At 36.7% G+C, this 239,053-nt stretch overlaps 3 protein-coding genes and 1 long non-coding RNA gene across 6 annotated transcripts; 2 read left to right on the forward strand and 2 right to left on the reverse strand.

The window, feature by feature from the left end:
• Nucleotides 1-4,898: 4,898 nt before the first annotated feature.
• LOC134529794 (inactive hydroxysteroid dehydrogenase-like protein 1) lies at nt 4,899-64,112 on the reverse strand. Its single transcript, XM_063364246.1, has 6 exons — nt 63,928-64,112; nt 22,953-23,075; nt 20,191-20,301; nt 19,757-19,977; nt 16,017-16,244; nt 4,899-12,435 (listed from the first exon to the last, which is right to left on the reverse strand). The coding sequence occupies exons 1-6, from the start codon at nt 64,088-64,090 to the stop codon at nt 12,328-12,330; spliced, it is 954 nt and encodes a 317-aa protein (XP_063220316.1). The 5' UTR covers nt 64,091-64,112; the 3' UTR covers nt 4,899-12,327.
• Nucleotides 64,113-100,326: 36,214 nt separating this feature from the next.
• On the forward strand, nt 100,327-183,446 carry LOC134529795 (ubiquitin carboxyl-terminal hydrolase 32). 2 transcript variants are annotated; one of them, XM_063364247.1, is made up of 30 exons: nt 100,327-100,628; nt 102,831-102,958; nt 106,090-106,195; nt 109,815-109,936; nt 111,519-111,681; nt 113,062-113,301; nt 113,991-114,131; nt 117,102-117,229; nt 118,269-118,436; nt 122,393-122,523; nt 124,044-124,164; nt 124,773-124,913; nt 125,533-125,677; nt 128,807-128,976; nt 133,367-133,523; nt 135,814-135,952; nt 139,518-139,623; nt 140,282-140,455; nt 148,554-148,728; nt 154,372-154,523; nt 157,985-158,174; nt 158,273-158,394; nt 160,143-160,331; nt 165,573-165,763; nt 166,713-166,920; nt 173,919-174,110; nt 174,686-174,849; nt 177,025-177,154; nt 177,237-177,329; nt 181,776-183,446. In XM_063364247.1, the coding sequence occupies exons 1-30, from the start codon at nt 100,571-100,573 to the stop codon at nt 181,944-181,946; spliced, it is 4,515 nt and encodes a 1,504-aa protein (XP_063220317.1). In that variant the 5' UTR covers nt 100,327-100,570; the 3' UTR covers nt 181,947-183,446. The 2 variants fall into 2 exon arrangements, with proteins under 2 accessions (XP_063220317.1, XP_063220318.1); XM_063364248.1 differs by having other exon boundaries at nt 100,338-100,628; nt 122,396-122,523.
• Nucleotides 183,447-189,337: 5,891 nt separating this feature from the next.
• LOC134529796 (rab effector Noc2-like) lies at nt 189,338-219,839 on the reverse strand. 2 transcript variants are annotated; one of them, XM_063364249.1, is made up of 6 exons: nt 219,683-219,839; nt 215,904-216,017; nt 201,278-201,424; nt 198,786-198,915; nt 194,461-194,580; nt 189,338-190,340 (listed from the first exon to the last, which is right to left on the reverse strand). In XM_063364249.1, exons 1-6 carry the CDS (start codon nt 219,736-219,738, stop codon nt 190,335-190,337), a joined length of 573 nt encoding a protein of 190 aa, XP_063220319.1. In that variant the 5' UTR covers nt 219,739-219,839; the 3' UTR covers nt 189,338-190,334. The 2 variants fall into 2 exon arrangements, with proteins under 2 accessions (XP_063220319.1, XP_063220320.1); XM_063364250.1 differs by lacking the exon at nt 194,461-194,580.
• A 12,967-nt stretch (nt 219,840-232,806) lies between these two features.
• On the forward strand, nt 232,807-237,699 carry LOC134529797 (uncharacterized). The gene is made up of 2 exons (XR_010074708.1): nt 232,807-233,696; nt 235,930-237,699. It is a non-coding gene; the product is annotated as an uncharacterized LOC134529797 (long non-coding RNA).
• The last annotated feature ends 1,354 nt before the right edge of the window (nt 237,700-239,053 follow it).

The raw sequence follows: 239,053 nt of genomic DNA on the forward strand, positions 1-239,053 counted from the left end.
AGGCCACGTCGTGTGTGTAAACTGGCGAGTCGTGAACCATGTTGTTATTGTACTGTGACTGACTCTCACTCTCTGAGCTGTCAGCACCGGTCTAACTTCGGCCTCGCCAGTCTCAGCCTGCGCGCTAGCAGCCTAACACTCGCTAGCAATCAGGCCACGTCATCTGTGTAGACTGGCAAGTGGTGAGGCGTGTTGTTATTGTGTTGTGTGACTGACTCTCACTCTCTGAGCTGTCAGCACCGGTCTAACTTCAGCCTCGCCAGCCTGAGCCTGCGCGCCAGCAGCCTAACACTCGCTAGCAATCAGGCCCCATCATCTGTGTAGACTGGCAAGTGGTGAGATTTTTGTTATTGTACTTTGACTGACTCTCACTCTCTTATCTGTCAGCACTGGTCTAACTTCATCCTCGCCAGCCTGAGCCTGCGCGCCAGCAGCCTAACACTCGCTAGCAATCAGGCCCCATCATCTGTGTAGACTGGCAAGTGGTGAGGCGTGTTGTTATTGTGTTGTGACTGACTCTCACTCTCTGAGCTGTCAGCACCGGTCTAACTTCAGCCTCGCCAGTTTCAGCTGCGCGCTAGCAGCCTAACACTCGCTAGCAATCAGGCCCCATCATCTGTGTAGACTGGCAAGTGGTGAGGCGTGTTGTTATTGTGTTGTGACTGACTCTCACTCTCTGAGCTGTCAGCACCGGTCTAACTTCAGCCTCGCCAGTTTCAGCTGCGCGCCAGCAGCCTAACACTCGCTAGCAATCAGGCCCCATCATCTGTGTAGACTGGCAAGTGGTGAGGCGTGTTGTTATTGTGTTGTGACTGACTCTCACACTCTGAGCTGTCAGCACCGGTCTAACTTCAGCCTCGCCAGTTTCAGCTGCGCGCTAGCAGCCTAACACTCGCTAGCAATCGGGCCACGTTTGTGTGTAAACTGGCGAGTCGTGAACCATGTTGTTATTGTACTGTGAATGTCACGAACATACCTGAAGACAAAAGTGAACCTCACGCGGAGGTTAGGTATTCGTGAAACTAAATCTGTAATACCTTTTTTTGAGGCATAAGAATTTCTTCAAAGCGCACTTAGAATATTAGAAGTACGTAATGTTCACTTCAAAACTGTCCATTTACACCGTGAGGGTTTTGACAGATTTTATCATATTATAGATTCTATAAAACTTGTGCACTTGGTGGTGTTTTTAGATGTGCACATATGCACAGTCTTGTTAATTTAAAATGAAAGAATTTATATTTAAAGAAAGCCCTTATTTACATCGTTAAGAATGTTCATGCAAATATATAGATTATTTTCGAAATAAACAATGTTGACGTAATTAATAAAGAACTATGTAAACTTGTTGAGGAGCTTAGAAAATGAAAATGAAAACGTATTAGCAAAAGTTTTACATTCTTGTAAAATGTTTTGCACATTCATTAAACAGTGCCATTAAATAAGAAAACCGGGAGTGTGTGGTTATCATATGAAATCTTTGTAGTTTTAAAATTCAAGTGAATTAAAAATAAATATTTTAATTAAGTTTTTACATTGCAACATCCTTGCCATTATTAAAATGAACTATCAAAATTAATGACCCACCAGTTTATGACTTAAATGTTGTAAGGGCCAAATGAACACCTGGAATTTGCATCTTTAATACTTCCTGGAGAGTGGAGGCCACGCCATCATACCTGCTTCATTTTCCAACTTGTTGTTGTACAGTTTATATTGAAACATTGTATTAAATGCGATAGGAATAATTATAAGCTCTTCTCGCTCCAGGACGTAGAGTGATGTGGGGTTGCGATTAATAAAAACATAATTTTTGATGTGTAACATCTTAGCTTTCGGTATACGGTATTCGGTAGGAGTAATTTCCCGAAAATGGAACGGAAGTCGATGTACGGAAATGTAACACAAAGATGGCGGACGCACGTGTAGCAACATAAACCCGTATATATTCACTTTCGTAAACATTAGGTGGACATACCAAACGTATTGGTGTGCCAAATGAAACTTTATGATAGTGAAACTACCCCGGAATATATTTGGTGAACTAAAATCTCAAGTTAAAAAAAAACGTACGAATTTTGGTATTACATATTCTCTAACTAACTACATTCTCAATAGGCTTAGTACCGCAGTGGTAGAGCGCATGCTTATTAAAGTGGTTAAATCTCGTCAATGGATTTTATTTTTACTCATAATGTTGAATCAGCTCAATAAGGTTCATGTTTGAAGTAGCTTGGCTTCTGCGTTGTAGCTGTGTCCTTGGCGAAAAAATTCACCGACGTTTCGGTCGACACTGCAGTCGCCATCATCAGGGAGCAGTTATAACTACTGCTCCCTGATGATGGCGACTGCAATGTCGATCGAAACGTCGGTGAATTTCCCGCCAAGGACGCGGCTACAACCCAGAAGCCAAGCTACTTCAGACGATGGCCGTGAAAGAGCCTGCGAACATTATTAAGGTCCATGTTTGTTTGTAGGAAGTATTTACAGAAAGATTTCAGAGCTAAGATGTTTACACATGAGGGGGGGGGGGGCAGGGGCGCAACAACAGGGGGGGAAGGGTATTTTGCCCCCCCCCCCTTCTGAAACATTGAAGTGGTGGCAAACGGGGGCAAAGAAAGTGCTGTGTAATCAATTTTTAGATAGTAAAACTGCTTAAATAGCACCATTTTCCACCTTGAAATACAAATTTTCCCGAGGGAGGACCCCCACACCCCCGGCTTCAATAGGAGGGGGGGGGGGGAAATCGATGATTCTTTATAAAAAGGTATATTGCCCCCCCCCCCCCTTTGGAAATTTAGTTGTTGCGCCCCTGGAGGGGGGGGGGGGAGTGTTTTCGGGCGTGTGTTGCGAGCGTGGAACGAGGCAGTGGCAACTCCCACAGTCCACTTGGATGCATCCCGGCCAGCCTGGAAGATGCTGGAAGATGCTGGAAGAGGAAGAGAGCAAGCACAACACTGCAGCTGCTGCGCAATCACGTGTTCTCTGTCGTCTCGAGCACCGAGCGCTCAGCTGCTGCGGGGGAGGCCACACCCACAATTACAACCACCACAACAACAACAACAACAACAAAAGCATTACAAATGATGAAGTAATTTTTAACGTGTTGACCGAGTGGTCGTGTTCAGATACTCTTCTAAAGACAGCGGTTCCCAATCGGTGGGTCGCGGCCATGGTGTAAGGAAGGGAAGGTGAAGCCGTCCGGCCGCCCAAACTCGTCCTCCACTGCGCACTACGTCACCTTGGTCGCACCGCCCGGTCCACACGCAGCGCGCTTACGGGAATACCACGCAGAGACAGTTCATTCACAATCGTGTGAATAGTGAGAGTGACCACGAAGCGTAAAAATACTTTGCTATGTGCATTGTATAGCATGCATTTAGAAAATACAGTTTGAATAAATATATTAGTATCAAAACACGGGGTTTATATTAAGTTAATAATAAAATAAACGAATAAACATTTTTCGGCTGTTTCATAACTTATAAATGTAGACTGGGTCTTGTATTTATCTAGATACCGCAATGGCCATGAATGTCAGCACTGTCAAAAAAAAATATATTTTACATAAAACGACACAGAATGGTAAAGGGAATTATAATGAATATACTTCCGAAAATATTTATTATGAATATTAATATAATAGAGATAATAAACATCCAGGATGCAGGTGAAAAAGAATAATACACATATTACAACAAAAAAAAATCTGACACAAAACAAAGTTTCTATAAATACTTACTGTAATTTACATAAACTTGAGCGCTTTGATTTATTTACTAATTTTAATTTTATTTCGTTACAAACAATAAACAAAAGGATAAATAATCATAGAAAATATATTTAAAAAATATATTTAAAACATATTATTAAAACCAAATAGCTCTACAGTATTCAGCAAAAACAGCTTGCAGGCATTACGCTGAGAATGTACTGAGCGATGGTCCCTGCAAACTTTATTTTTAAGTATTTAAAACGTCAGTTTTTTTAACGAGTTAAATGCTATTCAAGGCGTAAAACACAAACAAAATTGTACCATTATCTAAACGCTTGTATGGAAAAAATTGGCAAAGTCAAAAGTAGATAACAATGCATTCATTTACGTTAATTTTCATTATTGTGTGTAAACTAACAACATAACACAACAGAAGCAGATTGTAATTCTGAAATATTAAAAATACATTTAGGTAACCAACATATTATTAAAATCAGTATCATCACATGTAACTATAAAAGTAATTCACTTTCACGCACCGCATTTTGAGCGGCATTTTGCATTAACATTATTAAGTTAAATACGTATCGTAATGAAATAAAAATTCATTTATTCCAAAGCCTATACGAATTCATTTGAAACAAACATATTAGGCCTCGAATTTCAAAATTGGTTGCATGTAAGCCTGTTTCTTTTTTGTATATTTTATAATTCTTATCTCACGCTTTTGCGTGTATACTACTTAAATAAATTTAAACGTAATTACATCATACGTCCTCCCCACTCCATTAAAGAGAACGTTTTGAACAATAGAAAAAATGTGCATGTATCTTTATGATGTATAGGGGGTTCACATTCCTACTTTCATTCGATTTATTTACATGCATTGATGAAATATTTCCTCCCCTTTATTAATGCTACACAACCTAGTGTTTAGGTTATTTCTATAACAAACAAAAAGAAAAGTTATATTGGAATAAATTTTGTAGTTCTCGCTGATGCCCGAACACACAAACATTAAAAAAAAAAAAACACTGATTTTAGTTTTTATTAATGTGTGTATATGTATACATTTAAATATAACTTTTAATAAATTCATTCAATAAATAACCTTTTTACCATGAAAGACTTTATTATTATAGATAATAACTCAGTATTTTTCACGAAATATATTCCTTGACCTAATATTAACCTACAGTTAATCATACAAAAACAATTTAAAATTAAAACTCGTATTATAAAACAAGTGAAATTTCTATTTAAAATCACGTTCGTTTAAACTGACCTCTGCTAACACAGAATTTGTCCTTCCTTTTGCATACGTTTACCTACTTATTGTAAAGTTCTTCTTTTTTTTTTTTTTGGAAAAGAAAAATATTTTATGCCAGAATCTCGATTCTTTTTTAAATGATTGTGAAATCCGAACACTGCACAGCTACATAAAAGCACTCAGTATTGTGTAAGCACCAACAATAAAAAAGGTTCGCACGAGACGCAGATGAAATGGATGGATAGCGCCTGGAAGAAGAGCGCTGGCTACAACCAAGGTGACGTAGCGAGGGAGCGCGTGGTGGGGGAAAGCGTGTGCACGGTTTCGCCTCTCCTTCCTTACACCATGGTCGCGACCAAGTAGTTCTGCTTTTAAACAACAGATGTTGCCACGTGTTGTGTAGTGGTAACTATTATTTATTTTTTATGTGAGATACAGGATGTTCACTTACGATCGCAAAAGGAGGGCTTCGCTAGACATCAAGGAGAAGGAAGTTCGTCTTGCATGATAGTGATTCTTAGCCATCTTAAGGCATATTATTTGACTGAATTTTTTTTAAATTCCGCCTAATAAAACCACTTTTTTAGTGCTGATTTAGTAACAGAAATTCACTAATTAAACGTAACTCAATAAAGTTACAAGATGGCACCCAAATAACAAGCTGGCGGACACCACAGTTATAAATGATTCCTGCAGTCTAGTGGGCAAAAATTAAACTGATATGGCGGCAGCGCACTCTAGCACATGCAAATAATATTTCGGCAGCAGCCTCCAGCAGACGAAAAAAAATGGCTGCCACGACATCAGACTGGCTGATTCAATACCTGCCTTGGCATGAGTGGTGGGAGGTCAGTCTGTCGGTAGCTTCCGTGGAGGAAGGATCTGTCACCATGGTTAAATGATTTGACCTCGGCGGGTTCAAACCGTGGACATTTTCATTACTTATTTATAAAAATTTTATTACTTATAGTTTTGTATGAATTTTAAAAATCTTCCCGATTTTCTAGCATAAAAATTATGGAATTTCAAGATGGCGGTAGTAACAAAAAGTGCAACATTCCAGAATCTAAGATGGCGGATGTGATCTAAGGAAGGATATTTTTCTAATTGTAAATAAGATTTTTATTTTTTTAATTAATATATTAAATTTTTACTCTCGCCGGGAATCGAATCGAGTACCGAAATTGATTAAGTAACTAAACATTTGAAGTAAGCATTAATTTTTTTTTTTACTTTTTCGGAATTTTTTATCAAAAATTAAAGATTTCATGTTTACGGTCAAGGTCAAAGCTACCCACCTGATGCTTATTGGAGGCTTTACCATGGGCAATTTAAGTCTCAATGGGTGATTTAAATTTTTTCTAGTGCGAATTACTTTTGAGATTTTTTGAATTCCAATTTTTTTTAATTTTTGAGGGAAAAAAGAAAATAAATTGAAAATGGGAATGTTTCCCTCGAAATAGAGAAATTTTTAGAATTTTGAGGAATTTTGTGGTAATTTGACACCAATATGGCCACCGTGATGTCACAATCCAAGATAATGGACATCGGCTCAGGCTCCAGACCTATAACCCAGCCGCAGGACATACTATTATATATTTTGGGGTAGAACGATTTTGAAGTATTTGGCTGGTTTTGACTTGCAATACCAAATTCCTTTTTAATATTATAGAATTTTGGGGAAGTACCTTATCTTACCTCATATATAATATCATAAATACTTGGTTCGGCCTGACTGAAGGTCTTGATAATCAAGGGGAAAATTTGTGAGGATGGCTCTGCACAAAAATGGAGAGTCCTCTGGAAAGAGTTTGGTTGGAGGGGTTCTTGATCATATTTGAAAATACAACTGCTGCTATGTTTTGAGTGCCACGAATATACTGGATTTGAAACTTTAAGGAAAAAGTGTTGGTGATCTTGCATGCAATATTTGCTAACTCTTTATGGTGGGCCAAGAACCATGCTAGTGCCTGATTAATGTTTCCAGTATAATTCTCTGTGTCCCAAAAATTATCTGAATTTATCTATGTCAACAACTACATCCAAGCATTACAATTCATTAACTGATGACTTTCTTCCTTGATGATGCAGGGTCGGTGAACAAAAGTGATAGTTAGGTGAAAACCATCGCATTCTTGGGACATATTTTTGTAAACTAAAAGTTTTTATGAAGTCTGTCTTGCTCAAGACTGGGTTGGGGGGAGGGGAAATCCTGTTTCAGGATTTCGAAATCTTTTTCTTGTTTAGGTCCCTAGTGGAACAACACATTTTTCTTGCATAAGCCATTCAAAGGTGCCGAATGCTCAGCAAAGTTTTGTATGTATTTGACATAAAAGTTAGCAATGCCTTTGAAATGAAACATTACTTTTGCATATTTTGGAGGCTTAAACTTCCTGATGGTGTGTGTACGATGAGGGTCAATTGTTATACCTTTATTTGACACTAAATGACCCAGGAAGGAAATGTTGGGTACTGCAAACTTAACTTTCTTTGTATTTACAGTACGGCCAGCCTTACAAAACTTTTAATGTACTTAAGCTAGGTGGGTCATGTGTTCATCAAAAGTTTCAGAATATATAACTACATGAGATAAGTAATTAAAAACAAATTTAAACTTGATGTCTCCTAGAACTGGGTCGAGTAAGCGATTTAGCACTTGTGCACCATTAGCCAACCCAAGTACTACATTTCCTGGTAGAGATTCCATGTTACATAGAAACCAGTGAGATGTTTCGTTGGTTGGGTGAGTAGAATTTGTTGCTATGCTGAATTGAGACCAAATACACTAAAATATTTTGCCTTGTTGCACCCATAGTACGTAGGATTGAGATCTGGGTGAGGGGTACTTACTTTATACATTTATCTGGTAATATAGTCAATGAAAATGCAATGACCCTTACCTTTCAGTACAAAAATTTTAAGGTCAATTGAAAAAAAGAGGTTGATGTTTCGATAAAGTCTCTTTATCTAACAAGTCCTGGATTTGATTTCACAAAATATACATTTTGGGACCCAATAACTAATATTGGTGTAATTTGCCTGAGGTTTGGTCCAAAATCTTGATGTCATATTCAATAAGATGGGTTTGAACGAATAATTTATTTAAAAATCTGAAAATTTGCTACAAAGGTCACTGATTACCAATTGTTTTTCCTGGCCGAGATGGTCAAAATGTGAAGTATTTCCAATCTCAGCACTGGTATGTAGCTTATTAACATTACTTTCAGCTTTAGAGTCTGGAGCCACAAATGGAAGATGACTTGTATATTCAATTGGAATTTTTAATTTCCTGCTTGTACATAAAATAACTAAGCTCATTTTGGCAATGAAATCTGGGTCAGAAATATTATTTTATTATAATATTATTTTATATTATATAAATTGAAAAGTCCAAGAAAATAGATAAATTTTTACCTTGATAATGGTGAATGTACTGATATTCAGTGGTTATTCTGAAGTCGTGAAACTTTTTAAAGTTACAGATTCTGTTTACTTGACTAAATTACTTTCATGTATTTTTTGAAAAAGAGAGCCTGAAATAAAACTGCGACTGAACCAGTATCGATTAAGTCTGGTATCTCGTAAGAACCAATCAATCTGTTAGCATACGGTAATACTGTCGGATGTTTTCAAAAATACTGCGGCATGATTTCCTGGAATTTTATACATATACACGTTTTATATTTTCTGGTGGAAACAGGTTGTTTGTTAACCATTTGCAGTTTTTTTTTTGTTTTCGTGAATTTTTGCATTCAATGTTGTTTTTTTTTTCCTTCTGAATTTTCATGTTTTGGTGTGGAAATATTTCGTTGATTGTACTGAGCACATATATCATGGTTTTTTTTATTTTGTTGGAGAAACAAAACATAAATTGCTGAGTGTGAGGTGGTGCAGAAGAACCTTTTTCCGGCCACCTGAGAAAATGTTTATTTTTGGTTTGAATTAATCTTCTGTTTATGACTAGCATTACATGGTTTCAATTACATGCCGATGTCTTCTACATTATTTACACAAATATCTCTAATTGATAACGTCTAGGTTGGTATTAAAAATTGGTTGGATTATTTAGTCTGTCCATGAAAGCGTAACATGTGTTTCTTTAATTTATTCCATTTGTAGAGTGAAAAATAAAGGCCTGTTTCTTTGGTAGTCCGCAGATTCTGCATTTATTGCATGGGTACACAAAAGGTTAAACCTTACAAAATTCTGAGGGCGAGTCTGAAAAACGAAGTGGGAATGCTCAGCATCGTTCATACCATTCAATACGTTAGTGACTGTCTCAATTTCTAAGACACCTTGTTATCTGAAATATGAGGCAATGCTTCATTTATTTTTTGTTGTCTGTTGCACCATTATGTTAGCCATACACAATAATGTATGACTTAATCAAGCACATCAACACAATATTGATGAGAAGATCCTACTGGTGGGATATCATCCCAACTCATCCTTTCGATCATATCCTGCAGATGGGATCGTACCCTCATGTATCATACTATTGGGATCGTATCCCACCGTATCCGTATCCTTTCGGTCGTATCCTGCAGATGGGATCGTATCATACTGACGAGATCGTATCTCTTTAAGGGGATCGTATATTTCTGATGATATCGTATCCTACTGAGTTAAATGTTCGTACAAATATATGTCATTTTTGTTAAATGTGCATACCAAAGTCTGTAGTCAGGGCTGAATATTTAATGGTTAAAAATTTATTGGTCTTGGTAAAGCATTTTTCAGAGATACTTGGTCCTGTAGTAGGCGTAAATCATGCTTAGATATTTGGTCTATTTTATTGTAACAGTAAATACATACCTACTGTAGTTCTGACAATTCAGAGACTCATGCATTGTCTGCTTGAAATGTGGCGTATTTTTTAAAAATATATAACAAGTATCGATGAAGAAGTTCTCATGATTCGGATTCACTTGGTCTACATGTCTGACATTGTACATGACCTTGTTGAAATGTATACCAAGTATCGAAAAATACCTCCCTGGTAGGCGAAGTGATATCGAATAACCAATTTATTCAGTCGGGGTTTGCAGTGAGGATGATTAATTAAATACATATTTCTAGAGCATACGTTACATTTTCGCAACTACCAAGGAACTAACCTAGGACATTAATGAATCTTATCAATCATTACATTAACAGGTGATATTTTTGATTACTTTTAGAATTTTTTCCGAATTTCTAGCTTAATAATTACAGAATTTATAGATGGAGGTCAATATGTCATCAGCGGCTTCATGGAAGCTGGTAAATGAGGGATGTAAGCCTCTTTTACGATTTTGCACCATATTTTATTGAATAAGTGTTTTTTTTTTTTACCTAAAATAAACATTTTTACATTGAGTAATTATCTAACCAAGGACATAAATCGATCGAATCAATCAGTAAATTAATGAGTGAATTTTTCCCGATTTTATAGATTAATAATTACGAATTTCCAATATGGCAGCCGAGATAGTGATTTATGCAACGGTATTAAGAACTAATGCATCTAACAGGTAAAAATTAAAACAATATGGTGGCAACGCCCTCTAGCACACGATGTGTGTACTACGTGACACTATCACTTCTGGTAGCACATATTAAAAAAAATAGCTACAGCACCCTCTAGCAGCTGATATTATGCTTTTAAATTAAAAATGTTACAAGTCTGAATATGTGTAATTTTTATATATACCGTGTTTAATTCTCAGTCTGGCAAAGTCTCGATGGCCCAGCGGTCATTGGTGTATTTTATTCCAACCCAGAGGTCAGATTTGTCGTGGTTCGAATCACCTTGCTTCCTATTTATTTTGAATAAACAATTAAATTTAATATTTTGATAAGGGTCATAACAACACTGGTAGGTAATGGAACATCGACCTTAGGTGCATGAGACAGAGTGATGTTGGCACACTCTAGGAACAAACAGCAGAAACGACGATTACGTAAGTTATGTAATCCATGATGGCGGTCTCCAGCAAAACATAAAAGCAATGTGGTGTCATTGACTTTATCCAAGATGGCGGATTCCGTCAAAATAAAACAAGATGGCGGACATTAAATCAAAACCAAAAAAGTCTGAGGTCAGATACAAAATGGTGGACAAGAATTCATATTTCAACATAGCACATGTGATGTCAGAATTCAAGATAGCGGACATGAGTCAAGGTCTCGATGCCCACCGTAACGAAAAGTCCAACGTTCGTGAGTGGGGTGCTCTATTTCAAAATGGTGGAATTCAATATGCGGAATCCAAGATGGTGAAATTTAAGATGGAGGCAGTTAAATAATCCAAGATGGCGGCTGGGGTGATTTCAAGGTCAAAGGTAAAGGTAAAGTTAATCCAATATGGCCGCCGTTACGTCAAATGATGGTCGGCACCACGCACCACACCCTGAACACTGCCGCCGGAAATACATTTATATATCTACTACTTTCGTCATAAAGATGTTGCACTGTGAGAATGTAAGCGAGCATGTAATGTAAATACATATATGTAAAACAAAAAAAAATTAAGTAACATGATTTTTGTAGTGGCTCAAAATAAAAAAAAATTGTTTGTCGCAACAAACCATTTTTGCTGTGAAGAACGAACGCTTGTTTATGTTGTGTTCATCACAATAAGTGAAATACGCCTATGCATCCTCTGTCCACCACCTAAGATGTTCATCTTATTAATTTGGGAATCAAAATCCACAAATAACTAACAGCCAAGGTAGTATTCCTCATAACCTCATAATACTCCATGAAAAGGATTCGTGCAGTAAATTATTCTCATTTTTGTAATTGTTTCGGATGAACAGAAAATATAGCGTTGTATTTCAATCAAAATTTATTTAAAAAAAAAAAGCTCCACTTTAGCACAGATGGTGGTGTATCAACATATATATGTAGCAAAGCACTTTATAACTAAAGACAGAAAAAATTCATGTATTCATTTCACGATAGACTAAAATTCAAATAGTTTTTATATTTTTGCGACACTGCTACTATTGGCACACGGTATACCTGGACGACTCTGGACCAATGGGAGACCTTCAGCCAAATAAGTGTCGAATCGCGGTCAACCCAGTCTAGACAACTATCGAGTCAGCAGCCATTTAGCAGGGGATATTCGCTCAAGTATGTACAGTACTGTGGATTCTATCCTAGAGGTCACTGATACCGCGAATTTTTCCGTTCCACATTTATAACCTAATTTATGATGTTTGCTCCAGAACGATTGCACAATTATATGATGTCCATTGACCGATTTGGTCAGTACTTGTTAAAAAAAACTCTTCGTGATCATGCAGGCACGGGCTATGCTGTGAATAAATGATATTTATTTTGGGACCAATGAGTCCTAACTCTTTTTGCGCATAGCTGTGAAGTAGTCTTCTCTAAATATCATATTCATGATGCCGCCGAGATATGTGCGTATCCAGACTGGTGCGACGACGGTAAAGAAGTACTGAAAATAACAGAAAGAAAATATCACAAACGTTGTCTCTTAGTGTTACTATTATAAGCAGGAGTGAAGCTGTTCATTATTGATTGGTAGAGACCGGAAAAATTCGTGGATTCATTTCGCGATACGCTAAAATTCAAATACACATACCTTTAAGCTGCTTTTGTTATTGGTTCACTGATCATTCAGACGACTCTGGGCCAATGGGAAACACTCAACCAAAGAAGTATCGTATCACAAGCAAACTAGTTGAGACGACTCACAAGTCAGCAGTCAATGGACAGGCGTATTTTCCCGAGTATACTGAGGACTGTGTAGTCTATCCTGAAGGTCATCGAAAACGCGAATTTTTCCAGTCCCTATTGATTGGTCAACAGCAAAGCCTCTGTCTAAATTATAACTTCTACACACTAGTGTTAGCCGTATAGAAGAAATATTCACTCAAAATGCTTCATAATAAAGTATAGTTCAAGAGCTTATGATATTTAATTAACTAAGCAAAAATAATGACAACCGATGTTTCAAGTATTAAAGAAAAAAATCGTTAAAGTTAAATCAAATTTTATAATCAAATTCTGCACTTACTACAAATGAAAATGTCCGTTTAACACCAGTAAGCTTGTTTCCAAAGAATTATTGCAAAAATGCCTATAATTCTATTTTACTAGACTCTACGACTTTTAAGTGAATATAAGTTCATTCCTGATTTATGTTATTCTTAGAGAGCTGCAAAGTCGAGCTTGAATAACTTACCATAAGAGATAAATTGTTTTTATATTTATGTCATGTTCTTGGAAAGTGATTTTTTTTTTCACAAATTTAGAGCATTGGGTCTTAAAAGATTTTTATAAGTAAAATAATGCATCACCAAATATAATTTTATAATTATTGTTTTTAGTTTTGTTATAATCCATAAAATGTATGTTTGTCTTAGATTTAAACGCGAAGACTAGGTTCTTATTAAATTAAGAACTACAATTAAAGTCAAGCGTTAATATAAACTTCAGAAGTCAAGCACAAACGCCATGGCTACAATGGTCACATTTAATGTTTTAAATACAGCTCCTGCTTCTCAAAATATACAACTTTTACTGAGGAAAGCCCACACTCAAATGCTGCTTTATACAACACTGTAAAACATTCTGGAACATTATTGCATCAAATCGCCCTGGAACATTCCAGAAGCCTGTAGATAATTTTGGAAACATTCTGAAAACTTTTAGACCTTAATGAAACCTTTGAATATATATACTGTATAGAAGTCGCCAGCCCAGGTTAAAAATTCTAATACGGTTTTGAGGTAGTTGGTTAATTCACCGCCGCAATCGCCACCATCTCTAGGGCATCGACTTGGGGTGGTCCCTAGCGGACAAGTGTCGAACTCTTCAAACACCCCTTCCCCCTCCAGTTGAACGACCTTGAGCTGCAGTGAATGATAGGTGAGGGGTGCGGGAATGACAGCGGGCGACAGTGCTGCGCTCTAACGTGTAAATAACAACTAAGACGATACAGGGCGTTACGGCAGCGCACTGCAGCGGTGAAGTTCCCAAGCTGCTCATCATACGCTTCTGAAAAACGTAGAGTAAATCCTATCCACTCGCGACTTCTATACAGTATATATATATTCAAAGATGAAACTCATATACAATTAATGAATATTTTGAAATATTTTGAGATATTTATGATCAAACCACCCTAAATGTTTTAACCCTATATTCGAAAAAAAAAATCGATCGAAAATTTTCGCCTATTTCATTCAGAAAAAATATTTCTAATTTTTTCTATTTGATCTAGCGTTTTCGTAAAATTTCTAGAATATCCTCCATAAACATGACATGTTCATGAGCTAACATTGGCCCAGCACAGGTAGGTACGTTCTGTGCTGTGCCATTGGTGAAAACTTCCATTAAAATAACACTATCATTTACTCCCATAAGCAAAGCATTAAACAAATGTATTCGCCCCTTGCGCTAAAGCTGGAATCGCAATGCCACGACGACACGACACGACAAACAAGACAAGCCGTCGTACAGCGTTCCCGCACGACAGAGTCAATAGCGTAGGGTCACAATACCACGACAACATTAACATGACCAACTTCAATTATGGCTATCGGCAAGTCTTCCCAAACCAAATCCGTTCATAAAATGCAGCATAGAATGCGCTAAAAACAGCGTAGGTCCTTTTTATCTCCTGTTGACAGTTGAAGTGCATAACAATATAACATTTAGTCGTCTATTGCACAAAGTGAGATTAAGTTGAGTTTACATACAAGGAAACAAGCTATAGATATGTTGATAAGGGACGGAAAGTAATTACTGTTCTAAAAAATAAAAAATAAAAATATATAAACAGGGGAAGGCACACTACAGATATGAAATTGTACCCAAACGTAAGACGTAATTGCATTTTTTCAGCATAAATATTTACCAAGCACGTAAATATATTTTTTTTTAAGTTTAGTTCTGTAATGTTTCCGCTTTCCTTTCCCCCGTGTGGCACGACACGACGAAATTAGAAAGACAATAAATAAACTTCTTGCGGGCCGTCGGGGCGCGTATGTCGTCGCGTTGACGTCACGGCGACCTTGCATTTCATTGGCTAGTGAGCGTGTCGGACTGCCGTGGCGTTGTGGCTCCAGCCTAAGGGCCACAGTTGTCGTAACAACGAGCTGGTTAGCACTTAGAAGATTTTCATAACTCTGAATGGGCTTAGTTTTGTGTTTAAGGGAGTAATTAATATTCAGTTCTGTGTCCACATTTTGATTACCCCTTGCAATTAGGGTTCATCTGATCAAAAAACTATCACGAAAATAATTTGAATTTTAAGAATTTGAAATGATTTGGGGATTTGGCTCCTACTAAGAGAGTAATAAATTTGTTTCGTCTTTTCAACGTCCATTTTTCTTACCCCTTGATTAAATGGTTGATGTTATCATAAAACATTTTAGACAAACATTTTTGGTACTAATATTAAAAGGTGTATTAACGTTGCATGTATTTAATATTTTTTATATCAATGGAATTTTAATGGTTTGTAGGTTCTTAAAAACATCCTAATTTATACACCCTTGGTTTTATATTGCCCATTAACAAACTCCACAGAGATTTTTCATATATGTGTGTGTGTGTGTCTGGAAGTAATTCATGCAAATGACGGCAGTTTACGGGACTAAAATAGTAATATTTACACATATATATTAGTTACGGATGGTTTTATGGTCTAGTTTCCATGAAATAAAAAAATAGGTAGAAATTCTCCGGAATTCACCATGGTAACGACTAAAAAATATTAAGTGTTTCTTCAAAATCTAACTAAACCCATATTCAGATGGCAATGGTTGAATTGTTTAAAGATATTTATCTCAGTGTAAAATAAACAATTATTTTTAGTAAATTAATTTTTCTAGAACAATGGACATTGAACTATATATTTTAGATTTTTTTCTAATTAAGAAAACAAACACTTGTTTATTTTAATTATAAATATTACATAAACAATTTCGTAAGACAAAATTGATTTTATGATTTAAAGTTATTGATTCCAACCTTATTCCTTTACAATAAGAATTTATTTGCACAAACCTGAAGTCCATGTGCCCAGTAGCCAGTAGTATAGTTCACTTTCCCCAGAGTCTCGATAGCGTTGTAGGCATAGGTCGTCGCGTCGGGCACAAACAAGCTACTTTTCTGCAGCCGATGACTGAAGGCGTTCATTTTAGTGTTGACAAAGAGGGGGGATAGATGCTGAACAGTGATTCCATGCCGTTCATATTCAAAGCGAATTGCTTCAGAGAAACTTTTGACGAAGACCTAAAAGAACAAAATCACGCAATTAAATACAATAGGTAAATTAAATTTAACTATCTCAAAAATATTTTTTGTGTGAAAACTTAAAACACTTAAATAACATCGTGTTAAGTCTCTAAAAACCAAAACTCATTCATTCTCGACGTAAAAGTGATGCTAATTTTTCACCAAGCATGATTTCCGCCATCAGATTTCAATCTATACATACCAGAGCATAAATAATAAATAATACACGACAAAATTATACATAGAAGCATAGGGAAAAGTAGTCCAAAAAAAACCTTAGATTCAGGTAATCAAATTTTCCTCGACTTCATTATACTTCACAGGAAGATGTTCCCACTGGTATGTTTAGATGCCTGCTTCGCTGGCAGATGTTACAACGTGTATGTTCTGGTGTCTGTTTCTCAGGCAGATAATTGCATACATTTATTTATTTATGTCTGTAGGAGCATCTATCAGTTAGGCAGATCTTTTTTTTTCACTTATGTGTTGCTGTTTTTTTGACGTGATAACGTCTTATAAATCGATGAACGCCGGTTGCACGCACGGAAAAGCATGACTCATTGTCAAGTTCCACCTGAGCCGAGCGTGCAAGAACCGACCAACCACCGTGCGAGAAAATCTTCTATAATATCAAACAGGTTAATGCGCGGCTTTTTAAGAGCATCAATTTAAAAAAAATTACATGACGTTATCACGTAAAATTATCGTCCGTAAACCGACTTTACAGACAACCCCCTTTTTTCCATTATTTTGTACACGATATATTTTTCTTCCTTAATTCTTATCCTAAAACGTTTTTTCAGAATTTTTTCCTCTCTTTTTCTGTTTTTCACTTACTCTTGTATTTCCCACATTTACTGCATTTTTATTTCTGTAAAAAAATTTTCTCGTGTCAACCTTATAGTAAAATATGGGGAAATCTTAATACGGAGAGCTTGCTCTTGTATGGCAACGAGTTGGATCGACTAACTCGAACATTGTCATCGGCTGATTGGTTCAGTTTGCACCGAGGAAATTGGAATTTCTGGATCGGGGTTTAACGTCTCGTAGACGTCGAGTTCACTAGAGAAGGAACAAATTAACAAATTTGACGGAGGAAACGGCAGCACCCGGACAAAACACCTCACCACTTTTCCCTCTTTCGATATACTCCAGTGTTTTCATCGACACCAGATCGCTTCAACTACCGAGGGTATTAGAAAATTTATTTAATAAAAATTATATTTATTAACTTGCCTTATTTTTTACACGTGGCTAAGTTAATGGGATCACCACCTTGCCTGACACTTAATCCCGGGTAAATACAATATAATTAATGTAAGTTACGTTAAGATTAAGAGAAATAAGAACAAAAATTTTCATTTATCCATTAAACTGTAAGTTTAGAAAAGATTTAATATACAACCAAACAGTGCAAATAACCACACACTTTTTTTTTCAATATTTAAAAACAGCCCTTTGGTAAACTAAAATGATATTTAATATTTTTTTGACTCTTCAAGTGCTCTTCAAGCTTGTTAGGTGATAAGTCTGCTGAATGGCATAGCTTGGGCTGCGACGCAACATTTATAGTACGGTCAAGGCTTAAGCAGATTATCTCGACTTTGGTGTTATAAGTACATTTGTACGATGAAAATTCAATAATGTTTTAATTTATAGACTATTTACCATTGCGTTTACGTTTACAGCGGTTTTCTAACTAACACTAGGTACGCCAAAGCCTGATGTGTGACTCGATTCCACAGCCTAAGCGTTATACATATATTGTTATGATCACAGTGCTATTAGAGGCTTCCTAGTTTCTACAAATATGTTTTCTTTTTATTTATCCACCAAGAATTGAACTAGAGCAGCTATTGTATTCTTAAGAGTGGTGATCTACGTTCTTTGTCTTAATGAATTCTCAGCAAATGCGCGGTGTGTTTTAATAAGTGGTACATATTACTAGAGACCTGAAAAATTCGCGGGTTCATTTCGCGATAGACTAGAATCCAAATACATTTGCCTTTCTTGCTGCTTCAGTGATTGGACCACAGTTTATCTGAAGGACTCTGGACCAATGAAAAACTTTCGACAGAAGAAGTATCGAATCACAAGCTTCCCAGTTAACACGTGTCACGAGTTAGTAGCCAATCAGCAGGTGCAATCTGCACAAGTACATAGAGGATCATGGAGTCTATCCTAGAGGTCATTGAAAACGAGAATTTTTCTGGTCCCTACATATTACAATCACAAAATCCTCTAGCGATATTTTTTTAATGCATATAGATTTAAGGGAATGTCATTTCAGATATTTTCACAAAAAAAAAAGTGTTTTGAGATACGACACTCAATGACGCGAGTAATCCTTTCAGGTCATCGAATACATACTATCTATTTTTTTAGAAAAAATTTGACAATTTATATTCCGAATATTATATATTCTGTAGATGTAAAAAATTAATACGAAAGCTGAAGTGCCAAATATTATTGTATTAGGCAAGAGGGCCGATAATCAGGCGAAATGGGAGAGAGTGAACGAAAAGTAAATAATTTTTAATATTTGAGAATATATTTAATGTATTTCAAATTGGTCACCGTCAGGATATTATGGGAGAGCATGCAAATAGATAAGTGTTCAAGAGAAGTAATAAAAGATTTTAATTTTCATTCTTAAAAATTTTTTTTAAATAATATTTTTATGTGTCTTCTAACTAAAAACTGAAATAAATTTGTCTATCCATACAGCAAAACCGTTCAAGAATATTTCATAGTTCAGGATCTACTTAAAAGCCCAAAATTATTCAAGTGGCCACCAGTATGATGAACAACAATTAATTTCTAGTTTCTAGTATTCTTAGTAATATAGGCCTACTAAAACTTAAAACCTATCGATTAAACAATACATATTATTTTTGAAGTTATACTTCTTTAGGCGCGTTATGAAAACATGACGACAATGAAGTTTTACGATGCGCGTGCAACATGCAACAAACATTGACATTATGAAAAAAGGCTACATACAAATAAAAACTATATACGTGGTTTTGAATTATATACTTTTGTGATTGATACTGAATAGTCTATTAGTCCATATAATTAAAAACATTAATTTATTGTCAATATTTGTAATATAAATTGCGTTTATAAACATTTTAAAATTATTTTCAAGTGAGGTTCTGTTCCCGTAAGTGTAATTTATTTGAATTATAAATTATTACATTAATATGTAATAAAAATGCAGCATTTTTTTGATTTTCAATATTTATTAAAATTTATCTCAATTATTTTACTAAAATAAATAATTCATTGTATGCACGTGTTAATATTAATATCGAATACAGAATATTTATTTAACGTTTTAATCAATTTAATTTATAATTTACCAAGGTATTGCTGATATCACTCCAGTCCTTTTATTATTTTATTTCTCTTAATTATTTTCACGCAAAATTAAAGTTAGTTTTTTATTACGCCACCCATTATTTAATTCAAACGTGTAAATAACATTGCATGTCAAAAACATCTACCTTGGAAGCAGCATAAACAGTCATGAATGGTAGTGGTTGAAGCTCAGAGCCGGATGAAACATTGACGACTGCCCCTTTTCTTCTTCTCTGCATCTGTGGCAACAGCATTCGAGTCATCATGGTCGTTGCCCCGATGTTGATGTTTAATATGTCCCACAGTTCTTGCTCAGGCACTTCGCCGAGGTACATCGGATAGCTGTACTGACGTCCAACATTGTTAACTGCAATAACATACACGCGTTATGGTTTCACACTCCTGCAATTTATTGGGAAAGCGATGAAAAAAAGATTAATTTGTAACTAAGCGTTGAAGTGGTACACATCCACTTGTAGGGTGTAGGTATCAGCAGAATTTATTCACAATCACCTATCCCCATGATAAACAATTGTAAATATATGCAGTAAGTATTAAACTTGAAATTTGTCACACTTACCTAGAATTCCCACTGGGATATCACTTATCTGTTTTTCTATTTCATTGAATATCTGCTGGCCCTTACTGAAATCAGCCGAAATAGTTCTTGTTTTCACTTGGAACTTCGACTCTGCAAAGAAATATACAATTCAGTAATGAAAGAAGGAAAAAAAAACATCACATTGCATGGGATTTTCGTAGGTTAAAGATATTTAAAAAACTGATTTTAGACAGTCGTTTTACTGTTATTTTAAACGTTTTTAAGTGCACAAAATTACATCAACTAGTACCGAATTATAAATCAAGGTTTGGGGAAGGGAGTTATGGGAAGATTTTTCTAAATCAGATGAAGACAGAAGAAGTACACGATCTGTCCACTATTTTTCGAAATTATGAGTAGAGTAGTATTTGCAAACAAACTCTACAATGTAGTCCACACACACAAAGCTTCAGACAGGAAGTTAGAATTTAATAAAGAACTTTTTGAGTGCCACATTTGTGGTTCAGGCGCTAAAGTCGCCGACTGTTGTCGGAACTCACTCAAGAGCAGGCCAAGTAGAACTACTGTCCGTGTGAAAAGCAATCCTCTCTTGGGTTGATGCCTTCCACCTTACCGACTGGCCTTGTGATTTATTTATGGTCATTTCGAAGCAGACTTTAAAACGGAATTGCTGTCGCTTGAATTCGAAGGCGTAGTCAGAGGGCATAAGCGGTATTCACGGTAAGGATAACTATTCCCCTTGTGCACATACGTTTTTGTGGATTGATGTCTCTTTCAGTCTAATCCCGTTACAAAATTGTATATATGCCAAAATATTATAGTATTATGCAATTATCTTTGAAAGATTTGTGCAATGGGAGTGCATGACTTGATGTAGGCTTTTGGACATACGCCATTGCTATGCTATGCATAGCAATGGCGTATGTCCAAAAGCCTAATCAAGTATTATGCAAGATGGCGGATAATCAGTTGAAATGAGCGAGCATGAATAATATATTTTTTTAATGTTTGAGAAGAGAGTTATTGTTTTTCATAAAATAAGGGCTTGAATAAAAAAAGAAACAAATATGAAGAAAAAAATTGGCTGTAAAATTATTAAAATCATATACCTATTCAGGTTTCCGTAAGAAAAGTATATAGCCGACAAAACCAAACCGATCGTATTCTGTCAATTTGTTCAGATTATATCATTGTTTATATTTTATCGTCATTTCATGCGCGATGCGACCTTTCCTATCGACTTAAAGAGGCTGTCTCCCGGACGTGATTGCAGTTCTTTTTGTGTAGGAAAATTTACAGCTTCTCATAACAGATAAAACCATCATGTATTTTTGAGCTGATCAGGAAAAGATGTATGAACCTGTCACTAAATTTTATAATGCTTTTTATAAGTTCGGAACATAGGTAGAAAATATTTCCCTAAATCATGGTTCTACTGTTTTATGGCTCGTGTGTAATTCATAAGAAAAAATAAATAAATTGTATATAGAAATACATAGGTCAACGCTGAAAAACTTCTAGAATTGTCGTACGGTGAAATTAAACTCCGCACATTTATCATTTATCCTGCCAGGAGGTGTGTCCCTCGCGTGGCCAACTGGGGCCAGGGGGGAGGGGGGATGCCACCAGCTCCGTCTATGGCAAGCAGTTGTTCCCAGAGAAACTAACCATTCTCGACTCGGCGAGAAGGCTCAGGACAGTGCACTCGGAGTCAGGCGGAGGTTATCTGCAAGCGGGAGTGGCATTTCCACCGCTTGTTAAATCGACAGTTTGCTTTGTATGCATCAGGACATTATATCATAGTTAATACTAGCTGAAGAATCCGGTGTTACATAACATCGTGAAGAGACTTCTCTTATTCCAATAAAGATATACAAGTTTTCGTTAGGTTGCCAGTCCAAAAAAATAAATTTTTATGTTTATGATTTTTAATTAATCTATTTCTTACTAGTTTAAACAGGCTGAGCTCCCTCTTGATAATGAATGAGGGGGTTGGAAGCAGGTCAAACAAACACTTTGGACCCTTACAGTCGGTGCATATGCATGTGATATGCTCTTTCGAAAGCTACGCTCATGCAGTTTTCGTGGGAAGTCACAAGTTAAAATACCTAACATTGCTTGCATTATGTTTAGTTTCCTTACTGCATATAAATCGATTATTCAATGCCAAATACAAAACCTGCACATAAGTGTATCCTTAATACTTAACCCGTGGCGATATAGAGGGTTTTAAGGTTAACGTTAAAGCTCAACTCCTGCCCACAGGTAACATGAACACAAGGACCATGGTTTGTGGTGTGAATAAATAAACTAAGTGGTACAACTGTTAGAGTAACAATAATGCTAAATGGAGGTAACGGTGTCCGAGCGCAGCCTGCACCTATGCTTCAAAGCCGCAGAAAACGCATTCAAGGAGAATGTGCTTTGCAAATCTCCGTTACGCTACCACCGATGCGAAAAACTTATGAAGCTCGTTTGATGCAGCTACATCATTAATTTATTACTTAATGCATAACATGTAGGCCTACCTACCCAAAATTCATTTCATTATGAATAAATATTAATAATTTTAAAATTATTATGCTTAAATTTATTTTTTATGCCAAGCTAACTTGAACTGTATTAGCTGATTATAGAATCAAAAGACTGATTTTCTGTACGTTAAAAGAAATGCTTCAGGTAAAAAATCTTTGAATGAACGTTTAAATTTCTTTAAAACTTGACTACTCAAACAGACTAAAATTATATACGTACGAAAATGAGTGTAAAGTTCATATTACCGATTTCTTCTGCAGTCTGAAGAAGTTTGTCGGCCGATCTACTGATCAACACAACATTCAGTCCACGCTTCGCCAGTTCTAGGGCATACGCTTTCCCTATTCCGTCGGTGGCTCCAGTCACAACTGAAAACCAAACAGAAAAGTATTACATAGCACAAAGTTTGTCTTATAGTATTCTCATAACTTTATATTAAAACATTAGTTTAAATTTAAAGGTGAGCACTGGAAAACCTATTGTAAGAAAACACTTTTGACCTTTATTAATCGATTAAGATAATAACATTTAAATGACAACTTTATGCTGCACGATGAAGGAAAAATAGATGTTTTTAATGACCATAATTTTTTTTTCAATAAATATTTATAACCAAACAGATATAGCTCATAAATATTTATCTACATGCAGTTCAGATATAATAAACCAAACCTCTGTTAAAACACACACCATAGAACCAAACAAATGGAAAAATCAAGCCACATATGTCATAAACGTACTATACCACTACAAATCATGTGCTACCACCGCTTGATTCACATTACTTATGCTAGAACTATCGTTGGCCAGAGCACCCTGCTCAGGTCCATATGCAGAGGAACCAAGTATGTCAGAAACTTCACGTGGTCAAACATTGTTTAAAGTAACTTCCTTCCCCACTGTCAAATTTTCGCTCCCAGCACCTTCCAATATGTTGTGTCAAATAAATATGGAGGGTTATGACGTCACCGAAAACGTCACTAACGCAGCCATGTTTGGATGACAAGTTGGTTGACTTGAGTTTCCATAAAATATTTTGCTTAGTGGATGGATTATAAAATATGTTGGATGTTATCGGCCAATCAAAATCGTGCCTAGCATAAAATGAAATTACATCTGTTTCCGTCACAACGAATCTCTAAATGGCGAAGAAATAACTAAAATAATGTTTATACGAATTTCACATGCAATAACATTTTATGCGTAGGTAATTTAAAAAACATTTAATATTTATATGATTATATAACTAATTTTTTTGTGAATAAAATTTATACACTTTTAAAAAAATTAAAAACGCACAAATACAAAAATTCCATCCAGCACCATGACACATTATTTAGTTTCAAAATTGAAATTACAATTGAAAAGTTATAGATAACTCAGACAAAAAAAATTAACTGTGATAGTGTGACATGATTTAGAACCTACTTGAGGTACTCTGTCCAAATTTATTGATGGAGAAAATTAGAAGCTACTTTCTAACCAATACTTCCCCTTCAACTATATTGTCAAATATATTGAAGACAAATATTTGACAGTGTGACAGGGCCTAAATCTGCAATTATTGAAACTAATATTAATCGCGGTAAGAGGCATAAGTGGGATAAGAGGGATAAGTGCCACAATGGAAAACTACCAAAATGGAAGAATTACCCCTGGCCTCTTCGAAACAGGGGGAAAGTACCATAATGGAAAACTACCACAATGACAGAATTCCCCCTGGCCTCTTCGAAACAGAAGGAAAAGCACCATAATAGAAATCTTCCACAGTGGCAGAATTTTCCCTGGCCTCTTCTAAACATGAGGAAAAGTACCATAATGGAAAACTACCACAATGACCGAATCCCCCTGGCCTCTTCGAAACATTTGCGGAAAAGTACTTTAATGGAAGACTACTATAAGTTTTAATGACGAAGGGGAATCTGCCATAATTTCTTATAGACACCATGGAATGAGTACCATGCCTTTGCTCTCAGAGAAGTGTATAAAATACGTCGAAAGGGAGCGCTGTCAACCCTAGCAGTTTCTTGGGTTTACTCAAAAGACTACATATAGCACTTCTGTCGGTGACTTTCTGTAGTTGCAATCATAAAAGAACAGATCACGCATGAGAGGAAACAAAAGTTTCCAAAAAATGTGTTATAGGGAGAAGCACTGTGTTATTTTAACCACGACAACGGTCATATAAATACGTCTGGAAACTTCCTATCCTTTGCCTTGGCGTGTCTCGTCGGCATAGTGAAGCTGGCGGCGGCCTGCGAACTAACGGCGCTAGTAGTAGTTGAACCCATAATTAACATTGTGTTAAATTGTGTTCGTATGAAATATATTAATTCTAATTCCGTCTCAATGTCTGAATTTTTTTCCCATATTACTATTTTTTTTCATTCGTTTGGGTGCTTGGTATATGCAGTATCTGTATCAATGCCTTAATTTTTTTCCGAATTTGTTAGTTAAGTTGAAATGTTGTTTTAGGAATATGTTTACAATTGCTTTACGTCAGGTGCGGGGCTTAGTGATCAAACGCATGGCCTGGCAATCTGCCGGCTCGGGTTCGATACCCACTGGTACTGTTTTTCTTTGCACTGTCATTAAGCCGACGGAGAATGAAGGAAGTGATCACAATGTATAAAAAATTATGGTTCTTTTCCGTGCTTATCGGGACCCCACACCAGTGCTTTTAATTAATCTTTATTTATGTTCATCTAGTGTTCTGTTTAATATAGGCCTATGCACATTAATGGGGAAAAGGAAATTTAATTCTTGTTATTTTTTGATATAATGTGCTTGTCAATACCTATTTTAATTCATTATTTCGTTATAGAAAAATTTCAAAATATTTTATTGCCACATAGTTATAATGACGTGATTCTACTAGAAATTTAATTGTAAGCATTTATAAAACTGAAAACCTTCGTCGGAATTTATGTTGCAGGTTGAGTTCAAAAGGTTTTTTTGAAAGAGTAAATATTATTAAAATTTTCCGGGCCAAAAGAGTCTCCACAACAGGTTCCTGCAAAGTCTAGAGCCACTGCTGCCAACCTCCTCGACAACGGCAGGGAGCGAGGCGGTGGAGAACTGAAACCAAGATGGCCGGGCCGGGGTGGTATCCCAGCTTTCACTGAGCCACCACGCCGCTATCAGCCAGGATCAGCTGTGGTGTTCCGAACCCACGAACACGGTTTTGGGACACTTTCGCGAGCAAAATACAATCCCTGCGAGATTACTAGCAGCGGGATTGGCCTGCATCAAGCTACATTCTTGAAGTAGTGTTGTCACGAGCGAGCCCTTAACACGATGAGTCCGAATTCCACCGCCAAACTTCACCTGCAGGTTCATCACGTAAATATAAGTTGAAAACACGTATAACTTACTGTCCAAAGTTCTTCCCAAAGCAGTTGGAGTTGACCAAATAGTTTATTGCAACCAACAAAGAAGATATTAAAGATGGGACCGTTTGGCTTGCTTACATATCTGTTAAGGAAAATTCAAGCAAGAACTCTGCAGGTAATTCAAATGGAAGAAAACCTTCAATTTTTTCAAGTTACGACTGTGCAAACTGACCTTACGAGTCTCGGCAATGTTTATTTTCACAAAGTTCTATAACCACCGCAGCCATAAAATGATTTCATTGAAATAATTAAAGCTCACAATATGTCACATGAAGTTTTGGTAACTCAGTGTGAGAATGATTTTTTTTTCATCGTCAAGAGGGGCTATGCACCCTCAATTCTCCATCTCGATCGCCATTGGTTCATTCTAGTAGCCGATCAGAAAAAAGATTTTTTTTTCAGTAGGGGCGTGTATTTTTTTTTTTTGCGAAACTAATTTCGAGACTAGTTGTGTGTTTAAACTCTGTATCATCGTCTGTGTTTCGTGATAATTTTCGTTTCTTTCGTGTGTACAAGTCCACTAACAGCACACAATTTGCAGTAATTTTATGGGGAAGCAAACTCGTTCTCAATTGCCTGACCGAATGCGGCAATGGTATCTCTTGCATATGGCCACCAATTACTGCGAAAACACCGCTGGCACAGCCATAATCTACTGCAGTCTAATGAGCAATTAGATTTTTTTTCCCGTGAAAAATAACTGCTCCTCTTCATCAGAAAACAACATAGCAGTGTGTGTGCCGCTGAGGGCGATTTTAAAGACGTTCGGGCAAGGTAGCGATTAATCACTGCATTGATGTTATACAACCGCACCCCAACTCGCGGGCCGTATTCCAAAACCTGTCAAACCCGAATTCCAGTAAGGAAACAAATTGGAAAAGTTTCAAAAGCGGTGCCCTTCGAGAGGCTAGAAATTGGTTTTAGCGCTTTATTTTACGGACCTTTCGCAACCATGGGTAAAATTGTTACAGCAAAAATACTAGAGACATCCGCACCATCGCACACAAATAAAACCGCATTTCCAAATATCTCAAGTACTTTTTAAGTTGCGATTAAATCTTGTTATGACCATTCAAGTGTACGAGATGTATTCCAGGATTGTTTCGCACACCAACACGTTTGGTACGTCTCCTCCTGTGATCACAAAAATCGCTATACAACCTACGAGTTAATGGAACTAGAAGCGGGTCCGCCATCTTGACGAAATCGACGAAAAGGTGAGCTCTGCGCATGCGCGGAATTTGGGCAACAGATAGGTCACGGATAGGACACCGAAATCCGTTCCCTAAAAATAAGGGACTAGCCGTGTCCTATCGTGCAATAGGAATACGGTTAGGGTACAGGTGTCGCATATTCAGTAAACCCTTATTCTTGTGACTTGGAATACCAGTCTAACTGTACTGTTGCCATGGCGATGATAACCTCGTGACCCATGTGCTCTGCACGCACCGAGCTTCGCTCTCGTGCAGAGTCCAGAAAAAGACGCACTTCCATTGCCTCTACTATTAGGTACATCGAATTTAGGTTGTCTCGGTGGTACAAAAAACCACTATACGCGATAATTACTGTCGTTAGGTTTGTTTAGTTTATTGCATCTACCAAATTTTATTGTGCTACAAAATTGCTCATAAATATTGGACATGTCCTAAAATGCAAAAACGCAATAATATCATATGTCCGAAAAATAATGTCCCAGTTTCAATAGTACATTATAACAGTTTAATTTAGACTATTTACAACCAACCATACATCAAATCGAAGGTAGACTCACAAACGTTCAATATGTGCACCTTTAGTTATACAACACACATCCAGCCAAAAGTCCAATGGAAGCAATAATCTCTTCAATTCTGTATCTCGACTATGAAAAATCATTAGATAGCGGCGGAACGTAGACACAATCTTTCGTAAAGCCCCAAAGTAAAAAAAAGCATTTCGTTAAGTCAGGTGAACGTGGAGGCCAGCGAAAAAGAGCTCTGCGTCTCGACCATTACGACTAATCCAACGGTCTGGGACTTTGACGTTCAACCACTCTCGTGCAAAGATAATCCAATGAGGAGGGGCTCGATCCTGTTGCAAAATATGTAGTTTACAGATTTACCCTCAACTAACTGGGGGAACAAAAAATCTTTCACGCTGTATGAACAAACCAGTACTCACAATTTAACTGTTTGGGATACTTCTTAATTGTGACCATGAACCAACAATGTACAATGCTAACAGTTTACACTATTAAATTTTATAACTGGGAAATTCTTTGATGGATATACTGTAGTTGGAGACGTAAGACTTGGCGGTGAGACAGGGCTTCTCGGAACGAGCTGGTTGCACGAGCTGTCGACTCTTGTCTGCGAGAGTGACGCGCGTCGCCAGCTCGAGTGTCGAGGGTCACGCGGCGGCGGGTGACGAGCATGTCCGAGCTGTCACGCACGGCGCATCTAGAGCACGAGCGAGTGTCGCTGCCCGCAGCCGGGGTCACGCGGCGGGCGGCGGCCTTGCTCCGGTGACCGAGCACATCCGGCAATACCGCCACGTCCGAGCTGTCACGCACGGCGCATCTAGAGCACGAGCGAGTGTCGCTGCCCGCAGCCGGGGTCACGCGGCGGGCGGCGGCCTTGCTCCGGTGACCGAGCACATCCGGCAACACCGCCACGTCCGAGCTGTCACGCACGGCGCATCTAGAGCACGAGCGAGTGTCGCTGCCCGCAGCCGGGGTCACGCGGCGGGCGGCGGCCTTGCTCCGGTGACCGAGCACATCCGGCAACACCGCCACGTCCGAGCTGTCACGCACGGCGCATCTAGAGCACGAGCGAGTGTCGCTGCCCGCAGCCGGGGTCACGCGGCGGGCGGCGGCCTTGCTCCGGTGACCGAGCACATCCGGCAACACCGCCACGTCCGAGCTGTCACGCACGGCGCATCTAGAGCACGAGCGAGTGTCGCTACCCGCAGCCGGGGTCACGCGGCAGCGGGTGACGAGCACGTCCGAGCTGTCACGCACGGCGCATCTAGAGCACGAGCGAGTGTCGCTGCCCGCAGCCGGGGTCACGCGGCGGGCGGCGGCCTTGCTCCGGTGACCGAGCACATCCGGCAACACCGCCACGTCCGAGCTGTCACGCACGGCGCATCTAGAGCACGAGCGAGTGTCGCTGCCCGCAGCCGGGGTCACGCGGCGGGCGGCGGCCTTGCTCCGGTGACCGAGCACATCCGGCAACACCGCCACGTCCGAGCTGTCACGCACGGCGCATCTAGAGCACGAGCGAGTGTCGCTACCCGCAGCCGGGGTCACGCGGCAGCGGGTGACGAGCACGTCCGAGCTGTCACGCACGGCGCATCTAGAGCACGAGCGAGTGTCGCTGCCCGCAGCCGGGGTCACGCGGCGGGCGGCGGCCTTGCTCCGGTGACCGAGCACATCCGGCAATACCGCCACGTCCGAGCTGTCACGCACGGCGCATCTAGAGCACGAGCGAGTGTCGCTGCCCGCAGCCGGGGTCACGCGGCGGGCGGCGGCCTTGCTCCGGTGACCGAGCACATCCGGCAACACCGCCACGTCCGAGCTGTCACGCACGGCGCATCTAGAGCACGAGCGAGTGTCGCTGCCCGCAGCCGGGGTCACGCGGCGGGCGGCGGCCTTGCTCCGGTGACCGAGCACATCCGGCAACACCGCCACGTCCGAGCTGTCACGCACGGCGCATCTAGAGCACGAGCGAGTGTCGCTGCCCGCAGCCGGGGTCACGCGGCGGGCGGCGGCCTTGCTCCGGTGACCGAGCACATCCGGCAACACCGCCACGTCCGAGCTGTCACGCACGGCGCATCTAGAGCACGAGCGAGTGTCGCTGCCCGCAGCCGGGGTCACGCGGCGGCGGGTGACGAGCACGTCCGAGCTGTCACGCACGGCGCATCTAGAGCACGAGCGAGTGTCGCTGCCCGCAGCCGGGGTCACGCGGCGGCGGGTGACGAGCACGTCCGAGCTGTCACGCACGGCGCATCTAGAGCACGAGCGAGTGTCGCTGCCCGCAGCCGGGGTCACGCGGCGGCGGGTGACGAGCACGTCCGAGCTGTCACGCACGGCGCATCTAGAGCACGAGCGAGTGTCGCTGCCCGCAGCCGGGGTCACGCGGCGGCGGGTGACGAGCACGTCCGAGCTGTCACGCACGGCGCATCTAGAGCACGAGCGAGTGTCGCTGCCCGCAGCCGGGGTCACGCGGCGGCGGGTGACGAGCACGTCCGAGCTGTCACGCACGGCGCATCTAGAGCACGAGCGAGTGTCGCTGCCCGCAGCCGGGGTCACGCGGCGGGCGGCGGCCTTGCTCCGGTGACCGAGCACATCCGGCAACACCGCCACGTCCGAGCTGTCACGCACGGCGCATCTAGAGCACGAGCGAGTGTCGCTGCCCGCAGCCGGGGTCACGCGGCGGGCGGCGGCCTTGCTCCATTGACCGAGCACATCCGGCAACACCGCCACGTCCGAGCTGTCACGCACGGCGCATCTAGAGCACGAGCGAGTGTCGCTGCCCGCAGCCGGGGTCACGCGGCGGCGGGTGACGAGCACGTCCGAGCTGTCACGCACGGCGCATCTAGAGCACGAGCGAGTGTCGCTGCCCGCAGCCGGGGTCACGCGGCGGCGGGTGACGAGCACGTCCGAGCTGTCACGCACGGCGCATCTAGAGCACGAGCGAGTGTCGCTGCCCGCAGCCGGGGTCACGCGGCGGCGGGTGACGAGCACGTCCGAGCTGTCACGCACGGCGCATCTAGAGCACGAGCCAGTGTCGCTGCCCGCAGCCGGGGTCACGCGGCGGGCGGCGGCCTTGCTCCGGTGACCGAGCACATCCGGCAACACCGCCACGTCCGAGCTGTCACGCACGGCGCATCTAGAGCACGAGCGAGTGTCGCTGCCCGCAGCCGGGGTCACGCGGCGGCGGGTGACGAGCACGTCCGAGCTGTCACGCACGGCGCATCTAGAGCACGAGTGAGTGTCGCTGCCCGCAGCCGGGGTCACGCGGCGGCGGGTGACGAGCACGTCCGAGCTGTCACGCACGGCGCATCTAGAGCACGAGCGAGTGTCGCTGCCCGCAGCCGGGGTCACGCGGCGGCGGGTGACGAGCACGTCCGAGCTGTCACGCACGGCGCATCTAGAGCACGAGCGAGTGTCGCTGCCCGCAGCCGGGGTCACGCGGCGGCGGTTGACGAGCACGTCCGAGCTGTCACGCACGGCGCATCTAGAGCACGAGCGAGTGTCGCTGCCCGCAGCCGGGGTCACGCGGCAGCGGGTGACGAGCACGTCCGAGCTGTCACGCACGGCGCATCTAGAGCACGAGCGAGTGTCGCTGCCCGCAGCCAGGGTCACGCGGCGGCGGGTGACGAGCACGTCCGAGCTGTCACGCACGGCGCATCTAGAGCACGAGCGAGTGTCGCTGCCCGCAGCCGGGGTCACGCGGCGGCGGGTGACGAGCACGTCCGAGCTGTCACGCACGGCGCATCTAGAGCACGAGCGAGTGTCGCTGCCCGCAGCCGGGGTCACGCGGCGGCGGGTGACGAGCACGTCCGAGCTGTCACGCACGGCGCATCTAGAGCACGAGCGAGTGTCGCTGCCCGCAGCCAGGGTCACGCGGCGGCGGGTGACGAGCACGTCCGAGCTGTCACGCACGGCGCATCTAGAGCACGAGCCAGTGTCGCTGCCCGCAGCCGGGGTCACGCGGCGGCGGGTGACGAGCACGTCCGAGCTGTCACGCACGGCGCATCTAGAGCACGAGCGAGTGTCGCTGCCCGCAGCCGGGGTCACGCGGCGGCGGGTGACGAGCACGTCCGAGCTGTCACGCACGGCGCATCTAGAGCACGAGCGAGTGTCGCTGCCCGCAGCCGGGGTCACGCGGCGGCGGGTGACGAGCACGTCCGAGCTGTCACGCACGGCGCATCTAGAGCACGAGCCAGTGTCGCTGCCCGCAGCCGGGGTCACGCGGCGGCGGGTGACGAGCACGTCCGAGCTGTCACGCACGGCGCATCTAGAGCACGAGCGAGTGTCGCTGCCCGCAGCCGGGGTCACGCGGCGGCGGGTGACGAGCACGTCCGAGCTGTCACGCACGGCGCATCTAGAGCACGAGCCAGTGTCGCTGCCCGCAGCCGGGGTCACGCGGCGGCGGGTGACGAGCACGTCCGAGCTGTCACGCACGGCGCATCTAGAGCACGAGCGAGTGTCGCTGCCCGCAGCCGGGGTCACGCGGCGGCGGGTGACGAGCACGTCCGAGCTGTCACGCACGGCGCATATAGAGCACGAGCTGCAGCTGCCTCACGCCCAACCACAGAGCAAGGAAGATAAAATGGTCGCAACTAAATGCTAAAACTAACGGTCCTATTTTCTTTGGAAATCAGCGAAATGTGCGGTATTTATTGGCAACCTTTCAATCTAAAATTCGCTAACGTTTAGAAACTAAATGCTGGCAATCTTGATTTTTTTTGTTGTCGTTCGTTGCTCAAAATATTCACCATAAAATGTCCGAGATTATCTTTTTTGTAAATCGAAACAACCAGAACATTAAGTTTAATTTATATAATATATATATTTTGTTTCAAAAATAAAAACATCTACATAGCCGAAAAGTATGAGTGTTAAAAACCATAACCTCAGTTTAAATCGCAAAAAAAAATATCACACGGGCGCACAAATGCACAAGTGCACATGCGAGCCATGCTTATTTCATTGCTACCAAGATATTTCAATATAGTCATAAATTATTGCGAAGTGTAATATTTTGTCATTATTGCATGCTCTCGAGTGCATGCTTCTGGAGCGGGTATGCCTCGGTGGAAGTCATCCTGGGAGATTCCTCGCTGGCGTCCATGGAACGTCATACGGAAGTTTTTGAGCTGTACGAACTAGCGGGCTTGAAGCCTCGTCGATAGAGACCTGAAAAATTCGCGAGTTCATTTCGTGTTATGCTAAAATTCAAATAATTATACCTTAGTGCTGCTTCTGTCATTGGTTCACTGTTAAACTGGAGGACTGAGGGCCAATTAGAGACCCTCACTCATAGAAGTGTCGAATCACAGGCCACCCAGACGAGACGAGTCACAAGTCAGCAGCCAATGAACAGTTGGCATTTGCCCGAGTGTGAAGAGGATATTGGAGTCTATCCTGGAGGTCATTGAACCCGCGAATTTTTCCTGTCTCTACTCGTCGATGATGATGGATGATGGCACGGGCATAGATCGGGGGAGTCAGCCCCCACTCCCCCTGGAAGTAAGAAGCCCTTCACTGAGACGGTGAAACGGGGTTGATAAGCGCACACGTCAAGACTGCGTCTTAAAGAAAACGTCCCGCACATTTTGAAGTTTTTCTGCTTTTTGCACGCATACAGGCCAGCATGTGGGTAGTGTACGACATACAAGCATCCTGTCCCTAGACTACTTGTGTCGGTTATAAGTAGGGACCGGAAAAATTCGCGGTTTCGATGGCCTTCAGGATAGACTGCACATTCTCCTGTACACTGAGCAAATGACAAATGTTCATTGGCTGCCGACTTGTAAGTCGTCTCAGCTGGTTTGTCTGTGATTCGATCCTTCTTTTGTTGAACGTTTATAATTGGTTAAGATTCGTCAAGATGAAGAGTAAGCCAATAGCAAAATCATCTAAAAGGTATATGTATTTTAATTCTAGCCTATCGCTGAATGAATACGCGAATTTTTCCGGTCTCTAGTTACAAGTCTGGGACCATACGACCCCCCCCCCTTTCTTTTTACAAAAATCATACACGTTTGCGCCACTGGGTGATGAGATGACAACTGAGCACTGAACGATAACACCTACAGGCTCCCGCCAACGTCTGCCACGTTCCACGCTTGTGAAATATCCGCCGGCGATCCAAAACAGAACAGTCCCGTTGGGAGGTAAGTGGTCTGGTCTTTCAAAACACCTTCTCGCAGTCTGCTAGCAGTTTAGCAGTTTCCCGTTTTCTTGGAAGTGCGTGGTTTCCTGTGGGATGTCTTCCACCCGAGCTACTGGGTGGCCGCGTTCGCGTCACGCTCATGTGTCCAGGGTCGTGGGTTCGATACCAAACCCACCAAGTTCGTGAGCACTGGGTTGATACCACAATGGTGCGGATTCCGTTTCTATCTGGGATGAACCGTCACCCTACCATGTAACGTAAATCACTAACAAACGAAAAATTCCTACCTAAGGTGGAAAATTTAACCACGTATTTTATGACGTTTGGGAGATGACCCTACTGGTTAAATTGTCATATCTATGGTCTGTCCTTTTGGTTAAATACCGAAAAATGTAATGTTTGAAATTTATTGTCTTGTTTAAGGACCCCGTCTTACTGCTAACTTCCGGCGTGCATAGCTTCAGGAAAATAAACCACGCGATTTCAAAACTGCTCAAGATATCAGAGTCGAGTGTGTTTACGAAAAGCCTGTAAGAATACGCTGATGAGTAGATCTGTCGCCTTATTTCGTTTTTAAACAGAATTTTTAAGAGAGTGAAAATGCTAAAAAAAAAATAAAAATAAAAAAAAACGTGTTTCCAGAACAGTTCTTGGGCATGAAACACCCGGTACAGATTCTTTAACGCACTCTAGAGACTTGCATTGCATCTTTATCTTAATTTCTCGTCCATATAATGTTATATTAACCGCTCAAATCTCATAACTGGCCTGCGAGAAGATCGTGCGTCAGTTCAAAGCCTTGCGCTTAGGGGCGACACCGCACTAGAAACACCAGCCGGCGTCGCACCTTGTCAACACAGACACACACCTGACTAGGTGGACGCCTTAAATGCGTTATCTCTAAAGAACGGAAAAATTCGCGAATTCATTTCGCGATAGGTTAAAATACAAATAGTTATACCTCAGTGCTGCCTCTGCTATTGGCTCACAACTCACCTGGATGGCTCTGGGCCAATGAGAAACGCCCCACCAAAGCTTTATCGACTCACAGGCTGCTACGCTGGGACTTCTCACAAGACAGCAGGGTGACATTTTACCGAGTGTACGTATAACTATGGAGCTCATCCTGCAGGTCATTGAACCCGCGAAATTTTCCTGTCCCTAGTTATCTCATATGTTCATTTTTATATGAATGACGAAAATTGACGAACTCGACAACGTGCAAAAACAAACAGTGTCGAAACTGTGTGAGAAGTATCATGCGATAGGTTAAGCCAGATTAACGGCCACAGACTTGTATACAGTGTTTCTCCGGAGGATTTTATTGGAAACTGTACAGAGCTTTCCATTGTGGCAGACGGGCGTGAGTGTACAGTAGTGAACCCTGAGTAAAGCCAAAATAAAAGTTGTTTAGTAACGACCAAGACGCAAAACTGCATTCATAATTCCCCACTAACATTTATTTTCTTCCATAGTTTAAACCCCGACCTTTTTCACCATTTGCATTATGAGTAGAGACCTGAAAAATTCGCGGGTTCATTTCGTGTTATGCTAAAATTCAAATAATTATACCTTAGTGCTGCTTCTGTCATTGGTTCATTGTTAAACTGGAAGACTGAGGGCCAATTAGAGACCCTCACTCGTAGAAGTGTCGAATCACAGGCCACCCAGACGAGACGACTCACAAGTCAGCAGCCAATGAACAGTTGGCATTTGCCCGAGTGTGTAGAGGATATTGGAGTATATCCTGGAGGTCATTGAATCCGCGAATTTTTTTCTGTCTCTAATTATGAGTACCAACAGCGTGTTTGTTCATTCATACTGGTTAGTATATGAAAGAATAGATTCTTTCGAAATGTCACGAAAACATAAAATTCAATGCAATGCGTTCCATATCTTTCCTAATCACAAAAATCAACAGAAACTGTGTAATAAACTTTTATGTCGAATGACGAGGTGGTTCTAACACTACGGTTGTTGTTTTTTTTAATTCATGTTGTTTCCCAGCTTGCAGATTGTTCTGCTTTACCAATTACTCTGCCATAATGAGTGAAAGTTAAACTCTGGCAGTTTTGAGACTATCGCAGAGTTACAATTATTTTTGCGACCGCAGGCAAGGCGTGTGTACACCATGAAAAATAAACGTTAATAAGCTTCCATCTACAACGTTACGAAGCACCGTAGACAGTCTGGAATAAAATTTTGTCATTTTGTTTCTGGATAAAATTATCCCCAAGTAATGATTTGTGATAGAAAAATGAAAAGAAACTGGTTTACTTCGGTAAAAAAATAATAAATAGGTAGTACTCCCTAGCTGCAATAGCAAAAGGGCCATTAAAGAGACAATTATCTGAGCCTCCAGTGACAAAACCGCATATCCAGGGAGGGCGTAGTTCCGATTACCTGTTGGAGCATGCATTTTATTGAGTTTAACTTCTTTACAGCCGGTAGTGTTAGTCGAAGTGATGACGTCACCAGAGCGTAACGAAAAGAGCAACGCGCAGGAGTGGGGCGATAGATGATGCGAACTGAGAAAAAAAATGAGGGAAACGAATAAATTATCGTTCACAGACAATTGTAAGATTCTCTTCAGGTATTTCGTTGCTATGGTTGTTAGAATTGTCAACCTCCAGTGAACTTAATTTTTCAGTTTTTCTTTCAAAAGTATAATTGAAATGTGAAGCTTTGGATGTGTAAACATCTTAGTTCTCGCAGTTACCTACTGAGGCTACAGATCGCAGGCCTTTACGCCTATTGTCTGGAGCAGCTTGGCTTCAGGGTTATAGCCGCGTCCTTGGCGAATAACTACCTGCAGTAGGTAACTGCTCCCTGATGATGGCGACTGCAACGTCGACCGAAACGTCGGTGATATCTTCGCCTTCGACGCGACTACAATCCAGAAGCCAAGCATCTCCAGACAATAGGCGTAAAAGCCTGCGATATTTATTTCGTGTTATGTATAAGTTTATTTGCAACGTGAACGACACGAGAACACGTGCGTTTGCTCGTTACCAAAGTTTGATATTTACACATCATGACGAGTACTGAAAGACTCACTCACATATATATATTTTTTTTTTAATTTGGCTTTCAAACAGCTTAACGTCATCCGTAAATTGTATGAAATGCACCAGATATTAGGAAAGGATACAGATGGATCATTAGCCGTCAGACTTGAAGTCTTTTTTTTTTCTTCATTTTTTTCTGATTTTCATACACTAATGTGGCGGACGTTTGTTTATATTTGTACCAGCTGTTCTATGCTGGTTTTATTAAAGAGACTAGTTACTTTGTTCTGAAGAAAATTAGATAAAAATATTACTGGTTAATATGTTTATATTGTATTAAAAGTCCAAAAAGAGTCTTTATAAAAAAATTAATGATATGAGTTGATATTTGTCTCCAACTTAACCTCCAATACAGGTGCAGCTGATGCATTTGTAAACAAACGGCCGCCATATTGGTACGCCCTGGGTCCGCCGAGGGCACGAAATGCTCGGGGGGGAAGCGGCGCGCACGACCTCCTCCCACGACCAGATTCAGCCGCGAAGAAAGTTGTTACGTGAGCAGTCTCCCGCCTGGCTCGCCGGCGAATAAATTCGAATACGTAATCATCGTTCCGAAGGGCCAATCGGACACGTCTTTGCTTCTCCTCCGGTGGTGTTGGGGGGGGGGGGGGAGCATTTTCGTTTCCGCGTCACGTCGGCGGCTGGGCCATGTAGGACGACCGCGGCGTGAAAGCAGGAAGGAACCTCCTGCGCCCCGTGAAAGTTCTTTCGCACCCAGGTGCCAACACGGGTCCACCCTCGCCCATGTTTCCCCCAAAACCTCCCCCCCCCCCCTGTATCAAAGTTCAACAACATCACGGCTGCGTATCCTGTGTCTCCCTCCTCCTACCTCCTCCCGCCTTCACTTTCTTCTCCGCTCGCAGACGCCATCTGTGCTGGCGAGGCGGGACGATAAGCGCGACGCCCGCTGGTATACCTAGCGCGGTGTCGCCTCTAAGCACATTGCATGGCATTGAAACGAAGATTAATGTGTAGAGACCCGGGAAATTCGCGGTTTCGATGGCCTTCAGGATAGACTGCACATACACCCCTGTACACTCGGGCAAATAACGCAAGTTCATTGGCTGCCGACTTGTGAGTCGTCTCAGCTGGTTTGTCTGTGATTCGATCATTCTTTGGTTGAGGGTTTATAACAGGTTGAGGTTCGTCCAGATGAACAGTAAGCCAATAGAAAAATTATCCAAGAGGTATATGTGTTTGAATTCTAGCCTATCACCGAATGAATCCGCGAATTTTGCAGGTCTCTATTAATGTGTAGGGGCAGGCATTTTTCGCGAAAATATCTGAACACTTAATAGATTGCAACACGGTATACCCGCACCTGTGGTTTCTTCCTTGTGATTGGCGGCCGTCTGCGAGAGAAGTCGTTGCCTTATTTGACCGAGCCACTCAGGACGCGTTTACTTCCGCACTGAATCACTGTGATTGGTGTTGTTACAAACGATATGTACCTGGGAGAAACTAGCCCAATCACGAAAAGCAGACGATGCTATAGTGTTTTAACTTTCATCTGGTCTCAAAATCTTTTCGCGAAATCTGCATGCCCCTAGTAATGCGAGTCCGTCAAGTGCTTTCAAGAATATCTACCGGTTGTTTCACGCCTAAGACTTACTCTGAAAACACGCCTTTCAGCCATTTTAACTCTTCCAAAAATACATTTTATATACCTTAGTTCGGAATCGAAGCTGTATTTCGCCCTAGGTGAATTCTTTAAATGCTTTTCTTAAAAACACCCCACTCGGATGTCTTGAGTAGTTTTGAAATCACGTGGTTTTCCCTGAATCTCTGCACAATCGCGTAGGCGGGCCCTCAGGCTAAACTCCCATTGGTCCGTTAGCAAGCCCAGAGATTCACAATGATCCCCACGTATGTTGCCAACAACTATTGGGGCTTATATTTTTTAGAGAATATATCTTGTAAAGGTTTGCCAATTTGACGATCTTATAAAATATTACAAAAACTCTAAAGTATTTATGTAAATATATTTTCAACTTACCGTGCATTATTAATTTCATTTGTGTGTCTCAGACAGTTATTGTGTCAAATATCAAAATCAAAACGTGTTCATAGGCAAGTTAAAAAAATTTTGACAAATAGGCAAACTTATGAAATAAAGATAATGCTTTTCAGACATTTTGTCCGTCCGTCGAAAGTTAAAGTTTGGCAAGGTTTTGACGGATGGGCGAGTGGAACATTTCGAGCCATCTGATTGGCTGAATGTCGCGTGATTGACGGACAGACGGGTGGAACATTTCGAACCATCTGATTGGCTGAATGTCGCGTGATTGACGGATGGACGGGTGGAATATTTCGAGCCATCTGATTGGCTGAATGTCGCGTGATTGACGGATGGACGGGTGGAACATTTCGAACCATCTGATTGGCTGAATGTCGCGTGATTGACGGATGGACGGGTGGAACATTTCGAACCATCTGATTGGCTGAATGTCGCGTGATTGACGGTCGGACAGGTGACGGAAGGATGAGACGGTGAATTGTGAGTCCGGCTTTAGTCGCACGGTCGTTCACACAAGCTCAATGACCTGACCTCCAAGACAACAGCGGGCCACTTGTAACGGGTGTGTGTCCCGTTCCAGCTCATTGTTTTGTCTTTACGTTCCGCACGGTTTAACTTGCCGACTTTTGAGTGGCTGAAACTTCACATAATGAAAAAAAAAAAAAAAACGTTTATTTCTCATATTTGTTACATAATTAGCTGGCAAGGTTGCATTTTTATTTTTTTATGCAACATAAATAAGGAGAATGAAATGGAATATAAAACTGGAACTTTTTAGTTATAAAGTCAGTTTTATTGGCTCCTATTTGTTATGGTTTACTTTCTTACAGTAAAAATATATATATAATTTTACCTAAACTTTTTAAATCAACATAGTTTTTATGATTTTAAAAGGATGAATAAAATTTAAAAAAATTCTGAAGTAATTTCAAACCATATCACGCAGTAGCCTTTAAACCAAAATATTTTCAGTTCTTTATTTCATTTGTTTCTCCTTATATATACTGCACAAAAATGTTTTAAAAAATTCGAATTTTCTAGCAATTATGCAAAAAGTATGCCCTGTATATATATTTCATTTTGTTGAAGTTGGGACACTCAAAAAATCTACAAGTTTAGCCTTGTTAAACGTAGACATAAAAAAATGACCTGTAACGGGACATAGGCCTACGTATGTGGATTATGATATTGAAATGAAAACGGCACACCAATAAAACCCACACCAGTGAAATGAAAATTGCCATGTAGTTTCACGAGGCAAGGTCGGTCATAAACAATATAACAGAAAAAAATAGCTCTGTAACAGAAATATTTTTTCTCTATCTAATTTTTGTGTATAGAGACTTATTTCATATGCTTTGTCTTAAATAAGCCTATCATAACCTAACGTAAATCGCAGATTGAAATACAAGAATATAATTTTAAAAAAAAAGCACTCGTTATGCAGAATGCAAATAAATTTATTTTGTTTCATTTCATGTAATTCTGTTGCCAGATAAAGTTTACAACACACACACACACACATATATATATATATTTTTTTGCAGCCATCATAATAATAATTCAGAACTTACAATATCGCACGAAAAACAATATTCCACCAGATGACTATCACACTGCAGGAGAGAGATGTCTTGCAACACTTAATAAACAAACTTAACCATTTTTTTTATCACCGCCACATCCAATATTACACCACGTGCTTCGTTTAGTCTCTGTTAGCCAACCTCCGGATAAATAAGCGTCGTAAAACACCATTAGTTTTTCAACCGGAGGTTAGCTTAGCTTAGATTTAAAGGGAGATCATAAAACTGACATTAGCATATTGCAGAACACAAAACTAATTACGCTCAGGAGTCGCCATTTTGCGCAGGTGGCGCTGCAAGCGAGAAAACAAAGCAGTACTCGCGCATGCACTTATATAAAACTGTTCGATTTACCCTTCAATTGTGACCTTGAACCAAACCTCTAAAACGCTATAGCTGAAACATTATTTTATGGACATACTGTATTTCTATCTGCGACAAACTAAAAGAAACGTGAGCGAGTATGGAACTATGTACTTAGTATCCGACACCACCACGATCTTTCTACTCACACACGTTTCATTATTTTACGGAAAGGAAATTCTGTTTCGAAGCTTAAGTTACTTACTTAAGCGTCACACAGAATCGATGGCTTTGTCTGGAATGTCACGTGGAGTAAAAGAGAAACATGCACATGGGCGCATGCCAATCTTGTACTCTCTGAACATGAAACTCTTAAAACTACAGCAAATCAGTGGGATTTAACTGAAAAACTGTTTTTTTAAGGCTCCAATACAATTAATAATGGAGTAGTTTCAAAAGTTTTCTAGTGAAATTCCACTGATTCTCAGTAGTTTTATCAGTTTCGTTTTTAGAATGTATAGTTGTATCCAGTAACGAAATGTCAGCCCCATTCCATCCATGTTGACTCTGGTTCAGGCGAGAAACTACATGTCGATTTTCATTTTCAGTTGTAGCTCGTACTAAATATTTCTCCATACGATAGACTACCAATCTAAACGCAACGATTCTCTTTGTCATTACCTTTGCATGACCAGCAACAATATTTAAGTGCGTGCACATACAGGTGGTGAAATAAACACGCAATTTAACTGCCGTGAAAGTACCACGGCGCATCCCAATACGGTACTTCCACAATTAGCCGAAGAGATAGTCACGGCGGGTTGCGTAATGAAGTGTACTGAATAGTGCCGTGGTAGTAAAAATGTACTCATGTGTCTTTCGAGGATTACGACTCCGACAAAACGCAGCGTTATGGCTGGAATTGCCTCTGGCGTATTGGCTTTCTCGAAGCCTGCCATGGAAAGCAATGTCCTGAAAACTCACATCACTTGGGCAATAGACTCAAGATGGGAATAGGTAGCAAAATATATTTTGCTTCTATAATTTCGTGTTTAGCTCATAATTCTAAATGAATTAATGTTAACCTATAAATAATTTTTTGCAAATGGTAATATAAATTTAACAAAATGTTATGTTTTATGGAATTTTAAAGACAAGTTTATATGTCAACATTATAATAAATTTGACCTTTTAATTGTGTGGTATAAAATTTTGAATTTACCGTTTATAGATTTCCCTGAGATCATATAAACCTGAGTATTTCTTTAAAGTTTTGGGAAAACCAAATGATATACTAAATACGAATAATTTTAACACAAAGGCTACACAGGAACGGTTAAATTAATTATGTCCCACACTATTCCAAATCCTCAATTCATTCCAGGATATAAAATTTATGAATTAGCCTTTAAGGTTCTTATAACCATTAAATAAGCACCTAATTGTTAAAAACATAAGAAATATCAAATTAACTTATATTATTATTCACTTTGTATCATTGAAAAAACACAAATAAAAAGCAAAATAACTATTTCATAGAACGCACACTAAGTCTTCCACATGACGAACGTAGTCCACCTATAATGGAATACTGGTTTATCATAAGTAGAAAAAGAAGGTATCCTTCAGACCGCATTATGAAGGCCGGTAGGAATACTATTTTAAAGCGAAAACCAGTTCGTTGTAAAAATTTCCAAAGAACTGGTTTAAGTGCTTTAACAGGTTTGAAATGCATCTGGTGAGAATCACGCATGTACTTACAAGGAGACCCCAATCAGTTGTTTGTCGACTCAGTGTCCGAAAGTAAGTACATAAGACAACAGCGTCAGAATCACTTCCATGGTGATTTATTATTGTTTACCTCATTGTTTTTATTGCAATTTTGACGGAATTTTCACTACAGTAAAAGTTTTTTAATGCAGCACTTTCGGAACCACGGCTATTCCGGATTAGCGAATGTGCTATTTTATAGAATGAAAATGTACTTTTTAAGGGAAATACGAAGGAAAAATAATATAAATACAGTCCAATGGTATTTATAACGAGGTGGAATAAGTTCTTCAAATGATTCATACAATGGGGAATTTTGATTTAATACAATTTCTCGGACATACACCATTGCAGTTTGCACTGTTTGTCATGACTTGATGTAAGCTTTTGGACATACGCCATTGCTAAGCACATATATGTCTGTAGAAGAAAACAACAAAAAACCCAAAAGACAAAAACACAAATTAAGCAAAAAATTGCTGTTGTCAACAGGATATAAACACCACATAATATTCCATAACATGTGGTGTTTATATCCTGTTGACAACAGCAATTTTTTGCTTAATTTGTGTTTTTGTCTTTTGGGTTTTTTGTTGTTTTCTTCTACAGACATATATGTGCTTAGCAATGGCGTATGTCCAAAAGCTTACATCAAGTCATGCACTCCCATTGCACAAATCTTTCAAAGATAATACTGTTTGTCATGAGAAAATTTCAAGAACACAAACAAAGAATTAAAAATGAAAACATAAATCCACAGAGAACAAAGACTAAATCAGCCGATGTGAAACAGACAACCCATCGATGAACCCAAACAGGTAACATGGGTAACACAACGACGAAAACACAGACGAACACATTCAAACTTAAACATCAGACAGCACAAGAATTCCATGGAAGGAATTTAATCATGAAAAAATAATGACAACACAGACGAACACAGTGGGCTAACAACGACGACACAGATTCAACAATAACAGTAAATGCATGAAGACAACAAAACCTGGACAACGCAGCAAATATACGAACACAACGAGGGGGGGGGGTAAATAAACCGATATTATAGGCAATACTACGTTCTTGAAATTTTTTTTTCCATGACAAACAGTACATATCTGAAATGGCGTATGTCCAAGAAAATGTATTAAGTCGAGGTGAAGTAGGCTTCACTATAGAAGGGAAAGAAAGATGAGCGTTATTGGCTTTTTAAAAATAAGTTATCTCATATGTAACGCCCCTCGTGCCTCAAAGTTGAATTATTTTAAATTAATTAAAAAGAGCCTTGGAAACTTGCTGGGTAAGAAAAATAAGAAAATTAAGTAATTGACCAGAGGTGGCACGAGGTGGAGAACAAGATAATTTGGATCTCCCTGACACAAGCAACTTGGGAGGAGTATGGATCTTTTAAGGGAAGAAGGTATATCTTAATAAATTAACACTACACAAGTAGCTTGGTCTATAGGTTCCCTGGTTTATTATTAAGGAATTTTGTGTTCGTATTATTCAAACCTGACAACAAAAATCTTAGTAAATAACAAAGTTAAAGGGGGCGCCCCAGGAGTAATTAAAACAGTACATGTTACACCTTAGCAAAAATTATTACATAATTAAAATTTAAAAATTGCACCAAATTTGAATGTCCCAACAATTACATCGCTGATTAGTTTTGTTGATTCTACATATTCTTGAGGAAAGCACTGTTCGCTGGTAGGCTATTCATTTGATTTATGTAGTTCGTAGCTAGAAAGTGGGGGGGGGGGGGGATGTTGATTTCACATTACCACCCGGGTCTTCAAAAAATAACGTCGGGTCGCGGAAACCTCTCTTCTAACGTGACCCGCAGTGGAGGTGCGGGACCACGAGCTGGGAGCGATTTCTCTCTCCAGCACTTCGACCCTGTCTGAAACCCAAATCAAATCCAAAACGAATTAGACTTGCTTCCAGACAGTCCTATACCGTCGGCGCAAAAGGCCAACAAACGGGAATGGGGGGGGGGGGGGAAAGGAAAAAAAAATTACTCACCAACCAGGGTGTAGAGTTCGGAGCTCACTAGGTGTCTCGCGCCGACATCAGGATGCCGCGGACCGAGAAATCAGGATGCGCGGACGAAACCGGAATTTTTAGAATTAAATAAGAATAAATAAAAATTTAACTACGCATGACTTTTCTAAAAACTACCTCTGCCTGGCTACTGTACAAACGGGATCACATCCCTTAAGCAAACTGACTACATTCTCGTGCACGCGAAAATCACCGTTCCCGCAAAAAGCCTCTTAGCGCAGAGGACGTAGGTGAGACGAGGTCAGTAGCCGAGGTCAGAGGGCTGAGTGCCCCGCAATCGGCCAAAACCCCTAATTAAATCGGGCGGTAAGGCCCCGGGTCAAAGGAGGGGGTAGGTTCGGTTCTAAGCCGAAAATTTCCGAAGGAGTCCGAGGCGGTCGTGGCAACAACACGACATGCGCGCTCTCTACCGGACCGAAACGAAAACAAAGAACAATCGACTTCTCCGGGCCGCGAGAGGAAAGCATAGTGCCTTATGGCACCGCGACGCTGCCTTCTAGCGGCGTAAGGGGGAACTACTTGAGGTGGTGAGCAGACTTGCCACCAGGTGTCATGAGGGTAAGCTCTGCACGCTGGCGACCAGGCCCGCGGTTACTTTTTTTGCCGCTAGATGTCAGGGATGTGTCTGTCGGACCCGGGAGAAGGTTTTTGCATCAGGTCATCGTCCCGTCCGGTCACTGCTCTTAGCTTAATTTCTCAGAACTAAAGTGAGGAGGAGAGAGAGGAAGGGGGGGGCAGAAATAGCCACTAAGGTGGGAACGCAGCTCCACTGGAGACTGCTTCGTGACGAGACATGCTTTTCTCAGCAGGCCTCTACAAGGTAGCAGCTTGCAGCCCAGGAGCTGCTCAAAGCAGTTTTGGTCATGCAGGGAATTAAAATTACAAACTCGGGGCGTGACTGCAGGCGAGAGAAATTTCAACCGGGCTGACCATGTCCACATTAGACAGCAAAATATCAGATTGGCCCCCTGGGAAGGGGCTTCGGTCCACTGGCATCAAGTTTAAATCGGTGGCGTACACCGGCCTAACAAAAAGTAAATCACCCCCATTAACCACCAGACAAATTAAAAAAATGGAAACCCCAAAAAAAATTTAAAATTATAGAATAAATTAAAAAAGTGACGAAATGCCTAATTTCCGGCACATACTCCCCCGCTTGAATGCGGAGCATATAGGGAAGAAAAAAAAACAACACTTACACTGCTCAGTAAAACTAGTACCAGGTTCGCCTGTATCCTACTACTTATATTCTAACACCTTTGAGACGCGTCCGCCTCTCAGGCACAACATATCGATAACCCTTAAACAAACTTATTAACTAAGAGCTTATTAACTAAGTGGCCACTTAAAACTAATACAACGTAAAGCTAGCATTGTTATTTCTAGTACCATGGATTTTTAAGACCTCGAGGATTTCTGGCACGCCTAATATTAGAGAGTTCCCTATGTTAGGGTAAAGAAATTAAACACATCTACTTTAAGTCAGCATGTGTTTTCTTTAGATGGGAGATGTGCGCTCTGGTCACGAATTCTCCTGAACTGGGGTCAGCTAGGCTAACCGTAACTGGCGTTAAAAATCGCTGTATTTGAAAAGGACCTCTCCAGCGGTACGCCAGCTTGGCGGAAAACTTATCCACTGCCTTGCTGAGTGGGTGTGCCTTACAAAGCACAAAATCGCCTACCCTATAAGGGTTAGGAGATCTGTTTTCGTTGTATTTCTTTTTTCTGCTCTCATGAGCCAGGTTGAGATTTTTACGAGCTCGTCTCCAAATCTCCCTGATGTCTCTCGGATCATCGGGCAATAGGTCATTCAAAGACCAAAGATTTGAAAGAGGGGTATTAGGTCGGTAAGTGAACATGAGTTCGAAAGGAGTACTTTTGTGTCCTTCATGATGTGCATAATTAAAGGCCATTTGCAGCCACACCAAATTCGAATCCCATTTATCCTGCTCCTGCGCATGGTAAGCTATTAGAGCAGACCGGAGATTGCGGTTGAATCTCTCAGCATGCGAGGGCTGTGGATAATAAGGCGAGGTTGTGACGTGCAGAATGCCATGTGAGAAGCACATGTTCTTAAAAATCCTAGCCGTGAACTGGGTTGCATTATCTGACACTACTATAGACGGGACTCCCGACGTCTTGAAGATCTGATTACGTAGCGCAGATACAGTGTTTTCTGCGGTGGCTTTTCGCATGGGGATGAGCCAGACAAATTTTGTGAAGGCGTCAATACACACCAGCAGCATAGTGTTTCCTGTCTTTGAGCGCGGGAAAGGCCCGACAAAGTCGATAAACATCTTTTGCATGGGGCGCTCAGCCACATCTGAAGTTAAATAACCGAAACGAGTGTTCTGCGCTGGCTTACTCAGCGCACAGATTTTGCATAGTTTCACCTGCTCGGTGATGTCCTTGTGCATGCCGTCCCACACGAAATGACGTCGGATACCCTGAATGGTCTTATATATACCGAGGTGTGCGCCCACCGGCGAGGTGTGATAATAATGGAATATCATATTACGTAGATTTTGCGGGAGCACGATTTTGTATGTTTTTGATTGGGGGGTGCGTTTTTGCAACAGCCCCTTAGACATCCTAAAGTATTTTGGCGCCGTTCCTGAACTAAAACGTTTAATAATACTGGAAATGTGTGGGTCAGCTTCCTGCTGGCTCTGTAAATCCTGAAATGCCAACGGAAAGTCTGTCAATAGGGCTTGACATAAGAGTGGTGTTCCTTCGGGCGGAGTCTGAGTTGGGTTTTCGAACATGCGAGACAGTGTGTCCGCTACTATATTCTGTGTGCCCCGAATATGTTGGATTTTGAACTTCAAAGAGGAAATTTTTGCAATCCATCGCCCGAGTTTCCCTAATTGTTTCGGGTGTGCCAAAAGCCAGGCTAATGCCTGATTATCTGTCTCTAACAGGAATTCCCTGTGTTCTATAAATTGGCGGAATTTGTCAATGCCAAATACCACGGCGAGGCATTCTAATTCGTAGATCGAGGAGGCTTTCCTCTCGGCGTGGGTAAGTGTCCGCGACGCAAACGCAATGGGCTGTCTACAGCCTTCGACTTCCTGTGACAGTACTGCGCCTATAGCCACACTGGACGCATCAGTCTGTAAAATGAAAGGTTTGGTGAAGTCTGCCATGCGGAGTACAGGCGGGGAAGAAATCGCCTGTTTCAGGAAATTAAAAGCTTTTTCTTGTTCCGGACCCCATGTGAAAGGTGTGTTTTTCTTACGCAACGTATTTAGTGGTGCTGCGTGCTCAGCGAAATTAGGAATATATTTTGAGTAAAAATTTGCCATACCAATAAAACGTGAAATACCCTTAGGGTTTGTGGGAGGCGGAAAATCACGAATAGCTTGAGTACGTGAAGGATCAATGGTGACTCCCTTGCTAGAAACCAGGTGTCCTAGAAAAGACAGTTCTTGGACTGCAAACTTAACCTTTTTTGTGTTGACAGTTAACCCCGCTTTACGAAATCTACTTAGGACTTCCTCTAAATGTTTGATGTGTTCTTCAAATGTTTCTGAATATACGACGACATCGTCTAGGTAGTTGTACACTGTTTTGAATTTTAGATCTCCTAGTATCTGATCCAGGAGTCGAGTTAGTACTTGGGCTCCCGTGGCAAGTCCGAAAGGTACTACTGTGTATTGGTACAAGTTCCAAGGGACACAGAAGGCTGTGATGGGTTTTGAATCCGCAGTAAGGGGAATTTGGTGGTAGGCAGAATTTAGATCAAACACACTAAAATATTTGGCTTTACTGAACCAATGAAAAGCAGTGTTTAGGTCTGGCAAAGGTATGTTTTGTATCACTATTTTCTCATTAACTTTTCTATAATCAATTACACATCGTTGTTGATCCTTGCCCTTAGGCACCAGAAAAGCTGGGGAACTGTAGGCGGAGGTCGAGGGTTCGATTACCCCTTTTTCCAAAAGCTCCTGAACATGATTGCGCATCGTCTGCATCTTAGGGCCTAAAAATTGATAAGGGTGAGATTTCACTGGTATTTTATCCGCTAACTCAATTTGGTACTCGACTAATTTTGTGCGACCTAATTTACTAGTCAAGACATCTGGAAAAGTTCTGCATAATTTATCAATGGCGGCCCGCTGCTGTGTATTAAGGTGCTCGTGTGAAGTGGTGTTACCCTGATCCAAGATGGCTGCCGTTGGCTCGGCCGGAGCTGAAACTATTTGTTCAGGGGTCCCACAAGGAATAGGATTACCCATGTTGAATTTGAAAACGAAATTATTCGCCTGAAGATTAATGATTAGACCTGTCTTGGCAATGAAATCAGACCCGTAGATTAGGTCTGTGGCAAGTTGATCAGACACCAAAAATGGGAAATTCCACGAATATAAATCAATCTTCACCTTGATCACAACTGCTAACATAATATTTAATGGCTGCTCTGAAGCTGTGAAACATTGTAACTTAGTGGTCTCAGTCTTTAGAATTAATTTGCTCTGTTTTAACTTGTTAAATAACTGCCCAGAAATCAGGCTGCGCGCTGATCCTGTATCAATTAGTCCCGGTACAGTGTGTTCGCCAATCGTTGTTACTGCATACGGAATTACTGTAGGAATATTACCAAAAATTTGGTGGCACTTTCTCTTGCCCTTATTTGTAGGATCAACACACGTTTTACATGAGTACGTGTGCGTTGAATTACCATATCCCTTATTTTTGTTATTTCTCCTGCTATTGTGCTTTCTTTCTTTATGTTTGTGACCTCGCTTGTTACTTTTATTCCTGGACTCCTTGTTGTTAGGATTATTGTTTTTGTGTAATGGTGTTTCTTGTGTACTGCCATTACTTGGCGCAAGTTGAACTTCCCACTTATAAGAAAAATTTTTAACACTTGAATTTTTCGGTGGCCCTGAATAAGGTTGTTCAGGCCACCGCGTTATGCGTTTTTTGGAGTGTCGCCATTTTGTTTGTTGTTTTTGTGGTAACACTGGGCCAGGGAATGCCCGTCTCTTTTACAGAAAGTACAATGTGCATTTTGTTGATATCTCCCTTGTGGCCTTGAAGAGAAAAATGTATTGCCCTGATGTTTCTGTGCTGCATTCTTATGTTGCGAATTACTGCGCTCCGTTCCCGCGCTGCTACCTTGTTGACTAGCGAATGTGGCTTGTTTATTTCGCTGAAAATCAGCGTATTCTATGTTTGTGGCGTGTACGCAAAGTTTGTCAAGCTCAGCATAATTTTGGGGGCGCGCCTGGAACACTGAGCGCGAGCGCTCCGCTGGGTTCAAACCGTCTAGAATCGTACTCACGACCTCTCTCTCGGAAACCTTTAACCTGAGTACCTGGTTGGCTTCGCGTATGTCAGCCACGTAATTTGGCAAGGCTTCATTACGCTGCTGCAGGCGGTTAAACCACTCCAACCGGATGTTTGTGAGTAGCCTACTCGGTATACAAAAATTTAACACGTCTTCATGAAACTCGTCGAAAGTGAGGTCATTCTCAATGGCTGCCATGATCCTCTCACTTAGGGGAGCTTGGGTGTACGGGTAAACAATTTCAAAAATTTGTTTGTCGGGAATCCCTCCCTTTTGTCGTAGCTTTAACAAGACTCGAAGGAAATCAATCAGTTTGTGTGCGTCCAGACCCGACGCCTCTGGCAATTCCTTGAGTAGCCTTTCTACAGGATGGGTGATTTTTCCATAGAAACTGTAGCCAGTTTCTGGGGCTGTCGTGCTCCGCAATACTGAGTCGTGGGGCTGAGCCGCGGCTCCTGCCGGCTGAGGTGAAGGCTGGTGTGACACCGGGTGCGACTGAGTCTGTTCCCGAGTCGCACCCAAGGGGCTGATTTGTGGTGGAGTGAGCTGGGGCGTTGTGAGTGGCGGCTGCAGAATACCAGCACTCGGAAGTGGGGTGGTTTGCCATGAAGGAAACTGTGGCTGAAATTGAGCATAAGGGTTAAAATAGCCCTGAGCGATCGGATACGGGAAAAACATGTTTGGTGGGTATGGTTGCGTCATTTGGTGTGCCAAGGTTGGTAATCCCTGTGAAAATGTCACGCTAGTGACGGGGTGGGTTGTCACATGACTCGTTGTAATGTTTGTCGCCGCTGTCGTCGACTGCACAAGCGACTCTGAATGAGTGGTAGATACGTGTATCGGTTGGTTTGGAAGCGACGTTAGTGGCTGTGAGTCAGGGGCTGCGTCTGGTAATCTGCTCGTTTCCGTCTCCTGTCTGTTTACCGTCGCCCGTACTTCTGATTGTCGCGTGTCGGGTTGCTCTACTCCCAGGGGCAAGCTAGGAGCGTCCCCTTCCGGGAAGGCGGGACAATCGATACCTAAAGCCTGTGCCCCAGCCACATAATGCTGACTGCGTCGTGTGTCTTCCAAAACGGCTGCTCTCGCCGCCAATTTTGAATGGAAACCTGCCGTCTGTTGCAAACATCGTTCTACCTCTTTTATATAAATTCCATGGAGAAGGTCTGCCGAAAGCTGTTTCAGGTTTTGCAAACGTCGGGTAACATGTTTTAGCCTGACTATATGTCGCTCGACATTGGGTAAATTTTCCTCCACATCTAGATAGCTTACGAAAGCCGATATATCATAAAACTTGGCGCAAGCAAGGTTGAATTCTTCAGTTACATCTAAATCCAAATTCGCTACACTAGTGGGCACACCATCATGAAGGGCGGCCCTGAGCCTCTTCCTGAGGACTTGGACATTGCCACTGGAGGGCAAATTGCGTAGCTGTAACTCATAGGTCAGCTCATCTGACAGCCATAACTCCGGCTTAAACATACTGCTCGGACGTAAATTACTGCTAATTAAAACAAAAATTTAACACACATGTACGATTCAAACGTACACCATAAATACTCCTCTCTTAACAACTATCTTAATTTTAAATACCTCCTAAGGCTTCCTATATTAATATAAACTACCAACTAACCCCAATGCGCGGGGAGTAAGTCACACTTTCAAGGTGGGGGGGTATGTGCCCAAACTTATTTGCGTAAAGAGTCACCGTACTACTCAGACAACTGCGCGAACGTCCCCTGTCAGGTTGACCTGCACCACCTGTATATGTCCACAAGGGGATTGACCTGCCGCTCGCAAGGTCGTCTCCCACGATGGACAAGGGAGAGGGGTGTGCGGGAGGAACAGGGCCGTGTCGTCGCCCTCAGATAACGGGCGTGTCGCTGGCTCAAGCGGGGTGATGGGGAGGGGGGGGGGGGGACGCCAGCTGAGGCGAGAGATAAGACACGTCTCGCTGCCGGCCTGCTAGCGGACCGGACGCCGCGACTTCTTGCGCTGCGCGCAGACTAAGTCCGCACGGGACTTTAAAACTCAATCATAACTTTAAAATAGAAAAGCAATATAACTACCGGGTGTACCAGCGATCAGTTCACAATGTTATTATTACAAAATTGCTATCACAAAAATTAATTAATTTAATTTTTAAATTTTTTTTATATTTTATTTTAGGTATGCCTACTTTATTTAGGTATGCCTATAGACCAAACCATGCTCTGCTACCAATTGTAACGCCCCTCGTGCCTCAAAGTTGAATTATTTTAAATTAATTAAAAAGAGCCTTGGAAACTTGCTGGGTAAGAAAAATAAGAAAATTAAGTAATTGACCAGAGGTGGCACGAGGTGGAGAACAAGATAATTTGGATCTCCCTGACACAAGCAACTTGGGAGGAGTATGGATCTTTTAAGGGAAGAAGGTATATCTTAATAAATTAACACTACACAAGTAGCTTGGTCTATAGGTTCCCTGGTTTATTATTAAGGAATTTTGTGTTCGTATTATTCAAACCTGACAACAAAAATCTTAGTAAATAACAAAGTTAAAGGGGGCGCCCCAGGAGTAATTAAAACAGTACATGTTACACCTTAGCAAAAATTATTACATAATTAAAATTTAAAAATTGCACCAAATTTGAATGTCCCAACAATTACATCGCTGATTAGTTTTGTTGATTCTACATATTCTTGAGGAAAGCACTGTTCGCTGGTAGGCTATTCATTTGATTTATGTAGTTCGTAGCTAGAAAGTGGGGGGGGGGGGGGGATGTTGATTTCACATTACCACCCGGGTCTTCAAAAAATAACGTCGGGTCGCGGAAACCTCTCTTCTAACGTGACCCGCAGTGGAGGTGCGGGACCACGAGCTGGGAGCGATTTCTCTCTCCAGCACTTCGACCCTGTCTGAAACCCAAATCAAATCCAAAACGAATTAGACTTGCTTCCAGACAGTCCTATACCGTCGGCGCAAAAGGCCAACAAACGGGAATGGGGGGGGGGGGGGGGAAAGGAAAAAAAAATTACTCACCAACCAGGGTGTAGAGTTCGGAGCTCACTAGGTGTCTCGCGCCGACATCAGGATGCCGCGGACCGAGAAATCAGGATGCGCGGACGAAACCGGAATTTTTAGAATTAAATAAGAATAAATAAAAATTTAACTACGCATGACTTTTCTAAAAACTACCTCTGCCTGGCTACTGTACAAACGGGATCACATCCCTTAAGCAAACTGACTACATTCTCGTGCACGCGAAAATCACCGTTCCCGCAAAAAGCCTCTTAGCGCAGAGGACGTAGGTGAGACGAGGTCAGTAGCCGAGGTCAGAGGGCTGAGTGCCCCGCAATCGGCCAAAACCCCTAATTAAATCGGGCGGTAAGGCCCCGGGTCAAAGGAGGGGGTAGGTTCGGTTCTAAGCCGAAAATTTCCGAAGGAGTCCGAGGCGGTCGTGGCAACAACACGACATGCGCGCTCTCTACCGGACCGAAACGAAAACAAAGAACAATCGACTTCTCCGGGCCGCGAGAGGAAAGCATAGTGCCTTATGGCACCGCGACGCTGCCTCCTAGCGGCGTAAGGGGGAACTACTTGAGGTGGTGAGCAGACTTGCCACCAGGTGTCATGAGGGTAAGCTCTGCACGCTGGCGACCAGGCCCGCGGTTACTTTTTTTTGCCGCTAGATGTCAGGGATGTGTCTGTCGGACCCGGGAGAAGGTTTTTGCATCAGGTCATCGTCCCGTCCGGTCACTGCTCTTAGCTTAATTTCTCAGAACTAAAGTGAGGAGGAGAGAGAGGAAGGGGGGGCAGAAATAGCCACTAAGGTGGGAACGCAGCTCCACTGGAGACTGCTTCGTGACGAGACATGCTTTTCTCAGCAGGCCTCTACAAGGTAGCAGCTTGCAGCCCAGGAGCTGCTCAAAGCAGTTTTGGTCATGCAGGGAATTAAAATTACAAACTCGGGGCGTGACTGCAGGCGAGAGAAATTTCAACCGGGCTGACCATGTCCACATTAGACAGCAAAATATCAGATTGGCCCCCTGGGAAGGGGCTTCGGTCCACTGGCACCAAGTTTAAATCGGTGGCGTACACCGGCCTAACAAAAAGTAAATCACCCCCATTAACCACCAGACAAATTAAAAAAATGGAAACCCCAAAAAAAATTTAAAATTATAGAATAAATTAAAAAAGTGACGAAATGCCTAATTTCCGGCACACATATCAGGCTATTGAAGCGTGTCCTGTTAGACAACAGGAAACACCGCACTGAAATGGAAACCTACAGTGGCGATAAACTCTGAGCGAACTAAAAAAAAACGCCGGCAGCGCTGTTGTACGACGTGGTGGTCAAGGTCAAAAGCTGGAACCCGCCCGAAAAAATAATAGCTTGAGCAGCTCGATTAGTGCCGGAACAGAAAGTGCCGAACCATAGAATTACGGATGAAAGACCTTTCACTATGCGCATTGTAAATAACTTTTTTGACGTGATAACGTCTTACAAATCGATGAACGCCGGCTGCACGCACGAAAAATTGTCACGTTCTGCCTGAGCCGAGCGTGCAAGAACCGGCTAACCACCGTGCGAGAAAATCTTCTATAACATCAAACAGGTTAAGGCTGGCTTTTTAACTAATAGTTCGTGATTATATTTAAACAAATTATTTAAATTAAATTTGAAAAACTGTAAATAATATTTGAAAATTAAAAAGTAGGCCTATGCAATTTTTCATCAATGTTTTCTTATGACGTTATCACGTAAAATTATCGTCCGTAAAAAAAATTGTATACTTTTTAATTTTCAAACATCATTTACAGTTTTTGCAAATTTAATTTAAATATTTTGTTCAAATATAATCACGAACAATTAGTTAAAAAGCCCGCCTTAACCTGTTTGATAAAATTGAAGATTTTCTGGCACGGTGGTTGGCCGGTTCTTGCACGCTCGGCTCAGGCGGAACGTGACAATGAGTCATGCTTTTTCATGCGTGCAGCCGGCGTTCGTCGATTTATAAGACGTTATCAGGTCAATAATTTTATAAATAAATCTTATTTTGGACTTATAAAATAGTAACCAATATTTAACCCTGTATTTTCAGGTTAAATAACATTATAAAAAGAGTGTAGTTAATAAATAACCATGCATTTGTAATGTAGCACGTGACTGTAAAATGGGGTCTCCGATCCTGGGTCCAGGGCTCGTAATCGAATGTGAAGGCCATGCTATGGATTCATACCGGACAGCTCCAGGGATTTTGTGTGAAAACCTGGCGTTGTCACGTCGGTATGCCCAGTAAAACCATGGAGGTATTAGTATTACTTCTTACCTCCGTGGTATGAACAACGTATCTGTTTAATACGTGTGGTACCAACATTATAAAAACGAAAAAAAAATATTATTTTCTGTTATAAAAACACTTTAAAAAAAACATTGTAAATATTCGTGGGGGAAACTTAACCTCAACTGTTCCCAATTCCTTAAAAAGAAGTTTATCGTATTCGCCACCAGATAATGTAATACATAGAATATCGTGTGGCATCGCCTCTTGCCACTAGGTGGTTTTTCACGGGCCTTGAGTTGTTCTGGAGGCGGTAAGTGGTGTTTCGGCAACAAGTTTGATACTCCAGTGGCCTTCACGGAGCGAGTTCTTGAACCTGACAGAGCGAGTCGCGGTCCGTCGCCTGCTCAGACTGTTTGCTTATCAGACAACACTGCGACACAGAGTGCCGCAAACTGTATTGTCATCATAGCAGTTGCGGGCCTCGTGGTCCGTATGCCAGCGCGCGCCCGCCCGAATGTTGCGTCGCGTCAGGCCAGCAGCTGTCGTCTGCACCTGCGCGGCAGCCATGACTAGAGACCCGGAAATTTCGCGGATTCATTTAGTCGCAAGCTAGAATGCAAACCTTCACACTCTCGCACTGTGTTCATGATTGGCACGCAGTTATCTGGACACGCCCCTCTACGACCGTGAGCCAACGATGTCCAGCTAGGAGAGAAGTAAGCGAATCAGGTAGTGCCCAATAACAAGGATAAAATTGTTCTCGCTAAGAAATCAACCAATGGGAAAGTAAACGTGGGTCGAGCACACCTATAACTTTGAATTCTATCCTGAGGCCAGAAGAATCCGCGAAATTCCCGGGTCTCTAGCCATTACACTCGACCAGCGAGCGAGATTGTCGCCACGTTGTTTCAACCGTTCTTGCAACGGAGGAAGATTGATCTAAATCATTTTCATGGACATACGCCAATGCTGATTTACGCAAGCCTCTTGAATATGTGTGTGTGTGTGTGTGTATGTGTATATATATATATATATATATATATATATATATATATATATATATATTCCCGTGCACGGTCTGCACATCGGCCGCCTCTGAGAGCGTAAAGCCGGAAGTGCCGTTGTTTTCAACAAGTCCTGTAATCGCAGCGCCGAGCGGACTGAACCAACACTCAACTGATCGCCTGAAGCCAAACACCACAGCCAACCACCCAGTGCGCTGCGCTCCAGGCTGGTGGCTACTGGTGCGTGTGGCCGACTATAAACACATCTGCTCCTCGTCACAGCGCAGTGGTCACGTGTCCTCTCAAGCCACTGGAGTCGTGCATCGGTAGTTCCAAATTCTAATTTGCCGCGCCTCTGGTCGTGCCTGAAACTATGTAACGGTTGCGTTTCCGGACACGTGTTCTTGGACAAAAAGTGCTTGTTTCAGAAATACCTGCTACCCATTAAATTTATGCCCAGACATCTCCGAACACATTGTACACTATTTGCTGAAGTTATAAACGTCTTAGCTCTCAGTATACGGCACTTTTTTTAGAAGTAATTTCGTGAAAATGGAACGTAAACGTGACACAAAGATGGCCGTCCCACACGTAACAACATAAACCCGTATATAGTCACTTTCGTAGACATTAGGGGACATACCAAACGAATGAAACTTTATGATAGCGAAACTACCCCGGGATATATTTGGTGAACTAAAATAGTCATAGCAAAAAGGAATCTCAAGTTTTAATATACTTTAATAATCTCCATCGTCAAAATTACCAGCGGACATCGGTAAAAAAAAATACATATATAAATAATATCTCTGCTCTAAATTGCTACATTTACATTATCTTAACGTTATGTTGAAGTTGGACCACCTTCCATGTTACGTGAACTTCAACTTAACGTCTCAAAATATAATGTTAAATCACGACTTTGCGACAACCACATATCGACACCGCGAAGTTAACGTAACAAGTTCCGTGTAAACTTCGATGTAAATCAGCCCGTAGAGTAAATAAAACATAGAGCGTAAGTATCATGGAATGATGAAGTAATAAGAGGCTTATGCTTATCTCGCTAATATATACGTTATTTATTACGTTTGCGTAGGCAAATTTATCCTCTATTTCAATTCACGATACGAGCCCATGGATGAGACATCAAGTCACGGTTTTTTTTAAATTTTTTATTTAAAATGTTCGGCGGACATGTTTTCGGTCGCCAAAACGCTAATCTAAGATGAAGTAATGAGCAAGTTGGTTTGCGGTGAAAGCGAAAGAACGCGGTTACGTCTTGCGCTGGTAATTGTGGAAAACGACGCGCTGTAAGCTGCCAAGGTAACGTTTCACCACTCGAGAAGCACGGCAGCAATCTCATTCACCGAGTCTTAAGTGCACATTAGTGGTTGGGTCTTAGCGTAGTGTGTCGCCACAGGCGTGTTTACAAAAAAAAATGAAATATTCGTTTCAACTAACGCTAGACACGGAAAAAAAAGCTACCGCTATATTTAGTATACGACCAGACCGCACGTTAACTTAGAAATCTATTACTGATGTTCATGACCAATAAAGAATTATCCGTGGATATTTAATCAAATACTTAAGTGGTTCATGCACAAGAAGAGTCACGATATTTATATATTTTTTGACCACAAGCATTCTAATAACTACAAGATATAGCAAAATATGCTACTCAAACTTTGAAGGGTAGTATGGGGAAATGTGCCTCAATTGTCTGACCGTGTGGTTCGACCATGTGGTTGTCTGATAAATGTGGTAGCGTGCCACACAACAGAAATAATCTTTGTTTTTGTAGCTACTGATCAAGTAGCTTGCTTTTTTTATTCCTGTGTTCTCCTAGAAGTCATGTAAAGTGGCCAATTTTAGGTAGCAAAGTTAAAATATTCTTCTAAACAATCAATTTATGGTGGCTTTCAAATTTGGCAGTCGTTGACAAAAAATAACCCTCCCTGAAATAAAATCCCGGCCACGCCATTTCCGATGCTTCTGGTTAGCGTGATAATCAATAGAGGGATATCAGGGTGATTTCCAGAGCTATTTCTGTCCTGGTTTAGGGACACTGTTTGCTTTACACATTATTATTTTCGACAAATATTTTTTACTGATAGAATCCTAATACGTTTTTAAACTCTTACCTAAGGATTTTACATATTTTGGGTCAACCCTGATATTATTTTCATGCCCACGTAATTATAATTGGAAAATGATTTTGCATTTTAGGGTATTTAAATTTTCATTTCAAAAACCCAACGGAAACAGGTAACAGATATAGTCCCCAAGACGATACACATACATTTACACACTTAAAATGTTTAATGTTTTCGAAAAACATTTTTTTTCAGTCGGATTCAGCTTGTTTACATATTCTCATTGGCTGATGTTTATAATGTCTGCGATCTTTATTGTTTATAATGTCTGATGCAGATTGTAAAGTCTGATCCGTGTGACTTCAAAAGTCGAAGTTCACCAACTCTGGCTAGACACATCTGCAACTGACGTTGCATATCACGTGAACAAATCAACTTTCATGCCCACTTCTCCACCATCAGCTCCGTCAGATCAGAGAGACGTTACTGCACATTATGGCATGGAGTACTCGTATATTACAGCATCCCTTGGGACAGGGAAACGCACAGCGGGACCAAATACAAAAATGGCAAAAACATCAAACAAACTAGTATTGAATTAAAAAAATAAATTATAAGCACGTGTTCTCGAAGTTACTGATTACAAATCCAAAGTCAAAATAACTGTAAACAAAATGGCAGCTTCGATATGATGGCCAGGTGCTATAAAATATATATCAGATTATATATTGGATTTTATAAGTCGCTGATTGCAAATCAAAAGTCAAAAAATTTATAAAAAATATTAAAATCAGTAATATTAAAAACAATTGTGAAACAATTAAAACGCCTTCACAAAACGTTGGTAAACATAGGTTTTTCCAAAGTCTTTTGTTAATTTAATCACTAATTTCAAGAAAATATTTCATTCCATTAGAAAAGTGTTTAATAAACTACATTTATAAAACAATGACCTTGTTAAAAAAAATTCCCTTGTTAAAAAACACAAAGAATTATTTTAAAAAGTATGAGTCGATTTATTAAACTAATTATTACAAACTTTGCTTAGGGGTAACTAATCGGAATCAATGTCAGAATCATAATTCACGTCACAATCAGAATAAACTTAGGAATCGGTTACGATCGTAAAGCTGTTTTTGTTCACTCTATTTGCAACATTTGTGTAAGGAGTATGCAACAAGATTAAAGCATTAACCTTAAAGCTTATCAGGATAAAGATTTTTGTTTCTTCTTTAGCAGTTTCCTGATGCCGGAAATATATGTATCAGATGTTACCCTGAGCCAATTTAAAATATATTCCAAGACTTCACTACATCGCATGTGATGTCATTAGTTCTATAACTACGGCAACTATGTAAAAAATATCATTTAAGTACCAATAGTTAATAACCTATATAGCAGATAAGGCATGTTTATTGTTAGAAAACGTTTCTTGCAGTTTCTAGAGCATGTTATTAAATTTAATTGCAGTTAGTCTGATGCTCGCCAGAAAAATGCGGATGTATGCCACATATCAAGCCAAATACATACTTAAAAGTCTCAGCTGTTCATAGCATAAACAACAACATTATTTAATGATTTACACATACAAGAAGTGGTACTATTGTCTGCTATGCCATTCGTTTTATTCTGTTCAATATTATTTATTATTATCCTAACATTTGGAGTGTATGTAAATTTTACGTTATTTGAAATATTCTTGCAATGGGCTAGCATAATATCTTGGACAATCAAAGTTGCTGGTTTGCGCTGGCTGTCATATATAAAAAAACCGGAGAAAAAGTTACATGCATGGACATCGTTGGACGAAAATAAGCCTTTTAAATCGCCCGTTGCCACTACTTTCCTCATAGCCTAAATGCATGAGATTATGCAGCAGTGTAATCAAAGCACCCGTGGTACTATGGGGTGCACGACACAATCACAAATAACCTTGAGTTGCGAGCCATGGAGCTATCTCTAGAAGCTTCGTCACATCGTGACCATTTCTAAATACATTTTTTTTTTGTGTGAGTCCGTTCGTCCGACCGTGGCGTTTGCAATGCACAGTCGCCGAAACCTCGCAAAACGCCCCGGTTCAGCGACAGGCGAGATACGCCCAGTGCCAGTGTGGATGAAACAAGCTGTCACGAGCCAGCAATGCGGTGGACCGGCTGCACCACATCGCTAACCCTGCAACACGTGGATATGTTACAACCCCTTCGTTTACGTTACGACGACCGGTAAAAGGCACCATTGCGTTGCTGGTATTGGAGTCTGGTTACTGCCTCCTTGTAAACCTACTTAAAGTACTGCGTTTGAACATCAGTGGTTCAAAATCGAGAAACCCAAGATGCACAATTGCACTTCAGGATTAACAATTTCGAAATTGTTTATTCTTTACCTTCCATAGGTTCAGGTGTTTACCACCTGATTGGCAGGGTTCAGTTAGCCACCTTAATAAATTAAAATAAAAGTATTTTAATCCTCCCCAGAAGAAAAATTCCAAAGTTCGGGAGTGTACAGCTGTCGATGTGTGAATCTTAGGTTTGCTTGTTTAGATTGCCTTTGTGATCGTAGTCCGAGTGAACTTTCGACCAGTGATGGTTCTTATCTTCTGCGCACGTGGTCAATACTCAGTCATGATTCGCCAATAGAACTGCTAATTTCAGCTGATGTACCAGAACTAGGCTATCAACGTTTGATTGCAAATCGCACTCCCATAGATAACTTTTACTTTGCTGTTCAATGCAAAGTAGTAATTTGAGGCAGAAAGTATTTCAATGCACTAGTAATTATTAGGGCCATGCAGATTTCGAGGAAAGATTCCGAGATTAGTTGTAAGTTAAAACACTGTAGCATCGCCTGTGTTTCGTGATTGGGTGAATTTCTTTCAGGCGCATGTCAATTGTTACAACACCAATCACAGTAATTCAGTGCGGAAGCAAACGCATCCTGATTGGCTCGGTCAAAAAAAGAAACGACTTCTCCCGCAGACGGCCGCCAATCACAAGGAAGAAACCCCTGGTGCGGGTATACTTTGTTGCAATCTAATAGGCGTTCAGATTTATTCGCGAAAATTGCCTGCCGCTAGTAATTATCAACACACTTTCACAGTTAAAATTTCCTCCACAATGAGAAGATTGTTGATTCCAGGTGCAATGAATACTTCCAGGGGATCTACGCCAATGATTACTGCATTAAAACTCAGGTGTGCACGGTATTGTAACATTTAATGACCTCCACTAGTCGCTAGATGCGTAAATCATTTCACGCATTTTTGACCATCCTCTTGGCCGGTATACGTCCACGCATAGACCATCAAATAAAACTGTTCTGTAGCCGCCATCGTATTTGTTTTTTTTTTTTTTTTTATTAAGCTCGTGTCTTTAGTGTGGCCGTTAAATTCCCATGGAGGTGTGTATAAGATAAATGGCGTCCCCAGGCTTTGAAAGAGGCCTCACCGTATTGGCCGAGAGAGGAACATGTAAAAAACCTCCCCAGGGAAATTTGCAAAACAGAATCGTTAATACAAATTTTTTTAAAATCCAATCTGGAACTTACATTTCGACGATGGTTTTCTACGCTACCTCAAGAAACTATATTCCGGTTGTTCTTGTGAATCCAAAACATTAAATTCCGGTGAAATCGCGTCTTTATGAGCCAATACGAATTTTCTAAGTTTTTCTAAAATGAAATCATGAGAACTCAATTGAAATCGTAAGGGTATTGACCAGCACTTCAAATTAAATGCTAACAACAATTTTATTCTACCTTTTCCCATTAATTTCCACAAATTTCACAACCCCCCCCCCCCCAAACCAACAATACCACCCTTTTCCCTTAAGGAAAATTAAAAATAATTACTTTTTTCAAAAAGAATTTTGAACCTAAGCTGGAACATAAATTTTGACGACAGTTTTGGTGATTTATCTTGGGACATTTTGATTTTTGTTTTCTAATACACTACCATCGAATGATTTTTGTAAATGCTTAAGACGAAATTAACGGATGGAATCGAGTCATTTTAAGTGGCAATGAAATATTAGAATTTTTTTGTAATGAAATAATGAATTGAAATTAAGTCAGAACATAATAAAAATGTAATTTCTTTTTTTTCATTAATGTCCATATTTATAACAGAACACTGATGGATATAGAGGTCAGGACAGGGAACAAAGCAAGGAAGATAAAGGGTCGCAACTCAAGGCCATAACTAACGCTATTATTTTCTATGGAAATTAGAGGACTGCGATGTATTTTTCGGCAACCTAACAACCTAAAACTTATTAACTTTTCGAAAGAAAATGTTGGCTACTTTTTTTTTGTCGTTCTTTGCTGGGAATATTCACCAAAAAATGTTTCAGATTATCTATTTTGCAATATGAAACAACCAAAAACCTTATGTTAAAGTGATTTTATATTTTGTTTCAAAACTTAAAAACTGCATAGCCGAAAGTATGAGTAATGAAAATAATAACTTCAGTTTCAATTACAAAAAAAATACACACATGCACATGGCAGCCATTGTTACCAAGATAATTCAAAATTGTCAAAAAAATTTCCCAAAGTATAATAGTTTGCAATTATACTCGAAATCCCAACTACGTTAATACACCATTCCGTTAATTCTGAACTGAAAATGCCGATAAAATTCCTTTTTGACGTGATAACGTCTTATAAATCGATCTACACCGGCTGCACGCACGAAACAGCATGACTCATTGTCACGTTCCGCCTGAGCCGAGCGTGCAAGAACCGGCCAACCACTGTGCGAGAAAATCTTCTATAATATCAAACAGGTTAAGGCGGGCTTTTAAAAACCAGCGAATTAAAAAATTAGATATGACTAGAGACCTGAAAAATTCGCGGGTTCATTTCGTGTTATGTTAAATTTTCAATTAATTATACCGTAGTGCAGCTTCTGTCATTGGTTCTCTGTTAATCTGGAGGACTGAGGGCCAATTAGAGACCCTCACTCATAGAAGTGTCGAATCACAGACCACCCAGTCGAGACGACTCACAAGTCAGCAGCCAATGAACAGTTGGCATTTGCCCGAGTGTGTAGAGGATATTGGAGTCTATCCTGGAGGTCATTGAACCCGCGAAATTTTTCCTGTCTCTAGATATGACGTTATCACTAGAGACCCGGAAAATTCGCGGGTTCAATGACCTCCAGGATAGACTCCAATATCCTCTACACACTCGGGCAAATGCCATCTGTTCATTGGCTGCTGACTTGTGAGTCGTCTCGTCTGGGTGGCCTGTGATTCGACACTTCTATGAGTGAGGGTCTCTAATTGGCCCTCAGTCCTCCAGATTAACAGTGAACCAATGACAGAAGCAGCACTAAGGTATAATTATTTGAATTTTAGCATAACACGAAATGAACCCGCGAATTTTCCGGGTCTCTAGTTATCACGTAAAAAATTATCGTCCGTGAACCGACTTCAAGTGGTTGGTTTGTTGGTGTCGGCGGGTTGGCAGCGGCGGCGCGGGGACGCACCTGCCCAGCAGCCGAAGCGCGCCGCCAGGTCGACGGGCGCCGGCCGCAGGAAGGGCAGCAGGTGCGCATGCGCGACCGTCAGCAAGCAGCGCAGAGTGTCCCGCAGCAGCCAGCACAGCAGGCCGGCCGCCGCCAGCGCCGTCGTGTCGCCCAGAGCCACCATCGCGCGCTACTGGCCGCGCGACATCGGCGCCGGCGCTACTTTCTCCGCCCCCCCTCCCCCCTCCTCCTCCCCTAACCCGGGAGAAAGGCGCGCCGACCTTCGCGCGGCCCGGGAGGGGGGGGGGGGGCGGCAGAATCGTTACAATACGAAACTCGGACACGAAATAAGCAGGATTCTTCACGTCCGCCGCCATCGAACGCAAATAGCAGCACGAAACAGCCGGCAATTTCGAACTATTAAAAACGGCTCCGATAACAGCGAAAACTACTTGAAATAAAAAAAAAACTCCCAAACCCCGGCTTCGGAACTGATTTCCTAAAATAAATTTTATTAAAATACTGTCAATCTTGTTAAAATTCACTTAAAATTTAATACCATGAAGCTCCGCACACGTTAGAAGTTTTTACTTCCATGGAATTTCTAAAATACTAACATGAAACATTTTTAAACACATGTTATAACACTATGTATATGTTTGCATATTTGTTTTTGCTTAAACGACTCAAATTAGTCTGTAAATAATCAGTACACACAAGCCATAAGCTTATCGACCCGATTCGACATTATTATTATATAATATAATTATATTATAATGTTATTAAAAACGTGAAAATAATTTTACGTGAAGAGATTCGAACCATGTCCTTTTAGGTTACCAAGCGCGTGCTATGCCGCTGTGCTACTAAGCTTCTTGGGAATTTAGAATGAGTATATGTGTTAACCCTTTATAGGTTACTGGTATATATATTTACCACCATCTCTACCGGCTAAACTGTTAGTGGTAGAATAATTTACCGAGCTCCTCCAAGTTCCTCTGGCAACCAACAGATAGCATACAAAGCCACAGTAGCTTGGACGACTGTAGCATCTGTCTGAGGATCTAGGGAACAATGAAGCTGTTCCCTGAATATAAACATTAAATGTTTGTTGCCAACCTTTTGCCCTTGCCCTTGAAATTATTTTTACTATGACTGTTTTAGTTTCATTTGGCTCACCAATACGTTTGATATGAACCCTAATGTCTACGAAAGTGACTATATACGGGTTTATGTTGCTACGAGTGGGTCCGCCATCTTGGTTACAAATTTCCGTCCATCGTCTTTAGTTCCGTTTTCACGGAATTAATCCGACCAAATGCCGTTCACCGAGAGCTAAGATGTTTACACATCAGAAATCATATAATCAAGAATCAACTCATTTCGATGGGAATTTACTAAGTGCAGTCTATCCTGAAGGTCATTGAAACCGCGAATTTTGTAGGTCTCTAGTTATACCTCAGTGCTGCCTCTGTTATTGGCTCACAACTCCCCTGGATGACTCTGGGCCAATGAGAAACACCCAACCGAAGCTTTATCGAATCACAGGCTGCTACGCTGGGACGTTTCACAAGACAGCAGCCAATGAGTGGGTGGCATTTGACCAAGTGTACGTAGAACTATGGAGTTCATCCTGCAGGTCATTGAACCCGCGAATTTTTCCGGTCCCTACCAATATAATGTCATGGTTACTGCTGAAGTCTCTTAGTTGCGTTTTGCACGACGAGAGGACTGCGCGCCAGTTCGGGGTCTGGCGCTTAGAGGCGATAACTGCGTCGCTGTTATCCTCCAGATAGCACAAACTCACCCCTGACCTGACTAGGAGACCCGTAACATGTTGGTTGTTGGCCTCGTAACACACTGAAAGAAATTAGTGCGTCATCAGTAACAAGTCACAAGAGCTCCCCCCCCCCCCCCCAAGAAAGAGGTTGCATTCCGAAAAAAAAAAAAAAAAAATGCCATCCGCTTTCCTGACCACTCCAACATTTTCCCCTTCCGTTTTGAGCTGGATACGGCCTTGTTTTCCAATACCTGTTCGTAAAATTATGCAAGATGCAAAAACGCAACGCCAGCAAATGCCAACTTTTCAAAACTTGTTTGCGTTCCGGCCAGCACTCCCGCCTTCTATTCTTTGAAAGTGAAGCGTTACGGAAACTTTACAAGCTGCAGGAATATGTGTATAGAAGGCCCGCACGTCGCTTTTTAACTTAACTGAACCATCTCGCAGTGAAAGCAAAAAGATCGCAATTAATTCAAGAACTTTGCACGTTTTCGTGGAAAAACCATCAACCATCGAAGCCCATCCAAGAAATTTATTTCCACAGTTTTACAGGTTCAGGTTGGTGACTTCTTGTGACTTGCGTGTTTTGTAAACTGCTGTAGTTTTCTTGCGTTTGTTGCGCGTTGTGTGCTTGCGCTATTGTGCTTCTTGCGAAGTTTAAAAACCAGGCCAAAATTCCATTTCACACTCCCGAACTTTCGTCTTCAACTATATTCGACAATGCATTTGGAAGGGTAGAATTCAATTAAATGTAGCTTAAAATGTTCTTCGTCAAATGAAATTTGATAGATAATTTCAAACATGTTTTCAATTCTGTTAAATTATCAAAGTTTTTTTTAACTGTAATACCTGTAACTATCAAATTCAAAGTTTATAAAAAATAAAACTAATGAATTATAGTTTTGGATGGAAAAATGAAAACTTTTATTTTTACGTGTCCCTTGATATTAAAAACAAGAAAGTTTTAAATTGCGTTAATACTTATTTCATAACAAAATAAATGTCTTGCGAGCCTTAAAATGTTATACACATGATTCGCTTATTCCAGATTCATTACTTTAAAGGCAGCATCCATATGAACAGTATTTTACTTTAAGACATGACATCTTTAATTTCCCATGTCGACTTTATCATTTTTTTAAGATTCGATGAGGCGAAAACATCTGCCATTTTCATTTTAGTTGTGCATGATTATGATTTGTTGATTCTGTCAAACATAAATTCAAAATTTCAGAACCTTTCCTACATAAAATATATATATATATATATTTTTTTTGGAAACTCAAGTCATCCAACGTGTCAAACAAGCATGTCTAAGCTATTGACGTTTTCAGATGACGTCATAACCATCCAATATTATTTGAGAAACTGCATTGGAAGACGTTGGAAACGAAAGTTCCACACCCGACTAGGCTTTTTGGGAGACATCAGCACACGCTTCAAGTGCCCAATAGCCCTTACTCGCAAGGCAGTGAACGCTTGCGTTGCGATACGTGTGCATAGGTACGTAAAAACTTTAAACGGTCAACCTGTAGTTTTACTGTTATAAAATGTGTAAAATCGTTCCATGCAAAGCCTTAGGTGTTTCCGTAGATATTCAGTAAGAATAAAATAGTTTGATTAAATGCTACATGTCTTGAATTATCTAAATATATATATTTTTTTCGCACAATACAGATTCAAAATATGTTCAGTAATTATGTAAAAAAAAAACTGTATTTTAACTCTCTGCATCCCAATTGAGCACCAGGTCGGCGGAATTTGATAGATATCAATTAGATATATTACTCTACATCCACTAGTATAATACTAATGACAACCACCGAGTTGATTAACACTGAAGGATTTAAACGGGCCTTCGGTAAAGCACCCGAAATATTTCGGGAGGTGACCCCTTACGGAAATTAAAACAGAATTTGTAGTAGAACTTACAACCTAGGTCAATTCGTAAAACGATGATATTCACCTTTAAAAATCAGTTTTCGAAATGGTTTTTTTGTAAAAAAAAAAATACAGAAAAAATATTTTGAATCAAACTACAATTCCTAGAGTTGTGTTTTATACAACGTGGTACTGCACCCTAAGAACAAATTTCTAATAATGTCCCTCCCCTTCATTAAAAATTATGAGGTGGCGTCCTCTTATGCTTACAACATTTGTTCTTTTCAAAGTTATGAATATTTCATGCTGTTTTATTTAGAAGTATGATCTAATGAGCAATTACTCCTTTTGTTTAAAAAAAAAAACTCCCTAGTATGCACCATTTGTGTGAAACTCACGAAAATTTGATTCTGCTCAATGATACTCCTAGGATGTTGGCAATACTTCCTACACAGAGAATTCAACAGTTTTTACGGCGTGGAATCACACTCGGGCTGATTGTCGTGAAGAAGGGGGAAAAAAACATTACCGTAAGGCAGACTACAGCTTCTTTAATTTCTTTAATGTACAGAGGAGTCACATCGACTAAGTCGTTTTATTTGACGTGACGTCTAATAAATCTATGAACGCCGGTTGCACGCACGAAAAAGTGTCCCGTTACGCACATTGTTCCGTTACGCTGTGTCCCGCTACGCTCACTGTTCCGTTACGATGTGTCCCGTTACGCTGTGTTCCGTTACGCTGTCGGCGAGTGCAGTAATAATAGGTTATGTTACAATTGACTAAAAAATTATGGTGATTCATATAATTGATTATAGATATTTGATTACAGTTTATTTATATGAAAACATGTTCATAATTATATTTAAACTTTATATCTAAACGCCAGTTTTTAAAATTATTTACAAGTCATCTACACGTGAACTGTTTCGTCGACTGTTTATAAAGTGAAGTGAATAGTTAACGTGGTTTTCATTGCTTATTACAACAAAAATTTCGGCAATAAAGGTTAATTATTCTTGCATTTAAAAAATCTGATTACTAGTATAATTTCAAGTATTTATTTTTTATTATTAAAATAAAAATGATTCAATTTTATTCATAAAAGTATGCAATCATTTCATCAATGTTTTGTTATGACGTTGTCACGTTAAACTATCGTCCGTACACCGACTTTACAGACAACCAATATTTTTTATTTTCTTTTTTTAACTTGGCGATATCTCAGGCCAATGCAGCCTGCTGCATGTCGACCAACTCTTCCAAGTGGACCTTGAGCTGCTTTGCTGCCGAACACATCCGTACGTACAGCGAACACCAACTGTCTTGACGTGTTTTAATTGAAGGGCTTTTGGAAAAAAACAACCGTAGTCAAAAAATGGAATTTTAGGAGAAGCGAAAGTTGTTTCTACTTCGCTCACTGGTAGGTACTTAAATGATGTGAAACTTACATATAACATAAATAACACTTTATTACTTCTATTTGTTGTTATAATCAGCTTTAATATGCAAATAAATTATACAATTAGGCTTGAAAGTTTCTTGGTTCTAGACTAAGGTTTTATTTTCGCCAAAACAAATTCGTCTAAGTGTACAAATATGAAAATAAATGTCTTAATTGATTGATTATTAATAAAGGAAAACAATCGAAAACCAATAAGTAAAAACATAAGTGTCAAGGAAATGGGTTGGCAACATGTATGAGATGGCCGACATTAATGACAATTGTTATTTTGTTTCAAACATTGTTAGACAATCGTTGTTCTTGCTAAAAATACCTGTTAAATCATTATTTTTGCTGGAAATTATTATGGACAATGTTTTTTTTTTGTTTTTTTTTACTGAAAATATGTGGACAATGGTTATTTTTGCTAAACGCACAATGTTTCAGAGCCTCGATTCGTAATGACACTGGCTGTGCATGCCAGTATAGGTATATTTGGTATGTTCTGGTGCTGGTTCTGGTTCGTGGAGCGTGTGTCCATCCGCCATCTTGAATTTTTGACATCACGGCTGCCCTCTTGGATGACCTTGACCTTTAACTTAGACCTTTACAAGATTTGCCAAAAATTACTCAAAATTGGTCAAAAATTCGCCAAAATTCGCCAAATTTCCAGTTTTTAGGAAAATAAATTCCGCCAAAAAATCTCAAAAATCATAAAAATTATAAAATATCCTATTTCGAGGGAATAATTCATCTATTGAGGGAAATTTTCCCTGTTTTTATCCCAAAAAATTCACAAATTCAAAATGTCCCCATTGAGGTTTCAATTCCCCATGGACAAGCCTCCAATAAGCCTCTGGAGGGGAGCTTTGACCTTGACCTCGGCCGTCACGGTTGCAATTTTTGTTAAGTCTCTATTACCCATATCTAGAAATATGTGAATTATTTTGGTAAAAAAATATTTTTGTATTGTCACATACCACAACGATTTTTTAAAATTAATTTTACAAGTTGTTATATTGAACAGTACCCAAATAGTTACTAACACTTTGAATGCCAGACATGTAAAAATTTTACAGCTATGAATTGCTAGTTCATTCTCTAAACCCATGTCACGTGAGAAATACCATCCTTACAATTACGCGGATCAGTTTATTTCTTTTAGAACTAAAAATAAAAAAATAAATAAACAGAGTGAATGTTAAAACTCACTTACTTTCGCATAGGCTTTTATCATTCCTGCTCTTTAGCAGCAACAATTTTAGGTTTTGTACACAAATATACCACCATTCATATAAATGTTTTCTTTTCATGGGGCGTACCTTACGAGTAAAGAAATTATATATTTATTGCCGTTTATAATGAGCAATTAAAAATACGGAAATATCTTTAGCAAATCAGAAAAATAGAATATAAAATATTGCAAATTTCACTAAACTAAATTACTACAGGTATTAAGTCTGTAAATAACCACATTAGTTATAAGTAACGCTACTGTGTCATAGCACACCCAACCAAGACATCTATCTCACTGCTTGAAGTGCTTGGGGGTTCCATAAGTCTTCGAAGAACTTATTTGATTCCTTTATTTAATTAAGTGTCTTAAGACTGTAGAATCACCTTGAAATTAACATATTAATGTTAAGTTTATCCAATTAGAATTTTTCTACTTGAAACAGGTTCAGCCATTTATGAACTTTATTAAAAACTCAGATGTTTTAGTATCATATTATCACCTTGAATATTACAGTAAATTACGAAATTTATAAATATTACTAGCCGGAGTAACTGCGCTCGCTACGACAGTCTGCCGGCAGAACACACTCACATTGCTTATTATAATGCCCCTCCTTGTGTGTGCGCCACTGTTGTTGCACAAGCCGTTGCCATGGATACGCAGAAGGCATAAACAAAGCAAAAGCCCGTACACATGTAAACGAAAAAAGCATCATCAATGAAATGGCGAAATTTCTTCAAATCTTGCTAATCTTTTATGATATATTACAGCTCCGCCTGTACAAGGGCCACTTAAAACTGACACCCCTTAATATGAACTTGGAATGAGAGCTCACCTTATTTTGGTTGCGTTTGGTTGTGAAAAAATGTGGTTTCAGTGTTATATCTGAGGCTCCCATTGTCGTAAGGAGCTAAAATGTACAACAGTTTTTACGTCTGATCATAAGCTTTTGAACACAATAAGTTTCATTGAAATCAGTCCAGTATTTTTGCATGATGCTCAAACAAATTGACAGACACACTTCTGTGGTTTTATTGTTACATCAGTTTTAAAGTTAGATCATAAGCTTCTAAACACAATTAACGTTTCAACAAAATTGGTCAAGTAGTTTTGCATCAACCTCGAACAAACAACAGACAAACTACAGTTTTATAATAGTATAGATAAAAAATCCATTAGGACAATGTATTATTAGCCCCTGTGCAAAAAAGAGTGGTTTTATAAGTTTAAAGACTGTGTCTATCTGTGGCATCATAGCTCTCAAATTGATGGACCGATTTGAATCTGGTTTTTTTAGTTGAAGGCTGGTTTCATCGGGATGGATATTAGTGATGTTGGATGAAAATCTGTTCAGCCATTTGCTGTAGGGATCTTAAGCATGCAATGGATGTTTATTTTACTCCTACTTCTCTGATCGACTTTAATTCGGTGCACTATGTAAATCTGAAGGCACTACAATAATATGGTAACCTTGACCTAATGCTTCAACCAGGACAGTAAGCAGACTACCCAACTCATCAATATCTTACAGCAGATTTTTTTTTAAAAATTTTTTTTTGGGCTCATTGAATTGGTCTCAATGAGTACTTGGCTTACAGATGGTGACCAGTGTGTGATGATGGGGCAGGAAGGTGGTAGTCACAGGATGACAGGTTTATCAAACGTAGACCGATAGTGTTTGCATTCGTTGGATTGGACTCAACGAGTAATTGCCTGATTGATACTCACTAGCTATATGGATCATTATTTTACTTCCACTTGTCTGTAGCAACCAACTTTTGTAATACACAAATATACCTAATATACAGCAATCATAAACTTTATCTACATATTTACAACTCTAAATTTATTTGTTATTATTTTATCTACTATAGGTATTATATCTATGATAAAATAACTTTTAATAATAATGCTATGGGCTTGTATCTACCTACATACATTATTTAACAAAATACTTAAAAGAAATTAGTATATGATTAGAAATATTGTTTATAGAAAAAATTACTTAAACCAAGACAAAGATGACAAAACCAAATTATCGCAAAAAATAATCATAACACACAACACAAGCAAATAATCACATTTGATACAAGATGTCAACAAAAAAAATTCAATTTTCCACTTAAAATTACAAAGGAAATGTTTTAAGCGCTTAGGTGAGTAAACGTTTGTGCTAAGGTGATGATAGTGTGTCAACCATGTCTGAGTTTAAATTATTATAATTTATAATATTTAATAATACTTAAATTTAATAAGCTTGAAATAAATCTTTAATTAAAAAATTTGAAAACCCCTCAATACAAAAATCGAACTCTTAAAAAGTCAAAAATAATATATTTTTGTTAGTCAAATAATTTTTGATGCATCAGGACTGCTAAGTAAATAGACAGTTAAAATCAGCGAACTTAAAACAGACACAAAATAATTAAGTAGGAGTCAACCCAAAAAGCTTAAGTCCATAATCAAGTAGTTAATTTACTCCAATACTCGAAAAAATTGTCATATCTATTTAGTCTAACATTATAATATGTAAACATGTATTACATATTCTTCTGCATACCAACATATGTACTTTGTTTAGTAGTTATAGTTAGCTTAGTAGGAACGCAGGTTATCGGAGCGGGGGTGAGACGGTCTAGTCGCACTATGAACCGTGGTGGTCATGGGGGAATGAGCTGCATGTACGGGAGACACTATGCCACAGAATGAGCAACCCGAAAGCGGGCAGATGCGTGAGGGAAGACATCATTTAACACTTGTTTCAATTTTGTGAATTTTTCAGAGTAAATTAAATTTTTGATCAAATACTTGTGCTTAACTTTTTGGATTAAAAATTAGGTGTCGTCGTTTTGTTAACTACCTAGCTAGCTCCATATTTTTTTCAATTAGCGGTGACCCGATGCCGTTAAGTATCTAAAGTCATTTGAAAATTAATAAACAGATATTATTTTCTCCTTTTTAAAAGATAGCTTTTTTGTAACTTTTTTTTTAAATTTATAATTTAAGTTTAATACCTAGATTAGCAGTTTAATTACCACATTCAAATACCATCATACTGAGTTTTCGCTTATAATCACCGCCAATATTTATTCATTCACATTTACATTCAAATACTGTTTCTTTGTAGCTAAAACACTGAACAGAATGTATTGTGAAGTATAATATATGTTGCAGTTGTACAGTAGTGAACATCTTTAAAGTTTAATGTGCATCATTAACTCAGAATATGGTAATGCTTATTTTTACGAAGCTGATAAAAACTGTCAATTTTCAAGAAGCGATGGCGTGTTCATTATTTACACTACAAAAACCTTTCAGGAATGAAAATTGTCGGAAATTTATTCCTCTTTAAAACATAACATTGTGGAAGTATTGCTGAAGTCGAAAAAACCAAAAAAAAATTGTAAAATTTTGTGGTTTTTCAGTTGCTGAAAATTCTGCCAGGGCCAGCCATGTTGGATAACTTGGTTATTTTTTTTACATTGGCACCAATTATAAAAATAAAAAATAAAATCTACAACCACACCTTTTGAAGGTATGGTAGAATGTATCTACAGTCAAACCTCATTAATATGAATCCTCTTAGTATGAAATTCCCATTTATGTAAAGTACTTTCAGTCCCAGAAAATGAAGTATGCTTTCCTATGTTATTCAGTACTTTTAATATGAAATACGGTTAATATTAAATTCAAAGTAGTTCTGATCTCTCAAGTTGTTGTTTACATGTCTAAGTAAATGGTTACTAAGAATTTCACTACCAAAGTTCAAAATAAATAATCACATTTTCACAACTGTCAAGTAAACAAATGTTTCTCCAAAGATGTATGTATGCAACCTACAGCACAAAATGGTTGAAAAACCAGATGAAACGTGTAACTCTCGTAGCGATATTAGTAACTATAAAAGACGTCATTTTGCAAACTGAAATGAAAAAGAAGGTACTCTATACCGTATCTATTCGTTGGAAGTGTACATCGGAAGAAGTTTAGATAATTTATGGTATTTAAGTTCGGGTATTTTCTTTTGTTCACACGTGTGCCATAACCTGAATTTTGAGTGTGTGTGTTGTGTTATAAAATGACTGCAAAATGTAAATGTAACGATATTAAATTGCAAGTTAAAACTAAAACTATCAAAGAAGTTGACACAGGAGAAAAAAGAATTGTAATCGCTTGAGATTTAACATCTTGCAATCGTCCTTGTAAACAATATTAAAAAAAAAATCAGGGAAAGATTGAATCTTATGGTAGTAATTATAATAATTGGAAGGTAATAAATTTATTTATGTCATATGGTTTTCCCAATAGTTTGGTTAATACAAACCTCATTATTACAAAGTGTTAAAATTATGGTCCCTTCAGGTTTGTAATAATGAGGTTTGACTGTACTGACTGGACTATAATGAACAAATCCTAAAAATAATAATTTAAAAAAAAACATTTAAACTACAATTAAGTACTTACAAATAAACAAATAAGCACACATTTCAAGCAAAAGTTTATTTCCAAAAAATTAGTAAGGACAAATTGTAAGAAAATTTTTATAGATTGCCATTTCCTTATACTTACATTGATAAAGATACAATTCATACAAAAATAATGCTAGGTAAAAAAAAAAAAATCAGACTTGCAAAAATGAGTGAAAGTTTTAAAGCTTTATGGATATCACATGTTCAGCTTACCAGCAAAAAATATACTTCTTTGTTTAATTCATTTGAACATAAAGAACTACATTTACAATTAAGTTATTAACTGACCTGAGAAAACAATATGTTAACAAAAGTAAATGTATTTTAAACAGTTTTAAAAAGCTGCCATAAAATATAATAACTATTGTACAAAAATTGCATACCTGTCAAAAGATATTGTAAAAATTCATACAAAAGACATACAAGACTACTGTAACAAACATATTTACAGAACTAAGCCTACTGCTAAAAGCAGAAGTTATAATAATACTGAAACTATAATAGATAATACTGTTAAGAAACAACAAAAAAAATAAAACTTTTAAAAATTGACTTAGCCATTAAATATTTTCAAACATTTCTGACATTGCATATAATGAAAATTAACCTAAAATACACCATATTGACAAAAAAAAATCTTCTTACTTCTCTACATATTCAAAACAATCATTATATATCCTTTATGCATTTAATTTTCTTTGTATCAACTTAAAAAAAAATAGTAATTTATTTTAATAATAAAAAAAGCAAAACTGATCCAAACAAGTTACAAGACACACTTCAAAGTTTAACATCTAAAAAATTGATTCTCAATTATATACATAGTTATCCAAATTTTAATTTTCCCTTGTCATTACAAGCTGGGCAATTGAAAAAATATAGACTGTTCCAAACAAAAAAAAAATACACATTAACTAATACTATTCAAGGTAGCTATGGACTATAATAAATTATATTTACTTAATAATGAGAGTACTATTAATTCACATTATTAAATTAAAACAAGATATTTTAAATCAATAATATTTCACACATTTCAATGGATTTCAATCAAAAAACTAATAAGATCTAAAATTGCAAACAACTTATTTTTAAAATATAATTTGTACTAAATTAAAATTTGTACCTTCAATATGCTGCATTTGTTATACTATAAAAATGTAATGCACAATACTAAAAATTTAATGCAATTTTTCCACAAAATTCTTATTCAATGATTCAATGATTCAATAATTCATTAGATATTCTCTTCATAGAAAAATACAAACATTTGTAAATTAAAAAGTCTTTTGGTCAGTTGTGTAATAAATAAATAAATAAATATGAGTTGTTAAAAATATTACACTAAACCTTTACACACATATACAATATACCATAGTTTGAGTATCATTTTATGATGAAAGCAACTTTGACCATGACGTATGTTTTGGATGTATTTTCAAGTATTTATCAAGAGTAAAAAATATATTATTTTAAGGGCTAAACTGATGATAATACTGATGAGATCATATTACTTGTTTCTTTTTCAGTCCAAAACAGTTACATAAGGCATCACACCACAATCAATATAATGTTCACAGTAAAAATATAAATAAAAAACACAATCAATAGAGCAAATACATAATGGACAATTCAGAGAATGCTCTGAACACTTCAGTATTTGTTGTTTAATTTAACTCATTAGTTACATGTAGTAAGAACTCTAAACCCAGGTACAAAGAAAAAATTCCTAATAATCACTACTTGTCACTCATTTAATTTAATGCTATTTAGGAGAATTAAATTTTCTAAAACATGAAAAATTCAAGGAATTTTCTATGCCAAGAGCTATTTAAGGACTTTCCAAGACCTTGAAACAACAAACACTAGGAAATCATAAAAGTCTTTAGGCTGGTATTCCAAGACACAAAAGTAATGGTTTAGGTTTTTAATATGTTATATCTGTGCCCTAACCGTATTCCTAGTGCACAAAATTGCTCCCAAACCCTTAAGATAGAACACAGCCAGTCCCTTATTTTTAGGGAACTGATTTTGGTGTCCTATCTGTGACCTATCTGTTGGGCAAAGCTCACTTTTTCAGTGATTTTGACAAGATGGTGGACTCACGTCCGGTGCCATTAACTCGTATAGAGTTACTTTCATGAACATTGGGGAATGTACCAAGCATATTTGTTGCCAAATGAACCTTTGTGGTAGCGAAACTATCCTTGAATACATTTTGTTCTCTTTAATGGATATAACCAGAAATAATTTCAACTTAAAAAAGTACTTGAGAAAATTAGAAAGATAGTTCCATTTTGGTGCGATGGTGCTGCTACCTCTTGGATTTTTGCTGGAACAATGTATAGATGGTTGTGAAACGTCCACTAGAATGGTTGGAACCAGTTTCTAGTCTCGTGCAGGGCACTGGTTATTAAAACTGTTGCCTATCTGTTTCCTTGCTGGGATTTGGTTTGGACATGTTCTGGAACACGGCCTGCGAGTTAGGTTACAGTTGTGTCCCAGCAAGGCAGTACTTATTCGCTACCTTGCCCAAACGTCTTGGAATACCATTCTTAAGGTCCTTTAGAACTCTGTATATAATATTTTTCTTATAAATTGACACAATAATCACCTAATTTTTAAGACTCTATATGTTGCAATTTCTTAAACTAAATAAAAATAATTGTACTATTATGGCATAAATTAACTGCAACATATTTGTTTCATTAGCCTACAAAAGCATTTGTCAACACAAAATACAAGCATTTCTGTTTGTAAAGTAAACTTGTATTCATTTGTTTGTAAATAAAAGAAATCTGAGAGTATACATTGTCACACCTTTAAGTTCTTTTTATACCTGATACATTAAACATTATCCACAAGCCGAAAAGTAACATTGGGTGAATAATGGTTTTGGCCATCTTTTTCTTCCGGTGGCATTATAGAATTCAGGGGATCATCTTCTTTTGCTGGAATAAATAAAAATAAAAATTCAATGCACAATGGTCAGCAACCATTTTTTTATTCATATACACACACATTTATTATTTGAAGGAATGCTGATCCCACAACATTGGTTATTTCATTTTATGACATTGCTTTGGTTTAGCAGCTATTCCTGTGTATTTATCACTATAGCTCATTTGCGAAAATGTGCAAGATAGTCTTTTGAGTCATCATAGAAAGAATGATGCCTAGGAAAAAATTTCACCTACTGCAGTGTGTTAAATTTGATAAATATTGAAAAAAAGCAAAAACTGTCAAGTCCAAATTTGTTTCAAAATTGAAAATAATTCTAAATAATTCTGGACCTTGAATTTCCTATTAAGTCAGTGAATACTTCCCATTTAATTTTCATTATTAAAAGTTAAGAACAGAGAACATATAGTAAAAATGCTATATTTCTGTGGAGGCAACACACTCAGATAAGGGGGAAAAAGTAAGCTGTTTACAGACATGAAAATATTTTTGTAACAAAGAAATGAACTCTTCTACTATAAACATATTCAACCACATCATCCCTTTTGTATAGGCTATTCTGTAAATAGGTAGTGAATTACCTACAAGGGCCGTCATCAGAACACTGAGTAGAAAGCACCAATAAATTAACTTAAGCTTAACCATAGAACTACCAAGGAAGATAAACTAAAATAACGTATTAAAAATAAACTACTCCAGAATTTTGGTTAGCAGGACACAAGATTTAATCATTTCTTCATGAACTCCAGAACAATACAAAATCAGAATTCCTTCATCACACTGAGTTCATCAAAAATTATGTTAAGTTTTCACATCCTATAACAGTATTAAGTAATCGCTAACTCTCTGGCTAACCATACCTGTCCTCTCCTAGACTTGCTTATAACCTGAATTAGTATCTAAAAAATTAAACAACTTAACAGCTGATTGAAAATATAAAATGGTTAATAAATACATACTTTCCTCAAATACAATAATTATCAGTGGCAGGGGTACAGACAAGCAATGTCTCCACTACATTCAACTTGAACACTACACGTTACTTAGAACCAAACAACCACAAAAAAGGTACTCATCTGTCACATGATTGTCTACAACAGAGGGTCTTCTGCCCTCCCAAGAAATTATAAAAGCAGAAATAACTATCTTTGTCTCAAACTCACGTCTCCCCCCATTCTCCTGCAAACTTCATGCCAAAAACTATGCGTCTATCCTCTACCTCGTCCCGCAAGCGAGTCTCCCTGGCCTCGATGCCTCCAAACCCACGCCACACCACCGACCTCAAAACCTCACCCTGATTGGCCACTTTCCTCCACGTGCCTCAAAAACATCCAGTCCCATCCCAGCCATCTCCCACCCACGACTCTACCTCTATCACACCCTCCTTGTGGGCTACTGCACCGGTGCCGCACAGACAAAGCTGTGAGGGAGGTGGGGGGCGGGCGTTGCAAAACTGCAACATGCAGCCATGCCACATCCGCTCGCCTGCTTACTCAACGGACCTAGCGCACAGAACCTCAACCAATACAGAGCTTAACAAAAAAATCAACCCATAACAAGAAAAAATCTGCGGCACAACAAAGATCAATAAAACCTAAAAAAAAAACTGTGTAAAAATACGAACTTAAAGGGACCTTAATTGTGTCACTATGGAATTATCACAATTTCTAAAAAAAAAGTTCAATGAAAAATATATATTTTTTTTTCATTCACTACATGAATAACACACATAAAAAAGGTTAATGTGTTCCACGAAAACTAGAACACAATCTAATACAGAGCATCAAATATAACTTTTTTTAGGGATAATAAAATACATATTTTGTATAGCTATACCTGTGGTTCAATAAAGTATATTGTACTAATCTCATAATATGAAGGCAGCAGAATAAAGCAAAGTTTTAGAAATTACTTACAAGAAGACATACTACAATTTTGGAAGATCATGTTATTTTTAAGCTGTTATCCTCATGAATCAAAGCGACGGTATTTGTATTATTTTAGTAGTAACTTCACATTGCTTCTTTATATTACTGTGGGATATTTGTCTTTACCATCTTTTAATACATTTAATAGTTTACCCTTGGAACAAATACAACTTTGTATTTACATATGAACAAGCTTTGTACTAAAAAAAAACTGCTTAGAATTCTAAATCCCACGTAATTTCTAGGGACTATTAAAACACTTTATATTAATGAGAGTTTTGTATTAGCATGGTTTTTACTAACAACTATATTGAATTATAAGTATTAAGTTTGTTTATATTCATGTAAAATATACTCATACAATTAATAATTTTTGAAAGTTTCTCTTAATCAGTATGGTCAAATATAAAATCATATTATTTTATTTATATTCACAATAATGACTTACACTCTGCAATTATATCCCCTTGTAGATAGTTTCCTCTGCAGGAGTTGTACATTGGACATCTGCTCCAGAAACAACACAGAATGACTGCTACCACAAGAATGAAGCAGGTGCAAATAACTGAAATGCCAACCTGCATAATTAACCTGTAAAAAAAAAAATGTTCTTCCAGTTTTACATTCATGTGGCACATTTGTCAACTAATGTCAACTACATAGCAGTACGCGAGAGACATCAAAGACGGTTGAGACGGTGAGGGGTGACGAGATGAGAATGGATCACTGACGGAATGAATGGGCGGAGAAACGGGAGTACCCCCAAAAACCCAACGGCTCACAGCAACGTCCCTCACTTTTTCCTCTTGTGAAAAATCCAGGTTCAACCACACACTGGGAATCCAATTGGGATCTCCTTGGTGGGGGTTGGGGGGAGGAGGGGGGGCACAGGCGAGTGATCTGGTCACCCAACCACAGTGGCACCCTCAGCATAGAAAATATTACACATACAGTTACAGTACAACCCTGTTACATTAGATTTTGCTGCTTGTAAGATTTTTTATTTATTTATTAAGATCTGTGACATGCCCACCGACAGCTATGACACCATGTTTATGGTGGGCACGAAAAAACTAAATACAAAAGACAAAATTGACAAATGTACAACTACACTAGAGATATAGTCACTGCAAGTCTGCGCTACGTAGAGGTGGGCCCCACCTACTGGAAGCACCCATGCAGGTAGGCAACGCCCGAAAGCAGTCACAAACCAACATGCCAGCCCCCCACACAGGCAGGGACCACATGATGGCATCCGGGACGGCTAGCGAGTGAGCAGTACGAAGCAGTGTGTTGGGACCGAGGTGCGTGGTAAGTGACCAACAGTAGAGAGAGCCACTGTCGAGCCGAGCTCTGGTGGTAAGAGTAAAAAGGTGAACTTACGAAGGTGTGATTAAATTGTGGACAAGTGTTTTGATTGTTGTACTTTAAGAAAAGTGTAATTATTAATAAATAAATCTGTAACTTTTAAATTAATTGTGCTACCCTTCCGGACCAGTTTTTCCCATTCGTAACAATACAGAGTACAATGATAATTAAAACAAGTTGTAATAAGCTTCTCAATGACAATAAAATATGCATATTAGTGAAAATGGTTAAAATCATTTCAGATAAAGGTGAACAAACTACCAAATCCACCCGAATATCCTAATTAAGCAGCACGATTGGTGCCGGACTACAGAATGTACCAAACCAAAGAATGCATGTTTACAAAAGTGCCGACTATGTAACTAAGTATGTTGTAAACGATGAGGTCAACAAGAAAACTGAAATATTTAGCAATGGTCTTTGGTTAAAAACCATCCCAGTATTCACATGAGTGATTTCAAGGAAATCATAGAAAACTTAAAACAGGATGGCCAAACGGTAGCCGACCAATTATTGCAATTTGCCAAGGCAAATCAAAAGGTATCATTATCAACTTTACCCGAATATGTATGACAAGTATAGTTAAACATTTTATACACAAAAAAAAAAAATTCAAAAGCAAAAAAATATACATGATTTGTTATTTTCATTGGCTCATGTTCAGCAATGCAAAGCATACAATTGTATTTACATGGTAAGATAACATCAGCACTCTGACCTGTTGGGCTTAGTGATTTGAGCTTATGGTACCAAGTTTGATTCCCGATTCCCAGCCATGTCTGGAATTTTTCACTTGTGGAAAATTTCCTCTCTGAGTCTATGACTGAGCATTGTGTGGTACCTTCACAGCCATACTGTGGAAGGTAAAGGTAAACCACCACAGAATTACCCTGCCATGAAAACCGCAGGTGCACTGAGGCTTCTATCACTGTGGCGTTACCTAGGGTCACCGTGCTCAGACCCAAGTATCAACAAATCAATATCAACAACCTTTCCACAAAAATTTTGTGTGAAACTGTATAGAAGGCTTTGTCAAGATTCCACATGATGTTTTATACTATTCAACTGCTTTGTGCACAAAGTTTGTTATTTTGCCTGCATTATTTGTGTTTAGACCCTTCTAAATATTTTACAATATTTTATATCCTCTATAAATGCTGTAAATTATTAATATTTATTTTTATGTAAGTAGGCCAACATTTATAATGTTGAAAAAAGTTTAAAAACTCTTATCAAATAGTATAATATGATGATGGATTGAGTATTTCTAATTACAAAAAACATTTAGAACTTACCTGTGGCAGAGCAAGAAACAATAACTTAGAAAAATTTAGCTTATCACTTGTCTAACAGGCAGTTACCATTTTCGAGGGCAAATGCTGTCTTTACACACTTTTTCTCCGAAAAACTAATATTTAAATAATTTGTAAATGCTACTTGAAAATTTATGGGTGAAAATTTTATATTTCATATGCTAAATACAAAACAAATTACATAGAAATAGTGTAATATTTCAAGTGTTGACCATGATTAAATGAATGATACAAGGAAAAATACACACCTGTCATCAATTTCATACATAATGATGTTATCAGGACAGCACTGCCCTTGGCAGCATTCAGTGTAGTTTACAGGGTCGTTCACTGAAGGGCACTGGGTGAACTTTGTAGCATTAAGTCTGCCAGTCTCCACAGTAGGGCATTTCTTTCCCTCTGAAAACACAAAATGGCACACAATCCAGTGCTGGAACATCAACCACACATAGGGGAACTAAGTAGAGACAGGTGATACCTGTCCAATGAAGGCAAAATTAAAATTTTAACTTTGCATCTTGTCACCAACGAGGTCAATAGTCACGACAGCAAAAAAAAAATTCAGAAAAAATGGGAAAGCAATTGGCAATGACCTAAGTAGAGGAACCATCTCTGCAGTTGCCTGGTGTGATTCCCAGGAACAACGGAGAAATTAAATATAAGTATCTGGTCTGGGATTTGAACCAAAATATGATTTCAATGTTTTACGAGTATCACCTCATTGATTTTAGTTACAAAGCACATCTTACAAAATACTTATAGAAAAAACAGAACGATATATACAATTAAAATAACATACTTGGTTTAATAAGTTCTATGCAGTGGAGTGAGGTAATGCAGTGGTAAGACAAAGAACTTGCATTCTGAAGGACTCTAGTTCTAATCTCTGTCCAGATATACTGAATTAGGTTTTCCTTGGGTTCTTGAAATTACAGGAGATGACAATGGTGTGACACGCAAGAGATGTAGCAGTAGAGAAAACAGAAAACGGATTAAAACGCTGCATAGCAGATATGAATCAAACCAACCATGTATGGACTTCTACCTTAAACTGTACTAAAATAACATAAAACCTAAGTACAGATTAATTTGCATTCAGAAATTGTTTATAAACAATCATTCTTGACGCAGCAAAAACAATAGGTATATTCTGTTCCATTCTGTTGTGTGTTATAACATTTGATTTTGGAGGTAAATGATTTCAATAATTATATGAAAATGTATTCTCTCACAAAAATTGGAAATTTAGTAATACATAGCAAAACTTAGCTTGATGAAAACAATCCAGAAAGAAGTATTGCATTCAGCCAAACTTGTTTTACCAAACTTAAAGTCAAACAAGGCACATTATGATATTTTAAGCATTTTTTAACCTTTAAATTTGTACATTAGAGACCTGTATGCTTGTTTACAACTTAATAATTTAACAGTGTCCAGGGGCTATATTCCCACGAAGCCTGATGAAACTCCACACTTTCTTCACTAGCATAATTACCAGCATTGTACGTCAGCATATGATGTATGTGCTAGGCCATTTTGAAAAGTGCACCTTCACCAAAGAGAAAGAGAGGGGAAGGGGGGTGGGGGAAGTGTACTAGTGTCAGTGTCTTGCACCCTAAAAAACACCTAAATTAATAGTTGTAATTGTTTACGTTCTTTGAATGAATCTTGCAATAGAGAAGATTGATTTAAATCATTATTTTGGGCATACAACAGTGCTAGTATATCATAGAGAAAACCCAAAGAACGGACAAAGAAAGATGAATAAACAAACACACAGAAAACAAGCCAAAATCAGCCAAAGTCGGATGTTAATTATAAAGGGAACAAAGACAATTCCATGAAAGGAATTAGAACAATATCATTGCAGACGAACACAGTAGACTAACAATGACCAGACAGATGCAGCAAAAAACAGTAAATATAAACAGCAACTTTGGAAAACTCAGTGACAGAGGAATCCAATGATGACAAAAAACAGATAACCTGGACAAAACACGGACAATACAGAGACGTACATGTGAACTCTGCAATGAAATTAAATAGGCTAGATATTCTAACAACACAACAATGTAAACACAGATAAACAAAGTACAAGAGACTTGTAATAGAATACACCTTTAACATTTTGAATAAGCCGATTCGTACAGCAGTATGTTACATCCGTTGTATTATTTTTGTTCTCAAAGTGGCACAAAGTACGGAAGCATAAAGCGTGTGATAAATGAATATTGCTGGAGCAACATGTTTCCCTTCAACTAGTGCATAGAGGTGTAGTGGTGTAGTGGTGTGTGGGATGCCTTAACAGCCTAAGAGATTAGTAACATCTAGTGAGTCTGACGCTGACGGCGGAACAGGTTTTTGCATGAAGGTATTACTATAAGTGGTCATGTCTCAAATTTTTTCACACTCGAGCTACAAGCCCTAAGTCAAGGTTTTAGCTGGGTCCGTCTTGTCCTTAACCACACAGTGGTACCCATGGCAATACATTGACGGACTCTTACCAACTTAAGCCCCATAACCTCCATGTCAAATTCTTCATATTTGTATCCTACAATATGAACATCATGTAACCTTCATTCATGCCCTGTGATAACCAAGTGAATGCAGATCAGATGACTGTAGAATTATAATTACAAAATATCACGTGTGTTCTATATCTGCTAGAAAAAGTTTATAATTTTTAACTGTTAATTTTTTTTCTCCAATGTAGGCTACACCAATCACAAAAAATATAAAAATTTTTTTGTAAAAGTTCAAGAAGTTAACTTTTAAATTACAGTGTTCCTACATGTAATCTTTGTCATAGCTTATACACGCTTGTATCACGCATAAAAACTCTGCGCTTTGCACCTCCATGCGACTAAAATCCCAGTTGAAGGTTCACACTTGGGTTTCAATGCCCAGTAGGGTCTCACATATTTTTTAAATTTTTATTTTCCTTCCACTGTCTCACAAAATCCAAATACAAAATATACACTGACTTATAAATCAAGAGCCACCGAATCACACTGTTACGCTAAAACGCAATAGTGGTGGCCACGTCATTGCACAGGCTAACTAATGTAACCTATAAACAAATAATTTCTGAAACTAATAGGAATTTTAAAAGGCTGAGAAAAGTCTCCAATGTTCAAAAAAAACTTTTATTTTATTTTATTTATGGAAAAATCGCACGTCAGAATTTTCTGCATTCCTGAGCTATTATGGATCTTTTCTATCAGTACTAATTTTTTTCCTTAAAACTATACACTACCAATTACTTACATTGAAATTTTCGAATGCTAAAGCAACTAAATAAACATAGTAATGGGGTTAAGTAGTTAGTTTTGTGTTATGGAAGTGCTTATCACTATAACTATCAATGTGTTAATACTATGTTGATTGTGGCCGGGCATCGGGAACTCAATCGAAATTGTAAAACGCCCCTTTGCAGAATAAACAAGCAACAATTAAAATAATATTAAATACTTAGAGCAGTTTTAAAAGCTACACATTTACGGCATGTATTTTTTTTCCTAAAATCTTTTCTCTTCCAAGCGCTTAAGTTATATATATTTTTTTTTTGTATAAACGAACCGCTCACCACAATTTTCAGTCAATATAAGCAAACTCATTCCAAAGAAAAGCCAATACCATAAAAATCGAAACATTTTGAATGTTTCAAGAACACTGAAACTATATTATTCAATAATTGACACCCACCAACACTGAAAACAATTTTGTTTATGAAATTATTAAATTTAAAAAGAAGTAAACAAAAACCAAATACACCTCTCAAGAAATTACAAAAACTACCAAGCTGACAAACATAGCAATATATAAATTATTTCGATACGTTCTGAAAGGGGATTTTTTTTGTCTTCATGAAAACCAATTGTCAACAGAAAATTTGATGGTACAAAAATAATTAACTCAGAAATACTTGTTGCCGAACTTAATCAGTATGAATAAGAAAAAGAAAATTTTGGCCTGTCATAATTGATTTAAATCATTGCAATGAGCAACGCATACAAGTATGTTATTAAGAAGACTTAGCTCAGCTAATTATTCGATTTCCTTTTTTTTTTTTTTTTTCACACAATAAGTTAAAGAGATTATAGCAGGTATTCCATTGACAAAAATAAGGGTTTAGTTGTTGAATATGATACAGCTGTATTCCTACTGCACGATAGGACACGGCCAGACCCTTATTTTTAGGGAACGGGTTTTGGTGTTTTATGTGTTGCCAATATGTTGCTCAAATTCTGTGCAAGAGCAGAGCTAACTTTTCCATTGATTTCGTCTAGATTAGTGATGGGTCGTTCGCGAACGAGTCGTTTATACTGAACGACTCGTTTATGTGAGCGACTCGCGAGTCGCTCTTCAAAAAAGAGCATATCATTCGCGAACGATATTAAAGGTAAGAATCGGCAGGCTATATTCACGAATGATACACAGAAAGGAATGGTTGAATGACTTTGGCTCGCTCGACGAAATGTGAGAATGAAGCAGATATCTCGTAGGTGTGATAACCTTGGCTTGTTTGGATGAAAAATGAGACAAGAGAAGTTGGCGGGTAGCAGATAAGACCGCTAGTTTGTAGGCTTATAGAATTTCATTATCGCGTGTTTTCTACAAAGACACATCTTTGGTAACAGATTCATAACGTTGGAGCGTGGTATCTGCTTTAAATCACACAGCACAGCATTCTATTTTTTAAATCCTAGAGAGAAACAATACGAAAAGAGTGCAGGTTTCTTTTATCGTGGAAAAATATTGTAAAGAAAAAACCTTACAACATGCCACATCACATATTGTGTAATATTGGGTTTATTGACTTAAAAATTAGCTAAAAATTGTGAAAATTGTTTTAAAAATTGATTCGACTACTCGGTAAAAAAGCAATGTAACGTCTTGAAATAATTTTGTGATATCTTGGATTAAAAAAACATATAAAATTTTACATATATCCTATAGCTGCACAGAAATTTTGAACATAATTAATTTAAAAATAAAATTAGGTGAGATGGTAAATTACGCATTTAAATTAAATTAATAGCTACATGAATTTAAGCGAAAATGATTACCTTATGTTGACTGCAGCAAGTGTATATTTCGACTTTCAAAACGGAACACTTAGGCCTATGTACTAGTTGAGATGCTAATTAACACTGACTCCTGCTGCACTTTCAAAAGCCGACACACGTTGAATAAGATTCAGATTCTTCTTACACATAGGAGTAATCCTTTTTGTTGAGATCGATGCATAACAGTTCGAAGTTAAAATTACTGAAATAATAATGTACTCGGGAATTGTTTCTTGGTCCATAATGAATGTTTGCGATAACTGCAATTATTTGGTAAACACCGATTAAATATCCATATTTCAACAAGTCATTATAATAAGGCGCATTTTAAATATTGTCCACAAAGTACTTTACAAATTTTCATTCAGAAATAATATTTGTGAAACAGATTTTCCTGAAAGCCTACTTCTTCTATCTGTGATAATTTGGCCAGCTTTAGAAAAAACTCGTTCGCATGGAACTGAGGTCGCAACTACACAAAGACGTTTTTTGGCTAGTTGGAATAGTGTTGGATAAACTTCACGCCTTTCAAACCACCAAGTGAGCGGGTTTCCATTTCTTGGCAACAATGGTTCCTGTAGGAATTTATCGACTTCAACTATCCCTGCAACTTTTCGATTGGGATTGCTCAGCAATTTTTTTACACTTTCATCGAACTCTTCCCAAATCGAAGACCCCTGGTATTGAGTAGCATTTTGCACCTCATGTGTTATGGTTGGATTAGATTTAGATCCGAATTTCACGCAGTGCGAAATTAGAGTCTGTTTAATTTTTTCCGAAGAATTCACATCGGAAAAACCACGGGCCTTGAATCGCGGATCCAACATCGTAGCTTCTGCAAACACACTGTTTTCTTCAACAGCTTTGAAGCGTTTGTTGATGCCTTCTAGCAATCTCTCTGCAATTTCCTTGGCGGGAACATTTTCGTCGAGTTCGGAATTACGTCTAGCACACCATGTCTTCAGTGCTTTAACAAACAAAATTATTTTTGAAGCAGTGACTTGTTTTTCAGAGCTAATTTCTTCTGTGCAGTCCTTAAACACTTTCAATAATTTACATACATTTTGAATATTGCTCACATCTTCGTTCGTAATAACTGGAAGGTCTGGGTAGTTAATGGCTGTAGTTGAAGCTAGGGCATCTTTGACATCAACAATTCTTTGAAGCATGTCGTAAGTAGAATTCCATCTAGTGACGACCTCTTGCTTTAGCTTCAGACATGGCTCACCTAATTGCTCTTGCATGGATTTCAATTTTGCACAAGCTTGAGGGCTTCGTTTGAAAAATGCCACGATACTCTTGACTTTGGTAAGTAGTATCTTGGTTTTAGTCCCATCAAGTCCATGCTGAACAATCAAGTTCAGGTTGTGGGCAAAACAAGATATGTGTGTCCAGCCGGTAAGGTTAACAGCTGCCACCATGTTAGCTGCATTGTCACTAACAACTGCAACAACTTTTCTGTCGATGCCCCACTCATGTGTCACTCGCCTTAATTCCTCTGCTACATTTACAGCAGTGTGCTTGTCGTCATAATTAAAACATTCAAGAAGACAGGAATGTAGTTCCATATCTTTGTTAATATAGTGTGCTGTTACTGATATGTAACTTTCATTTTTTACTGATGTCCAACCATCTGTCGTAATTGTAACTGCATCAGCAGCCTCTAGAGCAAGCCTAACTTTTACTTTCGTTTGTTCGTACATTTGAGGCACTAAAACAGTGGAAACAGTCTTTCGAGTAGGAAGTTGGTATCCACTGTTTAAATTTTGCGAATATTTTCTGAAAGCTGGGCTTTCTACTATTCTGTAAGGCAGGTAATCTTTAACAATCAATTCTGTAAGACTGTTATCAATGTCTCTATTTTTCCTATTTGACAATGGCTTATGAAAGTATGAAGAAATTGTACTCACACTTTTCCGACCTGTGTGTAACACTGTTTCTACTGACTGTGCTTCACTAGAAGGGACTGTGTTTCGTTGAGTATTTGAAGTTTCTTCTGCAGGCCTACTGGATACAGAAGGTTCTGGATCATTTGGTTTATCCTCTTCAAATCTTGAGATATCTGCAGGTAGCTGACGTTTCAAGGACAGTGAAATTGTGGGATGTATGGTTCGCACATGGCGTGTGAGATTAAATGTACTTCCACCTTTGTACGAAATCACTTTTGAACAGAAATTACATTTTGCTTTTCCATCACTGTTATTAACTTCTGAAAAATAGTCCCAAATTTGACTAGTTTTTTGATTTCTGGGTGCCATGATTAAATAACGTCAAAATAATTCATGGAAACATTAAACACTTTAAGTATATTAAAGATCAAATAAATAAAGTTAATCTTATTATTATGTATTTATACTCACTCCCGTGTTCAAAATGTTTGGCCACAAAGAAAGACTGTTTGCTGCTCGCGACTTTTTGCGACCCCGACTCGCTCGTGAATGAAATGACAACTCACGACTCGCAACTGAACGAAATGAATATCCCGGACTAGCTCCTGAATGAAGTGACGCGCTCCGACTCGCTCGCGAGCGTAATCTACAACTACCGACAGACGATCCGCTCATGAACGATATGACTCTTTTGAATGACTCAAACGAACGACTCCCTGTCGAGAGTGAGCGCACGTGAACGACTCTCTAAAACGAACTGTTTCGACCCATCACTAGTCTAGATGGCTAAACTACATGGGAAGCCTACATTTCACAAAGGGTTGCGGACCACCCCGAACATGCCCGAAGACTTCACCTTCGGCCAACTTCGTGACTTTGTTTTTATTTTCATAACAGCACGACCATGTTGGTGGATATCAAAAACACTTATTAATAATAATTGTGAGGTTAAGTGTTTAATTCATAGAAAGAAAGTGCATATTTAGTAATAATCTTAAGATTATTATTCACTGTTATATTACAAGTATTCGTAATGTTCAGGATCTTTCAGCAAGCATCATGTACCTCGGGATCAAGTGAAAAACTTGGATAACTGAACTTTAACTAACTTTCAGATTTGCGTGTAAATTAAGAGATATGTATCATCATTTAGTTCATATTTTCTCTCTACAGGTTTTAAAGTTTAGCCTAGGTTGACGTAATTTTTTTCGTATCACGTGTCCAAATTGATCCCTTGGTTTTGTGGTACAAGATGCTTGCTGTTTTAATTTGTTACGTCGAAAGAGTATGGACATAACAAATACTAGAACATCACAAGACAAACAAATTATCTCAGGTGTTGTGAAATAATTTCTTTTGTAACTGTTTTACATTCATATATAAATTGTAATAACACAAGTTAGTATGCCCATGTTCTTTCAATGTACCAAATCAAAACATCAAGCAAAATGTACCACAGGAACAATGTATACAAGATCATGCCTTCTGGATCAAGGGATGAATTTGAATATGTTATACGGAACTTTTACCAATTTCACTTTCGGGACAAGTATGTATCACAATATCATTATCACATTAATGATGACATTAACATGGCACATTTATGTCATTACCATTTCTGCATTATTATGTGACTAGCATGATTATATGGGGGTTTTAGTTTGGGAGTATTCTAATGCTTGTTTTGCACAAAATATGTTTGTGTATTAAACTAGCTTTCTGGTAACGTATTTTATGCTATGGCCATGCTTATTCTAGATTTAGAACATACCTAGTACAGTATATATTTTACCTGTGGTATCATATTCTATACTTAAGAACAAGCCCTACCTGTACTAGTATAATAGAACACCATACTGAAGATATATTACATTTCATTATTATTTCTCAAGATATATATCTGATGTAACAGAAGCATATGGATGTCCTCCGTCCAAAAGTTTTTTTCCCAGTGTTTGTACTTTAAGAACGTACAGGTATGTGTGAATGCACAGGTATTATAATGTAAGCTTTAAACTTTGATTACTTGCTAACCTGTAGAAATTTAAAGTCTGTTTTCAGGATAAATTCAGGGCTATGACTAGTGTCAAAAAAAGTTTTTGTCTAATTTTTTTTTAGTTTGTGGAAAAGCCACAACGTAAGATTATTACCCACCTCTCTCCTAACAGCAAATAAAATGCACAGAGTAATTGTATTGTTTTGCGGCTTTTAAATGAATAAAGAAAAAATTCTGAAAAACTTTTTCTCACATCCTGACATGTATCGAAATATTTCCCAAGAGAATGTTGAGGTACTTTAAGTTGTTTATCGTTTTTAAAACTGCACAAGATTTTATTAAGTTTGTTTTAATCAACAAAAGTAAGAAGAGTAAAAATTATAACTTTTTTTTTTTTACTTCCTGATATGTTTTTCAGTCATTACCCAAGAGAGCAATACTTGCAGCAAGAAACACATAACTCCATATGTGACAAAATCTGATTATGAGGCCCTTGTTTTTATTGAAGCAAGCTTTTTGCAAGCACAGCAGGGACTCGCACATGGCGGCACTTGCGATATCGCAATCATGAATGTTAAAACTATAAAACTATTGGTAGACTGCTTGATGTAACACAGTGCTGTCTTACAAAATGATTCCAAAGCATTTCAGGAAGCAAAAGGTATTTTGTAATTTTTATTTTCTTGTTTGCAAAAAATCTGATAAACTGTAAAATTACAATGAACACAAAACACTACTACTTAATTACTTTAAAATTTTATAAAATCATAACAATAAACCACCTACTTTTCTGGCTGCTTGTCTTAAGTTTACACAAAAAATATTTACTGTTCTGCCATTAATCTCACTTAGTGTTGCAGCATACAGTATCGCAAAATGCAGTCACTACTACAATCACCACACGTTTATATTCTATACATCTACCTGAGAAACATTAAGAGCTAAGTGCTGTTAACTTTTGTTACCATTTGTATTTATAAGCAGTAGTAGTTTTTTTTTTAATTAATGTGTGTAGGTGCTAATTTTGCCATTGCATTAAATCACCCAAACACTCTTTGTGATGTAGGTATACGATATTTCCAATTTTTTATGTAACTGAATGTTTGACAAATATTAAAAACAAAAAAAAAATTTGAAAGCTGTGAATACATGAAGAACAGTATACATTTAAATAAGATAGGCCTACCAAAACTATTGAGCTTATCAAATTATACATATACTTACCAAATGAAATGTGTTGACCATCTGGTGTGTATCATGTTGCCATGAATATTATTTTTCTGCTATATAGTTTCTGTTAAATACTATGTATTACTTTATTGCTCTACAGTTTCTGTTATGGACTTTGTCTCCAGATTGCCATTTATATGACTTATTCTCTACATTCTCAGTACTTGTAATTGTTTCTGTTTGTTGCAGGTATGTAAGGAAATTAGAAAATGAGCTGAAACATTAAACTCTTTGGACACTCCGTAGAAAGGAAGAATTATTTTCTGTTTAATGCTGGCATGTGAAGACATTAGAACATTTTTTCTTGTAGATTAAATTCTTTGGACATTCAATGAAAATGAATTATTTTGTGAATTTTTGTTATAATAGTGCTTTTTTTATTTCACTTAGAATTTTATTTCATTGCCGGTTAATTGTTAGTAACTAAGAAAGTGAAATAAATTTTTTTTTTGGAGAAATAAAGAGTATTTTTTACAACCTTATATTTCATGATTGTCTATCTTCAAAACTTACCAAACTTGGGTGATTCATATGGAAAAAATAATGCTGTCATTTAAAGGAAAGAAAAGTGTAAAAATTTTTGCTGAACGTTCATAATAAATAATTTTACCTTTTGACATGTCAGTTATCTTTAAAACACATTGTAGTTATTAGTATGTACAAGAAAGAAAGTGCAAGATTTTATGCCTTTAAAATATTAGTGTTTAAATATTCAATGTGTCTTCGTTTTTTTCATTCCACAGCACATAAATGAATTTTTTTTATAAAGTGAACATATAAATTTAAATGTAACATGTAACCTTTTATGTGGTATCGCTTTCAAGATACATTCACCCACTGTGTTGGTACATATCAAGTAAACCAACGAATAAGTGTTGGTACATATCAAGTAAACCAACGAACAATTAGGAAAGCTACAATGATAGGATTTTTTATACAGGAATGTTACGGATAAAATAATACAATGGAAAGAGATTACTGTGGACACAAAAAAAATTTAATATTTATGTTTTTTTTTTCATAAAAAAAATATTCTTTAGTGTCAATCTAGGCTGCAAATGTCTCATACATTACTGAATTTCTATACTGAGCATTACCAACACAGAGCTTACACAGTAATATTTCCTCTTTACATTATACCATCAGGTGACACTACAAAGTCTCATAACATGCTATTGTTTTAAACAACCTCAGTATGTACCTTTATGGACAATTACTTTTATGGTGAGAAACATAATGTAGTAATTTGTGCATTAAATAATTGTTTATATAATTTACTTAATAGTCATGCAGTATAGCTGCACAGTATGAACCTCACAAATATAATGAAACCAGTTTTTAGTGAATGACCACAATATTAACTCTCAGCATTTTCACACACGTCTTGAAATATTGTGGTAAATGTTTTATAGACTTTCTCACCTCTAAATCTTTTTTCTTTCGTTACCCACACATCCCTGGGTCATCTTTGCGGAGCCGGGCTTATCCCAACCGCCTTAGATTTAACCCTGCCACGTGACCACGCCGCAGGGTCGACAATTATGGAACTCGCTGACTCCAGAGGTAAGCGTTTTAATTTAATGTAGCCGTGCATATGTCTGCTGGCCCAAACAAAGACATTAAAGCACTTGTAGATTCACGGCTCGTAGAGCCTGTTAAAGTCGTAATTCAAAAACTTACGGGTATGGCCGACTCCATGCAAATCCCCAATAAGACTGCTGTTAGATGTAACGTAAGCACATAATGAAGCAATCGGAAACTTTTGTCAGGGTAAAGTATAAGGTATAACGCATAGTGTAACACCGCAATGCATAGCATGCCAATAAATGCGAGAACAAATTGACAGTGATTTCCAGTGCCCCCTTACATAAGTTAGGCATCAGCCAACCATGCTGCCTGAGGAGTGTGATACTACTTCTCTAGTTAGTAATTCAACCACTGCCACGATCCTAATGAACAAAGCTGGGGCCGACGACCCACCAAACAGCTGCATAAGTTAGCCTGGCACCCTCCCGGAAAGAAAATAAAATTTTTAAGCTGTAAATATATAAAGGTGATTTTGAATTTTCCATGAAAAACAATTGAAACATGCTATAGATACAACACTAAATATAATTATCCTGAAACATGTTAAGTTCTGTTACATAGTTCAACAGTGACGAGATTCTGCAAGATAGGAATAGCCTCTGTCCTTAAGTATGGGCGGTGGGCCTTCACTAATCAAAATTCCCGCGCGTCTTGTTAAAAGAAAAACAAAGTCCCGAAGTTGGCCGAAGGTGAAGTCTTCGGGCATGTTCGGGTTGGTCCTCAACCCTTTGTGAAATGTAGGCTTCCCAAACTACATATGCCACCATTAACTCATATATATATATATATATATATTCTACAATTAAATTTGTAGTAAAGAATTTTGACTACTTTTTAAAAAGCTCAGATGTGCACACATACAATACCAGAAATAGAAATGACCTCCACTTGCCACTTAACAGACTCAAGCTAAGTCAGAAGGGTGCAATTTTCTCAGGCATAAAACTATTTAATAAGTTACCTGAGAGTCTGAAAGAGCTAAGCAAACAAAATAATAAAAAATTCCAGAAGAACCTTAAAATATTTCTTTTATCTCAGACATTCTATACAGTGGATGAATTTCTCACATACTAACTGTTTGACATTTTATTCTACTTCTTGTAACACAATAACTTTTATCTCACATTTGATATTGTATAATATAATAAGAAGATCCACTATTAAAAAATTAATAAATCTGTCAAATATAATAAAGTCTCAAGCTAAATGTATATGTGAAATGGTGTCTAAATATGTAATCAAATACTATACATACTTTTGTTATTCTTTTGTACATAGATTACTGTATTTATGTATTGCTGTGGGTTTATGTGTAAGCGCTGATCTTAGATATGTTATTTTTTAATGTATATAAAACTGACATGTTCCATATCCCAGAACTCCTGCAGTTTGTAAGGGGTCTACGGAATGAAATGAATAAATAAATAAAAAATAAATAAATAAATTCATTTTTGTGATCATCCGGGCATATCAAGCATGTTGGTGTGCCAAATACATCTTTATGATAGCGAAACTATCTTGGAATACTATTTGTACACTTTAATGATCATAAAAAAATGGGTTGTGGCTGTGTAATGGACACAGCCGTGTGTTTTACATGAATATGTGTACGTAACAGGTAACATTTTCTTTACAAAATATAAAATATGCTATTTTATGTAGGTATGTTATCATTATGTTTCAAAACTAAGAAGTCCTTCGGGTCTCCATGTTTTGTTTATGATAGCAACTATTTACGTTCGTAGGATTCAGGAAAGAAATCAGGTAAAGAAATAATTGCAGTGTTATAACTTAATTAATTATAGGTCTGTGACACGAAAAGTACTACACAAATGGCATACAGGTGACATCGTACGGCCGAAGGCCACCCCAAAGCCCGACCTGCACCCGCCAGTACTCGGCTCCGCTAACGGAAAGCGCCCCTAGCCATGGCCCACCCGAGTCAAGTGAGCGGACCGCAGCCCCAAGGTAGAGAATAGCGAGCCATTTCTAATTACGCATGCAATGCACTCACCGTGCCTACAAAATTCCCCACGCAATAATAACATAATCAAAAACAAACAAAAGCCCCTAATTAATAAAGTGCGACGTAGGAGTGCCCGGCTCAGTCACGTGTGGTTTTCTGCTAAAACAGCTGTGAGTGCAACCCTTGCTGCCTTCAGCCTAATTTCAGTGGGGAAATGTGTGACGTAATTCAAACCACCCCCAAATTAGCATTATCGTTCGCCACTGGAGTAGTTTTCAAGAAACAGACAGTCTCCAGCTTGACTCTAATATTCAAACTTATTTTAGACAAACTTATTAAATGTCATTTCTATAACATATATAGATATTAGATTAATCATTATGTTTTATTATGTGAATTTAGAGCCACTTAAAATTAGTTAATTATATAGATTTTTACGAATAACGGAACTTTAGAAACTCTGGCGCGACAGGGAGCTTACCCCTCCCCTCGCGCCAGGGCTGCACGTCAGTACAGCGCGACTCGCGGACCGGGACGGACGCACGTCCCACGGGGAGCCAGCATCTCTTTGTTTCACCGAACGTCCATCTGGTAATTATAGTCACCACCAAAACCTCTTTTTAATACTCCCCGTGTGCGCCCGGTCCTTTTTCCGGTGTAGGGCCTAACCCAGCCGCATCAATTTAACACGCCCCACACAAAGCATTACGTGGGGCCGTGCAGTATTCGGTACGGGCTGTCTCCCGCCACCCCAGAACTTTATTTAATCACCTAGTGCACAGGCACAGGCTACCTTCAAGATTAAACGTGTTTTAATTTAATAGCGAGCCGCGGTCCGCACAGGTGGGCCCGCGCGTCGCCAATTACAGATTACGAAATTAGCCGATGCTAATTGAACGCTCTCCCTCGACTGCAACTGGCGTGAGGTCTTAAGTAAACGCACGTAGAGGCACGCAGGTGCCCCTCTCAAATAACGTGTGCAGTGTAACCGTGTACTTAAAAGCACCACAGAGTGCCATTTTATCAAGTGTAATTGTAATCATAGTGTAATCAAAACTTCTACGTGTTCCGACGCCCCATTGGCAGTCATGTACCGCCGAGTAAACCTCGCGCCCAATGTAATGAACCAGTGTCAATCGTGAACAATAAAAAGTCCACCCCGCACCCCCCATGCGCGACGTGCGACCCGTAGAAAAACCAAACAGTGTATGTCAATTAACTTAAACAACCCAATCAGGAAACAAAATTCACCACCGCCGACGGTTCTAGCGGACCACGCTGGGGCAACGAACACACGACCATCACACGGTTAGACACCGAGCTAGCCTGGCGCCCTCCCGGAGCAGAAAACGCTAAGAAAGCCAGCCAACCCGCTAGGACCTGCGCCCGATCTCGAACACGAGACCGCGGCTGACGGCACAGGATACGTCGAGATTTCTGGTAAACGTTAAATCAATACAGGTATTACCTAACATTTTTGGAAAGTTTCGATGTAAGACAAATTGAACTCGCTGAGCATGAAGACTGGTAATGAGTGGTCTTGTGAGACATTAACATTAAAGTCTCCGACTATCATAATTGGTGTAGTGAGATCAGGCTCGTAATCGGGTATAATTTTAGCGATGTTTTGGAATATTTTAATAGCGATCGTAACATGCACTAGCTGCTGCCCAATGTGTCTTCATAATCGTCGATCGTGCACAATCGATGCCCACACAGCCCGGCGTCGATATAGAAGCGATTTCATCATCCATTTGCATAATTTTAATCGCACCAGCTGCATATGTACTGGCAACGTCGTTGATCTTCTCGGCCGCATTGATTCTATTATGTTACCGGCACTGCTTCACACTGTCATATGGTGTTTTATTAGTATCATTCGATTGCTTTTGGGAAGCCCTTTCCTACCGTATACGATCTCTGTATTTGGATTTGACTTTTTGACGTGTATAGGCCGACATTATATATTTTTGATTATTTTAATTTTATTTTAACACCATATATATATTCACTGTAACTATTGACGTCCCTCTGCTTCTGGTCCCTGTTTCCCCGTTTACGTAATAGTCCTGTTGTGCCCGTTCTGCTCTCGTCGGTGAAGTGTGGGTCCAGGCCGACGTGGCCGGGACCAGGAAATACGGGACCTGGAGGGAGAGTTAGGTGAGGAGGGATAGTGGTAAGCTGTTCCAAGGATAATTTAGGCGTTGACGTTTTCACGAGCCTCTTTTATTGACGTTTTAGAGCCTGCCGCAGCCTGGCGGAACCGTCGCGGAACAAGCGCCCTTCTTGCGGCGACTCGGACTCCCGTAAGACCGTACTGTCCGTTAAGATGTCCTGACACGGATTGGGAATTTTCCAACGTAATACTGACCCCATTTAAGGTTACTCCGCGAAGAAGCGCAATGCGTGCGCGGCCCGTTACATAACGTTTCGTAAAGACGACGTAAGTTCAGAGACCCGTAATTGCATGTCCGCGTTCTGGAACTCTCGACTGGTAACGTCCCTCGAAAGACTCGTAAATTCAGTAAGACGACGAATGACTCGCGGAGGCAGCTCGGCTGCCGCGACAAACCGTGAACTAAAACGTACGACTGGCCACGAGCTCAAGGTACGCGCCTCGCGAGAAGCGCGGAGTGGCGTACACGACTGCCTCGGTTCGAGCCCTGAACACGACTGCCCTTCCCCGCCCGCCAGCGGCCGGAGCCCGCAGGCTGCGGAGGAGGGGAGGAGAAATCGGCCGGCGTGGGAGAGGTCCCGCCCCGCGGCACGCCAGGCTGCAATTACTAGCACGGCGAACACTTGAGAAAATCACAGAATATTAACACACTAAACGAAACATTAATCAAAAGCAAATTTACAGAATTAATAAATTACGATTACATTGTTTACATACTTGTTAAGGCCCGTGACCATTTGGGAAAATATACAAACACAGAATCATCTATTGCACAAAAGAAGCTCACTAGCACGCTAGGGCGCACGCGGGTGCGTCCCTGGCCGTCGCACTTCACCGATGTTGCACTGGGGAAACAAGGGAGGACGTTGACGAGGCATAAAGGCCTGAAGAAGCCGAGGAGACACTTGGGTCGACGTGAAATGCCCCCCCCTCCAACGAGGCCGTTATGTCCGTCAACGCCTCTCATTTACTCACATGGACGTGATACACCGGACCGTGGCACTGGAGCACTGACTTACTGAGTCCGGCGCCCTCGTGGTGTCGGTGCAGCCCGTAACTGTCGCCATGGGGTCGGCCGAGGTGGGCGGCGGCGACAGCGTCGTGGCTCCTTCAGCATCATGCGGCGGCGTCGCGTCCAAGGTGGCCCGCGTGACAGACCGAATGGGCGTGGCACCTTTCGCGATGCGCGCGGCAGCAGGCGGCGGCGTCGTTTCCAAGGTGGCCCGCATGACAGATGAAAGGGGCGTGGCACCTTTCGCGGCGCGCGCGACAACAGGCGGTGGCGTCTTGTCCAAGGTGGCCCACGTGACAGGTGGAAGGGGCGTGGCACCTTCAGCGACGAGCGCAGCAGCAGGCGGCGTCGCGTCCAAGGTGGCCCTCGTGAGATGCGGGATTAAAACCCAGCACCTAAATAACGTTTTCTTTATTTCATAGACGCCCCCTGAACAGTTAGGAAACAGTCCTCTACACTGTTTAGGGCCAGTGCGTATTAAAAGCAGAACTCCCTTCCACCATCAACAGCCGCCGATCCTAGTGGAACACGCAGGGGCAAAAACCCACGACCACCTCGGTTAATACTCAAATTAACCTGGCGCCTGCCGGAGATTTCATTAAGAGCCACTAAAACCACTAGGACCGCCCCAGGTCTCGATCACGAGACCGCGGGTGATGGCAGTTTTATATATGCAATCGATAGATTTTGACGAGAGCTGATGATTGAACCTCAAACGAACATCGTAGCTTCTCCGTGTCCTATCGTGCACTATGAATATGGTTAGGGTACAGGTGTAGCATATTCAACACCTTACCCTTAATTTTGTGTTTTGGAATACCAACCTAAGAATTATTAATTGGGGGCAATGGAGTCACACAGGTGATCGTAATTATTACCATTTGTAATTCATTATAATGAATGATATTACACTTTCTTAATATCTGTTAAAATATTTTGTGATAGAACAAAATTAATAAATATTCTTTAATTAAGGGCAATGACTAGAAAAAAATATCTTAAAGGCTGAGATAAATTTTTCTTATTAAATGTCTGGTTTGATTTCACTTAAGTTCCGCTGCAAGCGCTAAATTAATTTTCATAAACATCTACTGGGAGGGTAGTCTTGATATTTACAGTTTATATGACTTGTCCATGGTTATTTAAAATTTAATTATTATGTTTGGATTAGCAGAAGCACGTGAAGTGACAAGTGATTGAAGTTAACAAGTACTTCCCACACCAAAATTGAAATTTTTATAGTGATAGTAAAATAGTTTATTTCGGTACATATAACTCAGGCCCACCTTATGCAATGAACATTATTAAGAGAGTAACGATTGCGTTCAGTACCTATTTCGAACCTGAGTAGCATAATTATGGGCGCTAAAGATTCAAAACCGTGTTGTATTAACTATGAGGAAGCTGTAAAGCGAGGTAATTAAAAGCTCTGTATTTTGAAAGTATTTATTAGGTGTTCATAGTGTCAAATCATATATTTGTCAATTTACTTTTAATTTTGAAACCACCCTATTCGCAAATTATGGAGGAGAGAATGAATTAGGAATTAAATTTTAAAATTTTTAGTGCTGTTTTGCAACAAAGTTAATATGTGATAAGTTAAAATTTTAAGTTTGTTGATATCATGTAAACATTACTACAACATTGTGTTTGAAGCGCAAGCTAGTATGGCCTAGCCATATTTGTAATAACCTTACATACAGTATACAAATACGGAATGCTAATCACACATGCATCAGCAAAACAAGTTTGCTATTGACCGCATTTTACACATGAAAATTTTTTAAATTTTAAGGTGTTTCTATTATCGTCTTTAATTCCAGTAGCAGTTATTAGCTAAAATCCAAGTATTGTGTTAGTGTAGGTAGCCTATGCTTCGTAAATAATTATCTAAGAAATTAAGTTCAAGGAAGTGCATCTAATGCTAGAAAACTACAGTTTTATGTATATCATATGCAAGTTACAAGGTATCACCAACAAATAACTCATGGAAAAATTATTTCCTCATTGCTGGTTTTGATTAGTCATATATATTACAAAGTATGGTAAACATTAAGCTAGGGTATAAAACAAAGGTAAACAAAAATTTGATAATGCATTTTTACATTATTATCTTCTTCCTAAACTCTTTAAAACAGCATTGCGGTAACTCTTAATTGGTTTAGCAGACATATATCAGATTTACTGGTTAGGTTTTGTATGACAATTCAATCGCGTTTATCAGTTCATGTTTGGTATAAAATTTACCTGTAATGTAACTATTGTAATGAAAATTTGTGTTTTGCTTTAATAGTGTAGCCAAGACTGTTTTCCACCAGAGATATCCCTGATCCTGTTGTTCCTGCCCCCCTGTTTCCTTAATACTATCTGCAACTTGATTCTGTGGTTCTCCTGAGATTCTTAGGAATATGGCATAGCCGAGGCAGGGATTTTTAATGTCAGAACTTTATGGCCTGGGCCAAGACTGTTTTCCATTTCAAGTGAATATTCTCCCCTGTTTATGTATTCTGCTATATATTAAGATACTGGCAGAATAAGTCGATTGTGAAACATTAACTGTTTACTATGCTCACTTCCACTTGGTGATGACATATATGTAACATTAAAATTTGGGGTAACGCAGTGGGAGTTAAAAAAACTATAAAATTACAAAAAAAAGAATAATTTGTATGATGAGAAATGACAAAATATCATCTGACTGTAAACAAAAATTCAAAAAACTTCAAAAATTCAAAAAACAAAATTTTTACAATTATTTAGTTCTGACAACTGGATACAACTGGGAACAATTATTTTCTCATTTACACAACACATATGACAATCACGTGAATGTCATTCTGTGTGTTAAACGTGGTGCTAATGTAAGTTAGAGTAGGTACTCAAAAATAACATATTTATGAGGTAATAAACTTCTTGCAATATCATATCACCATGCAGTTTTACAGAATCATCAAGGATAATTACACACAATAATAAAAAAACATTTTTAGAATTTATATATATATATATATATATACACATACATATATATATATATATATATTCACAACTGTGAAAAATGATTTTTTTACCGTTCCTTTTTTGAATGCACATTAATAAAACAGTATTAAGCTTTAGTGAAATTCCTCCCCACTGATAAAGGTATGTACTAATACCAGTGAATTCCACCGATAATTTTCCATTTGTGTTAATGCTGAGTAGCTGTGAACAGGATTCGGTACACAACAAAGATGATCAACTTTGTGAGTACAGTGTGTGTACTTTGTGTCCATGCAGGCTTGCAAGATGCTCGTGATAACAAGTAGTCTAGGTGTAATGATGATTCTCAAGGTTTCCCACTGGTAAAAAATATCTGAAGTTTTTTTCTTTTAAATGAAATATGTATTTGATTTGTTGCATCATCCATTTCTTCATAGTCTCAATGAGGTTTTTTTTTAAAATTATTTTTCTACATACACTGCACACACAAACATATTTTCTTCAAGCATTACCATAACTTAAAATAAAAATTATACCATTACAAAATACAAGTATACATACAAATTGAAACTGTTAAAATGAGTTAAGGATGTAAAGTTGTGCATTTGCTTATAGGCCATATTTATAATTTTATTTCAGTTAATGATGCTGAATTGAAGAGAATCAAGGAAGCTTTCAAACGAGTTTCTGCCATAAATGGTTACATCACCAAAGACTCATTTTTCAAAGAAGTTCTTGGTGATGGCATTCCATCTCAGATATGTGAGGTAAGGTGTTGTTCCCTTGACTATATTTTATAGTTACTATTCATCAGAGTGACTCACTTTAATGCTACTAAGTACTTTTAACTTTAAATTTCTTTGTCAAATGGTGTGTTGAATAACAGCAATACAAAACTTAATACTTTCGTTTGGTCCATTATAAAACTGAGTAAAAATATCTTGCCGTAAGAGGGTGCCTCCCTTTTCAGGTCATGATTTTATGTTTACATTAATCACTGATTAACTTTTAGAATTTTTCAATTGTTTATCTTTCACGAAATGAAAAATATATACAGCGCATACTTTTTGCATAATTAGCCGCCAAAGTTACATTTTTAACGTTTTTGGGTCGTACAAATAAGGAAAATTTAATTTATTTCAGAACTGAAACTTTTTAGGTTTTACTGCAATGCCACTGGCTACTTCATGATATAGTTGCATTTATATCACAAAAACTCATTTCATGTTTCTTGGCTGTCAAAATTGTAACAAATTTGAGAATTTTGAAATGCCAGGTAAAATTAATTAATATGTTCTGAAAGAAATTCAAACCATTTCTTGAAGTAGCCATTGGCATTGCAGTTAAACCTAAAAATTTTCAGTTCTGCAATAAATTAAATTATCCTTATTTGTACAACCCAAAAATGTTAAAAATGTAACTTTGGCAGCTAATTATGCAAAAAGTATGTGTTGTATATATTTTTCATTTTGTGAAAGTTAAACAATTGAAAAAGTCTACAAGTTTATCTGTGATTACTGTAAATATAAATTTTTTACGTGAAATGGGAGGCACCCTCTTAAGTTGATGATAAAGTTTGTAAATGGAAATTAGAAAACTGAGCTTTGAAGATTGCTGTTTTATTTTTATAGTTTTCCTTCAAAATGACTGACCACTTTTAAAAATATAGTGCCTTAAGTTTTATTTTGTGACAGCCACTGGATTATTTCAATATAAATTAATGTTTACAAAGTGGCATTTAATAGTTTTAAGTTAACCTTTCTTAATGATTGTGGATGTTGAGGAAATAAGTTTTTTTTGTGAGTGTACAAAGACTTTTTAGATGTACCAAACCATATTCTAACCACTTACATGGTTATGTGTCGACTAAAACTTCCCTTAATACATTGTGTTGAATCCAGTCTATGGCATGGCTCAATTTATAAGCATATGTTAGCTAGTAGTTTGAAGCCTGCTATAATGTTTAAGGTCTTGTTTTTTTCCGTTCATATTCTCAAGGTCTAAAAGGATTTTTGAATATTCTTTCAGATTGTATTATTTCCTGTTGATAGCCTAATGTGCAGTAAAATTTAAATTAATTAATAATTTTGTAAAGATTTTGTAAACATTAAATCAGATTTGAGTGTTAACTCCCATCCAAATTCTTCTGCAACTAAACTGTAATTAGGGATTCTGGTTACTGGAAGTAGTGTTCAAGTTTCTGAAACCATATTGTATTGGTAGGTACTGCTACATTTTGTACACCTTGTTTGAGGAGGTGGCATAAAAGGTGCAGGTTAGCAGGAATTACGAATCTGAATTCTGGGTTTGGTAACGTAGCATTTAGACTTATGCTGTGCTTAAAAAAATTTGATTCACAAATAATTAAAATATGGTTATAATATCTAGGGAAAAACAATGTGTGTAATAAATTGAAATGCAAAAACTAAGCCAGAAAACAATGTTAGACATTATACCAATATTCAGTTTTACATAACTTGTATAATTTTAAAATAAAGCTCAAACATATTCAATGTATTAGTTCTCACACAAAATTAAATTAAAACTTATAAATTATAGTTATTTTACAAATTTTAAATAAAGCAACTTGTTTTATTAGCTCCCATGAGAGCACTTCAACCACATACAAACAAGGACTACTCTGCAACTAACTACCTATGTAAATTTCTACCAATAATAAAACAAATACCTGAACAAGGACTTTGTTCACATGAGGTACCTTCTTCATCATCTTCACCCAAAAGTTTGGTGGGTGTTCTATCAATAATAAAACAAACACCTGAACAAGGACTTTGTTCACATGAGCTGTACCATCTTCATCATCTTCACCCAAAGGTTTGGTGAGTGTTCTACCAATAATAAAACAAACACCTGAACAAGGACTTTGTTCACTTGAGCTGTATCTTCTTCATCATCTTCACCCAAAGGTTTGGTGGGTGTTCTACCAATAATAAAACAAACACCTGAACAAGGACTTTGTTCACATGAGCTGTACCTTCTTCATCATCTTCACCCAAAGGTTTGGTGGGTGTTCTATCAATAATAAAACAAACACCTGAACAAGGACTTTGTTCACTTGAGCTGTACCTTCTTCATCATCTTCACCCAAAGGTTTGGTGGGTGTTCTACCAATAATAAAACAAACACCTGAACAAGGACTTTGTTCACATGAGCTGTACCTTCTTCATCATCTTCACCCAAAGGTTTGGTGGGTGTTCTATCAATAATAAAACAAACACCTGAACAAGGACTTTGTTCACTTGAGCTGTACCTTCTTCATCATCTTCACCCAAAGGTTTGGTGGGTGTTCTACCAATAATAAAACAAACACCTGAACAAGGACTTTGTTCACATGAGCTGTACCTTCTTCATCATCTTCACCCAAAGGTTTGGTGGGTGTAAGTGGAAAAAAAAAATTGTGGGTATACATCAGATCATGTGCCTCTCACCAGGGCAATCAGGGTTCGGTTCCTGGTTGAGGCTGTCAAATGTTTTGCTAGTGAGAAAGGTGCAGATGTTGCCTTGAGCTGGTGAGTTTTCTCGAGGCACTTCCATTTCCCTCGCCCATTAATTCCGCCGATGCTATATTCTCCTCTCATCGCCCCTCATTGTATCCAATGATCCAGATCTCGACAAAGCATTGAGCCTGAATTAATTAATTTTTTGGAAACACTTGTTATAGTGTAACAACCTTCATGAAGCAGGATACCTTTTGAAAATAGAGCTTTTGGAGCTGTTAAATTCTTAAAATAATCTGCAAAAATGTTAGAATGATAGTTTACATTTTTTTGTGAATAAGTCATAAAATTTTTAAATGTGTTTTTTTTTTTTTTGGGGGGGGGGGGGAGGATTGGCTGTCATGTCAAGTATTATCTACAGGTGAGTCTCTGTGTTTCAGCAAATATATTCAGCGTGCGGGGGAACTCAGAAAGGGATTGGCTTCAAAGATTTGGTTTGTGGCCTGGTCCTGCTTACACGTGGGACGGAAGATGAGAAACTGAAATGTGAGTGCATTTTTAAACTTTTATTTTCTTGAGCAGTGAAAACAGACCTTTATCAGGACTGGAAGATTCAGTGTGCAGTCTTCTTGTGTAGTAAAAAAAAAAAAAAAAATACCAGCTCTTGGGTGTTTCTGAGCACGGTGGTTATATATTTTGATATACAGTAATTGGATTTTTCCAATATTTCTGAACACGGCAAATATAATTTTGAGTATGAGTTACACCATTCTTTTAGGTTTATCGTAAATTACATTTTTTGCATACCTCTGATCGCATGTATTACACCTAGTTAAACTTCATTGTTTTTTTCCTTCAGAAACTTGTGTACAAGGTAGTGGCAATGCCTTTTTATTAGTTTTTGGGATGAATTTAATATTGTTTGTAAACAAATGTATGTGAGAAATGAAAGCAATGGTTCACTTTCTCAAATCTGCAATTAATTAATGTTATGATATACTAAAACTTTACACAAATACAATATTTTTTTTGCAATATCTAGCAAGTAATGTGTGAATGGATAAGTAAATGCATTCAGTAAAATCAATATTTATTTATTTTTATAAAAAAAAAAATGATTTTTCCATAATTTTGTTATGGTATTAAGCTATCTTAATGTTTTGAAGCACATCTCATACCTTTTTGGACAATAACATATACAGCACAATCAAAATTTTATTTTTTCTCGAAAAATTCACAGACACTGAGTAAAACACTTATGAAAATGTCTTTGAATATGTTTTGAATGTGTCATTAAGATGCAATCAGTATAATAATATGTGAACTACCCCAGCTATCAAGAATTCCTTACTAGGTTGAAGTGTAAAATCAGGTTTTTAAACTACTTTTGTTTCATGCCATCACTAAAACTTAAGTCGTTATTTCCATCAAAACTATATTTTTCTTTTGCTTGAGCATATTGAGTTCACATTGGTGTTTATTTTTCATATTCAAACAGCAGCTGATAAAATTGTGCTGCCATTTTGTCTGCTAAACTTTGTGTGAGCCTAAAATTGGGCAAATTGAGTTAAACTCCAGGTATCTGTCTTAAACCTGAAAAAAAATAATTTGTGAAATGCATCAGTGTTCTTAAACACTGCTTAAAATATTAATTTCACATTGTGAAGTTTCTCCTAAGAATACTCAAACAACTGGTTTCTTTATGTGTTTCTTTCATTCTGTGATAATCATCTTTTAGATTTTGTTTCATCTAAAATTAGTGGGTTTTATTTTGTGATTGATTTTAACTTAAGTTTAAGAAAACCAATCAGTAGAAGCTCAACAAGTTTTTTTTTCCCTTCCAATGCATGTGTGCTTGTGTAATAGGTTTGTACATATTTTTGCCCTCTGTGAGTGAGGCCAACACTTTTAGTGGGTTAGCCATGCAAGATGAAATAAGTGTCTGAGCTGTTGAGGTAAACATCCCTGCCTTCACGATGCTATGGGACTGAGGTGGTTGCTGTGTATTATTTACCAAAAGAAAAATTGGTCCCAGTTCTGAGTTCTAATGCTGTAAATTTGTGTGGTCGAATTCAGAGCTACAATAGTTTCCCTCTCATGTTTTCACGGAACTATTCTTGTGGCAGGCTCCGCATATGGTTGAATGTGCATATTTTTATGGTGCGGGATAAAGTAACAATGACAACAAAAGTATATTAACTCAAGATTAAATTCTTAACAACCTTTTATTTCACAACATTGTTGATTGAGAAAGCTTGAAAACTAAACACCTACATTGTGCATTGTTCTACAGATGCATATTAAGCCTTATTAGTGTGTTGAATGTTTGCTGAATAATTGTTTAACGACCAGACTGGTTCTCTTCCAAGGATGATACAGTTAGCCTATATTGCGGGTGTTAGTTATGTTCCCAAACAGTTGCGGAAAATTCAAGTTTTTACTGTACAATAATATGATTTTGTTTATAAAGTGGTTTTTAGCATCATAAAATTTGGTATTTTATTATATAATTATGTCTACATATATATACAACTATGCATATATGTAATTATTCAAGGTCATTAGGTATTAACCAAAAAAAACCAGCAGGATCCCAAATTTAAGCAATAATACATTTATAGTGATCCCATTCTTGTCCAAAATGAAAACTTTCAAAACAGGTGTGTACTAAAAAAATTAACCTTAGACTTATATGTTTTTGAGATTTTAAAAAATACAGTTTTTTTTTTCAAAATGAATCACATATGTTACAAATTATAATTATTTATTTTACCTATCATGTGTTTTTGTCATATGAGAGCATTTGCAAAGGGCATTAGAAGAGACCCAGTTTCATTATTCTAGCCTGAGTAGAACTCAAGTTATGAGCAAATCAAAATTCCTCTACAGGTCCAAAATTGTATTATTTTTATACTTTTAAGGAACCCATTACTCTGTAACCATTCATAAAAAAAAAATTAAGAAAAAATGTAATTTTTTTACTATATCTCAACACTTAATGTACAGTTAATTTCAAGTAAATTTGAGATGATAAGGTAGAAAATGATGTATACTTTTATGATTAAATTGATATAAAAAAAATTTTCCTTGATCTGATTCAACATATTTCACTTAGTTAAGACCCCGTCACATTGTCAAATAGATGTCTCCAGTACATCTGACAATTGATTTGAAGGGGTGGTATTTGAGGGAAAATGGCATCCAATTTTCTCCATCAAATATATTTGGACAGATGACCTCAAATATGTTGTAAATCATGTTCACACTATCAAAGTTTATTTTTAGTCTGAGTTATCTCAAATTCTTCAGTTTTTTTTCTCAATTTTGAAATTAAATAATGCATCACAGAACTGGATAAAATTTTTGAACTTGTTATTATGTTTGTGCATTTAAAATTTTTTTTGAACATGTGTAAATTTAAATGACAATAATATTTGTTACATATTAAAATAAATGTTCACAGATTTTTTAAAATTTATCAAAACATAATTTAATTTTTACGCATAAAATGTTTTCATATATGACATTCATACTAACATTATTTTAGTTATTTAACTTTTATAACCTTTTTAATCAGCCAATGCTCTTTGTTGTTTTAAAGAATCGTTTGAGACAGAATGGATTTATTTTTGTTTTAGTTAGGCACTGTTTTGATTGGCTGATTGCATCCAACATCCAACATATTTTAGAACCTGTCTTATATGCAAAATATTTTAGTAGTGTTATGCTTAAAAAAATTTCAAGTATTTATAAATATGACTTTTAGTATTTATAAACTTTATGAGTTTTAATATTTAATAAATTTTTCAAGCTATGAACTGCTGTTAACTATTAACTTACGGCTGTTTATTAGCAACTATGCAATTCTGTACTTGTTAAAAATGTTTTACACAAGTTTTAAAAATATTTTTGGTACCTTTGCATACATACACATCTGGAAATGGAGTGAATTAATGAAAATTATAATACCCTATTGCATGCTATTTAAATGTGTATTTGGTTCATAGCAACAGCAAGTGTAAGTAAAAAGGAACTTATATTGCATGAATGTTTAATACACTTTCAAATGTATGATATGCTATATATTGCATAAGTATGGAGTGTAAAACATAAATTCATAATTATATATTTAATGATAGTTCTTCATTGTTGTTAATTGTTGCAGTTATTTTTGGCCTTTATGCAACTGAAGGAGGAAACTACATTGTTCGTGATGAATTCTATCAGATGCTGGAAGAATGTGAAATTGGTTACAATCGGGAGTTAGTTACCAGCCTGTTTACAGAGGTAAAAATAAATTTAATGGTTTATAGTTAGTACCCAGGTGTTATTGGCTCAGGAAAGTTACAAATGGTAGGATTTTATTTGGAAGAGTAAAGAAAAAAATTAAAATATGTTTTGTGTAAGGGTTTTGTCTTGATTTTTATAGGAGAAAGGTAGTAAAAGACATGCAGGAAAAAAAATCGTCAGATTGAGGGGTCAGATCAGTTGTCTGGCACCAAGGCCATCTGGGTTTTAGTCCTGGCAGGGCCGAACTTATATTTTTTTGAAAGTGAAAAACTTGGCAGATGTTGCTGCAGATGGTGTTTTCTTCCAGGTTCCGTCCATTTTACCCACCCATTAATTCCATCAGTGCTCCATTAGCATCTCATCTTCTTTCATTTTTCATCTTCTCTAATGACCTCAGTGTTGACAGATGTTCAAAATTCATTTAACTCACTTTTTCATACTTTGTGGGTGTCATTTAAAAGCCTGAGATTATTAAGTAGTAGTTAGTCCTGGCAAAAATTCTTCCAAATTTTGGTCTGCAGTTTGTAAGAACTAAGTGTTTGTACTGAGGTGAAAACCAGTTAAATTATAAATCTCTTACATAATGTGAGCTAGAAAAGGTGATGAAAATCTTGCAATGTTTTGCAAATAAACAGCAACAGTTTTAGATTGATGATTGTAAATGAGTGAACTGGGGAAATATGTTAATTTGTGTAAAGTGGCACATTGATCCTTATTTTTTTTTAGTTATCATTATATTCTTATTATATTTTTTGTCTGGGAGGAATCACAAATTCCTATGCATCAGTCAAAGGTGGTAATTTATTTAACAAAGTAACACAGTTCAAATTAGTATAATGGCTTTGTTGGAGGCAGCATAAGACTAATCATTGGTATTTATTCTAATCATCAAGACATTTCCATGTGTGTGTATTTAATGGAGGTAGAAATTTATGATCATTGAATTTGGTTAGTTTGTAGATACAGACAAAGGAACTGCTAGATTAGAAAAAAAAATTACATCTTTCAATTGATGCCAGTTGTTAATTGTCCATGAAAAGAGCTATAAAAAGGCATGCCTAAAATCTGGTTAAATCTCTATTTTTACCAATGTGTGAAATATTGAAATCATTTTTTGGAGATAAATTATGTTAATATCTTTGCTTTCTTTTTAATTATTTTTTTTACTACCTAATTTTCATAATTATCAAAAATTATTTATCAATGCTTCTTGTTGGTATAAAGCATTGAAAAAAAAAATTAAAAATAATTTTATAGTATATGTTTAGATGATTTATGAAGAATGTTTCAACTGTGTAATATTTTTAACTTATGGGAAATTGCAAATTTTAAATTTTATTTTATGATAAGGCAAGCATGAAAAAACGTTTAATAAAATCTGAGACTAAGTACGTACAATCATTAAAAAATCAGTTATTTGGCATGAAATTACATGTGGCATGGCATGTGTGTACTTAATTTTTTCTGTTTTTTTTTAAATTGGTAATTTGAAGTAATAAATGGTGTGTTAATGTTATCATTTAGCAGGTTTAAAGAGATTTATCATAAATTTAATATTTCTTGTGTGTCTTTTTTTTAGCAAAAAGATAATGTGTCATTTGAAAGATTCAGTGAATTGATATTAGAGCATCCAGATGCAACCTTACTTAGTCGTTGGTTTCTGTCGGAACCATGCATGGTTACTTTGAGCAATGATCTGGAAGCACCTACGTTTTATCAAACTTTGGCCGGGGTCACTCACTGTAAGTAACTGTCTCTAACAATTTCTTGTTTTAATTTTTTTTATTTCAGCTAATATGTACAACTATGTTAAAGAGTTTGCTTCTGTTTTAGATAAGTTTTTGTTAAGAAACCTATAATGAATACTGAGCTGTTAAGTTAGCTCTCTGAACTACCTAAAATAAAATTAGTATTTACTAGTTTCCAGTGAAACTTCATTATGATTTTTCTTGTTTTTTTTTTTTTTAAGTTTGCACTGTGTTTATAATAAGTTTATCTGTTTTACAGCTCTAACACTCAAAAAACCAAACATTTATAAACCCTAGATATGCTGAAGTAACTAATAGGGGTTAAGTTGATGCTTGCTACTTTGACCTTGTCAAGGCATTTGTTACTGTGAACCACTTAATATAACTTTTAAAGCTTACAAGATTTGGTGTGTGTAGTAAATGTTTAGTTGGCTCTCTAATTATCTTTTTAAAAGAGTATTTTAAGTTTGAATTAATAACTCTATCACCTGTGTTATTTAACATCTTTATTGATGACATTACTCAGGTTTTAAATGACTCTATGGCCTGTTATTTGCTGGTGATCTTAAAATCTTTAGAAAGATAACTTATGAAATTGATAGTCAGCTACTTTAGTATGAAATTTCTGAAATCTCTAATTGGTGTAACACTAATTTTGTCACTCTTCATAAAGATAAAACATTGGTGATATCCTTTACATGGAAACTTGTGGTTTATGTAGAAACTGTGCATATTTGGTAGTTGAAACTTGGAGTGGTGTTTTTATTTATTTGGTTACTCTAAGATGGTGTCAGTTATCCATAACATGGGGAGGCACAAGTTTGGAATGCAATAAGATGGTATCACTTCCTTTCCGTGTTGTCTTGATGGAGGGGGATTATTTTCATTAGAATAAACCACTAGTGACAGACTTGTAGAACATAGTTTTGCATAGTTTTTGATTTTATGTATGAATTAAATCTCAAATTATGATTTCCAATGGTGCGTATCTGTCATAGGCTGTAAGTGGCATGCATATAATTCTTCCTAAATTTCTGTAAGGAATCAACACTCATGAATTATTCCAGATGTCTTCCAATGCCTTGACATTATTCAATCGTCAAATGAAATATTTTCGATAGAGTTTTAAACTACCTGCATAAGATAAAAAATTTTTAAAAACTGGGTTTTTGTACTTCTTGTTGAACCTTTGTGTTTCACTGGGCAAATCTATAATATTTTTAATTTTAATGATTTCAGCTGTGTGAGGCTGTATTTCAAACTGTTCTAATGACAAGCAGCTTTCTAAAATTTTTTATAAAGTCTACCTTAGCTGTAAAGTAAGTGTCTATTTAGTTTATGAATTTTATTTGAAGGCTTCTTGTGTGTTTTTAGTGAATGAGACTGACATTATTGAACTTGAAAAGCAGTACTGGATATTGAAAGGACAGTCATGCACTGGCAAACTTGATCTTGAAACGTTAGTTCCTCTTATTAGTCCACCTATACCAACTTCTGTGTGTCCTGGAGTATTCGGAGCATTTGATGAAAACTGTGACTGCCACATAGATTTCAAGGAAATGGCCTGTGGAATTTCCGCTGCTTGCAGGGGCCCTCTCACTGAAAGACAAAAGTGTAAGTACTTCAAATTTATAAAGAATTACATTAAAACCCTCACAAAATTATAGAGACGAATAATAGCAAGTACAAAATTAATAACTGTATAACTGTATGGGTAAATTAGCTTGAAATTTGTTTCTTACAGTGAGATCATGGAGATCATGACTAGTATAGTGCTAGTTTTCTTTTTTGATTTAATATTGAATAATAATTTGATTTGGATGATACAGCTAATGTATTACAATGTATTATATGTATTAGATTGATTTTCATGTATACACGATACTATATGTTTTGTGAATATCCTGTGCTGTCTCTATTTATTGTGATAGTGTTTGTTTTTACTTGTTTTGTGTCGTGCCCACCTCTAAAGTCTCAAGACTGTCGGTGGGCATGTAACGAATTTAAATAAATAAATAATAAATAAAATATTTTGAGCTAATAAATGAAATAAATAATTTTTTTTATAATATTGCTTGGGAACTGCCAAGCCAGGCAGGAGCAGGAAATGTTAACGAGGCAGCTGTATAGATATAGTGAGATATAATGCAAGTACTTTGAGATTGGGTAACATTTTTTAAAATGTAAAATAGCAATTTTTGTTAATTTTAGAAATTCTTGTTCATTATCATAATTTGTGTGTGTAATTATTTGTATGTACTTTTTAACTCCCCAAAATATGCTTCAAATTTTTTTTCTTGCAGTTTGTTTTAAGGTATTTGACACAGACAGAGATGGAGTTTTGTCAGAAGCCGAGCTAAGGCACATGATTGATGTATTGCTGTTTGTTCATCACGAGAATAGGACTGCAGATGAATTAGCAGAGGAGCCTTGCGGACAAGTTGGTAAGTTTGTAGCACGTAGAGAATGTTTTATTATGGTTTTTTACCTCTGCTAATGCGCTTGTTGGTATTCTTTGTTCGTTGATTCCCTGGTCATTTTTGCTCTTTATCGAAGTGTTGCTATGGAGGGTTGGCGCATAAATAGTTGTGTAATATTCCTGTTGATTTTGTCTCTGACTTGTACTTAAGTGGAATGAATTCTACACATAAGTATTGTTAATATTTCTCAATGGTTGTAATTTAATACTTTAATCTGCAACATATTGGATCCTCGAAGCACCTAATAGGTAGAGACCTGCAAAATTCGCGGTTTCGATGGCCTTCAGGATAGACTGCGCATACCCCTGTACACTCGGGCACATAACGCAAGTTCCATTGGCTGCCGACTTGTAAGTCGTCTCAGCTGGTTTGTCTGTGATTCGATCCTTTGGTTGGGGGTTTATAACTGGTTGAGATTCGTTCAGATGAACAGTAAGCCAATACCAAAATCATCTAAGAGGTATATGTGTTTGAATTCTAGCCTATCACCGAATGAATCCGCGAATTTTGCAGGTCTCTACTAATAGGTTACAGTTCTGCTTGGTCTTACAGAAAATAGTTTACAAGCAAAAACGCTGCAGGGGTCCGTGTTCTGGAACATGGTAGCAGAGAAGCTTAAACTGTGTGAAATAAAGAAAACTATCAATGAAACTAGCTTTTAAAAACCACAGAAAATCTTCAGTTTTATTTACGTACTTATACAACAGCATGAGATAAGTTGGGTAAACAATTTGCTATAACAAGATGGGAGTTCAATGATTGTGTTATAAGTGTTACAAACACAGAGTACTCATTCAAAAACATTGATAAAAACAAAAGCTGAATATGATTATAAGTGAAAAGGTAACAGCCTCAACAAACATGCTTTGCACACTTGCGTACATCACATGTATTGCTAATGCAAAGCAATACAAACTGTCAAGGAAAGCTAGCTAAGAATCATTAAAGCTAAACATGTTCCAATGTGAAACACTTATACTTAAATGCCCCTAAGGCAAAAAGAAAGACTAGAGTAAACAACTTTAGAAAAATTCAACATTAAGTGGGATTATACATAAATAAGTTTACAAAATCAGAACTGGCAAGATTTCACTGTAATACAAAAAGGCTGTACAGTTGTAACGGTTCGTTACATACAAAAATAAACAGATGTTCAACGCAGATTGTAATTTTTGTTGTTTTTATTTTTCAAATAGAATATTGCACAGACGAATCCAAACACTTTCAATAATTTTCTCACTCATTCCAGTCGTACATTCGCCTGTCGAAAAATGCTCGCAGCCCGGGCGATGAAAATTAATAAAAAATATAACTTCGCTTAAATCTTTCTGTATCCGAAATCTGTAATTATATAAAAATCAGTATGGCCTCAAATGCGGCCGCACCTGGTGAAAAAAACCGCGAGGCGCCGAAACGCGGCCTTGCCTGGCAGCGATCGCCCGACGAGGACTGAAGTCCTGTCACTGTCTCCTCCACGCAGGGAGGAGAAATCACATGACCTCACCGACCAATCACACACATGCTTCATCCACACTACACATTACAAGCCAATAGGAACACAGAACACACATTGAAAACAGTTTTCTCTCCATAGAGCCAGGGACTTTACATTCTCCTTCTCTCTCCCACACCGTGAGACAGCAGTTATCACACATTTCCCACGACCCGTGGTGAATCCCAGCTTTTATCTCGGTTGGCGGGGAATCACTGTTTCTTTCTCACTCCCACTTAGTGGCCTTTCATGCCTCTCTTTCTAACCATCACCTCAGACATAGTCCCGTGTTCTATAATTATATTGCAATACGTTAATGATAATTAAAACATCAATCATAATACAAATTACTTTACAAAATTAAACTTATTTAGAAAAAAACCTGAAAAAGTAGGCTAAAATAGGCAAAATTCTAGTACAGCGACTTCTTTGTGAATAATTACATAAAAAATAGTACTGATTGAAAACGTCTGTTAGAATACAAGGTACATTCTTAAAGCATACAGCAAGTGAAATATCAACCCTTAAATACATAAAAATGGTAAAATATCATTAGAAAGACTTTTTAAGAAATATTTACATGCATAAAAAATAGTTAAAAAGAAAAATATTGAGCTAGGCGGGTAGGGATCTTACAATGTTACACAGTATGCTCGTGGGTGTCACTCAGGATATAATTAAGCAGTAAATTCAGATATCTTTGCATAAGTAGGACTAGAAATAGAAAAAGCGTGCTCTCAAAACAATTTACAAGCAATTGTAGGGCGCATGAAAGGACCTTTTTGTGCCGGTAAAGCAAGACATGAATCGGGAAGAAACTCGCTGGGCCGCAGACTGAGAAAACGAGTAAGCAGTTAACATGAAACGAGGCCCGTGGGAACATACATCTATTCAACTGGACTAAATTTGTAAGGTGGGGGGCCAAAACTGAAATTTAGAAAACAAAAATTAGTAATAATTACGTTTGCGTTGACGGTATGTCCACCTCGTACCACACAAAGTAACAGCAGATTACGAAACTGCCATGACTCACCTCAGCAGTAGTGTCAGCAGCACCAAACTCTAGCAAGCACTCTGTAAGGCTGAGGCGACAAGAAGGATGCAGGCATATTTAAGCCCTGGAGACAACTCGGCCACGCATGCGCGAGACCAGAGGAGGGGTAAATATGGGAAGGGGCGGGGGAGCGGGGCAACACAAAGAGGACAATGAGGCACCACCGAGGACACATCTTGCAATCTTTGCTGGTCTGCATCCATGTGAAAATCATTTCCATTTACAAAATGATGTTTATAATTAACTTAATAGCTAGTTTCATGACTAAACAATGCAGTGTTTGGGTCATAATGTTTCCGATATTGCAAGTTACGTTTTACTCAGTGTAAGTATGCATCCATTGTTAATTGTTTGTTAAGTCATTTTTATGCAGTTTTCTTTCCCACAGATGTAACGACAATTGTTTCTGAAATTCGGGAGAAAACTGTGGGTGATGGAGGAGTGACTGTTCAAGAGTATCTCATCTGGACAGTTGCAAATCCACTTTCCGTGGATTTTTTAAATTTGATTTTTCAGGTATGCATTCATGAATTAAAAGCATAATATTTGATAGTTGTGTATTTAATTTAGTTTGCTATCTGTTCTTTTTTATCAATTGCAGTTCCAATATGGTCCCATACTAAAACAATGCTGCTTTAAGTATTAAAGTTTCCGAGAGTGGCAAAGTGGGTATAAATATGGGAAGATTGTTGACAAAATAATTTATTTTTAAAATACAATAAAAAAATTCATTTTGATGCACACTTAAGGAATATAATGTTTTTGTATTCTGATTAAGTGGTGTTTTTGGCAACTATCTTGAAGGTTTTATTAATATCCTTGCTGTATTTTGATGATGGTACCACCATCAAACAGCTTAGTTGTGCCCAGATATTTCTATTGCATAAACTTAATGAACCAAGAAAAACTTTAAAAAAAAAATTGTGGATTAAACCCGATAATAATACTCAGGTGAGTAATGTGCATGACACGTAAGGTGAGTAATGTGCATGACACGTAAACCTCCATGAGCTTCAGACATGCTGTTGCTCACGCACACACAGTTGAGGTCACTGCACTGGGAACGTAGCACCGCATATCAACCCTACGGACAGGGTGAGGTTGATTTTGAACAAACCTTTTAAGAGTCTTGGTTGTAAAACATATTTAGTTGTTATCAGGGGCGCAACAACAGGGGGGGGGAGCAAGGGTATTTTGCCCCCCCCCCCCCCCTCTGAAACCTTGAAGTGGGGGCAAACGGGGGCAAAGTGCTGTGTAATCAATTTTTAGATAATAAAACTGCTTAAATACCACCATTTTCCACCTTGAAATACAAATTTTCCCGGGGGAGGACTCCCGGTCCCCCCGCTTCAATAGGGGGGGGGGATCCATGATTCTTTATAAAAAGGTATATTGCCCCCCTTTCGAAATTTAGTTGTTGTGCCCCTGGTTGGGATGGTTAAGTTTCACATTTTTTTCTGCTGTTTTCGTCACTTACTCAACTTTGTTTTTGTTTGCATGACAATGAAAACAAAGTACGTTGTTAAAATGTATTTGCTGGAACTGTTTGATTCAGGTGTGCCATGTTGTTTTCGGCCTGCGACCCGTGACCCGTGAGGAGGAAAGCCTTATTGTGAAAGGTTGGTTAGAAAGAGAAGAAAGAAGAGGTTATCTTGTTGGCCAATTTTGGTACCTGATTGCCATGGATTGGTGGCAAATATGGCTGAACTATGTTTCCTACACGGTAATATAGTTTGTTTTTATATTTTTTGAGTGCATTGAATTGTAATACATTTTACATTTCACACTTGTGCTTTAAAATGCTGTGAGCCATGATTTTGTCATCATTTACGTGGTCTCTTAACCACATTTAATAACAAAGTAGTTTTTAGAGTACTCAGTCAAGTTGGGGTTGAATATCTAACTATTATAACTAGTTTCATTTCTTTACATAACCAAATATGGCCACTAATAGTTAAAGCCTATACTATTATTATTTTCTTGTCTGTCTCCAAAAATAAAACCATTTTAGGGATACAGAAAATATAAAATTAATATCTTATTTTTTACCCTCAGAATTATTAAAGAAATCCACTTAACTTTTAGCATTTATGTTCTTCAGCAGTATAGGAATACGTATTAATATTATATTAATGTACATACTTTGTGTTTACAACCAGACTGGTGAATATTTCCATTTGGACTGATTTTGCAAACTGTTTTTTCCCCTTTTATGATTTGTATTTTATACATTCTACTTTATGGTGTCATAAAAAAACCAAGGATGTCTAATTTATGTACAAAATTTAATAACCAGGACCAAATATTGTATAGATATTTCAATACTTAATTGTAAAAGTGTACAAGTGGTTATAAAATACTTTTTAACTGAAATATTTTAACTACAGTGGGGCTATACATCGTGGTTACGTGACTACATTGCTTGCCTACACTAAGGCACCCTGGGTTCGATTCCTGGTGGCATCAAACTCAGATTTTAATAAGTGGAAAATACAGTGAGCATTGCCATGAGCCGGTAGGTTTCTATGGTTGCTCCTGTCTCCCCTACTAACGCATGCATTTCATTGCTGTTTCATCTCGCTGATTCCTCCTCCAGCTTCTTAAATGACATCAGTGTCAACAAGACATTGACTCTTGTTCAATTCTAACTCCATTCAACTACAAAATGCTCACAACCATAAGCTTACTTGTAAAAGTTACAGTATTTTTTAAAAATTGTAATTTAGACACATTAAATTTTTATGTCATTAAATGTTACTTTGGAAAATTTTTTAACAAAGTTGCTATTGGTTACTATATAATTTAATTACAAATATATACTAATATTTAAGACATGGGGAAAAAAAATTATATTAAATAGGAATGCATTTGATCTTTTGGCAACAACGTCATTTGTGGTTTCTGATGAAATGGTAATAACTGTAGTAACTCGCTTATATTGGCACTTGGACTTATGCATAAGAAAGCATCAAAATTACTAGAAATTTGGTGAGGTTTCACTCTACAGTGAAAACAATGAATGAATGAATGGCACACAGGCCAGATGTTTCCTGCATCTTAACTTCCATTCTTCCTGACCTCCCTCCCATCAAACACCTGCTGCTGAGCAAGTGGCAAAGTGGTGTAACATTGGCGTGTGAAGTCCCTTTTCAGCGGTGTCGTTCAGGAAATCAGAGATATCTTATATCTTGTAATATGCATCTTCAGAGATGGTGATTTATAGCATTAAAAATAATAACATTTAGCATTTTGAATTTGAAATTGAGCATTTTGTAGCATTTTTAAAAACAAGATTTAGCCAATTCTCTCATTTTACATTACTGAAGAAAAGTATATTTTTAAAAAGCATTAAATAATACACATATTAATTATTAACAACCATAGAAATAAAGATCTAGCACAACTACAAAGATAGCCTACCTTGGCAGGTTTCCAAACAACATTTTAGCATTTTTCAATTTTTGCCTTCTTTTGGTTTTCGATCATGCCAGAAACCGTTGCTTGCCATTTTACCGACTTTTTTTCTTCATCCGACTTCTCGGTGAATCTTTTATTTTGCAGCCTGATGTCACTCAGATTTAATGTGCTTTTCAAGTACATCTTTGTTTTTCCACTCCAGACGGCGATTACTTAAATTGTTAAATTGCACATTAAAATATTTGTATCCCTTTCGTAGAAGTGTTCACTTTTGTATTCATTTATGCGATTGCGAATGGAAATTACGTTTTGTCCCATTTTTACCACGAGAAATAACAGTATACAACACATTAACGTGTATGCACGTATTTGTGAACATACCACCTTCTACAGACTACACAAGAACGTGGCTTTCACGTGAAACACAGCCAGAAAATGGGACTTACAATTGTTAGCGCGGCGAAGCAGAGATGTCGCAATATGGTAGCCTAAAAACTTGCACTCTGCAAGATGACGGACAATCTTCCAGCTAGTTATTCTTTGCTTTGTTTACAATCGCGAGGCATGGATGGCCATTCTTCATTCAATATTTACGAACAATAGTTGTTGTGAATGACGTGACAATAAGATACTTGTGCTGAATACGCCATAAAATGATGGTTTCTTTTGATACTGAACTGAAACGAAATACAATCGGTAAAAAAAATAAATCAATAAATAAATAAATTGTGTAGAGTGAAGACGAATCTACGTTTTTTTACCTTGATTTCGCATTTATCTGGGAATAGTCTAGATTTCGCATTTTATAGCGGAAAAAATATAATTTAGCATATTTTCGCATCTATTTCGCGAAAACGAAAAATCACCATCCCTATGCATCTTGTCTCTTAAGTGATACCATTGAAATTAATATTGACGCTTCTTATTTATAGCATTTTTCTTGCCGTGGTGGCTCCAGCGAGTAGGCTGGACAGGGCCTGCCTGGAAATAAGGCTTTTTTTAAACATACACAATTCATATTAAACATTTGGTTTTATTTTGAAAACTATAAGAAAAGTAAATCTTATTTTCATTACAAACTGTAATGGTCTGCCCTTCTGAAAAAGGGCAGTTTGCAATGAAATGAAACCATACATTCGCCTGCAGATTTGTAACATTTTACATTGACATAACGAGTTGTGTCGTAATATTCACCTCAGATTAACATAAGTTTAATCCTAACAATTAATTTTGTGACCGTTTTAGGTATTAAAGTGTATTTTGTTGACATACAATCATACTTTCAGACCTGCCAACTCTCACGATTTTGGTGTGAGGCTCACGATTTTAAGGTCCATCTCACGCCCTCACGCCAAAATAGTGTTTCCTCACGATTTTTCGGGGCCCCAAGATTTTGTTTGTAAAAGTTACAAAACAAGTTTTACGAAAGCATACAGTAACGAGTTTCCATCAATACTCGAGTCACGTAAAGGAAGCAATATTGCGTTTTGTAGCGTGTGCCGTGCTGATTTTTCTATCTCGCATAGTGGAAGAGGAGAAATTGTGAAACATGTCGCTAAAAAAAACACAACTAACACGTGAAGTGTATTGCTTCCAATAAAAAAATTAATTTTGCTGTGAACAGTGATAATAGTGTTACACGAGCAGAATGTTATTTTACATCTTTTTTAGTTGCGGCCCTGCATGATCACTACACGACAGCGCTAAATTATGTTCAACTAAATTAAATCTGCAACCTATAATTTGTTGAAATAAATTTTGAAGCAGAGACCGTGTAACATATGTACAGGTATGTAACTTAAATTTAAAGATTCTCATTTGTTGTTTTTTATATCTAACCTGTATTTATGGGCCTGAAAATTTTTATAGAGGACCTCATGATTTTTTAAAATTTGAATGTTGGCAGGTCTGTACTTTCATTCTTATGATTAATATATTATACATATTGGACTTAGACAGAAATAAATTACCCTCAGAAAGCCACGAAACTTACCATTGTGCATCTGAATTTTAAAAATTCTCCATACCACCCTCTGATATCAGGGCCAGACACCCCCCCCCCCCCCCCCCCCCCCGCCACAACGGTAGAGCCCGGACTTCAAAACTGTGCGTACGTCCCTGCCGTACCATCCGGGCCTACCCAGAAATTAATCCTGAAGCCGCCCCTGTTTTGATGAGTAGTAATTGTTGAAACTTGTTATTATATGTTCTTTACTAAAATAGAACTTAAATAATATATATTGACTATAAAAATTATTTCAGAAGAGCCAAAATGATAAATCAGAGTCAGATGTTATGCCTGGAAAAGCTACAAGTTGTTTTGAGCGGAATATAACTGTTCCTAAGAAGCAAAATTCAAGTTCATTTTCACTGTCAGGCCAGGAATGTTACAGGTAAGCTGGAAAGGAAGCTCTTACTTGTATAGATGCTCTATTTAGGTTATTTTTTAAAGTTATGTTTTGCTTATTTGATCCTAAGATTTAGTTAGTAAAAATAATTTTAACTGTAGGTTTTTAATTTGCGTTTTATGTGCTGGAGCACTCTTTTTTTTTTCTTGACTTTCAAATTGTACCATCATGCACCAAAATTTGCTTGTTGGTTAGAATTCTAAATTCGTCAGCTTGAATTACCAGTTGAATATACTTTAAGATCTTAGTTAAGACTACATTCTATTTACTTAAAGTTTCTATCTATACATCTGATAGCCCACTTGGTTACGGGTAATCATGATGAATTTTTGTTGGCAGTAACCAAACCACCTTATTTACAATACATTCTTTGTTGTATCTTCTTTTGCTCTTTCATTTTTTTGGTGATACATTTCTGGGGAATTTATTTTTCTGAACATTTATTTGCATGCTATGTAACTAAGATAAAACTATATAATATATTTTCAAGAGTATTAGTCAATAAACCTTTCAAATTTGAAAGCCAGGTTATTTTAGCAAAACCAGTGAACAATGTGCCCTCTTATCTCTGGTTTGTCAGATAAACAAATTTCCAATGTTTTTTTTAACCATGTTTAATGTATTTTTGCTAGCATTTGTTTTATTATTTTTAATATGGCCAATATATTATGCTCTGTGGTAGATTATAACGCTAAAAAACCAGTTTTAAAATGTGGATTTAGCTTTTTTATTTGGGTTTAATTTCTGATTGATTGTGTGGTCATTAGTGCCCAAAACACACAAGAACCAAAATATTGAATATTGGGGAAGAACTGGGCCATGACCTGTGGCAAAGAACCGTCACAGCATTTTCCTGGAATGGTTTCAGGACACCGTGGAAAACTGAAACCTGAATGACCGGCTCAGACCCGATTGTCCAGAATGCAAGTTCAGTGCCTTAACCACTATATCTCTTGCTCTGTGCAAATATGTAGGAGGCTATGATGTGTTGAAAGATTGAAATTATTTCCTAAAGAAATTGCTGTAGTAAAAAAGTGATAAAATTTGAATTATCATACATATTTATTTTGATCATGGTGTAGTATTGGTTAGAAAAGGGAGTGACTAGGTATTATTAACTATTGATAATTATTTTTTTTGCTATTGATTTTGGCCAACTGTGTACCACACAGAAATTTGGTCTTTTGTATTCAGTCTTATCTTATCTTCCCAAAACTTCATCATTCTTTTTTTATTATTTTTCTCTGCTCTGATATAACCAGTTTGGTTTTTTTAAAATATTTATTTGTTTATCTACAGAAAATATAAATAATTACTGTGTTTATGTTCTCATTTTTTTTATTTTTAATAATTTCATCATATCTGTAGATGTGTTATATCTTTCGATACCACATTATACTCCAAGACTACTGTATGTGTGTTCATATTACTATGCAGTGTAATTTGTGGTTAAATTTCATAAGTAAATTCTTGTTTTTAAATAGTTATATGTGTTTATGTTGTAGGCTGTCAAGCAATGTAAGTCCTAGCCACTCACCTCAGCAAGGAAGGAAGACTATGTCTGCTCCACCACCCAGCCCTGGCCCTATAGATAACTCTGGACTTGTTATGACTCCAAGCTACAAGGTTAGTCATTTTTATATGTAATATTTATTGAAAGAATTTTTTTCAAAGAGAGAAGAATTTGCAAGTATTTGGGAAAGGTCTTATTAATGTAACCCCAGTTACCCAGTAAGATAATTTTTGTAGTTAGGATTAAATAAAACCTACTTACTTTGAAATCATGTGAGGATGATAAATAAGAGATCGTGCAAAAGAGCAGTTCTGATTATTTCGTTTCTTAGTGATTTTTTTTGTAAGTAAGTATTTATTTCATTAGGGCTTGCTAATTAATAAGTTCTGTGGAAACCATGAAATTAGTAGATGATGAAAGTTTCAATATTTTTATGCAAAAAAAGTCCATTTAACCAAAAAACATTTTATTTTGTTTAATGTCACTCTTAAAAATATTCTTTCAGTGGCTGCTGATAAAAGAGAGAGGTATAGAAACTAACATTTTTAAAAGAGGTAGAATTTGCTCCCATACAGCATTTTTTAATTAAAGAAAAGTAATAGATCTGTGGGTGAACGTAGTTAAAAACTAAAACTCTATGAAATGTACTAGATATAGTATGAATGTACTTGCAGTGTATTATAATAAATACAGTTCATGGGTTTGTATGCTTGGTTTACAGGTAACCCCATTAACAGGCGAAGGTGGCAAACTCAAGAGAAACTTGGTTTTAGTTCGGGGTCGTGACTTTGAGTTGGTTCCTGAATCTTTGTGGAAAGCACTGTTTCATTGGTACGGGGGAACACCAGCATTGCCAAGACAGGTACAGTGATTTAATAATAGAAAGTACAATAAGAAAAACATGTTTGAACATTCAGAATTGTATTTACAGCAAATATTCTGAAGAGATTACTATACCTTAAAATATGCCAAACTTGGATAAAATTTTAAATTTACTTTAAATTGTTGCTTAGCTAACAATAACACCTAACTAATATTTCAGTAAATGTCAGTTAGGCGTTATTGTTTGCTAAGCGATTATATATTTTTCAATTTTACAGATTTTTTTGTGAATTCTTCATTAACTGGAAATTTGAGATGATTTTAAGTTGTTGGTTAAGTGATGGCCATTAATAAGTCAGATGTTGTGAGTATACCTCATTAGTAACATTGCTATTTATGGTTTAAGTTGTATCTTTGACTGTTGGTTAAAATAGCAGAGTGAATCAGTGGTTTAAAGTATTGGTGGAATTGTGGCATCGAAGAATCTACCAAACTCACCCCTAATTATTTATATATTTATATAACAGTATCAAAACACATTTTTTTTTCATGTGAATAACTAATTTATTTAAATAATTTATATTTGTTCATTGTTTACATTTTAAGGAAAGGGCTCTAATGAAATATTTTAGTAATATTTTATCTTGGTTTTGCATTAGGTTATTCTTCCAAAAAACAGCTCTCTACCAGAATTGGAACTCTATCCTGTAACTTTGAGACTCTTGCGACATCAAGTGCTGCCAACGTATACTCCTCAAACAAGTTGGTCTAGCATGGTGGGAGGTTATGGAACTTCTTCACTCAGTGAGTTTTGTCATATTGTTGGATTTTATCCATTAGTAATTGTACCTTCCTTCATGTTTCTAATCTCGGCCTTTTAAAAGTAATAATCAGAGTGATTAACAGTTCCAATTTTATTTTCATTTTGGAGGTTTTGCAAAGATATTTTTTTGAACGAATAATAGTTAATTCATATTTTAAAAAAAACTTTTTTTTAAATTTATTTACGTGTCCGATTCTTACAATTTTTTTTTAAATTATGAGAGTTACAGTGAAACAAATTTATTTTAGAGAAAATATAACCATTACGTGAAGTAGTTACGTTAATTAATTTAATTATGCTTATGTGTAGGTCCCTGAAGAGTTAATTGTGACTTTTACAATTATGTAAAAAGTATACTGTAGATTTTTTTTTAGTTTCATAAAAATTAAATTACTTAAAAAAGTGAACAAGTTTAACAGTGTTCTGTTAAGTATTAAACATTGAGCTGGAGAATACAAAGTGAGTATTGACTATGTCTTAGCTTCAATCTTTCCAAAATAACATTTTGTGTAAGATTCTGCCTGGTTATGGTATAATATGTTTACCTACACAAAATGTTTGGCTCTAAATTGTTTAGTTGAGTAATAAGTGATATTTGTGTGGGGCTGAAAGCATTTGCACTAGGCTGCAACTTTTTATGTAATAAACTGCAAAGTGTTTATTCAGAACAAATTTTTTTAGGGGTGAAAATTTTTACACATTGTAGTTATTAAACCTGGATGTCGTTTATGTACTTAGGTAACTGCTATGGCTGTATAAAACCTGTGTTAATTTAACCTTGAGCCAAACTCGATTTTCCGATCATAAAGTTTATCAAACTCTAAACTGAACTTAACTTATAAGATTTCAAACAAGTCTAACTTTATCTCATTTTGGTTAGTGCAAACAATTTTCATAAGTTTGATTTTTTTTAAGGTTATATACTGAATAATTTTTTTTGATATAATCAACACAGCATAATTATTTAAAATTTTCTACACAAGGAAAAAAGTTTCATTTGTTGCCATTGTATCAAACTTTTGGATGATGTGACATGTTTAATATATTAGTGGGAATATGTACAGAATATGAAAGCTTTACTTGAAGCAATAAACTAAACTAAAAATAATTTAGAATAGTTTTTTTTTTACTTAATGGCTATTGGAAAGTGTTCACCCCGATTGCTAGGGCTGTGCAGGTATTAAAATTTTCGAATATCAAAACAAATAATTTATTATTCATATTCAATTTAATTAAAAACACTTAACACTTCAGAAAAATGAACATTCAATCATTTACAAATACGGCTGTGCGGGATCTTGAAAGTCTGGAAAAATTTTGAGAAGCACAGATTTTCTCATTGAGCAGGGACAAAATTTCCACATTCTTGGAATTTTTCCTTGACAAACAGTGCAAAACCGCAATGGTGTATGTCCAAGAAGTTATATTTAATTGCACTTAATTCATAATTTCAGAACACACATTTATTTATTTCAAATATCTAGTAAGAAATTTTTGATTATATATTTTATGAAATGCCAAAACACGATGTTTCAATAGTGGCTACTGCCTGAAGTTCAAGTTTGTACATGACACTTTTTTTGTTGGGTCAAGTTTGAAATTTGTATGTTAGCACACCCCTAGTAACTACATATATTTTCAACACAGTATGAAATAACTCATTTGGTGGAAGGGGGGGGGGGGGGTCAATGTAGTTTAGTCTGACCACTTAACATACACTGGGTGGTGTCAAACCTGGTCTTTTTCATACTTGAATCATAGAAATGTTATGGCTGGTCGGTGGCGTTTCTCAGGGGGCTCTTATTATTTCTCCTACCAATGCATTCCTTCACTGCTGCATGTCTGCCATTCACCTCAGGTTTACTCTTTAAAGGCACCTGATTAGTTTATGCCAGTTTTGTGAAAAAAAAAAATTTTAATTTAACCTTTTGAAAAACATTTTCAGTGTAGTTTTAAGCCTGTGCAAATACCATTTTTTTTTTTTATGTGAAGTGAATATCATCTAAAATATTTAAAATATTCACGAAAACCAAATCGAATTGCAAATATTTTTCTCAGCAATGCTGTCGTACGGTTATGTTTATCAAATTGGAATGAAGTAAAAAGTATTTTAATGTTGTAATTATTATAATACCATTTGGGCCCTATTAACACCATTCAATAGATATGATAAAAAAACCACGTATAAAATTAATTTTGTGCATTCAAAAAGCAGACCGGAGTGCCATCTTTTGATATTTTTAAGTAACTCATGCCATAAAAATATAACACACCAAAAAAAAATCATTTTCAGGTCATAAAAAAATGTGATTAACAAATTTTGCTCGTTTCAAAAATAATACTTAGACACTTTTGAATGTCATGTTACTAAAAAAAATATCATAAAATCTGTTATAAAATTTGTATAAAATTTTTTAATAAACAGAATAACTACCCCATTATTAAAATAAATGCTAAAATATAAAAAAAAATACCAGATGACACACTTTCTGATCGTCTCACACGTTGGCCCCATACATTGATACCATCTGTTGGCACTCTAAAAGAAATAAATTTACTTACAAATAATTGCATTTTGAAATTTCCTTGCTGTGTTACTAATCTATGACTTACCAGGTGACATGTATCCTAAGTTGGTGTTACTCTCGAATGTTAAGAAACGTAAAAATATGTTCTGTGATGTATACTTGAGGTAATATGTAACAGTGATTTAAATGTCAAATCCACTTTCAAAAAAATGTGAAAATTGCTCAAAAATGTTAAAATTAATAATGTAAATAGGTGTCCTCGTATTAATGTGGTTGATCATACCAACCTACACAACTCTACTTGATGTTGTGATCATCGGCACTTGTAAAATTCAAAAGAACTATTTAAAAATTAAAAAATTTGGGTTTATAACAGAAGCAACGATTCTTAGGCGTCCAGTGTTTTAAAAGTTCACATGTGAAGCTTCACATCAGTCGTTAAGCTTTGCATCACATTTGAAGCTTCAAGTAAAACAAAGCACTTTTATTTTTGAAGTCAAATCAAACAATAAAAAAGCACTTCAATTTGATTTGCCCAAGTAAAGCTTCACACAGGCCTGGTATGTTTGTTTATGCTTGCAGATTCTACTGGTTACCCATTGGTATCAAGCATGCCCATTCCTCCAAAAAGGTATCTTGCATATGTGGCTACATTCAGTCGACTGGCAACCATTAATCAAGTGTTTGAATTTTTGTGTGCACGACTTAAGATACACGGAGAAGATATGAGATTGTGGCATATAATTGAAGACGTAAGTACTACTTATTTGATATTTTGTGAATACTTTTTGACTTTTAATTTAAGTGATGATTTAATTTTAATGTGTGACAAATTTATAACTATTTGTTGTACAGTAGCACGTGTCTAATGAAACTTTTGGATATCTAAATCATTGCTAGTTCAAAAAATTTTTGGTAATGCTTTAAATTATTTATTTATGATTTGTTACATGCCTACCTTTGGCTGGAAGCCATTAGTGGCAGGCACAATACAAAAATACAAATACATAAAACAAAAATAATATAATTAACATTTACTATTAACAAGTACAACAACATGATTGCATGATGAAACTTGACCACATAAATAACACAACACATTTAGGAGGAACTCTTATTATTTTTAATTTATGCAAGCAGAGATGGGTCGAGGCTTGCCTTCTCCACCTGGGGCAGCAATTGTGATCAGCTTCCCCCCCTCCCTTTCCCACTGCTGCCGACAACAGTAATAAACGTACCAGCCATGATTTGTTCTGCATCCATGTACATTATATGTAAAATTCTAAGTTAAATTTTACCAAATAGTGTGTAAGTGTATATGTTGTATTTCACGTTCTGTATGTATAGCAATAATATAGTGTTCAAGGTTCAATGGAAACACCATATATTTATATATTTAGAGAATAAAGAAAAAAAAACATAGTTTTAAATGTGTTACATTGTTAAATCACGATATTGAAGTGCAGAAACTAAGCTACTCCCATTTATTTCGTGACCCACATTCCTTTATCTTCCATGGCCTCTACGCAAACTCACAAGACCTCCATTGAAAAAAAAAATCATGTGAAAAATCAACATATCAGTTTATATTGTTTTTTTTTTCTAAATACCTTTTAATTCAAACTATTTGTAGTCTTTAAAAAATTTCTGACTCATCCTGGGTCCCCTCTAAAGCTTTGTCCAGGGTAGACTGCTCCTTGCCACCCTGTAGATCCATCCCTGTATGTAAGGGATGGTGAGGTTTTTTTATACTTATTTTATAATAAAAGAAAATTACTGTCATACTTGTTGAGGTTTGTGACGATTCTAAATAAAATATCATTAGCCTTGGTTAATGTACATTTTAAAGGTTGCTCACTGTTGAAGGAAGGAACTTTATCTCCAGTGGTATCAAGTAGATGGCTACAGTTCAGGCTATTTTTTTATAGCTGTTACATAAAAATATTGTTCCTAGTGTTTCTCTTCTTGATAAACTCCAAAAAGGGAATATAAATATACATATTTATTATGATTGTTATTTAGGCGTATAATTCTAATGAATTTGTCGATAGTGTTGACAGTGGATCATTAAACTCATTTGCAATACAGGTTTGGACTTCTTCAAGGTTTATTACTTTCAGTTATATTATTTTTCTTTACAAATAACAGTGCCATATTCTAGTTTATATCTAATTAAAGCAATATAAATAAATGTGGAGTCTAAATTAGATGTATTTTATATAAAATATTTACTCAGAATAATTATGGTAATTTTTGAAAGTCAGAATTTTGTGTAGGGAGTACATTTAAAAAACAGTTCTGTCGGGTCCAGGTTAAAAACAGCCTGTGAACAGAATTCTTCACATGACGGGACGGACACTCGAAAATGTAAAACTAGGCTGACATTGGCACCACTGCACAGTTGACGGATGAGCAAGGGAAGATGCCCTGGAACATAATTGTCGAGGAAACAGATGTAAAAACCTCTAACTTATTTCTGTCCAAACACATTCAGTTTGAAATTGTGTAACAAGTGTTACAAAACATCTAATAATTTAGGAAATAAATGTTCAAGAGTATAACCCAAATAAATTAAATTTTTTTAAATTTTCATTTACCATTAGAATATTTTTTTAATGTGATTTTTAGCCATTCTTGTGCTACTCTTGGTACCTTGGCTTCCATTCACACTCACTGTGTTTTAAGTTTCATTGTTTGGTACCCTGCTTGCGTAAACCAATTTACTGCACACTTGTGTACTCCCATGTAAGTATTCTGGTTATTTTGTTTTTTTACCCCCTATCTTTACCACTAAAACTCACCATTTTCAAAATGTTATGTTGGTTCCTTAAAATCCTTAGAGATTCCACATTTTATTTTTCAGTTCCTTCTCCATTTATTTCACGAACTTATTTTTCTCTGGCAATGTTTCACAAATAGGTTTAGACAGCAACAATGTAATACAATTCTGGCCATTTAAAATTTTCTAATTCGCCAAATAAAATTTGAATCATAAAAATTCTTTTTATCTGGAATAAATACAAAATTCGAGGGAACATATTTGTTTTAACTATCCACAATTTTAAATTACAGAAGTTAGAAATAAATGGGTTCACTTGTACCTACTACAGTAGACTCCCAATTATCTGGGGTAATGACTTGTAAGAGGTCCACAGATAACCGAAAAACACGGTTAAAGAAATGTCAAAAATAAATTCTGTCCCGAATATCTAGACAAACACTGTAACACCCGCTCTCGAAGTAACGCCCTAATTCGTTCCAGTAAAACAGAGCGCTAATCAAAACAGCACTAGTCAAACACTTTTTTTTTTTTCCATAAAAGAGTATTTTAATCAAAATAATTCTTTTTCAAATCAGTTAAGTATGCTGGCTAACTACCATAAGACACTATGACCATTAAAATTAATTTACAGTACTTATATATGTACAAATTCATTTGAAATACATTTAAATAAATGTTGAATAACATTTTGAAATCAAACAACCTAAAATTAAATTTAATAATTCACGTACTGCATTGTTTACATAATAAGGCTTGGGCTTAACATTCCCATGTATGTGCTGCCAACATTTCTGAGTTACAAAAGAATGTTTTTCATGTAGGAGATATATTTCAGTTATAATAACATTATAAAAAGCCTAACTTAACATTTTCTATTATTATAAAGATTATTTAACCCATTAACATGATTCCCGACTCTGTTGTTTAACAAATGGTTTATACCGTGATTGGCCACTAGTGCTTCCTAGTAGGGGTGAGTTAACTAGCACTGAGAGTTTCTGGCTATTCTCTCCAGAGATGCTGCCGACACGCCTGGTACGCGGAATGGCGGGATATAAACTTTGGCTGAACACTCGGGCGTTGTCAGAAATAAATTTTCAATGAAGGAAGCAAACAGCTACTGAGGAAAGAGCCAAATATTGGTTTTTCTTCGTTGCATTTCTAATTCATTGCTTTGTATTTAATGCTACACAACTGCCTTTGCCATTGTGCACACATGGAAATAAATAGTCAGCAATTATTTTTGTGTTAATGGTTAATAGAATTGAAATATGGTATGGTTTACCCACAAACCGGAAAACCCGCACCCGGATGATCGGGAATCTACTGTATGGTATTCAGGATACATCTTCCGTACAGTAATACAGTTTTAAGATGGTGATAATGATTCAGTTTCTTTAATCAGTTGCAGTATCTAAATGGTATAGTAAATAAATTTACCTATAGTAGCAAGATACTGAATATAAATGCTATAGAAATTTGCAAAATGAGAATTTTTTTGTTTATAAATTCAAGGAAATAGATTAATTTTACACATTTTTTGCCACCACTTCACTATCAGTGATAAACCCTATTTAAAGAAACTCTGATTCTTCAGTTATTCACAGAACCAAATCTTTACCAGGAACACCTTCATTTCTGGTCTTGTTTTCATTTTTAAACATAAATCCACACAAACATGAAGTTCCTGAGTGAGATCATCCATATGTATTTTAAATATTTTAATGAAACCCATCATTTTAAGTACGTATATGACACATCCTGGGTCTTTTTTCTTTCTGGTTAAAACTCGTAGTTCATGTCACCACTCACACAGTACTAAAGAGCACACACAAGAAATAAAGTGGAAACAAATTCACTTAATATTCATTAAGCAATAACTTGAGCATGGTGCTGTTTTGATAAATAATTTCTATTCAGTTACATTCAAGTTTTTGTATTAAAGATTTTTTTTTTTTTAAATTTTACAGTTACTTAAATGTTTTTATTCATGATAGTGATTTCTTTATGATAACCAAAATTTTTACTAAAAAGTAGTTTTTGTTATTTGGTAAATAATCATATTATAACAATGGAAGACAAAATGGAAATAATTTTTGGCATTAATAAACAGTTATTATGACAAATACTTGTACACATACACTCAATATCAGGTTGGAATGTGATTTGCCTTGCTAAATATGAGTCAAAAGCTTTTCCATTACACCACCTTGCTGGGTCTTAAATCATAAATACCATCTAAATTGATCTAGGAAAATCAATTACATACATGCACTTGCTTGCTCACACGAATACACGCATTATGGGTTTTCTTTATGTAAGCATGTAATGGCTTCCTGAAATGTTAATTAATTTTTCAGTTGAACATGGTTTTGATTGAAGATGGCAATAGCACCATTGAAGATTTTGGTATTATGGATGATGATCAGTTACTGATTGAAGTAAGAAATAAAGATCTAACATGGCCAGAAGAAATGAGCTCTCTAGCAACACAGTTCCACGACAAATGTAAACAAGGTAAATTACATACATTAAATCTTTCTCTATTTCAGGGGTTAGTTAAGATTGTGCAATCATTTAAGAATATGGTGGTGAAATTAATCTTTATGTAGATTATTTAATTTTCAGTTTGGGTGATTCTTCATAAAAAAATTTACTGAAAACGTGATATGGCACATGATTTATATTATGATTATTACAAGAGATAAAAGTCCTTAAATAACACATAATTGTGTATAATAGAAATAATCCTTAAGTATTTGACTGGCAGTCATTGTCTCAATGTTTGCAACACTACTTTCACTAGTTACTGTAATGAATTTAATGCTTCCATGGTTGGTAATCTGGCAACATTGTTGGAACTTTCCAGTCATTTGTAATTTAGTTTGAAATAAATCAACTTATGTTCTTAGTTTTCAATGCAATGTAAGTTATTTCTGGTAGCACTAAATTTAGATCATAAGTCCTAATATGTTTTCATAATCACTGTTGTTAAAAAAAATTACACTGTTTTTGTAATTTCATGTAAAAATAACTCACTAGTTTACTTATTATTAATAAATATATTTGTTTTGATTTAAGTTGAAACATAAATCTATTAAGTTACTGTAAATTAATTTTTTCAATGTTGTTTCATCCTTAAATGGTTTCCCTGTATAGGACTTTGGTAAAGCCCACTAAAGTTGACATGTGGTAAATACTTGATGTAGTGTATCGGATAACTGGTAAAGGTAAAGATAACACTTCACATCACATAGGTATGCATAGGAAGGCTCAAGAGTGTGAAACAATGTTGCATGTTTATGCACCTTAAAGATTACAGTGAACCATGTGGTACACTGAATGCTCATAAAAAATAATTATTCAAGTTATAGTTTTGGTTCAAGTCAATGACCCTTTACTTGCCACATGAGCAAAGATCATGGTCATCAGTGACTTTATAGGACATTCATTAGATAACTATTCTTCAAGAGAAAATAACATTTATGAAGATACTTTTCTCTCTCTGAATGTTAGATTATGAAGTGGCTTTTTTATTTGTATAAGTAAACCTGGGTGTCTACAGGTCACAAAAATACTGAAAGTCACAAACAAGGAACCTGAGGACTGGTCACAAGTCACGAAAAAATCCCTAAATAATCTGCAATGGTGCTGAAGTCACCAGTAGCCTTTTGATAACTCACATTTTTGTTTTTGATGCCTCATTTCAGTTTATATGAATATTGGAACAATCTCTGAAAAGATTCCTTACTTAATAATCAGAATGTTCGTGCAAATTTTAGAATATTTTGTATAACATTTCTCATGTTTAATTTTTGTCATGCAGGATGTTGGAAATATGAGGGCATAAATTTAATTGGTGGTAAGAAATACAAAAAAAAAAAGAATTTTGTCTACGGAGCAAATGTCTGGAATGCAACCATGCAAATTTGCAGGCTCGAACATTAGCATGCAAATTTGAAATTCATGCCCCATTAGGCACCACTCCATTGGCTGAGAGGACGTGCCATATGAGCGTAGAGATGTTAGCCATATGCACTAGCAGCTAGCAGTTTAGTGTACATCACAGTGTGGTACATTTACGTGTTTGGCTTTTGGCGATTGGTGTCGACAGTTAAGTGAGTACGGTGCTTTAATTACAGATTTGAAAAACAGCATTATCATGGCAGACTTTATGTTAGCAGAGGTGGTCAGTATGCACATGGTGTACAGGGAGCAGAGAGGAAATACAGCAGAAGCAGTGCATATGTACCAAGGGTGCGTTCCTAACAGGCATGTACCGAATACCGAATACGGAGCTGTATATATGTACTTAACGTCTAATGTGAATGTCTTAACCAGCGACTGCATGAAATCGGGAATTTCGTATCATGAAGTGTGTCTCATACCGGACAACTGACTTCTGGTGCGTATGGCTAACTCTAATTGTTTTCACCCCACTCGTCACCTGCTTCCTGTGAAGCATTTCATTGTTGCAGCAGTTGTGATCACGTGACCTCTCAGCCAATGGAGTGGCGGCGAATGGGGCGTTTATATATATTTAGAAATCATCCTATTATAAAAAATACTTCTATAAAAATTTTATAGGAAGGTCATGTAAAAGTCTTGAAATTGGTTTACCATTTGTTTATAGAGATCCTGTGAACTTGTAGTTGGTAAAAATAAAAAGTATACATATTTGATTTTATATGTTTGGGGCAGTTCAACAGTGGTGCAAGCTTTGTTGATTCCCTCATTACAAACTGATTTCTTACTTGAGTTAAGTTCAAGCACTTTCATTGAAATGTATATTTAATTTCTGTTTCAGTTACAGTTGAGAAAGGTGCGACAGGCCTGAACAATTTGGGCAACACTTGTTTTATGAATGCTGCGCTGCAATGTGTCAGCAACACACGAGCCCTCACTGAGTACTTCATAAAAAATATACACCATTATGAGCTGAACAGGTTTGGTATTCAAAATCGGTAGCATATATAAGTGTTAAACTAACTGCATTTGAAAATTAATGTTTTTATTCTCAGCAGAACTATTTTCTGATAATAGAGCTTAATATGTTTTATTATAATTACTGCATGGAAATTTAATTACGTATACAAAGTATAGTGTGAATGGGTTGTACTTGTGCATATCGTCACTTTTGCCACTTGCGATTTGAAGTTGTTGCAACAAAATTTTTGAGTTTATAATCATCATAAGAGTGATAACTAATCAACAAAGTGATATTTTTTCCTGGCTAACTGTTTGCTGGATGCTAGCCTGGCTGGATATAGAAGTTGGGAGTGGAGCCTTGCATGGGCCGAGAGTACTTGCAAAAGCCCACCATACTCCGACTTGGCAGAGCTGGATATCTGACATTTACAGCCCGGCCATGTGACTCGGGGTGAGTGGGTCAGATGTGTGTTAAGGCTCGTCGACAACAGTCCAAACCTGTGGACGGTCCGTGTTCTTGTCCCATTGTGAATGACGTCACATTGTCGCACCGTAAGCAACCCAGTCGACAATTGCAATGTCCGTTGTTCGAATGTACTGATTTCTAAAGTACACCCATTCCTCACTTAGCACGGCTAATGCTTTCCTAAAAATGATCATGTTTTCCAAAATCACGTATTCTGAAGCATTCTTCTCCATAAGTAGCAAAGCTAATTTACTTAATGTGTTCCAAAGTGTGTAGAGAAATATTCTTTACGTAATATAAATGCAAAGAATAACACTCGACAAAAAAAAAAGTCACACCATTTATCTTTATAAGCCTACCATCAAATACTTTGTATAACAAATGAAACATCAGTCTGACAATAACCCCTCCAGACCCAATTACACACCTGAACAAAAACCATTCTGCAGATACTGCAAAAACCAAGGACATTCAATGGAACAATGCCATAGTAAAAACAGCAGACAAAATTTATACCGACCAAAAAACGTGTAAAATGGTGGCCAGGAAAAATTGTCCCTGCACCACCTTACTCGCTGTTAAACAAAGAATTTCTTCTTTCCCATTAACGTACAATCCATGCACTCCAAGAACCACCACCAACAACAAAACACCACAAAACATAAGTGCCAGATTCCTGAAAAATGTAGAAATGGTAAACATAGAAAAAACTCACAAAACAAAAAAGGGGGGAAGAATAATTCAGGCAAAATAGACAAGAAAACTAGCTCCCTTGAGCATCTAGGGCCAACCACTAGAACATGTAAAACATGTGTTTGCACCAAAAATTCGAGCAAACGAAAATGCCATAATATTTTTTGGAAAAATCCCAACTGTATTAATACAGCAATCTGTGACTATGATATACCAGGCTTAATTGATAACAGGGTCAGTCCGTAGTGTCATTTCAGGCAATCTGTTTCGACAATTGCTGCAGAGTAAAATTGTTCAAAAAACCAAGCCCACATACCTACAATGATGTATAGCTTCTCAGCAGCCTTTAAAGGTTAACACCGCTGCAATAATTACAGTCAAAATGGAGTTATTTTCATGAAATTTCCATTTATGGCAGATGGGTTGGCCACTGATCTCATCTTTGGCTCAGATTTTATTGCAAAAACCAGTCTAGTGATGGATCTTCAAGGAAGAAATTTAGTATTAAATTCAATTAAAGAATTTTCATCCCCTTTGTGGTGCCAGATTCAAAAACACTGAGCCCTGTCACCGCAATTTCAGCAAGCGCTGAAGGTGGAAATGTTCTACTCTTGGACCACCCTAGGCAGAAGAAAAGATAAAAATTTATGTGATCAGTTTCCAGATGTCCTAACAAAAAAATTAGGCCGCACCAATCTTATTGAATATATATTAATTGTTAGGCCCCAAGATGAACATTGTGTGGAATCAAATCTAAAATCTGATAGATAAGGACGTGATCAAACCATCCACCTCTCCTTTTAGTTCGCCTGCTTTTTTGGTCCCAAAGATCCCACTGTGTCGTCATTGATTTTAGAAAGCTGAATAAACAGGTTGCCAACGAAATGGTGCCCTTACCAGACCTTCACTCAGCCTGCCATTGGTTCAGTCAGGCTAAATATTTCAGTGCTTTTGACCTTAATTCAGCCTTACCACCAAATCCCACTCACTCATAATTCGAAACATGTCACCAGTTTTTGTGTCCCCTGGAATCTCTACCAGTACAAAGTCGTGCCCTTTGGCTTGGCCACCACAGTTCAGGTGTTGACTTGCTTGCTCGACCAAGTATGGGAGATTTAAAATTTAAATATTTTTGAACTATTTAGATGATGTAGTGGTTTTCTGGGAAAATTTTTATAACCATAGCTCTCATCTCACCGAAGTGCTTCAAAGACTGCGTAAAGCAGGCCTTACTGTGAACCCAACGAAAATTAAATTCTCAGCCCCAGAAATATCTTTCCTGGGCCATTTAATTTTGAGCAAGGGTGTAACCATTGATCCAGAGCATACCCAGGCGATCAAGGAGTTCAAGCTTCCCAGAGATGCAAAGGACATTGATCATTTTATCGGCATAGCAAATTTGTATTCTACATATATACCAAATTTTGCAGAACACGCCACACCATTGAATGCATTGTGCAAGAAAAATGCACCATTAGCTGGGAACCTGAACAGGGTAGGGCTTTCCAGTTTCTAAAACAGGCTATCACCAATCCACCAGTTCTGTGCATGGCAGATTTTACCAAAACTTTCATCCTCCAAACAAATGCATCCAGCGTAGCCATTGGTGTGGTTGTTGTCTCACGAATTTGATGGTTGTCGACAACAACCAATAGCATTCACCTCTCATACACTGACACACCAGGAAAGGAATGCATCATCTGTCTACAAATTGGATTGTTTGGCGGTAGTTTTTGGAATGGATAAATTCCGCCAGTTTTTGGAACACCGAGAAATTATTCTCGAAACAGATAACCAGGCCTTTGCGTGGCATTTGGCTTATCCTAAACAATTGGGAAAAATTGGACGGTGGATTGCCAAAGTTTTATCATTTAAATTATAAATACAGCTTATTCGTGGCTCACAAAATATAATAAGCCAACACACTTTTTCGAATGTTTGAGAACCCCTCCGACCAAACTCTTCTAGAGGAACCATCAAGTTTGTGTCAGGCACTTCTTACGGATTTCCTCTCGGCCTTTCAAGACCTTCAGTCTCATCAACAATCAGACCCATACATTTCAAATGTAATTGACCATGTCAGATCTGGCTTTTACAAACTCTCTAACGGCCTTCTGCAAAGGCAAACACAGCAGTCGAAAGGTCTCAAAATTTTTCTTCCCCAGAAACTTTGAGGTATGGTTTTCCAATACTACCATACTCTTGGTACACATTTGGGTATTTACAAAACAATCCAAGGAACACGCAACCATTTAATTTGGGATGGAATGATTGTGACATTGCTGAGTAAGTAAAATTATGCAAACTTTATGAAAAATGTAAATTTATTTTTAACTGTGTGATTATCCTAAAATAATTCTTAAGTAGAAAAGTTTTTAGCATGATTCACCTGTAAATAATCACTTAATATTTCTTCTTTACAGGACAAACTCTTTGGGAATGAAAGGGCATATAGCAAAACGTTATGGTGAGCTTATTCAGGAGCTGTGGAGTGGTAACTACAAAACAGTAGCACCATTGAAGCTTAGGGTGAGTGCTATTAAAATTATGTGTATTGACATAACTTTTTAAACTAACATTTTTATTTTTATCAAAATCTCAGTATGGCTTTGAGTATAGAATGTATATGCACAGTTTTATTTAAACATAGAGTAAGTGCTTTTATCACAAACCATATCAATAAATTAAATTCTTGTAATTTAGTTTATCTGGTACTGATCATATCAGTTTTGCATGAAAACAAGTCAATTGTTTGTTAGGAAAAGTCATATATTACTTCTATAAAATGTAGTTGTTTTCCTTATATAAATAACCATATTTTTCTGCAAAAATCAATATACACAGAGAGAGAGAGAGAGATAGATAGAAAAAAGTTTGCTAAGCTTTAGTAGCGGATGGATGAAAATGTAACTTTCAAAAAATTCTAAAAGTTATGCCAGTTAACTCCGATTTCTTTAGAAGGCTTTGAAGTTTGTTTATTCATTTGTAAATTGCTCTGCGAGTTGATGGATAAATAGATAATGGATGGATGGGCATAACAGACTTTTGTAAACTAACCTTTTATCTCCACTGCATGAGTGATTATTGTCCAGAATTATTAGGTTTTATAATATAATATAAGACATAGCATTTTATATTGAATTCAATTACTAACTAAATTTTCAATTTTATGTTTTTTATATTCTAGTGGACAATTGCCAAATATGCACCAAGGTTCAATGGATTTCAGCAGCATGATTCTCAAGAATTCCTTGCATTCTTGTTGGATGGCCTCCATGAAGATCTTAACCGTGTGCATGATAAGCCTTACATAGAGTTGAATGACAGCGATGGCCGTGAAGATGAAGTTGTTGCTAGAGAGGTGAGCCTGAGCAGTTATACATTCATACACGAGTGGTCTGCAAGTACTCGAAAAATATTCGATTCAACATTTCAAATTGAATATATTTTTTTTTTTTCAATTTATTTGTTGCCAAATGTTACCTACACCAAGTGGGACACATTCACGAAAAAAAAATTATTGGAAAAAAACAATGTAACATGTATGAGGCTAAGATGATTTATTGAGAAATTGAGATTTGTACAGCAACATTATTAACACATTGTTTTGTATTTAACAAGTAATCAATGATTATGATTTTAAATTATTAATAATATTATATTTTATGTGTGTAACCAGATCAACAAGCAACTTTAAACTTAAAATTTACTGGTTTATGAAAATTCATTGCATGTTTTTTTTTATTTCCTTTATGTTACACCTCTTTGTAGTGGTTCCATGTATATTACCATCTTTTTTATTTTACTGATATTTTGGATCAATTTTTCTTGGACTCTGTGAAGTGTGAAAAAAATATTTCACTGTATGTTAAAATTTGATTAGAAAAATATTTTATGGTCGTGAGTATTGTGATACAATTCGAACTTTGATTTAAAAAAAACAGTATTTGCAGAAGCCTAATATATATTAAGTACATTAGAACTTTGTTATGAGTTTTTGCTTGTAACATTTTTCTGCTTGTGACACCGTTAGTCATAAATCTCCTGAGTATAACATTTAATGTTTTTATATTACCTGCTTATAACATCATGAAATAAGCTTTAAAATATTTAAAATTATTTCTTATATTTGCAGAGTGATTGTAATTTAAATAATTAGGTACCAACAGCAAATTAATGGTAAGCATGTTTGTAAAAAACCTTGATTTTTAAGTGAAATTAATCACTATACTAAATAACTATCAGTAATAATACTATACTAAATTTTTAATGGCTTGTCTGTAAAAATTAGTATAAAAATAAATAAATTAATTAAATTGAGTAGAGGTCCTGAAATTTTTTTTTGGTATAAACTTTTATTGCATTTAACATTTTGTTACTTTTACTCTTCAGGAAACATTATTACAGGGTTCTACTTTATATTTTTAATACATTGCAAAATATTTTAACTTTAAATGATTACAAAACATCTATGAAAATTTATATATTTCAGAAAATTTTTACATTAAATTAGTCTCAGGTTTAATTATAGTGTGGTGTATTAATATTGATATGAAAAATGTTTCATTATACTGGACATATTCTTGTCCTCAATAGTTTGGCCATGCTTGAATAAATTTTTTTTTTAAATGAGACTAAATTGCATTATTTTTAAATTTAAACAGATTCTGAAATAACTAAAACACATTTTCAGCTGCACACTAACTGTGTTACTTGGGATGGCAAAATGTCAGATGTCAAAAAACTTGTATTATACAAAATATGACTTTTGCCTTTTACCATATCTAAGATAACATTTATAGCATATATTTGGTAAGTGAATTATCAGTGAAACTGGCTATAAAATCAGTCGGCAGCAACTAAAGCAGGGTTCCTGTGGCAGGAAAAATCTGGAAAACAAGGAGAACTCAGGGAATTTAAAAGGTGTCTTTAAAACATGGAAAAAACAGGGAGAATGACCAAATGTTAGTTACCAAACTGGATTTTTTTAGTGCTAGTTTGATCCTTTAATGTCTTAAAACCAGTCTGTATTATAATCCCAAATTCAAATGTTTTTGAAAACCCATTTGTTTCGCAAGAGAACAATCAATGAATCAACTGTGTATTAATTTAACCTTTTTAAATGCTATCAAATGTCGATGGTTATTCATGTGGTCACAATCAATAATATATTGTTTCAAAGTTTGAACAAGTATTGTCATTATACTTCACAGAATGGCAGTGTTGGTTGCATAGCTTTGAAGGAAGTGATGACAGTACAAATTGTGTATTGTGTGGGAAAAAGATTTTATGGCCAGTTTTGAATGTTAAGTGTGGTTTAAATATGTTTCGATAAGTATTTTTTAGTAAAATGTATGTATGTATGGTATCATGCAAGATTGATGAGAAAGAAAAAAAATGGTTTGGTTGGACATAAACCAGAAAAAAGTCTGGGAAATCATCTAGAGTGAGAGTGTGGGAACCCCATAAAGTAATTAATACTTTTGTGAGTGGTCATTTCATATTGCTAGGGGTGAATGAGTATGCAGAATGTTGAGTTGAGTTTTATGTACTCCACTCGAGCGTAATTTTATGGCTCAAAAATTTTGAGTTTTACCGTAAAACCCTAGTGAAACTTATGGATACTAAGCTGAAGTGATCTGAGACATTTACTTTTTTATTGTAAATCTCGTACAATGAAGTTCAGTTGAAAAATTGGTTAGTCCTTGATAAAATAATTAATTTAAATTATATGAGCTTTGGTTACAAATGAAATACATAGTGATGGGTCGAGTCACCCAATTTCAGCATTGAGTCGAGTTCCAGTCAAACAAAGAAATTTATCTTCGAGTCGAGCTCGAGTCGAACTCATAGAAATTTGTCTTCGAGTCGAACTCGAGCCGAACTCATGGAAATTTGTTGAGATGAGTCAAACTTAGCGAGGTTCAAGTGGCAGAATGATGAGCGAAATAAATATAAGTTAAATATTTCTCAATATAATATATGTAATTAAATATGAAAACTTTGAATTATTGAAGGTTTCCCTACACATTTTGATTTTTGTATTTTATTTTAATCTTCATACTGACGCTTTAAGTGAAAATGCACATCCAAGTGACGAATCAGACGTGAATTTGATGATGACCGAGTCTTGTATTTTTTGCAGCACTTGCATTTAGCTGTCTGATGATCAAATTTTTCAAAAAATTCCCAAATCTCTGCTTTTGATTTCTATTCGTCACTTTTTGACGTCCCAGGCCGTACAAACATATCTATTCCACTAATACTAAACCGTTTATGATTAATACGACGCCGGCGACGCAAACTCAAGTGTAAACATAAACTTCAGCAGCCTCAATTTTCCGCTCGGCCATGGAAAACTGGTTGGAGATTTTAATTATTGTTGATATCAATTTGCCAAAGTGGCAACATTCCCTGGCTGTATGATGACTTACGTAGGCCATTGGCCCGGAGTTAAAATGGCGGCTATCTAGTGTTTAGTAGTAAATATTATTTACTTCCAAAGCTGCCCAAATATTAACGTGGTCTTGTTCATGACTGAATCTAGAGAACATTTTTTAAATTCCGTCATAGTTAAATAAAGGTATTTTGTTGCAGTTATAAATATTAAGTGCATATTGAAGGATGGGATACACTGTTTGCGGTTACACACGATCGAAAATAAATAATCTTCCGACTTCGTTTTCAAGGTTTTCAGTGTTGGATCAGAGGTTTTCCACTAGGTAGGCCTAAATAATACATTTTATTTTATTTTAAAGTGCATGGTTTCGGATAAGTACCTACCTTCACTATTGGAAATTGTGCAACATTATGGTCGAGCCATAAACTAAACTTTGACGAGACTCGAGGACATGATCTTAATCAACTCGGTTTTCGAGTCGAGTTTAGTTTCGCCGGCTCGACTCGACTCGCTCGATTTTTCGAGTCTCGACCCATCACTAGAAATACATCAGTTGTGATGCTATCTTCTACACATTTTCATTATTGTTAACATTGCAAATAAAGTTAAAAGTTTTAGCAACATAATGATTTGCTTTTTTTTTTTTCACCATCTTGTACTGCAATTATGATTTTCATTTTTGTTTCAGACATGTTCACATTTTATTGCCATTATTTTATTTATCTTAATTTATAGTACTACAGACACAAAAGTTTAACTCCTTTGTGAGTTTCCTACTCAAAATATGTGTGGAATTCGCTATAGTTATAATGTTTCTTAAACTGGGCTATAATTATCCTGGTTTGGGTAAGAACATTAGTTATACTGTACCTCATTAAAAAGTAAAAAAAAAGTATGAAATACATGTGTGCATTTGTTTACCATCTGTCTAATTGAAAAATATTGGTGAGTATGAAGTGAAAAAAATAAACAAGCAAAGAAAAAACTGGGACTATTAATAAATGGATTAGTTAATCCTTAATGTCTCATTGACATCAAAGTCATTAGAGACAATGAGTCATGATGAGTTGTTAAATGAAGTAATGAGGGAATTTATTGGGGGGTGGGGGATATACTGGAGTGTCCCAGAAAAACCCACTGGTTCACTGTGACGTTCACCGTGTTTCCCACTTGCAAATATCTGGGTTGGTGGGGAATCAAACTGGGAGGCGATAACTGGGACAAAGTACCGTACTTAGCGTACATGGCTGTATAAATATTGGGCAAGTAAAATGTCACGGCTCAAGTGACTTAACGCACCAGCAGTACATATGCTCTAAAATATTTTCATACTAGATATCTAACGTTTGGGTGTGTTACGATAATTGTTTCTATTATTTTATCCTATAGTAGTTTTAGGATGTGACAAACTTGAATACACATTTAAAGAAGCGATAAAACGATAAGCTTGTTGGTTTTGTGGCAAGTTTTTATTTTAATGTTTTAGAAAACCTAAATGAAAAGTCCTTGACGTGCAATGCAATTGAAGAAATATATTTTAGTTTCCATATGCTCAATGACACATGCCAAATAATAATTTAATTTTGCAAATTCTAGTTTCTTATGGACATTTTGTAAGGGAAATTCTAATAACTTAATTTACAGGCAAAACTACAGTGTTGATTACAGTTGTTCATTTGTTTTTTATATCTAAATTTATTTATAATACAATAGGTACCATGACAGTGGTATTATGTGCAGTATATACTTTTGTTGTCATTACAGTAGACTCCCGATTATCCGGGTGCTGGTAATCTGGTTTGCGGATTGACCGTGCCATGTTTCCCTTCCATGCACCGTAAACACAAACATAATTGTTGAGTTTATATTTCCGTGCATGCACCATGGAAACGTCACTTGTGTAACATTAAATACAATGCAAAGAATTAATAATGTGATGAAACAAACAATATCGTGCTCTTTCCTCAATACTAATTCGCATCCTTCATTGCGTGTTTATTTCCAATGACGCCTGAGTGTTAAAGCCAACGTTGATATCCCACCATCCCGCATCAGCTCTGGAGAGAGAATCCAGAGGCTTCCAAGGCTAGTTTACCTCGCTCTTACTAGGATGCACTAGTGGGAAATCATGACCGATACACATTTATCAAACAACAGAGTTGGGAATTATATTAACATGTTAAATAATCTGCCTTATATTATCTTTGAAAGATTCGTGCAATGGGAGTGCATGACTTGATGTAAGCTTTTGGACATACGCCATTGCAATGGCGTATGTCCAAAAGCTTACATCAAGTCAATCTGCCTAATAATAGAAATCATTAAGTTTATGCTTTTTAAAACCTTGTTATAGCCAAAATATATCTCCTATATCCAAAGCATTATTATTTTGTAACTCAGAAGTGTTGGTAGGGGCTACATAGGAATGTTATGCCCAAGTCCTATTATGTGAACAATGTATTAGTACGTAAATTTTTAATTTTACTGTTAGGTTATCATTCTCAAAATGTTAGTCAACATTTATTTAAATGTACTTAAAATGACTTCAGACATATATAAGTATTGTAAATGGGAGTAGTGTCTTGATTAAAATGGAGTCAGTAAGCTCACTTACCTGATTATAGAATTAATTATTTTGATTAAAATACTCTGTTGTGGAAAAAGACGTATTTGACTAGCGCTGTTTTGATAATGCTCTGTTTTACTGGAATGAATGAGGGTGTTTCTTCGAGGGGTGGGCGTTACAGTGTTTGTCTAGTTAGTCGGGATGAAAAACTGTTACTAAGTTTTCTTTTTGAAATTGCTTTAACCATGTTTTTCTGGATCCATGGACCTCTTGCCAGTCATTACCCCTGATGATTGGGAGTCTGCTGTACTTGAGTCAACCTTATTCTATTTAAAGGATCAACAGTGGTTGAATCCTCGGATCACTTACGATCCACCAACATGATCCTGATTTGATTCCCGGTGGGGTCAAACCCATATTATTGTCAAGTGGGGAAACATGCCAGACGTTGCTGTGAGCCAATGGGTTTTCTCTGGGTACTCAGCCATTCATTCCGTCAATGCCTATTCTTATCTCATCACCCTTTTTTGTCTCTAATGACCAGAATGTCGATGAGACTTTAAGCTAATTCATTTATTCATTCTAATTCTGTTCATTAAGCATGATAAAAAAAGTTTCCTGCTTGATTAAAAAATGCTTTATCTTTTTTACTACTCAGCTGGACATCAATTTATACTACTTATACACCCCTAGTGAGTACTGTGCAATCTCATTAATGATTCTTAACATGGTCACATTTTTTAATACAATTATTCATCATTACTTCCAAAATTAAATCATATAAGATAATATCTCAGAGTTTTTATTTTGTAGGTCATGCCATTAAGCCTGTGGAAGGCAGTAATTTGATAGCATACAAATTACAGCAACATGTTCAATGTTGTAATTTTGTAGTGACAGCTGCAGTTGCTTGCAATTATTGTTTTGAAAATTTATATCGTTAAACCTGTTTGATTGCTACAAGTCAGCAACTTGCCCACAAAATATAATGATGTATAAAATGTTTCACATCGTAGTGTATACAAGTGGCTAGTAATAGTGTCTAAAAACAAAAGCATTTTAAAATGATGGTGAGTATATGATAAATGAGACTAACCATCATTTGAGAAACACTATTTTTTTGCTTTAATTTGTAAACATATTATCAATAATGCAAAAAACAATAATTTGTAACGGAATTGTGTGCTGAAGGTAATTAAACTAATTGCATTAATCACACAAATTTTTATAACACTATTTTCAATATCAAATGAGTTTTGCTTGTCAATATTAATCTTAAATAATGGCATAACTTACCATCTTCTCAATCAAAACAATAGTGAATGTGGCAACTGCCGAAGGTAGTATGTTCCTAGCATTGGTTTATTATGTGCTGTACTAAGCACCAGTGTGATACATTACTTCTTTTAATGTTTATTCTTATGTGCATTGGAAACCCGTGCAGTGATATTGCCCCAGTTCACTCTATTGTTTATTCTCTAACCATGCAATCACTTGTTTATTTAACTTAAGACTCTTGCAACGCTTATGTGAGGGACTTAATTTTTTACTTGACAAGTAATAATCTGTAGTGGCAAATGATACACATTTCAGATGGTGTAGTCACAGGTTAGTCTTCTATGGTTGTAGCACATGCCAAATAATACTTACTTAAAAAAATATTTTGTTTTATATTTAGCATGATCATAATGCAGGTTTTGGTGTCTGAAGGCAGGTCTTGTCATGGGATAATCCTTCTTATCATGTGTTGGTTGTCCACTACATTGCTTTTCATTTCAGTGTAGTTCTTTCCCTCATTGTTGCCCAACATTTAATATTGTTTTCTTCCTCTTTTCTCTTTTATCATTCCTTCCACCCCATCTTTCGGTAAACATTTCCTTCTCAAACAATGTCCAATCCTGTTCAGTTTTCTATTTTTAATCATTTGTAACATAGCTTGTTCTTATCCAACTCCTCGCATGACCACTTCATTCATTACCATGTCTTCCCATTCAACTCTTTTCATTCTCCTCCATATCCACATCGCAAGCATGTACATTTTTTTATTATTCTCTTTCCTTATCATCCAAAGTTTCTCCGCCAAACAGTATAATGCTCCAGACGTAGCACTTTGGCTTTTCAGACTTCATTCTCAAATCTTTGTGTAGTGGCCTGCATAGTAATTTTCTTTTCTTATTGAAGCCTTCTTTTGCTGTACAAATTATATTCTTAGTTACCATTGTAGAGAGCATGTCTTCACTAATCATACCTCCCAAATATTTTAAGTTGTTTACTTGGTAAGAGGTTCCCCTACATTGTATGGGGAGCTTAAGTCCCCAAAGCCCTCACTCTTTTTTTGTGTGCATCACTGTGTGAAGTGAATGCCGGCTTCGTTAAACGAGACAGCTGTGTTAGAAACATAAGATATTTTAATGTGTTACAAAATAATTAGTTTTTTTTATACAAGTTTATATGGATTTCTTTAATTCATGAGAATGTTTCTTGTCCTTTAAGGCATGGGAAAGTCATGTTCTGCGCAACAAGTCCATTATAGTTGACCTCTTCCATGGCCAACTCAAGTCTAAAGTTACATGCAAAGTGTGTGGGCATGAGAGTGTTTGCTTCGACCCGTTCAACTACCTTTCGCTACCTCTGCCAATGGAGAGCTACATACATGTTCACGTCATAGGTATGTAAATGCGTAAAAATTTTTGAAGTTTTTGTTGGAACAAATGTAAAATATAGTTTTTACAGGAAAGTTGGTTGTTTACTAATGTAGAAAAGTATCAACATTCATGATTGGCTCTGTGGTCTTGAAACAGGAATTTTAGTTTATGTCAGCTTTGAAGTATTTGTGTAATCTTTATGGACATCCAGAAACATCAAAAGTAGGAAGATTATAATTTTACAAAAAATAAATTGATAATGTATACATAGCTTAGCTTTTGAGTATTATCAATAATATGTTGTATTAGATACAAGTGCTAGTAACAAGACAGAACTACTATTGCCATTAGTCATTTACAATTTTTGTTTTACTTTGAAGTAAATGTTACTTAAAAGAAAGCTCTTTTTAATACTTGGCAAAAGCTTTAACTTAGCATGTACTTGGTCATTTATATTTATTTACAGCATTACAATATAATTTTTCTAGCTTACACAGGTCCTAAGCACCCTGGGTTCCCATCCCCACCCCCCGTGAATTAATGCCCATGGCTTCAAGTGACACGTGCATGGGCTTTTTTTTTAATCATGCTCCAACCTTGAAAAAGCGGTGAGGGAGGGGGAGTTTGCGGTAGTTTCAGTGCCACATTCCCATTAAATCCCTAAATAATAATTGTATCTGTTTCTTTCTTTTTCAACCTCAAGTACTCTGGTGTTTTCAGTGGAAATTTCCATAAGTAATAATTTTTTTTTAAATTAACCACCAGGTGGACTATGACATTCTTGAACGCATCCCTCGGCACAGTTGTAATTTTGAACCACTAATATTTCAATAAATAATATTGTAATATGTTTTTATACTTTGGCGTAATTATTTTTCGGTCATCGGCATGGGGGCAAAGACACTGACCATTCGCCATCTTGTGCCATTTCCGCCCAGTCTGATTCTACCAATCCAAAGGTGGACATGCTCATTACACCCAAGGACTTCATTATTTATTATCACTTACCTCGTATTATGTCTATTTCATTTTTATCATTTAAAATATTTTCATAATTTCCTCAGTGCCTGTCTCGGGCATCAGGCTGTTTAAAAATTTAATATTTATTTCTGACTAACGGAATTGTGAAACCAACACGACATTTTCCCGCTCAGCCAAGAGGGTGAGAGACCCTCCAGAATACTGAATGTAACTTTGAAACCAAGGCAACCTTTTTCTGCTCTGCCACAAGGATTTTCATGCCGTAGGTCATTTTATTCGTAGTATAAGTATTGTTTTTAACAAGGTTGCGTAAGGATGCATGGAAATAAACATGTTATACCGTGAACCAGTGTTTGCGTCCAACCACGTGGCAGCCACTTCCAAGTATCAGGCGTGTGGGACGCCTTTAGAGCCTACAAGGTATGCCAGCGCGTGCTTGTGTCCGGCGATTAAGGAGAACAAGCGGCTATTACTGAGGGGGGTTTTTAAAGTCTCCTTCTCAGAGAAGGAGTCTTGCTGCTGTTCACATGCACCCATTAACAACAACCTCGCAGCAGTGGTAGTTAAGGGGCCCGCCTCGTCAGGGGTGTGTGTGTGTCAGTGAGGCGGGATGATAAGCGCGATGCTTGCTGGTGCTTCTAGTGTGGTGTCTCCTCTGAGCTGGCGCGCAGTCTTCTCGTCGTCACAGGACAACTGTGAGATCTGAGCGGTGACCGTAACATTATATGGCCGAGAAATGAAGATTAAAGGTGTAATGCAAGTCCCATAAGTGCTTTCAAGAATCTGTACCGGTTGTTTCGCGCCTAAAAAATTACTCCAAAAACATGGGTTTTAGCCATTTTAACTCTTCTAAAAATACAGTTTAAAACTTTAATCCGAAATCAAAAGAACTTTTCGGTCCTCGGCGAACTCTTAAATGCTTTTCGTAAGCAGACCCCACTCGGATATCTCGAGTAGTTTTGAAATCGCGTTGTTTTTCCTGAAGCTCTGCGCACCGTATGTGTGCCCGGGTGGGCGGGGGCCTTAAGAAAACCCCCTGAAAGCACCCCTGGATCATGTCACTTGACCCACTGACCGTGGGGCTGATAATAAACTGCTGATAGTCGACACGACCCGTCACATTTCAGCATTTAATATGTCAAGTCCGTTTGTGTGCAGTGGTCTCACACTAATTTAAAAAATCTGGTTAATCCTGTTGTGTGTATTAGAGAAACTAGTAACCATTAATACAAAACCAAATATTAAATTGATACTTTCTGTCAAGTTTCAATGATTTTTTACAATGATGGCAGAATTGTTCAAACTTAGTAGAGTTCTTCTCACAGTCATTAAAAGTATTTTTTGTGTGCCAAATTCGAAAGACAATTTTTTGACTCTCTTGTCTTTGTCTAGTATGCTGCATTAAGGTGGCTTGCTTGGGTGTATCTCAGCTTAGTAGGTGACTTGAAAATAGTCGCTGAAAATGGAAAAAAAAAAAAAAAAAAAAAAAAGCATTTTCTGGCAGCCAAGCTTGTAGTTATGATCATTTGCACTTTAAAACATGCAGAACCACAAATACCAGTCATTTATCTTTTATTTCCATTTGAAGTTGGTGCCAGGTAACAAAAGAAAATTTTTTAGACGTAACGTGTTTTGCACGAACATGCTGGCTAATAATTGGCACCTTCGTTCTCGCGGAAGGTAAGGCATGAGGGTTCCCCTCACACCGGGAGGCTGTTCTCGGCCTTCCCTCTTTCCTCGAGTCTTCTTTAGTTGCCCTGCGTCGGCTGGTCGGGTGCTGTAAACCCCCGAGGATCTTCTCAGCCGAGAGCCGAGGTGGTGCTCAGTGCTCAACACAAGTTCATAAACTCATGCGAGGGTTTTAAACACATTAGTGAAGTGAATTAGCATTCACTTAAAAATTTTAATCTTTATTGTAAATAATGGTAATGTATCCATTACAAAAAAAAATCATTGAATGTACTATCTGCACATACAGCAAAACTGCTTATTTACACTTTTCAAGAGGAACGAAGTAAAAATTGTAAATTGCGGGAAAATGTAATTTGAGGGAAAACTCTAAAACTCATCTAATACATATGTATCTCATTTCCTGTATGTATTCTTTCTTCAACAAATTTAACTTTACATTAAGGAAATGTTTAATCTATAATAGCTTACTACCTGTAAATGAGGCCTAAAGAAAATGTTAATTGTGGGAAAACATAAATACTGTGAATGAAAATAGGGAGTTCAATGTACATATTCTAGATGTGAATAAATTCTCTACAATTTAACTTCTTAATTTTTTTCTGATATATGAAATGAAATCTGGTTTGCAGGTTTAACAGCATAATATTTAGAGCATGGTTTTTTTTTTTCAAAAATGATTTAATGTTTATTAGATAAACCATTCCATTACTTATTTTACTTTGTTGAACATTGTTTCAGCAACAAAAAAATACTATAACTGATAACTCATAAATTACAAGACACTAAATTAGGCATGAGAGTGTTCAGCTCAGAGTGCTTTTCTTTCTAAAAAGTATTTTACCTTTCTCATAATTTATCTCCGTGTTTCATCATACTTTTATATTCTACAATGTAGATAATCCACACATAATAAACCACACTTAAGTTTATTAACATTTGATAAAATGTCCATGTAGATTTAGCTACTTTAATAAAATACAAGATAAAACTGTCTTAACCGAAGAACGATTTAGAATTATTTCCAAATTTGAGGGGAAGCATACAAGTAATCTCAATAAAGACCACAATATAAATACTGTAAATCAAAAACCACAATTTATTTGTAGGAGTACAAAATATATAATATAAAAGATGGCTAGTGTTTTATCAATAAAATGTACTCTAGCTCTCTTGGATAGTGTAGTAATAAATTGGCTGATTGCGTTTTAAATAACATTTTTCTTTTTCTTTATGATACCCTTAAATATATAATGTGGACCAAATTGTTTGTAGCTGGTTAAAGTACTACCAGTCAGTTGGGCCGAACGTGGACAGTTACTAGATTGGTCAAATCACTTGTGGTAGAAACAGTTAAGATTTCCAAGCTAGAAAACTTTGTGGTAGGTTAGTTAAAGTATCACTGTGTTCAGAATTTTAAAGTGGTGTCCTCCCTTATAAAACACAATTAAAGCACCTTATTTGCTGTTTGGATTTTAAGCAGCTAGTTAAACTAGGTGATAGTGTGCCACTAACAAAGGCCTAGCAAACTGATAACCTTATGTACAACCTGCTATGTAGCATAGTCATTTCTTTTTAGTTGTGTTTCATGCATTAAATCTTTTTTTCTGCAGATTTTTAAAACATATTTCAGTGACAAATCATGCTCTTAAGGTAGGTATTTTACTAAGAATTGAAAAGCAAAATATATGTTTTTTAAAAATTTGTGATGTATTTTGTTCTTATACTTTGATTTGTTCCTAAGATATTTAGGATTACACTTTATTTTGCCTTCAAATACACATTTAATTCAACTGCTATATTATGTTATGTTCTTTCCAGGAAGTTTCCAGATACATTTAGGTTAAGCAGTGAAAGACTATCAGCAGTAAGAATACTTAAATCTTTGTAAAAAATATAAAATAGTATATAATTAAACAATAATACTCTTTTAAGTTAATGTATTAGATTGATTATATTTTGAGTAAAAATGTAAATGAAGTTTTTCTAGCCAATAGGTACACAAATAGAAAAAGAATGAATAAACATGTACTAACTTAAATATGCATTTTGCTACAAAGAAATCAATGAAACAATAAACATAGAATATTTTAGAGGGAAGTAAAGAAATACTCTTGACATTGAATTTTTAATATTATATAATTTTAATTTTTATTAGAACTGAAATACCTTTCCTATATTAATAACATTATTATTTTTTTAACTTAAATATGTTGTTAGCACCTACTCAGGAATGTTGTGCCCAAGCCCTATTATATAAACAATGTGTTACATGAATTTTTAAAATTTAAATTTAGGTGGTTTAGTCTGAAAATGTTATTCAACATTTATTTAAACGTACTTCAAATGTATTTAGACATATATTTGTAATGTAAATTAATTTTAACGGGAGCAATGTCTTGATTAAAATGGTAGTCAGCCGGCACACTTACCTGTTTGGAAAACAAATTATTTCGATTGACATGCACTCTTAGGGAAGAAAAAGTATTTAAAAAGCACTGTTTTGATTAGTGCTCTGTTTTTGTGGAACGAATTATAGCTGTAGAAAAAGCTGCTGTTGAGCTGAGCTCCATTGGGGAGAGTAAATTGTGGACTTAATGAAAGAGTGATTAATTTGTGGAGAGACAATTGATATGTTATAAATTAAATTAATAGTGTAAATATTAGTAAATAAATCAAATGGGGCTATACTTTCGAACCCGTTTCCCCACTTGTAACTCTATGAGTGTGTTTATATATATATACACACACACACATACATATACATATATACATATATATACATTTTTATTATATATATACATATACACACACACGCACGCACATATATATAAAATACTTAGTAAACAAAGTTATGCAGTGGTAAAACATGACACTTTATTTCGGATGTGTGTGTGTGTGTGTGTATGTGTGCATGCTTGTTTGTAGTTTATTCAGAATATAGTACAATTAATCTGTGGAACCATAACTCTTTTGCCTTTTTTCTGTTGTTTTAGTCATCCGTCTTGATGGTTCAGTTCCTGTGAAGTATGGATTGCGACTCAACGTGGATGAAAACCACAGAATGCTAAAGAATGCTTTGTCGGCACTTTGTGGCATCCCAGTTCACCAACTTTGCATTGCAGAAGTATCAGGAGCACAGATTAAGGTTCTATATACATAATTGTTATTTGTTTTTATGTATCATATATATGTTCCTATCTATATATTTTTTATTGTAGTAGTTTTTTCGTTAGATTATTAATCAACTTATATTTATGGAGTAGATTTATGATTGAAAAAATAAATTAATGAATGAATGTGTGATGAACATTCCTATAATGCCTAAGAGCATCAACAAACCAGGACAGGTCTTGCTTTGTTCTTTACCAGAGCTTTGGTCTGAAATCAGGAAATTCATGTTTTCTAAACTGATCTAGATTATCAGAATGTCCGGGTAAAAGAGGTTCTACTGTACGTGCTGTTTTATAACCTGTGTAAATAATCAGTTTCATCTGTTGATAGTAGGCATTTGGTAGTGTGCCGGAAATTAGGTATTTTGGCACGTTTTTTTAAATTTTATTTTTTTATTATAATTTTGAATTATTTTTGGAAATTTTATGTTCCATATAAATTGGTTACAAAAGGGTGATTTACACTTTGTTAGGCTGGTGTACTCTGTTTAGTTAAACTTTGCTGCAGTGGCCCGAGGCACCTTTTCTCAGGGGCTGCATGAAATTTCTTGTACACACTCTCTCTCGTGCACCTCTGTTATTCTTTTTGACCAGTTTGTTTCCAGCAATTTCATGTAATTCAGATTTCCATTTCAGAGTGTTTCCTAATGTTGATAAGGAACTTAAATAACTTTTACAAGACACGAGGGAGGAGCATAACAGTAGCAGCATTCAGTAATCAGTGTTAGCAGAGTCTTGTACGTCTACACTGTCCTGTTCAGTGGTCATGGTGTCTTCGAGGACCTCTCGAGTTTGTCTGCCAACAACAACATTGCATGCTGCATGGACAGCATTGTCTTTTCTGTTGCGTAGTGTTCATTACCAATGTGCATTTACACCACCATTGCAAATTTGGTGAGCTGTTTGTCAAAATGTACATCTCGCACATCCCAGGTTTTGTAATGTTTTTCTTTTGCCACTTCAGTACCATGGCAAAGTTTTCATGTTCAGTCTTAATTCCTCTAAGATTGAAGACTGTGAATGTCTGGAAAATTTTGCCCACGTAAAGTATACTGTAGTTCACGGCCCATAAGCCGACACAGCACATTGACAAGGTTAGCGGTCCTATAAAGAAGAAAAAATTGCATCTGTATATAAGAGGCGAGGCAATGTATTCTTGTCATCGTAGTATCATAGCCTTGCTTATCCACATACAAACTTAAAAAAAAAAAAAAAAAAAAAAAAAAAAAAAAAAGTGTAAGTTTATGAGGAATTTGTGTGTGTGTAGAGAAACTATAAATAAAAAACGTTTTATTTTTGCTTACTTTTAGATAAGAATTGAGGACTGGAGGGCTGTGAAGAATTTAGGGGTTGGGGGGGGGGGGATAATGGATGGCAAGTTGTCTTTCCCACCCAGCCATAGCAAACAGAGGAGGGTGAGCGTTGGTGCCAGAACTTATGAACCAACAGTTTCATGAAAAAAATGGGCGAGATCAGTTCTAACAACCTAGGTTTCAATTTGTCCAGCATAGAAAAAGAGACATAATAAAGTAAAACATGACAGATACATGACTTGATGTAAGCTTTTGGACATACACCATTGCTAAGCACATGTATGTCTGTAGAAGAAAATGACAAAAAACACAAATGACAAAAACACAAATTAAGCAAAAAATTGCTGTTGTCACCACACAATACTCCACAACAGGAATATGGTCAACAAACAAAGAAAAATGGACTAACAGAACGAAAAAACCCCATAAATGAAGACAGCACAAAAATACCGAACCCAAAAAATTCGGCACAACAGTTGAAACGAGGCAAAAACACAGCAAAACGAAAAGACGAAAAAAACAAAATAGTTTTCCAAAAACAGAAGAGAAACGAAAAAACCTCCACAAATGATGACAGCACAAAAATATTGAACCCAAAAAAAAAAAAATCAGCAAAACAGTCAAAACGAAACAAAAATATGACAAAACGAAAAGACGAAACAAACACAACAGTTTTCTAATACAGAAACAAGCGTTTTGGGTTCGGTATTTTTGTGCTGTCTTCATTTGTGGTTTTTTTTTTCGTTCTGTTAGTCCATTTTTTTTGTTTGTTGACCATATTCCTGTTGTGGAGTATTGTGTGGTGTTTATATCCTGACAACAGCAATTTTTTGCTTAATTTGTGTTTTTTTTTGTGGTTTTCTTCTACAGACATACATGTGCTTAGCAATGGCGTATGTCCAAAAGCTTACATCAAGTCATGCACTCCCATTGCACAAATCTTTCAAAGATAATGACAGATACAGAACACCAACACCTCTGGAGAGATTGTTAGTGTGGAAACAACATGCTTGGGTGAAAAATAGGTTTACGTTCATGTCGAGAAATCCTTTTAATAAATAAGAAAAAGCTCTTCTCATCCTCCACCTTTCCCCTCTCTACTCAGTATTTGTACTCTGAGCAACAGCAACATAATTATTGCCAGGTGTGCAGACTCTCTGCAACAGTGGCATAAGTACTGTCACATAAGACAACCAATCGTAAGATGACTAGCAGCGTTAAGATCTTTTAACTTGCATAAAATTCTCATCATTTATACGGGAAGATATTATTGTGTCCAATAGATGCACTGTTGATATCTCTTAAAAAAATGATTTTGAAATACAGATATCAAGAAGATCTGTAAAGTCTAGCTCAATGATCCCAATGAAAGTGTTGCAGCGTTGATTTCATACAATTCTACAATGACCATCTTTATTAATCATGTAATAATTTAGTAATGCTGCACATAAATCTCATCATGGTGACAGGTCTGATGTATTTTCTTAATAAATCGAAAATGGTAGCTTGCAAAAAACTTACACACTAATATTATCTCAGATATGAATTGGTGCTGTTTTGATAACCTTTGCTTGTGTTACATTTTTCTGCTCAGTAAATTATACCTTTCCTTTAAGTTTATAGTTTTGTTTTATATTTTGAGAATAGATTTTTTAGTATAGTGAAAAAAAGACCTAGAATGAATGTTCTCCATTTTAAAACTAAATTGCTTCTCTAAGTCTCATATATTTTGTTTGGAATACATCAAAAACACATGAATTTTAACAAGTGACGAGAGCCTTTGTTCTGTAGCAGTTGGTGAATGACAAGGTTTGGTTATCATTACAAAATTCCATAGAACATTTTCTATCCAAAATATGCAAGTCTTATAAAACTGTTGTATTGCTATCCTCTTGTATTTCATGGTTGCAATTAACTAAAACATTTAATTTTTTTTTTATTAGATTTACTAAAAATAAAACATTATTTCAACCTAATTTTTTGACACTATTTAAGGTTAGTGTTAATTCACTGTGTCATTTCTCAAATTATAATGATACAATATTTCACATACTGTCTTTCGTAAAAATATATTTATTGGCCATTGAAGTAACACGAATGAATATTTTTATTTTTATTTTCAGAGCATACCACAGGATGGACATAAAGTTAGAATTATGAATGGGGGCTGCCTCTATGCATATGAACTTCCTGATACTGGCTCTTCATTTTGTGGAGAAGACCATAGTGGTCTGCATTTCCAGAAGGAAGCACAAACATTCACTGCAATTCAGCGATCAGTTCAGCCAAAGTGTAGTACACCGCTTGTTTGTGGTAAGCTATAGCCATTATCACCAACAATTTTTGTGATTCTGTTTGTTTTTTTATTATCATGATGTTTGTTAAAAATGTGTCTTTTTTTTTCCTTGCAGGTAACAGCAATGGTGTACTGCCTGCAAATGAAAATGTTCTTATGAATGGTGTTAAATTTCCAAATGAACAAGTTAAATCTTTATCTTCAGCTCTCCTTAGGAACAACGTAAAAAATGTGGAGGTAAGAGTATAAGTCTACATTAATGGTTTCAATTTAACATTTTTATTTAGGTCTTTTGTTTGCTAACAGCTTAAACTCTATTTAATAATACAGGATTAAAGAACACTGATTAAAACAGCCTTTTTATAATCTTCAGTAAACGTATGAATAATTTTAAGAAACTTAAAAATATCTGATCACCAATCTCTTGCACTTAAAAATGTTTATTCGCAAGTCACTCAATGTCTGTCAAGTGACACAGTTCGCACTCCTCACTGGAGCTGGGCTCGACAGTGATTTGCCCCTTACCAGTCCTCCTGTCCTCCCACACAGCTTCGCGCCACTCAGTCGCACTCTCTCGATCCCGTTGCTCCGCGTCACGCCGATCTCGCACTTCACTCCACTCTCGGAACTCCCGCGGAGGCCAGCGTCGAGGCTTTCATACCCGCCGGCCGTCCTTCTCGAACCGACGGGAGTGGCTATGACGTGTCGCGACATCCCGGGCTGACCCGACGCCTGAAACATCCAGAACAGCGACACTTATTTGCGCCACTCCTCGCGGCTGCCTCTGTAAGCCTGGAATTCCTAGGCCGCTATAAGTTGACAAGAGCCCGAGGCGGGGAGCGGAGGGGGGTGGGTAGCCAGGACCCTCGTAATCCGACCAGGCACGCGTGGCATGCCTTACTTCAATGGACGGCGCATGACGTCAGTGGCCATACAGGCCACCAGCCCGTTCCGAACCTGGCGCGCGGCACAATCCTGTCTGCATTTGTAACAATATTTATGCTGTTATTTATTATTAACTTTATTTCTTTTTTTTAATGTTGTATAATAGAAACCTTTTCTCTTGTTATCCAAGCCATATCATATCTATAATTGTGTTATTCTTTTATTTAGTTCATGTTATATATGTATAACTGTTTTGCCAGGAACCAGTTACTCTTTTGTGTGGGTACTTACCTCTCGTATGTAGGCCTTTTGCGGTGATGCTACCATAATTGTAGCATTACTTTTTCACGTTATTGCTGTAAACATTTAAGTCACAAGGTGCATGGAAATTTAAATGTAAAACCTAGTGCAGAGTATTAGAAGTAAATTCTAAGAAGAACTTTAAATGTTCAAGTGAATATAAACAGGCCATGATTCACTGTGTCTGAACTTATGAGTTTTTATAAGTTTTGATAAATTTTTAGACTTCTTTTCCTATTTTATAAATCAGAACTGCCTGCTTTTTTCTTACATTATTTGCATCTCTTACTTGCATTACTTAAATCTAAATTATCTACATTTTTTCTCATCAACCTGGGTTTATATTTTTTTTCATTAGTCTTCTGCCTTGCTTGAAATTTCATTTATGACATTATCATTTATGACATGTTGATTTCCCACAACAACTTAGAGCTTACCAACCGAAAACCATAATCCAGCTAAACAGTGTAAAAAATTTCTTTTGATTTCATAGATATATTTGCTTCATGTGCAGGTCACCGCAATATTAGTTTCAACTTAAAAATAATTTTTAGGATTTAAATAAATTACTAGCATTGGTTAAAGTGTGTATAAATATATGCAATTCAATAAACATATTTTTTTTTGTTTATGTGTATTCTTTCAGAGAACCCAAAAATTTGCGTAACAAACAGCTTTAAAAGTAAATTGTACATACTTCCGTTGAAGTGTGTAGAATCATTTGAAATCTGTATGGTATTTATTTGCATAAGCATGGTCTCGAATTGAGTTATAAGTTAGGTGTGTGCGATTGATTACAGATGAGTACTATCACCGTGCCAGTTATGGAAAACTGCCACTCGCCACCAGGTTTGGAAGGCGTACCTTGCATCCAACTGTCTCACTCAAGTGCTAACAGTAGCTCCAGTTCCAGTATTCTGACAGGCCTGAGCGATGTGGACACATCGACAGGGCCCCGTGGGTTTATATTTGCTGTGCACAGGAAGATGGTAATCCCTTAAATGTATATTGGGTTTTGTAGCATACATACTATAGAAAAGAAATAATGAGTAATGTCACCTTCTTGTCTATGGGTATGTGTGTTTGTGTGCTTAAGGTTTGTGTGTGGCGACAGTAGTTGAAACATGAGGGGCGACTGTAGTTGAAACATGAGGGGTGACTGTAGTTGAAACATGAGGGGCGACTAGTTGAAACATGAGGGGCGACTGTAGTTGAAACATGAGGGGCGACTGTAGTTGAAACATGAGGGGCGACTGTAGTTGAAACATGAGGGGCGACTGTAGTTGAAACATGAGGGGTGACTGTAGTTGAAACATGAGGGGCGACTGTAGTTGAAATATGAGGCAAGTCTCTCTTTTAACCCCTTAACATATATATTATGGCTAGATATATGTGTCTAAAAAAACCATTTTTTAAAATTGGTTTTCCTGCAGTAATCTATTGTTTTTAATATGCAAATAAACGTACCACATGTAAAACATACGTTTTTACATTTTTTACAAAATTATGTAATTTTTAATGCACACTGTTTTACTAACCCGAGTATACTCGTCATTGCTGAAATATATGTAAATACATTATAAATATTTATGGAATATAATTAAATAGATAAATATTTAGATAAAAACATTTAACACAAATTGGAAGTTATTATAACAACATTACTAATGTTCAGCATGGTTAGAATTATTTCTCAAAAGTAGTTATCTGAAAATCACATTTGTGCAGCAATATATTTTACCTATTCAATATGCAAATGGACATACCACACAAAATACATTAAAATTTCACATTTATCACACCATCATGTCATTTTGAATGGACACTGGTTTACTAACCCGTGTATACTCGTCAGTGCTAATATTCACTAAGATTACTAAAAATATTTATAACATTAGCCAGATATAGTATAAGCTTACATAGAAACCAATGAAATAACTTTTGCAACATACCATATTTCTTTTACAAAATTACATCTACTTTTATAAAATTGCCTGAATAACATGAAAAACAAAATATGTACATATTATATGTAAATGTTGTCAGTCCGAATAGATCTTCGTATAAAAATTTACCTCACAAGGTTTGTACAGTATACACTAATTGCAATAGCTGAACATTCACAAATACAAAAAAAATCATTGTAATGTCAAGGATGTCATTCTTTACAAAAAACAAAGTTTTTATGTGAGACATTCAGTTTTTTTCACAGCACAATAAATAAAAGAATGTTTATTTGAATACAGTAGCTGAATAATGTCACGAGTCTGTATTGACATTTGTGAAGTTATTCTTGAATGCATTTCACTCTGACTGTAAGCCTAACTAATTTCTGCCTAAATGTCTGCTGTTGTATGATAAACTCTGAAGCACGGCACTACACACAGTGGCACACCACAGTCTTCACACATGTACCGTGTTTCACGCCGTATTTTTTTCCCCCGTGCATCTGTCACCCTGCTGCACATTGCACACTGGCGTGTAGGATTGCTTTTTTTGTCAGTTGGCGGGATCGTAGCTGGAAAGTGACGTTCAGTCATTCTCAGTGGATTCGTTGATTTTCCAGGCCTACCTCGTCCTGGCGACATTGTTGGCTTGTGAAACTGTTCAATCAAATTTTTGACAACAGCCTCTCTGTACTCCAAATGTGACTGCTTCCCTCCCAACTTTGAATATAACAAAAATGAATTCCATATTGCTAGGTCCACTAAATGGAAAAAAATCTTCTTATAGTATTTTTCCCCCTCTTCCTGGGTACTGCATAGTCTGTTGTGCGCTGGTCAACAATGTCCACACCTCCCATTGTACTGTTGTAATCTAACACAACTTGTGGTTTTATGTGCTGTTGTCCATAGATTGTAACACTTTTCATTTCAGAATTGTGGATTGTAGACAACATTGTGACTGGTTTTTTGTCCATCCACTTCAATGCCAATAGTTTCCCTCTTTGGAAAGCCATGACACTGCCTTTCGGCAATTTTTGTTTCCGCAATTCTGGTGGCATTTCTTTTCTTGTCGTTTTCACAGTCCCATAAGAATCGGTTCGATGTGATAGCAACATATCTGATAGCTGTGGTGAGGTATAAAAATTGTCAGTAATGACACAATAACCTTTCCCAAGAAGAGGTTTCACTAATGACATAACTACTTGTGACGACATTGGCAAGCCTTTGTATTCATCCATCAAAATTGGTTCCTCGTCCGGTGTAAATTACGAAGGAATATACATATCCACTTGACGATTCACATAACATGAATGACTTTATTCCGAACCGCGCCCTTTTGAGAGGTAAGTACTGTTTCCAACCTAGACGCCCTTTATATAACATAAGGCTTTCATCTACTGTGACATCTTTTTCTGGAGTGTAAAGTTCAGAAAATTTATTTTGCAAATGAATATATATAGGCCATATTTTGTTCAGTTTAGGGTTTGGATGGGTGGCTGCATCATATGACTCATTATCCACAAAATGAAGAAACTGTTTCAGCTGAACAAATCTGCGAAATGGCATGGTTTTCCTAAAACATGGTGTGTCAAATATTGGGTTCTTAGCCCAGTACATTTGATATGTAGGTTTTTTGACTATGCTTTGAGCCACAACTAGTGCAAGAAAAACATAGATTTCCTCTTTGTTTGTTGGTTTCCATTTTGTTTGAGGATGTGTTTGAATGTACTGTGATGCAAAACGGTTCGTTTCTGTAGCTATGAGTTCAGCCAAATCATTATCAAAAAATAAGAGAAAATAACGAAGAAAATTATTGTCAACATTTACATTTACATTGACGCCTGGTTTACCTGTAAATGGGTATCTTGGAGGAGAGATAGTTGCCACACTACAGTTTATCTCACACCACATTCTGCCAGATATCTCTTCACTACCTGATTCTTCTGAGCTTGAAATGTCATTATAATTGTCGCTACTATCAGATCCCAATTTATCAAGATCACTCACGTCGCTTCCTTCACTGTCGGAATCACTCATATTGAACAATTTCTATTGTTCACATTACAGTAATGTTGACACCTCAGCTAAAATATATAAACATTGGCAGGAACATCATAAATTCATAATAGTACTATTAGAGACATCTAATGTACAATTTTTCAAACACAAACGGCGAACGCGTGTAAGTAGGCTACCGTGATGGATCGAATCTGCCCTGACATCTAGTGGGTAACATAAAACTACTGGAAGTCTGTTTCAAAGGCTGAAAATACCTACCACGACATCTAGCGAGAGCTCATGTAACTCATTCGAGAAAACTCGAAATAATATAATCAGACGCACGTTTTTGTTAGTCGAACGAGTAAACTCGGGTTAATAATTACGTGCCAAATGTAAAAAAACGAATATACTCGGGTTAATATGTTAAGGGGTTAATGGGTAAGGTGCAGCTCCTCTGAGCCGGACTTAATCAGGTCTCTACCATTAATGTTTTCTCTTCATTGCACAGTGAGGGCATCGGTGCGAATGAAGTTTTAGTTTGCTACTTTATCTCGTAGAGTTTAGATCTCTCCAAACAGGAGACTGATGGGTCTATGAGGTTGGGAGATGTTAAGCTTGTAACAATTCAGACTTCAAAATGGTGCAGTTGTTACATGCTTTAAACCCTTAAAGAATTTACTGGGTGCCGAGAATAGTACGGGTTCCATAGAATGTTACTGTTGATGATTGATTACTGAATTAAAGTCTCTCGGACATTCGTTACAGAGTGTTATTGCGTTTTGTTCTCCTTAAGGAAGATCCTCAACTCACAATGACCACCATCTTACAATTATTACACTGTTTAAAATTATCTACAATACATCACGAAAAGATTCGTTGCTTCCAGAAAACAATTTTCTTTGAAATGGTACCGAAATGTCTGACAAAATGAAAATTTACTACAGATATTAAAATCCCGTGGTTACACATGAGTTCACGGTACAAGCCAGAGACTCTGCCCTTGTAAAGATTACTAAAATACAAATTTTTTGCATGTTTTAAATAAAATATTTACAATACCTGCTTTTCTCGGTTGTTTGGAGCTCATTTGGCAGTTCCCTGCTGGCATTACGAGTACTGCATGTAGCTCTTTCACTCACACCAGTATATTTGGCAGATCTTGCAGTTGACCTTTGAAGCGGCCATAGAGGACAACCTCTTTTAATCTCTTCATCATAACACGGAATCACCGACTGTATAATTACGCATTCACTGCTGTGGATAACTTTCCCATACAGCTGTGACTGTCCTTTACCCTCTGTATCCTTCCATGCAACTGAACTCGCCATAGCTGATGTTTGTAGAAAAGCTGATAGCGTTGTCTGACCTGTATGTGCATCTCTTCCCCCCCGCTCGGACATGCACAAACATCTGACGGTACCATTACAGGCCATGCATGTCCACACAAGACACAGGTGTTGGCTGTATTTCTGGAGGGGGAGGCGTGAGGGGTGGCATGGGGAAAGAGGTAGGGGGTAAGAGGAGGGTTAGGGGTGGGAGGGGAGAGAGACGGAGTGGCCAGGAGAGGGGGGAGAGAGAGAGAGAGAGAGAGAGAGAGAGAGAGAGAGAGAGAGAGAGAGAGAGAGAGAGAGAGAGATTGAGAAGGGTTTGGCAAGGGGTGGACGGGGAAGGGAAATGGTGAGAGGGAGATATAAAGAACACCACAGCACATGAGCTTTTACCAGGGTGACATACTTACATGAATGAGAATTTGTTAAATTAATAAGTGATTGCTAAACCCTTTGAATCTGAAAAAAAAAGTAAAATTATTTAAATATAGACTTGTTGTGTTTTTGTTACCGTGTTGTAATGTCGATAGAATATTGTTCTGTATTGCTGTCGAGAATTAATGATAACATTTTTTAACTGTCTGCCTGCTGAGACATCACCAAGTTAGTCTTACATTGAATTAAAAGTTAAACTTGTTCTAGATACATTTATTTTGCACTGTTTTGGTTACCTTTTCTACTAATAAACGGTATCTCTACGTTATGTTATCGGGTGTTGTTTGATGTGCTGTGATGACGTAGCATTCTGAAAGACTGGAGAGCCAACAAAGGAAGGCCTATCACTTAACAATACTTATATGCAAACCACTCTTCTTTAACTGTTGTATCTTGTTATGTTTGCGATGTCTCATGATGTTCTATTACTGCTATTACTAGGCATAATTTTTTTTTAAAGTTATTTAGTTTGTTTCTCAAGTTAATTAAACTTTATTTTTTTTTTTTTTACTTTGAACAGATTCACCAGGAATCATATTTTATGTCGTCCCAAAAAACACAGCCGAGTTTGTTTGGTCTGCCGTTGATAGTGCCATGTAATGAGCTGACGACGTGTCAGGATCTCTATCATGCCGTGTGGGTGCAAGTTGCTCATCTCATGTCACCTTTGCCTCCAAATGAATCTGCTGCCCCAAATCATGCCCAAGACTGGTAAGTAAACATATGTATATATGAAATGCATTCTTTCATAGTTATGTTTTTCTTGAATGAAATTATGTGTACTATTATACAAGTATTTCTAACCAGAGCTCATAGTGATCATGTTAGTATATACATTGTATGATACTGATTGTGTTGTACATGGCTGTTTGAAGACCCATTAAAGTAAACAGTGGCAAGGCTTTCTGTAAGTGTGGGCATCAGCATCATCTGATAATTGTGTGATGTGCAGAATGTTCAGAAACGTGGGGACAAATTTTGGAGAGAATAAAAAATATCCCAGCAAACTTGTGTCCAGAAATGTACAGTATACTCGCAGTACAGACATTCAGTATGACATTCTTATCACTGCCCCTGTGCTGCTGGAAATGTGATGGTTCCATTTTTAATTAATTTTTTGATGTGACAACGTCTAATAAATAGATGAACGCCGGCTGCACGCATGAAAAATGATGACTCATTGTCCCGTTACACTGTGTTCCGTCACGCTCATTGTACGCTTGCGCCGCATCTATCTCTCTTCCACTCGATTGGAACAACCATCATTTTGACTTTTTCGAGGCACATTAAACTTGAAACACTCCCATTCGTTTCCTACTTTTCCTATCATCGTCTTATCCTTAACAGAATAACACAGATTGGAAGAAGTTAAATAGCAAACATGTATAAAAGTTATAGTTAAAATAATATTTTCGTTAAAGTAATAAACATATTTGAATTAATGAGTGCAAATAAAACTAAATTTATCAATGAAATTGTAGATTTCATTTCAGTCCTTCTTTGTATCCATACAAAATAGTGATAATTCAATAAAAATGATTCAATTTTATTTATAAAAGTATGCAATCATTTCATCAATGTTTTGTTATGACGTTGTCACGTTAAACTATTGTCCGTAAACCGACTGCAGACAACCAATTTTTGTTTTGTTTGTGTCTAGTGATGACAGCCTTGGCTACGAGTTCCCGTTCATTCTGAAAGCAGTGAACAAGAATGGGACCCACTGTGTGTGGTGCCCCTTCTACAGGTTCTGCAGGGGTTGCCGCATTGAGTGCAGCGATACCGACTTCAATTTTGGCTGTTGCTATGTGGCTATAGATTGGGACCCAACAGCTTTGCATCTTCGTTACCAGACTTCTCAGGAAAGAGTGAGTGGTTGTCGTAATACACTCATAAAAATATGTGCATAATATTTACAGCTAATGAGAATATGGCTCCTGCATCCACACCCAAACAGAATTTCAAACATTTTACTCTCGGAAGTTTGTGTTTGCAATACAGTTCGATATTTAAAATTGATCAAAAATTATTTTTTAATATTTTCTGCTTTGTTTAATTTTTTGTAATAATTTGAAGCAATTCTGAAGTACCTGTAGAAGCTGTACTTTATTTATACTGGTATTTTATTAAAATATTTAGAAATTTTGGCCAAATAAATTACTACCTTTAGATTCAAAGGTTTCTGAAGAGACAACTGTAGGAAATATACACATATACTTCACTTTTAGATGTTTATTTTCTAAATATTTTTTTCAGGGAAATATTGGTAGATCACACTGAACATTTGCAATGTGTGTAATTAGCTGAATAATTCATAAAGTATTTTTAAATAAATTATTAATTTTTGCTTTAGTGCTATGTGATCCTAATCTTTTGTTTCCCCCCCCCCCCCCCTTTTTTTAAATAATTATAGGGAGTTTGTTACCATTAGTTATTTTGAAATCCTATCATTGTTTCATTGTAAGGCAACTTTTGTTTTTTTACATATCGACCATCAAAACACGAAGTGGCGTAACTGCAAAAATGCCGATGTTGAGATATACTGGCTACAGACATATCTTTACGTGGTCTATCATGTCACGAAGTGGCTTAACTTAATTCCCAATGGTTTTGAAGATATAATGCTTTTTCATTTCGTCGTAAGTGTTTTGGAGACTATTCAGCAAAACACGTACTGACTTAAGTTAACTTACGCCTGTTCGTGTTTTCCGGAAAAAAAAATTGTTGACTATTTCTCGTTTTACACGAAGTGGCGTAACTACATGTGGGGCGGTCGGAAAATGCAACCTAATTGTTTTGTTGCACAAAGATGGGAATAGAGGGAAAACACCGGAAGGAAGACTGATACCGCAATACCGCACTATCTATATACTGATCTGCACCACTATCTGCTCGTCTGTCCATCACAACACATGCTTTAGATGTAGAGCCCAGGTAAGCATTTTGTTAAAATATTACTTATTAGGCCTACAACCATAACTAACCCTTAACCACAGACGTGAAACTTTTGTGCGTATATACAGGCGTGAGGTCCCACGCTGCAAATAATGCTGACACTAACACAGACGTGAAGTCAGGTGTCAGATAACCACTTATCGCTCCGGCGGCAGAGAGAAGACTGAATGGTAGGAAGGTACTGAAGATCATGTGTCCACGAGGTTACTGGTTACTGATGGCAGAGGGCGTCAGAACGCTGTGTGGTCCCAGGGACCTCATGTCTGTGGTTAAGGGTTAATAAATTAGTCTGCATATAATTTGTACATCAAGAACACTTATGTTCACCTTTAAATGCATTGTTTGATAAACTGTTTATTAGTGAATTATTACTGCAGGTAAAATTAACTCTAGGCTATTTTGAAGTGGACGTTACAACATACATTGCAAGTTTAATTTTGTATATTTATAATACATTACTTATTGTATCTTACAGATCGACGCTGGAGTTTGCATGCAAGTAAGAAGTGGACTAAAAGAAGATGGACGCTTTAGTGAAGTGGACTGACGGCACCCGGAACGTGGTGAGATTAACTGATTTAATTCCAGTTGATAAGGGCAATGCTTTTAAAAAAGGCTCCAAAGTTAAAATGCTTTACAATAAAACATTTTATTTTGGAACAATAATATTGTTAGAAAACAGTGATTCAGATAGCATGTCTGATGAAGACGAACAGGCATTGGCCGAATTTGTGCCTCTTTCCCGCCTTAAGAGCAATAACAGAGATACCGAAGCTGATCACAACCCCAACACTTCATTTGGAAATACAGATATAGCCTCTAATGTAGACTTAAATGGTTTTGGTAGTGAACCCGATGACAGCGACGCGGATCCAGATTTTACAGAACTGTGCGAATTAAAAAAATGTAAACTAGTAGGTGTTCAAACATGTTGTTGTGGATTGCTTGTTTGAAAATCCCACTGGTCAAAAAATGAATGTGACCATATTGTTTTAACTGATAGCAGCGATGAAAGATTCATTGCTAAATCTCCAAAGAAGAAAAAGAAGAAACCCCAACCTAAGTTTGCAGAAAAGAATAATATTGATAATACAGATCCCATGCATTCTACATGTACTTCCAACGGTTGTAACTTAGAGATTTTTGCAGCTTGTGTGAGATGTCTTGAGTTACTATGCTTTAGACATTTTGAGGAAAGTGATGAGTGCAAAAACCATACAGATAATTTAGAAAAATTGGAAACGCTCATCGAAGAGCCAAGAGAGCCAGAAGATTTTGTTACAGAAGGGTCTGCACGAGAATTTCCCTTAGAAAAACGGTACAAAATAAATAGACAGAAAGAAAGAAAACAAAGGAGAAACACTGGTCACGGCTATACACAAGAAAAGTCTTACAATTTAGTTGCTCCAAGAGAAATTAAAGACCGTTGCATTGGTAGATTCTGTGAGAAAACCAAGAAGTCTTGTAGTAAATTTACAGATGAAGACAGACAAAATATTTTCAAGTCGTACTATGCTATGGGTAGTCTTCAATTACAACGAGAGTTCATTGCAAGACACATAGTGTCAGGGGCAACAAAACGCAAAACTACAGTTGGCGACAGTCGTAGAGCACAGTCAAAACAGTATTTTTTAACATTAAAAAATGAAAAAGAAGCAGTGTGCAAAAAGTTTTTTCTTAATACTCTTAGTATTAGTGAACGAACAGCAAGAACAGCTGTTGGAAAAGTAGCAGAGACAGGTGTTTTAGAACCAGAAAAGCGTGGAGGAAGACAGGAAACCCTAGCAGCTAGAGATGCAGATATTCGTAAGCGAATGACCGATCACATCAACAGATTTCCAAGAGTAGAAGCGCATTACTGCAGGGCTAATACAACCAGAGAATTTCTACATGATGATTTGAATATTAAAAAAATGTTTAACCTTTACCAAAGTGAAGATCCCAACGCCAACAAGGGCAGCATCGGGTTATACAGACTTATTTTTAGAAGTTTAAATTTAAGTTTTCATCATCGTAAAAAAGATATGTGTACTCTCTGTATGACTTACAAGACAGGCGATGGAGACACAAAGGACAGAATTAAACAGAGGTATGACCAACACATTGCGGAAAAAACAAAAGTTAGAGCAATAAAGGAAAGGTGTAAAGCAGCAGCAATTGAAAACAAAACTAATGTTTGTTTAGTATTTGACCTTCAGCAAGTAATCTTCTTGCCGAAAACCAACGAGAGCGCCGTATTTTATAAAAGACGCTTATCAGTGTACAACTTTACAATATACGACTTGGGAACCAAGGACTGTCATTGTTTTACTTGGAATGAGTCAATAAGTAAAAGAGGTTCATCTGAAATTGCTTCTTGCATATTCCTCATGCTTAAGGAGCATGATAAAAACAACGTAGGCAAAAAAGTGACTTTGTTTGCTGATGGCTGTTCTGGCCAGAACAAAAATAGTATTCTGCCTGCAATGTTCCTTTACTTTTTGTTCAATAGCTCTAACATTTCTGAAATTAGTTTGAGATTTTTTGAACCTTACCATGGTCAAAATGAAGGTGATGCTGCTCACAGTGCGATTGGCCATGCCATAAATCAAGCAGGCGATCTGTTTGTTCCTTCCCAGCTGGTACCAATAATTAAACTCGCCAGAAGGGCGCATCCTTACATAGTCCATCAAATGGAAACAAGGGACTTTTTGGACTTTAAAAGACTCTCCAAAGAACTGCGCATTCTCACCATTCGAGAGGATAACGAAAAAGGACAACCCATAAATTGGCCTAACATGGTAGAGTATGCTTTTAAGAAAGACCATCCTACAACAGTTTTTTTCAAGAACAGCCATCTTGATGAAACGTACAGGTCATTTACTTTAAAACGTGATGCTGACAAGAACCTGAAGATGCCCCTAGATCGTCTCAACGTTCTACCGCAGGCTATAACAAAAGAAAAGTTCAAGGATCTGATATCACTTTGCGAAGGACCTACTCCCGTTGTAAGGGCTGCAGAGTTTCAGAACTATTACAGGTCCTTACCTAATTAACTTTTCAAAGATTGTTGTCTAGAAGAGATGAAACTTGAATATCGTTATTAGTGTTTCTTCTTTGTTATTGATATTTTATCAATCAATATTATTTAGTTAAGATAAGTTTTTTTATCATTTTGTATGGTTTTTAAAGCTAAACAGTACTGTTTTTATTGAAATTGACATCAGGTTATTTTATTTTACTTTTTTTTAAAACAAATTTTTTATTTTATGAAACCAACAAAGTTGAGTATCACTAAGTGGATATTGTAGTTCTGATAATAATTATTTTGCCTAGTTTTTGTTGTTTAGAAATTTTTGTTTAAGAGTGTAGATTTTTCAATGTATACATGTTAGTTTCACTATAGTAAAAATTTTTATGTAAGCAGTTTTCAAACCTCTACTTTTTTAAAACCATAACATATTATGTGAAGCTACTCGATTAAAAATTTTTTTTAATAATACACTGTGTGAAGAAGGCCCAATAATTAATGCTGAGTGATTGAGTTATTTACTGCTAATATGATATACTTTCCTAATAACCTTTAGTGTTTGTACTAACAAACGATTTGTATTGTTATAAGTAATAAAACTTGAACATTTTTCATTATTTAAATGTTTTATTTCGCGGCGTAACTCTGCAATGAATGAAAACAACAAAACACGAAGTGGCGTAACTACAACATTTTTTATATTTTATTATAAATCTTAAAATATAAATTTGTAATAAATAAAGTAATTATAGGTAACCCAAGTCAGACATCTTAAATATATATAAAAAATTAAATGAAGGGTTTTCTAGTTTGGGATTGTGCGGTATAGCACTTCAAACATAGGTGCTTTTCTTATTTTTGCTCTCCTGAAAAGTTGGCATTTTACAGATACGCCACTTCGTGTTTTGATGGTCGATATGTCAACAAGATGTATTGAACAGTTTCCAGGGGCAGTATAGTACATGGTTCAGGCTTTTCATTTGTCCTACATGTTTTAAAACTATTTAGTAGTTAAGTAGAAATTTTTTAGAAATTGGTCCTTAATTTCTTACTCTTTATCTCCTTTACAGCAAACATTTTTGAGATATGTGTAATTTGTTTTGCCTGTCAGGTGGTTTCTACTTCTGTTCATTTTAGTAAAATTTTTCTTGATATTTTCAGTAAAGGCAAGCTAATTATTACAATAAATATATACAAATAATAGTTGCAGTCTGAAATTTTTTTTTATCATATAACACAATGAAAATTAACAAAGTAAGATGAAAGTTAAAACTTTTTTTGTTGACCAATGTGACGCAATGGAAAATTTCCATGTCATTTTATATTTGTATTAGTAATTTATCACAATTTATCTCAGAAGAATTAAGTCTGAATGTTCTTAAGCAAAGATAATTTACGTTGGCGTACAAAGTTTTATTTTTATTTTCATGGTCAACAAAGTTTTTTTAAAACTCAAACCCTGAAAATACCCAATAAATTTGATATAATGTTACACTTTAGTAGACCTTTTGTTGCATATTTGCCAATTTGGAAGACATTCACTATTCTTTTTTATTAAAAAGCAAAACATTTAGGTACTTAATGTATGCACATTTGTGAAATTGGGCTGTTTAAAATTAAAAAAAAAAGTGTTAGTAACAGCTGACAATAGTTGCAACACCAGCCCTCAGTTCTTGGTCATTGAAGTTCACAAGAAAAGAAGTGTCTTACGTATTTTACATTGTTATAAACAATTATTTAATGAAATTTTAAATTTTATTTTAGAATTGATCAAAATACCATCTCTTAGTTTTTAGTTGTGATTATAATGGGTCAAAAGTTAAGTGCATTTGGTTGGTTAACAGGTATTTTGGCTCACTTGTTTCTTAATTTACTCACAAATTAAAGGGTTGTCATGTGTTTGCAAACAAATTCACAACATTGAATACTATGCAAGTCTTTTTTCCCCTACTTTTTGAGTTTTGGGCTGTTGCTGGAAGGTCTGATAATTTTGTTACCAAGTTACGTTTTTATTCATAAAAGAAACTTCTTTCTCTTAGAGTTGTTCTTGTATTGAGATCCCATTATGATAAAAGTTGTTAAACATTGGATATGTGTGTGGTTCTATGCCATCTTGATGAATGTGGAGCAACTACGGGCAAAGTTTTATTTCTGTCCTTTTTTTTTTCTGCTCCATCCCAACTATCGCCAGCATAACCTTTGTAGTTTTCTCAGATGTCACTTTCTTGATATCAGTGCATTCAATGGTTTGTGACACAATTGTTTGAGACACAATTGTTTTGAGACAAATAGTGAAGCCTTAAACACATTATAATTGCATTTGTTAGCTAATACCTTTGATTATGTTGAATGGGTTTCACAGTAAAAAAAATTTTTAAGGTTGTCCAGCATTAGAGAAACGGGGAAAACCGTGAGTTCTCAAGGAAATTTGCATTTTTTGATAAAAAAAAATTTGGGCATAGTCGAGGAAATATATGCAAGGTCAGGGAATTTAAATGAAATGGTTAGACAAAGGCTTATGCTGAATCATGTATCCATTCTCTTTTGGCATGTTGTTCTGTCTTTGTTGCAATGTTGTTGTCCAAGTATTTTTGACAGAGCTGTATTTTGTGGCAAGTGAGATTGAATTCAACCTGTGATTGTGCCTCAAAGTGTGGTGTAAGATACATCACTTAGTGTATATTTTCAAGGGTTTTTGCTACTTTTTTAAAGTTTTTTGTCACAACGTTGAAAAAAACTGTGAGTGCATCGAGACTATGGCAGTGTTAAAGAGTAGCGCAAAAATTGACATTGTTAGTTTTATAGAAATGTTATATTTTTTTGGTCAGTGAAATATCAGGGAATTATGTTTATTCCTATGATAAAACATCCAGTGTACAGTTATTCGGTTATGTCTCACAGGTGTTTTTAGAACACGAGAGTGTGCGGTTAACACAAGAGCAGCAGGCAGAACCAATTAACTTAGATTACTGTCTGGAAACATTTACCAAAGAAGAAGATTTAGATGAGAACGAAAAATACTACTGTTCCAAGTGTCAAAAACATCAGTTGGCAAGGAAGAAACTCCAAATATGGAAGCTCCCTCCAATACTGGTATGAATGTTTGTAATAGTTTTGAACTATATTTCTTACCACTTTAAGTTAAGGCAGCTGGGTTGAGATAAAAACAAAATGAACCTAATAAAATCTTAATTTGTTAGCACTAACATACTTCATGATTATTTGTCATCTGAATACGTTTATACTTCCAAGAGTGTTATTGATTTAGTGATACATTCGCAAATTTAGTCGTGTATGAATTATTTCTTGAAATATTCTTTTTTATAAAAATTGTGCCAATTTTAGAAGTCATATTATGTATTACATATATTATTAACACTTTAAAAGCTTTTTAAATTTTTTTTTTCAGTAAGTAAGACATTAAAGATTGAAGGTACTCATGCTACTATATTTTCAGGTAAAATACTTGTAAGGTGGCTATGTTTACGTTAAATTTTGTGCATTAATAATCAGTGATTTTGTCATAAGTTGATTCAAAAATTTCAAGGTTAGCTTAAATATGTTATAGTTGGTTTTTATCTCTTTACACATTTAGTTTAACTGTATAAAAAAATGTTGATATTAAATAATTTTACATATGAATTTTTTCTTTCTTTTTTTTCTTTCAGATTTTCCATTTGAAGAGGTTTCAACTATTAAATGGAAAGTGGGTAAAATCCAGAAAAGTAGTAAATTTTCCATTTTGTAATTTTGACCCATCTGCGTACCTAGCTTCAGTTAAAAAAAAGAGTAATGCTACTCATTGTGAACATGACCTTGGCCAACATTGTAGGTAAGATAGTATATGAATAAAAAAACACAGAAGTTTTTTTAGTGTGTCAAAAAGCTGTGAATTGTGATACCTAAAGTAAAACTTTTGTTAATTATCAAGTTAGGTTTTATAAACAGGTAATTGCCTTACAAATAAAGGTGCAAGCACATTTTTTTCTTGTGGTGTTTGATGACTTATAAGGTTTTTTCAGCATTAATGTTTACCTATGTGTTTTAAATTATTTTAGTTTCATTATTAGTTTAATGTTTTTTTTTTTAAAATACCGTAATTTGCATGTATATCACTTAACAATCAGTGCCCCTGATTTTAGACAGCTGTTTTAAACTGTGTGTTGTGAGTGTTGCTCACCTGCCTGGCATCAAAGTTTTTGGTTATAAATTTTATACTAGTTTTTCTCAAAAACGGTTGGTGACTGGTAATACAACCGTTCTTGTCACTTTTTACACGTATTTTAATAACCAGCCTTTAAAATCCATATTAATTATTTGCATCACAAATATTTTAGTAAATATGGGGTATCCATAAATCATTTCAATTAAATAATTTTACTTCAGTGACAAGATTTTCAGGGATTGTAGAACTTTGTTCGATTATACATTAGTCAGATGCTTGGCATTCCATCATAAATACTTCCTTTATTATTTTCAATTAATGACTTGTACAGTTGCAACTTCAAAGGCGTATACTAGTCTTGGGAAGAACTTTAAACCATAAGTCATATATACGTTTTTAACTTATTTTTACGTGATGAACCTACGGCTGTAGTTTGCCAGTCAAATTCAGACTCATCCTGTATGTCCGTTATTTGTAAACTCGCCTGAAGTACTTCGATGTGATTCTCGATAGAAATTGAGGCATTGATACAATGTACTTCATGCTCAGAGATCTACGCACTGTAACTATGGTACAGAATCATATTCTCACTGACAGTTGCCAGGAACAAACTGATAGCATTGAAAATCTAAATACCTCATTCTTACAGCTTGTTTAGTTGAAGTGCACTGGGCGTGAAATAGTTTCGGCATCATTGCTGTTAGGTGTGGCAGGCTGTCAGGCATGTCGGTGAGTTCCTGCTGAGTGAACTGCAAGAGGCTGGCTCCTCTGCTCACCAACTGCCGTGGGGAGTAGCCTGCCGAATGTTGGTTATAACTTCTGTATGCTTGAAGTATTGCTTACGTCCTAAGATTTGTATCACAGTGCTATATTTTGCATTCCTTGTATACTGAAACTGTTCATCCTAGGTAGTCTAGTTACAGAACGAGGAGTTTTTTTATTCATTGGTCATTCTTAATTAAACTGCATCAGATGTCCAATAAATCGAAGAAAAAATTTGTTGTGCAATTAGAGGTTGCCATCCCAATTACTTTGATGAATGGAGATATTGATGAAAGTTTGTTATTTAGATGAATAATTTCATAGCATAATAAATCAGTTTCAAAAAGTTTTTTTTATATTTTGCACGGATACCATTTCTTTAACTTATGTATTGAGATAGACTATGAGTGATAAGTGTTTCTGTAAGTAATCACCTCTCATAGTGTTGCAGATGAGTTTCTGATGAGTTATTGCAGATGTATATGCAAAAAAGAAAGTGTGATAGTGCAAACATGCATTCTACACTATTATACATGCTTTCAGGATTGTGGGACCCTGTGTGGACATTCAAATACACTGCTGGACTTAAAATATACAACACTAGGAAGGACATAAGCTAGTTTAACAAGATTTATTGGGCAAAATACTTACCAAACCCTTGCACATTGCTCTGCCCGTCCCACCTTGAGCCATTAATCCCATATCCTTTCACTCTGAGAACTAGTTTTGCGGTAAGATAATCCACAATTTTGATAGACCATGATTCTCCTGCTGTTAAATGCTGAAACGTGTTTGGATGGTTTTTGGGTTGTTCAATGTGACATGCTCACTCCGTCTGTGCACGTAAAGGCCAGGGAAACCCAGTACCACTAAGTCTCTGCGACCTCCACCATATTCCACCAGTCACATGCTGCTCTGTTCCTCCATTGGACAACCAATCACGTCGCGTCCTACACTGCTGTGTGCATTCTCAGTGGTGTACCTGAGTTGCTTCCTTCGTGGCGTTGCAGTTTTAATGGCCAGCAGTGTTGGTAGGGTTTGACCACAATCCATTCCTAAAACTTTTCTCTGTTTTATTAGAGAAATACCTAAGAAAATGGAGTCTGATGAAACATTTGATAGAGACAGCCTTATTCTGGATTCCCACCATCATCACTCAATAGATGGGGCAGTTCCATTGAAGTTGAAATATCATCTATATGCTGTTGTGGTGAGAAAAATTCCTTTTAATAACCTTGCATTGATGTAGAGGGTTTTTGCAGGTGTTAACTGTTCTCGTTTTCATGTTGCAGTCACATTCAGGAATGTTGGGATGTGGGCATTATGTGTCCTATGCAAGCAACTCTAATGGAAAATGGTATTATTACAATGACAGCAGCTGCAAGGTAATTTTGGTATTAATTTTGATTTTAATTTTAAATATATTTAATTGTAACATAGGAGGTAGTTGTTACCGTATGCAAAATAAAATTACATAAATAAAGTAGGGCACTTTTGAATATTAAATTTTATGAATCTGATACTGTTTTTATTTTACCAGTTTTACTGTTTTTAAAACAGCAATACTGCTTAGGCTATGTTGTTGCAGCATTGTGTTACAGATTCTTCCATCCGACTAATTTTGAGTATATTCTAGCCTTCACAAGTTTGCATGGTTGGGTAGCTTTGAGCGAATTTGGTTTTATCAGATATTTGTTTAAATACAAGTGGGAATTATAACTATTGTGTAATTTAACTGATGAAAAATCTGTAGGAAATTTAAAAATAAAGAAGCTGACATCAGTATCACTCTCAACCATATGACAATATCCATAATATAAAATCAATTTTTAATGGGCTGCATCAATTCAATAAACTGTTACATTAAATTATATAGGTTATTATTAGCCTATTTTAAAATATGTGTGTTTGAACTATTGTTGATACAGCAGTTTCATTCAGGTTATAAATTCTGTCAGCTGTGAACTTTAATTTTGGGAGCACTTTTAAATAATTTTGTTTCGAAGTGCAGCTACACTGTCTTTGTTGAAGCTAAAGGCATGCAACAGACGTGTTTTTCAGTTTTTTCAAGCTGAGAATTTTTTGATGTTTCATAGAACCTCTTAACCATTCTATGCCTGCTGGTTTCATTTGTTCCCATTTATTTGGCCTAAAACAGTGTGGTATGTGTAACACCAAACATTGATGGAGCTGCTCTGATGGACATTTTATTAAAACTGATTCCATCGCTCTAACCGTATCTGCTTCACATGTTTGTTCTTTTAATATCTGACCAGAATAGCCTATCAAAACAACAAATATAACAAAAGTCATGTAACTAAAGAGCACAATCACAATGATGCAATGGAATATCTTCTTTACTATCACAAATAATTATTGGAAATAAACAGTAGGGTGGTGTTTGAAATCTTCTCCATGTACCATACTTTAAAGTAACTTGTCACAAATTACTATCATTACTTTATATTGAAACAAATGAATAATCATTGTGTAGCTTAAAGTTAATACTACTTACTTGTGGTATGTGAGGTATGTGGCCCTAATATCACCCCATTAATGCATTTATTTTTATAGAAAGTCTGAGAGGTAGTGGAGTGGACTAACAAATAGAAGATATTTCCTTGAACATGTTACATTCCAGGTTGGCCCAGCTAAGCAACCCAGAATAGTAACAAGACACACTAATCACTATAAAGTTTATGTTTATATACAATGATTCTGAAGTTTGGTTTTAAAAATTTGTATAGTTGCCAATATTGAAGATAAATTATTCCCTTAGGATAAAATTATTATGTAGTTGCGTTAAAAATGACAGAGTTCAAGGCAGTCTTTTATTATTCCTCAAAAAAAAAAAACAAAAAAAACAGTAGATCATAACTTACATAACAGGTCCAGACGATGGATCACATGTTCACTGAAGCTTGTTGCTCGATTAACCAAAAAAAATTCTAGTCCCCTTGTTTTATTGTGGAACAAAGGTATCAATAAACCTGCTGAAAATATCCTGGGAGGGCGACAACTGTCACCCTGGACCAATGCCAACGCCTGTGGTAAAATTTTAAGTTAAAATTCCAAAAATTAATAAAAAAAATTGGTTCTCTGGTAAAGTCGGTTTACGGACGCTAGTTTAACGTGACGTCATAACAAAACATTGATGAAATGATTGCATACTTTTATGAATAAAATTGAATTATTTTTATTGAATTATCACAATTTTGTATGGATACAAAAAAGGAGTGAAATGAAATCTACGATTTAATTGATAAATTTACTCTTATTTGCACTCATTAATTCAAATATGTTTATTACTTTAACGAAGAGATTATTTTAACTACAACTATGCTATTTAACTTCTTCCAATCTGTGTTATTCTGTTAAGGATAGGATGATGATAGGAAAAGTAGGAAACAAATGGGAGTGTTTCAAGTTTAATGTGCCTCCAAAAAGTCAAATCGATGGTTGTTTCAATCGAGTGGAAGAGAGATAGATGCGGCGCAAGCGTACAATGAGAGCAACGGGACACAGCGTAATGGGACAATGTGCGTTACAGGACACTTTTTCGTGCGTGCAGCCGGCGTTCATCGATTTATTTATTATACGTCACGTCAAAAAAAGGTTACTTTTCACCCTGGCTCGGACCAGCAGGCGTAAAGTTAGCTATTCGTAACTTCACTTCATTGTTTCCGGCGAGCTGCCGACGACGCGGCCGCAAGTAGTGATGATTGAGCGAAAACTAACAGAACAATGAAGTTGTCTTCCCTTACAAAGGTGACAACAAAGGGGAGATAACCCCGTGTCGACTGACCAGCCATAACACAGTTCCAAAAAAAAAAAACCATATAAAGAGAAATACTGGAAAAGTGTTTTTCTCTGAAAGTCTGGGAAGACACATCACACCACCTCAAGGCTCGCTCTGATTGGCTGGCAAGTCAGCACCCAGCGAAAGCTATGGTTCATTGCCGTGCAGTTGTGTGCTCACGTGCTGATTTTTTCCAATAATTTGAGGTGTGAAAAATAACTTGCTGGCGACAGAGTGTCGCACCCGTGTCTTCCTTTCTTTTGAAACCTTCTAGAATGTTACAGTCTTACTACTCAGAATATGCTTTAAAATTTGACAAAAAATAATTAATACATACATATGTTAATTTTAAATGATTAAGTAAATTACAGTGAAACAAATAATAAAACACACCACATTCAGTTTTATATAAAACCTAACCCAAATCATTAATAATATTAAAGCACAAACAAAACGACTTAAATTACTATACAAAATAGAAGAAACATGAGTACAAAATAACAAATAAATAATCAAAAAACATCAACATAAAACATTCTCAGTCAAAATATTATTGGTAGTTGGGGGCAGGAATTCTGTGATGTTACAAACATGTACTCGCATTATAGTAAAGGTATAAGCAAATTTTTATAATACTTAAGAAACATGAAACATTGAAACAACTAAACTAGAGCAAATGTGATCTTAGTTTCATCACCCTTAAAAATGTTGAAAAGGATACTTAAATGAAACATTTTGTGCATCACAACACAACCAATCACTGTCAGAATTATGAAACACACTTTAAGGTCTTTCCTGAACAATATTTACAAATTATTCTCAACTTTCTAAACAAGTGTCACATAAAAATTTGGCTCATTTTGAATTTGTCAAACTTGAGTATTTGCAGAAGGAGATTTTTTAGGGTTAGAATTTAAAAATAAATTATACTATAATACTAATGGTCAAAATAAATAATGGATGTAAAAACTTACTTATACAGAATAGATTATATTTTGGTAATTGGTTGAAAGTAATTTCCTCTTTGGTTCTAAGTCCTATAAATTAGCAAAATTTTGTTGGTGTATCGGTTTAATTTTATGCTTTTTGCCTTACGTAAGAATATTTTAATATATTGGTAATTTTGCAAAAGAGTGGCTTTTGGAAAATATTTTAATAACCAAAGTTAAATTTTGGTTAGGTCAGCCACAATAATAATGTATTATATAATGTAAATATATGTATTAATTATACATTAAATATGTATTATGAGAGTAGCTAACCTAACCTTACAAATGTTACATTTTAGTTTTTAATTGTCTTAAATCCCAGAATTTTTGTTTTCACTATTTAAACAACCTAATAAATTTTTTTTTAACACCATTCAATAGATTTGTTTAAGAACTTTGCTTCAACTTTAAAATTTTTGAAATGAAAAGTGTAAACACAACTGTAAGAAAGGTTAACTCCATAATATTTTTTTCCATTCCCTTCCCCCATTTTCTGGTTGGCAGTGATTTCTTCCACTTCTAAAATGACAATGATTAGGCATTTTTAAAAATTAGGCATATTAAAAAAAAAGACAACTTGTTGCAAAATGCATAATAGCTTCTTTCAAAAACCAACAAAAAGCCATTTAACATTTTAAATAGATAATCAAAGATATGACCATACAGTACAAGACGTATTAATTTTAGTTTTGCTACATCCGTGCAAAACATTGATATTACCTATTGAAAAAAAAGTACATGAGAGACAATAAAATAGTTTCCTCTCATATATAATAACAAAAGTAAAGTTGCCATTTTAAGAGTTTTGCTTATTAATCGGCAATACTTGCATCTCACGGCTGTACAATAATTTCCAACATCTCGTTCCTCTGAGTCACGCTTTGCTGTATTTTTGACCTCAAAATTGAAAATCAGAGAATTTTATTTTGTCTACAACTTTAAAAAAAAAATATGATGTATCATATCAATGTTTTTTCCCCCCACTTTGTTTAACAGGCTTCTTGATATTGGTCACTGAAATTGTTTTTGTTTTGTTATTACAGGAAGTGAGAAGATCTCAAATTGATACAGATTCTGCATATATGTTATTCTACGAGCAAGAAGATTTAGATATAAATTTGTACATGCCAGATGTTTCATGTAAGAGTCTAGACACTCAAAGTTTAGATGATGATTTTGAAACAGATTTAAAGAAATTTTGTTCTGTTATGTGAATGTAAAAAAGTCATTGTTAATAGCTTGCAATTAATGTTCATTAAATGAACTTGTGCCAGGCAGTGAACCTGTAAATAATTTCATTTTAGCATTTTTTATGTTTTTACATTGATCATCATCATCATCATCATCATAGTGCATTCCATGTGCTGTAAAAAGTTTAGGCTGTATCATAGTTTACGATACAGTATATCAGTCATGTAAATATTTTGACCTGGTCAGTTTTTGTAAATTTAAGATATATACATATATTTTATTTTTTGTTATTTGTTACACTCTATGCCAAGCACCTTTCTTGCTATCCATTTCTGCCATCATCAACATGTGTTGCCAGCTTTAAACACTTACCACTTATTTTCAACTCTGTCTCCAAATCATTTAAAATGCACTGAACACTTTTTTTTTTCTTTTCATACTTCACAGGTCCAATTTTCATGGCTGCAAGACTTCTTGTTCCCTTTTGTGCTTTGTGTCTCTCGCCTCTTTGCTCTTCCACAGGAAGCCCTGGTAGGCTGTCCTCCTGAGGACTTCAAAGCTTATGTGCATGTTACGGAGGCAGGCTCCTGACTTCAAAGCTTATGTGCATGTTACGGAGGCAGGCTCCTGACTTCAAAGCTTATGTGCATGTTACGGAGGCAGGCTCCTGACTTCAAAGCTTATGTGCATGTTACGGAGGCAGGCGCCTGACTCAAAGCTTATGTGCATGTTACGGAGGCAGGCTCCTGACTCAAAGCTTATGTGCATGTTACGGAGGCAGGCTCCTGAATGGGTTCTCTTACCTGTACCACTGATGCTGCTGGTTCCGAAGCACACTCGGTGCCACATTCTGCACTTCACATGGCAGTGGTTCCCACCCAGCCCATTCCATGTCTCTAACTATCAAGCACAGTCAGCATTCAAGTTACCAGAGCCCACTATAATCCTAGAAGTCCTGTTGCCTTAAGCCTTCTGTGATAACCATGTAACATAGAACCCTTCCTTCACCTTCTTTTATGTTAAATGAAATCTACTATGACTAAACTACTGTGCGTGTCGAATTTAAATGTGTGTTGTTATAAATTATTTAATAATATAATCAATCTGACAGTTCCCCATTTTGTCACTCGATTGTATTCAGAGAATGTCATTTCTGTTGCCTTGTTTTTTAGTTTTAATGTTAGAAACGGCAATTTGATTTTCCATGATCACAGAATATCTTTAAGACGACATGAAACATACAAGTGTTCAATAATCTTAGATTTTATTGGACTGCTATACAAATAAATGTATGGTTCTTTTCCATAGTAATTGTTAAAGAATTTTTGTTGAAAACTACATAGGCTTGTGTAGTATTTTTGAGCTGAAATGTAATGTTTAAAAAGAAAATTGATAAAAATTCTTGACTTGACAACGTAAGATACATAGTTTAAATGTAATATTTGTTGATTACTGGCATCACAATAGTGTGTGATATATGTGGTGTACATGATTTTGGTGCAATAAATGTTTTTGGTATAGACCTTGCCAAGTTTTATTTACAATGGGACAATGTGTTTGGATGTAATTTTGAGATTCCTTTTTATTATTTACTGTATTATGATCAAACTCAGTGCTTATATGTCTTATTCTCATTCTTTTATAGCATTTGCATTATTGTTTGTCATGCTTTGTTTGTTCTAATTACCTTGGGAAATTGTCAAGATCAGTGAAAGTTTTGACATAAATTATTTTGTCAGCCACAAAATTTTTACATCCTGTTAAATTTAACTCGTATTTTTTTCTTGCAGTTAAGTGGAGCACATTGTTTGTTTCAAAAACTAATTTGCTGCCTGACTTCACTTGTCTCTGCTCAGTTGGCAAATGCGAAAATTCAGCATTTTCTATCAATGTACCAAGGTAATGTAATGCTAGACCAGGATTTTTCCCCAGTTTAGAGCATAAAAAATGGAACTGTCTTGCTTTCAAATATCGTGTTGCAATTAACATGGTTCATTTTTTTTTTGCCTGTTGCATAAATTTCATTTCAACATGAACAGTAACTTGGTGTAACTAAATATGGTGAACCTTAAATGAGCCTAATTACAATTTAATGAGTTGACATACAACCTTCATCAACTGCCATGTTTGTTATGTTTAAAATGTTTTTGATAAAAATATGAAAGATGTGAAAATGGGATATTAAGTGTAAATGTTTGTGGCACTTTCTGAAGTTAATCTATAGAACTATTTTATGCAGTAAGATAGTGTAAAAATTAATTTACTTGTTAGGTACATTAACATTAGTAGATTTTTTGGTGCATCTGAAGTTGGTGCAGTATGAAAGGGAGGTTTAAGATGTCAATAATACTCACCAGGTACACAGTTTGTGTGTTTTGATTTTGATTGCTTTACATATTTATACTTTAGTTTTAAAATTTGAAAATTTAGAAGTGCTACAAAAATTTATTATTAAATTTTCATATATGATCCAAAAATTATTTTCTTCTAATGAGTCATATTGTATTCTTATAAATATGATACATAGATATTGATATTAAAAACTGCCATCAAAATGAATATAGATTTATTGTATATGCATGTAGTTACCCCCAGTTGTAGTTCAGTATTATTTGTAGGTACATTTGAAAAATTAAGGAATTTATGCAGCTGTAATTTCTTTCAGGTCATATTTTTTTACATCTTTCCACAGACTTTGTAATAATCTGTGGTTGGCTTTTGCATAATTAAAAACCATCTGAATTCTAGTCATGTGGTAGCCAGCCCTACCAAGTATTTTTGGTTTTAATAATCTTAGTGTCATCACTACATTTACAGTAAAATTTCAGACAGAGTCAACACACGATGATAACGGAGCAAGTACATATCTTCCTACAGTGTTTATAGTATAAAGCAGAGGTTCCCAAACTTTTTCAGCTGGCGACCCACCTTTCCTTACAGGAATACCTCCACTGTCTATAGGTCCATGGCGGAGTAAAAAACATTATTTGTATCGTATCCCTTCCTTATGTATATATAATTTACCATCAAATATTTGTGTGTGTGCGTGTGCGTGCATGTGCGTGTATATATGCTTTGCTACAAAGTGCATATACAGTGAACTCTCGCAAATCCGGACCCCGAGAATCCGTGGTACTCAGAAATCAGTGGTGTTTTGTAACTGAAAAATAATTTTTTTTTTTAAAGCGTTCTGCAGTGTTGTGGAGCTCTGTGTTCCCAAGGTAAAAAAGTGTGTGTGCCGCGTCGTGTAACTACGATACACGCACTCGCATCTCTGTTATTTTTTTCCGCCTGTCAAAACGCATGACATCTGACACAAACAAAATAAAAGACGTGCTGAGAGTGTAGGATATTTAGATAGGGGGAAGATAAATGTCTCACGATAGAGAGCAACTGCTTAGTGGAGTGTTTCCGGTAGCTCAGAGTAGACGTGCACAGCAGTTGATTGTACATATTTAAAGGTTTTGCTGAGTGTGGAGAATTATGAAGGTGAAAAGAAAACACGTAACACTGACATTAAAACAAAAGCATGAAATATGTGATAAGTTAAATCGTGGTGTACGTGTTGCAGCAATCGCGCTTGAGTATGGTATTGGCGAGTCAACTGTGTATAACATAAAAAAACAAAAGGAAAAACTCAAAGCTTTCGTAGCAGAGAGTGAGTCGGAAAAGAACAGTTTGAAACGCAAAACTCTTCACACGCCCAAACACGCACTCGCATCTCTGTAAACAAAAGATTAGATCACTGTTTACAGTCAGCCGGTGGGCGCCGCGCCGCGTGTCTGCCGTCCGTGCAGCCGGCTGGCTGTGAACAGTGCAGTGGGAGATGCTTTAGTACACAGTGTCAAAGAGAGACGTGGCGTTATTTTAATTTTAAGTAATGTTGAATCTTTTTTAGCAATGTATTCTGTTTTATGTAATTCCATTAGATAACTGCTAACGTGTCATTTACCTACACGAGGGAAGAGAAAAAACATGTTTCTTAACAGTAAAAAAATAAACAATTTTTTTACCTCTCAAAAATCCGGAGTAATCACAAATCCGTGGTCTGTAAATCCCCAAGAACCCCGGACTGGAGAGAGTTTACTGTATTTTGTCAACCATTTTCAAATCAGAATACAAATTGTTTATCAATATATAATTTTTTTAAGATATAGATTGGTTATTGATAAACAATTTGTATTCCGATTTGAAAATGGTTGACAAAATATAAGCACTTTGTAGCAAAACATTTATTTAACAATAGATATGTGTTTGCACACCATTATATTTGTTTCAATTTTTCTTATCTTTTCTGATGGTTTATTCAATGGTTTCTGATAGTTTTAGGATTGAGTCGCGACCCACCTGTAACCCTCCCACAACCCACTGGTGGGTCGCGACCCACCGTTTGGTAACCACTGGTATAAAGTATTCAAGTAGGACAAAGTGTAAATTGCAAAAGGTAGCTGTCCGAATAGAATGGGGCTAGGTGTTGGTTGGCGAGTGTCAACGTAACGTTTAATATGGGTGCCACCGCGTGCTTAAGGGCACATGAATTCAGCTAGCGCTCCTCGCTCAGGGTGTGAAACGAGACATAGCCCTGATAGTAGTGCCTTGTGCAGCGTCGGACGTGATAGATGCTGATACTGTGTGGCTCTTTGCCTCCACACACTCCTCCATGGTGGAAGAGGAATTCATGTTCAAAGTCAGATATTTTATTGCACATTCCATAGCAGTTTAAAATCAAAGTTACAAAGAAATAATATGATCACTGATAAGAAGTCCTGTGCCACGAATTTGTGTATTTGCAGTCCAGCGGACCCATGTGGCTGGATGATATCTTCGCAATTTTTCAGAGTCCCTGAGAGGATTTACAGTTAATTAAGTTAAACAGTCACCCACCACCCGAGATATCCTCGAGGATATGATAAGGAGTTTAGAAAGTAAGTATCGGGAAGGAAGGATGAAGTTCCCGGGGTGCTGGTGTATTCTGCCTTGAGAGGTGATGGTCGACTGAGGACGCTTGAGACCATCCCCACGCCAAGACGCAGTTGGCTCGTATAAAAACTCTGTTGCAGACATACCATGGAAATCCATCTTTGAACTCTGTTTAATGCTGGATTTGTCACAAGAATTATTGCAAATGTTGCGGTAAGCCTTATGGGTTTTCACATTTCTCCCCCTCCTACATGCATTACACCACTGCTCCATTCTCATCACTTTACACCCCTCATCTATAGACCTCAATGTTGACAAGAAGTGAAGCCTAATTAATTTATTCATTCATTTCACTCTCATTTTACTAGTGGAGGTAAACTACCTCCTCACTATAAAATACCTATGCTATTTCTGCAAGCGACAAGGCAGACACTGAAATTCTGGAGCATTTCAGAAAACTGGGGATGAGGTAGAGTCCAATTTTTCAGGTGTATATTGCCAAGTGTTAAATCTTTGCTGAGGTTGGGAAGATAGAATTTTCAATCCATGATACATCCTTATAACAGGGAATTAAATTACAAAAATCTAAAGATAATTCTTTGCATTATCACTCATCTAGGAGGATAACTTTCTAAAATACCTAGTAACCATGGCTCCAAAAAGTCTAGTCTGGAATTAGGAATATGAGGGTCTATGCCTTACATTACCATCCACAGCTCAGCAACACTAGGAAGTGTGAAAAAACAAAATCTTTAACTTTTAAAAACAATGAAATCTCTTATTTAACTACTTTATATTCAATCTTTTCTTTATCGAGTTTAACAGAAAGTAATTGAAATAGTACTGAAGAAATGTTTTATAATACAAAATAAATAAATATATATATTATGAATTTGTGATATAAATCCAAAATATATTTTCTGTATATGGGTTAAAGTTAGTATAAAATTTTCCAACTAAGCATAGGACACATGCTTCTTTGATATCTAACAACCTCAGTTTGAAGGTAAATCTGGCAACATAAGACTATTTCGCTACTGTCTGATCTGATACATAGTATAAAATACAGAATAGAAATGGACGTATGCCGTAAACATCCGTATCTTGCAGAGAGGGACTGCAACCAGGATCCAACATTTATTGGCATGTGTGAGGCGGGACTTAAGTCTTAACCCATGGGTTGTGGGTATTACTTTCATTAACACCCTAGCTTTACAGTCTTAATTATGTTTAAAAAATTTCATGCTGGATTTGTCACAAGAACTATTGCAAATGTTGTGGTAAGCCTTATGGGTTTTCACGTTCCCCCTCCTCCATGCATTACACCATTTTCAGGAGCATTAATAAAAGCAACTGCACTGTCCAATTTAGAAATTACTGCAAAATGTGAATTTTCTGTGAAAAGCACTACATTTTATTGCCGTGATTAAAATAAACTCGGTGTACTCTTTATCATTTAATGACTTCAATTATTAAAACAAATTATAGAAGATTATGCACAAAAAAACATTTAACAGTTACCATGCTACACTGAACACTTGCTCCATTGTCAACATACTGACTAATGGGTCAAGATCAAGTCGGAGTTAGGATTATTCAAAGTGAAGGAAGTTTCTTCCCAGGTTACTTCACACTTCCATACTGTGTAAGGCACTGGGAAACATTATGTCACAATGGTGGATTCGGGAGGGGAGGGGGTCTGAAAGCCTTCAAGCACTTGGATGTGCCTACTCCCCGAGGTATTCAGGGGCGGATCCAGTGGTGGATCTGGGGGGGGGGGGGGGGGGGAACCGGTGCCCTTCAGCTAATCACAAAAAAAAAAAGTACCAGTTGGGGAAGTCAGGGACTTATTTCCTAAAACATAGAACAATATTGACAAAACCCTGCTTATAGAATAAACATATTGATGATACGAACCTCATAAACATAATTCAAAATTATTAACATAAAAAATTAAGTATCATTATAAAGCTAAATTCATTATTTTTGAAACAATACAAATCTAGTAGAATGTAACACTTGGGGCATTAAAAAGGTCTTGGGCAAATCAACTGAAAAAAATTTCTGCTTATTCACTCTAAACAAAATAATAAAATTAATTCACATGATTGCATTCCATTTTTGTGCATGGTTCGGCTCTTAAGGGGGGAAATTTCTCCCCTTTTCACCCCTTGAATTTGCCCTTGGTGGTATGTCTGTTTCCACCACCACAGTGTTATCTGGTGTATCAAGCTAAGCATGGAACTAAGAAGATCATCATTACTAATCCAACTTCCTAAAAATTACCTGATAAATATCTTCAACATGGGCTAGGGTCTAAGTCAAAAATGTTGTGAGCAAAAAAAAAACTTTTGTCCATTAAGACCATATATGGCATTGTGGAAGGTTAAATATTCAATTGTATTACCTAACTGTAAAGTTATTTATACTTTATAAAATTAAATTATTTTTGTAAAAGCGAGTATGCAAGTGGCTTATAAATAAAATCACTGTATCATATAACAGAGGCAGAAAATGTGTTTATTTTGACATTTAAGGAAACCTTATAAACCTGGCCATCTTAAAAGTTGCAGACTGTTCATGTGGTCTTAAGAGATATGAGGGCCTGCCATCTTGGATTTTTCCAGTTTTTTGTGGAATTTCTTTTCTGAATCATTTATCAAAATTTATGGCATGACAAAGTTTTCCATGTATATTTGTGAATACCGTACATTACAGTCGGAAACGGCCAAGAGAAAATTAATTATTTGACAGGGAAACTGCAACTGTCATAATGTTATGCTAGTCCAGGAATATTTACATGAGAAAATGCCCAAAGTTAGGCCCTATGCCTTGTGAACCAATATAAAATACAAGCTGTACTGCAAGTGGTTTCTTTATATCGGAAAAACCAAGATGCCAAGGCCTAACCCCCTTAACTTGATAACAGATGATGCACACTGTGTGTTATCTGTGTCAGTAAAATATGCTAATGATGAAAACTCTTAATGCTATCACAATAAACAAAAATCTGACTAAAGTTCAATTTTAAATTTGTGTCTGTTTTAATTGTAACACTAAGTCTGTACAAATTCTTTAATTTCTGCATCAATAATGTACAATTCTTCTAAAATGAAGAATTTTAATATTTCATATTGGTATTTTGTAACTTCACTACTAACAAAACTACAGAATTCCTGAGATATTTTTGCATTTAACTGCTTCTCAAGTGTACAAACACAACTATGAACTCTAAAATTGTGTACAAAAAAAAAACCATTTTATTTGCATTGAAATTTTGGTGATTCATAAATACAATATACATTCATCATAAAGAAAATAAAATAAATAGAGCTATTCTTTAGCACAAAATATTGTTTGGTAAAACAAGTCTAGGCTCTTCTGACAGTCTTGACCTTAGGCAAAGTTTTCAAGCGTTTTCTTTGAGGAAAGGCAGATCTGGTATGGTGATGTTATAGGTTTGAAGACCACGATGATTTTCCAGTGTTTCGTCAGCTCTGTAGAACAAAACCAAATTATTTGTCATCACATGTGATTTTATATATATATATATATATATATATATATATATATATATATATATATATATATATATGCTTCAATCAATTTTATTTGTAATTTGTTCCAAGTAGGTACACATATACAAAGCATATTCCTATCTTATTCTCTATATCTCTATGAATATCTCTATAGCTCTCTCTATAACTCTATTTACATATATATATATATCTCTTTATCCCTCTATATTTCTCTCTATATCTCTATAATGTCACACTATAGCAATAAAAATTTTATGTTTTACCTATCTATATTTTTATCTATCTTTTTGTCACAGGTGTAACATAGGTTTATAAAAACAGGAGTTTATTTGAGTGCAACGTTGTGTCAAAATTTCAAAGCGATCAGTGAAGAACTTTTGGAGATTTTAAGATTTTGAACGAACGGACATTTATATTTTTATTTATATAGTTAGACATTATACACACATGAACAGGTAAATGCACACACATAAGAGTATAAATGTAGAACATTCATGTTGGGTTGGCACCCCATGCAGCTCATGTTCGGCATGAGCCCGTCAGGGGCAGCACTTCTTGCAAGGCGGCAGAGTTACCGCTTCCCAATCTTCACTTGTGTTCAGGGGTCTAGGCTTCAATCCCAGTTCGGCATCCCGATGATTTCTGCTCTCCACAGAAATGCTTGGATGGTCCTTCACTGTGGACCATGTTTAATTCTTTACAAGTCTCCGAGTCCGAAGACTTTGTGGCTGACAAGATGTCAAGCCATACAAAAGAAAGTAGCCTCAACTCAAATTTTGAGTGTATAAATGAGCAGTGGGTTTTTTTTAGAAGTTTGCCAAAGTCAGGTGATTTTCCTACGTTTACAAGTTGAATGCAGGTGCATTCTGAAATACACAGCGGCAAGGAGTTTTCCAGTCTTGTTGTGTTCGAAAGGAAAGAACTATTGGTAGCTATAACAGGTCAGATATGGAATACAGTCTGCAGAAGAGACACACATGATCTTAAAATACAGGTGTGTATTCGCTTCAGCATTTATTCATGTCTGTTAGTGGAGTAAGTGTGGAGTAAGATTGGGCTAGAGAAACCTGTAGAGGCTGCAGCAAGCTAAGCAAAACAAGCCTAATGTGCCCAAACCAATGAACATTTTTTTAGGATTGCTCAAATAAAGACACTTGTTCATCTGTGTTCAGTCGGTCTGCGTTATTGTCTCTGCTTATCATTAAATTTACTGATAAATAATTTTTTAATAGTTCTGAATGAAGGAAAGCCTACGTAATGGTATCATGAAAACAAAGTACTAAGCTATGTTTATATAGCTCTAGAGTTTAGGATGTTTATTTTAAGATATAAAAAGTAAACCATACAGATTTAAGTACTGTTATACCAATAAAATTGTTTAGAGATTTTTAACAGGTACTGCAAGCTTATAAATGAATCTAGTTACTTCTGAATTAATTTCACAGCTTTGATACATAGTCAATAGACACTCAAATCATGAAACTCCTGAATGTCAGTTGAATTGTATTTTTAATGATTTAATATTATTGTAAGTTCATTCCAAAATTCTTTTGAAACAGTTTTTTTTTATTTATTTAAATTTGTAACATGCTCACCAACAGAAACTTTCCCAACAGTTAGAAACTTTAAATAACTTTATTAAATCATTATGCAGAAATTAAACATTTTATTTTTATTTTAGAGGAATAAATAACCTTTCTTTTACAGAAAGGCTTAGTGGGGATCAATATATACACTACCTGCAGTAAAATCTCTAGATAGTTAACCTCCTTATAACACCTTAATAAATTGTTTATGAAATACCAGTCAAAAAGTGTTTTACATCAAGCATTTTCATTTCAGTATAATAAACATTTTTCTTATATTTCAGATGAAAATCTTTCAAAACTGAAACAAAGATACAGAAATAAATTTTCAAATTATATATTTTTTTAAATTGCCATTATGAATAAATTAATTATTTTAATAACTGAATAACTTTTTGTACTGAAACTTCTTTGCTAAGAGGGCTACAATTTTTGAACTTTATGAAAATTCTGACCGCATGAGGGGAATAGTCAGGTACGAGGTGGGGGAACCAGTAGAGCAGGAGAGTGCGGCAGCAAGCACTAGCGGTCGAATGGGCAGACGGCAAAGGAAGGGGGATAGGTACGTAGCGGAGCATGCTGTATGCTGGTTGTAGCGGCCGGAAGGGGAGACGGCAGGGGAGAGGTGGGAATGACGCAGCAGCGATGCTGCTTGTGTTGGTCTACTCCTCAGTTTTCGCAACGGCTAACAATTAACGCTACCACATTTCTTTTATTTTATTAAAAATATCTGCAATTTATTTATTCGTGTGAAAATGTGACATTGATTTGTGAAATTAACTTTTTAAGTACCTATCATTCATTTTTATGTGACCAGTGTGATTGAAAATGTAAAAAAGATATATAGATTTCTAAAGAGGTTAGCCTTTTATATATAATTTATTTTTGGTATGCGAACACTGTGATTTGAAATTTCAAAAGGACTTACAGACTTGTGAGATTGACTTTTTAAGTGTAATTTATGTTCGAATGGAGTGCTTTTTTGTTCTTTATTTTATTCAGCTGGAGATTGTGATTTTTCACTACTCTTAAAAATAATAAAAAGGCAGAAGCAGATAAGAGGTATTATCAAAGGCAACGTGGGAATGAGGCACCAAAAAGTGCCAGTGAACAGATGCCAGAGTACAGGGTGCGGAAAAAGGCATTTTTCTTTTGTGATCACACCCGGATCCTTACTGTTCTCTATTATTATCTCTTGTTCAATAAAAAAATACTGATTATTTATCTCTATCTACACCTAAACAACAATTAGTTTCACTTCTGTTGCATGTGGACTCCACGCAAACATTTATAAAAAATATTTAATGAAGCTTAATGAATTAGGAATATTTGTGTGTATATTTTAATGTGGAGGGGGGGAAGGGGGGAGAGCTGGTGCTGTGCAAGTGCAGTTAACCACGACGCTACCGAGACCAGCTCGTGTCAACGTTAATTCCAGGAATTTAGGAAAATTTGCTAGCTTAAAATTATTAGGCTACAGGTTTATAAAGAAATATTTTGTTTACAAGCATACAAAAATTTGGTCCCTCTAAGTTATGTTGCATAGGTGTTTTACTGTATTGTTTCAAAAACATTTATTCTCAAGGTGATCCTCAATGTTTCCTTAGCTAAATGTTAGGCAAACTGACCATGTAAGTTTGTTGAATTGTGTTTTTTTTTTTGATGTGCAGTGGCTGTAATGACCTTATTTTTTTTTACAATGTGTGAAACTGAAAATAGACAAAAAAAACTGTTACGGAAAAGAAAATCACCAACTACTTTCATTGTATAGCTTAACAAAATATGAAATATATTGGCACTAATTGTAAAAAACTATAGGACAGCATGGACTAACATAGCCTGATAATGGGCACAGATGCCAGTATCCGCAACTTCACAAATGTTTTGTCATGTTCGTCTGTGCTGTTGTCCAGTCGTCCAGATTATCATTTTATTTTCGCCACTGGATCCTCCTTTTGCTGTGCCGTCTAGAGATGTTTTTCTGTATTTACTATTCTGGTTGCAACTTTCTCATCATTGTTAGCTTACTGTGTTGGTCTGTGCTGTCATTTTTTTTTTCAACATTATTCTCTTTGTTATCTAAACACGTAACATTTGACATCAACTAATTGGCTTGTTTTCTGTGTATCTATGTATGACAACCAGCATAAACCAGCAATGGTGTATGCCCAACATATTATGGTAAAACATCTGTATGTGTCAATATTTATTTTTGCAAAAGTGTGGGAGTGAGGTTGACACAACCCTAACACCACCACACCAGAATCAGTTCATCTATCCTTTAGGGCACGGGTTTTGAAATGTTCTTTGCATGTTAATTGATAGACTAAAACTAGCTAAACTGATTCAGGATGAGCCCCCAAAAGCATTTTAAGATATTATATGTAGTATATTTTAATAAAGAACATACTACCTAACTGATGTTTTTAAACAATTTGTGACATTGTTAGTATAATTCATTAATCTAAAGAAATAATGAACAATGGACATACTTTGAAGAACCAGGCACCCGATTTCTTCCACATTTCTCTTGTTTCTGAACAGATCTTGCAGAGTGCTATTGTTTTTTTCCGAGGTGATGTGGTCTCAATACCACATTTGTAACACACAGCCTATAAAAAGTATGCAAGATAATTATTTAAAAAAATACCTATTAAATATAAAAGTAATTTTTTAAATAAAAGTAAATTTTGTGAATGTTATAGGTTTTGAATACAATATTGTAAAATTAAGAAGATGAAATAGGGAACCTAATAAAATTATTTGACTTCAAAGATGCACTTTAAAATTTATTCAGTTGGTTTTGATTGTAACAAACTTATTATTAGTAAAAGAACTGCATTAAAATTTAAACATATTGTTTTGTATTTATGAATATGTCTAAGATTATCCTCTTTTTAAGTTACAAAAAAAATCCAAAAATTAATAGCCTACTATAGTACTAAAATTTATTGTAGTGACCCACTGAAGTATAGCTTTTGTAGCCAAATCACTTCGGTACATTCTGTTTAACAATCTTTAATTTATAACAGATCATGTTCTGCAAACAGAAAATATGGAGGCATTATTTATGCATTTTAATAACTCGTACTATGCTGTATACCAGGGCCGGAACTAAGGGGGGGGCATGGGGGGCATGTGCCCCGGGCGGCAAATATCAGGGGGCGGCAAAATATGAAAAGTGGTTCACTAAAACAAGTTGAAACTAGTCATTAAAAAAAGTTTTGAAAGTGTACATAACGCGACCAATAAGTTAGCCAAGAAATTAAGAAATTCTATTTAACTTGATTATGCATAATTTGTAAATATATTCGTACTTCAAATGCGTTACTTCACTCTAAGAAACAAGTATTACCATAATTCGTGGTCTGGAGTGAGTAAAACCACTGCGATGAGAGCTGGCATCTCAAGGACCCGTTGCGCGGGTGATCACTTGGCTGAGCAAGATGTAGCCCTTTCTCTGATAAATACCCTCATTTTTCCAGCTCCTACTCAGTCGCACCTGTGTTTTCGTACCATGTGCGTCTCTGCCTGAGGACGGGAGCAGATAGCAGTTCCCGAAACGTCGCTTGTTTCTGTTTTGGAAAAACTATTGTGTTTGTTTCGTCTTTTCGTTTTGTCGTGTTTTTGTCTCGTTTCAACCATTGTGCATAATTTTTTTTGGGTTCAATATTTTTGTGTCATCATGATTTGTGGGTTTTTTCGTTCTCTTAGTGTATTTTTCTTTGTTTTTCTTTATTTGTTGACCATATTCCTGTTACGGAATATTTTGTGGTGTTTATATTCTGTTGACAACAGCAATTTTTTGCTTAATTTGTGCTTTTTGTCTTTTGGTTATTTTTACTTATTTTATTTTTTAGTTTTCTTCTACAGAAAAAGTGCTTAGCAATGGCGTATGTCCAAAAAAATTACATCAAGTAATGTTGAAAGTCATTGACAGATATATTATGGAACTGAGTAACAGGTTTAAGGCTTTGGAGAACATTAACAATAAGTTTGGAGTTTTTAGTGGTGTTCAAATTCATAAAATGGAAGTAGAAGATTTAAAAGTCAAAGCAGCAGAATTAGGAAACACAGGGCCGATCTTAACAAAGAAGAATTCATATTTTAAATTGAAAGTTTTAAGCACCATGCATTAACAGTAGACTATGAATTAAAAGATGCTACAGCATCAAAAATGTTGAGCCTTATCTACAAAATTAAATTGGAGGAGGCACATCCTAACATTACTACTGCTCTGAGAATGTTTTTCACCCTTCCAGTTACCATTGCGTCAGGTGAAAAAAGTTTTAGTAAACTTAAACTTATTAAAAGCTATTTGAGAAGCACGATGGGCCAGCAGAGATTAACAAATCTAAGTATTATTTATATCTATTGAACACAAACGAGCTGCTTTGATCAATTTTGATGATATTATTAACACTTTTGCAGCTAATCATGCTCGAAAAATTAAATTTATACTGAATTTCTTTGTATGGTTATCAATACAATATTATACTTAATTCAGAATCACACGTTCCTTATGTAATTTTAGTACTTAATAAACTTATTGGTAAGACATTAATTTTCACTGTTGTGCAAACAATAAACAATAGTTTGATAACAGTCTACTTCATTATAATAAAAAATGTAATTGTATTAGTTTTCCAATTAGTGTACTCGATAAATAAAAGTTCTCAATTATGTATAAGTGAATGGTATCATTTCAACCACCGCTTCTAACGAAAAAGGGTATTTTATAATGTTGGTGAGAAGGGGGTGGCAAATTAAGCTTTGCCCCCCCTAACGAATCTCCTAGTTCCGGCCCTGCTGTATACCACTATAACCATTGGCAACATAAACATGCAAGACAGACGTATGACAATCCGGAAAATTTGTGCAAGAAACATATATATTTTATCAGAAGGATGTTTGCATCATGAAAACAACAAACTTTTAAATGCCTTGAACACTCAATAAACTGTAAATAAGTACAACCAGCAACCATTGTTTACAGCAAATGTCTATGTTCTACTAGGGAACATTCCTGCTGTGCTGTTGACTTGAGTAATACAATGTTTTGTTATTATGTGCAGGAGTCACCCATGTCAGTGTAATGGCAGAGGTCTAGGACTAGGCAAGTTGTGGTTACCTTGTGTGATAGTACTGAACATAACAGGTGGTGAACAGGATGGCATTGTTTTATGTTGTTGGTACACAACAGAGAGTGGCATTTCGGCCTAACAAACAGAAAAACCATGCAAAGGTGTAAGATCAAGTTGTAAGTGAGCCACAAGTGGTTAAGTATTAGGTGGGCTGGTATGTGCAGTATAGAAAAAAAAAGGTTAGTAACCAAGATGTTTCTAGGCAAGATAGAAAATATTTCACGGAGAGGCTGGTGATTTTGAGTTCTACATGGAGAGGTGTGAGCATTATTTCAAAGAAGAGGAAAAGCGTGACACACCCAATTCAATAACAAAGAAAATGCCAGCAGAATTAATCCTAAAGCGACAACCACGAACCCGTTTGGCACTGCTTAAACCATCCTTCACAGGTATGATGACAGAGAAGCAAGAGCTCCGTAAACTCAAGTTGGATATATATATATACACACACACACATCCCAGCCATTATATAGTGCTACTAAAAATGTCCTAGGCAGTTTTTGTTTATCAGTTCAGAACATTTAATAAAACTGTATCAAATATCTATAACAGCAAGAAGGCACACACTTGTATGGAATAAGAGGGTGTGACAGCATTATTACTTTAAGGGGAGGTGGTTATTTAAGTTTTGTAAGAACAAAACACTGTTCCAGAATTTTTTGTTTTCAAACTGTTTTAGATATTTTGCACAAATACTATTTTTAAAAATGATTTTCAAGGCTTTTAAATGGCCTACCTATATTCTATATAAATTACCTTAAGGCATATACTCCTAAAATATTTCTTGTAAGTTTCTGAACCTGAATATGGCAGTGTGTTTAAAACATAAACCTTAATGGTATTCACTCAATTCACTTTTTATATTATTGAGACTTCCTGGCTTTAAAAAGATTTAAGAATGTTTATGCTGCAAGTTACCTTCCCTTACCTTTTTTTGACATATTCTATACCATGGTATGGTCTATTGAATGAAATAAAAAATCAAATCAAATCTTTTATTTACAGTAACTATGTGGCTTCCTGAGATATTATAGAAACAAATACCAATTTTATTAGAAAATCATCACCATCGTGCAACCATTTTGTGTGTATTTAACATCTGAATAGCTGCTGTCAGTAGGATGAAGCACCAAATAGCCTAGCTCATTGACAGCCAATTGAATAGCAAATACTCTGAGTTTGTATTACGTGTTTTAAGATATCCAGTAAATAAATTGTATTTTGAACTCTTTTTGGGAATGGTAATACAAGCCCTAAAACCACATGTTTTTGTTTCTCTTTTACATTTACCTTCTTAGCCTAGACATAATCTATAATTCTGTGCGAGAAAATAAGTTTTGCGATTACAAGGCAATAGTTTTATTTTTGTTTTCAGTTATTTTAGTTAAATAAAGAGAATGTTAAGGTTAACATATTAATAATTTATTTTACGATACTTATAAAAATGTCCTAAGATTATATTTAGTTGCATTTTCTGCAACTTGTAGGCTACTGCTGGTGGGTAGAGTTTAGCTGATATATAAAATTATAATTTTTTTTAAAGTTATTTGGCTTTTTCCTCAGTTGGTAAAATATCAAAGTTTGTGGAAGGAAACTGGGCAGAAAAACAAGTTAAACATTAAAAATTTTAGATATGAAATATAAATTACATGAATATAAAAAACATCACTTACCTTGTTGCAATCATTACAAGTCCAGCCTTTAGAATAGAAAAAGCCAATTCTTTCTGCGCAAAGAAGACATTCACTTTTTCCATTTCCAATAGCACATCTCTTAATGTTTTCAAGTTTTTCAGCAAGTCTCCTGGAAAAAAAATTATAACACTATGTGAAAAGGAAGTATCATAAAGGTTCTGAAATATATCTCAAGGAAAATGTTAATGTATGAATTTATAGTTACGTTACTAAAAAATGGCCACTAATCCAGAAGCCACCATTGTTTGGTAGATGTGTTAATTTTTAATCTGTGAACCCTTTATTCTATCCTATTAATTTCTGAAGAAATAACCTAGGTGACCAAATGTAGGAAAATTATTTCCTTGGCAATGTTGATGCTCCATAAGATTCCAATCAGAAAATTATGACTAAAATTTAAAAAATTCACTTAGCTTAGAATTTATTAGTTATACCTAGCATTACTTACTATGCTAATTATTAAGTTCTGTTGTATAATATTCTTTTATATATGATGCAGGTTGCTTCAGTAAAAACCTTTTATTGTAATTACTTATTAAAAGAACTATAATTTAAAAGTATCATATCATGTCCATTGATTTTATTTAATGTACTTGTTCAGCAGTTTGCTAAAAACAATTTTTTATACCACAAATTATGTGTATTTAAACCCATTGGGAACTATAAATTATTTACATAATATATTTTTTTTAATTTAAGAGAAGTGTTCTTAAGCTTTCAAACAATAATTATTTGATTTTGTTGTCTATTATTATCTGTAATGAACTTGCTGTTAAAAAACCATAAAGGCCAAGAAAATTCTGCCCAAAAATTAAGTATCATAAATTTCTATTTCACATTTTCAAGCTGTGAATTGGCTAACACACTATAAATGGTTTCGTAAGTAAATGAATATTGAAACAAGACTGAACACAAAAATGACAATTACATTTTATACATTTTATTGCGTGTTATGTTTAGCCATTACGGTATCTCTGGCAGAAAACTTTTCTTGCAGATCATACTAAATATTTGATTTTGAGTGCACTGAAATTTCTTTCAACTACTAATTCTTGAAACTAACTTATTAATGTCCCAAATTTACGTTTGTAGGCCGATAGGCAGGTGGCTCAACTGAAGCTAAACATAAATTTTTTCTTAAATATGGCACACACACCCATGGATTACAGGTATTGAAACATGAACCTCACATAATAGGCTGACTTCCCAACCAACCACTATTGAGCCCCTGATGCCAACTAGGTAAGGTTGGAATTAGTTATTAACAAGGGACCCTGAAAGCCAAATGCATTTACCAGGTAATGCAGTAGTCTGTAAGTCTTTTTTCTTTATTCGAGAGATATATTTATTACATTTATTATGAAGGTGATGAAAATTATTAAATTCACATGTTAGTTCAGTATAAAGTTACTAAGATAACTTTGAAGCAACTCACACACACACACACACACACACACACACACATATGATTAAGTTATTTAAAAAAAATTACATAGACAAATATGCATGTATTAAAATTTGAGTGTTTACGGACCATTGTGCCTAATTTCTAGAGTTAAAGGTAGTGATGAGAAATTTTTTTTTGTCAGGAAACAGATTCCCAATCATGACTAAGTACACAATGAGTTCCTCACACCTGACAGGTACACAGCTAACAATGCACGTAACAATGGCATGTTGTCTATCCCTCGGCCGCTGCACGCTTCTCAGAATAAAAATTTAGAAAAACTATCTTTAAGCATGCCTCCATTTTGACGATTTCCTCCCAAATCGACCTATTTGTTTCTTAACACATAGTTCATACTTGTCAGTCACAAAGGTGAAGATGCGCCAAGTCAACGTGTGTAGCTCGACCTTGTAGTCACGCAGTCTCTCCTTGTGGGACGCAGAGAGCTGGGTAAAACACGCACATAACCACACAAGAGGTATGCCACCTGGTAACATACCCCTTTCCATGCATCTTTGGAAGTGTCCGCCTGCCATCAATGGGGTGCATTGTTTGGGGTGACGCTAGACAACATCAGCAAGCATTTTCTACAAGATTACTTATGTGTTAACTAAGATTAAAAAAAAAAAAAAAAAAAAAAAAAAAAAAACATGCAAGCAACAGCAAAAAACAGCTCTACTGCTACCCATACTACATTTTCCTGAAAGGTAGGCATCTTGCGGTGGTTGCTCGCGTAGCGGACTGCATAACTGCCAGGCGTGAGGTGCTATTGGTTAGTGACACACATTTTCGCCAAGAGCCATTCTCCTTAAACCTGTTTCCCGACAAAACATGGTCCTCACAGCATTAATACTTCTAGGCGTTCATCGCAGGTCCATTAACGTCCGATTACAATGACGGAAAAAATATATTTAAGGCTGTTAGGCCTTAGCATGGCTTGTGAACAATATTGCAGCTCAAAAAAAAAAATACAATGCAACTATAAAAATATTGAACATTTTATGAAATGTGTGAAGTATCTTACCCGACTCGCTGCTGATCGTATCTATCGATAGTTTCCGCCCTCTTTATGACCGATTTGATCACCTCTCTCTCCTGCTCCGAGATACTAGGAACTTGCTTTACGTAGGTTGCAGGCATGTTCGACTTGACGGACCAACCAGTTTTCAATCTGCAAGGCAAAAGAATAACGATTTATTCAACGCCAGACAAACACTTTGAAAAACGTCAAATTCCTGTCAATTTTCCACCTTTAATTGCAGTGTAATTAGCTAATTATTTTTTTAATGATCAGCGCTCTTTTGAATGCGCGAGCTGGGCATTTCCATAATGTATCCGGACTAATTTGGTTAAGTAGTATATTATAGTATATAATATACTAGTATATATAGTATAGTATATAGTATACTATAGTATATAATATAATTAGTATTAAAGCAATCTCCCATTAATCCTATCAGCAAAAAGGCTAAGGACGTTGATAAATCGTCTTGGCTGTTGCACAAATATGTTATATTTACTTCACTATGTAAATAAAATTTGCTAGAGGACATTCAACATTTAAACACGCAGGAAATAAAATTTTTTAATGGGAAACCTGACAACATTTGGTCACATTTAAGACAAGACGGGAATTCTGTGTTCACTTAGATGTTTGTTTATCAAGACATCGCATTATCTCGATCATGTAAGGAAGGTACTTGGTCTGTTTTCTCGCATGTACACCAGGAACAGCTACTTCGTACTGGAACAAGTAACGATGTGGTGCAAATGTCGAATCTATAATTTGATGGACTTCAGACGAATTTAATGAAAACAGTGTATTTATTAAAGTGATAATAAAATAGGAACAATTACATTTAAAGCTGGAATCTCAAGCAAATCTTAATATTTTGGAAACCTTGCATGTTGGTGAAAAAGATTAAGTGTGCATGCATCAGCTGCAACAAAGTCATGCATGCATCAACTGCAAAGCTTCAAAAAATAATACTTTGTGACTACATTTAGAACCATCTTTGCAATAAGACATTAATTAAAATTAGTCAAAATTAATCTCTTGTGAAAATAACGAAAAAGTCTGCTAATACTACAATGACTGAGCAAATCTCACAAAGTAAAAATTTAAAAAAATCATTCCACATTAATTGCAGATATCCTAATACTAATTACTTGTAACGGTAATTTATTTAACAAGTATTTTCATAAACTGTGTTCTTCGCATGCTCGCCATTTCTGCGGTAACGGTGGCACCGTATGTAAGACAATCGCCTCCCACCCAGGCGAGCCGGGTTCGATTCCCACGGGGTTGTGCAAGAGTTTCCCGCAAGCGGGGAAAACTTGGCGGACGTCGCTATGAGCCAATGCTCCATTCAAATCTCCTAACCTTTCAACGTCTCTAATGATTTCGATGTCGACGAGACTTTAAACCTATTTATTTCATATTTATTTCATATTTATACCATTCCTACCGTGCCTTATTCACCTTCCTGAGTTTGTTTTGAATATTATATATATATATATATATATATATATATATATATATATTTGGCTATTCTTTACCAGTACCAATATGCAGAAAAGAAACTGTGCATTTTATGTCAGTCGATATTTAATTGGTAATGTTCTTTAACAAAAAATTGTGTTTACTTATGTACGCAAGTTAGAAGTAATACGAGTTTTCGATTTAAGAGAATGAACTATTTTTAAATTTATTGTAACAAATATTTATTGAATAAATTCTAAGTATTCAATATAAAAATATGTATAAAATTATATTCATGAATTTTAATTTTTTATGAAATAATTAAATGATATCAATTTTAACGCAAATAAAATATACGTACGGGAACATAACTCAACATACACTTTAAAAAGTTTATAAACACCATTTCTATAACTAATATTCGCAATAAATACATGTTAGTAGTTATATAGACCAGTATTCAAAATCAATAACTAAATTTCTGAACGCCACCGACATGTAGTTCCGCAGCCGTCGCTAGAATTATTGACTGGAGCAGCTACGTCGAGTCTCGAATGATTCGATTTGCAGAGCGAAAAGCCAACGTTTCCGATAAAAACGAAAAAAAAAAAAAAAAAAAAAAAAAAAAAAAAAAAAAAACTTAGAAAAAGTTCTAAATCCCGGCTTGGACCTGATTTATGACAAAGAATTTTATTAAAATACTGTCCACCTGGTTAAAATTCACTAAAAAAAATTACTATATAGTTTCCGCACACGTTAAGTGACTATAAATTATTAAGTATTAAAGTAAGTTGCACTAAAATAAAGTTTTATTTATTAATACCTTGTGAATTAAGGGAAATTCATTTTATAACAAGCGCAATTATTTTAATATTACTTTAAGTAATATAAAATAATCACTCCAACGGACTGATCTATTATCTTTGAAAGATTTGTGCAATGGGAGTGAATGACTATATGTAAACTTTTGGACATACGCCATTGCTAAACACATGTATGTGTGTAGAGGAATACTACAAAAAAAAAACCAAAAGACCAAAACACAAATTAAGCAAAAAATTGCTTCTGTCAACAGGATATAAACACCACATAATATTCCATGACAGGAATATGGTCAAAAAACAAAGAAAAATGGACTAAGCAGTCGCACCTGTGTTTTCGTACCATGTGCGTCTCTGCCTGAGGACGGCAGCAGATAGCAGTTCCCGAAACGTCGCTTGTTTCTGTTTTGGAAAACCATTGTGTTTGTTTTATCTTTTCGTTTTGTCGTGGTTTTGTCTCGTTTCAACTGTTGGCTTGTTTCTGTTTTGGAAAACCATTGTGTTTGTTTTGTCTTTACGTTTTGTCGTGGCTAAACTATTGTGTTTGTTTCTGTCCTCTCGTTTTGTCATGTTTTTGTCTCGTTTCAACTGTTGTTCTGATTATTGTACTGTCATCATTTGTAGGTTTTTTTTTTTTCGTTCTCTTGGTCCATTTTTCTTTGTTTTTTTTTCTTCTCTTTTTCTTTGTTTGTTGGCCATATTCCTGTCATGGAATATTATGTGTTTATATCCTGTTAACAGCAATTTTTTGCTTAATTTGTGTTTTTTCTTTTGGTTTTTTTTTTGTAGTTTTCCTCTACAGACAAACATGTGTTTAGCAATGGCGTATGTCCAAAAGTTTACATATGGACTGATCTATGTATTTAATAATAATATAGCAAATGAAATGTATTCATATATATTTCTTTACGAACAATTTGTTTCTATAATCCAGTAATCTGTAATTTATAAAAAGTAAAAAAAAAATTCCCACTGTCACGTTTTGATCCACATGACTTTAGCTTATTAACCGTGCACTAACACCACTGCACTACGAAGCCTGATATAAGAATATGAGGAGGATATGTACTGTAGATCTTGTAATAACAAATCCTTAGGATTTTTAAAACCTGAAATTACTCCATTACTATTACTATTTTAGCTTACCAAATATATTCCATGGAAGTTTCACGTCCATAAAGTTTCATTTGGCACACCAACACGTTTGGTGTGTCCCCTAATTTTTATGCAAGTGACTATATAAGGGTTTTATGTTCGTATACTTCGAGTCCGCCATCTTACTGTGAAAATATTGTTACATGGTGCGCGCGCATCGAAAAAATGCACCCTCATCATTTATCCTCAACGCCCCGAAAGATGTATAGCTTCAATAAGTTAAATTTTCCGGAAAAAAATTCCCTTCTCGCAATGTCCCCACTCACGTGTATAGTGGCGGCACTAACTCCTCGCGTGCGAGTGGCTCTCGAAGAGGGGGGGGGGTTGTAGAGCCGGGGGGGGGGGGGTTGTAGAGCGGGAGGGTGAGGGTGAAGAGCGGGAGGGGGAGGGTGAAGAGCGGGAGGGGGAGGGTGAAGAGCGGGAGGGGGAGGGTGAAGAGCGGGGGGGGGGGTGTTAAGAGCGGGGGGGGGGTGTTAAGAGCGGGAGGGGGGGGAAGAGCGGGAGGGGGGGTGAAGAGCGGGCGGGGGGGGTGAAGAGCGGGCGGCGGGGGGGGGTGAAGAGCGGGGGGGGGGGGGGTGAAGAGCGGGAGGGCGGGAGAGCGGAAGAAGTACCGTCGGGCCGGAAACTCATGTGTCGCGCTTGCGGCAGACGAGGGAAGAAGAGGCGGGGCTGTCGAAAAGCTCTTCGCCATTCAGAGCGAAGGAGCTCAGGTCCTGGAAGTGTTGCCAACTTGCCTTCAACAGCCGGGCTCTTGACAGACACCCCTATTCAAAAGTGAACGCCAGACACAGAAGGAGTGACTCGCCACGGTAAGTAAGGGAACGGCCATGCATGCGTCATACCACGTGGATACAGAGTGGAATTGTTTTTTGTCTACGGCCATGTTTGCGGTACACCCAAAAACAATTGCAATGCGTTGGTTGAAGCGTACGTTTTGAATTGTGGAAACAAAATACTTAGATTTTATTGAAGTAGCAGTGTTTGTCTTACTCGTACTTCAAAACAATCATTAGGTGTAATCCACGTTCTTGGTGTTGCAATATACCAAGTTCGAGGGGGGAAAATGACTATCGCCTAACAATACTTTTGACTGTAGGCTCATTATTTATACTTTTGTCGACAATGAGGTCATAGATACATACATACACTCTTCAGTTCAGGGACACTGGGCAAGGAATGGGCAACGACCCAGGAATTTGCCCGGAGCTGTTATTTATGAAACCGTGGGTGAACCGGAACTCAAACCCATGTCTCCCCGAACGAGAGTACAACGTTCTACAGTTTTACAGTTGAGTCCCTAGTTCACATTCACCAATCTGGCGTCTAGTGTACATTGCCTGCATATAAACCTAAGAACCAATAAACATTAATGAGAATCTAATACTTTAATTTGAAAAATTTATGATGTGTAAAAATTACACAAGATGTCCATAAAAGAATTTCCCAGTTTCAATAGTACATTATAACAGTTTAATTTAGTCTATTTACGACAAATCATACATCAAATTGAAGGTAAACTAACCTTGTTTTTCTTACAAAAACGTTCAAATGTGCACCTTTTGTTATTCGGCACACATCCAAACTAAAGTCCAATTCTTCCCACACTTTGGTTAACAAGTTCGGAGAAATGGAAGCAACAACCCCTTCTTCAATCCCGTGTCTCGACTCTGGCAAATCATTAGGAAGCGGCGGAACGTAAACACGATCATTTATAAAGCCCCAAAGGAAAAACCGCGTGGCGTTGTCATGTGAACCTGGAAGCCAGCTAAAGGGAGCTCTATGGTCTCAACCGTCGGCGGTGGTTGTAGCCACACGGGGGATCACAAACATTGAACGAAACGCACGTTGAACAGAAATTACAAATTTACTCTCAGCAAATTGCATAACACAAAACGCTTTACGCTCAGGAGTCGCCATTTTTCGTAGGTGGCGCTGCAGGCGAGAAAAAAAAATTGGTTGTCTGTAAAGTCGGTTTACGGACGATATTTTAACGTGTCAACGTCATAAAAAAACATTGATGAAATGACTGCATACTTTTATGAATAAAATTGAATCATTTTTATTGAATTATCACAATTTTGTACATGTGTGCTATTTAACTTCTTCCAATCTGTGTTATTCTGTTAAGGATAAGACGATGATAGGAAAAGTAGGAAACGAATGGGAGTGTTTCAAGTTTAATGTGCCTCGAAAAAGTCAAATAGATGGTTGTTCCAATCGAGTGGAAGAGAGATAGATGCGGCGCAAGCGTACAATGAACGTAACGGGACACAGCGTAACGGGACAATGTACGTAACGGGACACTTTTTCGTGCGTGCAGCCGGCGTTCATCGATTTTTTAGACGTTGCCACGTCAAAAACAAAATTTCTCGCACATGCACTTGTCAAAAAATATTTTGAGTTACTTTTCAAATGTGACCTTGAACCACAACTCTACGACGCTTACAGTTGATACTATTAAAATTTATAACTGGGACATTATTTTACGGCCATACTGTTTGAATGCCACAGGAACATGAAAACGTTTTTCCATCCGTTGCGACCAGCGATTGCGTGGGCCGGACCCTTCCAGCGCGCACAGAGTCGCTCTGCCTCTCGATCGTTAGAAACATGATTACCGTTAAACGCCGACTATTTTTAGGGCTCGCCTTGCGTGTGATGAGAAATCTCGGCAGTACTGACGCCCTGTTCCAATCTCGTCCCAATCTCGACCCAAGTCCCCCATCCTTCCGGAACACACCCGTCCCACTCGTCACTTCACTCATAAAAATGTTCACCTAAGGGCCGTTTGCAGAGTCAGGTAAGTAAAATCCAAGCAAAAACTTTCCAGGTTAATCAAATGGAGAAATACTTTGCCTGAAGTCACGACTGTGCAAGCCAGCCTAAGACTTACGAAGAACACTCTTTACAAATTATCCAGGAATTTTTGACCTTTCACTGTTACCTACATAGGTTTTCGTGTCTTCAATTCACTAACTTGGAACACGGTGCAACCAATGGCGACTTCAGGATGACTTTTCGGGAGGGGCTATCGCACAAAGAAAGGTCGCAGTTGCAAAAAATGAAAGTGGTCAGATATTGGCCTTGGAATATTATTTACAAATTACAGGCTTCAAATACAGAACCTTAGTAGCTCCATGCAACTTTTGATGAGATAAATATTTAATTTCATATGTTAAACTTTTAAGTAAACATTAATATACACTAATCAATAAAATTGGTCTCGAGAAGGGCTATCGACTGGAGCCGCGCTTGGGTGCAGCAATAATAATCTTATAATAATCTCTAGGTAAAAACTTTTTTTTTATCTCCCGCGTGTGTGTTCACCTTGTTTAAAACGTAACACGTAACTCGTAAGTTGGAACTCGGCGTAGGTTATATGAACATCCAATTATTTGAGAGTACAGAAGAACTCTTCGTTTATTTCGGATGTATTCTTTGTTGAAAATTCCGTCAACTTAATGTAATTTCTAACAGTGTACCAGTGTCGTTTGAATAATATGTTTGTTCTCTTCTGTGTTTGGCAGTCCAATATTCCTTAACATTTTCAGTCGAATTGAAAGAACTATGTATTTATTACAAGCAGTGGCGAACATAAAAGATATATCTCCCCCACATCGAAATTATGGGAAAAAAATAATGCGCGATATATGTGAAGGAAGTATCTATGTTATTTTGGATGATGCAAAGTGAGCTGTTACAACACCTGGACGTTAAGCATGATAGTTACTGTGGAAACCCCCTTGTTGATGACGTAAGTTCTTTGAATACTAAAATACGTTTTTTTTTAATCTCTCCCCCCCCCCCTAAAATAAATTCCTGTATCCGCCACAGATCACACTTACTTAGCGTATCAGTAAAACCTACGGGGAAGTTATCTTGGGCCAGGCGTAGGCTACCAAAACAAACACCACAGTAGACAGGTACTTACGCCTGAATTGCTTGTGGGAGAGTTCTGATTAAAATAATACGTGCTTTTCGTGGACACGATTCATGGTAGGTTGGAAGAGGTGTACTTAGTGAACATTTTGCACGGTTTATTTTTATTCGGCGTTGATGTTGGTGCTTTTTTTTTTTCAACCTAGAGGGTAAATGGTGCCATGGTGGTTAGCTGTGGGCCACAGTCGAAGATGGATGCTATCTCATGGAGGTCCTACATGGGAAGCATAAGATGTCCATCAAGTTCTGTCCCTGCCCGATTACACCCAAACAATTCATCTTCGGCCAACCTCGGGTTTATTTATATATATTATTTTATATTTCTCTGTTTATTTTAATGTAGATATACTAACCTAACTAACCGTCCATAGTGTTTTAAAGTGTTTTAATGTACCTAGCTAACCTAACCGACCACTTTTAATATTTGAATTCATTTTTCCTGCGCAAAAATAAAACAAATCCCGAAGTTGGCCGAAGGTGAATTGTTCGGGTGTAATCGGGAATGGCAGAACTTGATGGACATATTAGGCTTCCCGTCCTACATCATTGTGTATTTGTGTTCACTGATAAGTTTGGTTTCGGAAGTCGGTAGTCTTAGCAACCAGCAAACCCGTGAGTTCTCATGTTGTTCATGATGCAAATAAACTTATAATAAGAAACTCGACACGAAATTTAACGTAGAATTCTTTTAAGTAATGTCGAGCGTGATAAATAAACAGACGAATAAAATAGTTGATTTTCAAATAACATTTATAGACGCGAATCACACACGTACTTTCTGCTCCCGCCGCTAGAATTCGCTGAATCGTAAACGTTTCTTGTCGCCATAAAGCACGAAACAGGAAATTTTTAACTATTAGAAACTGCCCCGATAAAACCCCGGCTTTTATCCTGATTTTTGACCAGGAATTATATTACAATTCTGCCAACTTGTTAAAATTCACTAAAGAGTTAATAAAGTTTCTGCACGTGTTACAAGTTATACTTCTTTGGCGTTAATAAGTTATTAGCCTGAAACACTTTAAATTACATATTATACCTCTAAGTAGGCCTATATGTTTGTATATTTGTTTGTTTTTTCCTTAAACAAATGAAATCAGTCTGTAAATACTTACTACAAACAAGTCCTCGCCTTATTGAACTGATTAAACATAATCCTTATATAATATATCTTATTAAAAAAGTAAAAAAAAATCCATTGGCGAGCTTCGAACCCCTTCCGTTGAAGTTACCAAGTGCACGCTATGCCACTGTGTTACTTAGACCACTGGGAATGCAGGATAATATGTATTGTAATTATTGTAATGCCAGATTTATTAGGTATTTTAAAACTTGTGATTCTTTTTACTATATATATTAGTTTACCAAAAACATTCCAGTGTAGTTTCACTATCAGAGTTTAATTTGGCACACGCATTTCCCCATAAGTTTACGAAAGTAACTACATACGGGTTTATGTTGCTACACACGGTTCCGACATCTTCGTGATAATTCCGTTCCATTTTCACGATATAACAACTACCAAATGCCTCATACAGAGAGCCAACATGTTTACAACATCAAAATGTGTGTTTCCCAGGCCGCCATGTGGCGTATGTGAAATGTAATCGCAGTAAGCTATTAAATAAGCTACAGACACTGTAACGTTCAAGGGTGGTGCATTGTATCTGCGATCCTAAGCAAGCTGTAAAAGCAGTTTATTTAGATGTAAGCCTGGCGTGTGCAACTTGCCGTTGGCCGACACAGCATAGCATAGCAGTCCTACGACTGCTTAGCGGTTTGTTTACAACGCAGAGTGGCGATGAGAAGCCTAAGATGTACATCAAGCTCTGTCCCTGCCTGAACACGCCCGAATATTCACCTTCGGCTAACCTCGGGATTTGTTTTATTTTTGCGAAAAATGAATTCAAATATTAAAAGTGGTCGGTTAGGTTAGCTACATTAAAACACTTTAAAACACTACGGACGATTATTTAGGTTAGTATAGCTACATTAAAATAAACAAAGAAATATAAATAAACCCGAGGTTGGCCGAAGGTGAATATTCGGGCGTGTTCGGGCAGGGACTGAACTTGATGTACATCTTAGGCTTCCCGCGCAGGAATGTTTCTACATCGAAGCCATCGCATTTTGTACTCGAGTTAGACGGGCGATTACTTTTATAAGTCGACACAAAAAAAGTTTTTTTGACGTGAATACGTCTTTAAATTTGCTTCCATAGTGGGAGGCAATTCAAAAAACGAGCGATAACAAAATCGGGGGTACAGTTCGGTGTTGCAGCTACATATCTATCATCTCCATCCAAAAATAAATTACACCACTGGATAGCTAAAGGATCAAAGAATTCGTTACGCTAAGTGAGGACTGTGACGCATCGCGCGCGGTGGAGGGGGAAGCGCCGCCATTTTGAGGTCATTTTGCTGCGTTTCGAGATTTCCATTTAATATAACTTTTGACTCGGAGAAGAGTTTTAATCGTCAGCTCTCGTCAAAATCTATCGATTGCATATATAAAACATTAGTGTAAAATAGCTACAGTGAATATATATGGTGTTAAAAATATATATAATCAAATATATATATATATTCAAAAATATATAATGTCGGCTTATACGCGTCAAAAAGTCAAATCAAAATACACGTATTCACGCATAACACACGGCCGTGTCCATGACATGGCACACCCCATTTTTTTCTGTTATTAACAATTCTTGGTTTTGTGTGACATGGTTTACTTTGGCTCACAAATGCAATTTTAATGACTGTACCAAGCTTAAATAAGTTTATTTTTGATCATTTTACCAGTTTTCATTTCAAGGTTTATTATCTACACTTTTGCGTGAAAATAAAAAAAAACTTTATTATTTTACTATCGGTAAGAGAAGTTTGACTAAACTTGAATTCTTACCTTCATGTAAATTTTTCGGAAAAAGGTTTTTGCAAAACAGAAAAATATGAATTTTTTTTTAAGAAAGCACAATAAAATTTCATATATATATAAACAGAACCAAATAAAACGTGTATTTGGTCTTTCTTTACCACTAATGACTCACTTTACATTTTAGAGTTGGGTATGACCCTTGCTAACCCCTACCAATGCTATAGGAACAAAAATTGTTGAAACAGTACCCATCCATCTGCAGAAAAGAAATGTTGTATAACGCATATCAATCTATCTTTAAAAATATAAATTTACGTTGGTAATGAAAAAAAATTCAAGAAATATTTTTCCTCACTTCACTTCTTTGTAGCATTAACTCGACACCTCGGCTAAATGGCAACATATATTTCTTGTGCAACTATGACTGGTGTTTCAAAACAGGACAATAAGAGGGCTAGTTATTATATGGAGTTTGTCAAAATCAAAGCATTCGAATACATTCTTGAAGACGAAAATGTTTTATTAATGTTATTAAATGTAGCGCCCTATGTCGAACTGTATTTTAGTGCAAAATATGTACACTCATAAATTACTTCCTTGCCTCAGGTGGAATATAAAACTTATGACGAACAAAGCTAGGTTGTGACTTGATGTAAGTTCTTGGACGTACGCCATTGCTAAGAACTTTTTCTGTTGAAGAAAAACTAATAAATAAAAAAAAAATGAAAATACCAAAAAAAGACAAAAAAACACACAAAATTAAGCAAACAATTGCTGTTGTCAACAAGGATATGAACACCACAAAATATTCCGAAACAGGAATATGGTCAACAAACAAAGAAAAATGTACTAAAAGAACGAAAAAAAAAAAAAAACAACCCACAAATGATGACAACACAAAAATATTGAACCCAAAATAATTCAGCACAACAGTTGAAACGAGACGTGCTGAATTATTTTGGGTTCAATATTTTTGTGTTGTCATCATTTGTGGTTTTTTTTTCGTTCTCTTAGTGCATTTTTCTTTGTTTGTTGACCATATTCCTGTTTCGGAATATTTTGTGGTGTTTATATCCTTGTTGACAACAGCAATTGTTTGCTTAATTTTGTGTGTTTTTTTTGTCTTTTTTGGGTATTTTTATTTATTTATTTTATTTATTAGTTTTTCTTCAACAGAAAAAGTTTTTAGCAATGGCGTACGTCCAAAAACTTACATCAAGTCATGCACTCCCATTGCTCAAATCTTTTAAAGATAACTATGTTAGGTTGTAATATTAGTTTGAAAAAAATATTTTCCCATTAGTTACTTTATAGATTTCTGAAAGAATGCTACCTTCTTTCAAAGTAAATGTCGTCACTCGATTTAGGTTTTGTTGTCTCTTTAAAATTTTTAATTTTATAGGAAGGTCTACACGGTATCTGCCAGTTAAAAATATCAGTTCACTGATACTTTCAAATATTTTTATTTTTATTTCTACATTCCTTGTCACGCAGTTATTTAACATCACATATATGATTGTAGTTTTACAGTATAGCTGCGGTGATGTGTGACATGGCTCTGTTGGCGGGCGTGCATGCACGCAGCTACGTCACACAGACACCATGCGACCCGCGCAGAATCTGCTGCTGGTGCGAGCGCAACTCCGCCATCGCGGACTAGACGTTACCATGCCGACAGTAATCAGCCGTCGACACAGCCAGCGGCGACCCCCCTATTCTGGAGAGACTAAAGCCGAAACCACACAGAGCGCTACGCTATGTTCACCTACGTCCTGGATGTTCACCTACGTTCTGGATGTTCACCTACGTTCTGGATGTTCACCTACGTTCTGGATGTTCACCTACGTTCTGGATGTTCACCTACGTTCTGGATGTTCACCTACGTTCTGGATGTTCACCTACGTTCTGGATGTTCACCTACGTCCTAGATGTTCACCTACGTCCTAGATGTTCACCTACGTCCTAGATGTTCACCTACGTCCTAGATGTTCACCTACGTCCTAGATGTTTACCTACGTCCTAGATGTTCACCTACGTCCTAGATGTTCACCTACGTCCTAGATGTTCACCTACGTCCTAGATGTTCTTCTACGTTCTAGATGTTCGCCACGTTCCAGATGTTCGCCATGTTCTAGATGTTCACTATGTTCGTTGCGCCAGGTGGCCGGACAGGAAAGTCTAGTTCGCGATGTCGGAGGGACGCATGCCGTGGAATTTCGAGTGTTTGATTCCGACGGTGATAATATTTTGCTGGCTCTCACAGTATGTGAACTTAAAAAGAAACGTATGCATGTAGTTTATTTAAAAAAAAAAAAATTGGAGAATTTCATCATTTGATAAAGCACTTACTTGTGATGACGAAAAAAAAAAAATGGATCATTTCATAATAAATACAACTCTGATAGCATTCCCTTGTAATAAAATACCAGGCATTTTCCTACATATCCTGCCTCCTATATTATTCCACATTTATTCCATAAACATAGGCATTTTCGCAATTCTTCAATAAAATTTCCCGTCGACATGATACTAATTTAAAGCAAACACAAGTACAGCACAGTTTCGTGCGAAAAAAGAAGTTTTTGTTTATCTGCGCATGCGCGAAGTCAGCAACATTTATAAAAAAAAAATAGCCGAGAAACAAACACCTGGCGACGTCGCTAACACAGCGAACACAGCTTGGTGTGGCCAGTGGCACCGCGGAGATGCAGCTGGCTGTATTGTATTAGCATAGCGAACATCGCGAACACAGCGAACACAGCTTGGTGTGGCCAGTGGCACCGGAGATGCAGCTGGCTGTATTGTATTAGCATAGCGAACATCGCGAACACAGCGAACACAGCTTGGTGTGGCCAGTGGCACCGCGGAGATGCAGCTGGCTGTATTGTATTAGCATAGCGAACATCGCGAACACAGCTTGGTGTGGCCAGTGGCACCGCGGAGATGCAGCTGGCTGTATTGTATTAGCATAGCGAACATCGCGAACACAGCTTGGTGTGGCCAGTGGCACCGCGGAGATGCAGCTGGCTGTATTGTATTAGCATAGCGAACATCGCGAACATAGCTTGGTGTGGCCAGTGGCACCGCGGAGATGCAGCTGGCTGTATTGTATTAGCATAGCGAACATCGCGAACACAGCTTGGTGTGGCCAGTGGCACCGGAGATGCAGCTGGTTGTATTGTATTAGCATAGCGAACATCGCGAACACAGCTTGGTGTGGCCAGTGGCACCGCGGAGATGCAGCTGGCTGTATTGTATTAGCATAGCGAACATCGCGAACATAGCTTGGTGTGGCCAGTGGCACCGCGGAGATGCAGCTGGCTGTATTGTATTAGCATAGCGAACATCGCGAACACAGCTTGGTGTGGCCAGTGGCACCAGAGATGCAGCTGGCTGTATTGTATTAGCATAGCGAACATCGCGAACACAGCGAACACAGCTTGGTGTGGCCAGTGGCACCGCGGAGATGCAGCTGGCTGTATTGTATTAGCATAGCGAACATCGCGAACACAGCTTAGTGTGGCCAGTGGCACCGGAGATGCAGCTGGCTGTATTGTATTAGCATAGCGAACATCGCGAACACAGCGAACATAGCTTGGCGTGGCCAGTGGCACCGCGGAGATGCAGCTGGCTGTATTGTATTAGCATAGCGAACATCACGAACATAGCGCCCCGTCAGACTGTAGCTTGAGGGCGTGCCTCCCATTTCAGTATATGATTTTATATTTACATTAATCACTGATCAACTTTTAGACTGTTTAACTTTCACGAAATGAAAAAATTATACTGCGCATACGTTTTGCGTAATTAGCTGCTAAAGTTACATTAAGGTTTTTGGGTTGTACAAACAAGGAGAATTTAATTTGTTGCAGAACTGAAAATATTTACGTTTAACTGCAATGCCACTGGCTACTTCATGATATGGTTTGCATTTCTATCACAGTTGATACTATTACTATTTATAACTGGGTCATTATTCTATGGACATACCGCATTTCTCCCCTAAATGTAGCTACTCTTTTAATACCTACAAATGTGGAATTGCACCTGTACCAGGTACAAATAATTTCCTTTGCACTATGAAACACCAGTCAGCACTTATCACAGGATAAGACAGGTGGAAACAGGTCCGCATTCAGAGCGAAGGGAGAAATGTTTCTGGTCAGCATATTTCAAAATCATTTCTAAAAAAAAAAGCTAAGTTATAATAAACTATTTTAAGTTTAATATTAAAGATTTAATTAACCCTAAACGTAATAAATAATACAAGCAATAATTATAGCTTTGCTATACACGATGATGAACCAATATTAACAATAGGCTAACTATAATTAAGCCCTTATTGTTGAACATTATGAGTGTAATTTACTCACTTTGCTCTAAGTGCTAGCTGACGGTCACTGGGGCACACCCAACGACTTCTTGATGACTTATCACTGTTTCCAAAATCCACCATGATAACTGGTATGTTGACTTTCGTGCTATTCCTGTAATGATTAGACATGCATTAATAAAACGGATATGATCAAATGCAAACAGTCCACAGATATAACATACAGGTGATATCTAATATTAATTTTACAACAATCTTACATCCTTAAGAATAATACTATTTTGTAAAACTAAAATAAAAAAATATTAGTTTTAAAATTCAATATATTTACACAAAAGCTTTAGGCTTAAATTATTAGTTAAATTTTATCCAGTTTAACTGTATATAGTTTAATATGCCACAAAATTATGCGTAGCAAAAAACCTACACCAAAACATCTCATCTAATTATATAGTGTTACGAATGCAGGAGACAAGATTGCGACATGCGCCAGGTTCGGAACGGGCTGGTTGCCTGTATGGCCACTGACGTCACGCGCCGTCCATTGAAGTAAGGCATACCACGCGTTCCTGGTCGGATTACGAGGGTCCTCGTTACCCATTCCCCTCCGCTCCCCGCGCACCGTCGCACCTCGGGCTCTTGTCAACTTATAGCGGCCTGGGAGTTCCGGGCTTACAGAGGCCACCGCGAGGAGTGGCGTGAATAAGCGTCGCTGTTCTGGATGTTTCGAGAGTCGGGCCAGCCCCGGATGACGCGACACGTCACAGACACTCCCGCCGGTTCGAGGACGGCCGGCGGGTATAAAAGCCTCGACGCCAGCCTCCGCGGGAGTTCCAAGAGTGGAGTGGAGTGAAGTGAAGTGCGTGATCGGCGCTTTGGATGAGAGACGCCCTCAAGAGCGGCGCGACAGACTTTGAATGACATATGAACAGGCAATTTTAAGCACGATGATTTATTAGTTATGTAAATATTAGTAATTAATAAAATTGTATAAAACTTAACTGGGCTATCCCTTACGAACCCAGTTCTCCCCACGCTACTCCTAACAGTACATTGTTTTCAAGCCCGTTTGTAGAAGCAAAATTAAATAAAAAGACAATTTTAAGATTTGATGATTTACATCAGTGGCACTGGTACAAATTTACTAAGTGTTTTCCAATCAACATTCCTGACAATGCAAATTTCATAATGGCAACGTTCTGAAAATGTGTCGAAAGACATTATAAAGCCTGTTATTGGTTTCAAACATAATTAAACCCGCGATGCTGTTGCGTCTCTTCGATACATTAGTCACGATCTAACATTTCATTCAATTTACATTTATAAGTGCAACATTAAATCAGAGGAAGCCAGAAAAACTATCACAGTAGGGTTCTTCAAGGGCGTTGGTAATAAGGAGAAAAAACCTAGTGAGCATGAGTGCCTCACCCCCTCCCTTCAAAAATGTTGCGAAGCTCAAAATATTAATTCAATTTCATTGCCTTACAATCACTCAGACATTTGTAGTTGTACCTTAACCAGCTGAACTGCCAATACCGTTGGGTCTCAAAAAACAATTATCAGTATATGGTACTTCGACTGCAGTTGAAAACATCTATAAGTCTTTTGGCCTAATGTGCTCCCCAATGCTTTTGAATACATCTTTGAAGTTGGGGCTGAACAGGAACACTGAGCGCCTGATTAATGTTTAATTGAATGTAGTTTAACAACCAGCGCAAATTTTGTCACTACCATATATGTATATGTATATATATATATATATATACACACACACACACACACATATAAATTTCATTGAAATATTTGGGAGTCAGTAAAGGTGTTGCTTCCATCTTTTAATGAAATATATTGCTACCGCAACAAAATTCGCAGTGGTTGTATATTTTCTTTCAATTAAACGTAACCTAGACGTTTGGTGTTATAATTTAAATACTTTATCATTTACAATAAAAAAATTTGTTCAGCCCCAACTTCAAAGACGTATACCAGCACTTTGGACCATAAGTCGCATAGATTTTTCTATTTTGTCGTGACGAACCTGCAGCCAAAGTTTGTCGGTCACATACAGACTATCCATATGGGTTAAGTTCACTAATACCCAAAATTAATAACTAAATATTTTCATAATCAGCATGACAAAATAAAAACTTGAGATTTTTGACGTGACAACGTCTAATAAATCGATGAACGCCGACTTCACGCACGAAAAAGTGTCCCGTTACGCACATTGTCCCGTTACGCTCATTGTACGCTTGCGCCACATCTATCTCTCTTCCACTCGATTGGAACAACCATCGATTTGACTTTTTCGAGGCACATTAAATTTGAAACACCCCCATTCGTTTCCTACTTTTCCTATCATCGTCCTATCCTTAACAGAATAACACAGATTGGAAGAAGTTAAATAGCAAACATGTATACAAGTTATAGCTAAAATAATCTCTTCGTTAAAGTAATAAACAAATTTGAATTAATGAGTGCAAATAAAAATAAATTTATCAATTAAATTGTACATTTAATTTCACTTCTTCTTTTTATCCATACAAAATAGTGATAATTCAATAAAAATGATTCAATTTTATTCATAAAAGTATGCAATCATTTCATCAATGTTTTGTTATGACGTTGTCACGTTTAACTATCGTCTGTTTACCGACTTTACAGACAACCATTTTTTTTAATGATTGGTAATTTATTGGTGATAAAAGGGATGTTTGAAACTTCCAATCCCCCAGAAATACCAAGGGCATGGGCACATTTTTACTGAAATGAACATCTCATTGTAAGCGAACTGTGCTGGAAGTAATACAACAGCGTACTTTTATTCTAAAACTAATTTCAAAATAATTTGTAAATTTTAGAAATTATATGACATCAAATATACATTTAGTTTATTTACTTTAATTTCGCATTCGGTAGTGAAATTATTTTATTTTTAAAAAAGTTAAGACGTGTTTGAAAACGCAATATCACACATATCGTTGAAAAAAAAAAAAAAAAAAACCTGGAGCCTCAGAATGTTGTGATACGCTCCACAAATTTTTGATACGAAATCAGACAGTTTATGTACTCCGTCTACCTATCTCAATTGTTTTCGCTTTTATATTTGAGAACTAAAAGAAACAGACTTTACATTTACTTCCAACAGCATTAAAACTGACTGTGTAAATCATAGTTTATATGTCATTTGTTTGCTTGGAGGGAGTTTTGACTGGGAAGGAGTGAGTACTGATGCACAGAACACACTTGTGAATACCGCCAATTTCAAATCAATTCCATAAATGACACAAACTTCCGGAAAATTAGGAAGTTATGAATGTTGTAACAACGTCCTTAACTTAAGCTATTAGGATGTAATGTATTCAAAATTGATTTACTAGGTATACCGTATCTTCAACTATTTCAGACGAAATAAATACGTATCTCGGATACAAATTTTCTCATAAGCCGTAATGTCTGCAGTAAAAAAAAATATATATATATATTATTTATATATATTTAAAGTGTACTTCTGGTAAGTGAGGTAGAAACAAAAATATTGTCCTTTTTTTCTATACGCCCATATAGTCATTTCATTTCGCTCCTCTTACCATATGGTAATTATAAATACAGCAAGTGCGTACTGTACGAATATTGTCAAAGTATATAGACTTCACAGATTAAGCTGTAACTGCTTCGTCCAGTGGAATTATTATGTACAAAATACACGGCGGATTGGTCTACGTAACCTCTACAATCAGAGACAAATAAACATATGCTGAACTACTAACGGTAATCATCATGCGGGACAGTATTTTTAAACACGTGCAAAGCACCTACTTGTTGTTGTAACTCTTCGGCTTTGAAGGTGGATTCGGTACGGTCTCTGCAAACATGCGTCGCGTCGTCACATAGTTGAGGCGGTAGCTCCGCTGTACGCCAATGTACGCACCGCCAGCCGCACATGCACAGAGCCCAATGGCCGACTGCCTGTTGATACTTGATATCAGCGCCCGCGCGAAGCGGCGCATGCGCGTCGCGCTCATTTGTTCGATAGCAGCTGTTGCGGGAGGCGCGGCTCGCGAAGCCTTCAATTCACAGACGAGAGAGCCACACCCGAAGTTCCCCGAAGTACCCCGAAGTTCATGCTCGCTTTTTTTTTTTTTTTTTTTTCGTTCTATCTCATTGTATGAACCGGTGTGGCATTAAATTTTGCTGTCGATTAGGATAGGTTAGCTACATTATAAATTCTTTAAAACAATGTGGATGGTTGGTTACATTAGGTAAGTATAGCTACATTAAAAATACTGTAAAATCATTTTATGGTTGCTTAGCAAATACATTTTTAATATGTAGCTATCAAGGGCTAGGAAACCGTTTACATGATTTCATAGTATCTTTAATGTAGCTATCCTAACCAAATAAACCGTCCACAATGTTTTAAAGTATTTATAATGTAGCTAACCTAACCTTTTACAATGAACAAAAAAAACCAAGATGCACGATCGGGCGTTTGGCTCTTTCGTCTGTGAAAAGGTTTCCCGCGCGGCTCAGGCTTGCAGCAGGGTGTTATCAAAAAAAAAAGGGGGGGGGGGAGGAGCGACCCTGCACAACACCTGTGATCACGGTCTTTTTTTTGTGTGTGGTTAACGGCTTGCGCCCACAACCAGAACTATACTTGGACGTGACCGACATTGCGGTTGTATTTCATTAAAACCAAAGCTTGACACTCATCCCGCTGCGTTCGCAGTAGTATGGGTATCTTCTCTGTCCTGAAAACAGTACCAGGCGGAGTCAGAGATTAGAGAAAGTTACAGATGGAGCATAAGCTCTGAAAAGTGAGGCCAGTTTGTTCACGTAAGAAGATGGCGGCCATTTGTTTACATTCGCGAACAGCTGGTATGTGTGTAAGATGTCATAATAACTCTGATCTGACGGAAAGCAAAATAAATACGTGAAGACATCGTATGTATGTCAGGGTATTTTTCCGTGAGAAAATTTTAAATTATTGTATCTGGTAACCCCAAAATGCTATAATAAAGGAGAATGAACCCATATATTTATCAACCAGCTATAAGTTCATGTGACCTTGACTACATTATAGACTAATCCTGACCGCAGCTACGTTTGACAAACATATAGCCATATATAGATTCGAAATGTAATGTCCTTCCCCGTTTTTGTAACATAATTTTTCTTTCCGACAGAAATTGCATTGAGGTTAACTGATTTACCGACTTGCCGAACATATCATTAAGTGGATTTTCGCACTAAATTTGAATCGCAAATGATTGCCGTCACCACGTGTAGAGTCGAAATTGTTTTTCTCAGCTTTTTACTTTATCAAAGTGACCCCCGGTTTTTTTATTCCATTGCACATGAGTGGTGATCCTTTGTGAAGGGTGCAGAATTAGGCCTTGGCATCATCTTTGCCCTTGAGTTTTGTTTACATTAATAATAACTATGGCTTGCAATTGGGCTTTCGCCTGGTGGAAAGTTTTATACATCACTCCCTTTCCAGACCTGGGTGCCCTAAACAGTCCAACACCCCCAACCTTCACCAGCTGCCCCCTCAGTACTTTACACTCCCTCACTACCATCGACTGTCTACCCCTCTCCGTCCTCCTCCAAACCCTTCGGATCTTCTCACTGTTGTTCCCTCTCCCTCTGTAGTCACCTCTGACGAATTGGGAACCTAAACTTTTCCATCCTCCCTCCCCCTTCACCCCCTGAACAGCCTCTCTACCCTTAGCCTGTCCTTCAATGAACTCCACCCCATTTCCTCCATCATCACTGATGGTCTGTAGTTGCCTTCATTCTCATCCTCTCGCCCTCGCCTTCTCCACCTACCTCTCACCCACCTAGCCGCCCTCCTCTGAACCTTCTCTCCTTCATTGAAGGGATCCCATACTGCAGCTGCATACTCAGCATCGGAAAAGTTTTGGGTTACCTACATTAAAACAAGAAATACAATGTAAGGCAAATGTTACGTTAGATTCCCTAAGACACTATTTTTTGGGAAGGGTAGGAAAGATTGGAGAGTAGACTTTCACCATAATTGTATATTTGTGTAAGTTATTGTCTGCACTATTTCTGGGCAAAAATTGCCATAGATACCTTACCGTTTACTATGCCCTAGTCTCAAGCTATAACATTTCATGGATTGACAATGTTGGTCCTCAGAAAATTGGAGACTTGAGAATATAACTTAGATTCAAATTTCTCAAAAAAAAAAGTATTCCTCCTTTTCTGCCATTTATGAAAACCCTGCCTATGCTCCTAAGGTTGTTTGTTGAATTAGCTAAACCTGGTGCATAAAATGTACTGTAGTGCGGTAAGAGAAGTTTATTTCATGCATAATTATTAAACATATTTCCAATGGTTTTATCTAAGGAAAGAAGACACACACAAACTACGTTGCTATCAATTAAAAATGCTGTCCGCTTATTCAAAACATGATTACCAAGCTCCTCAGAAGTGGTGAAAATAGCTTTTTCACACTGCTATAGCTGGGAAATTACCGGCAGTAATCGTAAAACAAAATGATAGAAACCTGCGTTGGATTTAACACACATTTTCCACAAATAAAATAATAGGGTGAATCTTTAAAAGTCCTATTGGAAAACACTTTCAGTGCAAACACAGCATGCTAGGTTACATGTCTGCACAGAGGCAAAACTGTGTTTGGCATGCGTATTCAATACGGCTAATCGTCATTCCTGTTTTTTTTTTTGGGGGGGGGGGGGGGACAGGCCCAAATAACTTTTAACAATCATTGCTCTTATTAGAAATAACAAAATAAAAATAACTACCACAATTTCATAAATGTTTTCATTATAAATTTATTAATTTAGAAAATTTGATACAAGCAGAAACAAAAAGCTATTCCTAGATTTTCACAGGAAAACAATGCACAATTACAATATAATTAAGTTAAAAATAAAACTAAAGAATTGAAATGAAACAAATACTTCTAAGTAATAATTCGACTGATTCTATAACAATGTTTTGCAAAGGCCATTGTGTGACACATACATTAAAGCAGTGTACCATAAGCAATGTTCAGTACAAGTTCCTGAGAAAGTTGACGATGCCTACTTGGATTGTCTGCGTGAAACGACTGTATACAGTAGTTTCAAATTTCTGGGGCAAAGTTCCATTACAATTAAAAGAAATTTAAAACTCTCAGTGGTGAGTCCTGAAATTAGCCGGCACTAAAAAAGTGCTTAATATACTCAAGAAGAAAGTTGATGATAATCTGTACTTTGTTCTTGATGTACCTAATGACAAGACATATGTATCTTAATGTCAGTGAATCCTGCTGTAGTACAAAATTTGTATTGTAATAACATCTAGACTGATATACCGTGGCAACAAACATATATTACAAATGTGCATACAAGTTGTGTAAATTTATGAAGTTACACATTTACATAGAATTGCTCAAAATGAAAATAGATAAAACAGCTTCATATTCAGTAAAAAATGCAGTACAAATTCTTCTACAAACCGTATTAAAATTACACAGAATTTTCTCTTTCTAAAATTGTCACATACAGCTCACACCATAAACCATATATAATGACAGACAGTACATTGACAACTTTCCACATAAATTTAATTAATATTTTTTGAACGTCCAGACATACAAATGAGCTATGATATTATAGTACACAAATGTACACACGATTTTTTTCATTTTTTCCCCAGTAAATACAAGAACTCGTAAATTACAGATGTTACAAAATTTACAATAGTACACATATAATTACAGAAGTTACATAATCTACAATATTACTTGCAGTCATTGAACTGGAAGAAAAACATGTAGAAGGCCTAAGCCAACTTTTACTCACTACTATAACATAGATAAACATATTAACAGATACTTTACAAATATAACATTATTTCTGAATTGTTAACTATACATGTTCTCTTAAAAGTAACTATTTGCATATACATATACTCATTTACTTATTAAAAATTTTGATGTTGCAAAGAAAATATTAAAGGAAATATCGTATACCTACAACGTAAGCATAGAATAGAATAAAGTTATTTTGGGATTTTTAATATTATTATTTCAGAATGTGGGTCCTGCTTAACATTTACCCGATAAACTTTACTTGTAGTGTTTTCCAGTTTGCACTTCATATTAATCTTGTGTTCGTAAGTGAACTAGAGTTTCTGTGACAAAGTAAATGCAATTAAATGACATCCACCTCACCTAACCTTATAAGTAAAGAATACATAACACACTTTGGTAGTCCTCTATAATCACAATAAAAATTGTAATTTAGAAATTAATATGTTAGGATAAAATATTTATGCAAAAAAGATTTTCCACATACAGTACACAATACATTAATTATTCTATTGTGTTACTTAGTATCAAACACCAAGTTCATGATTTCAGATGCAATATTTGGTAATTCCTGCAAAAATAATTGTAGAAGGTATTGCAATTATTTTTGTTCCAACTAATATACATTATTTGTTGATAATAGTATGTCTGTTCTTACTGCAGTTTTTGAAATTTGTTTCTATACCTAGGTATTTAATGTTTAAAGGTATGGAAGAGTACGGAGAGGGGTAAAGTCTATGCTGGTAAAGACTGTGAGGGAATGGAACGTTCTCCGGAGGAGTTGGTGACTGTGAGGTGAGTTGGGAAGCTTAGGAAAGGATTGGAGGATTGGTACTGTGGGGATGCTGTAGAGTCCACTCGCCACCGGGCGGTAGCCTAATTGTGAGTGTAAAACTATTATTATAAATAAATGCAAGAAGTACCTATCTCTTAGGCTTTACCTCTTTTTAAATTTGCATTCTAAGTTTATATATTAACATGCAAGAAACTTTGATTTGGTATAATCTATGTACGTTTTTAATATTTACTTCATCATTATAACTGGTGTAGTCACCAAAAATACATTTCCTTAAGTTAGTTACCTAAACCCCAAAACATCGAAACTGCTCATTAAATTATGATCCCATCATTACAATCAAAAAAATTTGTTGCATGAAATAATTTTTTGTATCGATAAGTAGGGTCATACAAGAAAAATATTGATTTAAGTTGTCAGAACTGCTGAAGCAAAATTGTAAAAGAACCAATTTCAACAACACATAGGTACAGGAAAAGCAGTTGGTACAGAACCTTTTGCAAGTGAGGTGGAAAAGCAGGAAATATATTTGGAAGAGCATTCTTCCATAGTCTCACATAGCACAGAGATTTCATGTCGAAACACTCGTCAGCAAAGTGAGAAGAGCATAAAACACTCCTAGCTGACGGTTACCAGTTTTCCCTTCGCACAGCTTTTATCCACTGCTGTCGCTTCTCCAAGTCTTTCGGAAACCTGAAAAGATACCATTGCACTTGTTAGAAACAGTAAGTAAGGGCCACCAACCAGCTTTACACAAAGAATATTGAGATTTCAAGATAAAATGTGCATTTAAAAATTAAAGGGAGAAAATTTGTTTTCTTGAGAGAAAAAAAAATTATAATAGTCATACTGGTAGTTTCAACTCTGTGTAATGCTAGCTTTCAAAAAATGCTAGCAGACCTACCAAAGTTATCTATTTCCTATTTTCTCTAAAACTGTTGAAAACTATCATAGACAAAGGGGTAAGCCTATACAATTATTTTCAAACCAAAAATTATATATGTGCTGAACGGTTTTGTCTTAAAAAGGGTGTAAGTACAATTGGTGCACTGATTAAGAGTATGCTGGAAGACTATGAAAGCAATTATGTATAGATTGTATAGGAAATGCAGAAAAAAGTATGCAAAGTGGATAAGTAGTGGTAGGACAACAGCCTGGGAATGTATGAAGCAGATGGGAAGGGAGCTAGAAAGTAAAATAAAGCAGGCAAAACATGATTATTTAGGGAACATAATGGAATGAGGATAAAGGGAGGCCTGGCAGTTACAGACCTGAGTGTCTCATATTATGTACGGGGAAGGTAACGGATAGATTATTGGTGCAGTATGTGGTTAACATTATGAATGAGAGGAATTGGCTTCAGGAGTACCAACATAGTTTCAGAAAGGGTTATTCATGCGAGACTCAGTTGGCAGGTTTTTTTTTAGAGGATATGGTGCAGGAAGTTGATATGGGGAAGCAGGTACTGGTAGATACGTGCTTCATAGACTTTGAAAAGGTGTTTGACAAGGTGTCTCATGTAATGATGATGAGGAAGGTAGACGATCTGCTAGAGGACAAGTCGTTGGTGAGATGAATTGCGGACTTTCTCAGGGGACGAAGTCTCAGAGTGTGAGAGTGGGGAAGGCAATGTCAGAGAAGGAAGAGGTTACGTCAGGAGTACCGCAGGGAAGTGTGTTGGGACCTTTGTTAGTCACCATAATGATAAATGACATGGTATTCAATATAACATGCTTGTATATAATATGCTTGTGAGAACTGTAAGGGAGTGATATGTTTTGCGGGAGAAGCACTATCAATAATAAAAGGCTTGAGACAGAACATTTAACGTATGGTAAACTACAAGAATGTTTAGCACCCTTGCTGTTAAACAACACAATTACTTAATGATCTTCCAAGGAATGTGATATCAAGTCATATTATTGATTCTATTACCAATCTTATAAATGTTCATACTACTCGATCTTGATAGGTTAAATGACATTGTTAAAACTTATTTGCATGAAGATCAAGAATAGTTTGTTCCAAATGGTTTTATGTTAGATATCAATAAAACCCAAACTGTAGCTTTTTATTTTTTTAACAAATGTTACAAATGAATACAGAATAAAAAAAATTGCTGGTTAGGTTTGTAAAATATGTTAAATTAACTTGGTTGGCTCATATAAATGTAATAACAATAAGACTGTCATCTATAGTACAATTCTAATGAAACATAAACTAGGCCTACATACTTCTGTATCTCATTTATTATCAAGATTGTGTTACAAAACGACAAAAATAGAAATGCAAAACTACATGACCATGATTTTATAAGAAGGCCTACTTCTATTTTGCCAAAAATGTGTATGTATATATTCTGTATCCAGTATTAATATATATTTATACTAGGCCCAAACAAGATGCATGTTTTAACCTAACCTGAACACTCGAGGACAATGATTAAACTTACTTGTGAAAAGTTATTTTCTTCTGTTTTTCTACTTTCAGCTGTTCAGCCCCCTTCCTTGCACTCTTGTTTGTGCACCCACATGCTGAACAAGACGGCATTTCACGTAAATACACACTACAAGAGCTCGAATTCCTATCCAACACGATCCAACGTTAACACAGCTGTCCTAATTTCAGTAAAACACTTCCACTTTGGCGCTAAAAGTTTCCACTTAGTATATAGAAATGTAGTTTACTACATACTCTTGTACACAATCATTTTTCTCGAGTCAACAGTCTTTATTTGTTTAATATTCGTGCACTTTTCCAACACCATACATACATTACTTATGAGAAAACGCGATTTTCTTCATGTCACAATATGGCGGCGACCTGCTTCCCCCTTACGTCCCCTGGCTTCAGAAGAGATACCTACAAACTGTGTTTATGCTCCATCTGTAACTTTCTCTAATCTCTAGGCGGAGTGCACGTCAGCAGAGGAGTATCATAGGATGTGATCACGGTCATACAGGTCTGACAACTTACCTTTGTCATCCTTCGCCTTAGTGAAGCTTGCGGCCGCCTGCGATCTAACGGCGCTAGTAGTAATTAAACCCATCATCAACATTGTGTTAAATGGGAGTTTTGTATAAAAGTGGGCATATTTTTTAAAACTCGGTTTAGATTTAAATTTCGTATTACAGTTTTGTATTTTTTTTATTTATTTGGGAGCTTTTTCGGGGTTAAATGCATTGCAATATGTAACACTGCCACAGTTGTCAGTTAAAAGTGGGGAGTGTTAGAACGCATATCCCAAACAAACTGGGATCTTCCATAAGAAAGCATGTTTTAAATGTTACGTACGTGTTAAAATCAAGAATTTTAGTTTTTGCTATATCATTTAATCTTCGAGCAAGTGTCATTCTTTTAAATGTAATTTTTTTAAATCCAGTAATTCTTTTTAATCTAACAATGGGAAGGCTCAGAGTCGAGGCACACTGATTTGGCTTAAACTGTGTGAGTAGAAGCAGGCAGGTGTCACTTTCAACGTCCTAAAATATTTAGTCTTGAGTGTGCCCTAAGAAGCGAGGAAAAGCTGACTGCTTTGTGATCGACGTTAGTGCACTCTAGAGGGTAAAAAAATTACCAGTTTTGCGGTAGTGCAACCCAGTAATCGAAAAAATAGCCATTTCAAGATGGCTGCCGCCGTCATAATCATGGAAATAATATATGTCTTGGAAAATATAGTGAGAGTCAGCCACCTGGTAAATAGTGTGGAAGAAGGATATGCTGACATTTTTCCAATGCATCCGCTGCGAAGCAAACTGAGGACTCTAAAATGTATTATATAATAAGTTTTTAAATTAATAAGTATTTTAATTTTTTTATTAATAGTTTATTGAATGGCCTTTACTGGGATCAAACCGAAGACTCTGGACTAGATGACGTTCTAAATACTTTCCTACTAAATGTTTTAACAATTTTATTGAGAATTTTTTAGTAAAATATATTTTATTAATTTTTAGGTAAAACAATATAATATAAGTATCGAATTTCACTCCAGGTATAATATTTCAGTCGTGATACAGGCTTAGCAAATTGTATCTAATTTTTTTGCGTCATAACTTTATGATAACTAATTTTTTTTTTCTGTCGTAAAGTACGAGGCCTTAATTCAGGGTATCCATTAAAATGTCCCAGATTAAATAGAATATCAGAACACTTTAATTTAACTATTTACAACAAATCACATATAACATTGAAGTTAATCTAACCTAGTTTTGTCTTACAAATGCTGAATATGTGCACATAGTCATAGACCACACATCCAACCAAAAGTCAATTTATTCCCTTACTCTGGTTAACACGTCCGAAGTAATGCATTCAATGTCTCAAATCTGGAAAATCATTAAATATCTGTAAAACGTAACCCCAAAGGAAAAAAAAATGGCGTTAAGTCAGGTGAACGTGGAGGCCAGCGAGAAAGAGCTCTGTCGTCTCGACCATTACGACCAATCACAACGGTCGGGAACTTTGACAATTAAATTTTCAACGGAAAGCACGTTGAATTGAAATTACAAATTCAATCTTAGTTCAAGGGACGCCATTTTGCGCAGGTGGCGCTGCAAGCGATAAAACAACAAAGCAGTACTCGCGCATGTGCTTATCTAAAACGGTCTGACTTTTAATTGTGACCTTGAACAAAAAATCTACACGCTTACAGTTGACACTATTAGAACTTATAACTGGGACATTATTTTATTGACACACTGCATTGAAGTGTGCTGGGTTCAATTCGAGTCTAGAACCAACCCAACAACCTCCAATGTGCTCTGTAGTTTGGAGCAAGTGCAGAAAACAAAAAACAAAAATATATATCCTCTGTTCTTCTACAGAGAGCACAGCTATGTATATGTTCTGATTAAATTCCAATGACCAGAGTGCATGAGTCCTAAGCCTCTCGTGTCTCAACATAATTAAAGCCAGTGTGACCAACACAAAATCGGTATCCACAATTTAATTTTATGTCACACATTGTAATCTATAATTTCTCTTAGATTAGAAACACAATATTTGCAAGTTCAGGTATAAGAAATACGTTTACACACGCTCTTAAACGGGACATTAGCTTCATATGAATAGTTTTATGCCAACCAAATGCAACACAATAAACATATATAAATACTACAACGACAGTCTGGCAAACCAATTTTAACATATAAATATGACAATTACGCCTTTTAGAAAATACGTTACTAATCACAAAATTTCACAAAAAAATCACGAAAGCGTGCGAGAGTAAATATACAATCATTATTTGTAATACTCACAAGAAAGTTAGGGACTCAAGTACAAACCTAACCATTAGGTTGCAACCAAGTTACTTTTAATATTTACACATATTATTATAACATTGCTCCTAATTAATCGGACAAGTAAAAATAGGAACGACATTAAAACCCAGAGGCAATGCAAGTCTCGAAAGCTAGACATAAGCCAGCAAATCGGCTAAATAAGGGGCTTACGCAAATTGGGCAAAAGCAAGAATCAAAGCATGCAGAACAGTAGGTAATTATAGTAGGTTCTGGCACAGGGGATGGGGGCGCGGAATTTCAGGGATTCGAGGCGGCATCTTGGATTACGTCACTTCCGGCGACCATCTTGGATTTCATCACTTCAGGCGGCCATCTTGGATTACGTCACTTCCGGCGGCCATCTTGGATTAAGTTATTTTGTTTTCTAGAAAATTCCGCCATTTTGTTTTCTAGAACATTCCACCGAATTATGATGTCACGTCCACCATCTTGAAAATCCTCAAATATTAACTTAGAAAATCGGGGAAAATTTAAAAAAAAATTATAAAAATACTAATACAATTTTAATTTAAAAACTTGATGACTTCGTCATCGAGCTCCTCACTCCTGTACATTGCTATTTTCGTTTCAATGTTATCATCATCAAGATTCCCAATCCTACCCATGCATTATAGTCTGCTGGAAGCAGCCATCTTGTTTAGTAGAGACCGCCATCTTGATTTCATCTGATGGATATCCTCATTGGGTGTAGGTTTCTAAAGTATGTTAGTGTATTCAAGGTCGAGTATATATTTCCTACCAGTGTTGTTATGACCCTAATAGACCAAACAATTCACAAATTAAGTTAAAATAAATCACAAAATCCACAGTCATTTTGTTGTTGTGACCACCATTTATTCTTAAAGACAGACAATGTATGTTTATATTTCCCAACAGTGTTGTTATGAGCCTTATGGACAAACAATTTAAAAAAAATCCACAGTCATTTAATTGATGTGACCACCATTTTTTCTTAAAGACATAATCATTTATAGGTTTTAAATAAAATATATGTCATCAATACTACTGTTGTGGATGCGATGGTTTTAATAATTATAATTTTATTACTCCATCTTAGCGGACCAGAAACGTTTTGCTGTAAAGTTCCCATTTTTCTATATGGTTTCAGTTTTTGTTGTATAGTTTTGTTTGATGTGTATGTATTTTTCTTTTCTTGAGAATTTTGTTTTTGTAGCATCCGAGCTTATATTAATAAATATTATTTTACCCTGCATGCCGTTTATTATTTTAACATAAAACCTGCATTCCTCAAGGTAATCATATTAAAAAGAGTGAAAATGAAAATATATACACAAACATTAAAATATCTGCTTCCATGCAGCTTTTTAAACACATGTATGCAAACATGTACTTGGTTTGAAAAGTACAATGAAATTAAACGCAAACATTTAAGAATATCTGCTTCCATGCAGCTTTTTAAACACGGGTATGCAAACACGGACTTGTTTTGAAAAGTACAATGAAATTATATGCAAACATTTAAGAATATCTGCTTCCATGCAGCTTTTTAAACACGAATACGCAAACATGTTACTGCTTAGAAGATACGTCAATAAAAATATAAATTACGTGTGAGGACTCTGAAAAATTTCTGGTCCTGAACGGTGTAGGATGGAGTAAATAAATAAATTTAACTAAATAGTTTTTAAATTATCATTACTATAACCATCGCATCCGCAACGATGAGACGTTTCTTTTGATATATGATAACATATTGTCGCGGGTTGAAATTTTGCAGGGTTGTTGAAATCAAATTTAGGGACTTTACTGACGGGACTCTGGGCTGGCTGCTCTGTTCACTCGTCAGCGCAAGTGGCGTGACCATGTAATTGGGGCACGGGGCGGCGCGGCGCGCTGCGGGCTTGCAGAATTTTGTTTGTTTGTTTGGCCGCGCGCTGGCGCAGCCACGGGCCGCAGTTACTGGGGCGCGCTGTCGTAACAAGCCGCGCGGTGTGGCCTGCACATTGGGGTAGAGGGGGGGTAGTCTTCCCAGATGTTCTAGTTAGTTGTTTAGTAAATTTGACTTCAATAACGAGCTTTTGTTATGGTAGGCGCGGCAGGGCGCGCGAATTTAAGCGCAAGTGAGTGGTGACTCGGGGCTCACTCAGGCGGAGGCTATGCGTCTCACCTGTGGTCACGAGTTGTTAGTTCGTTCGTGATGTAGGAATTCAGGCTCACTCAGGCGGAGGCTATGCGTCTCACCTGTGGTCACGAGTTGTTAGTTCGTTCGTGATGTAGGAATTCAGGCTCACTCAGGCGGAGGCTATGCGTCTCACCTGTGGTCACGAGTTGTTAGTTCGTTCGTGATGTAGGAATTCAAGCTTTCGGGCGGAAGCTATGGTCGACGCCAGAGGCCACGAGTCGTTTAATTTAAGTTAGGTCATAATGTAGTCGTCAAGCTTTCGGGCGGAGGCTATGGCCCTCGTCAGGGGTCACGCGTCATAGTTTTTAAAATGTAATGTTCGTTCGGGATTTCAAGGGCAGGAGAGGCCCCTACGTTATTTTTTTAAAGTAATCGATCAAGAAAGGCTTTTCGGAAAATGTGAGTATGGACTTATCTTTGTTTTAATTTTAAGTATTAATTATGATTTGAGGTATTCGGAAGGACTAGGGAAGTGTTTAGTGAAGTTCTCTCATTCTCTCTCTTGTAAGGTCGTTCAATCGTTAAGGAAGTAAAGAGATTATTGTTTTAAATTGTAATCCCGCTATTTAAATGTTCTTTAAAATGATGTTGAGTATTTGACTTTAAGAATAAAATAATTTTAATTAAGTATTATGTTATTTTGCAAAATCTCCTTAGTTCAGCTCTCACCAGACATCCTGTACGGGATGACGAACCTATGATCCTAGGTACAGTAAAGTATTTTATGAAGTTAAGACTAGTTGATGCCAAGCGAGTTGTTTCTATGTAAAGAGCTACGATTCTCGCCCCCCCCCCCCCCTCTGAAGGTGAATCGTGACAGAAATGGTGGTGGCACCGGCTAGGTGCCACGTGACAGAAATGGTGGTGGCACCGGCTAGGTGCCACGTGACAGAAATGGTAGAGTTCGCCGGATAGGTTCTATTTCTGGAGAGAGAGAGAGGTAGATTTTTATGTTTATTATTAAGTTAGTTTCAGCTTCTGATAGCAGGTTATTAAGAGTTTACTTGAGGAGAGGATTACGGAATTTTAGTCTATAGTGGAGGAAGTCTTTGAGATTTTTTTTTTGACGTAACAGATGTTTATTTGAGGATACTTGTAAGGATAAAGTTTATAGTGATAAGTTGTTTTAAGTCGTTGAATTTATTGTAGATTTATATCGGGGATTATTACGTGAGGAGAATACGTTATAAGTTAAATGCTTATTAGAGATAATGCAAGTGGTTTAATTTAATTGAAGTTCATTTTAAGATTGTAGGTTAAGAGAATTATAATTTAAAATAAAGTTTTTTGTCGTAAATAGGAATTATTTTCAAGAGAAGTTTGTTTTGTTTTCGTGCGCGTAGGAGACGAGACGTACGAATTAAATCAGTCGAGGGAAGGATAAACGTTAGAAAGGAATTAAAGAGAAAACGAGAGTTTATGTAAAAGAGAGTTATAGAATTTATAGTGATGTTTTGTTTTAATTAGAAAAATGTTGAGAGTTGTTTCAGAACGACACGTCAGTGGACGTGGCAGAGTGAACACGTGACTGGGAGGTGCTGAGACCTAGCGGAGAACGGAGGAACCGCAAGCGAGGGTTGGCGCACCTGATGGAATTCGGTGACGTCACGGGCTCATACGGAGACGTGGACAGGCCGTGACCTTGTTTTGATCAGCTGTACGGTAACTTAGCGATAAGAAAATAGACTATTGGTTAAATAAATTTAAATTTAAGTGTGTTTTAGGAGAAGAGGAACTTTCAGTATGTAAGTAATTTAATTTAAGAAGTGTATGATGTATAGGCTAGAAGTGTTTCGTTGTAAGTTGTTTATGTTTTTGTTAGTTAAATTCTACCTCGGTTTTAAAAATATTTTTTTGGGATTTGTAAACATTATTAAGGAGGTACACTATAAAATCGATAAGCATTGAGAAAACTGGGAAGGCTAGATTTTGTGTGTAGAGGGAATTTACTCCAAAAGAACAGAGAGACAAAATTAATGTTTTCATTAGGGCGAGGGACCCTAAGGTGAGGTGTTGTGTCCCTGGGAAGAAAGGGAATTGTAGCGCAGACCATAGGAGATGGGCTGACTACGGAATTAAGGGTCAGGAGAATCCTGAGAGTTGTGAGTAGTTTGGGGCAGGAGTTCCCCATGGTAGTACCGAAGTGGCTATCCTGTATGGGATAGGGTACCATTTCAATGAAGTTTGTTGGTGGGGTTAGAATCCCTTGTTGTGTAGTGGGCCTATAGCAGATAGGCACTACAGTGAAATTTTTGGTTATTTTGTGAGGTAAATTCCCTGGAGGTTAAGTAAGATTGGATTCAGTTAGGAAGGAGGGAAATGAGAAACATTGCTGTAGAGAGTTAGTGTACTTGCCTAATGTGAAATTGAATTTTAATAAATTAATTAATGAGAAAGTTTTTCTGGTCAAATAATAATGGAAGGGAATTAATTAATTTTTTTGAGTAAGGTGTTTTAAGTAATGAAATAAAATAATGTGAAGTAATTTGAATAATTGGGGAGGAATTTCTTTAAGAGTTTAGATAATTGTTTTTGAATTTATTGAGATATTCAGCCAGTGGAGTTTGAGTGTGAGAGATACAGTGAGATTTTAAGGAAATCGGTTGTTTATTAATTAGGACAAATGAGATTTTTTGATTAAGAGTCAGTAAGCATAGTTAAATTTACGACATAATATTTGTTGACAGTTTACAGTTATTAAGGAGAAAACAGAGTAATCTATTTATTTTTATTTTAAGGGTTTGAAGATAAGATTATGAATTTTTTTTTTTGAAAGTTTCTTGGGCATGTTTGAATAATTTTTATTTGGATTTTAAGAAATTACAGAGAAAATTTAATTGATTTACATTAGTTTGGAAGTATGGAGGTTTAGTGTTCGATTAGCCCTAACTTGATGGTCGGATCCCAAAAGAATGCCGTAAAACCGATAGCCAATTGAGAGGAATGCGGTAGGCGCTTGTGTAGAGAGGGGTTGTGGGAAAACTCCTTGGGACTGATGGCAGATCAGGGGCCCTAAATAGTGTGTGATGCTGTAAAACCAGTGCAGAGAAAGCCTGGTATGCTTAAATTTTTGGGCACAGGTTATGTAAACCTGGGGTTCCATGGGATTTAGTCATGTTAGCTGCTGTGGGACATTGAGATTTCCAGGCTCCATAGTAAAGTCAATGTAAATTTTTGTTTTCTTAAAATAATAAATTTGTTTTTAATTTATTTGAGATATTTGATTTGGAACAGTGAATACAGACCCCGAGGAATAAGAGTTGTCATGCTGTGAGAGGAGAAGGTGGTAGGCCTAAAAGGGTACAGGCACCACAGAGGTTATTTGTATTGCATAATTTAAATATAAGGAAACTTGAGAATTTGAAATTTTGTTGTTGGTTTGTACACCCATAAGAAGAGTATAGGCAGAATTTTTATTGTTATGAGATGTCTAATTTAATTGAAAAGAAGAAAGTTTAAAGATGCAAGGTAACATTATTATTGTAATAATTGAAAGAGATTAAGAGGTAGAGAGAAATAGGCAGTTTTTGTTTGTAAGTACTAAAGTTTACATATAGAAATTTAGTAACTAAGAATGAATAATAAGTTAAGTCTAGTGTAAAAGTTTTTTTTAAGTTTGTTAAGTTAAGAGTCACAAGTAAATTTTTTTTTAGAGAGAATGTCTTTGATAGGAAGTATTAGAAACTTATGGGAATTTTAGGGTAACATAAATAATGTAGGTAATGAATAATAAATAGATGGTAGGTCTTAAGTTAGGATTAACATTTGAAGCAGAATTTAATTAAGAAGAAGGAAAATAAATAGGCCTAATGAAAAGAACAAAAAAGGATTTTATGGTAAAGCATTTTTTTTAAGTAATAAACAATGAATAATAATGTTGTTTCAGGGTAATGTGTACTAATAATACAATTTTTTTTTAGGACCAAAGAACAGGAATTATGTAATTTAAATTAACATGTATTTTTGAAACTGTTACAGATTCCTTAAGATGAGCTGAGCAGCAGTCCAGTTTACAAGATGACAAGAGTTCGAGAGACAAGATACAAGATCACTGAAACAAGAGCCAAGACTGAAGATTCAAGAGAAGAGAAAGCTGGCAGCCATGGACTTACAAGTGGAGATTAATAAGGTCATGTAAAGTTTTATTTTTTTTATGGAAGACAGTAACTGGAGTTTTTTTTTTGTTATAAACATTATTTACAGAACTTTTTAGGTTATAGTAATGTAATGGAACTAGTGAGTTGTGGTAGCTGTCAAAAAGAACTAATACCTTAAGTTTAATTTTTAAAGTTAATTTTCTTAATTTACAGAGGGATTAGTAGTTTTTTTTTAAACCTTATTTAGGTTGGAATTTAAATACAATAGCTTATTATAAATGTGTACGAACAGTTCAAGTTCACAGTACTGATAGGTAGGTCAGATGATCTTATTGATTTTGATGATTTGTTGTTTTGAGTTGATTTTTAAGTGTTGTGAATTAGACAATGAAATAGTTCTGAAAACTTAAATTATTTCAAGCTAAGAAATAGTAAATTTAATTGTAACTCGAAGGACACCAGAATTTACTTTTTTTTGAATTAGTAATGTTTGAAAATTTTATACTTTACAAGAAAGGTTATAAACAAACAGATCGGATGGAACAAGGATGCAGTAAATCACAATTTCATTTAGAATTATTGATTAGCTTTTGAGGTTATGAAGTAAAAGTAATTATAGTTTAAAAGTTTGAATAAAAAAAAATGTTTTTTTTTTATTTGTTTGAAATAGAAAGTTTAAAAGTTAATTAGTCATGATCTAGGTGGGTGATGGGGTGGGAATTGGCCACTCTTTTTCCCTATAACCTCCCTAACATGGCCTTCTATTACAACTAACAGAAATAAAGAAGAAGAAAAATGAAGAATTATTAGTTAGAATGTTTCTTTCATGAAGATACCTGATGAACTTTTACTGTTTGGAAGAATAGAAGCAAGGTTAGTCAGATATTTTTACTCAGAAGAAGAAGAAGATAAAGCAGTTTTATGACTCGACAAGCCAGAGATTGGTGTTTCCCCTCTGCGCTTCTATTGACTACGTTGTTTACTCTCATGGGATAGCTGGTTCGGCACCATGGAGAGAGATTGGTGGGCATTGTGGTTGCCCCCAGAAGAAAAGAAGAGTAGAAGAGGTTATGGGTGGGTCATGTGAAGTGACCTTCAACCCAGTTACTTCGTGGGGACTATTTGCTGTATAGAGAAGATCAAGACTCAAGAGTTAGGGAAAATCATTGGAGGTCATGTTTCCCTTCCTTAAGTTTTTCCTATCAAATTATTTGCCTGATTAGATTATGCTAAGGGTGGGATACTTTATGTTAGCAGTTGAATTAATTAATTTTATTTTTTTGTGTGTTTGCATCCTTGCCCATCGATTGCAGTTTAGTAGTTAGTTTTGTATTTGTCAGGCGTGATGGTAATGCCTGTTGATGATGTTTCAGAATTGTAATCTGTTCGTGATGAGGATGGCACAACTCCGAAGCAGATGTGGGGAGAAGTTGTGAGCTGCCCTGGAAGCCAGTCCAGTAGCTGTTGGAGTTGAGTGGTGTTTGCTGATGGCCAGCCCAGGGAGCTACTCTTCTCGACAACACTGACTTCGAGGAGTTGCACCAACCTTCACGAGATAAGAGTTTAATTAATTGAAACACTGTAAGGACACTTAATTTTTTTTTGAAGAACGAAAGAAGTATGGTAATAAACGGAAACCGAAAAAAAAAAATAATAATAATTATCAAGAATTTGCACATTGTTTAACGAATACTGAGAAACTAAGAACAGTAATTTAATTTGTAAAGAGAGCTTCACTAACAGAACAATTTTTTTAGAATTGAGAACTCGAGCCTCTGAAGGTTCCTGTGAGAACAAACCAGATAAAAGTTTTACATTTAATTTTATGAATACTTGTTGTTTTAAAATAAATCTTATGCAGAATCTAGATGTATGTTCAGACAGCAAGGAACTAAGAAAATTATTATTTTTGTGAAATGAGGAATTTATAGTTATGGTTTAATGGAAAAAGACAATTTGTAATTTTGAGGTAGCTCGATGGGGCTCGAGCTCTAAGAGGGGAGGGTTATGTCGCGGGTTGAAATTTTGCAGGGTTGTTGAAATCAAATTTAGGGACTTTACTGACGGGACTCTGGGCTGGCTGCTCTGTTCACTCGTCAGCGCAAGTGGCGTGACCATGTAATTGGGGCACGGGGCGGCGCGGCGCGCTGCGGGCTTGCAGAATTTTGTTTGTTTGTTTGGCCGCGCGCTGGCGCAGCCACGGGCCGCAGTTACTGGGGCGCGCTGTCGTAACAAGCCGCGCGGTGTGGCCTGCACATTGGGGTAGAGGGGGGGTAGTCTTCCCAGATGTTCTAGTTAGTTGTTTAGTAAATTTGACTTCAATAACGAGCTTTTGTTATGGTAGGCGCGGCAGGGCGCGCGAATTTAAGCGCAAGTGAGTGGTGACTCGGGGCTCACTCAGGCGGAGGCTATGCGTCTCACCTGTGGTCACGAGTTGTTAGTTCGTTCGTGATGTAGGAATTCAGGCTCACTCAGGCGGAGGCTATGCGTCTCACCTGTGGTCACGAGTTGTTAGTTCGTTCGTGATGTAGGAATTCAGGCTCACTCAGGCGGAGGCTATGCGTCTCACCTGTGGTCACGAGTTGTTAGTTCGTTCGTGATGTAGGAATTCAAGCTTTCGGGCGGAAGCTATGGTCGACGCCAGAGGCCACGAGTCGTTTAATTTAAGTTAGGTCATAATGTAGTCGTCAAGCTTTCGGGCGGAGGCTATGGCCCTCGTCAGGGGTCACGCGTCATAGTTTTTAAAATGTAATGTTCGTTCGGGATTTCAAGGGCAGGAGAGGCCCCTACGTTATTTTTTTAAAGTAATCGATCAAGAAAGGCTTTTCGGAAAATGTGAGTATGGACTTATCTTTGTTTTAATTTTAAGTATTAATTATGATTTGAGGTATTCGGAAGGACTAGGGAAGTGTTTAGTGAAGTTCTCTCATTCTCTCTCTTGTAAGGTCGTTCAATCGTTAAGGAAGTAAAGAGATTATTGTTTTAAATTGTAATCCCGCTATTTA

This window comes from Bacillus rossius, chromosome 2 (assembly GCF_032445375.1).
Source record: "Bacillus rossius redtenbacheri isolate Brsri chromosome 2, Brsri_v3, whole genome shotgun sequence".
Taxonomy (NCBI): domain Eukaryota; kingdom Metazoa; phylum Arthropoda; class Insecta; order Phasmatodea; family Bacillidae; genus Bacillus; species Bacillus rossius.

Bases quoted from the DNA above. Each gene is read 5' to 3' on its own strand.
- LOC134529794 (XM_063364246.1), bottom strand. From the start codon at position 64,090: ATGGTGGCTCTGGGCGACACGACGGCGCTGGCGGCGGCCGGCCTGCTG. The intron at 19,978-20,190 runs GTAAGTGTGACA...ATGTTATTGCAG, and splicing joins TATCCCAGTGGGAATTCTAG to TTAACAATGTTGGACGTCAG. The intron at 12,436-16,016 runs GTTTGTGCAAAT...TGTTATTTTCAG, and splicing joins ACTGGGCACATGGACTTCAG to TACTTCTTTACCGTCGTCGC.
- LOC134529795 (XM_063364247.1), top strand. From the start codon at position 100,571: ATGGGCGCTAAAGATTCAAAACCGTGTTGTATTAACTATGAGGAAGCT. The intron at 148,729-154,371 runs GTATGTAAATGC...CTGTTGTTTTAG, and splicing joins CATACATGTTCACGTCATAG to TCATCCGTCTTGATGGTTCA. The intron at 177,155-177,236 runs GTGAGAAAAATT...TTCATGTTGCAG, and splicing joins ATCATCTATATGCTGTTGTG to TCACATTCAGGAATGTTGGG.
- LOC134529796 (XM_063364249.1), bottom strand. From the start codon at position 219,738: ATGTTTGCAGAGACCGTACCGAATCCACCTTCAAAGCCGAAGAGTTAC. The intron at 201,425-215,903 runs GTGAGTAAATTA...TTTGCCTTGCAG, and splicing joins CAGCTAGCACTTAGAGCAAA to ATTGAAAACTGGTTGGTCCG. The intron at 198,916-201,277 runs GTAAGATACTTC...TTTTTTTTCCAG, and splicing joins TACGATCAGCAGCGAGTCGG to GAGACTTGCTGAAAAACTTG.